This window comes from Microcaecilia unicolor, chromosome 6 (assembly GCF_901765095.1).
Source record: "Microcaecilia unicolor chromosome 6, aMicUni1.1, whole genome shotgun sequence".
In the NCBI taxonomy this organism is placed as follows: domain Eukaryota; kingdom Metazoa; phylum Chordata; class Amphibia; order Gymnophiona; family Siphonopidae; genus Microcaecilia; species Microcaecilia unicolor.
The window spans coordinates 210,311,519-210,599,876 of NC_044036.1; the positions used below are offsets into that span (position 1 = coordinate 210,311,519).

Genomic DNA, 288,358 nt, shown 5'->3' on the forward strand with positions numbered 1-288,358 from the left:
AGTTCCAAGCGATTGATGGACCACCCCGCTTCCACGGGTGTCCACAGACCCTGAGCAAAGCTGCCCTGCACCCCAGCCTAAAAGGCTGGCATCCGTTATCACCAGGCACCAAGAAGAAAGCGCGAGCGGCATTCCTTGTCACAGCATCCTGTCAGAGAGCCACCAATCCGTACCGTGCAGGGCCGCGGGAGCCACGTTAGTCTGCGTTGATATTCCTGGGAAATCGGAGACCATTGATTAGAGTAGTGGCCTCATATGCGCTCTCGCCATGAAACCACTTCTAAGGTGGCCGTCATCGGGCCCAGCAGCTGGACACAAATCCCAAGCTTGAGGGCGAGGCATCTGCAGGAGCAGACGGACCTGATTCTGAAGATTGCACCACTGTGTTCGGGGAGAAAGACAACCCCGAGGGCCGTGGTCAAACGGACCTCCAAATACTCGAGAGACTGAGAAGGGGTCAGGTGACTTTTGGTATATTGACCACCCAGCCTAGCGCCTGCAGGACTGTAACCACTCTGGCTGTGGCAAGACGACTCTCGGTTGCCGAATCCGCTCTGATGAGCCAGTCGTCGAGATAAGGGTGAACTCTGATACCCTCTCACCTGAGATAGGCAGCTACCACCACCATTACCTCGGAAAAGGTACGGGGAGCTGTGGCCAGGCCGAAGGCAAGGCCGGAAACTGGAAATGCTGGCCCAACACCGCAAACCGGAGGAACCGCTGGTGCAGGGGCCAAATAGGAATGTGCAAGTAAGCTTTCTTGAGGTTGCACTCTTAGGGCCCCGTTAACTTTTCGTAAGTCGAGGATCGGTCTGAAAGACCCGCCTTTTTGCGGCACCACAAAATAAATGGAATAGCGGCCGCAGCTGCATTTGGCGGGAGGCACCAGGATCACCGCTCCGAGGTGCAGCAAGATTGCAAGGTCTCCTCTACCGCGACTGTTTGACGGCCAGTGCTGCATCGGGACTCCACAAACACGTCTCTCACCGGGGCACCGAATTCCAATCGGTAACCTTCTCTGATCAGTTCCAGGACCCACTGATCCAAAGTAATCTTGGTCCACTCCTCGAGAAAGAGGGAAAGACGTCCTCCTACTGCAGGAATTGAGGAGTAGACCGGCGTCCCATCATTGTGGAGGACGCCTCTGAACTCCTGGCCGTGAATCGGCCGCTGCGGAGCATTTGTCCGAGCGAAAGGAGTTCCTCTACTGAAAACGGGCACATTGAGAAAACCCAGCAGAGCGCTCCGGGCGATACCTGCGAGCTTCACGGAAGCGAGGTCTGGAAGAGGAGGGAAAACACAGGACCCTTGGAAAAAGGCCTCGGCCTATCCTCAGGTAACCGCTGGGGCCTAGAGTCCACTAGGTCTTTAACAATCTTCTCCAATTCCTCTCCAAATAATAGGAGGCCCCGAAAGAGTAACCTCACCAGCCTTTGCTTAGAGGCCATGTCAGCCGCCCAATGCCACAGCAAAGGAGGCGGCGGGGCAGAAACCGCCACAGACATCAGCTTTGCCGAAGCTCTGACCAGATCATAAAGGGCGTCAGCCAAAAATGACATGGCCGACTCCATCCACGGGGCAACCTCAGAGAGGGACCCCCCCCCCCCCACCATCCGAGGGCTGATCCACTGCCTGTTGTAACCAGGAAAGACAGGCCCGGGCTGCATAGGAACTGCAAATAGACGCCCTTAAGGCAAGGCCCACAATGTCAAAGGACCGCTTCATTGTGGATTCTAGCCGCCGGTCCTGCATGTCTTCAAAGCGACCCCTCCTTCTACTGGGAGAGAGGTCTTTTTAGTCACCGCCGTGACCATCGCGTCCACTTTAGGCATCCCGATAGGGCCAAGTGATCCTCACTGAGAGGGTAAAGCTGACCCATAGCCCTGGCCACTTTCAAAGGCCCATCAGGGTCAGACTATTGAGCTGAAATAAGCTCCTGGATGGAGTCATGCACAGGAAAGGCCTGAGTAGGCTTCTTAGTACTCACCATCCTAAGATTAACAGAGGCGGCATCGCCCTTGGCAGGATCATCAATCGAGAGGGCCTGCAAGACGTCTGCAATGAGAGCTGACAGCTTGTCGCGGTGGAAAATCCGAACCGCATTGGGATCATCCGAATCCAGTGGCAAACAGGCACCCTCCTCTGGATCATCCATCCATGAGGGCCTGTCAGACCCCTCAGACTCCCCACAGCCTGACCACAGGGGGGAGGGGGGGAGGGAGATGTGCCACTCTCAGACGGGGAATTTACCTGTCTACGTTAGCGTCCTTCCAAGGCTCGATGAAAAACCAAACATCTGTAGCCATCCCTGGGCCATCAACACCCGGAGGGAATCCAGAATGCAACGCTAGTGTCAGACACCTGTGACAGAGTTCTTTTCAGCATTAAGGCCTTATGCATCAGTTAGCACAAACTCAGGGGGGGAAAAAAACCTCACACTGACCCTCCATCCCCGAATAGGAGATACGGAGGTTGGAACTCCTCTAGCAGCCTCGAAACGAGGCGTTGCCCCTGCACTCCAACACCGCGGGGGTCGTGTCATGCGGCGCTTCCAAAATGGCGCCCGCTGCCAGCTCCATCGAGAGGGAAGAATCCACCGCTTGCCATGCTCATACTAGCTCGAGAGTCTAAGGCGCACATACTGCAAAGCCCTGCTGCTGACCTGCGTTTACCACAGCGGGAGCAGCGCTTAACTCCTTAGCAGCCATCACCCGACTGGACGGAAATATAGCAATAAAATGGCAGCTTCGTGCCAAAACTTACCCTGCTAGCAACGCTGTCCACGGGAACCTCCCCGGAGGAGCTGGGCACCACTCACCTCAGAAGACCGAGTCAACGAGCTCGGTCACGCTGCACTGTACCAGAATCTCTGGAAAAAGCCTCAGAATAGCCACGCTGTATAACTGCACACTTTTTTTTTTTTTTTTTTTTAACACTGTGAGGAAAGTTGGAGGCAGGCAGCAACGAGGGACCTCCGGGAGGAGGGGGAATGGGTAAGGCAGGGAAAGGGCGAACCTATATGCCTTTAAAGTGGGCACCACCAGCCACAACACCCCTGCTCAACTGGCAAAGAACAGGAGCCACCCAGGCAGAAATCCAGGAGCTGATCAAGCTAAGTCCACACCTGCTGGGAGATAAATATGGAAGGCAGATGTGGCTAGCCATTCAAGGGTCACTGTAGTTCTTCAGTGTTCTCTATCTCCACCTGCTGGTAGGCGGATACAACCCATCAGTTAATGGATTCATCTGCTGCTGATGACAAGGAATCTAAGTTTTTGTACCTGGGGCAATGGAGGATTAAGTGACTTGACGAAGATCACAAGGAGCTGCAGTGAGAATCAAACCCAGGTTGCCAGGATCAAAGCCCGCTGCACTAACCATTAGGCCACTCCTCAAGTGGACTGAACCAGAACCCCAAGCTCATGATCAGTACCCCCATAACACCCTTATATATGACTTACTGGAGAGGCCGGGAGTCTATAAACCTAATTTACTCTCCATTAGGAAAGGGATTTGAGGATCTCGTTTACTGGTCAGGAATGGACCACTGTCTATCTATATCTGCCAATTTAGTGGAAACTGGGATAAAATCCTTATATAGGGGATAAGTGTCTCAATCTCAAATTGCTCATTTCTCTCCAGGGCAAGGAAATTGTATTGGCAGAGATGTGGGCAGGTGAGCACTTACAAGCACATTTGGTGAGAATGTGCTCTGAAACATTGTAGGAAGCTTGTGCAAAGATTTTACCGATATATTTGATCTCCCAATACTGGTTGGCCCATCTCCCTCCACACCAGAAATTTCACCAAATACCAGACCCAAGTCTCAGCCTGCTCATCTGATAATGCTGCTGGATGTCCCACTGCCATCTGTTATAAAATTACCCTGGGTGTATCAAGTATTGTTTCTCACAACATTAGTTTGATCAGGCACACAAGTGTGGTAACATCATCCAATAGCACCAAGACACAAAAGCTCTGTCAAAGTTCTGAGAATGAATGTAGCAATCTCTTCAGTCCATCAATTAAGGATAAGGGTACAAAAAGGAATGCAACCCTTGATGAAGTGGTAGGAGATTGTTTGCCTGATCAATCCTGCTATCTATGCAAACAAATGCTGTGAATTCCTGTAGAGCACTTCTCTGCTTTCAAGAAAGATTCCGGAGGAAGAAAATCCAGATCTGAATAGTCATCTAAGGCACTTTGAGAAACCTCTGAGTACAATAAGGAGAATAGAAAATGGCAACCTATGGTGCAGAATCTGAGGCAGACAGGAGAAACGTTTTCCTTGAGATAAACCAGTGTGTCTGCAGAATCAACACCAAGATCTTTCATTAGATGGTGTTGCACCAGATTTTACTGGAGCCCTTATGAACATAATTATTTTTTGTACAATTTTATTTTGTATTAATCTCAGAAAATATACAGTCACATTAACATATAGAACATTAATTACTGGGGGTGTGGGAATAGGATAAAACATTACTTAAATAAACCAATTTAATGTCACTTATCTTTGTTGAAATAAGGTTGGGCAGTGAGTCACTTATTTTTTCTAGACTGTGTGTTATGAAATTTTGGCACTTGCTGTCTTGTTCGTGTCAGATTTCAACAAAACTTATTAAAAAAAAAAAAAAAAAACACAGAATATGAATAGGACAGCATAACTAATGTAGCTGTCTGGCTTACATTGTTACAAAACAGTTGATAACACCCTCATCGTCCCCGTCTCATCTGCCCACAACCTCGGTGTCATCTTCGACTCCTCCCTCTCCTTCTCTGCACAGATCCAGCAGAAAGCCAAGACCTGTCGCTTCTTCCTCTATAACATTAGCAAAATCCGCCCTTTCCTCTCTGAGCACACCACCCGAACTCTCATCCACTCTCTCATTACCTCTCGCCTTGACTACTGCAACCTACTCCTCATTGGTCTCCCACTTAGCCACCTATCCCCCCTTCAGTCTGTTCAAAACTCTGCTGCACGTCTTATCTTCCGCCTGAACCGATACACTCATATCACCCCTCTCCTCAAGTCACTTCATTGGCTTCCGATCAGGTACCGCATTCAATTCAAGCTTCTACTACTAACCTACAAATGTACTCGATCTGCAGCCCCTCCTTACCTATCAACCCTCATCTCCCCTTACGTTCCTACCCGTAACCTCCGCTCTCAAGACAAATCCCTCCTTTCAGTACCCTTCTCCACCACCGCCAACTCCAGGCTCCGCCCTTTCTGCCTCGCCTCACCCCACGCGTGGAACAAACTCCCCGAGCCCATACGTCAGGCCCCCTCCCTGCCCATCTTCAAATCTTTGCTTAAAGCCCACCTCTTCAATGTCGCCTTCGGCACCTAACCTCTACACCTCTACCCAGGAAATCTAGACTGCCCAACTTGACATTTCGTTCTTTAGATTGTAAGCTCATTTGAGCAGGGACCGTCCTTCTTTATTTTGTACAGCGCTGCGTAACCCTAGTAGCGCTCTAGAAATGTTAAGTAGTAGTAGTAGTAAAACAAACAAGACCATGGCTAGGTCCCCAGAAGCGGTATATCAAAGAATACATAAGCCCCAAGAAGGTCCATTCCACCACTATATTTATTTATTTTTATTTATTAGGATTTACTATCTTTTAGAAGGAATTCACTCTTTATTTTGGATGACATCCCCCACTTGTGTGCCCAACTTAAATCTGATTGTTGCGCAAAAAGTATTGATAGGATATAGAACCATAAACAGATTAAACTCCAGAACTAATGATGAAATAGACAGTATATAAGTATGAAAAAAATGGAGAAATTAGATCTTACCTGCTAATTTGCTTTCCTTTAGTCCCTCCGGACCGGACCAGGATTGGACTGATGGGTTGTGCTCGCCTACCAGCAGGTGGAGACTGAGAAAAAACTCTGCCTCTAGAGAGCCAATAGGAGCCCTGGCCATGTGACCTTAGCCTCAGTATTTGAATAACAAAGCAGGAAAGAAAGAAAGACCTTCTGTGCCGTATGGAATCCTAGCAGCCACAAAGCACTCGGCAATGCCAAGTATCAGAGCTCACCAGCAACTCTCACCAGAGAAGTGGTATGGCCCGATATGTATTACAGCTCACCAGCAACTCTCACTAGAGAAGTGGTTATGGCTCACTTGTACTATAGCTCACCAGCAACTCTCACCAGAGAAGCGATATGGCTCACATGTAATATAGCTCACCAGGCAACTCTCACCAGAGAAGCGATATGGCTCACATGTAATATAGCTCACCAGCAACTCTCACCGAGAAGCGATATGGCTCACAATGTAATATAGCTCACCAGCAACTCTCCCCAGAGAAGTGGTATGGCTCACATATAATATAGCTCACCCGCAACTCTCACCAGAGAAGTGGTATGGCTCACTTGTCTTATAGCTCACCAGCAACTCTCACCAGAGAAGTGGTATGGCCCACTTAAGATTTTATATATATTCCATCAACTGAGCTTACCAGCAACTCTCACCAGAAAAGTGGTAAATCATATTTAAGGTTTTATAGATATTCCATCAACTGAGCTTACCAGCAACTCTCACCAGAAAAGTGGTAATCATATTTAAGGTTTTATAGATATTCCAGCAACTGAGCTCAGCCACAACTCTCACCAGAGAAGTGGTATGGCGTATTTAAGGTTTTTATAGATAGATTCCAGCAATTGAGCTCACCAGCAACCACCAGAGAAGTGGTATAGACCACGTAAAGTTCTGTATATATATAGTATTGTTCCACAATCGTAAAGGAATGAATACACTTCCTACTGAATACACTTCCTACTTAATAAAAGAAGCTAAAGAGTAGAGAGAACATGGGAGGGGCCTGGTCCGGTCCGGAGGGACTAAAGGAAAGCAAATTAGCAGGTAAGATCTAATTTCTCCTTCCTTAGCGTCCCTCCGGACCGGACCAGGATTGGACTGATGGGAAGTACCAAAGCAGTAATCTGAAGGGAGGGACCTTATGAAAACTGCAGAGAAATGTTCATGCTGCATAGGCCACCTGGCGACAACTAACATGTAGTGTGTCCCAATGAGCAAAATAAAATGAAACTAGGACTAAGTTGCCAACTTACCAATGTGCACCGAGAGCACCAAAAATCGCCATAGTAAGAATAGAGCCCGCTTCTGAAGTTGTGGAATATGTTGTAATACGCTGTGGAACTGCCCTCTCAGCGAGAAGAGAAATAGACATTCTCATTTCCTTGATCCTTCGCGATATAGCGGGTTAGAAACAATGAAAAACTTTTACGCCTACTGGCTAGAAGGACAAAACCAATAAGAAAAAACCGATTGGGAAAGGTGAAAACTTTAAACTACAGCAGACCGAAAAGAAGTTACCAACCGTAGAAGTATTCCACACATAGATCTACTTGCTGCAATGGCTACTGGGAAACACTGCTTGAAGAGGAAAACTTTATAGAAAAAGTTATGGCTACTAGAAAACAGAACTTTAAGAGTCTGTTCACCTAGTTCACCTAGCTGGTGGACGAAGCGGGAGGTACAGGTGCAGGACTCCTTTAAGAAACCGCTTTGACAGTGGATGCTGCATAAGCGTGCGGTTGTCAACAGTATCATGCATCACTGATAGAGCTGCCAAATGAACTCTAATGGATGAGTAAGACAGACAAGATTTCGCAAGATGCAGAAGATATTCCAAAACATGCAAAATGGATACTGTTTGTGGAATGAAGTGGCGAGAGGAGTACCACAGAGTGAACCGTCGCCACTTTGATTCATAGGACTTTAATGTAGATTTCTGTCTGGAAGCAATTAAAACTTGAAGTACTTCCTGCGAAAATATCAAAGATGTTGCAGACCCAGTAACCACGCCATAAGTTTGAGTGACTGGGGGTCCGGATGTAGAAGGGTGCCTTGGTTCTGCGTAAACACCTAGTGAGATGATGGAAGAAACGCATAAAGAAGGCTGAAAAACCCCTGCTGGACGTTGGCATCTGTCCCTGTCTCCGTCAAGACTGTTGCTGAACGGAAGAAGCAAGAAATGTTCGCGAGCCTGATGGCAAAAAGAGATAGCCCTGAAGTGTCGCAGTGAGGAAGTAAGGCTGAAAAAATGAGAGTCCATTCACCTAAATGCAGGGTGACACAACTAAGAAAAAATGAGTACAAACTCAAGAGTATACTCTTAACTCCTCCTTGGCGGATGACATAACCCATTGCCATGGCAAGGACCAACATAGCTCTCTCCGCCTTGTTTGTCAGTAGGGAAAACAAAATTCACCCGAAGGTAAAACGAATTGCTGAGGTCCCCCAGAAAAAAAAAAAAAATATATACAAAAAAGCTTCTGCCAAAAAGTGTACTGCACGAAGCATCCCAATGACAGAACTAAGGTTCTTGAGATAACTAGATGACACTTAAATAGCGCGATTGATGACCCTGAGATTCGCAATAGGATGAAGGAAAATTCCTTCTTGGGTATTAGAAAGTAAAATTGCATTCTGCAGAATAGAGCGAGGAAATGGCCGAAGGCCCAAGGTCACCAAGAAAAATATAAACTGGGATGATTGCAGAGGAGACAAAAGACTGTGCGCCAACCTGACTAAACAAAGAGAAATCAGAGATATCTGATGAGAGATCAAATGAGAGATCAAATGAGAGGCCTGGCTACAATCACCACCCAACCTAGAGACTGTAAGAAATGCAACACCCGGTGCGTGACCTGAGAACTCTGCTGATAAGACTTTCTCCAATTAGGCAGTCGTCTAGGTAAGAATGAAATGACCCTAAGAGCGCAATGAACATCCTCTTAGATCTATAAAAGAACGGAAGAGAGAGTACTGCTGAAAATGACCGGTTAATGCATAAGCAAAAAACTAGCCATTCTCTGGATCCTGAGGAGAAGAGGAAGGGTGACCAAGGACACCAGTTAAATAGGGCTACAAACTCCAACCCTATCTCTATGGCGTTCCATAGTTGGGTAAGTTCTGAATATAGAAAGTTCTGAATATAGGAGTCCACCAGCTATGGTAGTACGCTCCGGACAGAAAAAAAAAATTGTCCCAGAATGAACGTCTGATTCACCGGCCTGTAATTTCTTGGATCTCCCTAATCCACATACCACTAATCCACGTACCACGGTCATGCGTCCTCCCTCACTGAGATGTAGATTGTAAGCTCCTTTGAGCAGGGAACGTCATTCTTTGTTAATTTGTACAGCGCTGCGTAACCCTAGTAGCGCTCTAGAAATGTTTAGTAGTACCAGACTCACACCCAATAGATATGAATGTTGAGCTTGTTTCAGGTTAAAACACCGAACCTAGGCCCAGGGTCCCCGGTGTTCCTAGTGGTGAACAGCCATGGCAAATATTGTATGCGTTAGTTTGCAGAATTACTGCAAAGCCTTGCTTTTGGAGCAGAGATTTCTGTTCGATACTCTCGTGAGAGGTTTTTTTTTTTTTTTTTTTTTCTTTAATGCTGTTCTGGCTGTAGAAAGGTGGACATTTGAGCTTCCCCAGAATGGCAAAACTTATGTACCTATGCCCATTAGATATGAATGCTGGACTTAATGGACTTTAGGCCTTACCCAGCATAACCATACTTATGTACCTATGGTATAAATACACAGGAAGTGAGTGAATCCCCTTCCAATTGAAAGAACACTCTGGAGTGAAGGCGCATAGAATGAAAATGAAAAAGGACAAACTTGGAAATTACCTGTAACGAAAAAAGTGAAGTTGTGCCACAGCCACTTGGTGAAGGCGGTGTAGACAAGACTGTATCTGAATTCAAGAAAGCTTGATATAACATCAGGTCTCTAAGGAAGAGGAAGAGATAGCAGATGGTATGTATAGGCATACTGGACCAAACCAGGATGTTTATAATCTGCCAATGCTGAACTGATAGAGTAGAGACAAACACGAGTAGATGGTTTGAGGACCGTCCACTATCTTTAAGTGAAAGGATGACTTTATTCTCTAAGTGACCATATGTCCTGTAAAAACCAGAAGAAAGCTAAAATGAAATATGAGAGGCTTCAAGGCAGTTGGAAAGAAGGGAAGACATGAATAAAGCATGCCTGCTAAGGCAGCTGAGTGACTGGGAGCTTGGTAGACAGGACTGTCCCTCAGAGAATATGAAAGAGCTGATATATCCCCATGGCATCTGAACAATATACTGTATGCCTCTAGAGAAGGCTTCTTAAAGTCGGAAAAAGAAAACACTGTATAACACTACAGCCATTGAGAGTGTCTGTTAAGTTCTTAAAACACTATATAACATCATAGGCATGGAGTAAAATGCTTGAAAGGAACTAAGATATTATGGTCAGAATTGCAAAGTACCAATCAATTGACTCTTAGACAACGTAGTCCTATTCACCAGGGAATGAGAAAGACAGAAATTTACTCTATGCCTATAGAGAAAGTTTCTAAAGTTCTTAAAACACTGTATAATACTACAGCTATTGAGGAAAATGCTTGAAATGAATTATGATATTATGATAAGATGTAGATTTTCCACCAGGCAATGAAAATGACTGAGCACCAGAAAAAACTAGTGTTAACAGCCCCGTGATACATAGAAATTTAAAAGAAGAAAAGCTTGTTATATATCCATATATGAAAGGAGCCCCCTTTCAACCAAATATTGCCTGCTGATGTGAAGAGCATTTTAGAATACGCCGTTCAGCACATACAAAAGTGTACACATCTTGGAGCCGAACTGCTCTATGAACTGCAGCCTTACCTTCAGCAGAGAGATCCCCGACTGATAAGATGGAGGGAGAAACAAAATGGCCGCCGTTCGCTCCACTGGCCCTGTGGCGATCGTCGACAGCGCGCCCGACACCTCCGAACAAGCGGAGCCCAGTGGAACGGCGAAGAAACAACAGCCGGCGAAAAAGGCCCCGAAAAAACTGAAGGCAGCACCGGACCCGAAGAAACCTTGAAGGGAGAGCAAAATTTACACGTTCCGGCTGCGTGAACTGCGCGACGCTGACCGACAGCAGCTGTTTGAACTTTTAAGCCATATCGGAAAAAACAAGTGGCCGCGCTTACGCGGTTCGCACCTTTCTTTTTTTTTTTTTTTTTTTTAAACTGCCGCCGCCAAAACGCAAGAAAATGGAGGAAATTAAATCTGACGAGAAAAATCGCTGTTTAAAGTCACAGATACTGAATTATTTTCTTCTGTTTTTTTTTTTTTTTTTTTTTTTTTATAACCCCTCAATCATAATAAAACACTGGAGCTGCCTGCTCGTTAGAAGTCTGGGGAAAGAAAGGCTGCTTCTTTGAATTTCCTTTTATTTGATTTAATTCTTTTAAAGCAGCTACCTGTTAAAAGTGGCTGCCTCTCCCAAAGACGGTACACCTTTCCAGAGAAAGGGACGGCCCTTCCCTGCTAAGCCAGGGAGATGGGGAGGAAGGGGGGTGGACTCGAGACACCCGAGTTTAACACCCCCGAGGCTGTCAAAGAAAGAAGAGAAAGGAAACCCTGTCAAGCCTCTAAATAAGATTCCAGGCACAGAAGAATTATCACAAATATCTGTAATATCTAAAGAGAAAAGGAGAGAGACTAATGGGCTCACTTCCTACCTGCTGGGAGACTGAGAAAATACTGAGGCTAAGGTCACATGGCCAGGGCTCCTATTGGCTCTCTAGAGGCAGAGTTTTTTCTCAGTCTCCACCTGCTGGTAGGCGAGCACAACCCATCAGTCCAATCCTGGTCCGGTCCGGAGGGACGCTAAGGAAAACATGGTTATACCTAAGCTTAGAAATATATAACTGATGCTCTAAGAGTCAAGCTCATAATAAATTGCAAACACAATACTTAATTGATCAGCTTCTGATATAGCATGACTGTCCTGTAAATAGGATAGAAAATTACTGGTTATTTGCTGCCGAGCAAAGTTCAAAATATGACATATCAGTGACAATGTCTGTCCTATTGGGGGGGGGGGGGGGGGGAGGAAAAAAAAAAGCCATACGGCTATGGAGAACAACAATATCAGATACGGACAAGCATGGCAATACTCACGTTTCTTGCTTTGTTTTTCCACTTCTGCTTTTAACCTCTTGTACTTGTCTGTCCTGTAAACCAGCACCCATGTAATCCCTGGAAACACATTTAAGGATCCTCTAGTTAATATTATACACCATGCAGCAGGGAGGGCAAGATTCCCCGAGCCAAGCCTCCAAGGGGGGCCCAGCGCTGGGGTCTCTCTCTCTCCTGCGTGTTGGGACCTAGGTGATTGCATTAACACAATAACCCAGTCCCAGCACACAGACCAAGAGAGGAACAGACACAACAGCTGATAGCATGCTGCTTGCTATTTTGCATTTTGGTGGTATATCGTTAGCCTGCATAATTAAATCACACTTGCAAATATTTTTCTGCTACAGATTTATAACCAAAAGCACATGATTTCCTACTGGATCTTGGCTTAAAGGCACAGAGGAATCTCATTTGATATTCAGATTTACAGGAAGTCATAGAACACGAGCAAACTGTCAATGCAAACTATAAACCCCTGAAATCCAGTTTTAAGAACCAAGTCTAACATAAAAATACCATATCTAGACTCCTTCAAAAATGTTACATAGGCTTGTAGAGTTTGTAAATGGACTTCCTATCAGTTGTGTTTGCTGCTTGCAAAGGATCCTTAGAACCTTGACATTTCAAATTTAGGACATCAAAAAGGCAATTAAACATGTGAATACATCTAACAGCATTCATTTATATACAAAGACACAGCCAGGAGAGACTTAAAAAGCAACCCCCCCCCCCCCCCAAAAAAAACCAAAAAAAAAAACCATGCCATTTACAGAAACATAAATATATAACAGAACTGAAAAATGTTGGCACATTTAGACTGACTCTGGACAGAACTTCTGCATGAAGGTAGCTCTTCCCTTATTACTCAATACCTTTCTTTTAAATAGTAGCTCTTTCCTCATTGTTCAATACCTCTCTGTTAAATAGTAGTAAAAAATATCACGTGCATTTGTATAATATACCAGTGGTTCCCAAACCTGGTCCTGGAGGCACCCCAGCCAGTCAGGTTTTCAGGGTATAGGTTACCCCACAATGAATATTCATGAGAGAAATTTGTATGCACTGAACAAATGGCTAGAAATGTAAGGAGGGGGGCGACAAAAATTTCTTCAGGTATATTAGTGAAAGGAGGAAGCCTAAAAATGGAATTGTGAGACTGAAGGATGATGCGAACCGCTATGTGGTGTCTATAATTTTAGCTATAAGCTATAAAGTTTTTGCTTCAGGTATACTGCATTACTTCCCATCCCCCATCTCTCTTTTCCTATCAGCCACATGAAGGAATTTCTGGCTGGTCACATGCTCTGATGGTGAAAATGTTGCTAAGGTAACTCAGATACCTGGTATATCCTGTTATAAAAGTAATTTACTGAGAAAAGGTATGGCAAGGACCAATTGCAAGCCTCCAGCACATATGAAAGTCCCAATTACAAGTCTCCAGCCCATATGCAGCACCTATGATTGGTCCAGGGTAGAGGAGAGGTGGATGCTCACCACAGCCTATAAAACCACACTGCAGACAAAGGAACTCTGAAAAATTAGGCTTGGAGAGAGAGTTTCAGATCCATCCAATGGCCTATTGTTTTTCCCGAAGGGGTTTGCTTTCCCCCCTTCGTAAAAACTAATTCTCTATATCTAAGAATCTCTCTCTCTCTTTCATTCATTCTTTCTCTGCTTTCTCTCTGTTCTGTGACCTTTGTATGAGGAACAAACTCCTCTTCCTTCTCTTTAGATAGTCTAATTACTTATAATTACCAGAGGTACTGATGTTAGATTTTGTAAGTTTTGTTATAACTTTACAACTGATGTCAGATGTTGTGATGGTGTATGAGTAATTAAAGACTTAATTCTGTGTAATTCCTGTACAATTTTTTCTATATTTTATAAAATTTCATAAGTTGTTTTAGCAAATAGCAAACCAAAATGCGCAGCCTAGTACAGTGGATAATGATGAAGAAAAAGCAAATGTGCTCAACAAATACTTTCTGTTTTCTTTGAACAAAATCCTGGAGAAGGACCACGATTAACTGGCAAAGTACATATGAGAACAGAGCGGATATAGCACCGTTCACGGAAGAGAGTGTTTATGAACAACTTGAAAATCTAAAGGTGGACAAAGCCATGGACCAGACAGGATCCATCCCAGAATATTGAGGAAGCTCAGACAGGTTCTGGCGGGTCCTATTAAAAGATTTGTTTACTAAATCCTTGGAGACGGGGGAGGTTCCGTGGGACTGGAGAACAGCGGATGTGGTCCCTCTTAACAAAAGTGGTGCTAAGGAAGAAGCTGGAAACTACAGGCCAGTAAGCCTCACTTCGGTTAGTGGAAAAGTAACGGAAGCGATGCTGAAGGAAAGGATAGTGAATTTCCTGGAATTCAATACGTTGCAAGATTCGAGACAACATGGTTTTACCAAAGGGAAATCGTGCCAAACGAATCTCATTGAATTCTTTGACTGGGTGACCAGGGAATTGAATCAAGGAAATGCGATAGATGTAATATACTTAGATTTCAGCAAAGCTTTTGACACGGTTCCTCACAGGAGGCTCTTGAATAAACTTGACAGGCTGAAGATAGGACCCAACGTGGTGAACTGGATTAGGAACTGGTTGACGGACAGATGCCAGAGGGTGGTGGTTAATGGAACTCGCCCAGATGAGGGAAAAGGTGAATAGTGGAATGCCTCAGGGATCGGTGCTGGGGCCAATTCTGTTCAATATATTTGTAAGCGACATTGCCGAAGGGTTAGAAGGTAAAGTTTGCCTTTTTGCGGATGATACCAAGATTTGTAACAGAGTGGACATCCCGGAGGGAGTGAAAAAACATGAAAAAGGATCTGCAGAAGCTAGAAGAATGGTCTAATGTTTGGCAATTAAAATTCAATGCAAAGTGATGCACTTAGGGAATAGAAATCCACGGGAGACATGTGTTAGGCAGTGAGAGTCTGATATGTACAGGCAGGGAGAGGGATCTTGGGGTGATAGTATCTGAGGATCTGAAGGCGACGAAACAGTGTGACAAGGCGGTGACCGTAGCCAAAAGGATGCTAGGCTGTTTAGAGAGAGGTATGACCAGCAGAAGAAAGGAGGTGTTGATGCCCCTTTACAAGTCGTTGGTGAGGCCCCACTTGGAGTATTGTGTTCAGTTTTGGAAACCGTATCTTGCCAAGGATGTAAAAAGAATTCAGGCGGTGCAAAGAAAAGCTGCAAAATTGGTATGGGATTTGCATTACAAGATACAGTGGTGGAAATAAGTATTTGATCCCTTGCTGATTTTGTAAGTTTGCCCACTGACAAAGACATGAGCAGCCCATAATTGAAGGGTAGGTTATTGGTAACAGTGAGAGATAGCACATCACAAATTAAATCCGGAAAATCACATTGTGGAAAGTATATGAATTTATTTGCATTCTGCAGAGGGAAATAAGTATTTAATCCCTCTGGCAAACAAGACCTAATACTTGGTGGCAAAACCCTTGTTGGCAAGCACAGCGGTCAGACGTCTTCTGTAGTTGATGATGAGGTTTGCACACATGTCAGGAGGAATTTTGGTCCACTCCTCTTTGCAGATCATCTCTAAATCATTAAGAGTTCTGGGCTGTCGCTTGGCAACTCGCAGCTTCAGCTCCCTCCATAAGTTTTCAATGGGATTAAGGTCTGGTGACTGGCTAGGCCACTCCATGACCCTAATGTGCTTCTTCCTGAGCCACTCCTTTGTTGCCTTGGCTGTATGTTTTGGGTCATTGTCGTGCTGGAAGACCCAGCCACGACCCATTTTTAAGGCCCTGGCGGAGGGAAGGAGGTTGTCACTCAGAATTGTACGGTACATGGCCCCATCCATTCTCCCATTGATGCGGTGAAGTAGTCCTGTGCCCTTAGCAGAGAAACACCCCCAAAACATAACATTTCCACCTCCATGCTTGACAGTGGGGACGGTGTTCTTTGGGTCATAGGCAGCATTTCTCTTCCTCCAAACACGGCGAGTTGAGTTCATGCCAAAGAGCTCAATTTTTGTCTCATCTGACCACAGCACCTTCTCCCAATCACTCTCGGCATCATCCAGGTGTTCACTGGCAAACTTCAGACGGGCCGTCACATGTGCCTTCCGGAGCAGGGGGACCTTGCGGGCACTGCAGGATTGCAATCCGTTATGTCGTAATGTGTTACCAATGGTTTTCGTGGTGACAGTGGTCCCAGCTGCCTTGAGATCATTGACAAGTTCCCCCCTTGTAGTTGTAGGCTGATTTCTAACCTTCCTCATGATCAAGGATACCCCACGAGGTGAGATTTTGCGTGGAGCCCCAGATCTTTGTCGATTGACAGTCATTTTGTACTTCTTCCATTTTCTTACTATGGCACCAACAGTTGTCTCCTTCTCGCCCAGCGTCTTACTGATGGTTTTGTAGCCCATTCCAGCCTTGTGCAGGTGTATGATCTTGTCCCTGACATCCTTAGACAGCTCCTTGCTCTTGGCCATTTTGTAGAGGTTAGAGTCTGACTGATTCACTGAGTCTGTGGACAGGTGTCTTTCATACAGGTGACCATTGCCGACAGCTGTCTGTCATGCAGGTAACGAGTTGATTTGGAGCATCTACCTGGTCTGTAGGGGCCAGATCTCTTACTGGTTGGTGGGGGATCAAATACTTATTTCCCTCTGCAGAATGCAAATAAATTCATATACTTTCCACAATGTGATTTTCCGGATTTAATTTGTGATGTGCTATCTCTCACTGTTACCAATAACCTACCCTTCAATTATGGGCTGCTCATGTCTTTGTCAGTGGGCAAACTTACAAAATCAGCAAGGGATCAAATACTTATTTCCACCACTGTATATAAGGAGAGACTTGCTGACCTGAACAAATATACCCTGGAAGAAAGGAGAAACAGGGATGATATGATAGAGACATTCAAATATTTGAAAGGTATAAATCCGCAAACAAATCTTTTCTGGAGATGGGAAGGCGGTAGAACTAGAGGACATGAAATGAGGTTGAAGGGGGGCAGACTCAAGAAAAATGTCAGGAAGTATTTTTTCACAGAGAGAGTGGTGGATACTTGGAATGACCTCCCGTGGGAGGTGGTGGAGATGAAAATGGTAATGGAATTCAAAAATGCGTGGGATAAAACATAAAGGAATCCTTTCCAGAAGGAATGAATCCTCAGAAGCTTAGCAGAGATTAAGTGGCAGCACTGGTGGTTGGGAGGCGGGGCAAGTACTGGGCAGACTTCTGCGGTCTATGCCCCGAAAATGGCAAGGCTAAATCAATGTCAGGTGTACATATAAAGTAGCAAATATCAGTTTATCTTGTTGGGCAGACTGGATGGATCTGCCATCATCTACTATGTTACTATATAAATCTCTCTCATGAATATTCATTGTAGGTATCTAGAAAACTTGACTGGCGGAGGTGCCTTCAGGACCAGGTTTGAGAACCACTGTAATACATATACCATTGCATGCCACAAAACAAAAGGAGCATGCTCCCAAGTAGTAATAAAAAATAACAAGTACATTTTTATAATATACCACTGTATGCCACAAAACAAAAGCAGCATGTTCCCACATACCATCTCTTTTGTTCTACGCACAGGAAAAAAAAATAGGATTACACATGCACCCACATTTCAATCTAATTAAGGTTTAAAAACACCTTTGTACTTAAATAAAAATTCTGAATGTTGAGCACCTGATTTTCATAACATGATGTCTGTTTTGGTGGCCCTTTACTAGGTGAAAACATCTCAGCACCAATACAATGCCTGCTAGAGAGTCCCTATAACCAGCCCCTCCAAATGACATAATGATTATGATTTAGAAATAATTGCTACTCTAAATGATGAAAGGTTTTTCCATTGTGATAGTTCCTCTGTGTACATCTGTATGCTGCACAAGCTGGCATGTTTCTAAATATAAGTGAGAAACAATGAACGAAGACAACGTGGATGCAGCAGCTGATAGTTTGTTTTGGGCGTACCAATATGGTGGCTGCACAGGGAGACTGCTTCAGCCTTGTGACGTCAGGCCATCTCCTGTCTTATGAAGCATCCTCAATAAGTGAGTACACGAAGGAAAATGATTCATTAGAAGTCATGTGATAGAGGCATATATGGATTAAAAACAAAGGGCTTCTGCCCAGTTAAACTAAGCTGAGTGGGCTGGGAGGGGATATTTAACAGAACAACCAGACAGAGCTAAAGAATATTCCCTCTGGCTGCTGTGGCACTCGCCAGTTAGTGCCAGGGAAATTAAGATACATACCAATGGGTCATCGTCCGCGACGGCCCAGGAGACCGGAATAACTTTAGAAAAAAACAAGAAGTCTCTGGAACGCTCCGTCGCGCGGGCCGAGCGCACTGCACATGCGCTAACGGCTTCCCACCCGCGACACGAGCGTGTCCTCTTCAGTTAAATAGAGAACTGGAACAACTCCACGGGGAAGAGGGCGGGTATGTGAGAATAATCAGCCTGCTGTCCTCGGAGAATACCTGCTACAGGTATGTATCTTCATTTTCTCCGAGGACAAGCAGGCTGATAATTCTCACCAATGGGTGTCCCTAGCCCCCAGGCTCACTCAAAACAATGAACATTGGTCAAATGGGCCCCACAACGGCGAGGACATAACATGGATTGACCTAAAAAGAAACACAACTGAATGAGAGTGCAGCCTGGAACAGAATAGAAATGCGCCTAGGAGGGTGGAGTTGAATTATGCAGCACCGACTGCCCAAACCAACTGTCGCGTCGGGTATCCTGCTGAAGGCAGTAGTGAGATGTGAATGTGTGGACTGATGACTACGTTGCAGCCTTGCAAATCTCTTCAACAGAGGCTGACTTCAAGTGAGCCACAGACGCCGCCATAGTTCTCACATTGTGAGCCGTGACATGGTCCTCCAGAGTCAGCCCAGCTTGGGCATAAGTGAAGGAAATGTAATCCACCAGCCAATTAGAGATGGTGCGTTTTCCGATGGCGACTCCCCTCCTGTTGGGACTAAAAGAAAGCAACAGCTGGGCGGACTGTCTATAGGGCTTTGTCCGCTCCACGTAAAAGGTCAATGCTCTCTTACAGTCCAAGGTGTGCAACTTGTCTTCACCAGAGCGGGTATGAGGACGGGGAAAGAATGTTGGCAAGACAATTGACTAGTTCAGATGGAACTCCGACACCACCTTCGGCAAGAACTTAAGGTGAGTGCGGAGGACTACTCGGTTATGATTAAACTTAATGTAAGATGAGTGCACTAACAGGGTTTGGAGTGCACTGACTCTACGAGCTGAAGAAACAGCCACCAAGAAAATGACCTTCCAGGTCAAGTATTTCAGATGGCAGGAATTCAGTGGCTCAAAAGGAGCTTTCATCAGCTGGGCGAGAACGACGTTGAGATCCCATGACACTGGTGGAGGTTTGACTGGGGGCTTTGACAAATGCAAACCTCTCATGAAACTAACTACTAAAGGCTGTCCAGAGATAGGCTGACCTTCTACACGTTGATGATAAGCACGAATTGCACTAAGGAGTCTTGAGACCAGACTCTGATAAGTGCAGAAGGTATTCAGGCAGGCTCCATGTAGGACAAGAAAAAGGATCTAGGGGCTTGCTGTCACACCAGACGGCAAACCTACTTCATTTGAAAGAAGGTAAAATTATGTCTTACCTGATAATTTTCTTTCCATTAGTCCCTCAGATCAATCCAGAGACTTGTGGGTTATGTCCCTCCACTAGCAGGTTAGATAGAGAGAACACCGAAGTTCGCCCACAAGAGGGCATGTGCAGCCAGCCTCACTTCGGTATACGATACCAAATCAGTAAGAAATCATTTGAACCATAGTTCACTCTCCTGCCTCTCAAAAACAGCAAATAATCTGAAGGAAAACCCTTCAGCTGCTTCACAGTAACAACTGTTTTCCAAGAACTTGTTGAATCCAAACTTCCAGACCAACAGAAGAACGCGAACCTAAACAAACATGAACTGTACCAAACTCTGCCATATATACATCATACAGAATCAGCTAATGCGCACCCCAGGGAGGGCCTCTGGATTGATCTGAGGGACTAATGGAAAGAAAATTATCAGGTAAGACATAATTTTACCTTCCATAGCGTCCCCAGATCAATCCAGAGACTTGTGGGATGTACCAAAGCAGTCCTCAAGAAGGGTGGGACCGCATACTCCCTGAAGACAGCACCGAAGCACTGAAAAACGCATCCTGACACGCAGTGACATAACGTCGGTAATGTGTAGCAAAAAAGTGTGTACCGACGCCCAAGTAGCTGCTCTAGAAATCTCGTCCAACGGCACCAGCGGGTACTCCGCAACGGACGTGGCCTAAGCTCTAGTCGAATGCACGCAAATCTGAAGAGGAATCGGCTTCCACGTGGAAGATAAGCAGAGCCGATCGCTTCCCGTAGCCATCGAGCGATCGTAGCCTTAGAAGCTATCTGTCCCTTTTGTGTGTCCCGCAAACAGGACAAAGAGCTGAACTGACTTCTGGAAGGAATTAGTAACCTCTAAATATGCGAGAAGAGCCCTTTGACATCCAAACAACGCAACTGTCAAAAATCCTCCGGGTAATCTTCCTGCTTGAAGGTTGGTAAATGCACTTCCTGATTAAAGGTGAAAACGCGAAATCACCTTCGGCAGAAACGACGGAACCATACGGACCAAGACTCCAGCTTCCGAAAAACACAGAAAGGGGATCCCTGCACGACAGAGTCTGCAGCTCCGATACCCTTCTGGCCGAAGCCATGGCCACCAAAACCACCGTCTTCAACATGAGATCCTTCAAAGACGTCTTACTCAGAGGCTCAAATGGGGCCCACTGTAACGCCCTCAGTACTAGGTTCAAACTCCATTCCGGTACCACCGGCATCTGAGGGGGTCAAACATGACTAACGACCAGGAGAAAACGAACCACATCCGGATGAGCGGCCAACGATCGACCACCTAACTGGCCTCAGAAACAGGCCAATGCTGCCACCTGTACCTTAGGAGAGCTCAAAGAGAGGGCCTTCTCAAGCCCCTCTTGCAAGAAGGCTAAGATGGACGCGAGAGGAGCCGACTCCGGCGAAATGGCTCAGGACGAGCACCAAGCAACAAACGTTCGCCAGACTCTAGTGTACGCTGAAGAAGTAGATCGCTTGCACGCTTGCAGCATCGTCCCAATCACCGACTCCAAAAACCCTCTGCATCTGAGCTGCGACCGCTCAATAGCCAAGCTGTAAGACCAAACGGAATGGAATCCTGCATGATCACTGACCCCTGAATCAGAAGATCGGGAACGTCCAACAGCCGCAACGGGTCGTCTATCAACAGACGCACCAAATCCGCATACCAAGGATGCCTGGGCCAATCCGGAGCCACCAGAATGACCACTCCTGAATGCTGTGCGATCCTGCCAATCACCCGACCGAGCATGGGCCATGGAGGAAAGACATACAGGAGATCCTGCGGCCACCTTTGCAATAGGAATTCGGACCCGAATTCCCTGCCCCTGCTGAAAAAGCGAGGCACTTTGGCATTGGAATAGCGGGCCATTAGATCCAGTACTGGCATCCCCCAACGAGATGTGATCCGGTCGAACATTACTGGAGAGAGCTCCAACTCCCCCACATTCAACTATTTCCGGCTGAAGAAATTCACCTGCACATTCAGGACTCCTGCGATGAGAGCCGCTGACAAAATAAATAGCCACATTTACGCTCAGCGGCAAAAGGCAAGCGCCTCCGTTGACAACTGAGCGCTCCGAGTGCCCCCTTGACGATTGACATAAGCTACCGCTGTCACATTGTCGCAAAGGGCTCGTACCGACTGGTTCAGCACCAAAGTCTCAAAGGCTTGCAGTGCCAGCCGAATCGCCTGCAATTCCAGATTGATTGACAACCGAGCCTCCGATGGACTCTGATGAAGCAGGTTGGAACTACAAAACAAAGGGAACAAATTCCCATTCCCCAATTGCAACTGGGGACAGACTCAACTGTGCCTAAAGGAAGAAACGTTGGCAAGGTGGCAAGAACTGCCTGACAGCGTTTGAGCTTGCATGTAGACTCAAAGAAAAATCTGTAGTGAAGTCCAGGTTGTAACTGTGCAATAGAAAAACTAAGACATCTGAGCTGAGGTAATCTTGGTCCACTCCTCCTGAAACCAGCACAGGAGTCCTGCCTGAGGAGTGAACTGAGACTCCAGCATTGGAAGATGCAGCAGGCATAGGCTGACCTGAGATTGAAACAGAGCTCATTCTACCAGCAGCCAGGTGGCTTGTCGTAGTGGAAGTGGAAACCCTGAAAGTGGTTTTCCTGGCCCCACAAAACCTATGACAAAACCAAGTGGATTAAAAATCAGCCTTAAACTCATTCTCCCTTTGTCCCTTCCATTAATGATGTACACACACCCTGAACCTCATTAAGGAGGGTCCAGAAATATTCTTACTGTAAATTTTAGATTGTAAGCTCTTTTGAGCAGGGATTGTCTCTCTCTATGTTGGATGTTCAGCGCTGTGTGCGTCTGGTAGCGCTATACAAATGAAAATAATAATAATCGCCTAATGAAGCACAGGCATCTCTACCAGAAGACTTTCAGATAGTCAGTACTTTCCAAGCTGCAGCTAAAGGCTCTCACTGCCACAGCACAGCTGCAGGGGACTAATGAATCTCCGACCTCGCCCCTGGAAAGCTGTGGAAGACTCAAAGCTGTGGGAGACCTGAGTACTCCCACAGGAGTCTGCAAACTTCCCCAGGCCTCCTTTCTTAGAAGCCCTTAAATAACCAATCTGAAGAAACTGGGAGTGATCCACACCAGTTCCCCAGTCACATTTCTGAAAAATCTACATATAAAACTGCCTGAATTAGAAGCACATCAGGGCCCAGGGGAGCACTGGGGCTTCAGCATTGCCATGTGGAGTGGCAAGAAAGATGGTGCCATCACGTGCGCACGCACACCCAAGAAAACAACTGCCCTGCGCCCCCCAAAATGAGCTGGGAGGGAAGGAGCACACCGCTCCACGGAGTTGGGCTGTACAGTGGAACACCAGCATGGGAAACAGCAGCAGCCCAGTGGCTCCCACACTAGGAGCCGCTTTTGCTCTGCCCACTGGCGTAGATAGGATAGCGAGTACTCACCCCCTGGGGAATCGCTGTCACATGCCAAGTCGGTCCTCACACCATCCAGCCGGTACTGCAAGCCGGCATGAGCTTGCCGTGCTGGACAAATCTCAGACTGAGGAGATTTTTTTTTTTTTTTTTTAAAGGTAGGAGAGGACGCCGGAACAAAAGAAACCTCAGATTCATTTTAAAGTCAGGACAGCGAGAACCCCAAACCCCAATCAGGCAGAGAAAAGGGGTTGAAGGGGGAGGAAAGGAGGGACCTGGCACTACCAGGTGTGCACCCAAGTCCCATAACCGGGACACCTCAGACCCCAGCCACTCAACTAGACCCATGGGACCAGGCCAGGAGCCAATCAATCCAGAAATGCACAGATATGACCATCCAACGTGCCCCGCAGCGCAAACAACTTTTGACGGACTCTGACGCCGACATCGGCCCTAAGACCGGCTCCCAGCCCAGCGCTCACATACCTCTGAAGCCTGGAACTCTGAGGACTGAGAAAACACTGCTTAGCCTGCAGGGATCTGTGTTTGTATCTCTGTGAAGTTTTTTTTTTTTTCAGAGGCAGGAGAGAAACACCGACAGACGAATCCCTAAGCAGCAGTAGGCTCGATCCAATTCTCTGGTCACCCAGTCACAGAATTCAATCAGATTTGTCACAATTTACCTTTGGTAAAACCATGTTGTCTCAGATCTTGTAATCTATTGGATTCCAGGACATTCACTATCCTTTCCTTCAGTATCGCTTCCATTACTCTTCCGATAACTGAAGTGAGGATTACCAGCCTGTAGTTTCTAGCTTCTTCTCCAACACCACTTTTGTGAATAGGGATCACATCCGCTTTTCTCCAATCCCAAGGAACCTCCCCTGTCTCCAAGGATTTATTAAACAAATCTTTACAAGGACCCATCAGAACCTCTCTGAGCTCCCTCAACATCCTGGGATGGATCCTGTCTGGTCCCATTTGTGGTCATCACTTTCCAACTACATTTCAGTGGCAGTCTCATCTTCTGTTTAGTCTTTTGTTTGGTCTCACTTCCTGCTTTGTGGGTAAGAAGTGATTCACTAAGATTGTTGAAATTTTCTGCTCATTGTGCAGCGGCAGCAGCCAAAAAAACAAAGAGAAAGCTAAGAATTATTTGGAAAGGAAGAGAGAGTATCATAATATATCTGTATTACTCCATGGTGAGATTGTACCTTGAGTATTGTGTGCAATTCTCCTCAGTATATCTCGAAAAAGATATGCTAGAACTGGAAAAGGTACAAAGGACAACCAAAATGATTAAGGGGTTTGAATGACACTCATATGAAGAAAGGCTAAAGATGTTAGGGCTCTTGTCCTCCCTTAGGGCCCTGTTTACTAAGGTGCGCTAGCATTTTTAGCATGTGCACAAAATTAGCACTTGCCATGTAGGTGCCTACACAGCACGCGCTAAAAGCACCAACACACCTCTAGCGCAGCTTAGTAAACAGGGCCCTAGTGGTCCATCTGAAATTCTCTTTCTGGCTTCTTGCTTTAAACGTACCAAAAAAAGGTTTTTATTTTATGTTTTTGCCTCCAAGGCAAGTTTCTTTTCAAATTCTCTCTTTGCCTTTCTTTTCAGTGCTTTGCATCTAATTTGCCATTCCTTAAGCCGTTTCCTATGATCTTCATTTAGAAACCTCACCCATTTTCTGAAGGATATTCTTTTAGACCTAACCGCCTCTTTCACCTCACTTTTTAAAGATGCCGGATGTCATTTGGCCTTCCTTCAGCCTTTTTTTTTTATATCGATTTTTATTGATAACACTTAGACACAATACAGCAAATAAAGCAAACAGCACATAAGAAATGTCATCAGGTTTATGAGTTTTCTCCCCTCTTCCCCTAACTCCCCCCCCCTCAACTCTACCCCCCCCCCCCCCCCCCCACCGGTTCTGTTAACAGTTCAATATCCTACTTCTCACAACAGGTGTCACAGTGTCCCAAAATGGTAGCCAGACTTTACAAAACTGGTCTCCTTTTTTCGAGGCCAAGTCTCCCACTTTTTTCTTTTCCAGCATGCAACATTGCATCATGGCTCCTCGCCATTGTGGTACTCCAGGCGGTTCTGATTGTAGCCACAGTTGTAGTATAGTACGTTTGCCCATCAAGACCACTCTTTTCAAAAACGCTTTGAGTCCCTCTGGTGACTTGCCACGAACATTATAGACATCAAAGAGTTGTCCCGGCGCTGGCTGCCAGTGTACGCTCCACATTTGTGATATTTGTTGTCCCAGTTTTGTCCAGAAAGGGGTCACCTTTGTGCAATACCAAAACATATGTCCTAGAGAAGCTCCCACAATTCCACATTTTGGGCAGTCGTCCGTTGTCCTCAGGGTCGCCTTATAAGCCCTGTGTGGTGATATATACAGCCTCATAATAAATTTATAATGCATTTCCTGCCATGCCACATTTTCTGTCACCTGATACACACTCATCAAGCACAGTTTGATCTGTTCTGGGTCCGGTTTCCACCGCAACTCTTGATGCCATTGTTGCGACACTTGTGTGTAGTCCAGGGTCCCCTGTAAGTCTCTGAGGAGGTGGTGGTGGAAGTACTTAAGCGGTACTTTTAATTGTGCTTCCAGACCCAGCATATCGCTCATGGATTCCCATACTTGCTGAGTGAGATCTGGCGTGGGCAATGTTCGTATGTAGTGCTTAAGTTGCATGCATTGAAAATAGTCTTTCTGTCAGAGCCCAAATTCTGCACACAAGGCCTGGAATGTTTTGATGGTCCCTGTCTCGGATACTACCTGAAATAAATATTTAATACCACAAATCTCCCATTTCTTAAACAAAGCAGATTTTCCCCCCTCTGGGAATGCTAAGTTAGTAATGGGGACACTACACTGTTCTAATTATTTTTCCTGCTCAACCATTTCCATGCTTTCCGCAAAGGGTTCAAAAGAAAACCTATATGGGCCTAGAGTTGGTAGTTCTTCAGATGAGGCATGAAGCCAGTAAGCAAATCCCATTGGGGCCATCAGTGAGGTTTCCACTCTAGTGCAGGAGAAAAACTCCCTCGAGCGAAACCAATCTGATAAATGCCGCAAACTACATGCCATTGTTATAAGTTTAGGTCAAGCAGCCCCAGCCCCCCTTTTAGACAGGGTCTCATAAGTTTATTTAATCCAATACGTGCTCGCTTTCCCTGCCACAAAAACACTGTAAGGGTTTTGTGTAGCCACCTCTCCTCTTTATACCCCAATATGGCAGGGATCATCTGAAAGACATATGTCCATCTGGGAAAAATAAACATGTTATACATAACGATTCTTCCCCTCAAAGACAGGGGTAAGCCCTGCCATCCCTGCAAAGCCTCTTTTGTGTGTTTCTTCAGGGGGTCCATATTTTCTTTATACAAATTTGTTAAATCCCTCGGGATATAGACTCCTAGGTATTTAAGTGTACCCACAGCCCATTGAAAGGGGAACGGGCCTTCCCACTCCCTTTGCACTGCTTCTTGTATCGGGAGGGCCAATGACTTTTGTAAGTTTAATTGCAATCCCGAATAGAACCCAAATTCGTCTATGACTTCTAGTAAGCGTTGGACTGAGGTCTTCGGTTGGGTGAGGGTAAGGAACATATCGTCAGCAAAAGCCAGCGTTTTTATTAAATTCCCATGTAGTGTGACTCCTTGTATATCCAGGTCTAGCAGCATTGTGCGCAAAAGCGGCTCTAAATATAAAAGAAACAATAGGGGAGACAATGAGCAGCCCTGCCTGGTGCCGTGCTCTACACGAAAAGGCATAGATCTGGTGCCGTTTATTAATATTTGTGCTGTGGTATTCTTATATAGTGCTTGTATGGCATCTAAAAACCATCCGCCCAATCCAGTGTATTCCAGCACCTGAAACAGGTAATCCCAATTGACTTTGTCAAACGCCTTGGCTGCGTCTAAGTTGACTAATAGGAGGGGGTCTCCCGTAGCTTGCCCATATGCCACTGCCAAGAGGGCTTTCCGTACCTGCTGAACCGCCTGACGACCCTTAACAAACCCTACCTGGTGTTCTCCGAACAGCACTGGTATATGGGGCATCAGTCTATTTGCCAGTACTCGGGACAGGATCTTAACATCAACTTTAATGAGGGAGATGGGTCTATAAGATTCTACTTGGTCTTTAGGTTTAACTGGCTTAGGAATTAATGTAATCAATGCCTCGTTCTCTCTGGGCGAAAAGGATCCCCTAGATACTACTGCGTCTAAATAATCCACCAAAGCTCCACACAGTTGTGGCGTCAGCATTTTATAATATTCATTGGAGAAGCCGTCCAATCCTGGTGCCGAGCCTAATTGCAAGGCTTTTATTACTTTAAATACTTCCTGTGTTTGTAGTGGCGCAGACAATGTTTGGCGGGCCTCCTCTGACAACTGTGGCATTTTTGCATCTTCTAAGTAATCTTTAGTCTGGGGGCCCTGAACCCTGTTTCTGGGAGTATACATCTGCATAAAGTGCTGATAGAATGTAGTTACTATATCTTGTAATTGGGTGTTTGTCCCCCCTAGAGTTCTCGATCACTGGAATAAATCGCTGTGCAGTAGTTGCTTTTGCCACCCTTGCCAACAGCTTCCCAGATTTATTCCTGAATCGCTGAAAATTTAGGCGCCGCACCACTAGTTGTCTCATGGCTTGTTCATGTATAAGGGAGTTTAATGCTACTAAGGCTGCTGACATTGAATCTCTGTTAGTTATTGTAGGGTCACCTAAATATTTCCTCTTTGCCTTCACGTATGCCGTCTCTGAGCGCAGTATCCCAGCTGCCAGGCGCTTTTTCCTAGCACACTGGAATGCTATCACTTCCCCCCTCATAACCGCCTTGGAAGCCTCCCAATATGTTATGGCCGAGTCACACAGTGTCAGGTTTGTGTCCTCATATAATTGCCATTTCTCCTGTAGGTGAGTTAATAGTTGTTTATCATGATACAAATATGCAGGGAATCTCCACTGGCTACCCTCTCCACCACCCCTTCCTACGTTAAGTTCCACCCAAATCATATTATGAATTCCTTCAGCCTTTAATATGTGGAATACTTAGTCTAGGCTTCCAGGATGATATTTTTAAACAATGTCAATGCCTTATTCAAACTGTATGTACTCACTCCAGTTGTTCTATCAAACTTGATTGTGTTATGATCATTCTTGTCAAGTAGTCCTAACATGAAATCCTGTGTTCTACTAAAGGACCAGATTTAGAATTGCCACCCCTATTGTTGGTTCCTGAGCCAACTGCTAGGAACTTTACACCTTCTAGCATGCTCTAGTTTTACATTTACCGAGTCAAAAACAGCGATTCCAGATGAGGGGAGGATGTTTTATTTATAATCGGTTCTGCAATTTTTAAAATTTTCACGGATCGATCTGTTTGGCATTTAATGTTTTTATTGGAAAAGTAATGGAAGCGATGCTGAAGGAAAGGATAGTGAATTTTCTGGAAGCCAATAAGTTGCAAGATCCGAGACAACATGGTTTTACCAAAGGGAAATCGTGACAAACGAATCTCATTGAGTTCTTTGATTGGGTGACAGGAGAATTGAATCAGGGACAAGCTATAGACATAATCTACTTAGATTTCAGCAAAGCTTTTGACACGGTTCCCCACAAGAGGCTTTTAAATAAACTGGATGGGCTGAACTGAATTAAGAACTGGTTGACGGACAGACGCCAGAAGGTGGTGATTAATGGAATTCGCTCGGAGGGAAAGGTGAGTAGTGGAGTGCCTCAAGGATCGGTACTGGGGCCGATTCTGTTCAGTATATTTGTGAGTGACATTGCAGAAGGGTTAGAATGTAAAGTATGCCTTTTTTGCGGATGATACTAAGATTTGTAACAGAGTGGACACCCGGGAGGGAGTGGAAAACATGAAAAAGGATCTGAAAAAGCTAGAAGAATGGACTAAGGTTTGGCAATTAAAATTCAATGCGAAGAAATGCAAAGTGATGCACTTAGGGAATAGAAATCCACGGGAGACGTATGTGTTAGGTAGTGAGAGTCTGATAGGTACGGACGGGGAGAGAGATCTTGGGGTGATAGTATCTGAGGATTTGAAGGCGACGAAACAGTGTGACAAGGCGGTGGCCATAGCTAGAAGGTTGTTAGGCTGATTAAAGAGAGAGGTGTGACCAGCAGAAGAAAGGGGGTGTTGATGCCCCTGTATAAGTCGTTGGTGAGGCCCCACCTGGAGTAGTGTGTTCAGTTTTGGAGGCCGTATCTTGCTAAGGATGTAAAAAGAATTGAAGCAGTGCAAAGAAAAGCTACAAGAATGGTATGGGATTTGCGTTACAAGACGTATGAGGAGAGACTTGCTGACCTGAACATGTATACCCTGGAGGACAGGAGAAACAGGGGTGATATGATACAGACGTTCAAATATTTGAAAAGTATTAATCCGCAAACTAACCTTTTCCGGAGAGGCGAAGGTGGTAGAACGAGAGGACATGAAATGAGATTGAAGGGTAGCAGACTCAAGAAATATGTCAGGAAATATTTTTTCACGGAGAGAGTGGTGGATGCTTGGAATGCCCTCCCGCAGGAGGTGGTGGAGATGAAAATGGTAACGGAATTCAAACATGCGTGGGATAAACATAAAGGAATCCTGTTCAGAAGGAATGGATCCTCAGGAGCTTAGCCGAGATTGAGTGGCAGAGCTGATGGTGGGAGGCGGGGATAGTGCTGGGCAGACTTATACGGTCTGTGCCCTGAAAAAGACAGGTACAAATCAAAGTAAGGTATGCACAAAAAGTGGCACATATGAGTTCATCTTGTTGGGCAGACTGGATGGACCGTGCAGGTGTTTTTCTGCCGTCATTTACTATGTTACTATGTTAAAAACGGCACAATTTTTAATTTTTGAAGTACTGTGTCTTTTTGTATAAGACCCTTAAACATATTTACTAAGCTTTTGCAATATTTTATAGGTTTTTGAAGCTTTTTAGGTGCTTCAGTGAGAGGCATCTTTGACCTCAGGCGTGCACCATATAAACCTGCTAGCTCATGTACAGTTGCTTTCATGCCGATCAAGGAGGAGGAATTCTGCAAGGCAAATGTCTGGTGCTATTTATAAGTAATTGTTCTTCTATTTTTCAATCTTGAAGCTTTTTGAAGAAATCATTGGCTCTACGCTTAAAAAAACTTTTGCTGAGATACTACTGCTGCTGTCTGTTTTGAACACAATACTTACTATTAGGTGTAAGTGCCCTGTGGGACCTAATTGGTATGTGTCCTTCTTATATGATAGCACAGATAGACCTCTCCCCTAATCTTCACAAGTTGATATCCCCTCCCTTAAAGATGTGAGGTTCTTTGATACACTGCATTCTGGTGGAAGAAGTAAATGGTGCAAGGGGACAAGTTTTATCACAATCACAGAAGTATAAAAGATAACAAATGATATACCCTTAGATCTTTTTGATATAAGATCTGGTTAGGTTCAATACTGAGTGAATAGAGTAAGATAGTTAAAGGGATAGACCTAAACATCCTTGTTATACTTTTCTGTGGTTAGTTTGAGGACAGTATCCTGAACTAACATAAGGATTGCATTTGCTGACTTCTGGGACTAGGAGGATTCAATCATTTTTATAGTGTGTTTTACAGCAGAACACAGAAATAACTGGAGTCAAAAACTTTTGACAGGTAGAAAGGCAATGTGGGTTGTTGATTTTAGCTCATACCAGAAGCTGCTCAAGGCAAGTTACATTCAATTAAAATAGATATTTTCCTATCCTCAGAGGATTTACGATCTGTATGTACCATCTGATGCAATGGACAATAAAGTGATTTCTCCAAGATCACAAGGAAAGACAGTGAGATTTGAACCTGACTTCCCTGGTTTTTGGCCTGCTGTTTTAACCTTTAGGCTACTCTTCCACTTACTGGAGGAATGGATCCTTGCCTTTAGATGAATGATTGAGAAAGGTGGGAAAATACCACTGAAATAGATTTATTTTCAGACTCAGAAATGAAGCACACCTTTTTCTTATTCAAGTGCATAAATGTTGGCAAGCCAGATAAGATATTTGAAATACATAATTTGAATTTGAGTGTCTTCTGTTTCTATTGAAGAGAATTTTGAATATCATGTAAACCAAGTTAATTTTTCTAGAAAATAGAATTTTATATTTTTCTTAGACTAAGATGATGAAGGTATGGTGGCGGGTTTATTCTGCCTATTTCCAGCATGTTAATTGCATGATTGTATATATAGAGGGAAAATATAGAGGGCGAGAGAGAGAATATTTTGTGTAAGGAGGTGAATAAATGTTTATGAAATTTATGAAGTTTATGAGATTGGGTGCCAGAGCCGGTGGTGGGAGGCGGGACTGGTGGTTGGGAGGTGGGGATGGTGCTGGGCAGACTTATACGGTCTGTGCCAGAACTGGTGGTGGGAGGCGGGGATAGTGCTGGGCAGACTTCTACGGTCTGTGCCCTGAAAAGGACAGGTACAAATCAAGGTAAGGTATACACAAAAAGTAGCACATATGAGTTTATCTTGTTGGGCAGACTGGATGGACCATGCAGGTCTTTTTCTGCCGTCATCTACTATGTTACTATGTTATATGTTTCATTAACATAGTAGATGACGGCAGAAAAAGACCTGCATGGTCCATCCAGTCTGCCCAACAAGATACACTCATAAGTGCTACTTTTTGGGTATACCTGACCTTACTTTGTTTCTGACATTTTCAGGGCACAGACCATAGAAGTCTGCCCAGCAATAGCTCCACCTCCCACCACCAGCTCTGCCACCAAATCTCTGCTAAGCTTCTGAGGATCCATTCCTTCTGAACAGGATTCCTTTATGTTTATCCCACACATTTTTTAATTCCATTACCGTTTTCATCTCCACCACCTCCTGCGGGAGGGCATTCCAAATATCCACCACTCTCTCCGTGAAAAAATACTTCCTGACATTTTTCTTGAGTCTGCCCCACTTCAATCTCATTTCATGTCCTCTAGTTCTACCACCTTCCCATCGATGGACAAGGTTAATTTGCGGATTAATACCTTTCATAAATAAATTTGCATCCATTAATTTTTTTAACAGATTCTACAGATATCTGCTGTATTACTTTTTTCTGCTTGCTATAAACCATCCATATAATCCAGTGTCCTGGCTTTAACTATCAATTCCTCATTCTTAAGTTTCATTCACCTCTCTTTAACCTTTCTTCAGTGTATTTACTCCCACTATAAATAAATCAGTGCTTAATCTCTGACTAGTCTGAGGACCAAATTATCATCCTATCCTATAACATAAGGCATGAGTAGCCATACTGGGTCAGACCAATGGTCCATCAAGCCCAGTATCCTGTTTTCCAAACAGTAGCCAAGCCAGTTAGCTAGGGAAATTCCTTAGAAAACATCTAATTTTACCTCCACTTTGTATATATCCTTCCAGAAACATTAAAGAAAAACATGTATGTTTGCTTTTTTATGTATTATGCAACAGGTCACTTACATCAATTTCAATCTTTTATCTTTCAACCTCACTCTTAAAATCTCTCCTGTACAGACCAGAAGTTTTCCAGTGAATGAAAGGGAGGACGTGTGCCTGAATCGATCAAGAAGTTGGTCGGTAGGGCTCTGTACCATTTTAGGGGCTGGGGCTGTAGGAATCGGCAAAAAAACCAGAACGTATACCTGAAAACAAAATAGGTGCTGGCTGATGTGGAGTATAGCAGATGAGTCCTAAGCTGTGGAAAAGGGATGTCTAGTATTAGTAATGTCCAACTCTCCTCTGGTAATAGCTTGTCTCTTACCTTCTGCCAGCAGCGCAGTACAGACGGAAATAAAAACGATAAGGATAGTATCAGCAAACATAGTACTCATGGTGCGAATTATGATGTTTCCCAAAGTTCAGACACAGAAACAAATACTTATGCCAGAAGAGTGGACCCCCCAGCTTTCCACAAACAAATCCACCACGCTATGATGTCACTTCCGGCTTCTAGTCCCATAAGAATGAGGTGGAGAAAAAATTGAGGGCATGACGTCATAAGGCTGAAGCCTACCCCCAGCAGCAGCCGCTAATACACTCAAAACAAATCAAGGAAAGTGTATCACCTGCTGTATCCGAGTTGTCCTTATTCATTATTTTCTCTGTTATATTTAGAAACATGCTGGCTTGTGCAGCATACGGATGTACAAAGAAGAAATATCACAACGAATAACCTTTCATCGGATAGAATAGTAATTTGTCCTAAATCGTCGTAATTAGTCACTTGGAGGGGCTGGACACCTTGCAAGCATTGTATTAATGCTGACATTTTTTCACCAAGTGAAGAAGGGCCACCAAAACGGACATAATCTTATGCGAATCAGGTGCTTAACAGTCAGAGTTTTTATTTTTAAGTACAAAGGGTTTTTTTTAAACTGTAATTAGTTTGAAACTTGGGAGCATATTTTTCCTGTGCTAGATCAAAAGAGAAAGATGGTATGCTGAACTTGCACCTTTTGTTTTGTGGAATGCAGTGGTATATTATTATAATGCATCACTTTATTACTACTATTTGAAAACGAGGTATTGAATAATGAGGGAAGAGTTACCTTCAAGCAGAAGTTATGTCCAGAGCCAGTCTAAGGGGCCCTTTTACAAACGGGTGATAGAGCTACATTGCGAGTTGCGCAGCATGCGGCAAAACATAACTACCACAGGGCACACGCAGGTGCCCAGCATTAGTTCTGAGTTTTCCGTACACCGTTTCCAGTGCTAGAAAATAATTTTTCTTTTCTGGCATTGGGGGGGGGGGGGGGGGGGGGAGGTGTTCCCTGCACTAATTGGGTAGCTCTGGCACATTGACACGCATTGCCAGATTAAAGACAGGTTAATGCATGAGCCCTTACCATTTACTAACTAAGTTGATGGTAAGTGCTCAGGCAGTAAATGGCAGCATGCTAATTTTGATATTAGAACATGGCCATTAACACAGTGGCATACCAAGGGTGGGGCAGTGGGAGCAGTCTGCCCCAGGTGCATGCTACAAGGGGGTGCAGGGAGCAGCTGCATGGCTGTCAGCTCTGCCGGTTCCCTGCTCCTTGACATTACTTCCTGTTTCAAGGCAGGGAACCGGCAGAGCCGCCAGCTGCGCAACTGCTTCCTGCATCCCCAGGAGGTAAGAATGATAAGCTCAGGGGATGAAGGTGATGTGCCGCCGGTCATGATTCGCAGGGGGTGATTGCACCGGGGGGGGGGGGGGGTGCAGCAGCGATCCGTACTAGGTAGCAGCCGACCTAGAACACCACTGCATTTACAACTCCAATACAAACAAAATGCCTTTTTCCCGCCACAGTAAAATGGCCTTAGCATGCAGCAATCCCATGCAACAACGCTACCATGGGCCACTTTAACACTGCATGGTAAAAGGGACACTAAATATGCCATCATTTCCAAGTTCTGTTGTATATATTTATTTCTTACTAAAGTCTGTTTGGATTTAAATGGCATGTTTTGGGGTGTTGTTTTTTGTAAAATCTTTGGCTCACGGCTCTGTGTTAGTATGTAGATGAGTCCTGGGAACAATGATGGCTAAGAGAAAACAGCAGTAGGAGTTGGAGCTGAATGACATATTTCTCCAATGGTTGTGCATAACTTGAGGAGATGTCCTGGTTGTCAGGAAGCTGAAGTCTAGGAGGAGGAAACTGTGACGATCACCCTCACCCCACTTACCCCACTGAATCCTGTGGCCAAAAAGACACCCCAAAATTACCAGCCAACATTCCCTCATTCTGAGCTGCACCAGGTCTGGGAAGAGCAGCAAGAATGGAATGCTGGCATTCACAGGCTGCTGGGACATGCTGATTAGGTACAGCAAGCAACAGAGGCAACATGCGAGCAGATGCAGCTTGTGTTTCAAGTGCAGTGAGAACAGCTGAAGTTAATGAGCGACACAATATTGCGGGAGCTGCAGGAGTCCAAGAGACAAGCCGAAAGGTATTTTGAGGAGTAGCAGAGACATTTCCACGTGCTATGCCAGGAGCTGCGAGAACTGTGGTGTGAATTGTGTGGCTTTCAGGATGACTGGGCACCCCCTAGGTGCAGGGGGGTAGGTTTTCCTTATCATTCCTCCATCTATCTGTCCTATGATGTCCGTCATGCGCTATATCCACCCCTGTTTTCTTTTCTTCTCTCCACAGCCAACCATACTGGTCATCTTCCATTCCCCACAGCTTTTCCGAGCCCTGCACATCTCAATATGTATCTTCCACATCTAATATCTATAATCTCCCCTCCCCCAATTGTATGCACCTCCAATTGTGTACCTTTTTTTTTTAACTTGCAATAAACTTTTATTGATATCAATGTGTACACAGGCAGAATGCCAACTGTAACCTCCAAGTAGCACACATCATAACTGAGAAAAGAAAAGAAGAAATACAAAAATAAAAAAATTTCCCCTTTGTAATAATGATAAAACTAATCAATATATCATGTCTCATGGGAAAATATTGTGAGTAACAGCATCCCCAAGTTTTATACACCCTGAGTTCATCGAAGGCCTAACAGGTGTCTATATGGAGTTCACACCACATAAAAGGAGCCCATATGATCATATTTAATGGCAGTTAATTTTGCCATCAAGTAGAGATAGTTCAATTTTGTCATCAGGTGGTCCTTGTTGGGCAACTCTGTTTCTTTACCAGCAGAAGCTAAACATAGCCGTGCAGCTGTAGCCACCATATGTACCAGTCGGAAATCTCGACGTCCTCTTAGGGAGAAGAGACATTAACCCATTAGTGCCCAATGTTCCAATAATAAAATCCCATATGGGAACGTTGGGCACTAATGGGTTAAGCAAAAAAAGAGAGGATAGAAGGCAGGCAAGACTTGTATAAATTGAGCCTCCATTTCCCAATATTTCTGTACTTTCGAGCAAGTCCACCATATATGCTCGAAGGTCCCCTGAAGACCACATTCTCTCCAGCAAAGCCCTGAGCCAGAGCCAAAAATCTTTTTCAATCGTGCTGGAGTATAATACCACTGAAAGAGCATCTTAAAACCATGCTGTATGTAGTTTGAAGCAATTGTAACTTTAGTGAGTTTAGTATAGATCATCTGCCATTGTGAAACTGATAAGGGTGCTCCCAATAACGTTTCCCAGCGATGCTCATACATTTGAGTAATAGGTCTACTATACTACAAAGCTTTATATAACCTAGATATCAGTCCTTTTCCCACCCCAAGTCTAAAGAGTTTCAATACTCTTGGTCCCCTTTCTGCCAGTCAGGTACAGCTTTTTTGTAAAATAAGGTCTTGTAATTGGCAATAGGAAAAATAATCAGTGTCAAGCAACCCATACTGATCACACATCACATAAAACTTCAAAGGGGATAAAATTTCCTTTTACCAAAAATTGTCCCAAGACCCGTAGTCCCTTAGCCTCCCATCTGCTAAATACCCCCATGAGATTGGTCATTAAAAAACCCGGAGTGTATAAAATGGAGTGTCGAAAAATAACACTGAGTTGGAAACACCACCTTCCTAGTTGCACACCATTCAGCCAGTATACATGCCATGCTATAAGGTGCAGCATCCATCTGGGCGCACAACTGTGACAAGGGAAACCAAGGCAAAAAATCTAAAGGCATCCCCCTCACCACAGACTGTTCAAGTTGTAACCATTGTTTCGTGAGAGATGTGATCCAATTGAAGAGGGCTGTAAGCTGCGCTGCTCGATAATAATAAGAAAACTCAGGAAGTCACATAACCCCTTGTTCCCTAGCAACATACCTTCAAGCCCGAGGTTTAAGTACATAAGCACATAAGCACTGCCACGCTGGGAAAAGACCAAAGGTCCATCAAGCCCAGCACTCTGTCTCCGACAGCGGCCAATCCAGGCCCCAAGAACCTGGCAAAAAAACCAAATTTAATAACGATCAATGGACTTTTCCTTCAGAAATCTGTCCAGACCCCCTTTAAACTCAGTAAGGCCAGCTGCCGTCACTACCTTTTCCAGCAATGAGTTCCAGAGTCTTAACTACGCGCTGAGTAAAGAAAAACTTTCTCCGATTTGTTTTAAACCTACCACATTCTAATTTCATCTTGTGTCCCCTGGTTCTATTATTGTTAGAAAGCGTAAACAAATGCTTCACATCTGTCCGCTCTATCCCGCTCATTATTTTGTAAACCTCTATCATATCACCTCTCAGCCGCCTTCTCTCCAGGCTAAAGAATCCTAGCCATCTTAACCTCTCCTCATAGGGTAGTCGTCCCATCCCTTGTATCATTTTTGTCGCCCTTCTCTGCACGTTTTCCAATTCCTTTATATCTTTATTGAGATGAGGCGACCAGAACTGAACACAATACTCCAAGTGCGGTCACACCATGGAGCGATATAACAGCATTATAACATCCTCATGCTTGGTTTCCATCCCTTTTCTAATAATACTCACCATTCTGTTCGCCTTCTTAGCCGCCGCAGCACATTGAGCGGAAGATTTCAACGTCCTATCCACAATGACTCCCAGATCCCTTTCTCGGTCCGTAACTCCTAACGCGGAACCTTGCATAACATAGCTGTAATTCGGGTTCCTCCTTCCCACTTGCCAAGTAGAAATCCTTTAGGGGTCTGCAGAGGAAAACAGGCAAAAAGATAAAGAAAGCGCAGAAGCACTTTGATCTTAGCAGCACTAATGCAGCCCAACCAGGAAATACTGAGACTGTCCCAGCGATTAAGATCATCTAATACCTTAGAGAGCAAGGGACGATAATTTAAACTGAAAGCAGATCTAAATCAGCTGGAATCTGAACCCCTAAATAATGTATACGAGGCGCCCACCAATAAGGGAAGCGTTCTCGTATTTCTGACAATTGAGGGTCTACAACGGTAAGGTTAAGCAGCTCTGATTTCGAAATATTAACCGTGAAGCCCGATAAATGTTCCTACTGTGTCAGTGATCTGTGAATAGCTGCTAACGAGTGAATGGGTTCAGTTAAAGTAAAAAGGGTGTCATCTGCATAAAGAAAATTTTATGTTCTTGACCACCCATTCGAATTCCCCTAATCTCAGCACAGGCCCTTACTGCTTGAGCCAAAGGTTCTATAAAAGCAAAAATGAATGGAGACAGAGGGCACCCCTGTTGGGTGCCCCGTGAGATTGGTAAGACATCTGTGTATGTACCATTATCACGAAGACTTGCTATAGAAGAATCATGAGGGAAAGCCATTGCAAAAAATTACCTGAGAGACCAAAGCGCCATAGCACAGCCATCATAAAAGGCCAAGAGACTTGATCAAAGGCCTTTTCTGCATCAATAACGAAAACCACCACTGGTGTACATTCTCGACTGGCTATCCAAACCAAATCCAGCAACCTTCTAATATTATCTTTGGGTTGCCGGCCTTTAATAAATCTTGACTGATCACCATGAATTAACTCAGGTACGTAGCATTGCAATTGCACTGCCAATATCTTAGTAAAGAGCTTGCAATCGACTCCCAAGAGAGAGATTGGACGGTAAGAGCTACAGCTAAGGGGGTCTTTACCAGGCTTAAGGAGCAGAGAGATCCCAGTTTGGCGGAGAGAAAGAGGGAGGCGAGTTTTGTCTAACAGAGAACTGAAGTAGCTAGCTAACGGGCCCACCAACAACGAGGCAAAGTTTCTATAAAACAGATTTGAAAAGCCATCTAGACCAGGGGCTTTCCCCAAAGGGAGCTAGTCAATCACCATATATACCTCCTCAACGGTGATGGGAGCTGAGATATCGGCCGAGGCAGCCTCAAATAGCTTCGGGAAAGTAACTGTACCTAAATATGTTTCTATTTCCAGATCAGATATCCTGGGCCCCTCAGCATAGAGCTGGGCATAATAACATACAAATGCTGACCCAATGGAATAGTCTCCCGATACTACCTCACCCTCTAGGGCCTTGACCTGCACTATCTTATTCCGAGATTGCCATTTATGTAGTTTAGCTGCCAAAAGACACCCTGCTTTATTATTTTCTTCAAAGAACTCCTGTCATATCTGGTGTAAAGAATTGGCAATTTCTTCCAAATCCAGTTCCTTTAGTGCTCTCTGACATTTGGCAAGCTGTCGGGTAATTGCAGTGTGAGATGGACGAGCAAGATGAGCCCTTTCTAAATTACATAACTGCAATTGGAGTTGCAATCTATGGGCATTGTGAGTCTGGGTTTGAAAAGCACTACCAGATATGCACTGCCCCCTAGCAAAGGCCTTAAAACCCTCCCAAAGGGTGACAGGGCTCACAGCACCATTATCATTAAGTGCAAAGTAGTCCTGGAAGTTTTTACTCAGTTGCTTCATGAAATCAGCATCCAATAAAATCCGGTCATCCAACCTCTAAAAGTGTTTGCCAGACTTGAGAAGAGATTGTTGAAGTACTAACAAAACTGGAGCATGATCAGACCATACCCTGGGTTCAATAGTCATCTTACAGACCTGTGGGCATTGACTCCGCTCAAGTAACCAGAGATCTATCCTCTTATAGGAATCATGCAACGCCGAGTAGAAAGAATAATCACGCTCTCCTGGATGGTATAATCTCCAGACATCCTCTAAGCCCAACCGCGCCAAAAACTGGCGTAACTGCACACGGTCTCATTTAGCAAATCTGATTTTACCAGAAGAATTATCGAGCAGAAGTTGACAAGTCAAATTAAAATCACCCCCCCATTATTAGTGTGCCATCTTGAAAAGCCAGGAGCTTAGATTCCAATGAAACAAAAAAGGGTCCTTGATCAGTATTTGGTGCATAAACATTAACTAGAGTGTATAGGCAGCCGTTGAGCTCTGTTTTCACAAAAAGTTATCTACCCTCCGGGTCTACCAATGTTTCCCATAGAACACAACGAACAGCTTTGTGTATCAAAATCCCCACACCATTTGTTTTCTTGTGAGCTTTATTGGTTGCTTGAAACACTACATGATAATTCAGGTGGGAAAACAGGGAGGCATGCTTGGGCAATAAATGTGTTTCCTGGACAAACCCAACATCCATTTTTGTCCTATAGGCCTCCCTAAAAAAATAGGCGCCTCTTCTGAGGAGAGTTTAGGCCTTTAACATTATAAGTTAAAATGTATTGTTATTATGTTTTTATTTCAACATTTTTATTAATGACAATACAAAATAAGCACATCCACATTATGAATACACAAAGATTCAAATAGGAAAAAATACTCACTAAGTTCAAAATGGTACATACCCTCATTAAACTTTTAACTTTTTATCCCCACCCCCCTCATCTATTATTGTTCAACTTTTTATTTTCAATCATTTTTATTAACCAAATAGCAGGAGACGACAAGGTAAAATTATGTATCATACCTGATAATTTTCTTTCCATTAATCATAGCTGATCAATCCATAGACTGGTGGGTTGTGTCCATCTACCAGCAGGTGGAGATAGAGAGCAATCCTTTTGCCTCCCTATATGTGGTCATGTGCTGCCGGAAACTCCTCAGTATGTCGATATCAAAGCTCCATCCGCAGGACTCAGCACTTAGAGAATTACACCCACAAAGGGACACTCTGCCCAGCTCACCACCGCCGAAACGGGGGAGGGGAATTAACCCAGCTCATCCCCACACGTGGGGGAGGGGAATCCGTCCAGCTCATCCCCGCGGAGCGGGGGAGGAACACCACACCGCCGATGCGGGGGGATCTGGCTTATCCTGCAACCGCGGGAGGAGTTGACTGACCCTAACACCGCCGAAGCGGGAGGGGTACAAAGCTGCCCTACAGCCATACGAAGCGGGAGGGAGCGCCGGCAGAATTTAGGTATCAATCCAGCCCCGTAAAACTCCTGAAGAATCCAATTGAAAAAACTTGAACACGAAGTCCTCCTGAACAGGAACTGAAGACTAAACTTGAACCTGAAATGCAACCAGAATATAAACAGTACAGATATCTGGGAGGGGCTATGGATTGATCAGCTATGATTAATGGAAAGAAAAGTATCAGGTATGATACATAATTTTACCTTCCATATCATCATGCTGATCAATCCATAGACTGGTGGGATGTACCGAAGCAGTACTCACCCAGGGCAGGACACAGAAATCCCTGACCGCAACACTGAAGCTCCAAACCGGGCCTCCGCCCGAGCAGCCACAGTCAAGCGGTAATGTCTGGAGAAGGTATGAGCCGATGCCCAAGTTGCCGCCCTACAAATCTCTTCCAAGGAGACAGACTCGGCCTCTGCCATCGAGGCCGCATGTGCTCTAGTGGAGTGAGCCTTCAGCTGGATAGGCGGCACCTTCCCTGCGGCCACATAAGCCGCTGCAAAGGGTTACTTGACCCATCGTGCCACTGTAGGCTTGGCAGCCTGCAGACCCTTACGAGGACCTGCGAACAGCACAAACAGATGATCCGACTTCCGGAATCATTGGTCACTTCCAAGTATCTGATGATGACTCGTCTCACATCTAAATATTTGAGAGCAGAGTACTCCTCTGGGTAGTCCTCCCTACGAAAGGAGGGTAGACAGAGCTGCTGATTCACATGGAAGCGAGGACCAATCTTGGGCAGGAAGGATGGCACTGTGCAAATAGACACTCCTGCCTCAGTGAACTGCAGAAAGGGCTCTCGACATGATAGCGCCTGGAGCTCGGAAACTCTTCTGGCTGAAGCGATAGCCACCAAAAGACTGCTTTCAACGTCAATTCTTTCAGAGATGCCCCTCGACAAGGGTTCACAAGGCGGCTTCTGCAAGGCTCTTAGCACCAGATTGAGATTCCACGCAGGTACCACTGCGTGCAGAGGAGGGCGCAGGTGAATAACTCTCTTGAGAAAGCGCACCACATCTGGCTGCAATGCCAGGGAAACACCCTTCAGGTGACCCCTGAAGCAAGCAAGAGCCGCTACCTGGACCTTAAGGGAACTGAGCGACAGGCCTTCTTGCAGGAACGCCAACACTGATGAAATTGGAGCAGTGAAGGGAGAAAGTGAGCCTGCCTCACACCACGATGCAAAGGTACGCCAAACCCTGGCGTAATCAGTAGAAGTAGAGCGCTTCCTCGCTCTGAGCATAGTGGCAATGACCTTGTCTGAGAAGCTCTGCTTGCGCCGATGCTGCCGCTCAATAGCCAGGCCGTAAGACCAAAGGGGGAGGGATCCTCCATCACCACGGGACCCTGATGCAACAGGCCCCGCTCCGCTGGCATCTGCAGAGGTCCTTCCACTGAGAGCCTGATCAAGTCCGCATACCAGGGACGTCTGGGCCAATCTGGACTCACCAGGATTATCCGGCCCGGATGCTTTGCCACCCGGCCTAGCACCCTGCCCAACTTGGGCCAAGGCGAGAACACAAAGAGGAGCTCCTGTGTCGGCCACTGTGGGAGAAGAGTATCTACTCCCAGAGATCGAGGGTCCCGTCCTCTGCTGAAAAAGCGCAGCACTTAGCAATTGGCTGAAGACGCCATCAAATCTAGGCTCGGCTGACCCCGGCGCTTCATGATGTCCAAGAATGCCTGAGCAATATTCATGACTCCCGCAATGTGGGCCGCCAACAGCTGTTCCAGGTTTGCTTCCGCCCACAGGCATAGCTTCATGGCCTCCTTGGCTAGAGGGGCGCTCCTGGTACCTCCCCGGTGATTGACATAGGCCACAGCCGTGGCATTATCCGACAGGACCCGTACTGGCTTCAGCGCCAGGCCCGGGAGAAACTCCAAAGGCGCCAACCGAATGGCTCTGAGTTCCGGGAGGTTGATAGACCACTCTGCCTCTGCAGGGGACCAGAGCCCCTGCGCTGTCCTTCCCAAGCAGTGGGCTCCCCAGCCCCACAAAGAGGCGTCCGCCGTGACGAAAAACCCACTCCGGGGTCACAAGAGGCATTCCTGCGGACGGCTTGTCTGGCCTCAGCCACCAGCTCAGCGCCTTGCGCACCGCTGGATCCAAGGGAAGGCGCACAGCGTAATCCTCCAAAGCTGGAGTCCATCGCTGCAGCAGAGAGAGCTGTAGAGGTCTCATATGGGCCCTGACCCAGGGCACTACTTCCATCGTGGCCATCATAGAGCCCAACAGCTGCCCATAGTCCCGAGCCCAAAGAGAAGAGGCTGCTAGGAACATGTCCACCTGAGCCTGAAGCTTGACAATCCGATTGTCTGGCAGGAACACTCTGCCCACTTGGGGGTCGAATCGAACTCCCAGATACTCCAGGGACTGAGTCGGGCGCAGCTGGCTTTTCTCCCAGTTGATGATCCACATCAGGGAGCTCAAAAGAGCAATCACCCGGTCTGAAGCTCTGCCGCACTCTGCATAAGAGGGGGCTCGGATCAACCAGTCGTCCAGATAAGGATGGACTTGTACTCCTTTCTTGCGTAGGAAGGCCGCGATGACCACCATAACTTGGAGAAGGTCCGCGGAGCTGTAGTCAACCTGAAAGGGAGGGCTCTGAACTGGGAGTGTCCTCAGAACTGCAAAACGCGGAAAGCGTTGATGAGGAGGCCAGATGGGAATATGCAAGTAAGCTTCCTTGATGTCCAAGGATGCCAGGAACTCCCCTGCCTGTACTGCCGCTATAACAGAGCGGAGAGTCTCCATTCGGAAGTGCCGAACTTCCAAAGCCCGATTGACCCCTTGAGGTCGAGGATAGGCCGGACAAAACCTCCTTTCTTAGGTACCACAAAGAAATGGAGTAACGTCCCTTGCCAGAGGATCTTCTGGCACCGGAACGACCGCACCCAGGCGGATCAGATTGTCCAAAGTCTGCTGCACTGCCACAGCTTGACCGGAGACTTGCAGGGAGAGTGCACAAACCCGATTCTTAAGGGTCGGCAGAACTCTAGCTTGTAGCCGTCTCTGATGACTTCCAGCACTCAAGCGTCCGAAGTTACCCTGGTCCACTCGCCCAGAAACGAGGATAGGCGTCCTCCAATCTGCTCTGGGCCATGGACCAGCGCCCCGTCATTGGGTATGAGACCCTGGGGGAGGACCGGAGGAGGCACCTCCGGGACGGCGGTCTCTGCGAAAGGAATGCTGCTTGGGGGAGAAATTCCTTTTGATGAAAGAGGGGGCAGAGGAGCTCGACTTGCCCGGGCAATACCGACGGGCTTCCTGAAACCATCCTTTGGAGGAACCGGGGCGGGCACCATTGGCCCCAGCCCTGACCTCCGGTAACCTCTTGCCCTTAGACGTGCCAAGATCGGTCACAATCTTGTCCAGCTCGACCCCAAAGAGCAGCTTGCCTTTAAAAGGCAACTTAGCCAGGCGAGACTTAAGAGGCGTGGTCAGCAGACCAATGCTTCAGCCAAAGCCACCGCCATGCAGAGACTGTCTGAGCCATACCTTTAGCCGAGGCTCTCAAGACATCATACAGCCAGCCTGCCAAGTAGGCCAAGCCCGATTCCAGGGCTGGCCAATCAGCCCTCAAGGAAGGATCCGAGGGGGAAGCCCGCTGCGCAAGCGTCTGGCACACCCTGACCACATAGGAGCCACAAATTGAGGCCTGTGAACTTAAAGCAGCCGCCTCGCAGGACGACTTTAAAGCCGCCTCCAAACTCCTGTCTTGGGCGTCCTTTAGGGCCGTGCCACCTTCCACCGGCAACGCCGTTTTCTTAGTCACCGCAGTGATTAAAGAATCTACGGTAGGCCCAAGAAAGGCCTCCCGTTCACCTTCAGGCAGAGGATAGAGGCGGGACATAGCCCTAGCCACTTTAAGGCTCGCTTCTGGGAAATCCCATTGAGCCGAAATCAAGGTGTGCAATCAAGCACGTGGAAGGTTCTAGGCGGGCGCTTAGTCCCCCACATAATGGCAGAGCCAACAGAGGCTGAGGGAGAGACGTCCTCCGGAGAGGAACTCTTCAAAATGCTCATGGCCTGCAATAACAGGTTGGGCAAATCCTCTGAGCGAAAGATCCGTGCTGCAGAGGGTTCATCCACTCCATCCGAGCGGGAATCCGTCTCCTCCAAGGAATCCCCAAAGGACCGTTGGGAGAACTCAGATACGCTGCCCTCATCTACATCAGAGGAGACCAAGTCCTCTAGGGCCTGGAAGTCCACCCGAGGGCGTTTGCTTCCGGAGGCCTCAGCCCCTTGATCAGAGGGGGGAGCCGGGGCAGCGTTTATCATAAGAAAAGCCTGATGCAGCAGCAAAAAGAACTCAGGGGAGAAACCCCCTAGACTGTGCACTTCTGTCGCCTGGGCCACGGCCCTAGACGCACCCTCAACCGGCGCTTACAAGAGCGGGGGAGAAACATGCTGCGCATACAAAATGGTGTCCGGCGCGAAACTCCGAGAAGGAGCCGCATGGGAAGAACGGCACTTAACTTTCGCCGCTTTCTTGCCGTCGCCCGAATCAAGGGCGACCATAGCATTAACATCTCCCAGCTCGAGGGCGGCCCAAGAAGAAGCCGTCCGAGCAGAGTGGCCGGCCAACATGGAGTGGGCGAGCAGCGGGGGATGGGCGCTTATAGCAGGAAAAACCGCCGCACCGGAGGAAGAACCGGGACACTGACCGGACTCCAAACTGATGCCCAACAAAGGCGATTCAGGCTTTGAAAACCCCCGCATCCCCGCTAGACGCACACACGCGGTCCGGGGAGTGAATCTTTGCGCCCTCGCCCTCCGACGCCATAAGCCACGTGGAGACCGAACAGGGAACCCCCTGCCTGCTATATAAAGGTAAAATTACCTGCTTCTCGCTCCGAGCTGTAACGAACTGGTGTCCCAGTGAGCAGCTGCAATAAACGCTAATATAAACGTTGAAATAAACGCCCTTAAAGGACGTCAAAAATTTTTTTTTTTTTTAAACGGAGCCAGCGGGAGGGGGGAGAAAAGGAGGGACCTGGCACCACCAGGTTTGCACTTGCTCAAGAAGAGCCCTCAACCCCAGGTACTCAACAAAACCTAAAGATTAGGTTTGGAGACCTAGCCAGAGCTGCTGCTGTTTGTGACCACCACCTGCTGAGATAGAGAACATACTGAGGAGTTTCCGGCAGCACATGACCACATATAGGGAGGCAAAAGGATTGCTCTCTATCTCCACCTGCTGGTAGATGGACACAACCCACCAGTCTATGGATTGATCAGCATGATGATATGGAACAAATATTGATAACACTTTACAATTAAATCTCCCCCCCCCCCTCCTTCCCTCTTCCCCCCCTTCCCTCAGTTATGTTTGAATTTGACGATTGACAATCCCAGACTGTAACCACAATTTGACCTCCAAACCAAGCAAGCCATGATAAATGGTAGAAATAAATATAGCAGGAAAGGGCCTTGTTTCTTATGGCCCTACCCTAAAGTTCAATGCTTCTGCCATGTTCATAGTGAATGAGGGCTATAAATTGCTAATACTATGGCTGTAAGTTTTGTTGCGGTTGCTAATACTCTACGTATCAACTGGACCAAGTGAACTTCTATTGCTCATCTGGCCTCCTTGACTCAGTACCACTAGCTTCCCCGATATTCACTCCCCTTATTTTGTCCCCCTAAATTATATCCAATTTACTAACAACTATTGTATTGTCGATTCCACCTCCCTACCAGCCTACAGGCTATATGTACTACATTGTACCCACATTTACCTTCAATCCTACAGCAGGATAGTATTCCTGTCAGCCATTACCCTACGGTGGTGCAATGTATCAACTCTCCGCCTATCCATAATATCCTCCCATCCTACCTACCATTTATGTATGGATTATTGTAATGTAAACAACAACAGAGAAACACCTTTAATCCCAGGGCACACGATTGAACGCCTAACCTGCACCACCCTATGAGTAGTACATCCTGGCACCCAGCTACAATTTATACCCCCTCACTGTCTCCCCTTATGCACAGAACCCCCTCTAACTAATTTCAGGGATAGTAGCTAATTCCCACCCTAAAAAAAAAGAGACCCTGTTAATTAATCCCCAATTTATTAAGGATCAGACTCTTACTCCACGGGGACAAAGATGCCAGATTTTTTGAAAACAGCTTGTTTGTTTTAAAGACCCCCTTGCTTCCTCCGCCTCCTATGTTAACAGTAAGAGGCATATTTTCAAAGCACTTTGGGAGGCTAAGTTCCATAGGTTTCTATGGAACTTTGGGAGGCTAAGTGCTTTGAAAATGAGCCTCTAAGTGTATCATATTACGCCAATGCCAAAATTCCGGTGATCGTGATAAAGTCCACACCCGCAAAATGCATTTCCTTGCCAGCAAGCACAACTTATGAAACAGCATCATCTCATCCGCCGTGGATCCCCTAAAAGATCCAGGGCAGGCAAGCACCAGCTGAACTGGTGTACCCACTATTGTGCACGAAAAGAGGAAGGAAGATATTCAACAACTTTATGCCAAAAACGGTGTATTACTGCACACTCCCAAAAAGCTTGAAAAAACGTATTATTGGTTATCTTACATTTAAGGCAATAAGGTGACTGTAGTCCCCCTGACTTAAACAACTGTACTTGAGTAAAATAAGCTCTGTATAGTACCCGAAATGCACATTCTCTAAAGCTAGCACTGCTTGTCATCTGTGGTATTCTCCTAATAGAGCACGATAAATCCCACAGAGGGAGGGTCCTACCCAGATCCTGCTCTAATTGTCACAGGGCCTTGTGTGAATGCCTGATATAGAGGAAGCGTCTTCTGATACACTATCATAAAATTGTTTAAGACTGGCTCCAATATGCCGGCACAGATCTTCCCCCTTGAGAGACCTTATGTAATGTTTTAATTGACAATGTGCGAAGGTGTCACCCCACTGGATATTCTTCTGACCCTTTAACAGCTCCAATTACTTCAACACTCCTTTTGCATCCAAAACTTGTTCCAAATATTCCAGCCCTAATTCTCCCCATTGAGCAAACACTAAATTATCTAATCTCAGTGGAAAAGCAGGATTTCCCTTAATAAATAACAAATCTGTCGCCCGCAGGTTCCCACCCAATCCTCTCACCAACACCCCCCATGCCTCTCTAAGGGGCCCCAATTATATGTTTTGCCTCATAGGTTTGGATTTCAGAGAACCCTCCACTTGTAACAATGAAAGCAAATTAAATGGAGCAAAATATGCTTTTTTCCATATTCAGGGGAGCACTACTTTGAGAAGAGTATACCCAATCTCGAATATGTCTCAACAAACAATCAATATTACATAGCCTAAAATTGGGCAGACCTATTACCCCCTGAGCCCAATTCCCCAACAAGCATTGTTTTCTCATCTTTGGTTTCTTATTAGCCCAACAAAAGCGATTCACTAACCGATTGTAACACCGGAGATCTCTCTGCAGAAGTCTCAAGGGCAAAGTCTGCAACAAGTAGCCACCTAGGTAATATAACCATCTTAATGGGGCTAAAACAGCCTATCAACGGCAGGAGTAGCGCCTGCCATTGTTCCAACTGCTGTTCAGTTTTAAGCATCATCTGGGATACAATTCCCTCACCTCTACCATAAGAGAAACCCCTAAATATTTAAAAGATTGATCTGCCCATCTCAAAGGAAATGTCCCCGGCCAGGAAAGCCAGACCTGCCGCGGGTTAGCTAGAGCCTCCGATTTATCTAAATTAAAACAAAACCCTGCGAAGTCTCCGAATTCCCTGAATGTCTCCAACAGGGCCTTCAACAAGTCCTGTGGTTCCGTCATCATCACCAATAGGTCTTCCGCAAATGTCGCCACTTTAAAACATTCCTCACCTACTACCACCCCATGAATACCAGGGTTGGCAATAATATCTCTAATAAGATGATCTAAATGTAAAACAAACAGCAACGGTGACAAAGGGCACCCTTGACTAAGTTAAACATTTTAAAGAGGGCATAGTAACAGAGATAATAAGAGGGACCAGGCATGTATCTCTACCCACTGACTACGCACAGAAGAACGCATCAGAGACCAAAAGGCCCCTAGTATTTACATTATCACATTCATATAGCTAAACAAAAACATAACTAAATCATACACCCAATACCAACATTTTGCATCCCTACAATCAAACCTCCCCCACCCACCATAGTAACAAGCCCTCATACACAATAGAAGGGCCCATCTTAGAGGAAGGACAAGCCAAAGAACTCCCAGAGCCCGTTGAAGGAACAAGATACTCTCAAACAAAAATTACAATCAGTAATACCATATCAGATATAAAATTAAGCAGTATTAAACAGATACCGGCTGGCAGAAGGCTTCAGTGTCACTTTGTGCGCCCAGATTTGAGCACACATTGCCATTTAGATCCCTGAGTGCTTCTGAGGTGAGGTATTAGGTTGTGAAGCTGTAGGTTCTTCCTGTGTCAGCAATCCTGCCACCACTAAATTATCCTTTACAGCGGGAATAGAAGTAGCTGAGTAGTTTTTTTCCCCCTGTGGTGAAAGAAAGCCCAATGGGAAACAACCATTGATAGCAAATCTGTTGATCATGTAGCAATTGAGTCCAATCACGATATTCCCGACGATGAGCCAGAGTAGCAGGTGCAATGTCAGGATAGATTTCAATCTCAGCCTCATTCCACATAATAGACCCACCATTACGGTGAATCGCACGGATAACTTTTTCTTTGTCCAAATACTTATGAAAGAACACAGTCACATCCCGAGGTTGATTTGCCATTCGAGATCCGCTCAGCCTGTGAGCTCTTTCCAACAATGGAGGTGTTGGCGCCATATTATCTTCTAGTTTTAAAGCCTTCACCAGGATGAGGCCCGCTACCTCCAGCACGCTGGTATCTCCCACTGTCTCTGGGATACCCCAGAGTCGGACATTACAGTAACGAGATCTGTTTTCAAGGTCCTCTATTTTGAGGGCCGCTGCTTCTTGTTGCTGCTCCAATTGTACAAACTGAGATTGGAGACGCTCAAGGTCCACACCATGTGCTTCTAGATGTTCCTCCATTTCCTCAACACAGTGCCCAATATCATTTACATCCTTTTTGAGCCCCTCTAACAAGTCCTGCAGTTCAGATCGAACCAAAATTAAATCAGATTTCAGCTCCTGGAACCAAGTGTGTATCTCCGATCGAAAAGACGCAAGTTCCAAAACTTGAGGGGCCAAAGGATCCGGGGCCACCGCACCATCCACTGCCATCTTGGAATCCACTTTCACTCCCGAAAACTGGCGCAAATTCACAGAGGACTTTTTTTTTTTTTTTTTTTAAATATTTATTTATTTAATTTCAAAATTAATACATTCACAATAATAAATGTATAGAAATCGGGAAATACATCCAAAGATTAAAGAATCATCCATTTACATCTCCATGGATTTTCAAAAGATTTCTTTTATACTTAGTCCACTATTAATGATCAAGATACAAAGTATTAGTCAAAGGAAATAAAAGAGTAAAGAAACTCTTACAATAGACATTAGGAGGACAGAATCACAAGTTAGCCTGCGGTTTCAACTCCCCATGGGTGTCTCAGAAACTTGAAGATCCCTGCTTTCTTTACTTATTAATAGGAGCTTCAATTTTTCAGGATCAAAGAAAACATAGTATATATTACCAAAAGAAACAAGACATCTGCATGCAAATTTCAACTTAAATGTTCCTCCCAGGGAGAGAGTTCGAGACCTAAGCCCCAAAAATTCTTGCCTTTTCTTTTGTGTGAATTTGCTGACATCTGGAAAAATCTGTATCTTTGAGCCGAAAAAAGGAGCTTCCCTGAATTTGAAGTAAAGGCGAAATATATTATTGCGATCAGTCTCGAAGGCAAATGAAACCAGAAGAGTAGTGCGTTCAGTTATTGACTCTAGTGATGTTTCAAGAAGTTGAGTAAGGTTTAAATCAGGAGCAACCTCCTGATTTGTTTTAATTCCAGTAATGTAGTATAATTTAACAATCGGAGGAAAAACTTCTTTTGGAATCTTTAAGATTTCTAGGAAATATTTCTGTAACATCTCTAGTGGAGATAACAAAGGGGTTTTAGGAAAGTTTAAGAATCGTAAATTATTCCGTCTGAGTTGATTGTCCAAAAATTCCACTTTCCTTTGATCCCTTTCTTTCTCCAAAAGAACATTGTCAACTAGAGTTTGTAATTTTTTAATTGCAAGAGAGTTTAACTCACTTTTTTCTTCTTGCTTCGCCGTTCTCGACTCCATTAGTTGTTGAGAGTTTTTTACTTCCTTCACTTCAGCAGTTAATTCAGAAGAAATCTTTTGCAGTGAAACATTCATTATCTGAATGGCATCCCATAAGGTATCCAATGTTACTGTTGGTGGTCTAATTAATTCGCCGAGTCCCACTGGTGAAGGCGTCTGAATAGAAGCGGGTACAATCTCCCCTCTTCCCGCCTTGCGCTCAGACGTCGCCGCGTCTGGCGTCGAATATCCCACAGGGCCGCTAGCAACTTCAAAACTATCAAAATGAAGTTTTCCTGTAGGGTCCGTCTCTCCACCCGGTCTCGGCGGCGCAACTCTACTAGGCGGACTCAGCGAAATCGCCTCCACGCCAAGATCTCCGACAGGATGTTGCTTCGGAGATCCAACCAAGGCTGAAGCTTGTGATCCCAGCGTTTGTAGCCCGAAGTCTTCTAAGGTAGGCTGCTTTAGCGGTACGGTATCCCCTGTGCTAGAAACGGCTTTAGCACCAATCTTTCCTTTCCTCTTAACCATTATTAAGGTAGGGAAAGGAAAAACGCCAAGCTAGCTTCCTCGAGTCTCAGAGCCTCAAAACGCTGCTCCTCCCCTGGACGCCATCTTGATCTCCAATTCACAGAGGACTTAATAGCAATTGTTCACTGCCGGGCTGACATCTGATCTATAGAGCACCAGTATCTGGATCAAAAAGTAGCTGCCATTCAGACCGGTGACGTAATTTCCTCTCCTCCAATTGTGTACCTTTTAGGTGTATAGGTCGACGTGACGGGTTACCTAGCTTCCTATCACCTCAATCAGTTCATGTCTCACCCTAATTTGTTAACGCTATAGTTTTGCCAGTTGTGTATTACAGACAGAAGGTCCCCTTGCTAAAGCAATTTGTTTTAAATCCTCATAGGTAAATCCATGGCCACAGCCACTCCCACCTGTCACAGCTCCCCCCCCCCCAAGCGGCAGGCAAGGTGTCATACTTAAGTACTTCTTCAATGCGCTACCGGCTGGTTGTTACATGTACCCCTAATGGTTCTTTCTTTCTACTTGCAGGGGTGCAGGCCAGTCCAACAGTCCCGTCAGACAGACAGCTTGGAACAAGATGAAGATCACCGGGTTGTTGGGGATTGTCCCAGCTTTTGTTCTATTTTATATGTTACTAGTAAAAAAGGCCCGTTTCTGACACAAATGAAAGCATTGATGTCCCCATGCATACCTCCCACCCACCCTGTTAGACTGTCAATGAAAGGCTTGGATGCTTCACTTATATATACTGTCAGCTAGCACATTTGCTTATTTCCGATCTGACGAAGAAGGGCAACCTTCGAAAGCTAATCAAGAAATTTATTAAGTTATGTCCAATAAAAAAGGTATCATCTTATTTTATTTTCCATGTTTCATTTTGTTTGATTTCTATTGATTACCTTTAAGAGTGGACTAACACGGCTACCACACCTCTCTATTTTCCAACATAGAAAGTGCTGTACAGTGACAAGTGCTTTTACCCAGATCAAAGAACTTTTTCCACATAAAGGCCCTTGAAGCAGGCACTTTGCCGAAACACGGTGCCGTGTCAGGCGTTATAAATAAAGTTTTTCCTTCCATCACTACGTCTTCCTGTTGTTTCTGAAGGTGTCCTGTTGGTCACACTACTCCTATGTTGTCTTCTTGAGACACATGCTTCAAATTTCCTTATAGCCTCTGTGAGGGCACATATTTTGTCCCACATTCCCTCAATGGTGGTAACCATGAGACTCATGATTGGTGGATGTGCACGATGGCTGTCAGCAGGTCCTCCCTGAGGGATTCAAAATGCAGGTGGACTTCATGCATCCATAGTGGCTCAGGAACCTCATAGTCATTAGTAGGGGGGCTACTGGCTCAAGGGGGTATCTGTGGGCTGGTCCCTACAGCTCATGTCTTCTCAACTCCCGTTTGCTCTGCCAGCATCGGACTTATGCCACCCATCGCACCTGCCTCCCCCTCCTCGCCACCCTTATCCTAGTACTGCAAGGCTGTGATAGAGGTCACAGTGGCCATGTTGTGATGGGCATGAGCAAGTGGGCGTCACTAGACCACCTGGACTATACAAAGTAGGCCTGGGGGACGGGGAGCCCTGGGGGGACAGCCTATGGTGTGGGGGGCTTGGTCGGAACTCCAGGTCGCTGAAAGTAAGAGGAGGGAATCAGAGGTAGTGAGGGCATCTACATCCCTTGGGTCCCGGCCAATGTTCAGCCGGGGCCTGAATAAATGTCTCATGCAGGTCCTGGCTGAATATTGTCCAGGACCCACATAAGCTCCTGCAGCCAGCACATTTAGAATTAGCCTCAGATATTCAGTACTGGCTAATTTTGCCTGAGGTGTGTGGGCTGAATATTGAGTGGATTACATTTAAAGGTCAACCTAACATCTACACAAAAATATGCATGACACATTTACATGCAAAGTAGACATGGCATGGCATGCAGATGCATCTAATACATATTTAGTATGGATATCCTGGACACTGATTGGTACTTCCCCAAGGATCAGTTTGAGAACCATGGGTTACAAAGGACATGCCATGCTGCATCCTTTGTCTGAGTGTATATTCTGACTCACCCAGCAGATCCTAAACAGGAGTATGACTTCAGAGGTTAAGTTGTTGTGGCTTTCCCTATGCTTATAGCATTTGAAAGAAAACAAAAATTAGATCATTCCTTGATATAGCTTAGCGGAAAGACTATCCTTACAGAAAACTACATAATGCAGTCTACAGAACTATATGTTTAACCCTCTTAGTCCTACAGTACTTTCCCCATTTAGGATCTGATTACACAGGAACATGTCTCATTCGGTTGAGAACGATTTTCTGCTATGGTACTCCAACACGTATATCCCAAATACTCTTGTCCTTTTCCTAAATCCATATTTTCCTTGTTCTCCAGCCTAGTCAATTACTCCGAAGGGACCTGCTAGCTCAAGCTTCCTTCCTGCATTTCTATTTTGCTTTTATTTCCACGGCATGCAAAAAAAAAAAAAAAAGGAGCCTATAGTAGTAGAGCTTCCTTCCGGTCCCCTTGAATAGCAGCAGCCGCCCTACTTAATTATGCCCACGCCCTACCGTACAGGCAGCTTCTCAGTTCTCGGTAGCGGCAGTGCAAAGATTGGCGACTTGAAGGCGGCCGGAAACTACAAGTCCCTGCATGCAGTGGGACTGGCAGCCGGGGCCACGTGGTGGAGCTATAAGGAGGCTTTGAGTTGTGGGCCGCGTGTTAGGAAGAAGTAGCATGGTTGAGGAGAGTGAACGGAGGCTGCTGGCGGCGCAGTGCCATCCGGGACGGCCTTTTCTTATTGGGGTGAGCGGCGGTACGGCTAGCGGAAAGGTGAGAGTGAGAAGTGGGACAATATGCTTTCCCCCGGCCCTTGCCTTTCGCTCGAAGGGCACGTGAGAGATATTAGTAGGGAAGGGCAAACCTAGATTTTCTTGTATGATACTAATGAGGATTTTATTCTATGTTTAACTTTCTTTTTTGTTAGTTGAGGGAGAGACTGAGTTGGAAGAGATCGGGTGCTGGGGCTCCGAGTTTGTGTTGAAGACCTCTTGAGGAGGTGTTGAACGTGATGGCAAATGACACGAAGTCTAAAGTTGTCTAGTCTCATTCGGGTGTAGGAGTACAGCTGAGCCATTGCTAAGGTAGAGCAGCGTGTGGGTGTCGAGGAATGAGGATATTGCTCCGATTCAGTATGTAGGTTGGTGGGTAGTCACGTATGTTCGCAGGCGTGTTGCTCTTGGTTTTCTTTGTGTGTTATTGCAATGCTCCCTCCCAGCCTTTTTCTATGACGTTTAGTTGCTTTTTTTTATTTGAAAACGGGTATTGAATATTGACGTCTTAATGTGACTCTTAACGATGAAACATTTATATATCTCGTGGGGTGGGGAGGTCCGGTCGTGTAAGTAAAAAGTACACATATCTTTTTTTGGAGACTTGGTGATGGGCAGATCATCCAGAGATACTCTTGAAAATCAAGATAAAAGTTGGGGAGGTGAGTTGTGCCAGGATTCCAATTCAATAAGAAAACATGAGATTCCTAGGCAAGTCATTTATGACAAGTAGGTGGCATATTATAGAACCAGTTGGAGGTATGAATTTTTGAGGACCAGAGTCCACTTGATTAGATTCATGGTGTAATGTGGGCTAAGAATAATCAGTACTCTCGTTATTGTGGGTCACACCACCTCCTTTAGAAGGCTGTTAAGTTCAGTCCCTTCTCGTTAACTTTCTAACCTGGGTCTCCTTTTGTCTCATCTTTCGAGTAGAGACTGTATTGGAAGTTTTTTTAACCTTTCAAAATGTCTTGACTTTTGTAGCGACTAATCTGAGGAACAAGAACCGTTGAGAGGTACTAATTTTAGAAAGGACCCATTATCTGGTCTTGTGCTGGTTCTGTAATTGTCAACTGCTTTATCTGGTAAATTATATTATAAAATGTCTAATTGTTATCCATATATCTTTTGTTGCGTTGCCTAGCACACACAATTGGGCTGCATGAGTAACAGTTCTCTTGGGGGGCATTGTCAACAAATGGGTTAGTTTTGTGCACACCTTATTGATTTATTTATTTATTTGTAGCATTTATACCCCGCTCTTTCCTTCTCGGTAGCAGGTTCAGTGCGGCTAACATGGTATGGTACATAGTAACACAAAGTTAATAAAAAGTATGGAACAAAGTATCAGAGGTGCACAGTTTGACTTTAATGAACCAGGTACTTAAGCTGCACTATATGAAGTATGATCTTAGACTTTCAAATTAACTTCTAATTCTCACTGCAACAGTTTAGTGTATCAAAGAGAGCTTACTTAGTGTCAGCCTAGAATCAGTGGGTTATGTATGGCAATAGAGAAACAAAGTAGTTTTGTATGATTTGTTCCTTAAGGACATTGTGCAGTCTTAAAGTACTCAGTATTTATCTGTCTTCAGCTGATGTTTACAGACACACCTTAAAGCTTCTGGTCTGGATACTTGTTAGATGTCAGTTCTGTCATCTTTACTTTCTGTCAGACAGGAAAGTTCCCTTCCCTTGGGCTACAAGCAAGTCCATCTTGTGATAGTATGGAGCTATTCATAATGCTGGTAAAATCTACATTCATTGTCTCTATCTGCCTTAACAGAACTTTAAAGGAGGTAAATCAGCTTTTGGGAGGGCTCTATTCTTTGTGCACCTAATCAGTCTGTACATCTCTCCTCCTACCAAGGCAACAGCAATGGCAAGATTGCCTTCAACATGTGCTCAACAGCTTCCACCTGATTGGCTTAAAAAAAAATCTGCATTTCTCTCTAGGAGAATTTCTCATCATGTTGTGTAGACTAAGACATCACACCTAAGGTGATTGATGGGAGTGCTTCTCTGATGATGCCCTAGTGGTGCACAGGCTGTTAAATTTTGTGGACAGGAGACCTTGGTGGTGCTATAATGTCTAGTCCTAGAAGTACTCATAGTAAATATTTAATAATTAAATTACTCAGTGGTGCAGAACTATGGCTTGAATACTTTGTGTGGAAATGGCATTGTGATTCTTAAGACTGCAAATGGCACTAGCCAAGTAAGCTTGTCACTAGTATCATGCAATTGGAGGTAAATTGCCCTAGGGGAGCTCTGTCTGTAATTCCTTCCCTCCTCTTTCCAGTCAGAAGCTGGTTCGGTGGTGCTGAGGAGAGTGGTTGCCCATATGCTACCTTTTGGGTACTAGCACTCTTCTAGGTTATTTCTATATTCGGCTCTGCTTTCTTACCTTCATATAAAAAAAAAAGTGGCAACCTCCCAGTGGAACAAAAGCTGTTCTTATTTTGTATGTATGTAGAATTCTAGGTCCTACTTTGACTTCCAGTGATTCTAGCTTGGAGCTAACACTTCTCCATAAATGGTCCTTCCTTAGCGTCATATAAAGGAGAAGGAGGTAGGGCAGGTTGGCTCTATCCAAAACCAAGGGAGACATGTTGATTTCAAAACCTTTATTGAAGAGCTTTCAAATGACTACACATCTGCCGTGTTTCGGCGCAAAAAATGCCTGCATCAGGAGTCTACAAGATATTAAGACATATATAATATATGCAAACAAGAAAATTAAAAAGTGTATGTATTATCAGATAAAACACATTGGTAATATATTTGTCATGTCCCTTACCTTAACGCAAGTGGTGTCCTCGGGCTGCGCAGGGTCCCATCGACACGCACACTTGACTGGCACAGCCCTGAGTCATATGTGTGTAGTTCTTCTCTGGCTGCAGGCTCCTTGATTGCTTTGCTTCCACCCACCTGTGTCTGCTCTTCCCTTCTCTCCTATTGGTCTTCCGGTTCCTCCTTCCCCTGCTCTTGTCCTATGGCTGTGCCCCTTCTCCCTGCTCATGTCAGACGCCAGCACTTTATCAGCTGTGTTCTCCCTAGACTCCTTGCTTTGGCTTCTACTTTGGTAGGTGTTACTTGCTTAGTGTGCTTCTCCTCTACTTTGTTCTTTGTTGCTGACTCTGCCTATACCTGGATTACTCTGGTGTCTGCTACCTGCCTACTGACCTTGCCTGTACCTGGATTACTCTGGTGTCTGCTGCCTGTACCTGGATCACTCTGGTGTCTGCTGCCTGTACCTGGATCACTCTGGTGTCTGCTGCCTGTCTGGCCGTCACGTTCATCACCCCGCTTCCTGCTTCATCTCATAAGCCCTGCAGGCCGCCCGTACCTAGGGGCTCAACCTCTGGGGAACGGCAGTTAGTGCAGGTGAAATCCGGGGTTGTCTGACTGCCAAGCAGAACCTGGTCCGAGTACCGGGCTTGGCAGCGCTCTACTTGGTACAAGAACTCACAGGTCTGACAATATTTTTAAAAATATATATTGAAAATATATTCTAAAATACATTAAAAAATATCAGAAAAAGGAAAGATGTCACATTAAATAATACCATAAAAATGGAAGTCACACTATACATAAAAAGAAGCAATAATGAAATGCATATGTTACATTTAAAATGCCATAATAAACATAGTAACATAGTAGATGACGGCAGAAAAAGACCTGCACGGTCCATCCAGTCTGCCCAACAAGATAAACTCATATGTGCTACGTTTTGTGTATACCTTACCTTGAGTTGTATCTGCCATTGTCAGGGCACAGACCGTATAAGTCTGCCCCGCCTCCCCCCACCGGCTCTACTACTACTACTAAACATTTCCAAAGCGCTACCAGACTCGCGCAGCGCTATACTGCCACCCAATATCGGCTAAGCTTCTGAGGATCCCTTCCTTCTGAACAGGTTTTCTTTATGTTTATCCCACACGTTTGAATTCCATTACTGTTTTCATCTCCACCACCTCCTGTGGGAGGGCATTCCAAGTATCCACCACTCTCTCCATGAAAAAATACTTCCTGACATTTTTCCTGATCTGCCCCCCCTTCAATCTCCTTTCATGTCCTCTCATTCTACCTCCTTCCCATCTCCAGAAAAGGTTAATTTGCAGATTTATACCTTTCAAGTATTTGAACGTCTGTATCATATCACCCCTGTTTCTCCTTTCTTCCAGGGTATACATGTTCAGGTCCGCAAGTCTCTCCTCATACGTAAATCTCATACCATTCTCGTAGCTTTTCTCTGCACCGCTTCTTATTTTTTTTTTTTACATCCTTCGCAAGATACGGCCTCCAAAACTGAACACAATACTCCAGGTGGGGCCTCACCAACGACTTATACAGGGGCATTAAAACTTTTTTTTTTTTTTTCTTCTGCTGGTCACACCTCTCTCTATACAGCCTAGCAACCTTCTAGCTACGGCCACCGCCTTGTCACACTGTTTCGTCACCTTCAGATCCTCAGCTACTATCACCCCCAAGGTCCCTCTCCCCATCCGTACCTATCAGACTCTCACCGCCTAACACATACTTCTCCCGTGGGTTTCTACTTCCTAAATGCATCACTTTGCATTTCTTCGCATTGAATTTTAATTGCCAAACCTTAGTCCATTCTTCTAGCTTCTGCAGATCCTTTTTCATGTTTTTCACTCCCTCCCAGATGTCCACTCTGTTACAAATTTTAGTATCATCCGCAAAAAGGCAACCTTTACCTTCTAACCCTTCGGCAAAGTCACTTACAAATATGTTGAACAGAATGGGCCCCAGCACCGATCCCTGAGGCATTCCACTACTTACCTTTCTCTCATCTGAGCAAATTCCATTTACCACCACCCTCTGGCGTCTGTCCGTCAACCAGTTCCTAATCCAGTTCACCACTTCGGGTCCTCCAATCTTCAGCCCATCTAGTTTATTCAAGAGCCTCCTGTGGGGAACCGTGTGAAAAGCTTTGCTGAAATCTAAGTAGATTATATCCATAGCATGTCCCTGATTCAATTGTCCAGTCACCCAGTCAAAGAATTCAATGAGATTTGTTTGGCACAATTGCCTTTGGTAAAACCATGTTGTCTCGGATCTTGCAACTTCTTGGTTTCCAGGAAATTCACTATCCTTTCCTTCAGCATTGCTTCCATTACTTTTTCAATAACCGAAGTGAGGCTTACCGGCCTGTAGTTTCCAGCTTCTTCCTTATCACCGCTTTTGTGAAGAGGGACCACATTCTAAGGATTTATTAAACTCATCTTTAATAGGACCTGCCAGAACCTCTCTGAGCTCCTTCAATATCCTGGGGTGGATCCCGTCCGGTCCCACGGCTTTGTCCACCTTTAGATTTTGAAGTTGTTCATACACACTCTCTCTTCAGTGAACGGTGTTATATCCACTCCATTTTTATATGTACTTTTGTCAGTCAATTGCTGTCCTCCTCCAGGATTTTCTTCTGTGAAAACAGAACAAAAGTATCTGTTTAGCAAATGTGCTTTTTCTTCATTATCTACATAGCGATTCGCAGCATCTTTCAGTCTCACAATTCCCTTTTTAGTCTTTCTCCTTCCACTAATATACCTGAAGAAATTTTTGTCACCTCTCCTTACCTTTCTAGCCATTTGTTCTTCTGCTCGCGCTTTCGCCAGCCGTATCTCTCTCTTTGCATCTTTGTTTTATCTGGTATTCCTCTCCTTGTCACCTCTCCTTACCTTTCTAGCCATTTGTTCTTCCGCTTTCGCCAACCGTATCTCTCTCTTTGCGTCTTTCAGTTTTATCTGGTGTTCCTCTCCGTGTTCCTCTTCTTGAGTTTTTCTGTACTTCAGGAACACTAACGCTTTAGCCTGTACTTTTTCAGCCACTTGCTTGGAGAGCCATATCGGTTTGCTTTATTTACTCTCTTTACATAAAGGTTTGTGGCCCTATTTATAGCTTCTTTCAGTCTGGATCTCACTGTCCTTCCACCTCTCGTTCGTCCTCCCAGCTTATCAGCTCCTTCCTCAGGTATTCCCCCATTTTACTAAAGTCAGCAAGCTTGAAATCCAGGACTTTGGGTTTTGAGTGGCTGACCTCATCTTCAGCTGTCATATCAAACCAAACCGTTTGGTCACTGCTGCCCAGATGGGCACCCACTCTGACATTTGACACACTATCCACATTTGTGAGCACCAGATCCAGCGTCGCTCCCTCCCTCATGTGTTCCATCACCATTTGTCTGAGCAGAGCACTTTGAAAAGCATCCACAATCTCTCTCCGATTCCACAGACGGAACCTTCCAATCTACATTCGGCATATTGAAATCTCCCAGCAACAGCACCTCTCTCATCTTTCCCAACTCTTGAATATCTGTGATCAGATCTTTATCTAGTTCCTGCAATTGTGTCGGAGGTCTGTAGACAACACCCACGTGTACAGAGGTTTTATCATCTCTTTTTAAGGTGATCCATATCGCTTCTTCCTTTCCCCAGGTCCCTGTCATTTCAGTTGCCTCGATGTCATTTCTCACATACAGAGCTACTCCTCCACCTTTATGGCCCTCTCTATCCTTCCTAAATAGATTATAGCCTGGTATGTTTGCATCCCGTTCGTGGGAACCATTGATCCACGTCTCTGTGATTGCAACAATGTCTAAGTCTGCCTCCAACATCAGGGCTTGAAGGTCATGAACTTTATTGCTTAGACTGTGAGCATAAACAAGGTAATACATAAACAAGATAATATGGTGTGAATTAAAGCATACTTGTCAAAAATGGAATCAAATGCAAATAAAAGTATGACCCTTGAACTGGGACTACAGGAATAGTAGATGCAAGTTTCATATAACAAACTATTACAGGAATACAAATATATATTTTTATAAAAAAGTTGATAATGTAATACAAAATATACCATAAATATGCAAATGATACAACATAAAAATAAACATGTCTGACACAAAAATCCAGTGGAGGACTAACCTTTTGACCAAAATCACCTAATATTTTATAAATGCATGAAATAGTAAGATGCTGAAATAGTAAGAAAAAAATATATATATGCTCATAAAGAGTAATAAGTAATAAATAAGATCCAAAATATGGGGACTACTGACCTTATGAATGAAGTAACCTGGTGTTTTCTTATTACACGATACGATTGCCAGGAGTAATGCTCAGGATAAAAATCCTACGTAGGAAAATACGTAAGAAAAACACAAAAACAAAACATTTTAAATGAATAGATGAAAAAGGGTGTGTTGGAAAACACAATGGAAAAATAAAAAGTAAAAAAAAAAACCACGTATTGTAACCGAGATGCCAATAAATCAGGTGCAAGTACATAAAGTAAATAGATAATGGAAAAACTGTGAAAAGAGAGAAAAAAAGGAAGGGGGAGGAGGGGAAAAGGGATGAGGGGAGAGGAGAGAGAAAGAGAAGAGGAGGAGGAAGGGAGGGAGAAAGTAGAGGAAAGGCAAGAAAAAGGAATGGGAAACATATATACTGATTAGACTGATGTATAAAATGGTTGAGAGAATGTTACAAGATATGTCTGGAAACCAAGGGAACTAAGCACCAAGTACGATAGTAATAAAAATAAATGAAATAAATGTAAAATGCAATGAAATTGTGTGTGGACAAGAGCGATTGTGTATAAAAGAAATAGGTGGTTACAAAAAATGGTGGAGGGGGACAGTCTAATCTGTTGAATGCATACTGCAAAAAAGATATGCATTGTAACTATGTTAATGTCAAGGCATACAAAAATATAAAAAAAACCCGCTAACAGCTGTTGGATGCTTATACTAAAAAAAATACGCCGAAACCAGGAAACATCCAGCGCATGCTCTTCGTAAAACACATAAAGAAGCTGATTTGGGAAGCTGATGATGGAAAATATATGCAATTGAGAAACAAGGAACAATGTGAACAAAATACATATGGTATAAGAATTTAAAGACTGAAAAAATATAAAATTTGGCATTAATGGTACTTAAAGATAGCCTCTTCCTTAGCAGCAGCAGATGAATCCATTAACTGATGGGTTGTATCAGCCTACCAGCAGGTGGAGATAGAGAACACTAAAAAACCATAGTACCTCTAGGAAGGCTAGTCCCAACTGCCTTCAGTATTTCTCTATCTCCCAGAACGCTAGTATGAGCATGGCGAGTGATGCTTCTTCCCGCTTGATGCAGCTTGCAGCGGGCGCCATTTTGGAAGCGCCGCATGTCTCGACCCTCGCGGTTGCGGAGGAGTCTGAGTGCAGGGGGACGCCTCGTTTAGAGGCTACCAGAGGAGCTCCTACATCCCTTTCTCCTACTTCGGAGGCGGAGGGCCAGGGTGAGTTTTTCTCCCCTGAGTTTGTGCTTTTAATGCATAAGGCGTTCATGCTGAAAAGAGCTCTGCCACAGGTGTCTGACACTGCGTTGCCTCCTGGCTTCCCTCCGGGTGCTGAGGCCCTGGGTATGGCTTCCGATGTTATTTCCTCCCACGAGTGTTGGAAACACGCTAAACATAGACGGGTAAATTCCCCATCTGAAAGTGGCACATATCCTCCCCTTTCCCCCCCCCCCCCCCCCTGGTGGTCAGGCTGTGGGGAGTCTGAGGGATCTGGCAGGCCCTCAGGGACGGATGATCTAGAGGAGGCAGCCTGTTTGCCACTGGATTTGGATGATCCCAATGCGGTCCAGATTTTCCACCATGACGAGCTGCCAGCTCTTTACTGACGCCTTGCAGGCCCTCTCGATTGATGATCCTGCTGAAGGCGAGGCCTCCTCTGTTAATCTTAGGATGGCAAGGTACTAAGAAGCCTACTCGGACCTTTCTGTTGCATGACTCCATCCAAGAGCTTATTTCTGCTCAATGGTCTGACCCTGATGGGCCGTTGAAAATGGCCAGGGCTATGGGTCAGCTTTACCCTCTGCGTGAGGAGCACTTGGCCCCTTTGGGGATGCCTAAAGTGGATGCATTGGTCACGGCGGTGACAAGACCACTCTCCCAGTAGAGGGAGGGGTCGCTTTGAAAGACGTGCAGGACCAGCGGCTGGAGTCCGCGCTGAAGCGGTCCTTTGAAATTGCAGGCCTTGCCTTGAGGGTGTCTATTTGCAGTTCCTATGCAGCCCAGGATGTCTTTCCTGGTTACAGCAGACGGTGGAACAGCCCGCCGATGGTGCGGGTACCCTTTCTGAGGTTGCCCCTTGGATGGAGTCGGCCCTGTCAGTTTTGTCTGACGCCCTTTATGAGGGAGGAGTGGCCTAGTGGTTAGAGTGGTGGACTTTGGTCCTGGGGACCTGGGTTCGATTCCCACTGCAGGCGCAGGCAGCTCCTTGTGACTCTGGGCAAGTCACTTAACCCTTCATTGCCCCAGGTACAAATAAGTACCTGTATATAATATGTAAGCCGCATTGAACCTGCTATAAGTGGGAAAGCGCGGGGTACAAATGTAACAAAAAAAAAATCTGCCCCCCAGAAGTTTGATGTCAGCCTGTGGCTTTGTCTGGTTCTCTGGGTTCTTTCCTTTGGGTTCCAAGTTCACTTCTTAGGGGCAGGAGGGTTTGTAGCACAATACTACAACACAAGTGTGGTTTGGCAAAAGGTTACAGTGCTTAGGGTAGAAAGATAAAACAACTGTGCTTCAGTGAGTGTGAGTCCCTGTGGATGTGCGTGTGTGAATGCATGCTTCTTTTTGTCCCTCCCTGGGGTTTTTAAATACTGAATTCTTTCACTGATGAGGGTATTTCCTCTCTGTCCTCTTTTATCTACTCTATACTTGCTAGTTTTAATTTGGAGGCTGGTAGTTTCTCTTTTAAAACTGTGTTCAATTCTGTGCTGGTAAATTGTTTTGTTTTTTTTTCTGGAGTTATTTTGAAGAAGCTGTGTTTTCTTCTACCAAGTGAAGTAATCCCATTAACTTGCAGTAGCAGATAGATCCTACACTGCCTGTCAGACCCTAATTTAGTATCGCCCCCCCCCCCCCACAGGACAGCACTACATTTATAGCAAGTAGTGTAATTAGGGTAATAAGCTAGGAGTGCTCTTATAGAACTACTAGTAAAAAAGGTCCGTTTCTGAAACCAATGAAACGGGAGCTAGCATGTGGCTTTTTTTGTGTGTGTGTGTGTGTGTGTGAGGGTGCGGTGTGTGTGCAGGTTGTTGATGTGTGTCTTTTTTTTGTTCTGTTTTTTGCTTGGGGGTTGGGGGGATGTGCTGTGCTGTCCTTGGTCGCTGTTTGCTGCTGGCTGGGTCGCGGGTAATCCTTCCAGCTGGGCCGCAGCTTGTCCTGTTCGCCCACGTCCCAGATGGTGACAGGCACGTTGTTTTCCGGCTCCTCTGACTCCATGTCAAGCGATCCCAAATATAGTCTGTGCTATTGGCCCTCTGGCATTCTTCAGTACTGGCATTAGGCATTTAAAAATTTCTCCCCCCCCCCCCCCCCCCCCCGGTCTATTTTTGCACATACCCACAGCAAGAATATTCTTCTCTCGTTCCAGCGGTGGTTCTGTGCTTTCCGTGCTGCTCAGATAATGAGCCATTCTGTTGGGGAATGCTCCTACCTTATTGTCACGTAGTTTCCTCTGATTGGTCCGTCTTACGTTGCCTAGTGTTGCCTGGGAATGGTGTTGTGATGGTCCTTTATGTTTCAGAATGTTGAGGTGTTTTTTCTGATTGGTCCGTCATGCGAGGGCAGGGCAGAGAGACATGGTCAGTGTTGTGGCTTCAACACCATGAATCCATGAACCCTTCAGGGAGTGACTGAGTAACTTCAGAACGTTGTCTTCAGAACGTTGAGGGTGAGTTTTATTATAGTAGATATACATTCACTACCATTTAAGTAGTTGTCACTACAAGGATCAGACAATATATAAACTAAAATCACTTTATATCAGACTGAAATTCTTAATACTTTAGGAACTCTTAAAAAATTGAGAAACTTGAAAACACTAAGATGGAGTCAGCAGTCCAACAGTGAGAGGGGTGCTACCCAGTCTTGCGTTGAGTGCCATAAGTATGATTATCTCCCAGTTGATGAGATGTCATATGTGTGGCCCGATGCAAAGAGCTCCTAGACCTCAGAGTGTGTTTGTTCCCTCAAGGCTAGAGTAGCAGATTTGGTAGAGATGAGGGAGATAGAGAAATACATAGAGGAGACCTACAGGGAGGTTGTAGAGAGGTCCCACCTCTAGTCAGGTAGCCTCTGTGCTACCTTGGAGGAGGGAGGTCTCCCAGAAGGTGAAGTAGGAAGTACTCCTGTAGTCAGGACCTACCCACCAGAAGATGTACTATCCTCTCGCGCCGAGTATATATATTCAATGGCTGACCGGGAGGAAAAGGTTAGAATAGCTGTCATACTTGGTGATTCAATCATTAGGAATGTAGATAGCTGGGTGGCTGGTGGACGGGAGGATCGCCTGGTGACTTGCCTACCGGGTGCGAAGGTGGTGGACCTCACGCAGCACCTAGACAGGATTTTAGATAGTGCTGGGGAGGAGCCAGTTGTCTTGGTACATGTGGGTACCAGTGATGTAGGAAAATGTGGGAGAGAGGTTCTGGAAGCCAAATTTAGGCTTTTAGGAAGAAAGCTCAAATCCAGATCCTCTAGGGTGGCATTTTCTGAAATACTACCTGTTCCATGCGCAGGCCTCAAGAGGCAGGCAGAGCTCCAGAGTCTCAATGCGTGGATGAGACGGTGGTGCAGGGAGGAGGGTTTTAGATTTGTTAGGAACTGGGCAACATTCTGGGGAAGAGGGAGCCTATTCCTAAACGATGGGCTCCATCTTAACCAGGGTGGGACCAGGCTGCTGGTGTCAGCATTCAAAAAAGAGAGCAGCTTTTAAACTAGATATGGGGGAAAGGCCGACAGTTGCACAACAGCGCATGGTTCGGGATAAGGTATCTTGCAAGGATACCTCACAAACAAGGAAGATAGGGTTTCTGGATAGTGAGGTTACACAAGAGACCGTGGTAGGCCAGGTGCCCTTAAATACAGCTAAAGATCAGACAAAAATGGCAAATCAATGTGTCAAGCACTAAGCATGCAATTAGGAACAACAAACATACTCTGAAATGTCTATATGCAAATGCTAGAAGTCTAAGAAATAAGGGGAGAGTTGGAATATATTGCACTAAATGAAAAATTGGACATAATAGGCATTACTGAGACCTGGTGGAAGGAGGATAACCAGTGGGACACTCATACCGGCGTAGAAAGTATATCGTAGTGATAGGGTGGACCGGACTGGTGGAGGGGTAGCATTGTATGTTAACGAGAGCCTTGACTCAGATTACAAATTCAGCAGGACACAAATCACACCTTTGAATCATTGTGGGTTGAAATTCCATGTATAAAAGGGAAAAGGACGGTGATAGTGTACTACCGTCCGCCTCACCAGGATGAGCAGGTAGACGCAGAAATGATAAAAGAAATCAGAGACGCAAACAAAATGGGCAATGTGATAATGGTGACTTCAATTTTCCAAATAAAGACTGGGTAAATGTAAGATCGGGACATGCTAGAGAGGTACAATTCCTTGATGAAATCAAGGACAGCTTTATGGAGCAGCTAGTGCAGGAGCCGACGCGAGAAGGAAAAATTCTAGACTTGGTCCTTAGTGGACGTTATGGTACTGGGGCCGCTTGATAACAGTGATCATAATATGATCAGTTTTGATATCAACCTTGAAGTGACTATACATAGGAAGTCAAATACGTTACCGTTTAACTTTTAAAAAGGAGACTATGATAGAATGAGAAGAACGATAAAAAAAAAAACTTAGAGGGGCAGCTGAGAGGGTAAAAACTGTACAACAGGTGTGGATGCTGTTCAAAAGTACCATCCTAGATGCCCAGGCCAAACATATTCCGCGAATTACAAAAGGAAGATGGAAGTCCAAAAGACAGCCGGCGTGGTTGAAAAGTGAGGTGAAGGAAGCTATTAGGGCTAAAAGAAATGCCTTCAGAAAATGGAAGAAGGAACCGTCTGAAAATAATAAGAAGCAACATAAGGAGTGTCAAGGCAAATGCAAGGCGCAGATAAAGCCAAGAGAGATTACGAAAAAAAGATATAGCATTAGAGGCAAAAAAACATAGTAAATTTTTTTTTTTTTGGTATATTAAAAGCAGGAAGCCCGCAAGAGAATTGGTTGGGCCGCTGGACGACCGAGGGGTAAAAGGGGCGATCAAGGATGACAAAGACGTAGCAGAGAGATTGAATTCTTTGCTTCGGTCTTCACCGAGGAAGATTTGGGTGGGATACCGGTGTTTGAAATGGTATTTTAAGTGGACGAGTCAGAGAAACGTACTGAATGCACAGTAAACCTGGAGGACGTAATGGGGCAGTTCAGCAAACTGAATAGTAGCAAATCTGGACCGGATGGTATTCATCCTAGAGTACTGATAGAACTGAAAAATGAGCTTGCGGAGCTTCTGTTAGTGATATGCAATTTATCCTTAAAATCGGGCGTGGTACCGGAAGATTGGAGGGTGGCCAATATAACGCCAATTTTTTAAAAAAGGTTCCGGGGAGATCTGGGAAATTATAGACCGGTGAGTCTGACGTCGGTGCAGGGGAAAATGGTAGAGGCTATTATTAAAAACAAAATTACAGAGCACATCCAAGGACATGAATTACTGAGACCAAGTCAGCACGGCTTTAGTGTGGGGAAATCTTGCCTGACCAATTTACTTCAATTCTTTGAAGGAGTAAACAAACGTGTGGACAGCCGGTTGATATTGTGTATCTGGATTTTCAAAAGGCGTTTGATAAGGTACCTCATGAAAGGCTACAGAGGAAATTGGAGGGTCATGGGATAGGAGGAAATGTCCTATTGTGGATTAAAAACTGGTTGAAGGATAGGAAACAGAGAGTGGGGTTAAATGGGCAGTATTTACAATGGAGAAGGGTAGTTAGTGGGGTTCCTCAGGGGTCAGTGCTAGGATCACTGCTTTTTAATATATTTAGAAATGATTTAGAGATGGGAGTAACTAGCGAGGTAATTAAATTTGCTGATGACACAAAGTTATTCAAAGTCGTTAACTCGCGAGAGGATTGTGAAAAATTGCAGAATGACCTTACGAGACTGGGCAGCTAAATGGCAGATGACGTTTAATGTGAGCAAGTGCAAGGTGATGCATGTGGGGGGAAAAGAACCCGAATTATAGCTACGTCATGCAGGGTTCCACATTAGGAGTTACAGACCACGAAAGGGATCTGGGTGTCATCGTCTAATACACTGAAACCTTCTGCTCAGTGTGTTGCTGCGGCTAGGATATGTTGGGTATTATTAGGAAAGGTATGGAAAACAGGTGTGAGGCTGTTGTATCGCTCCGTGGTGCGACTGCACCTTGAGTATTGTGTTCAATTCTGGTTGCCGCATCTGAAGAAAGACATAGTAGAAGGGAAGGGAAATGGGACTTGATATACCGCCTTTCTGTGGTATTTGGCAACTACATTCAAAGTGGTTTACATATATACAGGTACTTATTTTGTACCTGGGGCAATGGAGTGTTAAGTGACTTGCCCACAGTCACAAGGAGCTGCAGTGGAAATCGAACCCAGTTCCCCAGAATCAAAGTCCGCTGCACTAACCACTAGGAACTGGAAAAGGTGCAGCGAAGGGCGACTAAAATGATAGCGGGGATGGGACGACTTCCCTATGAAGAAAGACTAAGGAGGCTAGGGCTTTTCAGCTTGGAGAAGAGACGGCTGAGGGGAGACATGATAGAGGTATATAAAATAATGAGTGGAGTGGAACAGGTGGATGTGAAGCGTCTGTTCATGCTTTCCAAAAATACTAGGACTAGGGGGCATGCAATGAAACTACAGTGTACTAAATTTAAAATAGGAGAAAAATTTTCTTCACCCAACGCGTAATTAAACTCTGGAATTCGTTGTTGGAGAACATAGTGAAGGTGGTTAGCTTGGCAGAGTTTAAAAAGTGGTTGGACGGTTTCCTAAAGGACAAGTCCATAGACTGCTACTAAATGAACTTGGGAAAAATCTACAATTTCGGGAATAACTTGTATAAAATGTTTGCGTTTGGGTAGCTTGCCAGGTGCCCTTGACCTGGATTGGCCGCTTCGGGGACAGGATGCTGGGCTCGATAGACCTTTGGTCTTTTCCCAGTATGGCATTACTTATGTACTATACACCGGGCTCTGATGTAATTTGGTTTGATTTGATCCTATGATTCCTAATTCACTAAGGAAGTGCGAATTCCTGTGAACTTGCACAGTGGTATATTTCTATTGGATTTCCTGTGCAGATTCTGGTCTGTTTTATTGCTAGGAAGCACAGGTGTTTGGAGACATCCTGTCTTTCACTGACATTCCCACAGGATCAGATTATGAGGGGAGTAGGGAATCTTAGAGCTTCTCCTCTAGACGTCTTAGGCTGATACAGAGTAAGCCCTGAATTCTCTGTTTGGCTAGCTGTCAGGGTCTTGCACAGCTGACAGGAGCTATATGAGCTGGGATCTTTCCCAGCCTTATGTAATAACTAGTAAAAAAAGGCCTGTTTCTGACACAAATGAAACGGCCACTAGCAAGGTTTTCCTTGGAGTGTGTTTGTTTGAGAGAGTTTGCGAGAGTGACTGTGTGTGAGAGAGAGTGAATGTGCGAGTGTGTCTGTGAGAGAGAGTGTGTGCAAGTGCGTATGTGAGAGAGTGTGTTTCACACAGTGTGTGCAAGAGAGAGACTGAGTGTATGAGATTAAGAGTGTGTGAGTGACTGTGTGACACATAGAGAGTGAATGTGATAGTGTGTGAGAGAGAGAAAGACATTGTGAGAGAGAGAGAGTGCCTGACAGAGATACCTCCGCCCCCCCTCTCTCTGGTGTCTGAGCGTTACTGTGCAGGACGCTGAGCTCTGGCTGTGCTTCAAGGAACGGGCCAATCCTATTTAATAGAATGCATCTCCAACATTCTGAAGCTGAGAAACCTCGTGTGATTGGTCACTTCTGTTTGTGACGAACCCAGATGTACGTGATGTCAATTGAGGAGATGGATACAGAGAGCAGGAATGCCTCAGCCATGCAGTCATCTTCAGAATGTTGGAGGTGTGTTTTATTATATAGGATGTAATATTGGTATACAAAAATGAGTCAGGGATCATGTCATTGTCTAAGGCCATGATGGCGAACCTATGACACTCGTGTCAGTACTGACACGCTTAGCCATGCGTCCCCCCCCAGGTGCAGCGCGACCTCCCCCCCCCCCCCCCGAGCATGTTTACCCGCTGGGGGGGTGCCGTGTGCGCTCCTATTGGCTCCCTCCGAGTCCTCCGCTTGTTCCCTCCCTGCTGCTCCCTCTGCCCCGGCTCCTGCACGGCCGTTAGGGGATCTTTGACCTCACTTCCGGCCGGCGGAGCAGAGAGCAGCGGAATGCCGTGGGGGACGCATCTCTGGGGGCCCTGTGATCGCCATTACCACATAACCACAGCAACCATCATCCAATCTACTGTTCTGGGGTGTCGTGGATTTCTAATTGACCATCATTGCTGAGATAGGTGAGGGGGAGGCTGGGAGAGGCGAGGGCATGTGCTATGGGTGCCATTTCCCGCCATTAGAAATAGCAGCAGCCATCTTAATTTACATAAGGTGGTCAGTTAGGCTAGTTAACCCCTAATTGCTTGCAGGGCTAACAGGCTATCTATAATTCTATCTTCTGTCACTGCCCCCCTGATGGAGAACCCAAAAAATAAAAAACCAAGGTTAAGTAAAGGAAGTGGTAGTAGCAGTAGCCGACCCTTTCAAGAGACATGGACCGAGATGTATGGCATTATAGAAAAAAATGGCAGATCATTTTGCGTTCTATGTACTGAAACGGTAGTAAGCAGAACGTGGAATATAAATAGACATTTTGAAACTAATCATTCCCAGCTCTTGAAAAAAAGTGAGGATGAAAGGAAGGAATACATTTCCAGGCAGCTACACTTTTATAAGAGCCAATCTAAGTCCATCCTTAAATTTGTAAAAGGTTCTACAAATTTAACATCTGCAAGTTTGAGCATTGCTCACTCCATAGCTCAGCATGGAAAAGCACTCAGTGAGGGAGAATTTATTAAAGAAACTCTCCTAAGATGTGCACCAGTTCTATTTCACGATATGCAGAATAAAGATGCAATTATTAAGAGAATATCTGAGTTACCAGGAAATTTGGAGTGCCTGGATCCGATTACCAGACACTTTTAGCACCCTGAAAAATATAGCAATGGCTTTACTCACAATTTTTCCCTCTACGTAGTTTTGTGAAACCTTATTCTCAGCGTTAAATAATATCAAAACCAACAAAAGAAACAGATTGAAAGATGAAGTTAGTAGTGCTTGCTTGGGCTTGAAGTGTACAAAATACCAACCTTCAATTGAAGATTTAGCCAATGAAATTCAGCAACAAAAAAGTCACTAATAGGCAGATTAGTTAAAGAATTCCCCCTCCCCCTCACTTATCTTAGTTCATGGCACCCCACACAAGTTAAATAATATCAAGACCAACAAAAGAAACCGACTGACAGATGAACAAAGAAGTCACTAAGCAGGTAAGTTAAATAAATAGGTTTTGGTTTATTAAATACAGTTATATATTACAATTATACATTTTTGTTATTTAAACTATAAATATCGCGAAATTATGGTTTTTTTTCTCGAAGTGACACACCACCCGAGTTATGCTCGGTTTTTTGGCGAATTTTGACACACCAAGCTCAAAAGGTTGCCCATCACTGGTCTAAGGCCTGGTTGAGTACTTTTAAGAGAGGGCCCCCACTAATGTGCCAAAATGTCTTATAAAAGTCTGTAGGTAGTCCATCTGGGCCTGCTGCCTTCCCAGGAGGGGAGCTACAAATAGCCTCTCACAGTTCTTTATCCTGGATTGGGGTGTCTAGTTTTGATTTAGTTTCCTCTGATAGTTTTTTAGGCTCTAAGGTGGCAACAAAGACATTAATTTGGACCTCCGATCCTGATAACTCCAATGAGTATAGTTTGGAATAATAGGCTGTGAAGCCCTGAGCTCTATCTGTTTTCAGTATTCCCTCTTTAATTTTGATTTCCTGTATAGTATTTTGCAGTTTTTTTTTTTTCAGCTGGGAAGCCTTCCCATTCTCCCCCCCCCCCCCCCCCCCCCCCACCGATTGTATGTCCCATTTTTCTTTTGTAGATCTCTATTTCCATAGCTAACTGGTTGAGCTCCTGCATCAATGCAGTGACCTTTTGACGTCAGATGTTCTAATGGGTCTCGTTTGTTCCACATCCCTTAATGCTTGCTTGCAATTGTTCATACTTATTTAGCTTTACCATTTTAGATCTTCCCCCAGTTCTATGCATTTCTTCCTAACTACTACCTTCATTGCATCCTATAGTGTTCCTGGTTTTATGTCCTCAATCATTCTTTTCAAAATATTCAACCAGGCAGTTTTGCATTTCCTTAATGTAATCTGTGCTGCCCATTCATTCTCCATACTGGTTTTCCTCCTACTCTTACCCCCCCCCCCCCCCCCCCCAGAACTTCATAGGTGCAGTGGAGCATGATCTGAGCTTATCGTGTTGATTGTAGAGGAGTGGATGTGTGTGACGAGGCCATGATCCACTAGTAACAAATCTCTCCTAGAGGAGGCATTATGACTGGCTGAACAGCATGTGTGGTGTCTCTGGGGATATAGTTTTCGCCATACATTTATTAAACAAAATTCTTGCAGATGACCTGTAGTGAGGGGTTCCAAAACTACTGACCTGTCTGCTCGTTCGTTACCCAGTTTAGGTCACCTCCCAAAAGAATAGGTAACCTTGTCAATCAAAGAACTCATTGCCTTCAAAATTTGTACCCTGGTTCACAAAATTATCTATGGTGAAGCCCCGGGATACAGACTTGATCAACTTACCAACTAGAAACACATCAGAATCAACACGAATATATCTAAATCTGCACTACCCAAGCTGCAAAGGACTTAAATACAAATCAGCTTATGCATCCAGCTTTTCCTACATAAGCACACAACTGTGGAACACATTACCAAAAGCCTTGAAAATGATGTACGACCACCTAAACTTCCGGAAATCACTATAAACTAACCTGTTCAAAAAGGCATACCCCTCCAATCCAACTTAAATGCCTAATCCCTGCAACACAACAAAGCTAAAGTACGTAATGGACATAACTCAACTCTTCCGTTGTACGATTCCCTAATGTGCTGTGCCACATGAACTTTATTTAACCACAACATCACATTGTATTCTCACCGGAGCATGCAAACGCCTCTTCGGTACTATGTAAGCCACATTGAGCCTACAAATAGGTGGGAAAATGTGGGATACAAATGTAACAAATACCCCCTTAATCTTGTAAGTATTCCCTGAAGCAAGGGCAATTGTCGTTTTGTTAGGAGTATGTAATTCACCAGGCAGACATTCTTCCCTTCCAATTTTACCTCTAGAGCCCATCCCACCTGATCCCTCCACACTCTTTGAACTTTCCCCACCTTGTCCTTCCTAAACAATATGGCCACCCCTGCATTGTTGGAAGAGTCTCCCACTCAACTAGCATACATCTTCTTGAGTTCCCCTCTACCAGATGAGTCACCTGAATGAGCAAGGTATCTGCCCTCATTTTATCTAGCTCTAGCAGCATTTTCTTCCCTTTTTGAAGGGGTTTGTATTCCCTGCACATTCTAAGACACTAATTGCAGGTTCATAGACACCATCTTGATGTCACACTGTATGCACAAAAAACAGCCCCCTCATATTCATCATTACCAGTTTAAGCAGATATCACCCGTCATTTGTCTGCCCCACTGCATCCAGCCACACCACTGAATAAGCACACTTGAACTGTATAAACTTGTTAACACAGCAACTGAACACTCACAACTTAGTCTGCATCCTCAGTGCCAGCAAATTTGAACCCTGGAGGAAGTGCCACTAATTTGTAATAGTACTTCTGATCACTCAGGTTGCACTAGCAATCCTCTGTCTGGCCTTTCACTATGCAGGAGTCCAAGTCCCAGTGATGGTATCCTGGGAAAAGTATTTAGATTGTCACATGGCTGATATCTCTGTCTCCCATGGAGATCATGGTGAGTTCCAAGAAAATTCTCCTGCCAGCTGCTCATCAGCATCCTTATGGGGGCCATCTAGCACACCCCCTTTTTCTGCTTGATAACACTGGTGTGTGCCAAGAACTCTTACCTCTGGGAAGTACAATTTAAGAACTTTTTTTTTTTTTTTTTACTTCACGTTCCTCTGAGAAACCAATCTGCTCACCCTTCCAGGTTTTGAGCTTGGCCGGATATATCATGGCAATTTGAATATTATAAGAATGAAGTTGATGCTTTCCCAGTTATGGATGCCTTTTTTTTCCCGATTATGGCATGTTTTTTTTGTCCAGTTCTGCACTGTAATCCTGAAAGAACCATATGTTATCCTTGTACTTCAGTGTTCCTTTCTTTCTTTCCATCTGAAGGATAAGCTCTTTATGCCTGAAATTTAGCCATTTGACAACTGGCCTTGGCTTGGCTCCCAGTGGTCGTTGTTGACTTGGAACTTTGGGCCCTTTCCACCACTATTGTGTCTGGCAGGGCTGGAGATGGAAACAAGTCTTTAAAGTTACACAAATAATAAGCCCAGCGCAGGGTGGGGTTCATCCCTAAGCGCCACTCGGTCCGACACGTAAGGAGAGTCTTCTTGGCTATGGCCCTTTGCAACAGTCAGGGGGATTCTGGTATGCTAGTGAGCTTAGATGCAGCGAAGGCCTTTGACCACGTGGACTGGAGTTTTCTGTTCAGGGTGCTGGAGTGGATGGGGTTCCCAGAGGGATTCGTTCGTCCTACAAGAACCCTATATGAAGGACTAGGGGCACAGGTGATAGCAAATGGAGAGAGATCTGAGTGGTTTCCGGTATGTAGGGGAACAAGGCAGGGGTGCCCCTTGTCACCCTTTCTGTTTGACCTGTCCTTGGAAGCTTTGATACGGACACTGAATGGCACTGATGACATTAGGGGGGTGGACATTGCTGGCGAGGAAGTGAAAACGCTAGCTTATGCGGACGACATTTTGCTGGTCTTAAGGGAGCCACAGGCATCTTTGCAGAGTGCCTTGGAAGTGGTGAGGAGATATGGGGCCCTTTCGGGGTTTTCGTTGAACCTTCAGAAGTCATGCGCACTTGCTTTAGATGAAGGGCTACAACACACGTGGCGGGGGAGCTTCCCATTACGATGGGCAGACACAAAACTAAAGTACTTGGGGATAATAATTCCGCGAGATCTGTCGACTCTTTACAAACTTAATATGGGCCCAATGATGGAAAAGATGAAATTAAAATTGACATTGTGGCAGGCTCTCCCGCTCTCTCTGTGGGGGAGGATTGCACTCTTTAACATGCTCATGGCCCCGAGGTGGTTGTACCTTTTCCAGCAGCTTTCGCTGTTCTTAAAGGGGAAAGAAGAAAGGATATTAAATGGGATGTTGCAGAGATTTCTCTGGCGGGGGAAACGTCCTAGATTGCCCCTATCAGTAATTTGTACCCCTAAGGAACAGGGCGGGATGGGGCTTTTGAGTTTAAGGTACCTTTCGATCGCATGTGCCATGAGGCATGTTAATGATTGGTTTCGGGGAACGATGGAGTTTTCCAATACAGTGGCTGAGACGACAATTTTCCCTGGGACACATTTTAGTTACCTCCTTCACATGGGTACCCGATTACCGCCCTCAGCATACCATCGTCATCCCCTATTGCACTCTCTTAGAGCAACTTGGAGGTGGATGTGTAGATGGCACAATTTTAACGCTAGAGTCACTCCGCTGCTTTCCATATGTAACAATCCAGAGTTTCCCCCAGGGTTGGGCGCTAGTGTTTTTGGTAGATGGAGGAGTAGAGGGGTGGTTTATTTGTCCCAGGTAATTAATGAAGAAGGGCAACTTAAAACATTGACTGATCTCAGGGAGGAGTTTGGCATATTGGGCACACACTACTTTGCATATATACAACTAAAACACTATGTGGCCTCTCTCACATGGTCTGACCTCACAGAGGACGTGGTGGATGTCCTTACAGAAAATTATTCGCTTGGGGCACAGGAGTCTGTCCCTTTGCGGTTTCATCTGCAGCAGTTAAAGGACTCTACCCAAGAAATAGATTATACACGGCTGGCAGCAAGCTGGTCAAAGGACCTAGGGTGTACGTTGACTCTGGAGAATTGTAAGAGCTTTATTAGGGAAATTCACCTACAACACCTATCAGTACCACAGTGTGAAAAATTATATAGATTCCTATTGAGGACATATTTAGCACCAAAGAGAGTAGCTCGTATAACGGAAGTTTGTGATGGGACTTGTAGCAGATGTGGGGGTGGGTCAGCCTCATTGGGTCACATGTTCTGGCTTTGTCCTCTAGTACAGCAATTCTGGGGGGATATCCTCCACACTCTGCACTCACAGTGGGGGTGCTCTTTAGTATGTGACCCTATGATTCTATTTTACAGTTACAAGTTTACAGAGAGACCGCCACCTGGGTTTAAGGGATATGTAAAGTGGACGATGTTGTTTGGAATCTTGACAATTCTGAAAACCTGGCGGTCAGATTTGAGACCACCAGTATCACTTTGGCGCTCTCTGATGATTCAACAAATGAAGCTTGACAGATGCAGGGTGCGTACACTGGACAGTGTGGAAGGAGAGGTGTTCCGGAAATTATGGGAACCTTTATGGCTGACCATGCCATCCCGTGCGAGAAGTTATATTCTGAATATTTGACTGACTCACAAAGGGGGGGGGAGGGTTGAGGGGAGGGGGGAGTTATCTGTTTAGGTTTGGGGCTTTACAGTTGGTTCAGATAATGGGAAAGCAGCATGACTGTTATATGTTGAAATATGTTAACTGATGTTTGTGATGTGAACTACAGTACATGTTGTCAATAAAAATGATTATACATAAAGTTACACAAATGCAACTGCATTATTGCATTCCAGCCCCTCTGGAATTCCCAGAATCCTTATTACACAGTCTTGATCTGTTCTCAAGATCATCAATTTTATTTGTTTTTGTATAAGCAAGCCTAGTAACTGAGTCTTGTCAAATCTGGAAATTCTTTGCTTCGATTGTTTCACATGCTCTGCCATGTCCCTTAATTTGGTGAAAAACCCACCCAGGTCTGCCTGAATGTGTGTTAGAGTATCATGAATAGTTGCATTCGCCTCTTATTGTAAATGAAATCATTTCTGTGTCAACTGATTGGACTCCCTGGAATATTGGGTTGTTTTGCCAGTGATTCGGTCTAATGGGCTAGGTCTTGGTGGTGAGTTTGGACCCGTGCGTACTTTGCTGCATCGCCATTATGGGCTTGCATTCTGCTATAGTCTGTTGCTGGGTGATCTTGTTCGATTTTAGGCAGAGATTGCATCGACCTTGTGGATCTGAGTTTCCTGCTTCATCTGTATCATAAGTCTCACTGATAATGGAAGCTTTTGTATCCCCTGGATAACTTTTATTAGCAAAATACTCCTCGTAGGAGCTCTGGAGGAGTATGACTGCTCTCAGCTGATCAACCCATGATCATTTGTTGACCAACAATTGATTCTTGCATTTGCTGGTTCTTGTTTGAAAGGATGTGAACTGTTTCAGCTGAAAATTTGTCAGTCCATCTTGGCCAGGGCTCTTTCTAAACTGTTTTCCCAACTCCTTTGTTACTTCAGGCCATTCATAATTGTTTTTCCAGATTCTATGTTTTAATCATTCCCTTAATTTCTTGTTTGTCTTTAATAGATTGTAAGTTCTGTCAAGCAGGCACAGTCTCATATGTGTTTTGTGTATGGGCACTGCGTATGTCTATTAATGCCAAGGGAGTTAGTAAGTAGGGTAGGATGCAGCAAGTGGGAAGGCATTGAGGGTAGAAAACTGGAATGTTGCTCTAGTCAAGGAAGGGAGGATATGCTTTTGTTGGATTGAAGGGTTTTGTGTCTTGGTGAGGAGGGAAGAAGAGAAATGAATGTCCTTCCCCTCCCCAAATACCCTAATACGTTTCTGTGGGAGAAACTGTTCGAACAGCTGCAGTGTACAAATGCCGATCATTTTAATTTAATGGAGAATGGCCCTCCCTTCTCATCTCCTCTCTCACTCCGACACACAGAACCAATACAGATAGACATGCACACACATGCAGTAGCACATTTGGTTCTCAGCCCAGTCCTTGATGCTAGTTGGGTTTTCAGGATGTCCACAATGAATAGGCATGAGAGAGTTGCATCCATTGTCTCTGATGCATGCAGATCAATCAAACATGAGATGGTGGGTATCCTGAAAACCCAACTGGCTGGGTGTGCCTCAAAGACTGAGTCGAGGACAACTGTACTAACAGGTAAGCTTTGATAATGTGCACCCCTCCACCCACCAAAACAGATATATATGCACAAGATAGATGCATGCATACACAGAGGGGGAGAGATTCCATGATCTGTTTTGTTTAGAAATTTGGCATGCAATTCAGTGCTAGAACCATTTGAACATGGTAAATGACTTGGCACAAGGTACTGGTTAACATGTCTCCTTTTGTTATTCTTTCATTTTCTGCAATCCAGTCTTCTGTCTGCTCAAAAATTGTGCAACTGTTGGGTCAGAATGAGGTGGATCATTGCCAGAAGAAGGTAGTGATGTTGAGCCAGGACAGCTTCTACCGGGTCCTAACGGCTGACCAGAAAGCCAAGGCACTAAAGGGACAGTTCAACTTTGATCACCCTGGTGAGTAGTGTGTACCGGGTGTGTGTGTATGTCGGGGGGGGGGGGGAGGCATGAGCCACTCAGTAACAGGAAGTGTTCTAGTAGTATCTAGTATTCCTTCTAGGCCATTATTGAACCAGTGTCAAATCTTAATTTTTTAAAAATAATAACTGATAATTAAAATAAAGGTTTATAGTGTGTCATGGAATGTCATTGAATGCAATACTGCTAACTAAGAACATATAGAAAAGCTGACCAATCTGATGTTTTAAACTAAACTTCCTCCCAGTCTGTGGATCTGTAAAATCTGTGATCTGCATCAAATGTCTGCAAACTGAACAGAGTCCACACGGTATGTCCCATCATGCAGATAGAAGTTGATATGATAATCTGGCAAAGTAGATGGTACCAAAATCTCTTGAAGCTTCTTATTGCGAGTTTGCATAAATGACTTTTGAGAATAGGCCAGAACTTTTTAATAATCTTTTTGACATGGTGAGAGAGATGAGAAAATTTGTGTGCACACTAGAGCTGGTGGTGCTCTCACTATCGAGTAAAGATTCACGTTCTGTTGTGAGAGCTCTGTGATATCCTTCTCTAATTGATCTCTCAGGGTATCCTCTATTGAGAAATCTGCACGTTTGTGTGCAGACCTTGGTGACTTCAAAGTGCAAGCAGCAAACATCTTAAATCTAGGATTGTGAATAAGGTAGCTGTTTCAGTTCTCACTGATGAAAGCTTTCAAAATGGAGATGTATTTTTATCCGTCTATTTCTTATATATAGCATGAATATGGAGTTTTGTGAATTAGAATATCCAAAAAAAAGAAATAGTCATGATTGTATTGCATCTGAGATCTCAAATGATGGTTTTTAGAGTTGAACTAGGTTTAAAAAAAAGTCTTCAAGACGTGGAATAGATCCTTTCCTTATGATGTCATCAATGTACCATTTATAAACACCGAACTTCATTGATGAATGGATGATCTATGAGGAATGTGTCTTCTTCAAAATGAGTGACAGATGTTTGCTGGGTCTGATGCCGTTGTTGCCCCCTTAATTTGCTGGAAAAACTTAGCTTGGAATGCAAAAAAAAAAAAAAAATGTTTTTGTCAATGCAATGGTTGCTAATGCATGGCTAATGCAAGAATGAACCTATTTGGAATTTGACATGTGGTCCTGTGTCTTAATGTTCTCTCAATGTGCTGGACCTGAACCAAAATACTGCTAAGTGATTCTGATTATTTTATTCTAACTTCTCAACTTTTGGCTATAGGTTTAGCTACATACTCTTTAATTTAATGCTTATTGCTTAATTTGTCCTGTGAATCTATTGTGGTGCACTTCTCTGTCTTCTAACCCTGCCCTCCCCTCCCAAAAAGACAAAAACAACAACAACGAAAAAATAATGCCCTCTTTCCTTTCCTGCCTATCTCTGATAGTGGATAGGCTTTTCTAACTGCTTCTGGTCCTGTAGCATTCTAACTTTGTGAATCTGTATTGTGGTTATAAATTTGCATTTTACATTGATGAAACTGCTATAATTATTGGGAATATTAAAATTTATTTACTAAAGGAAAGTTATATTCTAGTGGAATTTGAAAGTTAAATCAACTGAAAATTCTTTGATCAGACTGTCATTTCTCCTCATACCTAGAGAACTTTTTTTTTTTTTTTTTTTTTTTTTTTTTAATATACAACTCTTGGCTGATTCACTGGGACTTAGTCCCACCCACCCTCCCCGCACCCCAGGGTTTTCCAGTCATATATAGACAAGCCAAAACTCATTAACTTTACTCAGTCACACACAGGCAATTTTGCAGACTGTTAACACCATCATAGTACACCTGTTCATAACCATTTCAACCAATCAGCATGACTTTTATTCTCTGTAAGAATTGTGGTGCTTTAGTTTCAAGGCCAGTCATCTGGAGACTTAAGGCTTGTCGTATCAGTCTTCAGCTTGCTAGTTTAAAACAGGAGCTCAGTAAAGTAAAGCAGGAATTGGATGCACTTAAAGTAGCTTCTAGGACTGCGCAGAATCATACCAACTTCTCACCACTGCCTCAAAAGATAAAACCACCTAAGAATCAATGGTTCACGGTAGGCTCAGGCAGACTTCGTTGTATGACACAGAAGCATCCGCCCTCACAAGTGTTGCCCCTACAAAATTATTTTGCTCCATTAACAGCACTTTGATGATCCTGAAAATAAAACTGAGGCGGAAGAAAAAGCAATGAAGGTGGAACAAAAAGATATGAGGGTACCCAAAGAGAAAAGACACCCCCCCCCCCCCAAAAAAAAAAATCACTAATGTTGAAATTCATACCAGGAAACTGTTGCTACTAGGAGATTCCATTATCAGAGGCATTAACTTTGAAACACAGTTCAAGGGGCCATGCAAAGTGAAATGCCTTCCAGGCTCTTCGGCTACCAGGAGTACCAAGCAAATAGTCTCTATAATCAGAAAAGAAACTAAGGAGACAAACACTGATGTTGTTCTCCACCTGGGGACAAATGACTTGTCCAGTAATACCCCACTTGCCATTCAGAGAGCTTTTCAGGAGCTGGGAGAGGGGTTAAAACCTTTGATACAAACAATGGCTTTGTCTGAAGTACTACCTACCTTTGGGAGGGAGAGAAAAGATAGCAAAGTACTGAGAATTTCAATAGCTGGCTCAAAGCCTGGTGTCACCAGGAAGGATTTAGGTACATAGGAGGATGGGGCAATACATGGAAAAACAAAAGACTATAGTGTAACGATGGGCTGCATTTCACTGTGGCAGGAAAAAAAATCATTGAGGAGAAATTCAGACAATATATTTCTAGGCATTTAAATTAGAAGGCGGGGTGGCATATGAAGGCAGTTCACATCAAATGGTCACCCCCTGCTAAAGCTAAAGACAAGATGCGTCAGTAGAAAGGAAAGCAATGAAAACAACAATCTTAGCAAATCACTTCTTACCAACACAGCAGGAAGTGAGACTAAACAAGAAACTAAACAGAAGATAAAAATTCCACTGAAATGTAGATGGAAAGCGATGACCACAAATGCTCACAGTCTAAGCAATAAGTTCATGACCTTCAAGCCCTGATGTTGGAGGCAGACTTAGACGTTGTTGCAATCACAGAGACATGGCTCAATGGTTCCCATGAATGGGATGCAAACATACCAGGCTATAATTTATTTAGGAAGGATAGAGATGGTCATAAAGATGGAGGAGTAGCTCTGTATGTGAGAAATGACATCGAGGCAACTGAAATGACAGGGACCTGGGGAAAGGAAGAAGCGATATGGATCACCTTAAAAAGAGATTATGAAACCTCTGTCCATGTGGGTGTTGTCTACAGACCTCCGACACAATTGGAGGAACTAGATAAAGGTCTGATCGCAGATATTCAAAAGTTAGGAAAGAAGAAAGAGGTGCTGTTGCTGGGAGATTTCAATCTGCCGGATGTAGATTGGAAGGTTCCATCTGCAGAATCGGAAAGAAGTAGAGAGATCGTAAATGCTTTTCAAAGTGCTCTGCTCAGACAAATGGTGACAGAACCCACGAGGGTGGGAGCGACGCTGGATCTGGTGCTCACAAATGGGGATAGTGTGTCAAATGTCCAAGTGAGTTTTGAATGGCCACCCTCCACTTCAGCTGTCATATCAAACCAAAGTCCTGGATTTCAAGCATGCTGACTTTAGTAAAACGGGGGAATACCTGAGGAAGGAGCTGATGGTCTGGGAGGACGAATGAGAAGTGGAAGGACAGTGGTCCAGGCTGAAAGAAGCTATATAAATATGGCCATAAACCTTTATGTACGGAGAGTAAATAAAAGCAAGAGAAAAAGGAAACCGATATGGTTCTCCAAGCAAGTGGCTGAGAAAATAAAGGCTAAAGAGTTGGCGTTCCTGAAATAACAGAAAAACTCAAGAAGAGGAACACGGAGAGGAATACCGGATGAAACTGAAAGAAGCCAAGAGAGAGACATCTGGCGAAAGCACAAGCGGAAGAACAAATGGCTAGAAATGTAAAGAGGGGTGACAAAAATTTCTTCAGGTATATTAGTGAAAGGAGGAAGACTAAAAAGGGAATTGTGAGACTGAAAGATGCTGCAAACCGCTATGTAGATAATGATGAAGTAAAAGCAAATTTGCTAAATAGATTTTTGTTCTGTTTTCACTGAACAAAATCCTGGAGAAGGACCGCGATTGACTGGCAAAAGTACATATGAGAATGGAGTGGATATAGCACTTTTCACAGAAGAGTGTGTATAAACAACTTGAAAACCTAAAGGTGGACAAAGCCATGGGACCAGACGGGATCCACCCCAGGATATTGAGGGAGCTCAAGAGAGGTTCTGGCAGGTCTTCTTAAAGATTTGTTTAATAAATCCTTGGAGATGGGAGAGGTTCCATGGGATTGGAGAATGGCGGATGTGGTCCCTCTTCACAAAAGTGGTTAGGGAAGAAGCTGGAAACTACAGGCCGGTAAGCCTCACTTCAGTTACTGGGAAAAAAATGGAAGCAGTGCTGAAGGAAAGGATAGTGAATTTCCGGGTAGCCAGTAAGTTGCAAGATCTGAGACAACAAGGTTTTACCAAAGGTAATCGTGCCAAACGAATCCATTGAATTCTTTGACTGGGTGACCAGAGAATTGAATCATGGATGTGCTATAGACATAATCTACTTAGATTTCAGCAAAGCTTTTGACATGGTTCCCCACAGGAGGCTTTTGAATAAACGACAGGCTGAAGATAGGACCTGACGTGGTGAACTGGTTGACGGACGCCAGAGGGTGGTGGTTAATGGAATTGGCTCAGATGAGGGAAAGGTGAGTAGTGGAGTGCCTCAGGGATCGGTGCTGGGGCCGATTCTGTTCAATATATTTGTGAGTAACATTGCCGAAGGGTTAGAAGGTAAAGTTTGCCTTTTTGCGGATGATACTAAGATTTTAACAGAGTGGACACCCAGGAGGGAGTGGAAAACATGAAAAAGGATCTGCAGAAGCTAGAAGAATGGTCTAAGGTTTGGCAATTAAAATTCAATGCGAGGAAATGCAAAGTGATGCACTTAAGGAGTAGAAATCCATGGGAGACGTGAGAGTCTGTGATGGAAAATATTAAAAATTGCTTTTCAGTCTTGCTTTAATCGATAATACATTTTTAAAATCTTCTGTCTTTGACCAAAGGTGATTTTCCCTGTATGTCTCAAAAGAAGAAGCTGATATGAGATAAGGCACATCTCAAGAACAATGTATGAGATAAAGCACATCTCAAGAACAATGTATGAGATAAAAAAAGAACATCTCAAGAACAGGTTTGAGTGTATCTGAAGCCAGCTTGTGCAGGAGGGAGGAGGGGTATGCTTGAGGTTCTGTAGATAAGCTACCTGGCTAGAGGTTTGTTTACCTAAATTGAGAGAGCATATGACTGAAATCTCATGTACATTCCTGGATAAGTTTTAGCTTAATAAAAAGGGGGCTTTTTGCAGAAGAGCCTTGGGGCTCATTCTGTGGATGGATGCATCGTGCAGAAAAGACTTGTTCCTGGTTTGGAGACTTCGGGCTTTCGCTACAACGGGCCCCCCAGCTGATGAGATAAGGGCCTGAATGATGTAATTCCAGACCAGTGATGTATGTGTATCTTATTTTACTTTTCTATAGCCTTCCTTTTAGTAATGTACTCGATTAGTGTGTGTGTGTGTGTGTGTATTTCTTAATCATTGTGATGCAGTAACAATAATGATTTATACACTGATGATTAAAGCTTCAAGCTGTGGTATATTAGTATATAAGGATTCAATATTTAAGGTGACGAGAGTGGTGTCTATGAGGTCACCATCAAAAGAATCCAGCAGGTTAATCATATGTGTGGAGTCACAAACATAAGATGCAATCTGAGGCACATATGGTTTTAAAAAATAATCTTCAAAAATTTAAGAGGGGCTCTAATACGAAGCTGTTTGCAGATATGATGGGTCTACCTGGGGGTTGGTCCAGAGTCTCATGTATCTTGGGCAGGGATGTAGCTACGTGGGGGCATGGGGCCTCCTGCCCCCCGCATCAGGTACCTTGTTTGCTGGCGGGGGTCCCCAATCCCCACCAGCCCAAAGAGTCGTCTTCAGCGCCAGTCGACTCCAGCGCCTTCGTGGTGTGATCTGTTTCTGACGCCTTAGGTCCTGCTCGGGGCTATGTGCAGGACATAAGGCGTCAGAAACAGATGATCACACCATGAAGGCGCCGGAGTCAACCGGCGCTGAAGAAGACTCTTTGGCTGGCGGGGATTGGGGACCCCCGCCAGCAAACAAGGTACCTGATGTTGCGGCGGCGGCCGGGGGGGGGGGGGTCAGCAGCTAAACAGTGCCCCCCCCACCTCGGGCTATGGCCCCCCCACCACCTCGGGCTCTGGCTATGCCCCTGATCTTGGGCAGAACGTAAATAGTGGGAATGGTGGGATGTTCCACCAGTAAGAAGTCCCTCTCTTTTGATGTGATGTATCCCACATTGGTGGCAACAGTAACAGCTTTTGTCTTTGCAATTCTTCTATTGGATCTTGCTTTAAAAGAATGTAATGCTGTTTATCAAATATTTCTCTCAACATCATATCCATTCATATGTTCCAAACATCACTGTAAACTGAGCTGGAACAGCTTGGGGAAATAATGCCCTATGATTGAAGCTAATAGCATGCAAATTTATGCACACTATTAGCTTTGATCATGGGGTTATCTCTGCGGGAGGATTGTGCCCGGGCATGTGCCCAAGGCACAATCCTCCCGCAGAAGCTGTTCGGCAGGTCTGGACCTCTAGCCCTCCATCCTGGTGGTCTAGTTCTCCCCGCCCCCCCCCCCCCCCCCCTCCCCAAGCATGACCTGAATTTCCCTGTACTTTGAAATGACGGTGGAGGGAATAGCACTGGGATATGCTGGTGGTCCTTCCTTACTACATAAGGGAGTGTCAGGTTTGTTGTCAGACCTAAATATAAAGCATTACAATAATCTCAGAGAGAACAAGACTGGCAGAAGTAGGATCTGATTAGTCTAAGCTGTTTTAAGTTTGTACAATGTTTTTTTGCCATAAATGGTTAGTTTGTGGTTCTTTACTGGTAAAGCTAAACCTTTGGATAGGACTAAGGTGTTTGGAGTGTGAAACCACTGCAGTTCAGGTTTGTGGTTCGCTTCAACCTATTCTCGGTGGCCCGGGTTTGAATATGTTCCATACAGCTTGAAATTTCAGAGGTGTGTAATGCCCCTTTGCCTGGGTGCTTCTGGGTCTGGGATGCAAATGGGCTGGAACCCCCGCAAAGGGCAGACTGTCGGACCCTCACTCACTTGACACACGGTGCCTTCCACCCGGGGAAAGAAGTGTTAGCAGGTGGGATGACCTCTTCTCCCCCAGGAACTTCAAAAGTCAGTCCAAATCTCTGTGGGAAACAAGGCTGGCAGTTGAGAGCCCCCTTCCAGTCACTCCCCCCCCAGTGACTGTCTACAAGGACTTAATCAGCTATTTCAAACCCTTGAGCCTCTTGAGTGACATTGATCGATTGTCACTTGAGGCTCAAGGGTTTGAAATAGCTGAATGCTATAAGAGACCTTATAGCCTGATCACTTGATTATATCGGTTGCCTCTGGTTCCTTTTTTCCTCTATTTTTTTTTTTTTTTTTAAATTCTCTCCACATCACAATTTCTTTACTACACTCTGGCAACAAATTCCAGAGCTTTACACGTTGAGTGAAGAAATGTTTTCTCCAATCTGTTTTAAATTTACTACTTTGTAGTTTCGTGTGCTACCTAGTCCTGTTATTTTTCTCAAACGCAAGAAGGGGCAAATACAGAGCCTTCCGTATGCAGCTGATGGAACCACCTGATAATCGCTGCAACATTGTAGAGCCTAAGATCTGGTAAATTAACTCCCCCTTCACTTTTTTTCTCTTTGTATCCAATTCTTGCACGACGAGCTCCCCAGATGGAGATCAGTCTTATACAGTCTTTCATCCTTACTGTTAACCCACAATGGCATAATTTGGAGGGGGTATAAAATTTTGGAGAGAAGAACCATTTTAACTAGGGCCACTCTACCTAGAGATGAGATGGTAAATTCTCTCCAATGGCGACAGAATTCGAATTGTCTCTAGTTTTTCCACATATATTTTTCTTTTACATAATGGTAAAGTCTAAATGAAGGTATACCCCTTAGTATTTCATAGGGCCTAGTGTCCATGTCGTAGGGAAGTCGGGCCAGCGCTTGCAAGCACAGAGGACAGTGCCATGGCCTCCAACTTCTGAAAGTTTGTCTTGAGCCCTGAGAATGACTCAAATTTCTGAATGAGATCAGGGTGGAGATCCCCTGGGACGCCCATCTCAAAAAGATCAACATGTCATCTGCAAAGACGTTGATTTTATATTCATGAGAGCCTACAACAATACCTTGTACCTCCATAGACTGTCTAATCTTACTGGCCAGGGGCTCTGTGGTGAGAACAAACATGGGAGATAGGGGGCAGCCCTGTCTCGTGTCCCGTTCTAGGGCAAATGTAAGAGTCAAACCTCCATTTATCAGTATTTGTGCTGTGGGCTTACTCTAAAGGGCCCGAATCCCGTTCGAAAATGATCCTAATATGCCAAACTGTGGCAGAACCCAAAAGATGTGATCCATAAGATTTTATCAAACGCTTTTTCTGCGTCAAGACTAACAATTATAGTATCTCCTGGGTGCCCCCCCCCCCCCCCCCTTTAGCTTGAATAGCACTCGGAGCACGCAATATGTTTGCAGAGGCATATCTTCCTGGCACAAAACCAGATTGGTCCCCATGTATCAGAAAGGGTAGTACCTTACCCAGTTGGGCAGCCATGATGCTAGCAAACAATTTTATGTCCTGGTTTAATAATGAAATAGGGTGATATGAGCCTAATTGTTCCTTGTTACGTCCAGGTTTGGGTAAAACTATTATGCGTGAGTCAGGGCTCCCGTGGACTGGCCCAGAGTTCACAATGCCTGGCACAGATCATGAAATGGCCTCATGACTTGCGTCCCCAAATGTTTGTAGAACTCTGGTCCCATGTCACCTGGTACAAGAGCTTTTGCTAACTTGAGCTTCTTAATAGCAGCTTGAATTTCACTCCCCTGAATGGGTGCATTTAAAGTGTCTAGCAGACAATGACTTTGGGCTGCAGAATGACTTCATACATAACGAAAAATGGAGATCCTGCAAAGCAAATAAAACAGCGAAGATGACTAATAAAAAGATAAAAATAATAATAAAATTAAAAATCAAACCACAAAAATTATATATAAAAAATCTTCAAATTTGTGTGTAAAAATAGAGCGGTGACACTTTGGTTGTTGAAAGTAAAAAATAGACTTTATTGATCAGTGGATAGCAGGGAGAAAGGGACTTGACACAGTTGTGTTTCGGCCATACAGGCCTGCGTCAGGATTCTTTTCACTGTATGCTGATTTCTTATACTGTCCAAATTGTAGAGGGAATATATGTATCTCTTCCTTATGTAATAGCGTTAGACAATGCTAGACACCAAGACAAGCGGAAAAGATCAGAGCACCGTCTTGTCTCTATGATCTCATAGAGACGAGACGCTGCTCTGATATTTTTCGCTTGTCTTGGTTTCTAGCATTGTATGGCCGAAACACAGCTGTGTCGAGTCCCTTTCTCCCTGCTATCCACTGATCAATAGTCTATTTTTGTGCTTTTATTTTTTATTATTTTTATCTTTTTGTTAGTCATCTTCGCTGTTTTGTTCGTTGTTGTTACTTGAGAAGAGTTTCTTCTGTTTTTTGCGGATCCTGCAAAGCAACACAGCCTGGGCCTCGTACCACAGTTGCAACATGATCTTCCTAAACAGCTGGAACTTTCTCCAAGAAGGGTTTAAGCTCGTCCGCTGTTGTCATAAATATTGTGCGGTTGTCATAGGTAACCTGCATCCTAGCCAGGTATTGGAAGGCAAATTGGATTCCTTTCTCATACAGTTGGCGACAGTAAGGGGCCAGAAGCTTCCTCTGCTCCATGACCCTGACGGGAAAGTCTTGAAATAACATCAGCCGGGTTACTTTATATTCCACCAAATGCTGTTTCTTATAAAGCTCAAGTAACTCTGTCTTGATGGCGTAGTTTAAGAACCGTGATATGACCGGGCACGGTTTCCTAGAGTCTTCCTTCCGCGGCCCCACATGGTGTACATGTTCCATGTGAACAGGGCCTGCTTCTGAGAGGAGTCCCAGCTGCCTGGGCAGCCAATGCTCTGTTAACTCTCTCAGCTCAACTTCAGAAATTGCTCCGGGTATTCCAATAATCCTGAGATTATTCCGGTGACCTCGATTTTCCTGATCCTCCACTTAATCAGTGAGGGATCATACCTGAGTCTCCAGCTCTCCGATAAGGCCCCCCGCCGTAGCCACGAGGTCCTCTTGGGCAGAGATATATTCCTCCGCTTGCTGAATCCGTGCAGTGTGACTGGCGATACTGTCCTTGATTTCATCCATGCCGGCATGTAATTTGGCAAGTTTATTATCAAGAAGCTGTGACAGGTTCCTCATGGACACCTGCACTGTCTTCATACAAGGCCATTGGCTCTGCAGCTTGTTGTTGTTGAGACGGAGTTGGAGACGCCATTTTTTTTTTTTTGGCGCCGAGCTGTCTTTCTCCTTCCTAGGCTACGGTGTTTTCACCAGCATCCCGTGGGAGCCTCGCAGAAGCCCCAACACCACACTGATGTCCACCACCTGCATGCAGCATCCCATGGGAGCCTCGCAGAAGCCCTCAAACCTTCACTTGTGGTGCTAATCCATGAGGATTCTGTCAGTGAAATGAAAATTATGCGATGAAGGGTGTGAAGCTGAGCCCCGCGTTAGCTCTTTTTTTTAATGAAGTAGTAACTTCTCCCTTAGAAATAGATGAGAAAGTATTCCAGTGTTGGTCAGCAGTGATGACATGACTTGTCCCAGAATTATTTCCCTTGAAGGTTTGGTTTGGAGCTCTTTGGCCTGAATATCAATATCTGATTGAATCTGAATGACTTTATTTGCAATAAAGCAAGTTCCTGCGGGGTGGGATTTGGCATTGAAATTGTAGAGTCATGTATGGAGGAGGAGTCGGTCCTTTCACTATGCTAAATGACATCTTAGTGTTCTGGCAGTTATTACCTATAAGGTTGGACTAGTATATTGTCCTGGCTTCTGCAATTTTATTTTTGTTTTGAACTGGAGTTTCCAAGCCTGTTTGTCAGCGTGTTCCTTTCTACTTCTCCAAGCTTTTTCAAAATGATCACATTTAGATTTTAATGTTGATAGATCAGGGGTTGATCATGGAGCAGATTCTCTTAATAGCATTCCTCATTCTTGGTGATGCTATCTTGTCTAGCCCTGATATGGCCAGTGAATACCAAAAAAGTTTTATCTTGATAGCCTCCAGAGGCAAGTCGTTCTTATTTTGAGACGTTTCACGCCAAAAGATCTCTCCGTTGATTTTTGCCTCTAGAGTAAATCAATTTAGGGAGATTCTAGATAAAAGCACGTTTACAGTACTACCTCTAGCAAATAATGATCTTGTAACCCAAAGGGTTAACAAAACTTACTTGGGAGCGCTGGACGGGTCGCGCTGGAGTTCAGGTTGTTTTTGGGTTTGGGCTTCTGCTGGAATTCGGGCGGGGGCCGGCTGTAGCGGCAATCATCTGACTGGGGGTTTTGGTGGGCGGCGGTGTCCGGGTTATCTCTGGGTTTGAGGCTTCTGCTGGGGGTCGGCGTCGGCGTCCGGAGCGGCGATTTTTTTTTAAGTGGCCTGGCAGCACTGGTGGTTTTCGGGCTCAGCAGGGAAGGAGAGGAAGGGGAAGTCTGAATGTTGATTGGCTCTGCGTCGGCGTCTGACGTTGCGTTATGACGTCAGACGTACACATCCGACGCAGGGTCCAGGAGATCATTAATTTTAAAGGGAACCGGCTCTATTTAGTGGGAGAGCCGGTTCTGAAGACAAACTAAGTCGGGGGTGAGACCGGAGATGGTGGGGAGAGTGCTCCGGTGTACTCTCCCAACGTTTTATTTTATTGATGCGGCGGTTTGCGGCGGAGAGAGTGCTGCACGCACTGGGGGAGCGCATGGGGAGTAAGAACAGCTGATGACACGAGTCAGCTGTTGCCTCGAGAATGGAGCGGCAAGAGGCTCGCGCTGGGATTAAAAAGGAGCTCTTCTAGGCTTCAGGAATATGCAGGTATTAAAATTTATATTGTTTGAAGATGCTATTAACATGTAAAAGTTTAAGACTTGTGAAAACTAATTGTAACATGCTGTGAACATGTGTTAGGGGAGTGTGGAATGTTAAGCTCGTGCTAGCAGCGTGAGATAGGGTAAGGGTTCTAAGTTTGACGGTTTGTCAGTTGGGAGGTGAGTGCTGAGCAGGGCAGAGCTGTGTTTAGGAGCTGTGCTCAGCTGAGAGAGAACTGTGGGTTAAAATTTAAGTAAAAGTGTTTAAAGATGTGTTTGATCTGAGTGTGCTGTGAAAGATTAAAAGTGGTACATTTAATTTGAAAGCCCGCCGCGTTTCAAAGGGCTTTAGGGAAAAAATTGATGACTGATTGTGAGTTGGGATTGTAGGTGAATTAAATTTCTCAATCTTGACCTCAGATTAATGTGTTCTGGGCTCTCTGAGAAAGGGGTCCTGAGCTAGTGGTAGCTTGATAGCACTTTAGAACTCTATGAAACATAAATGGTTTAGAAGGAGTTAAAAAGTGAAAAGCTAACCTGAAGGTTTAAGTTTCTAATTGATTATAAAGAAAAAGGTTTTTTTAAAATTTCAACCCTGTAATTTTAAAGAACTACTTAGCACACGCTGATGTTATTAAAATTCTGATGGGGGGAGGTAAATAGAGTAGGGATTAATAATTATATGTTTTTTTTGAAAGCTAGATAGGAAATGTGTGCAGTAGGCACCTGTATTGTGGGGATCAGTTAGATTTTAGGGTTATTGCTTTGTTATAGATTAGAGTAGTAGGTGTCTTCATTCCTGGTTCCTGTACCCTGGCCAGGGTTCAACTCTGCAGCAAGTTTATGGTACCCAACGATTGGCAGAATAAGAAGAAGCAAAATTAGCGAAGGGGAAGTAAATAAAAGTATCCTTTTGAACTTTTTATGGAATAAAAAGAAGAATAGTATACTTACCTTGAAGTCTCCGGAGGAAAAACCAAAACCTGAAAAAGAAACAAAGAATCAATTCTATATAAGGGACTCATATTAAGATATAATCTTTTGCATGTATGTTTAAACTTTAATTTAGGAAATTGAAATGCTACTTATCTGATGTGAAGTCACTCTGAAGTTGTGTCTTATAGAGAATAGAGGGATCTATGATAAATAAAGAAATGTAAGGTTAAGGCTACTGAGGGGTGGAAGTTATTGTGTTCACTTAAGTTCATATCAGAATAAAGTAAACTTTTACTAATCAATTGTTGTTTCAAAGTTTTTTTTGTGCCCTTCTTCTGCCCTGGGTGGAACACTCGGTTCAGACTATATCCTATTTGAACCCAGGAGTGGGGGAGGGGTTACAATCTGACCAGGATACTGCATTCCATACAGGGTTGCTCACTAGGTGTAGAGGGTGTGACCTTTTTCACATGTGGGGATAGTGATCAAGAAAAAATTCCTAGAATGATATAAAAGCTTTGCAATTTGCTAGAGGCGGATTGGTCTTGTCTTCCATGTGCAAGTTTAGGTCACCCAGAATGATAACCTTGGAAAACTGGCAGAAAGCTTGAGAAATCTCTGGTAATATAAGCTCTGCTTTGGACCAAGAACTGTGTGGCCTATATATGAATAGTAGACTGATAAATTAGAAGGGATTTCTTTGTCCTGGATTACATAGCATTACTTCAGACTATGGATTTGACAAGAGTAAGGTGAATTTTTTGTTTTAAAATAAATTATAACCAACTTTCTACTCAGTTTACCCAGATGAGGGGAATTTAGGATTGTGTATCCCTGCAGGCAGAGGTGTGGAATGAGGAGACTATCAATTTCTTTTGACCTGGTTTCAGCTAAAAATATAAATCCCAGATTGTGGGAGATTAGTTGTTGCCCACTGATCTGCGGTTAATATAGTTAAATGGTACGGACTAACGTCATCTATAACAGAACTTGCTTAATTGTTTTTAAGGAGCCTATTTTCCTGTAAGATGTGTACATGGACTGGACTTTTTTCCCCACATTTTTTTTTTCAGTCTGAAATTGGTGTACAGTAGAACAGTCAGTAAGACAACTATTATTAGAGAACTGCCTTTTCTGTGTTCGGAGTTGCATGTAGCAGTATGTATAACTGATATTCCTGACCAGTGGATCATGGTCAGAAATGGTAACCATGTTAGAAGCCCAGAAGGACAAGCCAAAGTAACCAAGGCCAACGCATGTTTCTTTTACTTTTTTCTGAGGTAATTAAGGCATCAAAATTGTAGTAGTAGTAGAGGAAAAGCTAGTACATAATATAGTACTATGGTAGTAAAACAAATTGCCCTGGAATAACAAGGCTTAGAAGTGGAAAGGAATAACAAGGCTTAAAGGTGGAAATGCCACTGTGGAAATATAACGTGTTATAGAGAGTTTCTGTACAGTGTAGTGCCTACAGCAGCAGAAATTGCCCTGTAAAATTGTCCTGCAGAAAACTGATAATTTAGAAGTAGCTATCGCATAATGTGGTATCTGCAACAGTCAAATGTCCCCGATATTGTGGGGACTGTGATAGTTATCTCCAGGATAGTTGGGTTAAGGCAGTTTGTCTGAAATACAAGTCCCAGAAGGCATTGCAGGCAAGGAGCCAGAGGGGGAGATGAAGAACCCGGACTGGACTCTTAGCTGCAATCAGGGAAGACATGGGTGTAGGCTGGCAGGTTGTGTAGAGTGGCTGCCACTAGGTGGAAAGAGTTAGGAAACCCTGTGTACAGGAGCTCATCATTGGTCTCATTAATGCTCAACTCAGCTGGTATGGGTGTGGGGAAGCTAATGGAAGGAGAATGATTGGTGGTGGTAGCTGAAGCCAGGGATTGATTAGGCAGGTGGGAAGGAGTCCGAGGAGAGTGGAGTCAGTTCAGTTCAGGAGAGAGAAGCAGAAGGAGAGAAGGAGTTGCAGGCTGAAAACCCTTGGGCAAGGAGGTCCCTAAAGTACTGGCAGTTACAGGCTGAAAATCCTTGGGCAGGGAGGTCCCTAAAGTACTGAAGCAGGCTGAGATTCCTTGGGTGAGAGGAAGTCCCAAAAGTATTGAATTCACTGTGAAGCTGATGCAGGGGAAAACCCTTGGGTAGAAGTAGTCCCTAAAATATTGAACTCTCCTGAAGGTAAAGAAGGTAGAAAATGCTGCTTGGTGACTGAACTGAAAGAACTGTTTGGGGAATTAAATTATTGTTTATTGTGCACTGGATAAAGAGCCCAGACTGAAGCCTGTATTGAATCCTGGTATGTGCTATGCTGCTGTTGGAACTGTGTACTAAAAACCTGCATGGAATAAAAGTCCTTAAGATTGAAGTTACTGGTGGACATCTATTTATTCATTGTACCGGGAGCCTGTGGATGGAGGAGATTGTTCTATCCTGGGCTGCACAAGAGAGGCGCCTGGTTACAGGACAAATCACATATTACCAGGGGACAAGCCTGGCAGAGAGTGAGAAGTTATAATTTATCTTAGCACTCCGGATATCACCCACAAAAAACCTCACACTGGTGATTCTTATTCCTAACTGTTCACAATTATACTTATATTTACACTTATACTGAGAGTAATGGACAAGGCTCAGATGTTATAAAAAGGTAAAGCTGTTTTATATAACTAGTAAAAAAGGCCCGTTTCGGAAACAAATGAAACGAGCCCTAGCCAGGTTTTCCTTGTAGTGTGTATGTTTGAGTGAGTGTGTGTGTGATAGTGACTGTGTGAGAGAGAGAGAGAGCATGACTGTGCAATTGTGTGTCAGAGAGAGATTGAGACTGGGTGCTTGTGTATCTGTGAGTGAATGAGTGTGTGCGAGTGCGTATGTGAGACTCAGTGAGTGTGCGAGAGACTACTACTACTACTAAGCATTTCTATAGCGCTACAAGGCATACGCAGCGCTGCACAAACATAGAAGAAAGACAGTCCCTGCTCAAAGAGCTTACAATCTAATAGACAAAAAATAAATAAAGTAATCAAATCAATTAATGTGAACGGGAAGGAAGAGAGGAGGGTAGGTGGAGGCAAGTGGTTACGAGTCAAAAGCAATGTTAGAGGTGGGCTTTCAGTCTAGATTTAAAGGTGGCCAAGGATAGGGCAAGACGTAGGGGCTCAGGAAGTTTATTCCAGGCGTAGGGTGCAGCGAGACAGAAGGCGCGAAGTCTGGAGTTGGCAGTAGTGGAGAAGGGAACAGATAAGAAGGATTTATCCATGGAGCGGAGTGCACGGGAAGGGGTGTAGGGAAGGACGAGTGTGGAGAGATACTGGGGAGCAGCAGAGTGAGTACATTTATAGGTTAGTAGAAGTTTGAACAGGATGCAAAAACAGATAGGGAGCCAGTGAAGGGTCTTGAGGAGAGGGGTAGTATGAGTAAAGCAACCCTGGCGGAAGATGAGACGGGCAGCAGAGTTTTGAACCGACTGGAGAGGGGAGAGGTGACTAAGTGGGAGGCCAGCAAGAAGCAGCTTGCAGTAGTCTAAACGAGAGGTGACAAGGGTGTGGATGAGGGTTTTGGTAGAGTGCTCGGAAAGAAAGAGGCGGATTTTACGGATGTTGTAAAGAAATAAACGGCAGGTCTTGGCAATCTGCTGGATATGAGCAGAGAAGGAGAGAGAAGAGTCAAAGATGACCCCAAGGTTTTGAGCTGAGGAGACAGGGAGAATGAGAGAACCATCAACAGAAATAGAAAACGGGGGGAGCGGGGAGGTGGGTTTGGGGGGGAAAATGAGAAGCTCAGTTTTGGTCATATTTAATTTCAGGTGGCGTTGAGACATCCAGACAGCAATGTCAGACAAGCACGCTGAAACTTTGTTTCCCCCTTTCCTCCTCTGTGTTAGGGGCTTGTTCCCCAGATGGCACAGCAAAATTCAACCTCTTCTGAAATCTTGAAGTAGAGTGTTGAAGGGGTTTCTCTTAGCCCTGATTATCACATGGCCCAACTGTAACCCAGAACTAATCTTGCCGAAGGTAAAGGTCAGATGCTGGCACAGGCTGGATACTTGGAGCCAGCATTTGAGCCAGAGGGGCCACTTTGGCAATTTCCACTCCACAGACTTTTGCTGTTGGAAGAACGGGGGTGGAATTAAATTCAGCCATAGCTCTGGGTGATCCACGTGGTGGAATCTTATCATGTTGATCTCAATTTGCTTTGGGAAGCTGTGAAAGGTTTGGAAACTTCTTTCTAAACTTTTCAGCTAAAATATCTACTGATTTTTTTTAAATAAATTGGCTAGAGCTATTCAAGAAAGGCATTGTAGCAAGCACAGCATGTTCTTTAACCGAGTTGCAATCTGTTCATACAATTCAAATGGAAGCTAATACAGGATTAATGAAGAAATTGGAGTATTTGGAGAATGAGTAGAAGGAACAATTTACATCTTATTAATTTTTCCAATTCACCTCTAATATCACCAGTAGTTATGCTATAGAAGTGATGCATGTGGGTAAGAGGAACCCGAATTATAGCTACGTCTTGCAAGGTTCCGCGTTAGGAGTTACGGATCAAGAAAGGGATCTGGGTGTCGTCATCGATGATACGCTGAAACCTTCTGCTCAGTGTGCTGCTGCAGCTAGGAAAGCGAATAGAATGTTGGGTGTTATTAGGAAGGGTATGGAGTCCAGGTGTGCGGATGTTATAATGCCGTTGTATCGCTCCATGGTGCGACCGCACCTGGAGTATTGTGTTCAGTACTAGTCTCCGTATCTCAAAAAAGATATAGTAGAATTGGAAAAGGTACAGCGAAGGGCGACGAAAATGATAGTGGGGATGGGACGACTTTCCTATGAAGAGAGGCTGAGAAGGCTAGGGCTTTTCAGCTTGGAGAAGAGACGGCTGAGGGGAGATATGATAGAAGTGTATAAAATAATGAGTGGAATGGATCGGGTGGATGTGAAGCGACTGTTCACGCTATCCAAAAATACTAGGACTAGAGGGCATGAGTTGAAGCTACAGTGTGGTAAATTTAAAACGAATCGGAGAAAATTTTTCTTCACCCAACGTGTAATTAGACTCTGGAATTCGTTGCCGGAGAACGTGGTACGGGCGGTTAGCTTGACGGGGTTAGATAGATTCCTAAAGGACAAGTCCATAGACCGCTATTAAATGGACTTGGAAAAATTCCGCATTTTTAGGTATAACTTGTCTGGAATGTTTTTACGTTTGGGGAGCGTGCCAGGTGCCCTTGACCTGGATTGGCCACTGTCGGAGACAGGATGCTGGGCTAGATGGACCTTTGGTCTTTCCCAGTATGGCACTACTTATGTACTTATGTGAAAGAAATTTTGGGATTCCACCTAACTAGCAGATGATGGTAGATAAAGGCCTGTATGTTCCATCCAGTCTGCACAACAGTATAAACTTCATTACATATGGTATGTGATACTTCATATGCATACAAGATTTTGATTTGCCCTTGCCAATTTCAGGGCATAGATCTTAGAAGTCTGCCCAGCATTGACCTTGTTCTGAAATTGTCAAAGCCCCTGAAAAGCTCCACTGTAGCTCATTCAAGTCTCTTCAGCCACGATCAGGACACAGACTGTAGAAGTCTACCTAGCACTGGCTTTGTTCTCCAACTTCTGAAGCTGAATCTGTCCAGCCACAATCAGAACTCAGACCATAGAAGTCTGCCCAGTACTGGCTTTGTTTCCCAGTTACCGGTGTTGCTACCTAATCTCCACTAAGCTTCTTTGGATCCATTCCTTCTAAACAGGAATCCTTTGTGTTTATCCCAAACATTTTTGAATTCCGTTACCATTTACGTCTCTACCACCTCCCGTGGGAGGGCATTCCAGGTATTTACCACCCTCTGTGTGAAAAATACTGATGTTGTTCTTGAATTTGGGCCTCTTTCAACTTCAATTCGTCCTCTAGTTGTCTTCCCATCCCTTGAAAATGTTTGTTTGCAGTTTAATACTGTCACAAAACCCTAGCCACCTGCCTTGGGTTACTCCGCAGCCACTTAGAGGGTCTTTCCCTAGCACAGCTCAGGTCCACCTGCACTTGCTACTTGTGCTGTACACTAGCATGCTCCTCCAACTGACTGGGTCACAACCACCTTTGGGCAAGTCTCCTGCTCTCGAACTATCCCCAGTGATTTCTAGGTTACTGGAGCCACACTCTCAGTGGTCCCACAGACCCAACACAAACCACCAGGATTCTTTATCAGTCCAGTCAGGCAATAAACAATTACTGTCTTAAAAATAGAACAATGAACAAAAAATGTGCAATCAGCAAAACAATAATAGGAAACTGAAATATGGATCAATTATAAAACTAACTAAATGTTTGTTTGATTACTTCATAGGAAGTACCTGGGGAGATAAGGGCACATATCTGTTCACAGAGCTTCAGCAAACAGATCCCTCTCATCTCCCAGGCTGAAACTGAAGCAATAGCCAGCATCTGCTGGGTAATTTCAAACTCCAGGCCAATCAGAGCCCAGAACAGTCATTTTTCAAACAAAAACTGGTTACATTACTACAGGCACTTCTTATTATCTGTGTGCCAACAAAAAGAAAGAAGTCAGTCCTCTGTAACAGCTTTCAGCATAAACATGCACCATCTGCTGGCCAAACAGGAGAAATACACTTCAGACATATTTAAGACAGGAAAATATCCATTACAAACAAGCTTAAAACACACTGTTTCTTCACAAATACTTTTCAAATATTTGAACGTTTGTATCATATCACCTCTGTTTCTCCTTTCCTCCAGGGTATACATGTTCAGCAAGTCTCTCCTCATACGTCTTGCTACACAAACCCACTACTATTTTCATTGCTTTTTCTTTGAACCATTTCAAGTGATATGGCCTCCAAAACTGAATACAATACTCCAAGTGGGGCCTCACCAATGGTTGTACAGGGGCATCAACACCTCCTTTCTTCTGCTGGTTTTACCCTTCATGCAGCCTAGCATCCATTGTTGCATTGTTTCATCACCTTGAGATCCTCAGACACCATCCCCCCCAAGGCCCCTCTGAGAATTTCTCCGTTACTAGAGCATTTTATATTATCTAACATGTGGAGGAAAAACATCTTCAAAGGCTGAGCAAGAAAAAAAAATGTGGAGATATGAGCTTAACTCGGTGGTTCCCAAACCTGGTCCTGGAAGCGCCCCAGTCAGTCAGGTTTTCAGGATATCCACAATGAATATTCATGAGATTTGCATTTTTTTTTTGACCTGATGTGTGAACACTAGCTTTGCTTGGTCATCTGAAATACTGAGGATTCTGCACTTGCTCAGTGCCCTTGTGGGACAAATAACATGACTACTTTCTCTGTCTTCATCCGCTGGTCGACAGACATAACCCACACATTCTGGATTGGTCTGGTAGTACAAGGAAAGAAATTTCTCCATATGCATGTTGATTGAGCCTCCAGTGATCACTAGAATATGTTTTTAAAAAAGTACTGCCACATCTAAGTTAGAGAGCATCAGATGTAAATGAGGACTAGCAGATGGAAAGAAGCAACACACTTAATTTATCATGGGCCCATTCAAGGGTAACACCTGACTTATACCTGATATTAAATTTTATGCATATGCATGTTCAGTTCCTTCAGTTCTGAGTAGCTAAAATTATGAAGGCAGTTCCCTGGCTACGATTTGTTTCCATATGCAGCTCAGGGAGGTGACTTGGAGCTTGGCAGTCTTAGATGGGAAGTATAGAAGCAGTCTATAATGGAGATCTCTCGGCTCCACACAGCCTCCAGTGGACAGATAACGGAACATCTCTACAGTCCCTTCTCTCTAAGATCCTCTGTGCATTTGATTCTTCTTTCCCTTTTTGTTTGTAAGCTGAATCTTCATTGCATCTTCTTTTATTTGTAATAAAATATTTAAGTTGTTAGTCCTGTGGTTGACTAATCAGTGATCCCAGCAGTTTTTGTAACTTTGTGGAACTGTTTTCTTGGGACACTGTAACCTCCAAGCTTTATAGGGTTTACAGCATCATTTAATAGCGGGAATACACTTTTGATGGGCCGTAAGGTTGTGTAAAATCAAGTGCAGAGATTCAGACATAGGCGGTCGGGGCCAGGGGTGGAGCTTACATCCATAATTGTCTGACAACACAGAAAAAAAAAGTAAAAATAAAATAGTTACAATACCTTTTATTAAAGTTAGATATTAGATATGTATCATATGTCAAAGAGTAAAGTGATTGTTCAAAGCATATACTAACCACAATCACAACTTTTTTTTTTTTTACATCCACTACTCTAGGCTATTACGATAGTGTACAGCGTGGATTGGATGATATTTTAGATAAAATTAAGAAAATGTAGTGTAATGTAGGCATTGATTAGTAATACCGCACTCTTGCTACTCATTATAATTCTAAATGACATAAGAGGAGAACTTGTTTATCTAAAACCCTATAAACTTATACAAAAGGTAATTTGTTTTGTAACAGGTTCTTGTGTCTTGCAAGGTGCAACTGTTAAAGATGCTTGCTCACTTTGCATATATAAATATTTAAATTTAATACTTAAAGCCATAAATCAAAACATTGTATAGTGCAAGGGTTAGAAGGTAAAGTTTGCCTATTTGCGGATGATACTAAGATCTGCAACAGAGTGGACCCCCGGGAGGGAGTGGAAAACATGAAAAAGGATCTGAGGAAGCTAGAAGAATGGTCTAAGGTTTGGCAATTAAAATTCAATGTGAAGAAATGCAAAGTGATGCACTTAGGGAATAGAAACCCTCGGGAGATGTATGTGTTAGGCGGGGAGAATCTGATAGGTACGGAGAGGGATCTTGGGGTTATAGTATCTGAGGATCTGAAGGCGACGAAACAGTGTGACAAGGCGGTGGCCGTAGCTAGAAGGTTGTTAAGCTGTATAGAGAGAGGTGTGATCAACAGAAGAAAGGAGGTGTTGATGCCCCTGTATAAGTCGTTGGTGAGGCCCCACCTGGAGTATTGTGTTCAGTTTTGGAGGTCGTACCTTGCGAAGGATGTAAAAAGAATTGAAGCGGTGCAAAGAAAAGCTACGAGAATGGTAAGGGATTTGCGTTACAAGACGTATGAGGAGAGACTTGATGACCTGAACATGTATACTCTGGAAGAAAGGAGAAACAGGGGTGATATGATACAGACGTTCAAATATTTGAAAAGTATTAATCCGCAAACTAATCTTTTCCGGAGGTGCGAAGGCGGTAGAACGAGAGGACATGAAATGAGATTGAAGGGGGGCAGACTCAAGAAAAATGTCAGGAAGTATTTTTTCACGGAGAGAGTAGTGGATGCTTGGAATGCCCTCCCGCGGGAGGTGGTGGAAATGAAAACGGTAACAGAATTCAAACACGCGTGGGATAAACATAAAGGAATCCTATTCAGAAGGAACGGATCCTAAGGAGCTTAGCCGAGATTGGGTGGCAGAGCCAGCCGGTGGTGGGAGGCGAGGATAGTGTTGGGCAGACTTATACGGTCTGAGCCAGAGCCAGTGGTGGGAGGCGGGGCTGGTGGTTGGGAGGCGGGGATAGTGCCCTGAAGAGGACAGGTACAAATCAAAGTAGGGTATACACAAAAAGTAGCACATATGAGTTTGTCTTGTTGGGCTGACTGGATGGACCATGCAGGTCTTTCTGCCATCATTTACTATGTTACTATGCTAGTAGCTGAAAATTTGTTACTATAATATTTCAAAAGCTACCACTGAACAAAGATTAATTTATTTTCTACACAGTAAAACTTGTAGGCGAACCCTTTCACATGCAGTGTGATTCACTAAAACTTGTTTCTGTACTGGGAGCAGAGAATGAAAATTCACCTCATCAGCTTTCCAGAAAGCCTTTTCTTCTTGTTTGAATCTTTTTAACTGATTCCTAAATTGTGGAACAATAAAATCCTGCCAGAAAACATTTTCTTTTAAATACACATGTAAATAAAAATGTAAAACAGTCATATTTACAGTAATTTGTTCAACCATTGCATTTGTACGTCTGGATTTCTTGTCAGCATGGTTCCACTTTAGAGCTAGCGTCAGGGCTAAAGCAACTATGTTTTGTTTTGGCATGTGGAGTACTTATGCAATTTGCAGCGGTTTAAGCATTGCCACTGCAGATTAACAGCTCTGACTGCTTTGCAGAAGGTCTGCAGTTACCTCCAAGCCTGCTGAACTCTTTGGCTCTGATTTCTTGAATCCTGCCACTGTAGCCATAGCCTCGTGCAGGGTCTGAAAGTGCTGAAAAGAAAGCAGATCGCCAGCTACCACTTCTAGCTGACCCCGCCTCCTCTGCTATAACTTCCTCTTTGGAGGCCAGCCGGAAGATGAGGCAGCAGCTGCTGTGTGGAAAATCAGGGTCCCGCGCAGCTTTGCTTTACAATTACTACTGTACGAAAGGCAGAGATCGAAACAGGAGACAGGGAAGGAAAACGTCTACAGCCTAAGGCAGGAGGTGGGGCTTGGGGGAAAGAGGGGCAATACAATACTAGGAAGAAAGCAGCAGGCATGGAAGGTCGGGCTGGGGAGGCTTAGCCTCCCCAAGCCTCTTATACCGGGCGCCTATGGATTCAGACCAAACCTATGCAGAGTCCAGGTGAACATGGGGGTATGAAGGATGGCATGAATATGTTAGTAACAATTTCCTTATTGGTAATACTGATTTGAACTAGTTCTGTTGGTGGGTGTTTCTAATATATGCAGTAACTTGTTTTTATTTTTCTCTTTTCAGATGCCTTTGACAATGACCTGATCTTAAAGACACTCCAAGAGATCATGGAAGGGAGAACTGTGGAAATCCCAGTCTATGACTTTGTCTCCCATTCACGGTATTAATGGTTCTGTTTCGCTTAAATATTAAATCAAAATAAGTCTCAAATTAGGTGCAGGATTCAAATAACTATAAAAGTTGTGCTTTCTAAAATTTTACCTTTTTTAATTGCACATTTCACAGGATATTTATAAACAGACTGAAACGTCTCATGTTGTGAATTTAGACTGTGAGCAAAAGGAGGTTCCATCCCCATCCCCTCCAGCCATGCCAACCCCCGGTATAAGTTGTCTAACAGTCATTCACTCATACATGCCAGGTGCTTATCGGAACATAAGGATTTCCTTACTGGGTTAGACCAAAGGTCGATAAACCTAGTATCCTGTTTGCTACAGTGGTCCATCTAGGTCACAAGTTACTGGGAGGATCCCAGAAAATAGCAATAATTTTACCTGGGTCTACATTAATAAGAATTTATGGACTTGGCCAACTCTCTAAACAAACCTATGCAAACTGCTATTAATAAATCCTCCAGCAATGAATTCCAGAGCTTAACTAGGCATTGAGAGAAAATATTTTCTCCTATTTAAAATATATATTTTTGTTTTAGTAGCTTCTCACTTCACCTTCACCTTAAAATCATGCCAGCTGTCATTTGGCATTCCTTCTGCCTTATTTAATATATGTAATAAATACATAACAAAAACAAAACAAGAGGAAAATAAGGTGATACCTTCTGTATTGGACTAACTTAAATACATTTTTGATAAGCTTTCAAAGACAGAATTGCCACCTTCAGATCAGTTATGAACAAAAGATATCTGCCATTTGGTTACCCAAGGTCCTGCAATTTTTCACAATCCCCATGCAATAATTTTGTCATTTGCAACTTTGATCGCTTCCCTTTTTTCCCTCTTCCATATTATTTATAAATGTGTTAAAAAGGTGCCATCTCAGTTCAGATTCTTCAGTTTCTCCACTATTTAATTCAAGAAAGAATTGGCCATTTAATCGTACTCCTTTCTTTTTTTTTCTTTTTCTTTTTTTTTAATTGGTTCCCAATCCACAATAGGACATTGCCTCCTATCCCATGACGACTTAATTTCCTGAGGAGTGATTTTATGAGGGCCATTGTTAAACGCTTTCTGAAAATCCAGATGCACTTCATCAACTGGCTCATGTTTGTTCACATTTATTCCTGCCTTGAAAATAGGAAGTCTTACTTCACCTATCTAAGGCCCCGATGCACAAAGGTAGCTGTAAAATATGTCTGCCTCGCTAAAATTTTGCAAATTGCTAACAGCCAGCGATGCACAAAGGGGATGCACTGGGCAGGGCATATGTTTCTCCCCCCCCCCCCCCTTATATGGTGTTTAACCCTTCCAAGTGCATTCCAGAATGCACTGGGCAAGGCCTGGGCGCTGCCTTTTTATTCCAGGCGGGCCTGAGGCAGGAGGGAAGAGCTGTTTCTCCTGTCCTCCTGCCTCTACCTTATTGTAAAGGTACGGGGGGGGGGGGAGGGGTCAGGGTCCTCTTGACCACCAGGAAATTTTTTTTTTAATTTGGGGGGGGGGGGGGGAGGAGGGGCTGCCTATTTGTGCTTCTCTCCTCTGACAACTCCAGAGCAGCCATAAAATTTGCTCGTTAAATTAGGTCTACTCTGGAGCTGTGCATCCCCTGGAATACACATTAGACTAAGAATGAGCTCATTGTAATACGTTTGCATGGGGTTCTCTGTGGCTTCTAACAGCACATGTTAGAGCCATGGAAAACCCCTTTGTGCATTACTAGCTACATAAATGTTTGCTTTAGACTGGCTAGAACCAGTCTAAAGCAAACATTGGCATGGTAAGCTTTGTGCATCTGGCTCTAAATCCTTATTGACTTTGTTCAATAAAACCAGGGCTGGTGTTTAGACATTCAGGGGCTGAGGGCAGAAGCTGGGGAGTGGGCGCCAAAGCTGGTCTTCAGGCATAGGCCTTCTTCAGCTTGAGGCAGTTTGAGGCCCCCCTGTAGTATGGGACCCTTGCCCTGTTTGCCACCCCCTAATGCTGGCCCTAAATAAAACCATCACTGGACTGTGTTCAGTAACTTTGTTCTCCATAATGTTTTGCCTGACACCAATGTCAGTCTCACTGGTCTGTGGTTCTGTATCACCTCTGGAACCCTTATTAAAAACTTGGCATTGGATTAGCCACACTTCAATATTCAAATACTTTAATGTACAACTCATGAAATTTGCATTTGTATGTGTGCATAAATTCCAGCATACTTTTGTGTAATTCTGTATGATTTACCCTGAACCATCCCCTGACCTTGCTTGACACGCTCCCACTTCCAAAGGTAGGAGCAATACCTAATTGCTTCTGCCTCTGTCAACCTTAACTGGACTTCTGACTTTCTGCCTCTGAAGGCAGGCCACCACCCCTCTACTAGTTGTTGCCATTTAAGTGGCGACTCTGGAGGCTGCAGTAATTGGGCATTGCTCTTGCCTTGGGGTGAGGATGATAAAGAAATCTGGGGATTCTTGGAGGTTTAAGGGAGGAGTGACTTTCTGGAGGCAGGAGCAATTGGTAATAGCTCCTGCCTTCAGAGGTAGGTAAGGGGTTGGGAAGTCTTGGCACTCCCCCTTCCCCAAGAGACGTCCTGGTATCTTAAGTATAAGGAAGTTGCTTGGGACACCAGGATATGTCTTGGGGGAGGAGAAAGAAGGAGAATCACTGGACCACCACAGATTTTTAGGGGAGCATTGCAGAGGGGTGGAAGGTACAAGGGGGCCACCTGGGATTTTTTTGTTGTTTTTTGGTGATGGAGAGAGGCAGATGGCACATTGATGTGCTGCCGGAATGTTCTTAATTCTGGGAACAATGCAAATGTCATGTATATCCCAGAGAACTATGCATAATTTTTAAAGTTGTGCATAATTCCATGAGTAGTGACAGTAGATGACTTTAATGATTAAGGTACAGATTGCTAAATAGCAAATCTGCATTTTCATTTTTTTTCCAGTACTCTGGGATGTAACCCAGTTCAGGAGACTTGCTACTCTAAATTTTTTTTTTTTTAATTGGTTTATGGATTTGGTCTATTTTCGTCTTCAGTTTCACTGAGGTTTGTTTGTTCTTCTAGATCACCATTAAAATCTCTTCTGGCATGAGCAGTGCTCTCACATCCTTAAGACCAAAGCAAAGAATTGATTTTGTCTCTCAGCAATGGCCATGTCCTCCCTGATCAAGGCCAGCTCATGCCACGGACCAAGTGAACACTGGCTCAAAGTCAAACCTGAAGGATGCTAAGTCTGCTTCACCTGGTCCCCTGCAGGGCAACTTCTTACTCCCCAGCATGTCCTTTTTCCTAGCCCCTGGGTACAGCAACCTCTCACTCTCTCTCAACCCCCTCCCTGCAGCTCTACCATGTACCTTCAATGCATTGGCCCCTTCTGAGCACTGGTAGCATATCACATAATGCTGCCAGTGCCAGCCTGGCATCTTCCGTGCCCCTGTGAAAACAGGAAGTAACATCAAAGAGGATGGGGCATGGCAAAGGGAAGACTCCAAGACTGGCACAGGCACCATTACGTGAAACGCTGCCGGTGCTTAGAAAGAGACAGTACACTGAAGGTACATGGTGAGGGTGGAGAAGAGTAACAGTTTAGCCAACCTGGGCATGGAGGGGGGAGGGAGAGGTTTAGTTGACCTGGGCACTGATGAGGGAAGAGATAGGGAGGGATGTTGGAGCTAGAGAGGGAGAGATGTCCAACTCAGACCCAAAAGGGGATGGGAAACAAGTCAGATCGTGGAGGGGGAGTCAAAGGTGCACAGATTGGCAGATGCTGGATCAAAGGGGAAGGGATTTGTAAAGGGAGATGTTGGACAGAAGGGGAAATGGGGAGAAGCTGGACATTGGAAAGGTGTGAAGAGTGCAGATGTGGATATGGTGAGAGATTGGGAGTGGACACGCGAGGTTGGAACATGGGCAAAGGAGATGGGGCACATAGATGGGAGGAGAGATGTTAGACGGGGGAACTTATAGAAACAGGGATGTAAGGAGATGGCTAGACAAGGGGGCATAGAAAATGGACAGGTTATATAATTCTAATAGATGTGCAATCTTATTTTGGAACTTGATATAACGCCTTTCTGTGGTTTTTGCATTTACATTCAAAGTGTTTTACATATTATATACATGTACTTATTTGTACCTGGGACAATGGAGGGTTAAGCGATTTGCCCAGAGTCACAAGGAGCTGCAGTGGGAATTGAACCCAGTTCCCCGGGATCAAAGTCCACTGCACTAACCACTTGGCTACTCCATTTTGCCTACTTTCAGCACCCTGGGCTAAATATTATCCCATCTAAGTGACTTGCTCTTTAAATTTGATCTATTATATCTTTCAGGTTCAATGACATTTTGTTTTTCTTAATCTCCATTAAATACATTTTCTGGCATGGTTAGCTCCCTTACATCTTTCTCACTAATGACCAAAGTAAAGAATTTATTTAGCTTCTACTATGGCTTTGTCTTCCCTGAGAGCCCCTTTTACCCCATGGTCATCTAATGGCTAGTTGACCCCTTCACAGGCTTCTTGTTGTGAATGGAAATGTTTTTGTTAGAAAATTTTGTCTCTGTAGCAAGTTTCTATTCTAATTCTTTTTGCCTGTGTTATTAATGCTTTATTTCTGATTTGCCAGTGCTTATGCTTTTTCCTGTTCTATTTATTCATATCTTTTTTGGAAGATGTCTTTTTTTTTTTTTTATAACTATAACAGCTTTTTCATCTCATCTTTTTAACCATGTTGTTGATTGGCCTTCCTTCCACTTTTGTAATAGATGGAATATATCTGGTTTGAGCTTCCAAGAAGAAGCGGTAAGACTAAAACATCTGGCACAAAATTGTCAGAGATGCATGTCAAAACATTGGGGACTTCAGAAAAGGGATAGAAGATCTTGGGCAGACAGAGCACAGCTGGACGCAGGTCACCAGATCTTGCAAGATCAACCCTCCAACTCTTCTGTTGAACTAAAGAATCTGTTTGTAGCCCTGGAGGTAGAAGAGCTATAAATATCTAAACAGGAGGAAACGACCAAAACTGCCAACACTGCTGGACAACTGGCCAAAAAGAAGCAAAAAGTAGTGGTGGTTGGAGATTCAGTTCTGAGGGGTACTGACGCGCCGGTCTGCCGACTGGATATGATGTCCAGGGAGGTGTGCTGTCAGCTTGGTGCCAAGATTCGTGGTGATATAGAAAGATTGCCTAGACTCATCAAGCCTACTGACAGCTTTCCTATGCTACGCCTCGTTCATGTTGGCACAAATGATACTGCTAAGTATCCTACTGAACATAAGAGACTTCATGGCTTTGGGTCAGAGGATGAAGCACCTAGGTGCGCAGGTGGTCTCATGTATCCTCCCTGTCGAAGGTAAAGGCCAAATGAGAGAAGGTCGCATCCTGGAAATAAATGCATGGATGGTGCAGACAAAAGTGCTTTGGTTTCCTACAGCATGGGATGATTTTCCAAGAGCTACTGAGTGATGATGGTGTCCATCTATCAAGGACGGGATGGAGTGTCTTCAGCAACAGACTGGCTAAAGTATTAAAGAGGACTTTAAACTAAAATTGGTGGAGATGGGTAAAAAAAAAAGCCATCTATTACACTCTGTACTCACTGTTATTCAATAATTTTACATTCTCTTCATATTTCTTAATTTTAGTGCTTTAATATAGAAAAACATAAATTAACACCCTCATCACATAAATATATATAACCCCATTATTACTAACGTTGTGGAAACTTCTTATTCCAATAGTAAACACATATGTCCTGTTACATAGCCATGGGGGCTTCAGTTGCCCCCTCATTGGCTTACCTCTACATGATAAAATTTGAAGAGAAATATGTCTATTCGTCGCCGTGGCACACTAATATAGTGCTATGGCGACGTTATATAGACGATGTTATATTGTTGTGGAGGGGATCCGAGGAGGATTTGGCAAGATTTATAAGAGAATTAAACGAGGCTGATCCCTGTGTTAAATTTACAGCTCGAATCTCTAGGGAGACATTGGAATTTTTAGACATCAAAATTAATAAAATGGATTTTAACAACTTAACCACTTCGATTTATAGGAAGGGCACTGACAGGAACACCCTGTTACATTACTCGAGTTTTCATCATATAGCTTTAAAGAGGGGGGGTCCCTGTGGGTCAGTACTTAAGATTGCGTAGATTATGTTCCTCTTTGGAGGAATTCAAAATTCAGGCATATTATATGACGGAGAGATTTCTCCAACGCGGTTATCCCCTATCAGTATTAAAACGGGCGTACAAACGAGCCCGATATGCTCAAAGAGACTGGTTGTTTATCTCCAAAAGAAAGAAGGCGCCGAAACCTATAGCATGTATTTTACCTTTTTCTCAAAGGGCACCGATGATTGGCCATATAATTCATAAATTTTGGCATGTGTTGAGCATTCACCCAGTCTTTAAGGAACATCCGAAAATGGCATACAGCCGTAAATCTAATTTGGGAGAACTTTTAAAACGCCCCAGGACAACGAAATATGGGGGGCACCACTCCTCTTGCGGTAACTGTGTATATTGTCAATATGCTTTGGCTATGAATAGAATAAAAATTCCAGGCTCGCAAAAATATTATTATCTTCACTCTACTACGAATTGCAATAGTGAGCAGGTTGTTTATTGTATAATATGTCCATGCAGTAAATACTATATAGGTCATACTAAGAGGAAGCTGAAAATTAGACTAGCCGAACACATTAGTAACATTAGAAATTTGAGGAGTGATGCCCCCCTGGTTGCCCATTGGGACGAAAATAAACATGCAATAGAGGATATTAGATGTATAGCATTGGTACAGATTCCTGCATTGGATCGGGGTGGGAATGTAAGTGAAATTTTATTTAATATAGAACGTTTTATTTTTCAATGGAGAACAGTAACACCTCTAGGGTTAAACCTGGAGGTGGAATGGATCTGAGTTGTAGACGTAAGAGAGAGGTGTGGCTAGACAACAGAGTATATATATCCGGTCTTGCTAGTCATTGAGATATAAGTGTCGTCACATCCTGCCAGCCTGGATTTGGAAATCGGACCGAGGGGTAAGTTGCCGAAGAAATTCTTATGATAAAGAGATAAATGAAAAGTAGATCAAAGATGTATATTTATATATATATAAAAAAATTGGATTTGTAAAGACAAGTTGGAGTGATAGAGGAAGTGTGTATATATGTTTTATGTAGGATGATGGGTGCGGTTCTCCTGAAGAAGCTACGTGCGAAATGCGGTCTCGCATAGAGAACCGAGGGAATTGAAAGAATTGACTGGGAGAATATGTTGTTTTGGAAGGAGCCATAACAGCTTACGGTCGCTGGGACTTCTTATTACCAATGATGAGAAGATGGAAGATTACGTCTAAAGGTTTTTTGATGGCGTTACATTAACTGTTGCTACTTTTGTGAACAATACGCTCAACGGGTTTGAAACTGATTCATAACATTCAAGGAGACGACTGACTAAGGGAAGGTCTTTGAAACAGTAAAAGACAATAATGAACGCTGAGAAGTATTGCATTAATGTTTTAATGTGTTATATATGATCATGGGAGTAACAGGACATATGTGTTTACTATTGGAATAAGAAGTTTCCACAACGTTAGTAATAATGGGGTTATATATATTTATGTGATGAGGGTGTTAATTTATGTTTTTCTATATTAAAGCACTAAAATTAAGAAATATGAAGAGAATGTAAAATTATTGAATAACAGTGAGTACAGAGTGTAATAGATTGTTAAAAAACGTACTTTGTTCTAAACATAACAGGTTCCCTATTTGGTATTACTAAAAAAAAAAAGCCACCAAGCCATAAATAACCCCAGAGAAGGTAGGACATCAAATGCCCCTATAGAAGATGAAAAAAAAAAAAAAAGAGTAACATCTGGAGAGCCTTATATACCAATCCCCATAGTATAGGAAACAAACTACTAGATCTAGACTCTACAATGATGGAAGCAGACTTGGATTTAGTGGCGGTCACAGAAACGTGGTTCACAGAGAACCATGACTGGGATTTTGCAATACCTGGCTATAATCTATTCAGGAAGGACAAAGTAGGAAAAAAGGGTGGAGGAGTGGCATATGCTAAGAATGGTATTAAAGCGATGGAACTGCAGGACACATGGGGTATGGAAGAAGCGCTGTGGGTTAAACTGGAAAGAGGGAATGGAAGAAGTGCTGTGGGTTAAACTGGAAAGAGGGAAAGGAAAAGGTATCTACCACCCGGTGGAATGGGAACAGGCAGAAGTTTTTCTTCAGATTTGTGCCAAATGGGGGACTCCCGGAATGGATAATGGCGTCAAGTGCAAAGGCCAAAGTACCTCGCTTTTTCAGCAGAAGGAGAGATCCTCACTCGGCGGGGTTGGATGCTCTGGCTCAACCCTGGCCCTCTGAGCTCCTGTATGTGTTCCCTCCTTTGCCCTTGATAGGGCGAGTCCTACTGCGGATTCGACAGCACCAAGGTCTGGTACTCCAGATTGGCCAAGGCGTCTGTGGTATGCGGATCTCCGCCGTATGTTGGTGGATTCTCCAGTGCATTTGCCCCTGGTGCCAAACTTGTTGGTTCAGGGTCCGGTGTCTATGGAGGATCCCTGCTGATTTGGTCTTACGGCCTGGCTATTGAGAGGGCGCAATTGAGAGACAAAGGCTACTCTAACAAGGTTATCTTCACTCTCTTGCAGGCCTGCAAGCGGTCCACCTCCGCAGCTTATGCTCGGATCTGGCGCAAATTTGAGTTGTGGGGTGTTTCAAAGGCGATCACACCCATGCGGGCTACAGTCTCGACAGTGCTGGACTTTTTGCAGGAGGGCTTACAAAAAGGCTTGGCTTACAATTCCCTGCTGGTGCAAGTGGCAGCATTATCATGCTATTGAGGGAAAGTCGCTGGTTTGTCCCTTGCTGCTCATCCAGATATTGCCCGATTTCTCAGAGGGGTGCTTAGGCTCTGTCCTCCTGTCCGGTTGCCCTGTCCGACCTGGAACCTGGGGCTGGTGTTGAAGGCTCTCCAGTGTTCGCCCTTCGAGCCGCTTAAGCGAGCTTCGGAGAAGGATGTGACTCTCAAGACAGTCTTTTTGGTGGCCATTACATCGGCTAGACGCGTGTCTGAACTGCAGGTGCTGTCCTGTCGGGACCCCTTTCTGCAATTCTCGGAGTCCAGAGTGACGGTACGTATGGTGCCTTCCTTCCTGCCTAAAGTGGTTTCAGCGTTTCACCTGAACCAGCCTATTTTTCTTTCTTCCTTTTTCTAGGGAAGAGTTCCCGGACTCCTTTGGGCAGTTACATCTTTTGGATGTCCGCAGAGCACTGTTGCAGTATCTTCAGATGTCCAATGACTTCAGGACTTCTGATCACCTTTTTGTCTTGTTGTCAGGTCCTCGGCATGGAGGTCCAGCGTCTAAGGCACTATAGCCCGTTGGCTCAAGGAAGTCATTTTTTCTGCGTATCTGCTTTCAGGTCGGTCTCTGCCTGAAGCGTTTAAGGCGCATTCCACGAGAGTGATTTCCTCCTCGTGGGCTGAAACGGGTGCACTCTCTCTTCAAGAGTTATGTAGTACTGCTACTTGGGCTTCTCAGCTCTCTTTTGCCCAGTATTACAGGCTGGATGTTGCAACGAAGCAGGACACTATTTTCGGAGCTCAAGTATTGGCTCATGATGTGGCCTCTTCCCACCCTAAGTAGGGATTGCTTTTGTACATCCCATTAGTTAATGGATTCATCTGCTGCTGATGACAAGGAAGGGAAAATTAGGTTCTTACCTTGGTAATTTTCTTTCCTTTAGTCACAGCAGATGAATCCATGATCCCTCCCTGTCTGACTGTTTTTTGTTCTGATCTTTCATGCAGATATAAATCGCATTGGGAAAAGTTGGAAAACAGTTCTCAGAATTTCTACAGGAGGTTGAGATCATCCCTCCTTTGGCATTTGTTCGCTGTGAGGAAAGTTTGTGTTACTATACGTTTATGGTTCACTCTGCTTTGGAAATCTCAAATACTGAAGGCAGTTGTGGGCTAGCCGTCCAAGAGGCACTATGGTTTTTCAGTGTTCTCTATCTCCACCTGCTGGTAGGCGGATACAACCCATGAATTAATGGATTCATCTGCTGTGACTAAAGGAAAGAAAATTACCCAGGTTAGAACCTAATTTTCTCCCAACCTCCTCTCAAACCTTTGTTACTGTAAACAAAATGTTTGTATTTTTTATTTTTAAACGAACAGCAAAATAAAGTATTGAATTCAAATAGTAACTCGTATTGTTTAATATTGCCCTATCTAAATCTATTCCCCCCCCCCCCCATACATAAAGAGCTCATCTCCATACTTCATTGTATCTAATTCCCTTAATCCCTCTCTGATCACCTTTCCTGCCTTTAACTGTAGAATATTCCATAGCTGACCTATTATTTGGTTACTTATATCACCTTCTACATGCTACATCACTGTCTTGTTAGTTTCCTATCCATTCCTTCCCAGTTAAGAATTACAGACACTCCTATTACCCTTGTTCATTCGTCTGTAATATAGGAAATTTGTTTAACACATCACTTCTTGCTTTATGAGAAATATTTTGCAGATAATTGTTCGAAACAGAAACAAAGAACTTTCTTTTCTTTGGAGTACCTTGGGCTGCACGTGCCTCCCAGAGCATTAACTAAAATGGTTTACATTTTATATACAGGTATTTATTTTGTACCTGGGGCAATGAAGGGTTAAGTGACTTGTCTAGAGTCACAAGGAGCTGTAACGGGAATTGAACGCAGTTCCCCAGGTTCTCAGGCCACTGCACTATTAGGCTACTCCTTGAAATAATAGATAAATCTGACCTTGCTTTCTTGAGAATTGGAGTAAGAACCACCAGGTATATTAGTGAAAGGAGAATGACTAAAAAGGGAATTGTGAGACTGAAAGATACAGCGAACCGCTATGTAGATAATGATGAAGAAAACGCCAATTTGCTAAATAGATACTTTTGTTCTGTTTTCACTGAAGAAAATCCTGGAGAAGGACCATGAGGGACTGGCAAAAGTACATTTGAGAATGGAGTGGATATAGCACCGTTCACAGAAGAGAGTGTGTATGAACAACTTGGAAAGCTAAAGGTGGACAAAGCCGTGGGACCGGACGGGATCCACCCCAGAATATTGAGGGAGCTCAGAGAGGTTCTGGCAAGTCCTCTTAAAGATTTGTTTAATAAATCCTTGGAGACTGGAGAGGTTCCGAGGGATTGGAGAACGGCGGATGTGGTCCCTCTTCACAAAAGTGGTGATAGAGAAGAAGCTGGAAACTACAGGCCGGTAAGCCTCACTTCGGTTATTGGAAAAGTAATGGAAGCGATGCTGAAGGAAAGGATAGTGAATTTCCTGGAAGCCAATAAGTTGCAAGATCCGAGACAACATGGTTTTACCAGAGGGAAATCGTGCCAAATGAGTCTCATTGAATTCTTTGATTGGGTAACTGGAGAATTGAATCAACATGCTATAGATGTAATCTATTTAGATTTTAGCAAAGCTTTTGACACGGTTCCCCACAGGAGGCTCTTAAATAAACTCGATGGGCTGAAGATAGGTCCCGAAGTGGTGAACTGGATTGGAAACTGGTTTACGGACAGACGACAGAGGGAAAGGTGAGTAGTGGAGTGCCTCAGGGATCAGTGCTGGGGCCGATTCTGTTCAATATATTTGTGAGTGACATTGCCGAAGGGTTAGAAGGTAACGTTTGCCTATTTGCGGATGATACTAAGATTTGTAACAGAGTGGACACCCGGGAGGGAGTGGAAAACATGAAAAAGGATCTGCAGAAGCTAGAAGAATGGTCTAAGGTTTGGCAATTAAAATTCAATGCGAAGAAATGCAAAGTGATGCACTTACGGAGTAGAAACCCACGAGAGACTTGCATGTTAGGCAGTGAGAGAGTCTGATATATACTCAGGGGGAGAGGGATCTTGGTGTGATAGTATCCGAGGATCTGAAGGCGACGAAACAGTGTGACAAGGCGGTGGCCGTAGTGAGAAGGTTGCTAGGCTGTATAGAGAGAGGTGTGACCAGCAGAAGAAAGGCAGTGTTGATGCCCCTGTACAAGTCGTTGGTGAGGCCCCACCTGGAGTATTGTGTTCAGTTTTGGAGGCCGTACCTTGCTAAGGATGTATAAAAAAAAAATTGAAGTGGTGCAAAGAAAAGCTACGAGAATGGTATGGGATTTGCATTCCAAGAAGTATGAGGAGAGACTTGCTGACCTGAACATGTATACCCTGGAGGAACAGGGGTGATATGATACAGACGTTCAAATATTTGAAAGGTATTAATCCGCAAACAAATCTTTTTTGGAGATGGGAAGGCGGTAGAACAAGAGGACATGAAATGAGATTGAAGGGGGGCAGACTTAAAAAAGATGTCAGGAAGTATTTTTTCACAGAGAGAGTGGTGGATGCTTGGAATGCCCTCCTGCGGGAGGTGGTGGGGTTGAAAACGGTAACGGAATTCAAACATGCGTGGGATATACATAAAGGAATCCTGTGCAGAAGGAATGGATCCTCAGAAGCTTAGCCGAAATTTGGTGGTGGAGCAGGTGGGGGGAAGAGGGGGTTGGTGGTTGGGAGGCGAGGATAGTTGTGGGCAGACTTATATGGTCTGTGCCGGAGGCGGGACTGGTGGTTGGGAGGCGGGGAGTAGTGCTGGGCAGACTTATACGGTCTGTGCCCTGAAAAAGACGGGTATAAATCAAGGTAAGGTATACACATATGAGTTTATCTTGTTGGGCAAACTGGATGGACCGTGCAGGTCTTTTTCTGCCGTCATCTACTATGTTAAGAACAATATTGCCCAGTGATTCTGGGGAAACTACCAGAATCCAGTAGTTTACTGATAACAGTGATTCTTTGATGTACTACCCTGTTTCCCCAAAAATAAGACATCCCCTGAAAATAAGACATAGTAGAGGTTTTGCTGAATTGCTACATATAAGGCCTCCCCCGAAAGTAAGACCTAGCAAAGTTTTTGTTTGGCCCCGATGGGACATGGACACAGAAACCTTAATTTTTTTTGCTGTAACCCAAAGAAGAAATAACATTAAAGAAATGCAAGAAACAAGACTGAGGTGGAAAATCTATCGTCCAGCGGACTCCTACCATCCTCCTTCACGCTTTTGTGAAGATCAACTACCGGTAAGTGAGCCTGGAAAGAGAAGAAACATCCCCCTTGCAGAAATAATAAAAGAAAAGAAAATGAGTAACTGAGCCCTTTCAGCGCTGCTCCATTGCCCTAGGGCTAAGTCAGACTAGATGGATGGAAAGTGTTGCGAATGTACAGGAGGAGCGCATAAAACGCCACCAACGGGGAACGGAGCTACCGTAGAATTCTTTTTTTAACGTTTGTAATACGGTAGGGATGATCCTGCGCCCTAAGCCCTCTCACAACCTCTCGAGACCCCCAGCCAGAGCAGCCCGGCCCCACATTCCATTACCTTCCCTAGTGCATACCCCTCCTCCATTCCCAGCCTGGCCAGGGCGGCTCTGCTCTGCTCGAGTCCTGCGGTCACTGTGGGCAGATAGGCGAGCCACGGCCTACTCCTGCAGGATACCACCCCCCACTTCAATACTGTTCCCGACCGCCACAGTCCCCCTACTACTCCCGAATAAGACATCCCCTGAAAATAAGACCTAGCGCATCTTTGGGAGCAAAAATTAATATAAGACACTGTCTTATTTTCGGGGAAACACAGTATATCTTCGCATTTCTGTAAAGCGGCCAACAATGTAGCTGTTTGCATGTGTTTCTCCTACACCATCCTGTACATCTGTAATACTCTTTTCCAGTTCCGTCATTCTTGTAGAAAATTTGGTGACTGAGCCATTAAATGTTTGTCTATATATATTTTACCGAAGTTTCTCACGTTCCCTATTTTGATTACTTCAACTGTTCAGAGTGTGGATTTATCGGGGGGGGGGGGGGGGGGGGAACATATGAATTATCTCAGATACACGGCTCTCTTCATTCAGCACATCATGTGATCCTGAGATTTTTGAAGGTTTAGATTTTCTTGTTTTACTGTGGTCTGTTGTTGTAATTATAGTTTGAACCATCTATCTGCCTGCTCCTTTAGTTCCCTTCTCTTGTCAAAATAAATGCAGAATAATTAAATGGAAATGCTCGGATGCTATGAATTTCTTTGGGTTTTTTTTTAACATGTTTTATAATGTTTGTTCATATTTGCTGGCAGGAAGAAGGAGACAGTCACTGTGTACCCAGCTGATGTTGTTCTCTTTGAGGGTATCCTGGCTTTCTATGTACAGCACATCAGGGACATGTTCCAGTTGAAGCTCTTTGTTGATACAGATGCAGATACAAGACTTTCACGTAGAGGTAAAATGCTTAGTCAGTAGAAATCCCCATTGACCCTTAATGTGGCTCCCTAATCCTCTTCTTTTAATACATATCCCCCCCCCCCCACACACACACACACACACACACACACACACCTTGTCCAGATTTTAGAGCTGCTCTGTTTTCCTTCAGGACTGTGTGGCTCTGTGAGTTTATTTAGCATACAAACTCCCATGCGATTTTTGCAAGATTTTTTGATCAGTGAAGAGGTTAGGACACCAAGTGGATCTAGCTTACCAAGAGCCACATGATGGTAAACAGTGCCTGCAGTAAGACACTGGAAAAGGTCAAGGAGCATTAACAAACCTGAGGGAGATATAGCTTGCAGAGATTCAGAACAAGATAATGGCGATGGCTGATGGAAATTGAGACTGATTGGGATAGGGTTGGGAAAGTGTGTATTGAAAGAAGGGGGAAATCTGGGTTGGGGAGACAAGATGGGCTGAGAGAAATCGTAGTTTTCACATTGAAATCTTTTTTTGCAACATGACCTCTGCTTCAAAAAACAGTAAAGATCACTGGCTTAGTCCGTTTACAGATGGAGGCATAGGATTGTACTACACAAAGCTACTTGAAATATTAACCATCTGTGTAGAAGAGATGGACTTGTTCTCTCTGAGTCAGTTTCCTAGGCAACCTAATTATAAAGGGTGTAATTTTATACAGCTTTATCCATGTGTAAAGCCTATTTTACGTACAGAAAAAAGCTTTCGTAAAACTTGTATGGTCACGTGAGCACACAGAATAGTCATGCAGAAGTGCATACACTTCTAATGATCTTGACATAGGTATTTCCAGGGGAGAGAGAGTTGCAAAATACATATGACTCCAAACCTATCCTGAGCAATCTAGTCAGTTTATATGGAAACCTTGAAAGCTAATTTTCATGTACAGTTCAAATAAAGCCACAAATGTTTTGGTAACTAAACATTCCTATCTGTGCAGAAGAACGTAACACAAAATGCTCATTAATGTTAATGGAAATTCAACTAGAAGGTGTTTAGGACTACTAAAACAAATTCTGGAAGAGCTGGGAACAAAGAAGGAGCACAAGTCCTTCTCAGTGCTGCTGCTGCTTCTAGACAATAAATGAAGCAATGCTGCTCTTCCTGCTGCTCTTGCAGTTAGAGGAGCACTGGGAATTTTACTGTTGGAAAGGACTGAGTGAAGATTTGAAGTACTGGAGTTAAATGTGCCACAGTGTCTCATCAGATTTTCAGGACGTGTGTGGGCACATTATGATTCTGATAGATGGGTTATTTTTACCCCCAAATTATGAGAACCACAGACGCATGTGTAACTATAAAGGAAATTTGAGGATTCTCCCCTAAGCTGACCCCCCTTCCCCAAGATGTCCCAGAAACTGGGTTTCATTAGTCCTGAATGGATCTTGTTCCCACTTTCCTCTTTTATGAAGAATGTAATTCATATAGAGGTGTATGGTGCACACAGATCTGACTAGAGAGAAATCTGTAGGGAGAATGCATGAATACTGCTTTTGGATACCACGATAAAAGACGTGGAAATAAATGTATTGCTTGTGGTATGGAGGGAAAGAGATGCTGCTTTAATTTTGAAAATTTTTCTCCCTGTACAGTGTTACGAGACATCGGTGAACGTGGCAGAGACCTTGAGCAGGTTTTATCTCAGTATATCACGTTTGTGAAGCCAGCCTTTGAGGAATTCTGCTTACCAGTATGTAAATATTTGAAACTCCTCCTTCACACTGGCCATATGTTTTATAAAAGGTATTAGTAAGGCATTAGCACAACCCAGCATTGAAAGTGAATTACTGTTTTTAATAGAAATCCTTTTAATAGGAATCACCAAAGCCTCTCCCAATTAACTGGGGTCCAGAAATTTTCCCTTGTTTGTGCTTTGTATGGTTAAAGTACAATAGCATCTTCTGCAGTTGAAAGTGGGTTACTATTTCCCTTTATAGCAGTGGTTTTCAAGTCTTTTTTTTTTTTTTCCCCTGTATGATACACTTAACTAATGAGGCTCATATGTGTGACATACTGCACAAGACCCCATCACAGGGGAGGAGAATGACCTGATGCAGCTGGGTATGAGCTCTTTCATGTATGTTCCTTTCTCAATACACCCTCTTAATCTCTTCTGCTGGTCCCTGTCTTAAAACTTTCCTTCCTGTTCTGCCAGTACTGATCACTGGGCAGAGAAGTTATTAGGACACCATCTTTTCAGTCAGGTCTGGAAGAGGGAAGGGGAAGCAGGAATGAGAAGAGGTGAAGGGAATTTCAAATACCTGACTCCCTGCACTCCTTAGTAGGCATATGTGGCTGTTATAGAAAGTGCAAGCATACTGTGTAAAATTTTAAGTGACACAAGTGTGTCATGATATCCTGGCTGAGACATTGCCTTAGAGCAGGGGTGGGCAACCTTTATACACAGAGGGTTGCAACATTACATATTGTTGGAAATGAAAATGCACAGAGCTTCATAGATCATTGCTACTACTACTAATCTATAACGCTGCTAGACGTACGCAGCACTGTACACTTGAACATGAAGAGACAGTCCCTGCTTGACAGAGCTTACGATCTAATTAGGACAAACAGATCACCCGTGATAGCTAAGTAAAAATTTAGCTAAAAACAAGGTAGGTCCCTTTAGCTCTGCTGGTGGCTTCCCTCAGACGCTGTCTCTACCATCAAGCACCTGCACTCTGCTTGCTCCACTCCATCATGTGACCCCCATAAACCTATTGACCCCAGAATTAGAATTTATTTCTGCACTATATTTAGTCCTCGTTCTGAGTTCACTGCTGGGTCACTCTCACCACTCTGTCACGCTACCTTTCTGTTTTTGTTGTCCGTACTCAGACACTACTGCCATGTCGCATGAGATTTTTGTTGTGTTTTTTTTTGGTAGGCCCTCTACTATTATCTTTGTACTACCATGCTATTGCTTCCTCCTGTCAGACCCTTGTTCGCCAACTTTTCCCACCTTCCCCATCCCAAGCTCCACTCCTGTCCAGTGATCTGTCGACTTCCTTCAGACCTTTATAAAATTACCCTCCCCATCCCCCTTATTTGCATCCTGATTGGTCTTTTAAATTGTAGATCTCTCCTTAGTAAATGTTTCCTTATCTTGGATCTGATCAGGAAAAATGATTGCTCTCTTCTGTCTTACTGAAACCTGAAAATGTGTGAGGAATCCCTTTTATACGCCTTTCTCCTTCCCCCCCCCCAACTTTGATGCCTTTTCTATTTCCCACTCCTCTAGGTCTGGTGGTGAGGTGGCTATCATATTCTCTATCTATCTCCCAGTCTCTGAGGTCCCTTCCCCTTTTTCCTGCCCTGAAATCCTGATTGTTAAAGTAGGGACTGTCCAACTTTTGCACATCCTTTTGTTCTAATGTCCTCCTCTTTCAGTGGAGAAGTGGGACTCTGTGCTTACAGGCTGTTTCTGAAGCCACTATTAGTTTCCCCAATCTCCTTATCTTGGGGGACTAACATTCACATTGATGATCCTCGGAATAGATGAGCTTATTTTATCATCCTCACTTTAATATTCCCTTATCTCTTGTTTGTCCTGTTTGTCCTAATTAGATTGTAAGCTCTGTCGAGCAGGGACTGTCTCTTCATGTTCAAGTGTACAGCGCTGCGTACATCTAGTAGCGCTTTAGAAATTAGTAGTAGCTAAGCATTTTTAGACTTTGTCAGATCTTTCTCTGTCAGTGGTGTTTTGTTCCCCACTCATACGGCCACATGCTTGATCCATCTTACCCTGCAAGACTCTCCTACATTCTTGATCTTTCATCAATTCCTATTTCCTGGATTAACCACCATCTTATTATTTGAACTTGCTCTGGCCTCCACTACGCAGGCACCCCCCAGCTGCTTCTGGCTACTGGATTTAGCCCTCTTCCTTCCCCCCATCCTTGTTTGCTATTCCACCTGAATCTTGATGTAAACATTTTAATGATCAACTTGAAACCTGGCACTCTATGCTGGAGTAGGGCTTGGATACTAAAGCTTAAGCACCTGTATCACTGAGCTGAGAGTCTCTAGAAGAAGTGTCCCAAGCAGATCTGCAGAGTTGTAGAGCTCTTCATCATGAGTACAACTACCATCTTAGAAACAGAAATAAAGCTTACATTGCGAACAGGCTATTAAAATCCCCTAACCCTTCTAAGGACCTCTACTCGATCTACCAGCAATTGCTAAGTCCCCCCCCTCCCCCCCATTGCCAGTTCATTAAATTCTATCCCCTCAGCTGAGGCCCTCCTCTTGTTCACTAACAAAATTGAATCTTTATTAGAACCTCCGCATCAGTCCACTATTCAGATTCCACCTGTACAATCTCATCTGAATAATCCCCCTGTAATCAAGGTTGGCTCTTCAGTCTGGTCCTCCTTTCATACTCGGTACCTTCACTCTCTGAAAACTTTATCCACAATGAAGATGACCCATTGCCCTTGTGACCCGGGGTCTACTTCAGACTGTTATCTATAATTAATCTTAATCTTTCCTCTGGTCAATTTCCAGATATGTGAAAGATGGCCATAGGTCCGACCCATTTTGAAAAAGCCAAATCTGGATCGGTCAGTTCCTAATTATTACCAACACAGTCTGCAATCTCTCTTATATGTCTAAGGTCCTCGAGAGAGTTGTTTTCCATCAGTTTTTCTGGCTTCTCTCAGAGGGTAATTGCACTACACCCTTGCTGGTCTGGCTTTAGAACACACTTTAGCACAGAAACTATCCTGGCTGCACTTTTAAGTGAACTTCACACCCACTTTGACCAACACAAAATCATATTTACTGTTTCCCTTGATCTCTCAGCTGCCTTTGACCTGGTTAATCATTTATTACTTCTCACTCATCTGTCCACTCTTGGAATTGATGTTCTATCCTGGTTCTCATCCTTTCTCTTCCCACCTGTGTGTTCCAGAAGAGGATACTGTGGTGTTCCCCAAGGGTCGATCCTCTCCCCGCTTCTTTTTAATCTATTCTTGTCCCCTGGCTGCTTTAATTCTATCTTCTGGCATATTGACTTCTATGCAGATGACATTCTCCTGCTTAATTCTACTAATCCATTCTCCCCCTCTATTACCCCTCTACAGACTGGTCTTGACTCCGTTGCACCCTGGTTACAGGAGCACCAGCTTATTCTGAACACTGACAATGTGGGCTGTTGGTTCTCTGGTTCTATTTCCCCTCCATTTACCCATTTTGTTACCTCTGTCATGCCAGTCTCTCATTTTTGGTACTTGGGGGTACTCCTTCCCTCTTTCATCAGATTTCCCATCTATCTAACCTTGTTTTCTCTACTTCTGTCAGTTGTGGGCCATATTCTCTTATTTTAACAATGATTTTCACACCCTCATCCTATTATTCACTTCCCATCTTGACTACTGTACGGTCATCTATGCAGGGTTGCTGTGTTCCTCATTAAAAAAAAAAAAAAAAATGTAGACTCTGAAACGCAACCATTTGCCTGCTCTGTCATGCTAGCCAATTTGATCATACCACCCCTCTTTTGAAACATCACCATTAGCTCCCGTCAAATATCACATAACTTTAAAAGTCAGTAATGTTATTTTATAAGCTCACAGAATTGGTGCCCCTGATTATCTCTCCTGTCTCACTATTCTTTATTCTTCCACCAGAAACCTTAGTTCTTTAAATGATCACAGATTACCGTATTTTTCGGACTATAAGACACACCGGACCATAAGACGCACCCAGGTTTTAGAGGAGGGAAATAGGAAAATTTTTTTTTTCCTTTTTCCCTCCTCTAAAACCTAGGTGCTCCGGTGCGTCTTGTCCGAATCCCTCCCTCCGAGTTCAGGATCGCTGATTCGCCGTCAGGGTTACCTCCCCCCCCCCCCCCCCGGCCCTGTCACCACTTCTCCCTACTCACGCGATCTTCCCTGGTGGTCTAGTGACGTCGGGGCAGGAAAGAGCCCCCTCTTTCCTGCCCAGCGCGCTGCTCTCCATCCTCCTGTATGCATTGCTGCCTGATGGTCTCGGCGAGATTCAAAATGGCCGCCGAGAATTGAAGTCTCTGTGGCCATTTTGAATCTCGCCGAGACCGTCAGGCAGCAATGCATACAAGAGGATGGAGAGCAGCACGCTGGGCAGGAAAGAGGGGGCTCTTTCCTGCCCCGACGTCACTAGACCACCAGGGAAGATCGCGTGAGTAGGGAGAAGTGACAGGGCCGGGGGGAGGAGGAGGTAACCCTGATGGCGATCCCGAACTCGGAGGGCGGGCGGCCTGCCAGCCAGCCAAATCTACCTTCGGACTATAAGGGGAAAAAAGTGCGTCTTATAATCCGAAAAATACGGTAGTTCTCTCAAGCCCTAAGCTCACTCAACTAGAATCCACACAATATGCTTTTTTATTTTTCTCCCTTTCCCCCTTGGAACAGTCTACCCCTTCCTTCCATAGTGAACTCCCCCTTAATAGTTTTAAATGCAGCCTAAAAACCTGGCTTTTCGAGCGTTCTTTTGGCGAGACAGTCCGATTGGACTCTACAGCATGAGGCAGTTTATTTTTATTCTTATTGTGTGTTCTCCTATCTTCCTTCCTTCTGATCTGGTGTGAATGCTTATCTTTCTGACATTAGAGTTCCTTTCTTTTCTGAATAAACTGTAGATTGTACACTGCTCTGCCTTGGCAGCTAGAGCTGTTTAGCAAATCTTAAACTATAAACCAGTGTTTCCCAAGTCTGTCCTGGAGTACCCCCTTGCCAGTCAGATTTTCAGGATATCCTCAATGAATATGCATGAAAGATTTAACATACAGTGAAGGCAGTATATGCCAATAAAGCTCATGCATATTCATTGTAGATATCCTGAAAACCTGACTGGCAAGGGGGGTACTCCAGGACTGAGTTGGGAAACACTGCTATAAATTATACTGCCAGAATGGAGATATAGATATATAGATATATATAGTACGTATAATAATAAACAGTACTGTACATATGTTTATCAGATGTCAAGCTTCTTTGGGTCACAATAGTTAAGTGCACGCGGTTAACTGCATGTATTTTGTTTATAGTTGAGTCCAAGGTCCCCTCTGATAACTACCTAGTCTCAGGGAAGGGCTATAATATGTGGGAATTCCTTCTATGATATATTTCTACTTCCTTGTCATCAAGCAGATGAAGCCATTACGTATGGGTTGTGTCCATCAACCAGCAGGGGAAGATAGAGAGCACTCAACTTTTCTCAGTGCCTCATGGCCAGCTAGCTCCACTGCCTCTTCAGTATTCTCTATCTCCCCAAGCAGGGTGGCTGCAGCTTCTTCGAGCTCCATCAAAATCTGCCTGGGGGTGGCTCCTGGCTTGCCAGTTGTTAGCCGGGGTGTTAAAGGCTATAGCAGCTTCACTTTGAAGGCACATACGTCAGCCCTTTCCCTGCCTTACCCATGCCCCCGTGGATGTGGACATATTAGCTTGCTTTTCCCTGTCCTTTCCCACTCAGTGGATGCAGGCACATTGGTTCGTCTTTCCCTGCCTTTCCCACTTATCTGAGCCTCCGGAGTGTTTTTATTTACCTCTTTTGCCTCTGCTTTCCTCACAGCATAAAAAAAAAAAAAAATTAGTCGCGTCGCGCTTTAGCACAGCGATCTTGGAAAAGAGGTTTTTTTTCTTGAGATTCTTCTGCAGGACCGGAGCTGTGATACTCGGTCCAGTGAGGTTTTCTGACTCCTCCGGGGTAGGCCCGCAATCGGGACATTTTTGGCGCGAACCGCCATTTTTGAATTTTACTGCCGTTTTCGGCAATGACTGTAAAGCGCTGTTCTAAATGTGGCAAGCGCAAATCAGCAGCGGGGCTCTAATTCGTGCTGTACAGACGGTAGAGCCGGCCCGTGCATGGTGAGCGGTGATCTTTCGCGCTCTGAGCTGGCAGCGGACGCCATTTTGGATTTTCCATATGGCGCGGCCTCCGTTATGACGGAGAGCCCTGAATCCGGGGGGGAGGGGGGGTCCTCTGAGTGAGGCTAATAATAGAGGCCCTGGGCAGGATCTGGGCAGTCAGAGAGCGGTTTTCTCCCCTGATTTGTTTTAATGCTGCATAGGGCATACATGCTTAAAAGAGCTCTTCCACAGGGATCTTCGGACCCTCTGCCTGCCCACACCCCCCCGGTGGATCCTGGCCTTTTGGAGTTGGCTTTGCCTGTTACTTATCCTCCTGATAAACGCAGAAGGGCTAATTCCCTTTCTGAGTGTGGCGCACCCCCCTTTCCCCCCCGTGGTCGGGCTATGAGGATTCTGAGGGGTCTGGTAGAACTTCTTGGGCTGAGGAGCCAGAGTCGGGTGCAGAATTCCACAGGAGCTTGATGATCCGTCTGCGATGAGGATTTTCCACCGCGAGGAGCTGCCAGCGCTTATTTCAGATGCCTTACAAGCCCTCTCGATTGAAGATCTAGGGAGTGGCACAGCCTCCTCTGTTAATCCAAAGATGGCTAGTACCAGAAAGCCTGCTCGAGCTTTTCCTTTGCATGACTCCATCCAAGAGCTTATTTCGGCTCAATGGGCTGACCCCGAGGGACCTTTGAAGGTTGCCAGGGCTATGGAGCAATTATACCCTCTGAGTGAGGAACATTTGGCTCGCTTTGCAATGTCTAAAGTGGATGCCCTGGTCACGGTTGTGACAAAGAGAACTACCCTCCCTGTTGAAGGAGGTGTTGCCCTGAAGGATATTCAAGACCGCAGGCTTGATTCAGCTCTGAAGCGGTGCTTTGATTTGGCAGTTCTCACTGATCGGGCGTCTGCATGCAGTTGTTATGCTGCTAGAGCCTGCCTGGCTTGGTTACAGCAGGCAGTGGAACAGCCCGGTGATGGAGCGGAGACCTTATCTGAAGTGGCTCCGCGGATGTAGTCGGCCTTGTCCTTTTTGGCTGACGCCCTTTATGATATGGTCAGAGCTTCGGCTAAGCAAATGGCTTGTAGCAGTGGCGGCTCGCCGCACTCTTTGGCTACGACATTGGGCGGCCGACATGGCCTCTAAGCAAAGGTTGGTGAAGTTGCCCTTTCAAGGCCTTCTCCTGTTTGGTGAGGAGCTGGAAAACATTGTTAAAGGCCTGGGGGATTCCAAACCTCAGCACTTGCCCGAAGATAGGCCGAAGCCTTCCTCTAAGGGTCAGGCGGTCCGCTCCTCTTACAGACCTCGCTTCTGTGAAGCTAGAAGGTACCGCCCGGGGTGTGCTGCTGGGTTCACTTCACGTGCCCGCTTTCAGCAGAGAAACTCTTTTCGCTCTGACAAACGTTCCGCAGCTGCCGGTTCAAGGCCTGGAGTTCAGGAGCGACCCTCTCAATGATGGTGCGTCAGCCCTCTCCTTGTTTCCTGTCATCGGAGGAAGACTTTCCCTCTTTTTCGAGGAGTGGGCCAAAATCTCCGCAGATCAGTGGGTCTTGGACCTGATCAGAGACAGATACCGAATAGAATTCGATGCCCCGGTGAGAGACGTGTTTGTGGAGTCCCGATGCGGGTCTGCCGCCAAACGGGCAGCGGTAGAGGAGACTCTGCACAGTCTGTGCCGGATAGGGGCTGTGACCCCGGTGCCTCCCGCCGAACAAGCTCTAGGCCGCTACTCCATTTACTTTGTGGTGCCACGAAAAGGCGGGTCGTTTCGCCCGATCCTGGACTTAAGAGCTAAACAAGTCCTTAAGAGTGCGGCATTTTCACATGGAAACCCTGCGCTCCGTCATTGCGGCGGTACAGCCAGGAGAGTTTCTCACATCTCTGGACCTGAAAGAAACTTACTTGCACATTCCAATTTGGCCCCCGCACCAGAAGTTTCTGCGGTTTGCGGTGTTGGGAAAACATTTCCAGTTTCGGGCCTTGCCTTTTGGCCTCGCCACAGCTCCCCGAACCTTCTCCAAGGTAATGGTGGTAGTAGCTGCCTTTCTCAGACGAGAGGGTATCCGGGTTCACCTGTACCTAGACGACTGGCTCATCAGAGCAGACTCAGAAAAAGAGTCATCTAGCTACAGCCAGAGTGGTTTCAGTCCTTCAGTCTCTGGGCTGGGTCGTCAATATGGCCAAAAGTTACCCGACCCCCTCGCAATCTCTAGAATATTTGGGGGCCAGGTTCGACACAGCCTCGGGCTATGTGTTTCTTCCCGAACAAAGAATCAGGTCCGTCTGCACCTGAGGATGCCCTGCCCGCAAGCTTGGGACATTGTCCAGCTGTTGGGATCGATGACGGCCACCTTGGAAGTGGTGCCATGGGCGAGAGTGCACCTGAGACCTCTACAGTATTTTCTACTTCAACGATGGTCTCCAGTATCTCAGGATTATCAGTGCAGACTTTCTTGGCTCCCTGCGGCCCGCCTCAGTATGGAGTGGTGGCTCTCGGACAGCATGTTGTGGCTGGGAATGCCGCTAGCGCGCCCCGATTGGTGGCCAGTGGTGACAGATGCCAGCCTGAAGGGCTGGGGTGCACATTGCCAGGGGAAGCATGCCCAGGTTCTGTGGACGCCCGACGAGTCGGAGTGGTCTATCAACCGCCTGGAGTTGAAAGCGGTGTTTCTGGCTCTTCTGGCCTTTCAAGTGACCCTGGAAGGATTGGCTGTCCGAGTGATGTCGGACAACACGACAGCAATGACCTACATAAATCGACAAGGCAGCACTCAGTGCAGAACTCTAGCCGCGCAGGCCGAACAAATTTGCCACTGGGCCGAGCTGCATCTACAGTCCCTGTCAGCAGCTCACATTGCAGGTCAGAGCAACGTGCAAGCCGATTATCTAAGCAGGCATCAGATCGATCCAGCAGAGTGGGAACTAGCAGACGATGTATTCCTGCAGATATGTGCCAAATGGGGCAAGCCAGTGATGGATTTTATGGCGACCAGTTCCAATGCCAAAGTCCCGTGCTTCTTCAGCAGACGGAGGGATCCTCACTCTGCCGGATTGGATGTCTTGGCTCAACCCTGGCCCCTGGGCTTGCTGTATGTCTTCCCTCCGTGGCCCTTGATAGAGCGAGTGCTCCTGCGGATTCGGCTGCATCCAGGAGAAGTGGTGCTCATCGCCCCGGATTGGCCCAGGAGGCCTTGGTATGCGGACCTCCGACAGATGCTGTTGGAGGCTCCCTTTCCGTTACCTCTGGTTCCACACCTGTTGTCACAGGGTCCGGTGGCCATGGAGGACGCCTACCGCTTTGGTCTTATGGCATGGCGATTGAGAGGGCGCAATTGAGAGAGAGAGGCTACTCAAATAAGGTAATTTCCACTCTCCTGCAGGCCCGTAAGTGCTCCACTTCCGTGGCTTATGCTAGGATTTGGCGCCAGTTTGAAGTCTGATGTGTTTCAAGAGCGCTTTCTCCGTTGCGGGCTCCTGTCTCGCCGATTCTGGACTTTTTGCAGGATGGTGTACCCAAAGGCTTGGCCTATAATTCCCTGCGGGTGCAAGTGGCAGCATTGTCCTCCCTGCGTGGCATGGTTGAAGGCGTGTCCTTAGCTGCTCATCCAGATGTGGCACGGTTTCTTAGAGGGGTGCTTCGGCTCTGTCCTCCCATGCGGGCACCTTGTCCAGCTTGGAACCTGGGGTTAGTATTGAAGGCCCTTCAGGGGGCTCCCTTTGAACCGCTTCGGTGTGCTTCAGAGAGAGATTTGACACTTAAGGTCGTCTTTTTAGTGACCATTACCTAGGCGAGAAGGGTGTCAGAGCTCCAGGCGCTGTCCTGTAGAGACCCTTTTCTGCAATTCTCAGAGTCAGGGGTCACGGTTCGGACCGTGCCTTCCTTCATGCCTAAGGTGGTTTCAGCGTTTCACCTAAACCAGCCTGTTTTTCTTCCCTCCTTTGTTGAGGAGGAGTTTCCAGGTTCATTTGGGCAGTTGCACCTTTTGGATGTGCGCAGGACTCTGTTGCAGTATCTGTGAATTACAAATTCTTTCAGGACCTCTGATCATCTTTTTGTGCTGTTTGCAGGTCCTTGCAGAGGGTCTTCAGCATCTAAAGCCACTATTGCCCGTTGGCTCAAAGAAGCTATCTTTTCAGCATATCTGCTGTCTGGCCGGGCTCCGCCTGAAGCCTTTAAGGCACATTCCACAAGAGCGATTTACTCTTCCTGGGCGGAAACTGGAGCACTATCTCTTCATGAGATTTGCAGTGCTGCAACATGGGCTTCTAAGCTCTCTTTCGCCTGACATTACAGGCTGGATGTGGCTGCTAGGAGGGATGCGCGTTTTGGAGCACAGGTGCTAGCGCGTGGTGTGGCTTGTTCCCACCCTATTTAGGGATTGCTTTGTTACATCCCATACGTAATGGCTTCATCTGCTTGATGACAAGGAAGGGAAAATTAGGTTCTTACCATGATAATTTTCTTTCCTTTAGTCATAGCAGATGAAGCCATGAGCCCTCCCTGTATGATTGTCTGTATTGCACGGATTCTGATTTTAGGGGCTGTTCTTGTTTCCTGAAGTTATATTTCTTCCTTGGGGAGTCGGAAAACAGTCTTCAGGATTCTTGATAGTTATATGAGGATGAGTTCATTCCTTCCAGTTCATGTTTTGGGAGGACAAGTTTATTCCCTCCAGGAGGATGAGTTCATTCCCTCCTTTTTTGAGTTCATGCCCTTGTTAAGGGGCCATCGTTCGCTGTGAGGAAAGATCATGTTATTCCCATTGCGGTTTGCCATACAGCTTTGGAAGCTTCAAATACTGAAGAGGCAGTGGAGCTAGCTGGCCATGAGGCACTGAGAAAAGTTGAGGGCTCTCTATCTCCCCCTGCTGGTTGATGGACACAACCCATACGTAATGGCTTCATTTACTATGACTAAAGGAAAGAAAATTTATCATGGTAAGAACCTAATTTTCCCTTACCATAGGAAATATACCATTTGACCCTGTGGGGCAAATAGGGTTTCTGCCTCCTTACACCCACCCCAAGATAGAGTGGACAGAGGAAACAGAGAAGACAGAGGAAACAGAGAAAGCAGAGACTATGTTCCTTCGAAGGGGAAAGTCTTTATTACTTACCAAATTAGGTAATAACAAAGCAATCAGTAACAAATAAAAATAATTTGTTATGAGAGGGAGAGAGACCACTGGTAAAGAGTCACTCAGTTGATCATCTCAGCCTCTGTCTAAATTCCACACAGCAGCCACTTATATTCTCTTTTGCACAATGGAAATTCCCTCCCAAATCATACAACCTTGCAATTTCTGCTATTTTCTGTCTTATTTCATTGTTTACATAAAAAGGAAAGGGATGGAAAACAAACGAGGATGTTATAATGCCATTGTATTACTCCATGGTGCGACCGCACCTCGAGTATTTGTCCAATTCTGGTCGCCGCATCTCAAAAGGATATAAAGGAATTAGAAAAGGTGCAGAGAAGGGCGACGAAAATGATAAAGGGAATGGAACGACTTCCCTATGAGGAACGTCTGAGAAGGTTAGGGCTCTTCAGCTTGGAGAAAAGGCGGCTGAGGGGTGATATGATAGAAGTCTATGAGATAATGAGCGGAGTAGAGTGGACAGATGTGAAGCGTTTGTTTACATTTTCAAACAACAACAAAACCAGGGGACACGATGAAGCTAGAATATGGTAGATTTAAAACAAATAGGAGAAAGTTTTTCTTTACTCAGCATGTAGTTAGACTCTGGAACTCGTTGCCGGAGAATGTAGTGACAGCAGCTGGCCTTACAGAATTTAAAGGGGGTTTGGACAGATTCCTGAGGGAAAAGTCCATTGAACATTATTATTTTTTTTTTTTTGGGGGGGGGGGGGGGGTTGCCGGGTTCTTGAAGCCTGGATTGGCCGTTGTCTGAGATAGGATGCTGGGCTTGATGGATCCTTGGTCTTTTCCCAGTATGGCAGTGCTTATGTACTTATGTATTATCTGAATGTTATGGAATACAGAACACAATATCTAAAATGTGTATAAAAAACAAAAGTCCAAGGTTTCTTTCACAGGAGATTATAGTTGCCACTTTGCTACAGGAATCTTCCCAAGACCCAGGTTTTATCTCTATTTTGTCTAGCCACATCAAAAACATCTTCGCTTTCAAACAGTAAATACATTCTTAGTGTCCTTGTCTGAGTCAGTCAACTCTGTCAGGGAGGGGAAGAGCTCTCTTTGCTGAATCAACATGACCTTGTATTCACAGCTTTTACACCTCTCAGCAAAAATACAGAAAATGCAGCTTTCAGGCATTTTAAAGTTTGAGCTTTTAGCTATACAATTCATGGGACATAACTGACTTGTCAGAAAAGTGCAAATCAATTCAATTTCTTTGGTCCCAGACCCTTGCACTTAAGCGGATTGCAGTGTGTGTGTGTGTGTGTGTATATAAAATATAACTTCTTTAGCCACTGCTTCCAAATTACGCCAGTCATCCATGAATTTGCGTTAGCCTCATATGACACAGGAAGTTGCTTAACTTTCTTGAAGCAGCAGGGGCTGTTTGTTCTTTCCAATGACGAGGGGTTCCAACTTCTCACTCCTATCCATATTGCAGCAAAGGAGGATCGTCAGTTGGTCCTTCAACGTTTTACCTCCAGTAGTTTCGGCATGTTTGAGTGCAAGTGTTCCATCAGGAATCGCTCGTCAGTAGAGACCGTTTTCGTCAGCATTGAAAATGTCATGAGGTGCAAACTCGTTCAAGATGGTAGGAAGAACTGAAACAACCCAATTTTCAGCACCAAAGTCATCAGCGTCTTGTTTCTCACCATGCTGTTTCTTGAATTTTATGTTGTTCCTCTCCTTCCATCTTTCCAACCGTCCAACAGTGGCTTTGAATTCAATTAGTCCAAGACTTTCAGCTAGCTGGTTAGCTTTCTCCATAAGCAGTGGACCACTGACAGGAAACTGTCTGCTCCTGACTCGAGAAAACCACCGAAGAAGAGCATCTTCTACCTCCTTAGCTTTTCCCGCCCTTTTACGTTTCTTGTGTGGATTTGTATTGTTTTGCCAGTCTTCCAGAAGCTGATCTTTCTGCTTCAAGACACATGAAATTTGACTGAGATTGACACCATGTTCTTTAGCAATAGATGCTTGACTTTTTCTAATTTTTTAAGAACTTCTATTTGTTCAGCCAGTGTTAGTCTTACAGTTCCGCCGCGACGACTCCAGTGTACACTCTAACATTCTTTCGCTTATTCTGCCTGTGGCAGTTAAAGGGGTGGTAAATTTGAAATCTCTTTGGTTGTCATGCGCCAATCGGCTTCCATATTCTGTGCGTGCGCTTATGCGGAGTCTTTCCCGCAGAGGAGCGGTCTTAAACCATGCATATACGCAAATCTTGCACTTATCAGCGGTGTGCTGAACTGAAGTTTGTCCCCATAGAAATTGATGGTGCCAAAAACGGAACCGAAGTACAGCATGCAGTTAAACAGAGCATGCGCTTATCTGACGTGCTCTTAGATGGAGTGCACTGTGTATATGTGTGTATGTATACACACACACATATTTGTACTATAGATATAGATACATGTATAGTAGAAATTTGGAGGTTTTTATGCCAATGATTGAGAGCGGCTAAACTGCAAGGGTTTTTTTTTGTTTGTTTTTTTTTTGACCCAAGGGTATGCTGTGAGGCTTTTCCTCCTTCAGCCTATATTATTCAGTTAAATATATTTGTGTTATGTGTTGTCATGTGCCGCTGCTGTCTAGGATGCACCGATCAGCTAACTGCGTTGCTCTTTGCTAGTTACTGGTAGCAAAGCAGTCTATAGTTGCCTTTTTAAGGAGATGCTCCCCTGTCTGCCTGAGACTCTTTACTAGACAAGATACAAGCTTTGAAAAAACAAAACAATCCCAAACAAACCTGTTTCAAGGAAAGCAAAGTAATCAACTTCAGTTGGATAGCAACAGTCCCATCATATCCCATCCATAACAGGATATTCTTTTTTTAACAGTGAAGACATAAACAAATATTCTCTCAAAATCCTCTTCAGCTTTCAATTCATAGTAACATAGTGACATAGTAGATGACGGCAGAAAAAGACCTGCACGGTCCATCCAGTCTGCCCAACAAGATAAACTCATATGTGCTACTTTTTGTGTATACCTTACCTTGATTTGTACCTGTCCTTTTTAGGGCACAGACTGTATAAGTCTGCCCAGCACTATCCCTGCCTCCCACCACTGGTTCTGGCACAGACCGTATAAGTCTGCCCAGCACTATCCCTGCCTCCCACCACTGGTTCTGGCACAGACCGTATAAGTCTGCCCAGCACTATCCCTGCCTCCCACCACTGGTTCTGGCACAGACCGTATAAGTCTGCCCAGCACCAACCCCGCCTCCCAACCACCAGTCCCGCCTCCCACCACCGGCTCTTTGTTCAGTGGTAGCTTTTGAAATATTATAGTAACAAATTTTCAGCTACTAACATAGTAACATAGTAAATGATGGCAGAAAAAGACCTGCATGATCCATCCAGTCTGCCCAACAAGACAAACTCATATGTGCTACTTTTTGTGTATACCCTACTTTGATTTGTACCTGTCCTCTTCAGGGCACAGACCGTATAAGTCTGTCCAGCACTATCCCCGCCTCCCAACCACCAGCTCTGGCTCAGACCGTATAAGTCTGCCCAGCACCATCCCCGCCTCCCGCCACTGGCTCTGCCACCCAATCTCGGCTAAGCTCCTTAGGATCCATTCCTTCTGAACAGGATTCCTTTGTGTTTATCCCACGCATGTTTGAATTCCGTTACTGTTTTCATTTCCACCACCTCCCGCAGGAGGGCATTCCAAGCATCCACTATTCTCTGTGAAAAAATACTTCCTGACATTTTTCTTGTCTGCCCCCCTTCAATCTCATTTCATGTCCTCTCGTTCTACCGCCTTCGCATCTCCGGAAAAGGTTCGTTTGCGGATTAATACCTTTCAAATATTTGAACGTCTGTATCATATCACCCCTGTTTCTCCTTTCCTCCAGAGTATACATGTTCAGGTCAGCAAGTCTCTCCTCATAAGTCTTGTAATGTAAATCCCATACCATTCTTGTAGCTTTTCTTTGCACTGCTTCAATTCTTTTTACATTCTTAGCAAGATACGGCCTCCAAAACTGAACACAATACTCCAGGTGGGGCCTCACCAACGATTTATACAGGGGCATCAACACCCCCTTTCTTCTGCTGGTCACACCTTTCTCTATACAGCCTAACAACCTTCTAGCTACGGCCACCATGTTTCGTCGCCTTCAAATCCTCAGATACTATCACCCCAAGATCCCTCTCCCCGTCCATACTTATCAGACTCTCCCCGCTTAACACGTACATCTCCCGTGGATTTCTATTCCCTAAGTGCATCACTTTGCATTTCTTCACATTGAATTTTAATTGCCAAACCTTAGACCATTCTTCTAGCTTCCATAGGTCCTTTTTCATTTTTTCCACTCCCTCCGGGGTGTCCACTCTGTTACAGATCTTAGTATCATCCGCAAATAGGCAAACTTTACCTTCTAACCCTTCGGCAATGTCACTCACAAATATATTGAACAGAATTGGCCCCAGCACCGATCCTTGAGGCAGTCCACTACTCACCTTTCTCTCCGAGCGAATTCCATTCACCACCACCCTCTGGCGTCTGTCCGTCAACCAGTTCCTAATCCAGTTCACCACTTCAGGTCCTATCTTCAGCCCATCCAGTTTATTTAAGAGCCTCCTGTCTATTCCATAGAACTAGTATGTTTGCGCTTCCGGGTTTGGCTGCAACTTTCTTTATCTTCAGTATCAACACAGTTCCCAATATCACATTAACACATGTTTCTTCCTTCCTTCCTCTGTTTAGGGAACTCTGGCGTCGGTAGCTTCACCTATTCACACAGATACCAATGTTGTTGAAAACCATAAGGCTTACAGATGCTGTTACTCTAGCTGCTTAGGACTGTTGTAACGGCAGATGATATTCAGAGATGTTCATTCTCACTTGTACTCTAGGCAACACTTTCACCACTCTCCTTTTCTCATAGGTAGATTGGAGCACACAGCCAAACTTCCTCACTGACCATGGCTTTCTGGTCATTCATTGCCTTTCCTAAGGTCACTGCAGGTAGCATTACTGTCCTTTTTACCCACTCTTGGCTATCCTGTTTCCCATCCTCTAACTCCTCAGTCTTAGGGCAGCTTTGAAGGAAAAGGAATAAACACAGACCTCTCGCTCCCAGCAGGGGCGTAGCTACGTGGGGCCGCCATCCCTCCGCCGCCGCTGTCGGGTACCTTTGCTGGCGGGGGTCCTCAACCCCCGCCAGCCGAAGTCCTTTTCAGCGCCGGTCTCCGGTGCGGCCATGTTGCTGATCTGTAGTGCAAGGATTCTGTTTGTCTGACGTCCTGCACAGATCAGTAGCGCGGCCGCGCTGAAGAGGACTTTGGCAAAGGTACGCGAGGGGGGGGTGGGGCTGGCGGCGGCGGGAAGAGGGGGGTCGTGGGGGGGGGGCTAAAATATGCCCCCTCACCTCGGGCTCTGGACCCCCCTCCTGCCGAAGTCTGGCTACGCCCCTGGCTCCCAGGCTTCTGTTAGTCTTGCACATCCTGCCTTCAGTGTCTGGGGGAAGAATGGCTGGGCAGGCCCCACCTGGTCTCCTGGAACTAATTCAGCTCCCTTGCCATCTTTTCTCCTCCTCTCTCAGGAAGGCCTATATTATATCTTCCTTAACGTTAGGGGAGCTGACTGAACCGCCTTCCGTTTTCCCAGCTGCAGGTCAGCATTGTTAATCAGACAGACATCAGCACAGGGAACCTGCAGAGCCACCTTTATTTTTCTCTGGTTTTCTCTTTCACCTGCCTGAGGTCAGAGCATAGAGCCTAGATGTGCTGCTTTGCGCTACTCTAACTTTCTCTCCTCCCCCGTGGCATCAAAACAACCAGGAAGGAAACACCTTTTAAAAGGGGGGGGGGGGGGGGCAGTATTTCTAACTTTTTTCTTTCAGCTTTGTAATTCAGCTACTTTTGGGGCTCCCTTATATTCATACCACAGTATACTTGCCTTGGTCTCACAGGCTGCATAAAATTCAGTGGCGGGTCACAAGTTGCCCACATTTTGCTTAATAATCTTATAGTTCAATGTATTTGACATGTTTGTAAAGAGATGCTGGGTTGCAGTCCCACATACTGCAAGGGTGTGTCTGCCTGGCTTTCCTTATATATTACTAGCCGTTGAGCCCGTTAAAACGGGCTAGTATGGGGTTTTGGCAAGGCCCCCCCCCTGAGGTCGCCGCTACCGGTCCCCCGGAATCGCCGCCACCACCCCTGCACCCGGCCAGGGCTCTCTCTTCGGTATTGAACTTACATCGACGAAACGCAGGCAGCATGCAGATCAGCGGAACTCCCGTCGGCCTTCCTTCTCTGCCTGTGTCCCACCCTCGTGTGATGTAACGTCGACGAGGGCGGGACACAGGCAGGGAAGAAAGGGCGGCGGCAGCTCAGCTGATCTGCGTGCTGCGTTTCGCCGATGTAAGTTCAATACCGAAGAGAGTGCTCGGGTTGGGGGGGGGGAGCGGTAGCAACATCGGCGACTTCGCACAGTTTCCCTCTGTCCCGCCCCCGTCATCACGTATTGACGCGGGGGGGGGGGGGGGGACAGAGAGGGAAGTCTCTACTGCGCATTTGCGAGTACGGTCACTCACCATTTATATGTTTTATTATTATTATTATTTGTTACATTTATACCCCACATTTTCCCACCTATTTGCAGGCTCAATGTGGCTTACAAAGTATCATAATGGTGATTGCCATTACGGTTGATAACAAATACAAGGTTATAGCTGATTAGACCTACCTTGTGCTGGTCTGATAAACTCTTCCAGGCAGTAGGCATTTCTTATTACAACTAGAACTTGTATCCTTAAAATGGATTGCAAGTAAGTGGCCTCTGCAGCTCAGCTACAAGTCTTCAGTCTCTGGTACAAAGGCCATGGGTTTCAATCCCTGAAAACCTCCAGAAACAGAATGTTTTAAATGGTCAGTTTCTTCAGTGGAGGATAGTGAGTAGTAGAATACCACAGGGAAACACTACTGGAATCTGCTTTTTATGTTTCAGTATTTTTGTTGATGGTTCAACATATTAAACATGGCCAACAAGCTTAGCACTTAACAGTCCTAATATCAAAACATACCGGCCATTATGAAAGTTCTGATACTCATCATCAAAACTTTCCAATTTTCTCCCATCCCCACCCTGATCATTACCTTCCCCCCCCCCCCCCCCAAAAAAAAAAGTTGTATTATCCCCCCGATTATTAACGATCCAGTATGTTACTCAGTGCCAACCGGCGCCTCCTCGAGCTCTTAAAGTAGGTTGAACAATAAACCCATGCTGCCCCTAATTAGCAAGATTAACAATGCCTCCCGCCCCTCCCAACCTCCCTCCCCCCACCCCAGGAAGGAGTAGACACCTGTTATCCTTAACTTCTTGATGCCAAGAGCCAACCATCCTGACACATAGCTCAGAAGACACTTAGATCCATAAACCTTCTAACTAAACTTCAAGAAACTATTAAAACTTTCTCAACCCTCACCAGTAAACTCCAAACCTAACCCAATATCCATTACCCGACGAGGCCCTCCCCCCCACCTTACTTTCAAACCTAATCCAAATCCATCCCATAATGGAATCTGCTTTTTAATAGCTTTATGAATAATCTGGAAATGGGAACATGTGAAATGATCAAAATATGCAGATGGTGGAACAAAATCACATGCTGATTGTCAAATTGCTGGAGGACTTTGCAAGAATGGAAGACTGGGCATCCAAATGGCAGATGAAATTTAATGTGGACAAGTGCAAAGTAATGTACCTAGAGAAAAATAACCCCAGTTATAGCTATGTGATGCTAGGTTCCCCATTAGTCACTACCCAGGAGAAGGACCTAGATATGATCATGTAGAATAAGTTAATCTGCTCAGTGTGTATTGGTGGCAGCCAAAAAAAAAAAAACTAGGCATTATTAGGAAAGGAATAAAGAATAAAATAAAAAAAATTTTAAAAAAACCTTTTGTATTGCTCCATGGTGTGACCACATCTGGAAATATTGTGATTTATGCTTTTAAAAAAAATAAAAACGGGTTCATGTATTTGGCTTGCAAAAACCTGAGGGAGCAGTACACTATAGAGGGTATGAGACTTCTGTGCACGAAAGAGAAAGAAGAGTGATCGTATCTGATGATCTCAAGGTAGCACAATTGGTTGAAAAGGTGGTGAGAAAATCCAGACAGATGCTTGAGTGCACAGGGAGAGGAATGGCCAGATTCTTGGGTGCACAGGGAGAGGAGTGGCCAGCAGGAAAAAAGTGATAGTGCCTCTCTGTCTCTCTGGTTTAGAATATTGTGTAAAATTCTGGAGACAAAAATATATAAACAGGATGGCTACTAATGGTCCGTGGTCTTTGCCATTGTGTATGGAGGCAAAGATCTGAATATTTGTACTTCTGGAATAAAGGCAGAAGGGAGATATGATGCACATTTTAAAGTAACTCTGTAGCATAAATGCACAGGAAGCAAGTCTTTCAACTGAAAGGAGGCTCTGGAATGAGGGGGCATAGGATGAAGATGAAAGGGATAGACTTGGGAGTAATGTAAGGAAATAGTTGTCTGTGGAAAGGGTAATGGATGCATGAAACGGAAACGACATCCAGGTGGAAGTGTTATGTTATTCAGGGCTTATTGTCCATGTCTACCAATATTTATTTCATTGTGGATCACAAATCAAAACACAGACGACAAACCTCAGGAAGTACATACTAAAACGAACTTAATGAGAAGTTATAAAGCACCTGATTATCCCAGATATTTATGGAACGAAAAACATTTTGAGGACTCTACAAAATACCTGATGATTCTTAAGCATATGCATCTCTAAAGGTAGAGAGTTCCATAATGGAACAGTCTGATAGTGAAGAGAAGAATTAAACAACTTCTTGGATCTTAGAACAGACTGTAGGGAAATTTAGCAACATATGATCGTGGGTTTTCCTATTAGGGTTACCATGCAAGAGCTGCACCAGGTCATATAGGTAAAATGGTGCAACGCCATAAATGGTCTTAAACATAATTGTATACAGTTTAAACTTAGCCCTGGCTTCAATCAGGAGCCAGTGCAGTTGCACAAGTAAAGGAGTATCTGATGTAAATCTACTGGCTGAAAAAATCAGCTGTGCCGCTGTATTTTGAAAAAGTTGCAAACGCTTACCAAGTGTCTTTGAGCAACCATAGTAAATGATGTTACAATAATGCAATCTAGACAAGATCGGAGCCTGAACCCATAATCTAAACTTATCAGGATCAAAGTAGTTTCGAATTGTTCTAAATTTCCTTAATGTACAATATGGTTTCTTGGTTAGAGATTTTACATGATTGGAATACCTCCACCCCCAAAACTCTGGGTCAGAAGTGAACCAAAGTATTTGTTCCAAGAGAGAAATGCAAAGGAAACTTAGAATCAAACAAACCTTACCAGAGGAACTTTGTTGATGGAGTCTTTATTCAAATTCCAAAACACAAGGAACAACAAAACAGGTCCAAAAATCAAAGAGAAACAATAACAAATCTTGGAAGAGTAAGATTAACACCATGATACAAAACACTTCTAATGTTTTTTTTTAATTGATATAACTCAAAGTCAAGGATCCATCCAGGAAGGAGCACAGGAATCAAAAGTGCAACACCCTATTGCCAATCCTCCCCCCCCCCCCCCACCCCACAAAAACTCAATCCCATAGAAACATCTAATAAAAGGGCTCCAAATAGACTCTCGTTTAGACAAGGTATGTTTGTGTACCATCAAATTCTCCAGCTCACAAATGTACCAGAGCTTGATCACTCATTGTACCAAAGAAGGCACACAAGGTTTTCAGTGAGTAGCCAGGACCACCCGAGTGGCACTTATAGCATGACGAACCAACAAGGATTGAGATTTAGTAAGCTCTGGCAGCTTCCTGGAAAACAAAAACAGTCATGTCCCACCAAATTGGTCGGGACAACCAACCTTAAAGCCTGTGCTGGATGGCCATCCAATAAGCCTTAGCTTTAACACACCACTACAGATGGTCCCATAGTACCTCCTCCAGAAGATCGCCAACACAAAGGAGACACACAGGGAAACATATGAGTTCACAGGTGTGAGATACCATCCGTATATCATTTTAACAGCATTTTCCTTAAAAGGAATCACAAAGGAAGCCTTAAATAAAGCCTTTTCCATCATCTTTCAGTCAACATCCTTAATATGTAACCTCAGTTCCCGACTCCAGTTAGATTGGTGCAAAAGGTACAGACTGGACTGCTTCTATTTATTTATACAGACAGGCAATCAAGCCTTTAGTACCTCTAGAATCCTCACATAGGTCTTCCAAAAAAAGAATTCTCATGCAGGACCTGAGTTTTAACATGTGAGGATAACACAAAAATGGCATAATTTGAATGTAAGCAGACTGGTCAGTAGAGGGAAGGCAATATTCCTGCTGCAGAGCAGTGAAAGAAAGCAAGGCATCATCGGATAACTGGCCCCAGGTAACCAAGCCTAGTGTGGCCCAGCAAGAGAACACCCCAGGGATGAGACCTGGAGGGAAAAGGAGGTTAAAAGCAATTAGATTCCAAATAATAGAAAGTGGTAAGGAGGGGCCAAGGTCCACAGAAAGCTGGCAGAACTTATGAAGAAGCCATAACTGGTGTCCCAAAGAGCGAGCCCCTGCAAAAACTGCTCCAAATGAGCCCAGTGCTTGTGAGGCTAGGCACTTGTTCCTCCCCACCCCCCCCCCCCCCCCCCGGATTTAATTTGTCTATGATTTAAAATCCAGTCCTCAGTAATCTGTACACAAATTCCCAACTCTTTCAGTGTGCCGCTCCAATCGCATGTTACCTGTAAAAGCAAGGTAATACCTGCATTAAAAAAAAATGGTATCTTTAGCCTTCCTAACAATAAACCCAGAGGTTGGAGCAGCACAGTGAAGGGGACAGTGAGGACCCCTGGAGAACCCTACAGTTCTGAATCTAACCCACAGATAAATTACCTGCTTTTTTTGCCCACTATAACTACTAGCAATGAGAAATCTTTTGAACCAACTTAGTATCTCTGTTGCTCAACCTGGACAACGAGGTATTATGGTCAACCATGTTGAACGCAATGGATAGATTGAATTGAACCAGGGTTGCATTTTCACCATGGCTCAGCAACGCTTTACTGTAGGCAACAATGGATGACAATGGAAGTTATCACCATTTCCGTACTTTAATTCTTGTGAAAACCTGACTGAGCTGGATGTAAAATGTTGCTTTTATCCAAGTAGATATCTAACATTTTTGACACACATCCCTCCATTATCTTTACGAACAGTGGTATTGAGGCGACTGGCTGATAATTGCTAACTGCTTGCAAATCTCTGCTAGGATTTTTTGGAATTGGTCTAAGTGCAATCTCCCCCATTGCGATGGAAATTTTACCATTTGATAACTAGTCGCTAACCCAGAATGTCAATGCCGACAAGATGCCATATGTGGAGATGAAGATTGCACATAGGATATCTGAGGGGGAGGAAGGGATAGTGGACAGTACGGACAGCCTGGATAAGCTATATGGTCTTCATCTGCAGTAATTTTCAGTTTCTTGTCATTCTTTCATAGCTTTCTCTCTGAACCCACATCATTATCTCGGGGGGCAATGTTTCTTGGGTCCTCAATTTTATCTGCCATGGGAAGTTGGAAGGTGTAGGTGATGTAGGTGAAACTTTAATCTAGTGCAAAGATATGAATTTCCTTATGTTGTAGTACTTGATTAACCACTTCATGAATTAAAAGGCCAGTCTTGTTTGCTTCTGGTGTATTGATTGAGAAGCTAGGAAAACTTGTCCTCTTCCCTAGACCTCTGATTAACTTTGTCATAACATGGCCATTTCTCTCATAGATCACATGGCAGCTTGTCTGTGATGGACTGTATTCCCAGGGACTTATCCAAGCAGCAGAGCTGTAGGAGGTGCCGGTCAGCCTTTGCTTTCTCTGCCTTTTGGAGCAGGTCTGAGTTCTTGCAGCTTGCAATTTGCCCTTGCCTGATATTTTTGACATTTTAGCATTAAATCTTCACTACCAAATTCAGAACTATTCTTTTAATGCTTTGCTAGGTCCCTCCTCATGTTATCCACACTGTCAGGGGTATCAGCCCTGTTGCAGATTTTGGTGTCATCTGCAAAGAGACAAACTGTTCTAGGCAGCAACTCTATAATGTTTACAGAATTGTTAAAGAACCAGAACCAGTCCTTGTGGGCCCCTTGCTGGTAATCCTTTTTCCTCAGCATGACTTCCATTTACTACTACCCTTTGCCTTCCATACTACCTAACCTAGTCATTTTAAGCCCATGCCCAGGGCACTTGCTTTATAAATCACCTATGTGGAACTGTGTCAAAGAAACTAGTATCCACTAAATATTGACCAATAGGATGTGGAAAAATCAATTAAAAAATCAGTACCTAAATACTGCCTTTTCCACTGAACAATAATGAAAATGGTGCAAAGGCCAGTGATTTATAATTTTCTCAATTAATTTTAAGTTTTTTTAAAGTTTTTTTGTTTTTAAGGAAGAAAAAGAGCCTCACAGAGCTCCTAGACTTTAAGACTGTTTATTGGAGCTAAAACGGATATAGATCTGTATCCGTTTTAGCTCCAATAAACAGTCTTAAAGTCTAGGAGCTCTGTGAGGCTCTTTTTCTTCCTTAAAAACAAAAAAACTTTAAAAACTTAAAATTAATTGAGAAAATTATAAATCACTGGCCTTTGCACCATTTTCATTATTGTTCAGTGGAAAAGGCAGTATTTAGGTATTGAACTGTGTCAAAGGCCTTTCTAAAATTTGAGTACACCATATCTAGTACTTTCCCTCTATTCAACTCAGGGGCATAGCCTGATGCCCAACCTTTGGTGGGCTTGGGCCCAAGTTGGCTGGGCAGAAGAACTCTAACCCCGTCCCAAAGGCGTTTTGGTCTCTCATCCTTCTCTTTCCCACCTGCCCACGTTCCATATGGTCTCTCAGCCTCCCCCTGCATACCTTTTTAAATAACAGATCTTTGCTGGCAGGAGCACCGACTGATACATTGCTCACACTGGCCCTGTAGCCTTTATGTTTCTGCATAGGTGGGAGTATGTCAGAGGGGAAAGGCAGTAGGCCAGCACAAGCGGTATCAGTCGGTGCTTGTTGCCAGTGAAGATCTGCTATTTAAAAGGTACACGGGAGGGAGAGTTGTTGGAGTTTTCGGTTGGAAGGCATGGAGATCCCCGCCATCCACAGCATAGATGTGCTGCTACTGGGTGGGCAAGGGCCCATCTTCCAGTCCTCCAGTACCAGCCTTGACTCTAAAGAAACATCGGGCAGCAGAGCCACCAAAACTTACCCTAGGATCTATACCTCATGGCCTCATAGAGTTGTCTACATTTAGTTTAAATAACTTCTCATGAACAGAGTTTTACGAACATTGTTCAATTAAATTGTCTACCACATTTTAATTCCTATTTGTCTTCTGCAGTCCTACTCTTGGCCTTTCAAACGTCAACGTAGAAACATTTGTTTCAGCAATTTTGCTATGATCTGCTTCTACTGCTTCTACTTCCTCTCCTTCATCCTTGAGCCTCTCATAATGGCACTCTTGCACTTCTTACTGTCACCAAAATACCTGAAAGTCTTCCCCTCCTCATTTTACTATTTTTCTTCTATTTGCATCTTTTCTTTGCTTCACTAGCTTCTCTTAGCTTTTCCAGATATTACTACCTGTGTAACTTGTTCTGTGATCTCTTGTTTATGAAGGCTAACCTTTTTTCCTCATCTTTTCAGGTACTACTTTTAAGAACCAAAAGTGTCCTTTAATATTCTGGCAGGAGACTCCTTCCGGCAGGCTCCATCTCCCTCGAATGATTGGCAACTTGTGCCTACACCTGGGGAAGAAAGGCATTAGGGGGTGGGATTTCCCTCCTTTCCCTCAGGAAAACCTAAAATTCTTTTTCTTTTTTACTTGTTACTATGTAAGCCGCATTGAGCCTGCATATGTGGGAAAGCGTGGGGTACAAATGTAATAAATAAGACCACTGTGGTTGTGCGATTACCTGTGCTGTGGCACTGTAGTGCTGTTTTTCAGTATTTCAAGCACTAGTCACTGGTGGCTTTTCCTTTTGGAGAGGGGCTGATCACTCAGACTCTTGGACTGTTATCTGTAAGTACAGAATCGTAATCTATCTTAATGCAACTGTAAGTGATTTGAGTTTTTTTTTATCATGCATCAATTGTATTCAAGAGTAGAAGGATTGGAGTCAGTGCTTGGTAACAAGCAGCCCCAGGTTTAAGCCTCTGGATATACAGGACCAAAATTTACACTTTGTAGAAAGAAATATTTTTTTAATATATAATTCCACTTCTCCATTTTTTCCCTACACTCTTCTGTATAGGTTATAACATTACAATAAGATCTTATAGCCTGCTACAACCAACAATTTCTAAGCTGATAACGTCAAGAAAAGGAGCTTACGTCACATAATTACACAAAATAGAACATTTAAGAGCCAATATACTACATCTATAAGTTATGGAACTTATTTTCTGAAAAGTCTTTAGTAATTTCTGAAACTCAGAATAATGTTCCTTATATCTTAAAGATGGAAGAGAATTCCAGCTAGAAGCTGCTTGGTAAGTTAGAGAAGATTTTAAATAATCACCAAGCCTTTACTTTACAAACCATGGGAAAATTGAGCAAAAAAAGATTTCTGGTAGCTCTCCCATAGTTCCTGTTAAAGAAGGCAAAATGATCAATTGGATAACCCGGGGTATCCCCATGAAAAACCTTGAAAGTCAAAACCAATACTTTAAATTGCAATCTAGACTCCACTGGAAACCTATGTAGCTGTGACATAAAGATATGATCAAATTTCTCTGGTGTAACTACATCCCAGTTGGCCTCTTCCATCATTGCTTCAAGATTTAGAACATTTCCCATACTATGAGTATTGGTATACAGTGTTTTTCAGATATTGCCCATGGGTGTGGAAAGTCTGTAGAATGAGTTCATTTATTTTAGCAGATGGTGCTTGAAAGGTTGGGCTTAAGGAGAAAGGGGATTATGGATGGGAATGCTTCTTAAGATGGAAAAGTGTCAGAGGATGGAGAAATGAGGATTTGAGTATTGAGGGGGTTAAAAAGGGAGTTGGCTTTTTCAGAAGTTGAGGACAGAGCCAAGCAGTATGCTCTCAGACAAGATGGAAGATTTTGCCTTGCAGAGAGTAAGGACCTAAGGAAAGGAGACCCCTAAAGTTAGAGGGCAAAACAAGGGACCAATTGGATTATTGCCTTAGACTAGGTCACAGTGAAGGTCACTTAAGGTCAATGAAGATAGCCCTTGATTGGAGAGTTACATGTATCTGTCAGGACTAGAAAGAGACAGGGTTACCTGTAAGGACAATCAGGAACAGAATTTAGAGGTGAAGGACCCAGGCTGCTGAGGGGGTGGAGTGGCCACTAGGAGTGGAGTATTATACACTCTAAGCAGCAAGTTACGGTACATGGTGGGGGTAGAAGTAGTAATACATTTAAAGCAAGAACAGAGTCACTTAATGGGATCATCCTGAGCTTGGACGCGTTGAAGCTGGGCTCTGCTCCCCTTCCCTACAAAACCCTCATTATGCATTTATTTTGAGATGGATTGACCCGTAAACTTACTGTCTCTGTGGGACAATCGCTAGTGAAAGATCGGGTGGAGAGATTTTTTTTTTGCTGTGGTGGCTCTGTAATGCTTGTCAAGTCGGTGCAGGTTGGCAGAGACCCAGGACACACTCTGGAAAAAAGGTGGTGAACCAGCCCGAGGTAAGTGATGGGCACTAGTGTCTGAGGACACTGTTCAGGTTTCCATGTGCCACTTCTCCCAGCTCCTAGATAAGCTGACAGAACTTCATTTGGCCATGGAGGAAGTTAAGGATTGCAAGGCTGAGGAGTGAATCTCCACACATGAAGACCATGTTACAACAGCAGCGGGGAGAAAAGGGAGAAAGGGAATGAAATGTAAGTAAAGACCTTTTTAGATCGAATTGAAAATAGGAAGATCAGGGCAGGCATAAGAACATTTGCCTTGTTGGAGTGCCTGAGACTGAAAGATAAATAGCTCATGGAGCTCTTAGAGCAGTGGCTTGTTCAGGCTTTGGGTCGTCAAGTCAGTGGCGTAGCCACCGGTGGGCCTGGGTGGGCCAGGGCCCACCCACTTAGGGCTCAGGCCCATCCAACAGTAGCACGTGTTTAGCAGTATCTGGTGGAGATCCCACGTTCTGTCAGCTGAAGACTTCCCCTGATAGTAACAAAATTCTACTCTCCATAATACTGGCACCTGCGCATGCTCAGTTTTCAGTGCATGCCCGCTGCAGACTGCCAAGGTGGAAAGAAGCATTTTCCTGCCAGCTGAGAGATTTTTTTGGTGGTGGTGGTGGTGGGGGGGGGGACATTTGGTGCCCACCCACTTCTTATCTAGGCCCACCCAAAATCTGTTGTCTGGCTACTCCCCTGCTTCAAGTGTGGGGCCGGTGCATATGGAAAGGGTGCATAGGGTGGACCTGTTCAGAGGACTGAAAGGTGATGTCCAGTGACTTGCTTCCTCAATTATGCCGTCAAGGCGAAACTATTGGATCTGTACAGGAAAACTCGTCTTGGAATATAAGGGAGCTGAGTTGTTGCTCTTTCAGGATTTTTCCATCAAAAGTTTGGAACAACGCTGGGCCCTGGCCCCTTACTGTTCTCAGTTGCTTGACCGGTGTTTTTAAATTGCTTTTCATTATCCGGCTCAGGTGCACATTACTCATAATAACCACACACTGACCCTAACGAAGGCAGAGTAGCTGTGTACCTTTTTGGATAAGATCCTGCCACTGCACCAGTAACTGATCGGTCCCTTCTGGGGACGCAAGATAGTGGAGATATTTCAGTTTATCTTGATCATGTGTGCTTTGAACAGGTTGGCTGTGCTGTTAGTGGGGGTTGTGCATTTGGGCTGTTTCTGAACTGGTTGCTTGGATGTATTGACACCATATGACATTCTTTTTTTTCTACACAGCTTCATAGCTGTAGTATGTTCCCTTGAAAGACCTGGGTCCCAGATATCCGAAGCAGATGTGACTCTTTGGCCTGGTCTGCAGTCCTTGGCTACTATTATCTCAGTCTGCGCTGCTTGCTGTGGTGGAGTAATAGTACTGACCAACTAACTCAATTGTTCTCTGTTTTTTGTTTTGTCTTTTTTTGTGCAGACATGTTATGTTTTCTTTGCACAGACATGTGGTGTTAGTGCTGGGGCCAGTTCCTGCTTTGCAGAGCCTTTCCATGTATTCTTACTGATGGACTGGTGGAGGACGCATTATTGCTTGGACAGGCTTTTGGAGGCTTAGTGTGCATCCACCAGGGTGGGCATGAGGGCTTCTATGGATTTGCCGATTGGACTCTTAAGCTTGGTCTGTCTTGCTTCTTGATTAGCTCTATTTTTACTGTTAGGGGGGATTTGGGTTGGGGGGGGGTCAGGGTGTTGAACTTCTAATGGTTTGGTTATGGGGTGGGTGACGGGGTGTGTGAAGTGTGTGGGTTATGAGTTGGGTGCTTTTGCTGTGTGAGTGTTTGGGCCTTTTGGGTTTGATTGTGGGTAAATGTGTGGCTGTGCATAGATAGGAGGAAGATGGAATTGGCGGGGGGGGGGGGGGGGGGTCAGGAGGTTCTGGGAAACACAGGGTTGCTGGTATGTGGGGAGAGGGGGGTAATGGGTGGGCTAGGGTTCCTGTGTTTGCATCCATAAATTCCTATGGCCTGCTTCTTCCCTGGGTGTGTGGGTGGTGGATTTTCTTGGGCATCCCAGCTGGGAGGCTGCTACCAGCCAGTTTGGTGGAACCATGGTGTAGGTAATCATTCTGCAGTTTTAAACTGGGCATGGGTAGCTTGCGTTTTGCTTCCTTGAATGTGTACAGTCTACTCACTACTGAAATGTACAAAAATTGACTTAATGCAGTCGTATGGGGGTGGATGCCTTGCTCCTGCAGTAGACTCACCTCACCAACCTTGAGCATGTTAAGTTGAAGAGAGACTGGGTGGGAGAGTTACTATGTTACTATGTTTAGTGGGAAGCAGCGGGGTGTAGCTATTCTCATAAGCATATTGCTTGCATGAGAGACAAAATTATTCAAGACCCCAAGGGGGAGGTATGTGGTCTGGTTGGGAGAACATTTTGAGAAAAGGTCGCCGTTTGCTCAGTTTATGTGCCTAACATATACTCTCACCGTATTTTCTTTTCCCTGTGCAAGGCATTGGACCAGAGAACTTAGTTCTTTGATGGCTGAACTTCACACATTGTGAGGGTCCTTTTTGGGCAGCAGCAATATCTCTCAATTCAAAAGTGTGTAAATGAGATTTTGAACTGCAGAGCCTCGAGAGATGTACAGCTTTATAAATGCAATTTATATAGTTGGGACAATAAGGTGGGCAAATTGTTGGCCAATCAACATAAAACTGCTAAGCAGGTGATTACCCGTATCAAGACCTCGACGGGTTCTTTCGTTACTAAGGACTCGGATATTCAGGCAGCATTTTTAATCAGTCTTTTGTATGATAAAGGGCATTATGATCTAGCTAGTAAGAGACCGTTTTATCTAAAACCTGGCACTCCGAACCTTGTTGGCTACCCAGATGGCTAGTCTTAATGCTCCAGTCATGAGTCTGGAAATCCAAAATGCTATCAAACATCTTAAGTTAGCGAAGGCTCTTCGTCCCAATGGTCTGTTGGCTGAGTATTACTAGATACTAGGCCATCACCTGGCTGGGCCTTTCTGGGAGATTTGTAGCACTTTATATACCCTGGGGTTGGAGACTGGTCAGCTTACACAAGCCACTATTCTTCCCAAGCCAGGCAGAGATCAGGAACTCCTGGGCTCTTGCCATCCTATTTCATTATTGAACCATGATATAAAATTTTTTTGCTAATATCATGGCAGTCTGGGGGCAGTCTTGCCATCGCTGGTGCATCTGGACCAGATGGGATTTGTGCCCGGTCAGTATGCATCTACCAATATTTTTTGAGCATTAAATGCCCTGCAGACCCAAAAGGAAGCTGGGAGATGCCATTATTACTATCTTACACGCTGAGAGAGTTTGACAAGATAGTGTGGATCATCTCTTTTGGCTTTTACCTCACTTTGGTATTGGGAATTTTTGGTAGGAGTGCAGGCTCTATATCGTCAACCTGCACAACTCTTGATTAACAGGGATCTGACACCCACTTTTGCCCTGGAGAAGAGGTAAGAGACAGGGTTGCCCCCCCCCCCCCGCCCCCCCGGTCACTGAGATTTGTACTCTTGTTGGAACCCCTGGCTAGTAAAATCTGGCAAACTGATACTGTTTGGGCCATTGCCGTTGGGTCACAGGAATACAAAATCAATTTATTTGCTGATAACGTTGATTTTTCTGGAGCATGCATCATAAGATGTCCCTGAGCTGGTGGCCCTTATCCAGCAGTTTGGCTCCTTTTCAGGGCTGCATAAATTTTGATAAATCTGAGGCCCTGGCAGTATTGGCTAATTCCATATCATCAAGCTGATCAATCCATAGACTGGTTTGGTTGTGTCCATCTACCAGCAGGTGGAGATAGAGAGCAAACTTTTGCCTCCCTATATGTGGTCATGTGCTGCCGGAAACTCCTCAGTATGTTCTCTATCTCAGCAGGTGGTGGTCACACACAGCAGCAGCTCTGGCTAGGCCTCCAAGCCTAATTTTTAGGTTTTGTTGAGTGCCTGGGGTTGAGGGCTCTTTTGAGCAAGTGCAAACCTGGTGGTGCCAGGTCCCTCCTTTTCTCCCCCCTCCCGCTGGCTCCGTTAAAAAAAAAAAAAAAAAAAATTTTTGAACGTCCTTAAAGGCGTTTATTTCGACGTTTATTTAAGCGTCTATTGCAGCTACTCACTGGGACACCAGGTCGTTACAACTCGGAGCGGACAGCAGGTAATTTTTACCTTTTTATAGCGGGCAGGGGGTTCCCCGATTCTTCTCCTCGTGGCATATGGCGTCGGAGGGCGAGGGCGCAAAGGGTCGCTCCCCGGGTCGCTTGAGCGCTTCTAGAGGGGATGCGGGGGTCTTAAAGCCTGATTCGCCCTTGTTGGGTGACAGTTTCGTGACCGATGAATGTCCCGGTCCTTCCTCCGGCGTGGCGGTTTTTCCCGCCATAAACGCCCATCCCCCGCTCCTCGCCTCCGCCATCTTGGCCGGCCATGCGGCTCGGACGGCTTCTTCTTGGGCCGCCCTTGAGGTTGGAGACATTAATGCCATGAACGCCCTTAATTTGGGCGACGGCACAGAAGCGGCTAAAGTTAAGAGCCGTTCTTCCCGCGCGGCTCCTTCGCGGAGTTTCGCGCCGGACGCCATTTTGGATGCGCAGCATGTCTCTCCCCCGCTATTGCGAGCGCCGGTTGAGGGTGCGTCTAGGGCTGTTGCCCAGGCTGCGGAAGTGCACAGTTTGGGGGGTTTCTCCCCCGAGTTTGTTTTGCTGCTGCATCAGGCCTTCCTCATGCACAACGCTGCCCCTGCTCCCTCGTCTGGTAAAGAGGTTGAGGTTCCCAGAGGTAAACGTCCTCGGGTTGATTCCCAGGCCTTGGAGGAATTTGTCTCCTCCGATGTAGATGAGGGCAGCGTGTCTGAGGTCTCCCAACGGTCCTTTGCGGATTCCTTGGAGGAGACGGATCCCCGCTCGGATGGAGCGGATGACCCCTCTGCAGCGCGGCTTTTTAGCCCAGAGGATTGCCAACCTGTTGTTACAGGCCATGGACACTTTGAAGATTTCCTCTCCGGAGGATGTCTCTCCCTCAGCCCCTGTTGGCTCTGCCATTATGCTGGGGACGAAGCGCCCGCCTAGAACCTTCCATGTGCATGATGCCATGCACACCTTAATTTCGGCTCAATGGGATGTCCCAGAAGCGAGCCTTAAAGTGGCTAGGGCTATGTCCCGCCTCTATCCTTTGGCTGTGAGTGAACGTGAGGCCTATCTGTGGCCTACCGTGGATTCTTTAATCACTGCGGTGACTAAGAAAACGGCGTTGCCGGTGGAAGGTGGCACGGCCCTAAAGGACGCCCAAGACAGAAGATTGGAGGCGGCCTTAAGGTCGTTCTTTGAGGCGGCTGCTTTAAGTTTGCAGGCCTCAGTTTGCGGCTGCTATGTGGCCAGGGCGTGCCTGACTATGGTGCAGCGGGCTTCCCCCTCGGATCATTCCTTGAGGGCTGATTGGCCGGCCCTGGAATCGGGCTTAGCCTATTTGGCAGACTTGCTGTATGATGTCTTGAGGGCCTCAGCGAAAGGCATGGCTCAGACAATCTCTGCGCGGCGGTGGCTTTGGCTGAAACATTGGTCTGCTGACCACGCCTCTAAATCCCGCCTGGCTAGGTTGCCTTTTAAAGGCAAGCTGCTCTTTGGGGTCGAGCTGGACAAAATCGTGACCGATCTCGGCACGTCTAAGGGCAAGAAATTACCAGAGGTCAGGGCTCGGGCTAGTACTCGTCCCGGTACCTCCAGAGGACGGTTGCAGGAAGCCCGTCGGTACCGCCCGGGCAAGTCGGGTTCCTCTGCCCCCTCTTCCTTCAAGAGGAATTTCTCCCCCAAGCAGCATTCCTTTCGCAGAGACCGCCGTCCCGGAGGTGCTCCCTCCGGTCCTCCCCCAGGGTCTCGTACCCAATGACGGGGTCTTGGTCCACGCCCCAGTGCAGATTGGAGGACGGCTGTCCTCGTTTCTGGGCGAGTGGACCACAATAACTTCAGACGCGTGGGTGCTGGAAGTCATCAGAGACGGCTACAAACTAGAGTTCTGCCGACCCTTAAAAGACGGGTTTGTACTCTCTCCCTGCAAGTCTCCGGTCAAAGCTGTGGCAGTGCAGCAGACCTTGGACAATCTGATCCGCCTGGGCGCGGTCGTTCCGGTGCCAGAAAGTCAGCTTGGCAAGGGACGTTACTCCATTTACTTTGTGGTACTAAAGAAAGGAGGTTCTGTCCGGCCTATCCTCGATCTCAAAGGGGTCAATCGGGCCTTGAAAGTGCGGCACTTTCGCATGGAGACTCTCCGCTCTGTTATAGCGGCAGTGAAGGCAGGAGAGTTCCTGGCATCCTTGGACATCAAGGAAGCGTACCTGCATATTCCCATCTGGCCTCCTCATCAGCGCTTTCTGCGTTTTGCAGTCCTGGGACGACACTTCCAGTTCAGAGCCCTCCCTTTCGGGTTGGCTACTGCTCCGCGGACCTTTTCCAAAGTAATGGTGGTCATCGCGGCCTTCCTACGAAAGGAAGGGGTACAAGTCCATCCTTATCTGGACGACTGGTTGATCCGAGCCCCCTCTTATGCAGAGTGCGGCAAAGCTGTGGACCGGGTAGTTGCTCTTTTGAGCTCCCTAGGATGGATCATCAACTGGGAGAAAAGCCAGCTGCGCCCGACACAGTCCCTGGAGTACCTGGGAGTTCGATTCGACACCCAAGTGAGCAGAGTGTTCCTGCCAGACAATCGGATTGTCAAACTTCAGGCTCAGGTGGACCAGTTCCTAGTAGCCTCTCCCCTTCGGGCTTGGCACTATGTGCAGCTGTTGGGCTCTATGACGGCCACGATGGAAGTTGTGCCCTGGGCCAGGGCTCATATGAGACCACTTCAACACTCTTTGCTGCAGCGCTGGACTCCGATGTCAGAGGATTATGCTGTGCGCCTTCCCTTGGACCCAGCAGTGCGCAAGGCGCTGAGCTGGTGGATGCAGACAGACAAGTTGTCTGCGGGAATGCCTCTGGTGACCCCAGAGTGGATTGTCGTCACGACGGACGACTCGTTGTCGGGCTGGGGAGCCCACTGCTTGGGAAGGACAGCGCAGGGGCTCTGGTCTCCTGCAGAGGCAAAGTGGTCTATCAACCTCCTGGAACTCAGAGCCATTCGGTTGGCGCTTTTGGAGTTCATCCCGGTACTGGTGTTGAAGCCTGTACGGGTCCTGTCGGACAATGCCACGGCTGTGGCCTATGTCAACCGCCAGGGAGGTACCAAGAGCGCCCCTCTAGCCAAGGAGGCTATGAATCTTTGCCAGTGGGCGGAAGCGAACCTGGAGCAGCTTTCAGCGGCCCACATTGCCGGAGTCATGAATGTCAAGGCGGACTTTCTCAGTCGCCATACCTTGGAGCCCGGAGAGTGGCAGCTATCTGCTCAGGCGTTCTTGGACATCACGAAGCGCTGGGGCCAGCCGAGCCTAGATCTGATGGCGTCATCGGCCAATTGCCAAGTGCCGCGCTTTTTCAGCAGAGGACGGGACCCTCGATCCCTGGGAGTAGATGCTCTTCTCCAACAGTGGCCGACACAAGAGCTTCTCTATGTGTTCCCGCCCTGGCCCATGTTGGGCAGGGTGCTAGACCGGGTAGCAAAGCATCCCGGCAGGGTAATCCTGGTGGGTCCGGATTGGCCCAGGCGTCCCTGGTATGCGGACTTGATCAGGCTCTCAGTCGACGATCCTCTGCGGCTGCCAGTGGAGCAGGGCCTGTTACATCAGGGTCCCGTGGTGATGGAGGATCCCTCCCCCTTTGGTCTTACGGCCTGGCTATTGAGCGGCAGCGTCTGAGGAAGAAGGGCTTCTCAGACAAGGTCATCGCCACTATGCTGAGAGCGAGGAAGCGCTCTACTTCTACTGCTTACGCCAGGGTTTGGCGTATCTTTGCAGCGTGGTGTGAAGCAGGCTCACTTTCTCCCTTCACTGCTCCAATTTCTTCAGTGTTGGCGTTCCTGCAAGAAGGTCTGGAGAAAGGCCTGTCGCTCAGTTCCCTTAAAGTCCAGGTAGCGGCTCTGGCTTGCTTCAGGGGCCACCTGAAGGGTGCTTCCCTGGCTTCGCAGCCAGATGTGGTGCGCTTTCTCAAGGGAGTTAATCACCTGCGCCCTCCTCTGCACTCAGTGGTGCCTGCGTGGAATCTCAACCTGGTACTAAGAGCATTGCAGAAGCCGCCTTTTGAACCCTTGTCGAGGGCATCTCTGAAAGACCTGACGTTGAAAGCAGTCTTTTTGGTGGCTATCACTTCAGCCAGAAGAGTTTCCGAGCTCCAGGCGCTCTCATGTCGAGAGCCTTTTCTGCAGTTCACTGAGGCAGGAGTGACTATTCGCACAGTGCCTTCCTTCCTGCCCAAGATTGTTTCTCGCTTCCATGTGAATCAGCAGCTCTGTCTCCCTTCCTTTCGTAGGGAGGACTACCCAGAGGAGTACTCTGCTCTTAAATATCTGGATGTGAGACGAGTCATCATCAGATACTTGGAAGTGACCAATGATTTCCGGAAATCGGATCATCTGTCCTGTTTGCAGGTCCTCGTAAGGGTCTGCAGGCTGCTAAGCCTACAGTGGCAAGATGGGTCAAGGAAGCCATTGCAGCGGCTTATGTGGCCGCGGGGAAGGTGCCGCCTATCCAGCTGAAGGCTCACTCCACGAGAGCTCAGGCGGCCTCGATGGCAGAGGCCGGATCCGTCTCCTTGGAAGAGATATGCAAGGCGGCAACTTGGGCTTCGGCTCATACATTCTCCAAGCATTACCGTTTGACTGTGGCTGCACGGGCGGAGGCCCGGTTTGGAGCTTCAGTGTTGAGGTCAGGGATTTCAATGTCCCGCCCTGGGTGAGTACTGCTTCGGTACATCCCACCAGTCTATGGATTGATCAGCTTGATGATATGGAAGGTAAAATTATGTATAATCATACCTGATAATTTTCTTTCCATTAATCATAGCTGATCAATCCATAGCCCCTCCCAGATATCTGTACTGTTTTTATTCTGGTTGCATTTCAGGTTCAAGTTTAGTCTTCAGTTACTTCAGAAAGACTTCGTGTTCAAGTTTTTTCACTTGGATTCTTCAAGAGTTAAGACGAGTTTGTGTTACAGTGAGCTGTTGCATTCCTCTCCCCTCCGTTTTACGGGCTGGATTGAGACTTAAAATTCTGCCGGCACTCCCTCCCGCTTCGTGCGGCTGTAGGGCAGCTTTGTACCCCTCCCGCTTCGGCGGTGTTAGGGTCAGTCAGCTCCTCCCGCGGTTGCGGTTGCAGGATAAGCCAGATCCCCCCCGCATCGGCGGGTGTGGTGTCCCTCCCCCGCTCCGCGGGGATGAGCTGGACGGATTCCTCTCCCCCACTTGTGTGGGGATGAGCTGGGTTAATTCCCCTCCCCCGTTTCGGCGGTGGTGAGCTGGGCAGAGTGTCCCTTCGTGGGTGTAATTCTCTAAGTGCTGAGTCCTGCGGATGGAGCTTTGATATCGACATACTGAGGAGTTTCCGGCAGCACATGACCACATATAGGGAGGCAAAAGTTTGCTCTCTATCTCCACCTGCTGGTAGATGGACACAACCCACCAGTCTATGGATTGATCAGCTATGATTAATGGAAAGAAAATTATCAGGTATGATTATACATAATTTTACCTTGTCCATGCTGGGTGCTCCCCTCCTTCCCTTTGAAATGGGCCAAGGGAGTGGTTAAATATCTGAGTGTATAGCTGCACTTAGTTGTTACTATAGTTTTATCAGAAAAATGTCCAGGCTTTTAGAACCTTGTGTCGTAGAAGGGAGGAGTTGCCCGTGTCTTTTATTGGGGGCATGGCATTAGTCAAAATGGTTTTGCTGCCCAAGCTGCTATATGCCTTCCAGATTGATGCCCCTTTGGATTACTTGTAAAGATGAGCAGCTCTATAGGGAGGTCTTCTACATTCATTTGGAGAGCCTGGCAGGCGCAAATTGGTTTTACTAAGCTTACTCATGACAGGCCCTGTAGGGAAGTGAACTTCCTGATCTTCGCCTTTACAATGTGGTGGTGGCGCTCTTTTGGATCCATGAGCTTCATAACAGGAGTATACAAATTTGCCGTGGAGTATGCTTTCCTACACTCTTTTAGCCTTACACTCTAAGGGAAAACAGATCTGGGTGTCCCCCAGGTGAATAGTTAAGCTCTGGAACTCATTGCCAGAGGATGTTGTAACAGCGGTTAGCATATCTGGGTTTAAAAAAAGATTTGGACAAGTTCATGGAGGAAAAGTCATAAGAACATGAGTAGCCATACTGGGTCAGACCAGTGGTCCATCTAACCCAGTATCTTTTCCGAACAGTGGCCAAACCAGATCACAAGTACCTAGCAGAAACCCAAATCTTGGCAACACTCCATACTACAAATTCTAGGGCATAGTCTGTTATTGAGATAGACATGGGGGAAGCCACTGCATGCCCTGGGCTTGGTAGCATGGAATGTTGCTACTAATTAGGTTTCTGCCAGGTACTTGTGACCTGGATTGCCACTGTTAGAAGCAGGACACTGGGTTAGATGGACCATAGGTCTGACCCAGTATGGTTTTTCTTATGTTTGACCTTTTGAAGGTGTTTTGGAAGTGGTGGAGAGAGAAGCTTGGGAGCATGGTGGGCCCATTACCCTTCCTAGAGCTGACTAATAACCCTAGTTTTCTTGCGGACTAGGTAGGGTCTCCTTTTCAGTTTTGGATTTGGGCAGGGTGTCTATATGTAGGCCAGGTGATATCCTTGAGGTGGGACTTCCCTTCTTATCAAACATGTCCGAGCCAGTGGAAGCTCTGCACTTTGAGTTTCTTTGCCTATATGCAGCTAAGGCATTATGTCTATTATCTGAAACAGTTGGGCCAGGGATATCCGTATCTTTTAGTACCCTGGACACACTTTTTTGCATATGCCTGCTTGCATCAATAAGTTAGCGGTGTGGTATGTTTTGGGCAGAGAGTGACTGTTGTTGCCAATCCTTGCCAACCTACCGGGTTTCTGGAGTGCTTAACTGGGGGAAGAGGTGGTAGTGAGGGAGCATTCTCCATTACTGTTTTTCACGTTATCTCCAGTGTTGGTCTCCATGAACTCCAGTTTAAGCTTTTGTACAACGCCGGTGTTACTAAATGCAAAGGAAAGCCTATGGGTTTTTGGGAAGATGATCTATGTGATCGATGTGGGACCAGCTGGGGAACCTTGGTTCATCAATTCTTAGAATGCCCCAAACTTGGATTGTTTTGGACAGGGGTGTGTAACAGTTTATCTTGTGTGTTGGCATTGTCGTGTGAGTGATCTTACAAAGTGCTTTTATTAGGGTTGGATGCAAATCTGGTGGATCAAGGCATGCCAGAACCTTATGTAGGTTTATTCTGGTGGCTGCTTTGCTAGCTAAAAAGACTATTCAACAGCATTGGGTAGGTGCAGATGCTCCTGTGCTACAACAATGGAATGTTAGTATGTTACAGATGGCTGTGTGGGATGAATGTGTTATTCTATAACCAGGAGGTTGCAAATGATTGTACTATTTGGAAGCAATTTTAGGTGTTTGAGAAGACTGCAGACAAGGGGGTTCAGGAGGGTAAATGAGGGTGCTTGTGGGTTCATAGAAATGGAAATGAGTGTTACAGCTAACCCTGTTTAGTGCAGTGTTATGTTCACCTTGTCCTTTGTTATATTATTGTTATGCAAGATTGTGGAATTACGTTGTGATCACTTTCTGAATAAAAAGTTTTAAATATATATTTTATGCACTAGGTACATAATTAGGCTCTGGTTCTGATTATCAGTATCATCAGTCTCTAGTTTCTTGGATCACCCTGGAAACCTCTTAAAAACTGGTGCTAGATTAGTCACTTTTCAATCTTCATGTACAGTGTACGATTTTAATGTCAGGTGGTTGATTACTAATAGTAAATCTGCAATTTCATTTGAGTTTTTAGTACTAGGGTTTATACAATCTGGTACATGTGGTGATGTACTTTTATTTTGCTATATCTTCCAGGTTCACCAAGATTGATTTCTGTTCTTTTGTGCTATTTAAATGCCACGTCTACCATTCTCAAAGATCAAAGGAGTTATTTTAATTTCTCCACTATAGCCTTGTCTTCCTTCAGTACCCCTTTTACACCTTGACAATCTAACGATCCATTTGACTTCACAGGATTGCTGCTTGTAATGTACTGAAACATTTTACTAAAGTTGTTTTTGCCTCTGTGGAAAGCTGTTTTTCAAAGTTTAGCCTTCTGTATCATGCTTGTGTCAGTGTTTATGCTGTTACATGTTTTCTTCATTGGAATTTTCTTCCATTTTTATGAAAGATGCTTTAAAAAAAATTTTTGATTAGCCTTTTGGCTCACTTTGTAGCAATGCTGGCTGTTTGGCCACCTTTCAGTTTTTTGTTTTTTCAAATATGTGGGATACATATGTTCTGGGCTTCCAATATGGTATATTTAAACACTATCCATTCATAACTCTTGCAGCAGCTCCTTTAACCTTTTTCCTTAAGCCATTTTCATAGTTGCTCTTTCAAAAGTTAAATATTGGTAGAGGGTGTTTTCTGTAGTGTCTTCACTCCAGTTAACTCAGATTTCATAGTTATGATCATTCCTCAATACTATTAACTCTCACACCAAATCTTGCATTCCACTAAGGATAAGATCTAAAATAGCTCACCCACCCCTTCTTGACGGTTCCTGAACCAGCTGCTCCATGAACTTCACTTAACATTTTCTGACACATTTAGCCTGTCAATACAAGGTTTTCTGAAATAACCTATTATAGTGTTACCAAATTTGTTAGTTTCTGTAATATCTGTTAACATTCCATTATTTGTTCTGGATAGGCAGATGGTAGTATAGCCCTAGATTATTCTCTTTCCTTTCATACATTGAATTTCTATGCATAATGTAACCCTATAGGTTAAAATTGTATATTTTTAACTATTTACAGTATTAAAATATAAATACCTGGGCTGGAGGCTGCTCTGTGTTAGAGACACAGTGCTGAAAGGTAGTAGCGAGTGCGGGGAGTGGGCTGCATTTGGGCAGCGCTAGAGAAGCTGTGGGGATGAGGGTTGCTTTCGAGACAACTCTGGAGCTGTTGCTGAGAAGAGGAGCTGGAAGGAGGCTCTAGAGTGCATGCTGCTGCGGGTGTCGTGTAACTCTGGAGGGATCTGGTGTGGCAGTGACGTCAATGAAGCTGTGTATGCGCAAAGGACTCTTTAGGCCCATAGCATCTACAGGGCACAGAGGTGAAGCCCGGGAATGCTCCAGAGGGCAAGAAGGGGTGAAAGAGCCCAGAATAGTAACTGAGAGGGGAATCGAGAGTCTGGAGGAGAGGGTTGCAAGAATTGCTGGGTCTCGGGATCGTTCTAATGAGTGCACACATAGGAGCACGAGAGAAGAAGAGAAGCACGGGGAGCGCAAGCCCGGTAAGCACGAGCCTAGTGCCGGCTCGTGGGCGGAGTTGTGTGCAGGCTGCATTTTAAAGTTGTACTAACTATAAAGGAGAAAGAAGGTATGTGGAATAGAAATGTAAGGCAACATTGAATGTAATTTTGTTTGCACCATGTTTGGGGGGATTTGGGGCGAAATAGGGGTACTGTTGTATTTTTTTGTGTGGTGGGTCTTATGCCTTGGGAGCTCATGGCACTAACTTTTAAAAGTTCTAAACTAGGCAGTTCGGATGATGAATCAAGCCTGTAAGGGCGTGTGTGGTGTGGTGGATGGTCACTGCGTATTTTTTAAGTTTTAATTTAAAAAAAAGTATCAGTAACAAGGTAAAAGTGTGGTGAAGTGAATAATTAGTTTAAAGATTTGAGTTCCACAAAATTCTTTTACATAGTAACATAGTAGATGACGGCAGAAAAAGACCTGCATGGTCCATCTAGTCGACCCATGATAAACTCATATGTGTATACCTTACCTTGATTTGTACCTGTCTTTTTCAGGGCACAGACCGTATAAGTCTGTCCAGCAGTATTTCCCGCCTCCCAACCACCAGTCCCGCCTCCCATCACCGGCTCTGGCACAGACCCCGTATAAGTCTGCCCTCCCCTATCCTAGCCTCTCAACCACCAACCCCTCTTCCCCCCACCACCCAATTTCAGCTAAGCTTCTGTGGATCCATTCCTTCTGCACAGGATTCCTTTATGCCTATCCCACGCATGTTTAAATTCCGTTACCGTTTGGGGCTCTAGGGGGTGTGAGAAACACATTGCTGACAGCTTTTCAAGGGCTTGTTTGAGTTGTGTGTGGGTAATTATTATATGTGGAGCCTGGTTAAGTGTGTCTGATTTTTAAATATTGGGGGGGGGGGGGGGGGGAATGGCAGAGACTCCATTTTAATTATTTTCTAACAGATCAGAGAGGTCCTTCAGCATTATTGTAAAGTGCTGATTTAATTCCTCTGACACTCTGGTTAAGAATTGGATATACAGTAATTAACTATTGAAATACTTTGTTGAATTGCTGTACTATGTGACTCTAAATAAATTAATAAGTACAGTTTGCCTTGCCTAAAAGAAATATTGCTATAGTTTTCATTTTATAAATCAGCAGTGCTAAACTTTTGATTCACACTGCATCTCCTTGTGACTCTGGGCAAGTCACTTAACCCTCCTTTGCCCCAGGTACAAATAAGTACCTGCATATACTATGTAAACAGCTTTGAATGTAGTTGTAAAAACCACAGAAAGGTGGTATATCAAGTCCCTTTCCTTGCTGTCCTTTCTGCAATTGTGGGAGGGTTAGATTATAAGTACATAAGTAATGCCACACTGGGAAAAGACCAAGGGTCCATCGAGCCCAGCATCCTGTCCACGACAGCGGCCAATCCAGGCCAAGGGCACCTGGCAAGCTTCCCAAACGTACAAACATTCTATACATGTTATTCCCGGAATTGTGGATTTTTCCCAAGTCCATTTAGTAGTGGTTTATGGACTTGTCCTTTAGGAAACCTTCTAACCCCTTTTTAAACTCTGCTAAGCTAACCGCCTTCACCACGTTCTCCGGCAACGAATTCCAGAGTTTAATTATGCGTTGGGTGAAGAAACATTTTCTCTGATTTGTTTTAAATTTACTACACTGTTGTTTCATCGCATGCCCCTTAGTCCTCTAGATTAGGGTAAATGTAACTAGCCATTTCTTTCCTGGAGCAGTGGAAAAAAAACATTATTTTTATAATTTTGCAATTCCAGTATATAAAGGAAGCTTCTTTTGTATGCAAATAGATCTCATGCATATTCATTGTGGAAATCTTGAAAACATATCTAGGTTGTGGCCTTGAGGACTGTGGTTGCTCACCCTTGCTCTAGACCAGTGATGGTGAACCTATGGCACGCATGCCAGGGCCGCCGAGAGGGGGATGCAGGGGGGACAAAATTCCCTGGGCCGGCACCGCAGTCTCCTCCACCCAGTGGTGTGCTGGAGCCGGCTCGCAAGAGCCGGTTGTTCTTGAGGGCGAGCCGGCTCTCCTCCCTCCCTCCCCCAAGCTACAGGGTCCCTCCAAGTACCTGAAGAAGGCATTCTTAGGGGCAGCTAGGAAAGGTCCCCAGTCTTGCCTGCCCACTGCCGGTGCTGACCCTCCCCCGCTGCTGGATCGCTCTTTAAAAGTGGCCGCCGAGACTTTTGCTAAAGTCTTGGAGGCTGCCCTTATAAGTCTCAGCAGCCATTTTGAAGAGCGATGCAGTAGCTCCGCGGGAGAGTCAGCGCTGGCAGCGGGCAGGCAAGACTGGGGATCTTTCCTGCCTGCCCCGAAGAATCCACTGGACAACCTGGGTGGCTGAAGGGGGAGGTAGGGGAGCGAGGAGAATCGCTGGGCATGGGTGGTTGGGGGGGGCAGGGGAGAGAGGAGAATCGCTGGGTATGGGTGGCTGGAGGGGGGGCAGGGGAGCGACGAGAATCGCTGGGTATGGGTGATTGGAGAGGGGGGGGGAAGGGGAGAGGAGGGTTGCTGGACATGGGTGGATGGAGGGGAGGAGGGGAGGGTTGCTGGACATGGATGGAGGGGAGGGAAGAGTGAGGAAGGAGATGAGGAGAAAACTGCACATGGATGAAGAAAATAGGCAGAAGCTGGATCCACTGGACAGTCAAGTCTGCGGAGGACCCAGCTTTTACTTACGGATGTAGGGCAAGAAATGAAGAAGAAAGGCGGAAAGTAAAGAAATAAATGGAAAGGAAGCCCTGGAAACAGAGTTAAGAGGACAGATAGCAGCAGAATCGGATACTGGGCCAGCATGATCAGAAAAACAGTCACCAGACAAAGGTAGAAAAAAATCATTTTATTTTCATTATAGTGTTTGGAATATGTCCACTTTGAGAATCAGGTGCTCAACATTAAAAGTTTATATTTATTTACTTATTTATGGCATTTTATCCCACATTAAACATGAATTAGATTGGAACTTGGGATCATTTAATTTGCAACAGCAAAAATCACATTATCAAAAGCATGCCAAATGCTTTTAATGTTCTGTTATTCAGGTTAAATTGCCCTGTTGGCACTTTGCGATAAATAATTAGATTTTGGGTTGCTGTTTGGGCACTCAGTCTCTGAAAGGTTCGCCATCACTGCTCTAGACAATCGAACTTCACTAAATCCTTCCTCATTGCTTCCATGCCTCCCATGGTGTCTACCCTACTGTAGATTCTGATATTTTATGCACAAAGGCAAACCGTTTTCAACAGCCTTTCTGCAAAATTTATGAAAATGTTGAAAAGGATCAAACCATGTAACATATTTACTAGTAACTCCCCTTTCCTAAGAGTGAACTGCATTTATCACTACCATTTTTCACTTCCTGCTCGGCTTCTAAACCATTTTATTCATTTGAAGGGCCATACCAGTTTTCATGCAGAGAATCTAGGGTCTCCCTGCTTCTAGATAACACTGTCACAATCAACATTCTGCAGATTGAAATCCTCCAGCAAATAGCACTTCCCTTTCATAACATTTCTGTGACTCTTCAATTATATCACTATTCATTTCTCTTGCCCACACAGGAGTTTGTATATCACATCAAAATAAATGAATATTCTACTTTCTGTTCCCTGATTTATAGTGCTTCTATTTTTATATTTAACACCATTCCTCTTCCTTTCTTCTTACCCTGTCGTTTCTGACTAGATTGTACCCTGATATAATTGTATCCAGAATCCTGATTGGGATGGTGGTATATCTGACTGCCACTGTATATAACCCATTCTATATAATGGGGTGAGTTACCTAGGTTGGTCTACACATTAATTGATTTGTTTGCTTTTTGTCTACTAGATTGTAAGCACTTCGAGCAGGGACTTTCTTTCTTCTATGTTTGTGCAGCGCTGCATACGCTTTGTAGCGCTATAGAAATGCTAAATAGTAGTAGTAGAGTAGTAATTAGGTACTCAAAGAATTAATTACTTCAAGCAAGTACTCTTAAAGAGGAAAAAAGGCCTTGAGAAACCCCTTGACAGCTAAAAAAAAAAAAAAGTCAAACTGGGGTTGGACTTCCTCATTATCGGCCCAAAAACCTCTATGCGCAGACTTTATTGGCTAAAGAATATTAGAACAAAACATAACTGAAGGACGAGTCAGTCTCTGTGCTCCCTTGTTGGTTAAGGTAGTGATCAACAGCGGCCAGCGTTTCGAGATTCGCAGTTTCTTCTTCAGGATCACTGGACAAATCTAAAAAAGAGCAAATCAAAATGAAACTGTGTAGTCATGTCAGCTGATTCTTCAAGACAGTGTACTTACTTCCGCTCAATCCTTACGGCGGATATCACAGAGACAGCCCTGAGGAAAAATGGCGCAGCTTTTAAGCCCTGCTGACGTCACACCACGGGACATGATTGGCTAAAAAATGTGTGCTATTCCATACTAGCATACTGGTAACATTTTTTTAAATATTTATTGAAAATAAACAGAACATATAAATATAACTGCAAATGTTATTCCAACTTCAAGTTTTGACAACTTCTGTGAAGCTCTAACCCACTGTATGTTTTCCCCCTTCCCACCTCCCCTCCCCTCTCCCTCCCCCCTAATTAATTGGCAAGGTAGGGTCGGACTGTGCCAACCACTCAGTGTATGGATCCCAAACATTATGATAGGATATCAAGCGGCCCAGTCGCATTGCAGTCAGCTTAGACATCAACTGAATATAGTCCAGTTTCCGCAGGATCGCCCGTAAACCCGGCAGAGTCTGTTGCTTCCATGCCGAAGCCAGCACCAGTTTGCTAGCCACCAATATCAGTGTGGCCAATTGATGCTTCCTTGAAAAGCAATTTTTGTTATGCTAGCAATCAATTTCACAACCCTCATCCAGTACTGTTGAGCTTGTGGACAGGCCCACCAGATATGAACCATGTCACCTTCCATTCCACATTGACACCAACAGAGAGCAGACCCCCCCCCTTTAAACATTTGGCTAGTCTCTGTGGTGTGTAATACCAGCAATATAATATCTTGTAGCCATTTCTACAAGAGCATTAGAGACTGACACCTTGAGCAAAGATGTAAACACCCTTTCCGACATGGAGTATTCATAGGAACCCCCAATATTTTGTTCCCATTTGTGTGTGAAGTGTAGAATGGGCTGTGATTGTAACAGGAGTGCTTTATATAGCCTAGATATTCCTCCTCTACCACCTCCACCAGCCATTGCCCGCTCTAATTGCGTTTCTTCTAGAGACAGCTCTTGCATACTGGTAACATTTAAAGTCATAGTTCTCACAAAAAATGGATCCACTCAATTTTAGAGTTAAGACCTGTTGGAATAAAGGCTTTAAGCTTATAGATCCATCTTTGTTTAGATTGTAATAGAACTCGGTGTTTATCTCTTCGTTCTGCTGAAATTTGTTATAACACTAGACACCGTAGAGAACTGAACTGGTGTTAAAATTCCTCACAATGAAGAGCTAGAGGAGAAGTATGTTTTTTAATCTTAATTGCACTTTATGTTCAAAAGATCCAAACCCCTAAGTGAGAAACTACACTGGCTCCCACTAAAAGAAAGAATTGCGTTCAAACGTTTGCACCCTGGTCCACAAAATCATTCACGGGGAAGCCCCGACCTATATGTCAGACCTTATAGACTTGCCTACCAGGAATGCAAAGAAATCAGCACGCACACTCCTCAATCTCCATTACCCTAACTGCAAGGACTAAAATATAAATCCACTTACGCGACCAGTTTTCTCATACATCTGCACGCAGCTATGGAACCGCACTACGAAGGCCATAAAAATAACGCAAGACCTAACTATCTTCCGAAGGCTACTGAAAACAGATCTGTTCAAGAAGGCATACCATAAACCTACTATCATCCTTTTTTCTCATATCATGTCACTCTCAAAACCTTTTGCTATTACTAAATGTACACTTTCCTATAATTCTTATATTTCTCTTAAATATCTTTTAATATGTTTACTTGTTATGATACTACCATGTTATTTCACTATCATGTACCCAAAACACTTCTGCGACTACTATACTTCCTCATGTATTCCCACTATTCATGATGTATTGTAAGCCACATTGAGCCTATAAAGAGGTGGGAAAATGTGGGATACAAATGCAACAAATAAATAAACACCGATCTTAAACACCAAAAAAATAAGACTTTGCACGACATACACATAATTGAAATCTTATCACTTGACTGATCAACCTCCTTACCACTAATGAATAAGCATAACCACTTCAATCTCTATGCCGAATATGGTCTCTCCATAGTCAATGACCTAAAGAATGATACAACCCAATTTCGTACTCAGGAACGTCCTTTTATTACTATAATTTATTCTTCCAATTTCGTACTCAGGAACTTTCATGTATTACCATAATTTATTCTTCCTTAACATTTATATGCACATGATAAATATCTAGACCCTGATCTGTTCACGTATGTTATGTTACCATGTATGTATGCAACTTAACACATTACCATTTGTAATTCTGTTACCTGGAAATGGCAACCGCCATTATGGCAAATGTAAGCCACATTGAGCCTGCAAATTGTTGGGAAAATGTGGGATACAAATGCTACAAATAAATAAAATCAAACGTACATATAACGTACGAGAAGTCTGACCTACATAAATCTTTATGCAGGGACACTCCTGTCCCTTTTGGGAGAAGATAGGGATATGGATCCGTTTCATTGACGATATCTTTGATACGGCAAGGTAGCTGTGAAGAGATGTCCGATTTTGTGAATTATTTAAACCATTGTCACTCAAGGGTTCACGGACCATCATGACATGACTACTATTACTTTTTTAGATGTGATGGTACAATAAGATTCACTAGGCTTTAAAACCACTGTGCATCGTAAGAAGACAGATCGGAATACATTCCTGCAATATAATAGCTGTCACCCCAGGAAACTGAGACCCTTCTCGCAGTTTCTTCGGTACAGAAGGATTTGTTCTGATATCCAGGATTTTCGTGTTCAAGATAAAGAGATGCAAGATAAAGAGATGCAGAATCGCTTGGTGGAACGTGGCTATCCGCCAAATGTGGTGCGAATGGCTTATAAAAGAGCCAAGTACAATAATAGAGAACTGCTACTTCACTCAATGACTAAGAGAAGTGAAGATAAAGACATGCATACTTGTGTTCTAAGACATACACAATTTTCCAACAGGATAATTAAAATCTTCAAAGAGCACTGGCATGTGGTACAAACACTGCCCGTCTTTGCAGAATCTACAGTATGGTTTGCTTTTACAAGGGGGCGTAATTTAAAAGAACTTCTCTGCCCTGCAAGACATCCACCACAATACCCCATTACTCCAGAGTATAAGGGACACCAGAAATGCCAAAATTGTAATGTGTGACGACATGATAATTTAAACTGTGTAGCGCTCATTGAATATTGTAAATGTGAACATATACCTCGTTGTATGAGGGTATATAAAGCTCCACAGATTTTTCAAGATGATTTAGAATTCATATCTAAATGGACTATGATCCTTAATAAATGTTCACTGGATCTGATGCTGTTAATTATTGAAAAAAGTAATATAGTGTTGCAACATAACAAGGACACTTTAGATAAGTAATTAGCATCAAAGAGAAAACATCATTGGAAGATTTTGATCGACAACATCTTCAATTTAAAGAGACCATTAAGAAATTAAAATTTAAAAATTGAGTGGATCCATTTTTTGTGAGAACTGACTTTAAATGTTACCAGTATGCTAGTATGGAATAGCACACATTTTTTAACCAATCATGTCCCGTGGCGTCTGACTTCAGCAGGGCTTAAAAGCTGCGCCATTTTTCCTCAGGGCTGTCTCTGTGATATCCGCCATAAGGATTGAACGGAAGTAAGTACACTGTCTTGAAGATCAGCTGACATGACTACACAGTTTCATTTTGATTTGCTCTTTTTTAGATTTGTCCAGTGATCCTGAAGAAGAAACTGCGAATTCGAAACACTGGCCACCGTTGATCACTGCCTTAACCAACAAGGGAGCACAGAGACTGACTCGTCCTTGAGCTAAGTTTTGTTCTAATATTCTTTAGCCAATAAAGTCTGTGCATAGAGGTTTTTGGGCCGATAATGAGGAAGTCCAACCCCAGTTTGACTTTTTTTTTAGCTGTCAAGGGGTTTCTCAAGGCCTTTTTTCCTCTTTAAGAGTACTTGCTTGAAGTAATTAATTCTTTGAGTACCTAATTAATTTTTGACTGCCACTGTATATAAGCCATCATATTCCATGGCTGCCTCTAGGCTTGTGTTTGAATCACTGTCTATATATAAAGCTATTTTGCTCAATTTCTGTCATAAATTAAAAAAAAACTGTAGATTCTTTGAGTACTTCCACTTTAATTCAGCTGCCACCTTGTGGCTTTCTTTGAACTATCTTTTACAGAATTGTTAGTGAGATGTGCTTCCTTGCCAAAAACACACAAGTAGTATCTTGCTTGAATTGTCATATTCAGTGTTGAGTAAAATGAAATCACTTTTAGTAAGATCTATTAGAAGCCATCTTCTGAATATTAAAACTGGTATGGATTCAGAGAGGGTACTAAACATGACATAAGAAATTCCATGCTGGGTCAAGCCCAGCATCCTGTGTGACAGACAGCCTGTCCAAGTTAATAGGAAAAGCCCAGCCTATCTCCAAGAATAGTTCCTCCCAGAAATGAGTGATGGCATTCTGAGGTCTATTTGGCTACTAGTTTATGAATTTCGCCTGTAGGAATTTATCCATGTCCCTTTTAATCTTAGCTATGTTATATGCCTCAACCCACCCTCTGGCAATAAATTTCATGATTTGAGTACTATAAATGAAAAAATAAACTTCAGTTTGTTTTAAATCTGCTGTTTTGTATAGTGTCACCTAGTACTGGTACATTTTATTTAGCCCTATTTATCTAACCCAGCCTGCCATTTGGTAAACCTGTCATATCTCCTCTCTTCTCCAATCTGAATAGCCTTAATTTAGTCACTATTTTTCATAAGGGAGTAATTCATCTCTTCTGCATCTTGAATACTGTGTGTAGTTCTGGAACTGGAAAAAAGTACAGAGGACAACAAAAATGAATCTCATTACGGATTATACAGAGCATTATCTGTTTTGATTTCAAGATATTGTCCCCAACAAGTGAAAATCTTCCTTGATGTTGACTTCTAATACAGAACCAAGCACTATATATAGTGGGCAGAAAACTGTTTTAGTAGTTCTCCATTCTGGAGTTTGGTTACAAGCATTTCTTTTAGGATGGTGTATATTGGTGAATGATTTCTGACACATCCTGACTGTATCCTGTTCAGCTATTCTTGCTGTGGTCTTTGTGAGGTGATGTATGTAACAGGTTCTGGGATGCAGAGGTGTATCTGGACTTCGGCGGGAGGGGGAGCCAGAGTGAGGGGGCACATTTTAGCCCCCCCCCCGCCATTGCTGGACCCCCCTGCCGACGACCCTCTCCACCCCCCTCCCACCGCCAACCCTCCGCCGCCAGCCGAGGTCCTTCCGTTGCAAAGCTGGTGGGGGACCCTAACCCCCGCCAGCCGAGGTCCTCTCTTCCGTTGCAGCAAAGCTTCCTTCAGTTTCAGATTCTGAGTCTGACATCTTGCAGGACATCAGACTCAACAGGAAGCTTTGCTGCAACGGAAGAGAGGACCTCGGGTGGCAGGGGTTGGGGTCCTCCGTCAGCAAAGTTAGGCAATGGCGATGGCGGGAGGGGGGATGGAGAGGGTCGCAGCAGGGGGGTCTAGGGCCAAATCTACGGGGGCCCAGGCCCCCGTGGCCCCACACAGATATGCCCCTGCTGGGATGTATTAGCTGAGGCCTGTTCATTCACTACTTCGGGTGGAGTAAATTTTTGATTTTTCTTGCTTTTCAGTTATCCATGGTAAACATAAACTATAAATCTGTTCTTTGTCTCAAGGAGCAGATGCTTTGCTAGCTCTAGGTAATGGAGGTGAGATGAAGAAATGGAGGTTGTACACAACAGCTGCCAGTTGAAAGATAAATGACTACCATAAACGGAACTCTTGCAGTGGAAGGTATAATTCATTAGTGTTCCATTTTTAATGCATGGTATTCTGGTTGCTCACAGACCAAGAAATATGCAGATGTCATCATTCCAAGAGGTGTAGATAACCTAGGTGAGTAGAATTTACATTTATCTTTGCTCACTCCCTTCCCCACCCCACCAAATGATCTATATAATAAGGCTGTGTTTCCGAAGTAGGCTGTGAAAACTGCAAAGCTGTTCATAGCTATTCTACGTGCTGTTTTAGATTCTTTAATTTGTAATTTTTCAGTTCGTATTTTGTGTTTATCTCTTACTCTTTTTCTTTAATTTTTTAGGGCCTCTGGGTATTTGTGACCTGGATTGGCCACTGTTGGAAACAGGATGCTGGGCTCGATGGACCTTTGGTCTTTCCCAGTATGGCAATACTTATGTACTTATTAAAATTTGTAGTTGCTATTAATTGGGCAATTAATGGTATGTTGTTTTTTGTTCCTACTGTAGCTTCTTGTGACTCTGGGCAATGGACGGTTAAGTGACTTGCCCAGTCTCAAGGAGCTGCAGTGAGAGCAAAACATACCTTTAATTTTGATTTTAATCAAAATGGAGCCCTAAAACTCTGAAAATGAAGCTAGCATATTGAAACAATGAATTTTTTTTTTTTTAACTGAAATGAGCCAGCACCATGGGAAATTTCTCTCATTATGCCCTCCTCACATTCACAAAATTAGCAAGTTCTCTAGGCCCAACACCCTCTCTGTTCACCTTCTCCAAATCCCAGCAACTCCCCATACTATGCTCCATGGATAGAAAGGAAAAAAAAATACCCTCCCCCCCCCCCTTTACAGACAGCATTTTTTTTTCTAGCCCTCCTTTCCCGGATGTAGCACTTACCCTACCCACCCCCCACCCCCAGCAAGCAAAACTTTTCTTTCCTCTTGGCCTCCTCCTCCTCCAGTGACAGCACTTACCCCCAGGGGCAGCTCATAGCAGTCTTCTGCCTGAAGCAAGGGATGAGGTTTACCCCCCCCCCCCCAGGCACCTAAAAGAGAAGGACCCCCGTGAAAAACTTTGATTAGGAAGGAGGTCCCCTCACTCTAAACCCTAGTTGCCCCAGGAAAATTAGAATGCAACTTACATTCCCAAGCTACACAACAACAAAAGAAACCTGCCAACATTGGCTATATTCAACAAAAATGATTTTAATTGTTGCCTGGAATTCTAATATAGAAAAAATACTGCCCCCCCCCCCCCCCCCCACCGACTCTTCATTGTCACAGTATTAAATGAAAGCATATAGTCTACATCCACAGGATCCTTCCTCATGGAACAGTGGGTACAGAGCTGAACTAGAGCATTTCCCCATGGGATTCACTTCACAAAATAAAATCTGATTCTGGTTTCATCTCAGTATCAGCAAAATAACCCCTCTCAAACAGATGTATTGGGCCCGATATTCAGCTGACAGCAGTTAGTGTTTTGCTGACTGCTGCCAGCCTTATTCCTGGATAGTCAATGTCAAGCTGTGTCCATGCACCAGCATTGAATATCCAGGCATATGTAGCTGGATAAAGCATATCTTGTATGATATTCAGCACTTAACCAGCTAGGATGAACCACATTAAGAGTATTGTGTTTGATGCAGTTATTCTAGCCGCTTAAGTGCTTTATACTCCATAAAACTCACCATACAAAAATATTCAAATTGTGATCAGCTCCTCAGGAACATCACGCGCTGAAAAGAACACAGGTTTTTGTTCGCTCCAAAGCCTGCTTTCAAATAGGACCAGAGCCAGACACTTTAGGGAATAACAAAATCCTGCAAAAAGACACTCAAAACCTATACAGCAAATGTAATACACCATAACAGTCCTAACCTACCTATTGACGGATAGTGCTATAAGCCCTAAAGCAGTATACCTGCTATTGAGAAGCTGGAACAAGCTGGACTGTTAATTCCTACACAGACACTACATGCTAGCAGAATCCTTCACCTAGGTTGCACATGCAGAACATTGACAGACCCTCATGTGATGCAAATTAGGGAAGAGAGGGAGAGTAGTGGAAGGGTCTTCCAACATAGGACACAATCACGCAGGTAATTGTTCAAGAGGCTTTATTTGGACCAACCAATAAAGCCTACTGAACAATTACCTGAATAATGGTGTTCTATATTAGAAGATCCTTGCACTACTTTCCCTCTTTTCCCTTCTGGATTATTCATAGTGGTCATCTATTCCTCCACCTCGGTGGTTTTTGTCACTATATACAAAAGAGGGAAACACAGGAAAAACTGAAATAGAGATCCCTCAAGAAAGCCAGACTCTGTAAGCAGTGCAAATAACTGGTAAAAAAAGAAACAAATGTATTTTTTTCCTGCACACTGTAAAATACAAAAGTAGAAAAGATGTACATTTCACAAAGCAGGCACATCTCAGTCCGTAAGTATTAAATAAAAATATTTTTTTATTTTCTACCTTTGTTGTCTGAGCACTTTATTTTTCTAATTGGGCTGGTCCCAGTTTCTTTTCTACTTTTGTGTGTCACTCTCTAAATTATTTTCCAGGTTGACTTTTTTCTATTTCTTCCTTTCCTTCTCTACATCTGTCTTGCACTGACATTTCATTTTTCCCCCCACTTTTTTCTCCTCTGTTTATCTCCCTTTAGTCCTTAGTCTCCATTTCATTTCTCATCTACCTACTATCTTTTACCATTGCCCTCTCATTCCCTCTCGAGCGCTTCCATTGCCCCCTCTTTCCCACTTATCCAGTCTCCTAAACCCCTTCCCTATTTTTCACCCACTTCTAGTCCCCCATTCCTGTCCTCTGTATGCACCCTCTTTGCACTCATCTACCCTCCACTTGATCTCACCCTATCAGTCCTAGCTCCATCCTTATCTTTCATTCCCTTTCCTCCAAAGCCGTTCTTCTATCTTACTCTATACCCCATGCCTAATAGTGTCTTTCACCATCTTTTTGACCCCATTTCCACCCTCACTCAACTCCTTCAGAGATCCATACCCCATCCCTTGTCAGTGCCTCTCATCCTCTCTCCAGTCTTCAATGACATTCACATTATATCTCAACCTTTCCCCATGTCATCCCCTTTCGTTGCCTCTTTTCATATCCCTCATTTCACACCCTCACTCATCTTTCCATCAATATACCAACACTCATATCTAAAATTGCCAAGTATTCACTATTCCCACTCACTCTATCTGTAATTCTCTGCTGTTCCTCTTCCCCTTCTTCTCATCCACCCACATCCCAGTCCTATCCATCTTCTGCTCTGTTCCCCTCCCCCACACAACCCTAGCCCTTTCTCCTACTCCATTCCCCCCCCCCCCACACACATCTTAACCTTATTGTCTACTGTTCCCCTCCCCTCTAGTCCCATCCATCTCCTAATCCTTCCCCATCTTCTGCTCTTCCCCCTCCCCAGTCCTATCCATCTTCTGCTTTCCAGTATCTCCTGTCTATTTGACTTTTTCTCCATGCCCATTGTCATTCCCTATCTGCCCTTTGTGTATTCATCTCTCCCCTGCCCTGATTCTCTCCCTTCTTTCTCCTGTACTCCCACCCCAGGAGTAGCCTAGTGGTTAGAGCAGTGGACTTTGAACGTGGGGAACTGAGTTCAATTCCCACTGCAGCTCCTTGTGACTCTGGGCAAGTCACTTAACCCTCCATTGCCCCTGGTACAAAATAAGTAACTGAATATATGTAAACCGCTTTGAATGTAGTTGCAAAAACCTCAGAAAGGAGGTATATCAAGTCCCATTTCCCTTCCCTTCCCTTCCCTTCCCAGGGCCAGCATCTTTCCCAATCTGCCCCCTCCCATGCATCCCGTCTTATCTCCCTCCCCCTCATTCCAGCATATGTTTCTCTTCTCCCCAGCAGGTCCAGTTTCTTGCCCCCTCTCTTCCCCAGCGCCTCATTCAAGCTCATGCTTTCCTATCCCCCTCCCCCATGGTCTGGCATTTTTCTCCCTACTCCCTGTGATCACCTTTTAACCTTTTCCTTCCCCATCCTCAGGTGTAGCATCTTCCTTCCTTCTCTCCCCCCCCTCCCCCCCCCCCCCCACACATACACATGGTCCATTGTCGCCCATTCTTCCTCCCCCCCCCCCCCCCCCCCCACAAAGTCCGGTGTCACGCTCTCTTTTCCCTGAGCTGCAACTTTTCCATCTCCTGGGCCTCCGGCAGCATTAATAACGTAAGCTCGCTGCATTTGGCCTGCCCAGAAGCCTTTGCAGTGGCCTGCTTCATGGGAAGTAGCAACAGAGAGAGCTTCCAGGCAAGCCAAAGGCAGCATGCTTGCATCACTGACGCTGCCAGGAAAGGCTGCAGTGGGAGCAGAGTGGCAGGAGGAGTGACACCGAACCTTGCAGGGAGGGAGTGGAAGGAGAAAGGGAGATGCCAGATAGGGAGGAGAAGGGGGGGGGGAAGGGGGAGAGGGAGAGATGGGGTATGGGGTAGGAAAGGGGAGATTAAAAAAAAAAATTTGTACATGAAAAATTCTGTTACATTAAGTTTGTCAATAAAAAAATTTTAAAGTTAAAAAAAAAAAAGGGAGATGCTAGGTACAGTATAAAGAAAATGAAAAGGCAAGCCATTTTTAGTTTAGGATAAAGTAGTGTAGTTGTATTGATATGTTAATAAATAATTAGAAATAAGGTGATATCTTTTTATTGGTCTAATTTTAATACCTTTTTGACTGACTAAAGAGATCAACACCTCTTTCTGTAAGTAAGGACAGGATACCATAACAGCAGTATACTTACTGTCCTGAACTAAGGAAGGAGATTTTGGCCTCTGAAAGCTAATTGAAAAATGTATTTTTTCATTCATTTTCCATTTTGTTTTATTTTCTTTGCATTTGTGAATTTGTAATATAGTAATTGGAGTATGTCAGTCTTTTGAAATATCTCTGCTTATTTTATATTTTGCACAGTACAGGAGGACCTGATTAATTTTCTATCTCTGGTGTACTTTATGCCTAGTCTGGCTTCTTAGGTGTGCAGTTTAATTTTTGTGTACATATTTCTGTTTTTAGCTTGTGGTTACTTAGACCTAGGGTTACCATACGTCCGGATTTACCCGGACATGTCCTCTTTTTGAGGACATATCTGGGCGTCCGGGCGGGTTTTGCCAGTCTACCCGTTTGTCTGGATTTCTGGATGGGCGGGCGGCGGACCTATCCTAGCCTCCCCTCCCCTTCCCTTACTTACTATCTATTGCCCTGGTGGTCTAGTGACCTCTTCGGGGCAGGAAAGAGCCCCCTCTTTCCTGCCCAGAGCACTGCCCTTGCCCTGCATCCTGTTGCTGTGTGACGGTCTTGGGATTCAAAATGGCCACTGAGAGTTGAAGCGGCCTCAACTCTCGGTGGCCATTTTGAATCCTGAGACCGTCACAGCAACAGGATGCAGGGCAAGGACAGCGCTCCTGGCAGGAAAGGGGCAGCTCTTTCTTGCCCCGAAGAGGTCACTAGACCACCAGGGCAGTAGATAGTAAGTAAGGGGGGGAGGGGAATATGTGACGGGGCGGGGGAGGGGAATATGTGATGGGGCGGGGTGAGAGCGAGAGGGCGGGGTGAGGATGTGAAAGGGGCATGGTGTGGGCGAGGCAGGGGGGCGTGACGTCCTCTCTTTCAGAGGACAAAATATGGTAACCCTACTTAGACCCCCACCCACTACAGAAGATCTATGTTTCTGCATGTGTGAAAGAGACATGGTTTTCTGTTAGTATTGACTGTTCAGGATCAATCTGTACTTGTCTTGCTTGCCTGATTTTCCAGTAGGTTTATTCTGGTTGCCACTGCAGTGTTTGCACTGTTGTCTTTTTAGGTAGGTTCTTGTGTGACTCATGGAAGCTGTTATGCTATGGTAAAATTCTTCTGTCTGTCCTGAGTGACATTTGTGATGTTTTGTATTACTTTGTAGTATGCCTGGTACTAGATTTTGGATTTAGATCACACCTTTTTCAGTAATAGTTCAAGGCAGGTTACATTCAGTTATAGTATCCCAGGAGGGCTTACAATTTCAGTTTTGTCCGAGGCAGTGGAGGGTTAAGTGACTTGTCAGATCTCAAGGAGCAGCAGTGGGATTTAAACTCTGGCTTCCCTAGTTCTCTGCCTGCTGCTCTAACTTTTAGGTACAACTAATTACAGGTAATATGTATTCCTAGTCATCTGGCTGTACCATTTTGCGCAAGTGGGTGAAGTGAGGGCTAACTTTTTATGACTGTTTTCTGCTATTTAATAGAGGTGGTGAGTGATAGCTTTAATATTGGTTCCGTGGTCCATTCCTGTTGTAGCTTGGTTTTGCTTATTGCTCATATTCTTGAATAGATGTAGGTTCCACTCCGTAGTTCCTCAGGCTGTGGGCAGGGGGGGCTTCCTGTTGGAAGGAACAATTACAGCAGACTGAGAACGTTGTGCTAAAACATAATTTGATCTTTTTCTCTCTTATCCCTACAGTGGCCATAAATTTGATAGTGCAGCACATCCAGGACATTCTGAATGGAGGCCTGACAAAACGACAAAGCAGTACTTACCTGAATGGCTGCAGCAAGATTCCCTCAGATTCCAGCAGTCGGCCTCACTGAATTCAAGGAAGGAGGATACAGCCACTGCCTTTAACTTATGTACTTTTTACAGACAGGATCAAGCAAACAAAAATCTTGAATGGCAACTTTAAGTACTGCAAGGGTAGTATAGCAAAGTAATCCCTCTAGTAACTTCTATAAAGAATAGCTCTATTTTTGTGTAAATATAGGTTTGTTAAGTGCCATTGAGTATTTGGCAACATTAGTGTTGCTTTTGGGGCACCTGTGGTCTGCAGTTTCTACATTATAGGATTGTAAAGAATTGATTGGGAATAAGGGAGATATTTAAACTGAGTTCTTGTCTCGGACTAGCATGTCTAATTGTAGGGCTTGGTTCCAATACTTGCTAAATTCATCAGCATATTAAATGGAGAAAAATGCAAATTTCTGTTTATTATATCTATAGAACTTAGTAGGTATTGGGGGGAAAAATAATCAATAGCATGTTCTGGGACTATACAAGTTTTGGCAGAAATTGCATTTACTAGCATGTATATTCAGAGCAGCTGTAAAATATGCCCTTTGTCCCATTTTTAACTAAAGTGGGCCTAGCAGGTATCAGAACCAAGCCATTTAATTTTGATTTGCATTAGTATGGGTTTATGTATGGTACAGATGGTATTTGAGATAATAGACAAACAAAAAGAGCAACACTGGGCCTTCAAGAATGGGACAATTAAAGTTCTTTATTGATGACTCGACACGGGCCGTGTTTCGGTGCTAAACAGCACCTGCTTCAGGGGTCAAAAAGGGACACAGTAAGAGTCAAATTCAATGCCCCAGCGTATGATATAAAGAAAATCGCCGTTTGCAGACACCGCGAAAATGCAGCTCTATGGAGAGCCCTCTCGTGTGCTTAAAAGCAAAAGAATTTGACTTCAAGTACATCTTAATGTGTCCCTTTTTGACCCCTGAAGCAGCCGAAACATGGCCCGTGTCGGGTCATCAATAAAGAACTTTAATTGTCCCAGTCTTGAAGGCCCAGTGTTGCTCTTTTTGTTTGTATACTTTCGGTGTATGCTCTATTACCCTCTCTGTGTTACACTTATTTGAGATAATAGGACACTTTTAGGATAGGTGTAGGCAGCAATACTTATATAAGGAATTTGTTATTGATTCACTGTTCATGCTCCTACCATAAGACACCTAAACTGAGAGCATGACCAGGTATGAACCTGATCTTTTTAATGTTTTTCAGGAGAGAGAATAAATTTGCAGTTAAGATGTGCTACATTTTCTAAGCATTCAGTGCCAGCTAGATGTTGCATGCTATCTGTGCTCTTGCCCTTTATATCATGAAGGCTTTCTTTGTTCCTTCAGCTTGTCACTGTCTTGAAACTTTTTATCTTGGTTCCTTATGCTTCTAGTTTATAGCATGAAGAAAAGCTACCCTTCTCTCCTCTGGGCATCTTGCTAAGTGCTCACACTTTAGGTTTGTGTGCAAGGCAGAGCCCTTCCATTGCTGTATTTTACAACACTTTGTTAGCAGTTAATGTATTGAGGTCATATTTCTTGTCATTCATTCCAGTTCTTGTATCGGTAGCATAATTCTTGCACTTTTTTGTTTTCTAATTTGAAAATGCACCCCACCCCCCTCCAAATGAAACAGAGCAGCTTAAGGGAAAAAATGTGACTGGCAAGACACTGTGTAGACAAAACTGAGAACTGAAGCTGAGGAGATTGTATGTGAGGGTAGGGCCACACATGTTTAGAACGTCACAATAAGTTATAAGCTCTAAGAGCTGTTTTCATCCCACCAACATCCTGCTTGTGACTGAAAAAATGCACTTTGAAGGTCTCTGACCTAATGGGAAGTCAGGTAAAGAACAGCCCCCTTTGGTCAGAATCAGCAGGAGAGACACAGGAAGACTACTGGATCCTGGAGCAGAGGCGTAGCCAGGTTTTGACATCAGGGGGAGCAGGACTTTTCTAAAATAGGCGCCCAGTGCAAGGAGAAGGACTGGGAGAGAGGGGAAGGTTTAAATCCTCATAGGCATATGCCGTCAGTGACCAGCTGTTTTGGGAGGCTAGGGCTGCGGTTGGGGTGGGGCTACTTAAACTCCTTAGGGTGGGGGCAATACCCACGTAAGCAGTAAAGGGATAGTAGGGGTACTTTTGAAATAGCAGTGAAGGACCCCCTTCACGGTCTCTGGTGCATATGCACCAGCTATTTCCCTTAGTATCTCTGTTACTGATGGTATTATGCACACTGAATACACTCCCAGAGAATTATGTGCCAAAAATTCAAATAATTGACAATAATGCAAATATTAAACAGACCAGTATTTGCAGTACTCTGGAAATATATGCAGGTACTTTAACACTGGACTCCAAGTCAGTCCTATCTCCCAGTCCAGCATCTTCCTGTTGGCTACGTGAACAGTGGAATTCCGCAGCACTGTAACAGAAATTCTGTGGTTACTGGCAACCATAAAATAGCCTATCACATTTTTTAGTAAGTTGCCAAATGGCCAATAGGCTTTAGATCTGCTGGTCTTTAGTTTACTGTACAGTACCAACATGTTTGGAAAAGTATTATCTGTATTAACTGTTATTTAATGGGTAGAGAGTGACTGAGAACCAGGGAAGCCAGGGATCACATTCCACTGCTGCTCCTTGAGAGCTTGGGCAAGTTATTTAACTCTGCATTGCCTCCTGTACAAAACTTAGACTTTAAACCTCTAGGGGACAGGAAAATACCTGTTGTAAATGAATGCATCTCACCTTCAGCTACTACTATGAGAGGTATGAGCTAAATACAAACACAATACCAGACATATTGTGAAGTAATATAAAAACCTACAAAAGTCATTCGGGAACAGTATCTACTATAATAGCACTTAATATCTAGGAATCTCACAACAAGGGTCTACCTAGGAAAAATCAGCAACACAAATATTGTAGTGGGCACTAGAACATCAGTATACCTATTGAAAAAGATTAACAAACCAGATTAATACAGACTGATCCTACACATTCAGTGCTTAACAGAATACCTGGCCTCCTTCACACACACAACATACAGACCCTCATCATATACAGAATAAGTAACCATAACCTAAAACTATAAATATATAGACAAATATTAATCTGAACCTCCAAGAAGCCAGACATTGAATACATTGCAACACCAGAAATAAAGAAACAGTGATGTGTGCAAAACAAAGATTGGAGCTGCAAATTTCAAAAACTGATATATTCCAATCACTACATTAGAAATTAGCAAATACAAATAAATTAAAAAAACAGAACATAAGGTGATATATTTTCATTGCACTAACTTAACACATTTTTTATTAGCTTTCAAAGACCAAAACTTCTTTCCTCAGGCCAGGGTGGTATAATGCTTTTATGGCATACTGTCCTGACCTGAGGAAGGTGGTTTTGGCCTCTGAAAGCTGGTAAAAAAATATATTAAGTTGGTCCAATAAAAAGTATTACCTAATTTTCCATTTTTTAAAATTGTTTATTTTTATTAACTTTTGGAGTTGACTAAGGGCCTCTTTTACTAAACTGCACTAGCGATTCCCGGCGCAGCAAATGAGAGGAAGCCCTTTCAATTCCAATGGACTTCCTCTCATTTGCCATGCATGAATCGCTTGCACAGCTTTGTAAAAGAAGCCCTAACGTGGCTACCACACTAATTTAATCAGAATTACAAATAAAATTCTTTTTCTACCTTTGTATGGCCATTTAGTTTCTCTGGTTTCTGCTTCTTCAGTCTTCTCTTAACTCTCTTGCCAGGATTTTCTGTCCATTTCTCCTTTTTCTCTCTCTCCTTTCTTCTACACGTCCTCCACTACATTCATGTCTTGACACTCATCTTTCAACTTTCTTCTATTTTTTCTGCATTCCTATCCATTTAGATTTTATTCATTCTTACTATCCAGTCTTTAAGCTCCCTTTTTTTCACTGAATCTACCTACATTTTTCCATGTTTCCCTCACTCAAGCCCATCTATTCCCCTTTCTCTTATTCCCCATTCGTTAACTCTTTCCTCTATTTCTTTTTCTCCCCTTCTCCCTCCTCCACTATGCGGCATCTCCTCTTAGTATCTCTTTCTCTTCCCCACCTAAATGCAGCATCTCCACTCTCTTTCTCCCCCTGCCAAGCAGCAGCATCCCATTTCCTTCTTTCTCTTAACTTCCCCATATTCAGCATTGCCCCATCTTTCTCTCTTCCCTGTTAAGCAGAATTGTCCCATATCTCTCTGCTCCCCCATTCAGCATTAGTGTCTTTTTCTCTTCTCCCCCATCCAGCATTGTGATCTCTCTTCCCACATCCATCATTGCCCCCTCTCTCTTCCACCCAATTGAGCTTCACCCCATCTATCTCTGATCTCATCCACCATCTCCCTGTCTGTCTCTCTTCCCCCATGCAACATCTCACCCTCTTCCTCCCTATCCAAAATCACCCCCTCTCTCCTCCCCCATATCATCACCCTGTGTGTCTCTCTTCCTGCCCCGCACCCAGCATCATTGTCTCCCTTTCATCCCCCATCTCGTTCCCCATCCAGCATCATCTCTTAATCTTCCTCCTCATCCATCATCATCCCATTTCCTCTCTTTGTCTACCCCCCCCAGCATCAATATCTCTCTCCTCATCCAGTATTTCTCTCTCTTTGGTACCTCATCCAGAATGGTGAAGTCTCTGCCCCCCCCCCCCCAATTAAGTATCACCCATCTCTCACTCTACCTTTACTCTCCCCTCTCTTTCTCTGCTATCCCATCCACCATGGTGCAGTCTCTGCCCCCCCCCCCCCCCATCACTCTCTCATCAAGCATCACCGCATTTCTGAATCCCTTTTGTCTGTCTCTTCTTCCCAATATTCAGTGTCATCCCCTTTTGTCTCTTCCCCTTTCTCTCCCGATCATCTTCTTTAATTTAAGTTCGGCAGAAGAGCAGCCCCACCCCCGCCGCGTTGCATCTCTCAACCTTCTCTTCTGCCTGTCTCTCCCATCCCCGTGGTCACTTTGTACTTCCCTGAAGCCTTCTCCCTCCTGCGCAGCAGCACCCCACCGGCGATTCCCAGTCAGCCTTCTGCCAGCGTCGGGGCCTCTCCTCAGGTGTGTCCCACCTCTGTGCAAAACAGGAAGTTGCATAGAGTAGGCGGGACGTGCCTGAGGAGAGGCCCTGACGCTGGCAGAAGGCTGACTGTGAATCGCCGGTGCGGTGCTGCGCAGGAGAAGCCTTCAGGGAAGTACAAAGTAACCATGCCGACGGGAGAGACGAGCAGAAGAGAGGAGACTGGAAATATTTATTGGCACGGGGCACATAGGCGCCATTTTTTTCACTACAGCTGTTTGGGGGAGCGGCCGCTCCCCCTGCGCCCCACTTAGCTACGCTTCTGCCTGTGAGATGTGTATCTCAGCACAGGCATTAACCCTGTGGATCACAAACATAGTACTATTGTTACTATGTTTGTGATCCACAGGGTTAGTGCCTGTGCTGAGATACACATCTCACAGGATCCAGTAGTCTTCCTGTTCTCTTCCTGCTGATTCTGAACCAGAAGGGGGCTGTTCTTTACCTGACTTCCCATTAGGTCAGAGACCTTCAAAGTGTATTTTTTCAGTCAACAAGCAGGATTGTTGGTGGGATGAAACAGCTCTTAGAGCTTATAACTTATTGTGAAGTTCTAAACATGTGTGGCCCTACCATCACATACAATCGCCTCAGCTTCAGTTCTCAGTTTTGTTCTTTTCCAGATGGGGGGAAAAACTCACTGTTTGTCTACAAATTCATTGTCTGCCATAGTTCAGCATATTTCTTTTATTTTATTTTGCTTTTTATGTGGCAAAACAATTAGGAACCTATACAGTTATTGCAAGGGTTAATCTGCTTGGGTGTAGACTATAATCCGAGCGATTGCAAGCATTGTGCTTATGTGTATCCTAAAGCCCATAGAGATCATTTCATACCTCTGACACCTCAAAGACAAAAAAGACAATTAAAGCTCAAAAGAATCAAGAGGGTTTTCCTCTATGTAGAAGTCTTAAAGCTTTGCATATATGAGTCAAATCTTCTATGGCGCAACCTTGCACTTTTTTGGCGGATTAGTCTGCTTGCCCTTGATCATTGGATACCATTAAAACTGGTTTCCAGAACTATAGTGTAGATTCCTGAGTGACAGCACAAACCTTCAGGGAAGGAGTTATCCTCCACTATTTCCAAAGCACTTGAAAATGGAAACGTGTCATAAGAACAAGAATTACTATATTGGATCAGATGGAAAGTCATCCAAGCCCAGTATCCTGCTTCCAACAGTGGCCAATCCAGATCATAACTACCTGGCAAAATCCCAAAAAGTAGAAATTCCATGCTTCCAACCCCAAGGATAAGTAGTGACTTTCTCTGTATCTACCTTAATAGCAGTTCATAGACTTCCCTCCAGGAACTTGTTCAAACCTTTTTTTTTTTTTAAATCCAGGTATGCTAACTGCTTTTACCACATCTTCCGGCAACAAGTTTCAGAGCTTAACTATTTGTTGAATGAAAATATATTTTCTTTTATTTGTTTTAAAGGTATTATGTAATTTGAACATCCCCCAGTCTTTGTACTTTTTTTTACTTTTTGAAAGAGTATACAGTCAAATGTTGTATTCTACTCCACTCTGGATTATGTATACCTTGATCATATCCCTCTCAGCTTTCTCTGCTGCAAGCTGAAGATCCCTAATCTCCTACTCTTAAGGGGAGATGTTATATCCCCTTAATTATTTTGGTTGCCCATCTTTGTACCTTTAATTCTGCTATATCTTTTTGAAATGTGGTGACAAGAATTACACAAAGTATTGTACTCTAGGGTGCACCATGGAATGATGTAGAGTCACAAGTATTCAACATAGTATATGTAATCAAGAACAAATTTCTGAAATAGTCTTTAAAGACTTACAAAACTTGAGCGTCTCAGGGTGGATGGTAGAAAATTCCACTATCTTGCTGCTTGATAAGTAAACAATGATGAAATTACTGTTTTATATTCTAACTATGTTTACACTCAGATAGTGAAGAAGTAAAATACATTTAGAAGACTTATCAAGGTTTTGGCTGATAGTTACCAATGGTACCATGTAGACAGGAGCATGTCATTGAAAATATCAAGGTGCAGAGTTTGGAAACTGCCCTAGCCTCTACTGGTAATCAATGAAGTATCACCATTAAAGGAGTTACCTATTGAACTTTGACACTTGGCATATCAGGTGAGCTGCCATGTTCTGCAACATCTGCAGTCTCTTTGATACTGTTTACAGCCCACATATATACCATTACAGTAATCAATGTGTTAAGTTCATTTCCTGAGCAATAAGCTGAAATGATTTCGATTGAAGAACTTTCAAAGTTTCCATAGCATTTTAAATACCTTTGAGTGAACGCTTGTACCTATTTTTTTTTTTTTTTTTTTTTTTTTTAAGTAAGAAAATTATCAAGGGTAACACCTAGTATTTTAAAGTTAGTCTCCAACACACATTTAGTATATTAACTACAAAATCCTTATATAGGGAGGATTAAACATACTGCTAAGAATTAAAAATTTGGCTCTTTATTGAGCTTCATTCTAAATTTTGAAACCCATTCTTTTAGTGTATCTAAAGCTCGTCTGATGTCTGGTAAAACCTCCCTGAGATTACCAGAGAAAGGAGCGTACAACACATGATCGGCACATATAAGGGCAGAAACCTAACATGGACAATTTTTCCTAAAGAGCTCAATATTAAATAATATTGGTGAAATTGGGGAGCCCTGAGGGGACATTACAACCTGGCAACTATGAAAAGGATCAAACATTACTCATTTTCACCTCTTATGAATGATCTTTCAGGAAACCCTGAAACCAATTCTTAACTACACTATCAATTCCATAATAGCTCAGCAGAGTGAATAAAATCAATCTAGTTAAAGGCACTTGAGATATCAAATTGCATCAAGAATACTTGACTGCCCCAACTAATTATACTTCTAACCTCTGATAATAGAGCAACCAGAACTGTCTCTTTGCTGACACGTTGTCTAAATCCAGATTGAGACTTGTGCAAGATATCAAAAGTGATCTAAATAGTCAATTGTATGGCAGCTAGTCCTTCCATCGCTTTATCCTACAATGGAATAGAGGCTGATGGTCTATAGTTCCTCAATCATTAATTTTTAAAGAAGAATTCTTAATGATAGGAGTAAAAATAGTATGAGGCAATTGAATCGGGAAAAAGGCCAGCTTAAATAAGTTTTCCAGAGAGCATGTCTCTTAAAATTTACAGAGGCATATTTCATTAAGTTAACTGGATGATTGTCCAAATATTTCTTCAAACACAAGACCCACCTCTAAGAGGTTTGAAACTAGTCCAGATTCTTTCTGCTACTACCTCATCTTTTACTTAGGGAGAGCATATTCAAGTTCCATCAGATCATAATGGCAGGGACCAAGAACTCCTCTAATTTTATTGATTTTTTTTTTTTTACCTTAAAAATAATGGGCCCTTGCCACATTAAATGCTGTCTAGATACCCACACCCACACTTTGTCTCCTCAGGTCCTCATGCAATTTCTCAGTCTGCATGCAATTCAACAACTTAGAATAGTTGTCATCTACAAATTTAATCCTTACTTGCTGTCCTCCTTTCCAGATCACTTATAAATATATTTAAAAGCATTGGTCCTAGTGCAGATCCTCTGGCACTCAATTGGAGTGGAGGAGTGGCCTAGTGGTTAGGGTGGTGGACTTTGGCCCTGGGGAACTGAGGAACTGAGTTCAATTCCCACTTCAGGCACAGGCAGCTTCCTTGTGACTCTGGGCAAGTCACTTAACCCTCCATTGCCCCATGTAAGCCGCATTGAGCCTGCCATGAGTGGGAAAGCGCGGGGTACAAATGTAACAAAAATACAAAAAATAAATTATTCAGCTTCCTCCATTGAGAGAATTGACCTTTAGCCCTACTTTGTTTTTGATCTGCTGTCTTAGTGGTTTGGGGTGTTCTTCGGGACTGTGTGTGATAACTGTTGGTATGTCTTTGCCTCTCTTTTGAGATGACCTAAAAGGCCAGCAAATCATTGTTGTGTATGATGGATGTGAGATACAAGCTCCAATTGACACCAGATTTCACTAAGATCAGCTTTCACGTTTCTCCATTGTGGTTGAAGTGTCTATGAAGGGAGGTCAAGAAGTGTAGGAAAGCTAACACCTGTCCTAGTAAAGATCCATAGCTTTTAGACCACATTGGCAAGAAAATATTTTGAGTGGTCATGCTTTCTGTGTATAGTGACTTGGCTTTTTACAGTCCAGTTTATAGGTAGGTGTCCTTATACCTGGATGCTGGTGTGGTCGATCAATATGCTGGGCTGTGTGTGCTGTGATGGTGGGTTTTTTTTTTTTTTTTTAACAATTTGGGTCCCACTTAAAGATAACCACATGACTGGCTGCTGGTTCAGAGGGTCACAACAGAAACACAGTTTTAAGATTTTATTCTGGTTCCATGCTGGCTATATTCCCTTTCCTTTTATAACCCACTTTGTCCCTATATGTGCAGCTAAGAAGCCCAAGGTGTACGGAAGGGACCTAAGCCAACCCCTTCCCCCCCCCCCCCCCCCCAAAAAAAAATTCAGAGGTTGATTGCACTGTTTTTCATGTTTAGGGTTTTTTTTGTTTGTTTTTTGTTGGCCTATGTCCCTTCCCTACTGCTTGGGCTTCTCTGTGATGTTTTGTAGGGAAACATCCTTTCCTGTTGTTGTTTTTTGCTACATGTGTAGCCAACAGGTATATCTAATCTGCCCTGGCTGTTCGTGTTTGTACTTGCCTGGAGGGTTTTTTTAAGTTTTTTATTTTTTATTTTAAAGACCGTAACAAAAGAGCAGAGTCATATATCATACAATTATAAACCAGATACTCCAACAATAAATCTGGAGGGTTTTAAGCCCAAGCAAGGAGAACTAGAGGCTGACCAAAAAGGCAAATCCAACACTGGAGGTATTGTGAAGAAATACTTTGTTGCTGATTAGCAACACATGACTTTTTTTTTTTTTTTTTTAGTGCAGTTAGCCACTAAGGATCATAGTTCCCCTTCAAAAGAAAAATTAGTCTCTACCTTTATAATGTTCAGTTAAGCCGCTTAACCCATTAGTGCCCAACGTTCCCATATGGGATTTTATTATGGGAATCTTGGCCACTAATGGGTTAAAGCTCGGCTCTTTTCCTTAAATCTTCCAGAACATCAATACTGTCTCCTGGACTTAAACCCTGTGAGCATTTTCTGCTTATCTTCTGTCAAGGAGATGATGTAACTCTTCCCCCCCCCCCCCCCAACCTTCCACTAATGCAGAATTAATTTACAAAAAAAAACCCACACAAAGCAATGGAGCAAAGGGGAAGGTACTTAACTACAGCAACTCCTTTTTATCTTATTGTATTTATTGGGGTTTATTAACAGTTTTTTTTTAATTAAATCTTTTATTTATGAATTTTTCATTTACATGTATGCACTTACACAAACATGAGCAAATCAGCAAAAGCCTAAGGTTACATCATCATTTAGGAAAAAAAAAAAAAGAAATAAGAAAATGTTAATATTATCTTTGACCACAATATAGTGATCCAAGTACTAGGAAAATTAGTCAGCCAATCAACTTTACATATAACTAATTAGAGCAGAAGAAATGCAAGGATACGCAAACGAGTAGCATAACTTTCAAGGATAATAACTTATTCCTTACTATTTATAAATTTCAATAATTTCCCAGATTAAAAAAAAACATTAGTTGAACTTAAATAATACATGTACAATGAAATTTAAGGAGGAAAGTTACTCCTATTTTAACAGTTCTTGGTTTTAATGCCAAAAACACTTTTTTTTTTGTTTTTTTTCTTTTTTCTTTTTTTGAGTATCTCTTGATAAGTTCGGAAATATCTGAATTTTAGATCCTAGGAAAAGATCATTAATATGACGAAAGTATAATCTAAAAATGTTGTTCCAGTCTGATTCCAAGGCAAACATCACCAACGTTGTTGTTCTTTCAGAAATAACTTCCATGGAAATTTCTAGAAATTCTGTTAAATTCAAATCCAGGTTGTGGGGAATTTTATTTATATTTCTTATTCCCATTATATATTGAGTCTTTATCATCGGGGGGGAAAACCATCCGGTGATATACACAAAACTTTTCTAAGATATTTTTTTCACATCTCTGTCGCTGGAATAAGAGGAGACTTAGGAAAGTTTAAAATTTGTAAATTTTTCCTTCTAACCTGATTCTCCAAATATTCAATCTTACGTGTTTGGTAGTTATCTTTTATTATTGACATAATATGAGTTTTTGAAGAATGTACCTCAGTTTCCAGAACTTCAACTTTGGTTGCTTGTTCCTCTATCTTTCCGGATATATAAGTTTGTGTTTGTTTCATCTCTGTCATATCACGACTCAAAGACGTTGAAATTTTGTTGTAGAGTGTTACTTATCCCTTGAATTGCATTCCATAATAATTCTAATGTGATTTCAGCTGGTCTTGTTGTTTCGCCATTACCTTCGAGAGGGTTAAGCTGTAATCTTACAGGGTGAGAAAAAAAAAACACCCCTGTCTTCCCTGTTTTGTTATTAACACAGGGGTTGATGTGGCTGCGGAGCCTCCACGATCAGCTATCGGAATACCACCACTTCCGGATGTTTCCGTTTGCTGTATCACCACCGACTCCGACTCTCCTCCTGGTCTCGGAGGTGCTGTAATCGAGGGAGGGCTAAGCGTTACTCCCTCTATGCTATGGTCCTGTTCGTCTGATGCTTCTCTCTAAGTGTTACCTTGAATCCCCGGCATCTGCAGCCCGAGCTCTTCCAGCGTCATCTATTGCATGGTGGGATTATTCGCCCCTCTCGTGGAGGTAGGCATAGGGGCTTTACCCTTCCTTTTCCCCATTTCTGGGTAAAGGTTTCCCCCGTTGAGGATTCTGCTGGAAGTCAGGAGCTATCAAAATGCACGTCTGCCCTAGACGCCATCTTGGATCGCTTATTAACAGTTTTTATGGAAAGATTTCACACAAGGTGATGTATAGCAGGTACAGTTCACCATAAAACAAATTGTATTAAGTGTATCAGTAGTAAAATGACCAAATAGAAGCATAAATACAATCAGAAACCTGGCAATGGCAAATGGAAACCTAGTACAGTGGAGTCTTGCTTTTCCAACATTCTGGATTATGAGACACTAGTAAAAGAAGCCCGTTTCAGAGCAAATGAAACGGGCGCTAGCAAGGTTTTCGTCGCCAACACCCACCTCCCTCCCTGGCCAACCCCTTTATTGTTCTGGCATTGCTCCGCCCCCAATGTCATGACGTTAGACGCGAGGGCGGGCACGGAGCGATTCCCACCCCTGCCTCTCTCCCTGCCAACCCCTTCGTTGTTCTGCCATTGCTCTGATTTTGGTGGCTTCACCACCACGAACCTTCGAACCTTTTTGAAGGAAGTCAGAGCTTGGCTTCACTGACGTCAGTGTCCTCAGAACGTTGAGGGTGAGTTTTATTATAGTAGATAACTGCTGTGACTTTGCCAAGGTGTCATTGAGATGCACATGGGTTTCTGTTTCACTTTGCTGGCATCATATTTAGTTAAAAGGCAGCAGTGCTAGGTAAGATTCTTGGGCGCATTATGTTTTAAACTTTTTTTTTGAATCATGCATTCAATATACTTTTATTTCTTATCCACTTCTGTAATATCTGACTTTTTAATTTTCCGACCACCCTTTGTCCCGTTTACATTTGCTAATTAAGACTAATATGATACTGCTGTAACTAATTGAAAGACTGGTCACATCAAAGATAATCAAAGGCAGAGACTGGTTTGTCACAGCAACTTTATTGACAAAATAATTCTTAAACACAAGACCCAACGTAGCTACCAAGCATCTGCCTGCCTCATGGGTATGACAATGTCTACAACAAATATAAATGTGTTAATCAAACTTGGTCAGTTTTAGCTGCTATTTTTGATAATTCTAACAAATGTGCAATTAAACATACTGGTTTGTGACACTATCGAACAAAGCTCACAGAATCTTTTCAGAAACCTATTGTAAACATGGGCCATGAAATCTGCAGGACTATTTAATAAAAGCCAGTGACAGAAAATGATAATGTGAATAGTGATTAATTTCTAAGTGTGTGTTGGAATTTATGACAGAGAAATGAAATAGAGAAAAATGCACAAAAAACTTACAAATCAAATGGCACTTAGAAAAAAAATGAATGAATACCAATTTTTTTTCACAAAATGGTTGTTAAACAGTGAAGGCTGTGAAAAGATGGGGGCATGAAATGTTTAACTTTAATAAATGTGAACAGCATTGTGTTGTGGGGATATGTGAATGACTCTGGCTACTAATGGCACAATGAGTTTACCACAGCAACTGAGAGCGACAAGGATCAACTCTCTGCAGCAAAAACAAAACAAGCGGGGCCATAAAATGAAAACTTTCAACAAGTTAGCAAGTCTGCAGTCTCCAAAGCCATCAATGGTCTTGACTGTGGGAACTGCTTCTAAATAAAACCATTTCCATGCTGCTATGACTGACAATGCAACGTGAGGAAAGTGATAGCGTGAATGGAAATAGGGAAACTAGGGCAAAATTCTGACTTAATACAGTGATGTTGATTGAACAAAAGCAAAACAAATACAGCAAGAAAAACAGACAAATGAGAGAGAGAGATTTTTATTTTAAATATTTTTATTAGGAACCACTGATGAACAAGCAAGAACTCAATACAAAAAGCATGATAGGTGACCAATTGGCCAAGAAAGAAGAAAAGCAAGCCCAAGACACACCGTGTTGCTTCTTCATAGTGGTCTCTGACAACATCCAGAAATCTCCCTCCCTATCCCAATATACCCCGGTGCTCTAAAGTCACAAATTTGACAGGTAGCCTTGTTCTCTGTGGAAGTCTGTTCCATATTGGGGACCATATTTGCTGAAAGGTTCACCAAGCTCTAAGGGATCCCTGCTTCACTTTTTCTTTCCTATCTCAGCTTTGTTTTTCCATCTAGTCACTGATGGCGAGTGCATTCCCCAGAAGTCCTGAACTATTGCACAAGACCAAAACAAAATGTGTAAGATTTGCAGCTGCCTGATTACACCTTGGACAGTTTGCGGAGTCTAATATTTGTGCCCTTTAAGCCCGGTTCAGCAGGATGTACATTTGCATTAGGAATTTATACTGTTGCTCCTGTGACAGATGTTTGAGAGAGTGAGGAGTAGCCTAGTGGTTAGTGCAGCGGACTTTGATCCTGGGGAACCAAGTTTGATTCCCACTGCAGCTTCTTGTGACTCTGGCAAGCCAGAAGCTTGGCTGGTGGTTGGGAGGTGGGGATAGTGCTGGGCAGACTTATACAGTCTGTACCAGAGCCGGTGGTGGGAGGCGGGGCTGGTGGTTGGGAGGCGGGGATAGTGCTGGGCAGACTTATACGGTCCGTGCCCTGAGAAAGAGAGGTACAAATCAAGGTAAGGTATATGCAAAAAATGGCACACGTGAGTTTATCTTGTTGGGCAGACTGGGTGGACCGTGCAGGTCTTTTTCTGCCGTCATCTACTATGTTACTATGTGAGAGTGGTGCCCAGCTCCTCCGGGGAGGTCCTGCGGATGCCGTTCCGATCGGGGTAAGTTTTGGCATGAAGCTGCCATTTTATGGCTATATTCCCGTCCTGTCGGACGATGGCTGCTGAAGGAGTTAAGCGCTGCTCCCGTTGTGGTAAACGCAGATCAGCAGCGGGGCTGTGTAAAATGCTCCTTAGACGCTCACATTAGTATGAGCATGGTGAGCGATGTTTGTTCCCGCTCGATAAAGCTGGCAGCGGGCGCCATTTTGGAAGCGCCGCATGTCTCGACCCTCGTGGTTGTGGAGGAGTCTGAGTGCAGGGGGGGGCGCCTCTTTTAGAGGCTACCAGAGGAGCTCCTATAATTCAGAGGCGGAGGGTCAGGGTGAGTTTTTCTCCCTGAGTTTGTGCTTTTAATGCACAAGGCTTTCATGCTGAAAAGAGCTCTGCCGCAGGTGTCTGACACTGCATTGCATCCTGGCTTCCCGCCGGGTGTTGATGCCCTGGGGATGACTTCTGATGTTATTTCCTCCCCCGAGCGCTGGAAACACGCTAAACATAGACAAGTAAATTTCCCATCTGAAAGTGGTGCATAATCTCTCCCCCCCCCCCCCCTGTGGTCGGGCTGTGGAGAGTCTCAGGGATCTGGCAGGCCCTCAGGGATGGATGATCCAGAGGAGGGTGCCTGGATGATCCAATTGCGGTCCGGATTTTCTACCGTGATGAGCTGCCAGCTCTCATTACTGATGCCTTGCAGGCCCTCTCGATTGATATCTTGCTGAAGGCGACGCCTCCTCTGTTAATTTTAGGATGGCGAGTACTAAGAAGCCTACTTGGGCCTTTCCGGTGCATGACTTCATCCAAGAGCTTATTTCTGCTCAATGGTCTGTCCCCGATGGGCCTTTGAAAGTGGCCAGGGCTATGGGTCAACTTTACCCTCTGCGTGAGGAGCACTTGGCCCCTTTGGGGATGCCTAAAGTGGATGCATTGGTCACGGCGGTGACAAAGACCACTCTCCCAGTAGAGGGAGGGGTCACTTTGAAAGACATGCAGGACTGGCAGCTGGAGTCCGCGCTGAAGCGGTCCTTTGAAATTGCGGGCCTTGCCTTGAGGGCGTCTATTTGCAGTTCCTATGCAGCCCGGGCATGTCTTTCCTGGCTACAGCAGGCAGTGGAACAGCCCACCGATGGTGCGGGCCCCCTTTCTGAGGTTGCCCCGCAGATGGAGTCAGCCCTGTCATTTTTGGTTGATGCCCTTTATGATCTGGTCAGAGCTTTGGCTAAACAGATGTCTGTGGCAGTGTCCGCCCGCCGCCTTCTTTGGCTGTGGCATTGGGCGGCTAACATGGCTTCTAAGCACAGACTGGTGAGGCTACCCTTTCGGGGCCTCCTGTTTGGAGAGGAATTGGAGAAGATTGTGAAAGACCTGGGGGAGTCTAAACCCCAGCAGTTACCTGAGGATAGGCCAAGGCCTTCTTCCAAGGGTTCTGTGTTTCCCTCCTCTTCCAGACCTCGCTTCCATGAATCTCGCAGGTATCGCCCGGGACACTCTGCTGGGTTTTCTCAACGTGCCCGTTTTCGGCAGAGGAACTCCTTTTGCTCAGACAAACGTTCCACAGGAGCCGGTTCAAGGCCAGGAGTTCAGGGGCGTCCTCCACAATGATGGGACGCCGGTCCACTCCTCCTTGCCTGCAATAGGAGGACGTCTTTCCCTCTTTCTAGAGGAGTGGACCAAGATTACCTCAGATCAGTGGGTCCTGGACCTGATCAGAGAAGGTTACCGACTGGAATTTGGTGACCTGGTGAGACATGTTTGTGGAGTCCCGATGCAGCACTGCCATAAATCGGGCGGCGGTAGAAGAGACCTTACAGTCTTGCTGCACCTCGGAGCGGTGATCCTGGTGCCTCCCACCGAACGCAGCTGTGGCCACTATTCCATTTATTTTGTCATGCCTCGAAAAGGCGGGTCTTTCAGAGCGATCCTCGACTTACGAAGAGTCAACGAGGGTCTCAGAGTATGACATTTCCGCATGGAAACCCTGCGCTCCATCATTGCGGCGGTTCAGCCAGGAGAGTTTCTCATGTCTCTGGACCTAAAAGAAGCTTATTTGCACTTTCCTATCTGGCCTCCACATCAGCCATTCCTCCACTTTGCGGTGTTGGGAAAGCATTTCCAGTTTCAGGCCTTGCCTTTTGGCCTAGCCACAGCTCCCCGTACCTTTTCCAAGGTAATGGTGGTCGTAGCTGCCTGTCTCAGGTGAGAGGGTATCAGAGTTCACCCTTATCTTGACGACTGGTTCATCAGAGCGGATTCGGCAACTGAGAGTTGTCTTGCCACAACCAGAGTAGTGGCTGTCCTGCAGGCGCTAGGCTGAGTGGTCAATATACCCAAAAGTCACCTGACCCCCTCTGTCTCTCGAGTATTTGGGGGTCCGGTTCAACACGGCCTCGGGGTTTGTCTTTCTCCCCGACCAAAGGCAGTGCAAGCTTCAGAATCAGGTCCGTCTGCTCCTGCAGATGCCTCGCCCATGAGCTTGGAACTTTGTCCAGCTGCTGGGGTCGATGACGGCCACCTTGGAGGTGGTTCCTTGGACGAGAGCACATATGAGGTCTCTGCAGATTGCCCTGCTTCAACAATGGTCACCGATGTCCCAGGAATATCAACGCAGACTAACGTTGCTCCCTGTGGCCCGGCTCAGTATGGAGTGGTGGCTCTCTGACAGGATGCTGCGCCAAGGAATGCCTCTTGCGCTTCCTTCTTGGTGCCTGGTGATAACAGATGCCAGCCTTCTAGGCTGGGGAGCGCATTGCCAGGGAAGCTGTGCTCAGGGTCTGTGGACACCCATGGAAGCGGGGTGGTCCATCAATCGCTTGGAACTGAGAGCGATATTTCAGTCTCTTATGCCCTTTCAAAAGACTCTGAAGGGGCTTGCTGTCCGACTTCTGTCAGACAACATGACAGCGGTGGCATACATAAATCGTCAGGGTGGCACTCAGTGCAGGGCCCTGGCTGCGGAGGCCGCCCAGATTTGCCACTGGGCCTAGCTACACCTGCAGCTTCTGTCGGCAGCTCACATAGCAGGTCAGAGCAATGTGCAAGACGATTTTCTCAGCAGGCATCAAATCGACCCGGCGGAATGGGAATTGGCAGAAGAAGTTTTTCTTCAGATTTGTCCCAATTGGGGGCTCCCGGAATGGATTTAATGGTGTCAAGTGCAAACGCCAAAGTACCTCGCTTTTTCAGCAGAAGGAGAGATCCTCACTTGGCGAGGTTGGATGCTCTGGCTCAACCCTGGCCCTCGGAGCTCCTGTATGTGTTCCCTCCTTGGCCCCTGATAGGGCGAGTCCTACTGCGGATTCGACAGCACCGAGGTCTGGTGATTCTCATCGCTCCAGATTGGCCAAGGCGTCCGTGGTATACGGATCTCCGCCGTATGTTGGTGGATGCTCGTTGCATTTGCCCCTGGTGCCGAACCTGTTGGTTCAGGGTCCGGTGTCTATGGAGGATCCCTTACGGCCTGGCTATTGAGAGGGCGCAATTGAGAGACAAGGGCTACTCTAACAAGGTCATCTCCACTCTCTTGCAGGCCTGCAAGCGGTCCAGCACCGCAGCTTATGCTCTGATCTGGCGCAAATTTGAGGCGTGGGGTGTTTCAAAGGCGATCACACCCACGCGGGCTACAGTCTCGACAGTGCTGGACTTTTTGCAGGAGGGCTTACAAAAAGGCCTGGCTTACAATTCCCTGCGGGTGCAAGTGGTAGCATTATGCTATTGAGGGAAAGTCGCTGGCCTGTTGCTCATCCGGACATTTCCCGATTTCTTTAAGGGGTGCTTAGGCTCAGTCCTCCTGTCCGGTCGCCCTGTCCGGCCTGGAACCTGGGGCTGGTGTTGAAGGCTCTCCAGTGTTCACCCTTTGAGCCGCTTAAGTGAGCTTCGGAGAAGGATGCGACTCTCAAGACAGTCTGGAGGCCATGACATCGGCTAGATCCGTGTCTGAGCTGCAGGTGCTGTCCTGTCGGGACCCTTTTCTGCAATTCTCAGAGTCTGGAGTAACGGTACGTACAGTGCCTTCCTTTCTGCCTAAAGTGGTTTCAGCGTTTCACCTGAACCAGCCCATTTTTCTTCCTTCCTTTTCTAGGGAAGAGTTCCCAGACTCCTTTGGACAGTTACAACTTCTGGATGTCCATAGGGCGCTGTTGCAGTATCTACAGATGTCAAATGACTTCAGGACTTCTGATCACCTTTTTGTCTTGTCAGGTCCTTGGCGTGGAGGCCCGGCATCTAAGGCCACTATAGCCCGTTGGCTCAAGGAAGTCATTTTTGCTGCGTATCTGCTTTTAGGTCGGTCTCCGCCTGAAGCATTTAAGGTGCATTCCACGAGAGCCCTTTCCTCCTGGGCTGAAACGGGTGCACTCTTTCTTCAAGAGATCTGTAGTGCGGCTACTTGGGCTTCTCAGCTCTCTTTTGCCCGGCATTACAGGCTGGATGTTGCAGCGAAGCAGGACGCTGTTTTTGGAGCTCAAGTAGCTCGTGGTGTGGCTGTTGCTTTTGTACATCCCATCAGTTAATGGATTCATCTGCTGCTGATGACAAGGAAGGGAAAATTAGGTTCTTGGTAATTTTCTTTCCTTTAGTTACAGCAGATGACTTCATGATCCCTCCCTGTCTGACTGTTTTTTGTTCAGATCTTTCATGCAGATATAAATCTCATTGGGAAAAGTTGGAAAACAGTTCTCAGAATTTCTACAGGAGGTTGAGATCATCCCTCCTTTGGCGTTTGTTCGCTGTGAGGAAAGTTTGTGTTACTCTACGTTTATGGTTCACTCTGCTTTTGGAAATCTCAAATACTGAAGGCAGTTGTGGGCTAGCCATCCAAGAGGCACTATGGTTTTTCATTGTTCTCTATCTCCACCTGCTGGTAGGCGGATACAACCCATGAGTTAATGGATTCATCTGCTGTGACTAAAGGAAAGAAAATTACCCAGGTTAGAACCTAATTTTCCCATCAAGGTTTTTTCAATTTTCTCCCAACCTCCTCTCAAACCTTTGTTACTGTAAACAAAATGTTTGTATTTTTTTATTTTTAAATGAACAGCAAAATAAAGTATTGAATTCAAATAGTAACTCATATTGTGTATTGTTTAATATTGCCCTATCTAAATCTATTTCCCTCCCCCCCTCCCATACATAAAGAGCTCATCTCCATACTTCATGGTATCTACTTCCCTTAATCCCTCTGGGAGAAGTTGGAAAATAGTTATCAAAATTTCTACATGATGTTCTCCTACAGGAGGTTGAGATCGTCCCTCTTTTGATGCTCCTGTTCTGGGGCGATTGTTCGCTGTGAGGAAAGTTTGTTATACCTTTATGGTTCACTCTGCTTTGGAAATCTCAAATACTGAAGGCAGTTGGGGTTATCCGTCCAAGAGGCACTATGGTTTTTCAGTGTTCTCTATCTCCACCTGCTGGTAGGCGGATACAACCCATCAGTTAATGGATTCATCTGCTGTGACTAAAGGAAAGAAAATTACCAAGGTAAGAACCTAATTTTCCTATTTAAACCAAAAGAGTTGCTATCAGCATTAAATAGATGATTTCAGTATTAAGATGTCTTCCTCTCCCCATTGAGATGCACAACACGCTCATAGCATATGATAAGTGATATACAAGATGGAGTCTTGATGTTCCCAACTGTTCTTGTCCAGCACTGGCCTTTGTTCCCAACTGTTCTTGTCCAACATAACACTTCAACATCCATATTTTGCTTCCATCGCCCTTATTCTTTAGGCATCTCTGTGTCTAGCAGAAACAGAGGCAGCAGTCTACAAATAGTCAAGCAGCAAACACAACAGACCAGCAGATTGCAGGAATAAGGACTTTATTAAAACCAAAGCCCAACATGGCCATGTTTTGCCTTTGCCAGGCTACATCAGGGGCAAGCCCGTCTGAGACCTAAATAAAATTTAAAACAAACCAACAAATAATTCACCTAGAAATTTATGCACATAAATGTATAAATAATATATGGTAAAATCAACACACATGCTCTAGTGCTATTCCCATAGATAGTAAAACAGAGTTCAAGAAACCATAACAAGTACAAGCAGTCTGTGGATTGGATTGGACTGGACTTATTAATTGGAATATACTGCTCAACTAGTGTGTCAGTGGTTTACAACCAAAAAGTTACATCCCAATTTCTCTGGCTTACTTGTATTTCTTTCCAGGTGCTCAACCTTTCAAGAATCATGCACAATCCAATAGTATACCAATAAAGATACAAACTGGACTAAAAAGGAAATGCACCTACATGGGATTCAAAACACTTTCCCCTATTAATTTAAAACTTGGGCAGACCCAGTGGTGTGTTTAGGGTAGGTGCATTGTGGCATACTAACCCCCTGTCAGACCTGTCCTCCCCCTTAAAATCATCTCGGTGTCTTCAGCTGACAGTGGCATTCATAGGCTGCCTGCAGCCTGCCTGTGACTTCCTCCCTGAACTGTTCTCCTTAGGGGCAGGACAGCAGGAAGGAAATCCCAGAGCAGGCCATAGGCAGCCTGAGTGTGCCGGTATAGGTGAAAATGCTGTGAGGATTTTAAGGTGGGAGGATGGGGGCAGATGCACCCCATTTAAAACGTTCCTGGCTACGATACTATGCAGACCTAAAAGCAGCAAAAATATTTTATAAGCAAAGTGGAAGCATAAGCTTGCTGAGGCAAAACTTTAAAAAGAATCTGAAACAATTACTCAGTTACAGCTCTCTCTCTGCACTCCTGAGTGGTTGAGAAACAATGCATTGCAAGAACGATCAAATATTGGGGCCATAATTGAACTTTTTAAAATTAATAGAACCATGAAAATTGTAAACTCATGTGGTAAAATTAAAAAATCATAATGGTATGCTACAAAAAAATTTTAATTTAAAATTGATTTTTTTTCTCAATGAAAGTGTTCAGTATGTCATAAGAACCAGAAAACTCTGTAGACAACACTTTGGAATCATGATTAAGCTAAAACACATACAAAACTTGTAAAAATCATAAAATAAGTTAAATGGCCATACATAGAAGACATAAATTACAAAACCAAGGTAATGTGACAACTGAAAATATACATTACTCAAAATATACATTACTTGCCTCTAGGAACATACTCATATGTTCCTATGGGTAACAGTGTTTAGCGCATGTTAAAAATGCTAACTAGTGCTGCTTAGTAAATAGGGCCCAAATACATTAAGAACCTTGTTTACTAAGCCACTGTGTAGCCGCGCTAGATTTGTAACACATTCTAACACCTATATATTCCTGTGGGTGTCTTTAGCATTAGCACATGCTAATCTTTAGGGTGCTAAAAATGCTAGCGCACTTTAGTAAACAGGGCCCTGAAAGAAAAGCTGATAAAGTAGGCTGTTGTAATGCTCAGTTGTATTAACTGTGCATGGCCATCTCTAGATAGGTGTCCTGTTTAGTTACAAAATTTACAAGAACACTGAGGGTCAGATTCCAGGTTAAGACTATTAGGTGTCAGTATTGTATTTAAATATACATTTTTGTTCTTGTAACAGTAGTCACATTTTCTCCTCTCCAACTTGCCTGGATTATATATAAGACCAAAAAACGTAAATCATCAAAATTGTGTTTTGTGCTCTACAAGTGGCGTATCCTTAATTTTGTTTTAATAGCACTTCAGTGTTCAATAAAGATCTTATTTTCCCAATGTATAGGATTTTCCATGAACAACTTAGCATGTAAAAGACCCATTCTGTTTTAAGGCTGGAAAATTGCCTTAATTCATATTTTTCTCCTGAAACTGGATGCTAGAAAACATTTGTTTTGAAGTTTACTTGAACGACAAGAGCAACCATGACACGGATAATGTTCCAAGATGTGTCTGTCTTGTGCAGTTGTGGCACTGGTAGAGCTGATGGAGTTAAAATGTTCTTTAACTTCTTATCTCTTAAAAGCAACAAGTAATTATCTCATAATTGTGGCATTGCTTGGAAAATATACCAGTGTTTGCCAAATATATGTATGATATGGGATAGATGGCACATAAATTAGCACTTTTGCATGCATTATTGATTTCACTGTTCTTCTATTTATATATTTATGTGGATAAGTTTTGTATGTGAATTATTTATTGGGTTTTAATTTTATTTTTGTCTAAATTGACAGTTTGCCCCTGATGCGTGGCCTAGTGGTTAGGGTGGTGGACTCTGGTCCTGGGGAACTGAGTTCGATTCCCACTTCAGGCACAGCTCCTTGTGACTCTGGGCAAGTCACTTAACCCTCTATTGCTCCAGGTACAAATAAGTACCTGTATATGTAAGCCGCATTGAGCCTGCCATGAGTGGGAAAGTGTGGGGTACAAATGCAACTAAAATAAATAAATAAAATGCACCTGTCTTAAGGCAAAATGTGGCCACGTTGGGCTTTGGTTTTAATAAAGTCCATATTCCTGCAATTAATGCTGTTTGTACATTGCAATGTAACATTAAACAATGAAAGATCTTATGTAGCCAAGGGGGCATTTGCAGTTAAGGTATATAGATGTACACGATAGGTAATACAAAGTCAATGGGGATAAATAGGTGGCTAAAGTGAAGGCAAATTATACAGTTGAATAAGGAACTGGTCTAAGTTACAGGGTGTGCAGCAAGCTAGTGTAGATGCAGACCAAGAGAATAGTTACCACATGTATTAAAGGCTTGGGAGAAGAGCCAGGCTTTCAGTTGCTTTCTTAGGTAGAGGTAGTCTTGAGTTACTCCCTATGGGAGTAAGTTCAAGTGTAGGGGCTACTCTTGAGAAGGTTCACTGACAGTATCACATTGTGCAGTTTCTTTTGATGAGGATACAGATTGTAAGGCTCCATGAGAGGTCTCAAAGTTGTGTAGAGGGCTAACTTTAAGTACTCTCACCCATGTTGCTTGAGGACTTAAAAAATTCAAAGGTAGAGCTTTTTTTTTGTTCACTTATTAATATTTTGTAAATGTATCAAGTACAAACAAAACAATATAAGAACAAAGCAATATCATTGTACACCACAGTTATTCAAAAACAGAATTGGCATGTTACATATATAATTTCTCTTTTGTATATCATCTTTTCTTTAACTTAAGAGGAAAATGTGTTAGACTCATCAGAACTAGTGCAGATTGTACAATGGGGTCCCATAACCTGTTAAATTTGTTCTAATGTATTATGGTACGCCACTAGGATACTTTCATATTGGACTGTTACAAATTGAAGGCCACCAGAATAGAATGCAAATGTGTGATTTTTTTCCAATTATGTATTAGTAGTCGGGGCAATAGCCATGAGGATATCAAATAATTTTTTTAACATTATTATCTATTGAGTTAGGAAGATCAGCAGATCTCAGACAAATAAACTAATGTGACATGGGGAAATTTCATTTTGTAAATTCTGTTCCAAATGTCATCCCAAAAGTGTAATGAATATGGACATTATAACTCATATGTTCTAAGAAGTCTTTATTACAAGATCAACAGATATTGGACACTTCAGGATTGGTCTTATGCTGTTTAATTAGGGTCCATAAAGATTTAATTTAAGAAATATGATTATAAAATTTATGCAGAGGCCAAAGGTTTAATGAATTTGGTCCAAAACCAAGATCACTCTATCTTAGAAAATGGTATTCGTTTCAAGAGACCAAATATTTTGACATGCAAGAGTCATATGTTAATGATGTAACCTTCTTAGAATTACATAAGGTATAAAGAATAGGACTTGGGAGGAGATAACACAATTTTATAGGAATGTGAACATTTTGAAATTACTGCATGAAGTTGTATCTTAAATAACTGTGAGGATGGTAAATCATAACTATCCTGAAGATATTTAACTTAAAAAAAAATTGATTTGCCATTCCATATATCTTTTAGGTTAATTTATATTTCTAGGGACCCATTCATTCCATATAAAAGATTGACCTGATTTTTGTGTAAGGGGTCACCCCAGATTAAAGCATAAACGCCTATATGGCACTCAGAATTGCGTGTGGAAATTTGGGCTCAATTTCTGCATGCAATTTAATTGAACAAAACAATTGGTGCAATTAATTATAGATGCTAATTGCAACAATTAGAATTTATATGCATATCTTGTTAGGTGTATTCTATAAAGGTGCACGTGTAAATTCTAATGTGTGGTTCTGAAAAGGGGTCATGGGCATTCCAAGTATTTGCACATACTGTCACAGAATATACCTGATCCACACCTAATTTAGGTGCAGGGATTTACACCAGGTTTCAGTTGGCACTAGGCACTATTCTATAAATGGCACCCAATGCAGAGCAGTGGTTATAGAGTAGCGCTTAGCATTTTTTTGTGCCATATATAGAACTTTTGGCTCCCAAGTGTGTTTGTTAACTTGTACCGTTGAATTTAAATATAACACTGCAATATAGCAGATACAACAGGCAATTTATTAAGTGAAATAGATGACATTTTGAAAAGATGCCCTATTGGGAGAGGGCGAATCATAGATGTTCTATATGTAAACAATGAAAGATCTTATGTAGCCAGGGGGGCATTTGCAGTTGAGGTTACATGTGGTTACAGAATACATGTGAGAGGTGCCAATGGTGTCGATTGGCAATAAAGGGGGTGGAGTGGTGTGCCCCTAATGGTAGGATGATTAAGGCTCGGGACATAACTGATTGCGAAATGAGTAATGTAATATACATTATTGAATGTCCTTGCAAGCTGGTTTATGTGGGGAGGAGTTCCCGCCCCATCAAGATAAGATTGACTGAACATAAATCCCGTATTGTTACGAATAATATCCTGGCTCCCTTAGTGGCGCACTGGACTTTAAAAGCACACCAGGTGGAGGATATCAGATGGAGAATTTTGCAACGTGAATATAGGTACTGAAAGGGGATCAGTAAACAAGTTACTCAATTTTAGAGAACAGTGGTATATCTTTACACTGCAGTCTGTTATGCCTGCTGGCTTAAATACTGAATTAGAATGGGCATCGCTTATGTAAAACATCACAGTTCTATCTAATCAGGGGCCAAGATGAAGGTGGGTGACGTCAGATCGATTTCACTATTTAAAAGTAGGAAGTAACACGCCGCTGCCATCTTTGCAGGGAAACAACCCTTTGATTATAAAGCAGAGCTGACACTAGACGGCCAAGGGTAAGAATGAAACAAACTGTACAGCGGATGGCCGGTATGAGTGTAAATGTTAGGCAACTCTACCGACGTACCGTTTAAGTTAGGTTGTGTTTTTTATACTTGTATTGTTCATACGTTTATTTTTTGTAGGGGTCAGTCTTTGAGACAGCCCTAGGGAAGGGCGAAACATGCATGTCAGACATTAACAACAACCCCAGGTTCCGATACATCTAACTAAGATGAGTATTTGATGAAAAACTAATCTTTAGTTCAAATTCTAAAAATATAAAAATAATTAAGCAGTACAGTGAACCAATGAAGATCTGTGTGCTTCACCCATTGCCATAAATGGTTGGCAATGTATACAACTGAGGTCCCTAAGATAAATATAACATTGAATTGACTGGATGAATGAACTGTGCTGTTACAAGAACTAGCTATTGGGAACCAGTCACAATATATGGAGCTATAACTATATGTAAACCATGCAGGAGAAGTTGGTGTAACAGCCTTTAACCATGTACTGGCTGCTTCAACTAAAAATGCTTGCTGATATTTATAGAAATCAGGCAATTTAAGTCCACACAGACTTCTATGAAGCTTTAATTTTTGTAAAGATATCCTGGCAGGTTTCAGTTTCCATAAAAATTTGAGAACTTTATCAACCTTGTGAAAAACCTTTTTAGAGAATTGTAATAGCAACATACTTTAAGGTATAAATTATATGGGATGCAGGTACTATTCTTATAGATTCCAGTCGGCTCTACCTGTTTAAGTGTAGGGGTGACCAGTGGGAGCATGTCCATGGCCAGTATATAAACCCACTTTGTTCTGGAGCAACTAGGAATCCAATTAAGTGGTCAGCCAAAAATGTAGCATATTTTACAGTCATAAATAATGAAATTAGCCTATATTTGCCAGCCAGCATAGGGTCTCACCCTGGTTTTGCAAACAGTACTATAATTGATTCAGCTATAGATGAAGAATAGTGTTGATCTTTGATTACATAGTTATATAAATTCCCCTATTTATAAATTCTACTTTGGCATTCTTATTTAGATTATATAGAGGCACCAGACTGCTGAAAATGTTTTGTAAAAGTTTGTATTAAAACCATCGCTTCCTGGTGCTTTTTGAGATTTCAAGAAAGAGGTAGCTCTTTTTAATTTCAAGACAAATTGGCTTGTCTAGAGAAAATGCCAGCTGCAAGACTAATCTTTGGACTAATCCATTGCAAAAGCACAGACTCCAAAACCTATACTGGCTACCCATTAAATCATGGATATCCTTCCAGATATGCTGTCTGGTCTGCAGAATAATTTATGGCCCGGCACCAGCATACATGACAAACCTGATTTACTTATCTGAAACCTACTCAAGGATGCAAGAACCTACCTCACCCTACATGTTCCCAAATGCCAAGGCATCCTCATATGCAACCAGCTTCACATTTGCCCCAAGATGTGGAACACGATATGTACGAAAAACTACATAACCTTCCGGAAACACCTGAAACCCCACTTCAGAAAATATTTCTTCGAACCCACTAAGTTGACCAGGATACCAACCAATCACACCACACTACTTAATCATTAACCGTCACTGAACAAAGCCTGTGTCTACTCTAAACAGCAATATAGCTTGTCCATCTGAAATACACTGTAAGCCACATTGTACCAAGGGGTATAAATGTAGAAATAAATGATAAACATGATAAATACAAATTCAGGTTAGGACAGTTTTAGTAGGTTCCGAATGTTTCTATTTGCTCAGTGGTGGCTTTGTTTTGTGAAGTATAAATCTTTTTATAAAAGTCCATGAAATGTTCCACTATTTCTGAATCATTGGTTATACCAACCTCTCTATAGCTGAGCTGGAAGAGACATTTCTGAATACATACCAGACCAAACCCCTAAAATACTACTGGTACATCAATGACATTTTTATGATTTGGACTGGGGGGGGGGGGGGGGAAGAAACTCTGAAACAATTCCTTCAATACATACCATCCTACAATCAGATTCAAAATTGACTATTCCCCAGAAAAAGTCAATTTTTTGGACACCACAGTCTCAATCAGCGATGGCTATATGCAAACATTCATATACAAGAAGCCCACAGACAAATGCAGCTACATCCACAACTCTAGCTTCCACCCTTCACATACAAAAAGATTCATTATTTACAGCCAAGCCACAAGATACCACCGTATCTGCTCTGACCCAGGGGACAGAGACAGACACCTCGAAACCCTGACTGCATCCTTCAAACAGGCTACAACCCCAAAATCTCTAAGAATATTGCCTTCTCCCTCAAAACATCCAGGGAAAATCTGCTACAGTACAAAGAAAAAAAAGCCACAGACAGAATCCCCTTTATAGTGACATACAACCCAGAGCTGGAAAAATTAAGAAAAATCATAAGAGATCTGCAGCCTCTACTCCAGGAGGATGAATTACTGAAAGAGAGATTTCCATCCCCACCAGTGCTGGCTTTCCGACAGCCACCAACTTGAAACACAAGCTAATTAGAAGTAAGCTCCCAACACAGACTCAAAAAAAAAAAAAAAAAAGAATGGCACACATTCTTGCAATATATCCAGCTGCAAATTATGCCAAAATATCTCACAGGACCCCATGATCATTCACAAAGGAAAAATAGTCAACATTAAGGAATCTTTCACATGCTCATCTTCCAATGTGGTATATATCATTCAGTGTAAAACATGCGATGAAGACTGCTACATTGGAGAAACAAGTCAGATGCTAAAGAAGAGATGTAATTTACATAGGCATCATATGAAAAATGTCAGTACAAACAAAGATGTCACGCCTGTGGGACAGCACTTTACAAAACCAGAACACTGTACCAGTGATTTTATGGTAAGGATCCTGAAAGGGAACTTTAAAACAATACAGGAACGTATTGAAGTCAAAATGATTAAATATTTTGATACCCACCAGACAGGACTTAACAAAGATCTGGGTTTTCTAGCCTATTACAAAGCATAACATTGTATTGCTTTGTAAATTGTATTGCTCTCCTGTCTCCCTGACTCTCACCTATCCACCCCCATCTTGTTAGACTGTCATTGAAATGCTTTGATGTTTCACTCATCCCCTGTCTCCATGCATAGAGACTGTCACTTAAATGCTTTGTTTCACTCAATTATTCTGTCATCTACCAACATTTGCTTATTTCCGATCTGACGAAGAAGGGCAACCTTCGAAAACTAATCAAGAAATGTATTAAGTTATGTCCAATAAAAAAGGTATCATCTTATTTTCTTTTCCATGTTTTATTTTGTTTTATTTCTATTGATTATTTGGTTATTATAGAATCATTATTTAATAGCATGGATAGTAGATTTCTTCTTGGAACCTTTAAGGTAATTAGATAGTACTTTCCCAGCTCTGTTAAAGCTTGGGATAGTCTATAAGCCCTTTATTTGTAGACCTGCCAATAAATCATATGTTTTAAGGTTCTTTTCACCAGAGAGCAACCTAACAGATCAAGTTTGCATAAAGGCAAAAAAAGAGGCTGACATCACTCAAGAGCTGATTTTCAAAACTAAGTAATTGATCAAAACAGAACCCAAGTATAATAATCAAATCTCTCAGAAATGTTTAGCTGTTAGTATTAGGGGTCATAGATGGAAGAAGGGAATTCTTTCCACTCATATTGCAAAGGACTTGGTCAAATTTAATTTGACTCTTCTGAAAAAGACAGTTTGCTATCATGTCAAGATACTAATTCAGCTGGCCATGATCAGATGTAGCATGTTCACAAAAGTGACCATGTGTATATCTGCAAATCCCCCCCCCCCCCCAACCCCTACTAATTCCAATACTCTGAATCTAAGGGCACCTAAAAAGTATTAATAAGAGTTGGAACCAAAATGGAACTGTGATACATGTCATGAAAAAGACAGAAAACACCTAAGGCTATAGTCCCTAGCTGAACCAAGAGAGGATCATAGCTATCAGGAACAATATCCTTATATTTATTTTATTTTAAACATTTATATTCTGCATTATCTACCAATTCTAGATTGGAGTGCATTGCATATATAACTAAAAATGGCATTATAAAACAACAAAAATTTTCAATCATAAAACCTTCAGCAAATATAACAATTGAACCTTTTAATCTGTTCTACAGCTCAGTTTGAAATTCAATCTATTTTACCTTATGATTGCACCAACCAATCTAATTATGGCACATTGTTATAGGCTTCTTCAATTAACAGGGACTTTAACGTAGATTTAAACTCCTTTAAATTACGAAGAGATCAAATTTTATCTGGAATTGCATTCCACATCTGTGACCTTTTATATAAAAAATAGAATTCTGATATTCCTCCAAATAAACTAAGCAAAATGAAGGTATATTTAATATATTTGAGAGACTGATTAACACAAGGAACAAAGAGCTTGATGAAGATGTAAAGTGGATGCAACTACAGGAGAAAACTTACTGCTTAAAATTAAAAAACACATTAATATGTGATTCTATAGGTAACCAATGAAGAACTACTAAAGATGGCACAATATACTCAGATTTAGATAAACCTTTAATTACTTGTGTAGCAGCTTTCTGTGTGGATTGAAGAGATTTAAAAAAATGTTTTGGAACTCCGATCAAACAGTAATCAAAATAAGGAATGTTAGTACTCTGGACTACAAAACATTTCCAAAGCCAAGAATTCTTTCAAATGTCTAACTACTACTGTTATACAAAAATTGTTGCTACAATCTTCTGTATCTGTTCTTGCATTGTAAGTGATTGATCTGATATCAATCCTAAAGATTTTGCTTTTTTGAACAAAGTGTATCCCTACTCCTTCAATTATCCAAGACATGGGAAATGATATAACTAGGAAAACTACTCAAAAGCATTACCAGGGTCTTCATGTTAAGTTTCAACTGATTATCTTGTAACCAATGCTTTATCATATGAAGAGAGGCATAATTTTGAAAACGTTTGTTTGACTTACTGTATGTTAGCACAAATCCTGTAATCCAGTCCAAGGGTTCCTAACAGCACACACCATGGTTTCAAATATATATTCCATTTAGTTCAAAGTGGATCACAATAAAAGGCTAGGACAGTACCTAGGAATTACAATCAGTAAATACACAATGGGGCTCATTTTCAAAACAGAAAGACGTCCAAAAAATGGCACAAAGTGGCAGATGGATGTTTTTCTTGCAAAAATGTCCAAAATCACTATTTTTGAAACATGTTTTTAAGACTTTATTTATATGCAGGTCGTATGCAGAGTGTCCAAATCACAAGAGGGGGGGGGGGGGGGTGTTACGGCAGGATTTGGGCATTCCCACAACTTGGACATTTTTCTGCCACAATGGATCAAAGCAAAAATGTGCAGGGCTAAAAGCTGGACATTTTGGTCTGGACCCATTTCAATAATGACTAAATCATGAAAGGTGCCTTAAATGACCACTGGATAGATTATGACCCCCTCCCAACCCCCAAAGATGTAAATGAAACAGTACATACCATCCTCTATGACAACATCAGATGTTATGGCCAGTCTTATTAGAGCAGCAAGCAGGTCCCTGGAGTAGCCTAGTGGTTGGTGCAGTGCACTGTAGAGAAGGGGACCCAGACCCAGGCCCATATCCCACCCTGTTACACTTGTGGTGGAAAGTGTGAGCCCTCCAAAACCCACCAAAAACCTATTGTACCCATATATAGGTAATACCTGCAGACATAAGGGCTAAGCAATCTTCTGCTGTGGTTTATGAGGATCTCAAATACATGTATTATATTTCAAGAACACTATGCTTGATGTGTGTGTGTTAATTTTTAGTTTTAAGTGGAATAGGGTTGTGGAGATCTGTAGAGTGCGGTTAACACTGGGTTCATTTTTGTGGGCTGACATAAGGGAGTATACAAAGGCTGAACTAGCATACATGGTAAATGTTAGTGTGATTAAACTAAATGGATGAGACACCCTTGGCTTTATTTCATTTTTGCTTAGACTTAACCTAAAGTATAAAATACCACCCATGTCTTCAAAGAACCCAACAGCCACCTTCAGTATTTGTATCTTGTACTGTCATGGTAGAGGCTAAATGTCCCACCTAGTCATTTTTTTATTTATTTTTGTTTGTACTCCGCGCTTTCCCACTCATGGCAGGCTCAATGCAGCTTACATGGGGCAATGGAGGGTTAAGTGACTTGCCCAGAGTCACAAGGAGCTGCCTGTGCCTGAAGTGGGAATCGAACTCAGTTCCTCATCATGACTGTGGCTTTGTTTTTTTAGGTTGGATCATTTATCCTGCATTCAGATTACTTTGACTTGTGCATAGGTATAAGTGAACTGGAAAATCTTTGAGGCATTACTACCAGTGTCATGTAGCACACAGGAACCATTGCTAATACAGTAGCTCATTTTTTGTGTGTGCAGATCTGATGTGGAATATAATGGGAGAGATGGCAGTGAAGGAATATTTGTAATGTGTTCTGTACTTGCAGAGTGAGGACATCCATGCTCAGGGAGAGATTATTGGCATCAATTGTCTTGCTATAATTGAGCATTTTTCGAAAACTCACATTTTGTTGAGCTATGTGATTTCATCAGGAAAAAATTTATTTACTCTATTTTATTGCTGTGCCAAAACTCATGGACTTGGTGAGTTCTTTCTGAGAGATGGTTTCCTTACTGCTGAGCAAGGCTGCAGTTACAGGTCTCTGCCAAAAAGGGCCAAGGTTAAAAAGAAGTTAACATAAAGCAATTCCTCTTTTCTAAGAAACTTTTACAGAGGGCTGAAATCCTAATAGAGACAAGTTCACAATGGTATTTGTTTGGCTTTTCTTTTTGCTTCTGGTGGAGGTACTAGGCACCACACACACTTAAGGGAGTGATGGCGCTGGCCCTAATGGGCACTCCTGCCATAGGAGCTAACGTTTCAAAATGATTGGAGGTGCTCAACAGCGCATACATTTTATAAGGTTTTAGGCAGCAGGAAATGCACATAAATCACTTCTTAAAGAACACCAACTAGCAGAAAAGTTTGCGCCAGTGTGTACTTTACCAGTAGGTATTTGAATGGGTGGAGACTGGGTATAGCATGCAAATGCACACAAATTATATTCTATAATTTATGCATGTTCTGGCTAACATCTAGGTGTGAGCATTTATACTAGTCATAGGACTAGTGTAAGTGCACCTTTTGTGTAGGCATATTTTCTGCTACTTGTGCTAGTATTCTGTAAAGAAAAATAAGTGCTTCAGGGGCGTAGCCACGGGTGGGCCTACCCACTTTGGCCTCAGGGGCCAGCGCAGAGGAAGCAGTCGCAGCAGCATACAGCCCTAGCAGCGCACGGATCCGCTGCAGATAAGCAGCAGAAGAACGAGTAACAACTCTGTGCCAGGAAGATTATGACAACGGAGCGGAGGGCAGCAGCGTAGCGGCAGGACGGACCCGGTGCTGTGCAGCTTTCCTGTACAGGTAGACTGCGGCGCTGCCAGAAGGGGAGGGAGGGCCCGAGGGAAAGAAGGCCTGCAGCCAGCATGTCAGTGAGTGGTGGCTGGGGAAAGGGAGGGAAAAAAACCTGCAGCATGCTGGCAGGTTTGTTTTGTGTGTGTGCTGGCGGGGGGGGGGGGGGGGGTTCAGGGAGAGACAGGAGCACTGTTGGGATGAGGGAGTGAGACAGGTAGGGGGAGGGACGGAGAGATGCTGCAAGGGAAAAGAGAGGGAGAATGGTTGGACATGGGAGGGAAGGGGCATGAGAGAAAAAAACGTGTTGGACATGAAAGTGGAAGGGAGGGAGAGATGAGAGGGGAAATGTTGAACATGGCATTGAGGTGAGGGAAAGGAAGGATGGAGAGATGGTGGGGGGGGGGGGGGGAAGAGAGATGTTAAACCAGGGGCTCAAGGCAGGGAGAGGGAGAAAAGTTGGACATGGAGAAGAGGAAAGGAGAGATGCACAAGTGGGGGAGGGGAGAATGAGGGAAGATGGATCCAGGGAGAGAAGGTAGACAATGGATGGTAGGGAAGAGAAAGGGAAAATGCTGGACAATGGGGGAGGGGAGAGAGATGGGACAGGAAGATGCTGGTGCTGGGAGGTAAAAGGTATAGGGATATAGGCTATGAGGGTGAGGAGGGTAGAAAGAGGGAACAGATGCTTGGCTGGGGGGGGGGGGGGGGAGAGAAAATTTTGTGCCCACCCACATTGTGCTCAGGCCCACCCAAAATTGGCTGTCTGGCTACGCCACTGGCTTACTTTCCTTTATAGACTAGACTTTAAATAGGAACTTGCTTATTCTCATGTTAGGCACACTGTTATGATTTTGAATTATATGGAGGTGGGGCACCACTTCAGCAATACCACCTAATTCATGGTGCCCTGTGCAACCACATAGATCACATGCTCCAAGCTAGCCCTGAGCTGTGTAGGTGTTGAACAGTACTAGGAGTGAGAAAAGAAGCCAGGATTCAGTAGCTGATCCCAGAGGAAAACCACACCAAGAAACATACATATAGTTTGGAGGCAATGTATAGTTAACTGTCCTGGAATTGTTAGTATAACTCATGAGCCAGTGCTTCCAAGGCAACTGTTACAGAGGCCAGAGATTCTCCCACCCTTCCTGTTTCAAGATCATTGGTGGCAAATCTCTCCTGTCACTTCTTCCTGCTGCTGCCATGCTAATTCTTTGGGTTGATGCATCATAATAAGCCCACTTGATCCATCCCCACTGTCTCCTATGGGATGTAATGGGTGGGATGATTGTTTTATTTTTGTGAAAAAGGGAAATGATGTTCCTCTCATTACATAAGTATTGCCATACTGGGCCAGACTGAAGGTCCATCAAGCCCAGCATCCTGTTTCCAACAGTGGACAATCCAGGTCACAAGTACCTGGCAAGATCCCAGAACAGTACAATACATTTTATGTTGCTTATCCTAGAAATAAGCAGTGGATTTTCCCCAAGTCCATTTTAATAATGGCGTATGGACTTTCCTTTAGGGAGCCATTCAAACCTTTTTAAAACCCCGCTATGCTAACTGCTTTTACTGCAGTCTCTGGCAACGAATTCCAGAGTTTAATTATACATTGAATGAAGAAACATTTTCTCAGATTTGTTTTTAATTTACTAGTTTGTAGCTTCATTGCGTGCCCTTAGTCTTAGTATTTTTGGAAAGAGTAAACAAGCAAGTCATGTCTACTTGTTTCACTCCACTCATTATTTTATAGACTTCTATATTATCTCCCCTCAGCCGCCTTTTCTCCAAGCTGAAGAGCCCTAGCCGCTTTAGACTTTCCTCATAGGGAAGTCATCCCATCCCCTTTATCATTTTCATCGCCCTTCTCTGTGCCTTTTCTAATTCTTTATCTTTTTTGAGGAGCAGTCACACCATTGAGCGATACAAAGGCATTATAATGTCCTCATTTTTGTTTTCCATTCCTTTCCTAATAATACCTAACATTCTATTTGCTTTCTTAGCCACCACTGCACACTGAGCAGAGGGTTTCAATGTATCATCAATGATGATGCCTAGATCCATTTCCTGGTTGGTGACTCCTAACGTGGAACCTTGCATGATGTAGCTATAATTTGGGTTCCTCTTTCCCACATGCATCACTTTGCACTTGCTCACATTAAACATCATCTGCCATTTAGACACCCAGTCTCGTAAGGTCCTCTTATAATTTTTCACAATCCTCCCGCAATTTAACGACTTTGAATAACTTTGTGTCATAAGCAAATTTAATTACTTCACTAGTTACTCCCATCTCTAGATCATTTATAAATATGTTAAAAAGCAGCGGTCCCAACACAGACCCCTGGGGAAACCCCACTATCTACCCTTCTCCATTGAGAATACTGACCATTTAACCCTACTTTGTGTTTTCTATCTTTTTAAATCCACAATAGGACACTACCTCCTATCCTATGACTCTCCAATTTCCTCTGGAGTCTTTCATGAGGTACTGTGTCAAATGCCTTTTGAAAATCAAGATATACAATATCGACCAGTTCACCTTTATCCACATGTTCACCCCTTCAAGTTCTGAGAGAGGAGGACATTTCTCTGGTAAGTCACATTATTTTGCTCTGTGCTTGGTAACTTTGGGTTTAAAAGAGGAATTGTAGGATATTGATAAACACAGAAATTTAAAATAAAAATAAGAAGCAAACTTTATTAGCTAGTCTCCATACCCTTTTCCCCATAGTTTTCAAATGTGAATTTTCTGCCACATCATTAACAGTTTAGTCTCTAGATGGCACAGTAGGACCTAGTTTGGTCCTCATTCTCACCCACCCCTAGGGCCTAGTTTGGTCTTCATTCACACCCACCTCTAGCTCAACTCACCATTTATAGTCAATTATTCTAATTAGTACAACAAGAGGGGCATTTTCATTAGAGTTTTAATTACATTTAACTAGTTTGTGAGAAGTAAACACTAAATAAATTACAAATTAAACCAATCTTAAGACTCTTTCAAGCTCATTTTCAAAGCACTTAGCCTCCCAAAGTTCCATAGAAACCTATGGAACTTAGCCTCCCAAAGTGCTTTGAAAATATGCCTCAATTTATATTCATCTGATATCCCTGGTACCTTAAGTTTATTTAAACAACTCTATAATACTAAGATTCAGATAGTAGTTGTAGTTCACGGAGGCCATGGCAAGGTGCAAACCCTCCATATTTCTAGCATTTTATTTTAGTATAGCTATCTTGCATTTCTTGAGCTGGGAGCAGACCTGAAATTGCAAAACAGCTATAAATGTGTTTTTCTGATAACAACCCTTCTAAGGCTGTAGATATTTGTGGTTTGACATTTGGCTTAGGCCAACTTGTAATAAGTTGCTTGTCAGCAACCAAGAGCCAGAGACTCCTATGACTAAGGACACCTGCAGTAGCCAGATAAACAATCAAAAGGAGAAGTGGGTTTGGGTGAAATTGTAGCTTCAGCAAGAGGGTGTGGGCACTATCATAGTGAATATGCATAACTGCGACATAGGTTAACCATTATCTAATAAAAACTTATGCTTATGTACATGACAGGCCTTAAACTGTCCATGCAATGAGGGAACCAATGAGAAGAATTGGAAGATGGTAGGCAGTGCTGGAACAGGATTCACCAAGAAGGAAATAGAATGTTCTGGAAAGATGCATATTCATTATGTAGGAAGGGTAATTAAGATAATAAAGAAAGGAAGAAAAGTATATAAGAAGAAACAGAACTGAGGATGGGGAGCCTCAGTGTGTCTACACTAGCAGGTGGACATATTGACAGCTCCCAGGGAAAACTCTGTTTTTTATTTGCTACATATTATACTCTATTGGGATTTTATCTAATATAATAAAACGCACCGTGAACGTTCTAATGAGGACAACGTTCTGAAGTCACTCAAACATTTCTTAGGGTTCGTGGATTCGTGGTGTGAAGCCAGCCAGGCTGCCAGCCGTCTCTGCCCCGCCCTCGCGCCAAACGTCATGACGTCCAGGGCAAACGTCATGACGTCGACGGCGCAAAAAAAAAAAAACAACAACGCAGCGTCAGGGAAGGAGGCGGCGCTCCCGACGTCTCTAGCCTTCCCTTCGCTGTGTTCCGCCTTCTTCTGACGTCAAGGATGATGTCAGAAGAAGGCGGAACACAACAAAGGGAAGGCTAGACGTCGGGAGCGCCGCCTCCTTCCCTGACGCTGCGCTGCTGGAACCGCCGCCACGGAGGTAAATTTAAAAAAAAAAAAAAGGGATGTAGGGGGAAGAGAAGAGGGTGGGCAGTTGAACAATGGGAGCGGGAGGGCAGAGGAGAAACGACAGCAAGGATGCGAAGGGGGCGGGACATGCTGGGACATGGGAGACAGAAGAGCATGGATGCGAGGGGGGGTCATGGAAGGGAGAGAGGGGAATTGCTGGAAAAGGATGAATGGAGGGGGCAGGGGACAGAGAAGCATGGATGGGCATGGATTGAGATGGCAGGGCTCAGGGTGAGAGGGGAATTGATGGAAAAGGATGAATGGAGGGGGCAGGGGACAGAGAAGCATGGATGGGCATGGATTGAGATGGCAGGGCTCAGGGTGAGAGGGGAATTGCTGTAAAAAGGATGAATGGAGGGGCAGGGGACAGAGAAGCATGGATGGGCATGGATTGAGATGGCAGGGCTCAGGGAGAGAGGGGAATTGCTGGAAAAGGATGAATGGAGGGGGCAGGGGACAGAGAAGCATGGATGGGCATGGATTGAGATGGCAGGGCTCAGGGAGAGAGGGGAATTGCTGGAAAAGGATGAATGCAGGGGGCAGGGGACAGAGAAGCATGGATGGGCATGGATTGAGATGGCAGGGCTCAGGGAGAGAGGGGAATTGCTGGAAAAGGATGAATGCAGGGGGCAGGGGACAGAGAAGCATGGATGGGCATGGATTGAGATGGCAGGGCTCAGGGAGAGAGGGGAATTGCTGGAAAAGGATGAATGGAGGGGGCAGGGGACAGATGGGCATGGATTGGGAGGGCAAGGCTCACACTCTCTCTCTCATATACAATGTCTTTCTGACTCTCACTCTCACACACTCTGTCTCACAATGTATCACATTCACTCTCTATGTGCCACACAGTCACTCACACACTCGCTTGGTCTCATACACTCACTCTCACAGAGAATCTGTGTCTCACACACACTCTCTCGCACACACACACACACACACTCTCACACTGTGTCTCACATACACACTTGCACACACTCTCATTCTCACACACACACTCTCACAAACACACTCACACCCAGACTCACTCTCTCTCTCACACACAAACACACACTCACACTTTCACTCTGACTCTCACACAGTCACTCTCACATACACTCTCCCAAACGCTCCGAGGAAAACCTTGCTAGCGCCTGTTTCATTTGTGTCAGAAATGGGCCTTTTTTACTAGTTTGTTAATATTTCAATAATTACTTATTGGCTATTTGAATAAACATTTATTAAGTCTAATACCTATTTGGCAGCTAGAGTTTTTCTTGCCTGGGGTCCTGCTTGGGGGGGGGGGGGAGGAAAGATTTTTCAAGGGTCTACCCTCCAGGAGGCCTCCAGGAGGCTACTCCTGTCTCAGAGGCAAGGACAGGAGTGCATATTCCAGCAGTGAGAGCGGTGCTATCCAGTCATTTGCACTGAGTGTCACAGGTATGATTATCTCCCAGTTTGTGAGAGACAGTGGCGTAGCAAGGGCGGGGCGGTGGGGGCGGTCCGCCCCGGGTGTCATCGGGTGATGGGGTTCCTCTGCTCCCACTGCTCCGCCTTAAAAAAAATTTTTTTTCAAAGGCCCGGAGAGTGGCAGGCAGCGCGCCTCGCGTCTGCCCTGCTAGTAAAGAGGATCTCGCTGACGTCGTCGTCCTTCCCACACTGAGTCCCGCCCACCCTCACGGTAATGGGAAGTTGCCTCAGAGGAGGGCGGGACTCAATGTGGGAAGGACGACGATGTTGGCGAGATCTTCTTTACTAGCAGGGCAGACGCGAGGCGCGCTGCCTGCCACTTTCTGGCGCTTCAAAAAAATTTTTTTTTTAAAGCAGGACAGGGTAGGAGAACGGATCTCAGGGCAGGGCGGGGGGGATTCAGAAGGGAGAAGGGGATTGGGGAGGGGTGGGGGCGCTCAGAGGGGTGCTTAAAGGGGATTAGGGAGGGTGGGGAGCTCAGAGAGGGGAGAAGGGAATTGGGGAGGGGTGCTTAAAGGGGGATAGGGAGGGTGGGGGAGCTCAGAGAGGGGAGAAGAGGATTGGGGAAGGGTGGGGGAGCTCAGAGGGGTGCTTAAAGGGGGGATTAGTGAGGGTGGGGAGCTCAGAGAGGGGAGAAGGGGATTGGGGAAGGGTGGGGGAGCTCAGAGGGGTGCTTAAAGGGGGTTAGGGAGGGTGGTGGAGCTCAGAGAGGGGAGAAGAGGATTGGGGAAGGGTGGGGGAGCTCAGAGGGGTGCTTAAAGGGGATTAGGGAGGGTGGGGAGCTCAGAGAGGGGAGAAGGGGATTGGGGAAGGGTGGGAGAGCTCAGAGGGGTGCTTAAAGAGGGTTAGGGAGGGTGGTGGAGCTCAGAGAGGGGAGAAGGGGATTGGGGAAGGGTGGGAGAGCTCAGAGGGGTGCTTAAAGAGGGTTAGGGAGGGTGGTGGAGCTCAGAGAGGGGAGAAGAGGATTGGGGAAGGGTGGGGGAGCTCAGAGGGGTGCTTAAAGGGGAATAGGGAGGGTGGGGAGCTCAGAGAGGGGAGAAGGGGATTGGGGAAGGGTGGGGGAGCTCAGAGAGGTGCTTAAAGGGGATTAGGGAGGGTGGGGAGCTCAGAGAGGGGAGAAGGGGATTGGGGAGGGGTGGAGGAGCTCAGAGGGGTGCTTAAAGGGGATTAGGGAGGGTGGGAGAGCATCAAGGAGGGGAGAAGGGGATTGGGGAGGGGTGGGGGAGCTCAGAGGGGTGCTTAAAGGGGATTAGGGAGGGTGGGGGAGCTCATATGGGTGCTCAGAGAGGGGAGAAGGGGATTGGGGGGAGGGGAGTGCTCAGATGGGAGAAGGGGTCTGAAGCTGGAACTGGGGTCTGACAAGGGGGCAGGAGGGAAAATGGGTCCATGCCTGGGGCAGGAGGGAGAATGGGTCTGGGGCTGAAAGGGGGGGGATGCAAGGCATGTGGTGTATGAAGGGGACTGGAACTGGGGGCTGAAAAGAGGGGGCAGAGAGAGAGGGGACAGATCCTGGATGGAAGGGGGGCACGTGAGGGAGGGCAGACCCTGGACGGATGGGAGAGGGAGGGCAGACGGATTGAAGGGGCAGAGAGAAAGGGCAGATGGTGGGTGGAAGGGGAGAGAGAAAGAGGGCAGACTGGGGCAAATGGTGGGTGGAAGGGGCAGAGATAGAGGGCAGATGTTGATGGAAGGGGGAGAGAGAGATGGCAGACTGGGGCAGATGGTGCATGGAAGGGGCAGAAGTGGATGGAAGGGAGAGAGGGCAGACAGTGGATGGAAGGGGCAGAGAGAGAGGGCAGACACTGGATGGCAGAGAGAGAGCGAAGACAGATGCTGGATAGAAGGAAGACAGTGAAAAAATGAGGAAAGCAGAAACCAGAGACAACGAACTGTAAATATATATTTTTATTTTTTTGCTTTAGGATAAAGTAGTATTGTAGCTGTGTTAATAAATGTTTATAATAGAACATGTAAATAAGATAATCTTTTTATTGGACTAATTTTAATACATTTTACTTTCAGAGAACAAAACCCCCTTCCTCGGGTCAGGATAGGACACTAACAGTACTATACTGAATTGACCTGAGGAAGGAGGTTTTGGCCTCTGAAAGCTAAATGTATTAGTCCAATAAAATGATATTATTTGTTTTATTTCTATTTGTTAATTAGTAAAGTGGTGATTGGTATTTGTTAGTTTTTTCAAATTTACATTTTGCACAGTACTAGAGGACATTTTCTGTTTCTGTGGTGTTGCATTGTATGCAGAGTCTGGCATTGGGGGTTCAGTTTAATTTTTGTCTAAATAGAAAGTTTATGATTACTTATTCTATAGTGGATTAGGGTGTATCTATTTGTGAAAAAGACATGGCTTTCGGTTGGCATTGACTGTGCAGGATCGACGATCTGTACTAATCTGTCTGTTTTCGTTTTACAATAGGTGAATTGATGTTCTAGTGCTCACTGTAGTGTTTAAGATGCATTCCTTTTCCTTGTGTGACTCGTACAAATTACTGCTTATGGTATGGTAGAATTGCTCTATAGGTCCTGAGTGTTTTGTATTCTCGGTATGCCTAGTACTGGATTTCGGGGGGGGGGGGGGTGTTAAAAAATGACCGGCCCCGGGTGTCAACTACCCAAGCTACGCCACTGGTGAGAGATCATATGTGTTTGCTCGATGCAAGGAGCTCCTAGCTCTCAGAGAATGAGTCCATTCTCTTGAGGCTAGAGTAGCAGAATTGGTGGAGCTGAGGGACACAGAGAGGCACATAGAGGACATGTACAGGCATGTTGTAGAGAAGTCCCACCTCCAGTCTGGTAGCCCCTGTGCTACCTTGGAGGAGAGAGGTCTCCTAGAAGGAGAGCATCACCCTGGTGAAGTAGGAAGTACTCCTGTAGCCAGGACCTGCCCACCAGGGGATGTACTATCCTCTTGCACCGAGGTTATGTCTCTAAGTGCTGCCCAGGAGGGAAGGGTTCAGTGGCGTGCCACGCCACTGGGGGGATGCGCGCACCTGTTGGCCGAGTCCGCTCGTTCCCTCCCTGCTGCTCCCTCTGCGCGGACCAGGTTACTTCCTGTTCTGGGGCAGAGGGAGCAGCAGGGAGAGAACGAGCGGACTCGGCCAACAGGCGCGCAGCCCCCCCCCCAGCAGGTAAAAATGCACCCGGGGGGGAGGGGGTAATTTCACCGGTGGGGGGGGGGGGCGCTGCACTGCACCTGGGGTCAGGCAGCCTAGGAACGCCACTGGAAGGGTTAGAACAGCTGTTGTAGTTGGTGATTCGATCATTAAGCATATAGATAGCTGGGTGGCTGGTGGACATGAGGGTCGCCTGGTGACTTGCCTGCCTGGTGCGAAGGTGGTGGATCTCACGCGTCACCTAGCAGAGGCGTAGCCAGACCTAAGATTTTGGGTGGGCCACTGGGGAAACTGGGTGGGCATATGTAATCACCACATCCCATCTCCCCCAACTCAAACCTTTAAATACCTGAGCTGGTGGGGAGCAGAGCAGGGAATTATAGATAGGACAGATGGCATGGGAATTTTGAGGGATGTTCGTACTTGGGATTCGTAAGTATGGGGGTATGTTGATGGGTTGGAAGAAGGAGTGAAGGGGTGAAATGGATAAGAGACGCGGAGCAGGTGGGGGGAAGAGGGGTTGGTGGTTGGGAGGATAGGATAGGGGAGGGCAGACTTATACGGTCTGTACCAGAGCCGGTGAAGGGAGACAGGACTGGTGGTTGGGAGGCGGGAAATACTGCTGGGCAGACTTATACGGTCTGTGCCCTGAAAAAGACAGGTACAAATTCAAGATATGAGTTTATTTTGGGCAGACTAGATGGACCATGCAGGTCTTTTTCTGCCGTCATCTACTATGTTACTATGTAAGTGGGGCAAAAAATGGGATGAAATGCGGGGAATGTTTGAGACATAATGTGAATGACCCGGAAGACTGGAGAGGATGAGAGGCACTGAAAAGGGATGTGGGTACTGGAGAGGGGGATGGATCTCTGAAGGGATTGTGTGAGGGTGGAAATGGGGTTAAAAAGGTGGTGGAAGAGGCAGCAAGACATGGGGTATATGGTAAAAGATAGAAGAATGGCCTGGAGGCAAAGGAAGGAGAGATGGAGCTGGGGCTGGTGAGGGCATGAGAGACAGTGGAGGATAGATGAAGACTAAGAGAGTGAGTACAGAGGATAGGAATAGAAGAGTAAGAAAGTGGGTGAGGAGGGGGACAGAAAGGCCAATGGATGAGGAGGGGGACAGAAGGGGCAATGGGAAGGAGCTGGGAAAAGTTAGTAGGTAAGTGAAAATGAGACTAAGGTCTAGAACGTGAGAGAAAGGGATGATGAGAGTAAAATAAAATGGGCGGACATAAATGCGGAAAAGAGAAAAGCGGGGGAAGACATAAAATGAAAAATCTGTGCCAGACAGATGTAGAGAAAGAAAGGAAGAAGGTGAGAGAAGAAACGGAAGGGCCAACCTTGAAAAGAATTTAGAAGACTGACATATGGAAAGTGGAAAAGAGACTGGGACCAGCCCAATTATAGAAACAAAATGCCCGGATAACAAAGGTAGAAAAGAAAACAATTATTTTTTAAAATACTTTTTAAGGACTCAGATGTGCCTGCTTTGTGAAATGTAGTTTTTCTATTTTTATTTTGCAAAGTACAGAAGAAAATGCATTTCTGTTTCTCTTTTACTAGTATTACACTGTTTATAGAGTCTGGCTTTTGTGGGCAAGGTGTGAAGGGTAGTGGTCTCCATTTCAGCTTTGGTCTGCATGTTTTTTTTATGGTTTCCAATTTTGTATCAGATGAGTGTCTGTCCTTGTCCTCCAACTGAGGTGAAGGATTCTGCTAGAATGTAGTGTCTGTGCAGGAATCTGTAACAGTCCAGCTTGTTCCAGTTTCCCAGTAGCAGGTGTATTGATGTTCTAGGGCCCAGTGTAATATTTACAGCACTGTCTTTTCATAGATGGGTTGGGGCTGTTATGGTTTGGTAAGTTTGGTGCTCTGGGACTCTGTAATATTTATATAGCACTGTTTTTTCATAGGTGGGTTAGGGCTGTTAAGTATGGTAAGTTTTCTGTATAGATTTTAAGTGTCTTTTTGCATGTGTTATTTCACAGTGTCTGGCCCTATTTGAAAATAGGCTCTGGGGCAAGGGCTGCCTTTGGCAACCCTTGTCACTGAAATTAAAAATGCTCAGGACTAGTGGTCTCCACATCCTGTAGAGTCACCACACAAACAAAAGCCCATTTGATTGGCGTGTGTATGCTGTTCCTGAGGTAATGGTCAAAATTTGAATATTTTGAATTACAGTTAAGTAGATTGCCTGCCCTAACCAGTGTTAATATATGGCCTGGTTTTAGATCTACCACTGGAATTGTGATGGACAAAGCCACAGAGCCAAAAACATCTGAAAAAGTACTGATTAGGCCAAACAAGTAACAAATGAATTAATATTTGAGATTCTGCAGAAAGCAGGTCTGAACAATGAGTCTTAACACAAACAGGTACAATATTTAAATAAAATGTAGCACCTGTAATGAAAGAATGATGGATAATATGGGAAAAACAGTGGCTCTCAAAATGGGGTTTATTTTTTATATTAATGTATAAAATGATACAGAGATCAGAAGATGTGATGAGAGGTGTTGCAAAAACATTATGTGAAACTGGTATCTCAACAGAAAAATATGTTAGTAACCGCAAAAAACAGTTTGTTCTAAAAACATGTTGACATAACCGGAAAATGTGGCAACCTGTTGAAATAGATGGAACGGAAGGAGCTGGGTACAAATGCACAGATGGCAGGACGCGAAAGTATAACCGCAGAAATTGAGAAATAACTGACAAAAACTGTACCCCTCCATAGACTTCTATGGAGAGGTAACAGTATAAAAGAAGAGAGATTTTGCCTTAATTAGAGAAGTCGTCCTCTGCACTTCTCAGACGGCGGAGCGCTGTGCTATTGAACCCAGAATCTGTCCGATGTCTGTACAGAATTGAAACATTGGTAAGAATAAATATCTTTCTATCTGAAATCTATTTCTGTCTTTATTTTCAAGTATTCCTTATTTTACTAACTAAACAAAACTAAACACAGACCAGACACTCATTTGGTGCATAAAATACTGATAGATTCTAACAGACTATATGTGGGAACATAAATGGCCCAGAATATACTTAGATCCAGAAAGACAGAAAGCAGTAGTTATGGGAATTAGTTTCGAATTGCGGCTGTTGATGCCTGCCCAGACCAGACCCCCATGGGACTGGGTGACGATGGAAGTAAGAAAAACAATTCAGAATCTTCTGGATGAACTTAGTGTTGGAATGTATTGTATTTTACATGCATTGCCTGTCACCTATTATTTCTCTGTGATTACTCTGTGACCTCTGATGTGAATTACTTAGAGAGGTCACACAGCTATGCAACTTCCTGTGGGGGATAGATGCAGCACATGCAGCACATGGAGCACATGGAGCTCATGATCTCTCCTAACCTGAGAGGATCTATGGTGGTGTGAGCATCCATTACCATCTAAGCACCATCTAAGCAAATGTATAGTAATATGTATATATAAGCCTGTCTGATTATAATCTAACTACAAACTGTGAGTAAACAGATGTTTTGTTACTTCAACTTTAAAGTGACTCAGCAGTGAATTATTCAGGGGTGAATGAGAGAGAGATGAAGAAAGAAATTAACATTTCTAAAGCTGAAGCTGTGTGTACTAAAATCTGCTAATTATTTACTACAAATAATCCAACAAAAGGGTTATGGGCCCAGGGGCCAGGAATTGAAAAAGAAGAGAAATATTACCAGGCAGAAAAAAGGCCACATTTTTCTCTTAAGTTTTAAAGGAAAGATTCAGTCTGTCTCTCTCTCCCCCCACACAGCAGACAGAAGGCTAAGAAAATGGCTGAGGGAAGAAATTCACCATTTTTCTATTCTCTCAAGGTGCCTAAATTAACTGAGTTTAATTATTGGCAGTGGGAATTAAGATTCATATGTCTCCTTCGAGCAAAAGGATTAAATATATGCTTAGACCAAGACAGAACAGCTGAAAATATGGCTGAATGGGACAATGCAAACTATTATGTGAAGTGCATGCTTTTGGAAGCTCTCTCAGAGAAACAAGCCATATTAGTGGAGGGAAAAGATACACCAAAGGACATTTTATGTAAGCTGAGAACTATGTATGCAACTACATATGCAAAGCAGCAACCAATTTGGTTGGCAGAGTTGAATGAAACCAAATTAAGGGATAAAAGTAAATGTAATGATCACATTATGCATCTTATGTCTTCATTTCAAAAGCTAGAACTTTCTGGAATTCCCATGTGTGATGCATTGAAAAGAGCATTTCTTTTTACCTCACTATCAAAGAAGTTTGATGTTTTTAGGTCTGTAAATGAGGCCATTGAAGGGCAATCTTTTGAACAGGCAACATCAAAACTAAGGCAGGAATGCATAATAAATGATTCTGAGGAGATGTGTTCTCAAAGCAAGTCAGAGAGAAATGAAACAAATTTCTTGGCAAAGAACAGAGGAAGGCGGAGCTATGGGAAAACTCCACCCAAGGGCAAGCTGATTTGCTACTCATGTGGAAAGGAGGGACATGTATCTAAATGGTGTAAGGAAACACAAAACACTCCCTCTAGCTCACCTAAGCCAATGGAACTAGAGAATTTTCAAACCAGGAAATGTATGAAGGACAAAGATAAACACAAGGGCTTTCTAATGGCAGAAAAATCTTTGACTATGGTAAATAATAATTCAAATGAAAGTACTTGGATTTTGGATTCGGGGAGCACATGCCATTTAACCAATTGTAAGGATTTCTTTCAGGAAATGTGTCCAGAGGAAGGTATTCTTAAAACTGCAAACGCAGGGACTGCTAAGATCCAAGCAAAAGGAATTGGATTCTTAAAATGCAAAGTGTCTAATGAAGTTAAAGAAATTCCTGTAAGTGATGTCTTGTATATTCCCCAAGCAGTTTGCAATATGCTTAGTGTATCTACATTAGATAAGAAGGGATTTGTGATTCATTTTGAAAACAGTAAGTGCACAATCTCTAAAAATGATGAAGTGTATGCTGAAGCTTTTATGCATAATGATGTTTATAAGCTGAACATTTCAGGTGAAGCCTCACATATGGCGCAAGTAAGGAAGAATGATGGTAAATGTAGTCTGGAAATCTGGCACCGCCGCCTGGGACATCGTGATTCTAAGGTGATCCAGGATCTTTACAGTAAGCAACTGGCCACTGGCATTCAGATAAGTGCAGATGCTGGTAAAATGGAGAAATGCATAGACTGTGTTACTCAAAAAGGTGTGAGACCCTCATTTCCTGCATACACAGGAAATAGGAGTAATAAAGTGCTGGACTTAATACACAGTGACTTATGTGGACCGTTTAATATCCCATCATTGGGAAATAACAGATTTGTGATAATATTCTTGGATGATTTCTCTAGATATTGTGTGGCCTATTTGCTGAAAGAAAAAAGTCAAGTCACAGACATGCTGAAGAAATACGTAGCCATGGTGAGCAATAAATTTGAAAGAAAACCAAAGGTTCTTCAGACCGACAATGGTGGTGAGTTCACTTCACAAAGCATGCGCACATTTCTAGAACAAGAAGGCATTCAACATATCACAACAGTAGCTTATACACCAGAGCAAAATTCTGTTGCAGAGAGAAAATTTAGGTCAATTGTGGAAATGACCAGATGTATGCTGTCAGATAGCAATCTCCCTAAAAGACTATGGGGGGAAGCCATTCTCACAGCAGTGTACCTACAAAACAGAATGCCAACTAAAGGCGCTGAGCGCACACCACATGAGACATGGCATGGTAGGAAGCCAAACCTGTCACACATAAGAACATTTGGAAGTACAGCATATGCTCATGTACCAAAGCAAAGAAGGCATAAGCTGGATTCCACAACAGAAAGGGGCATTTTAGTTGGCTATGCTCCAGGACACAAAGGATATAGAATTTTGAATCTGAAAACTGGCATTGTTGGCATAAGACATGTTACATATTTTGATGAAAACAAAAGGGTTGATAAAGGCTGGATTATCCCAGATGAGCCTTATCATCCAGAATATGAAACTAGAACCATAATAGACATGCCAGTGTATATAAATGCCATACCAAGGCAGATGTCTGAAAGCAACTCATCTGTATCTAACGAGGAACAGGCAGAGGAAGCAGACACAGAAAGGATCATTGAAGAAGACAGTACAGTTGGAGAAGGGGAATCAATTGGAGAAGAACTCTCAGATTTAGAGGATGCGGAAAGGTCAGACCAACCTGTTGTCAGACGCTCATCCAGGGAAAACAAAGGTGTTCCACCCCCAAGACTGTCTTACCTAACAAAGTCAGCAGAAGCTCAAGAGCCCTTAACATGGGATGAGATTGAGAAAATGCCAGCAGAAGAAGCTGCTGAATGGCATAAAGCTGCACAAGAAGAAATTGATGCATTGGATAAAAATAATACTTGGATTCTTACAAATACCTCCTGGCAAGAAAGCTATAGGATGCAAATGGGTATTCAAGTTAAAAGGAATGCACAAGGAAAGTGGAAAGGTATAAAGCCAGATTAGTGGCAAAGGGATATCTTCAAAAATATGGAGAAGATTTTGATGAAGTGTTTGCACCTGTAGTGAAACACACGACAATCAGAACACTTCTGAGCATTGCAGTCTCAAAAGGCATGCAAGTCAACCACATTGATGTGAAAACAGTGTTTCTTCACGGAGATATAACTGAAGACTTGTACATGGAACAGCCAACAGGTTTCATAAATACAAAACAAAGACAGCTAGTGTGTAAATTAAACAAAGGTCTTTATGGATTAAAGCAAAGTGCAAAATGTTGGAATGAAAAATTGCATGAAATATTGACAAATTTAGGATTTAAGCAAGGTGAAGCAGATAAATGCTTGTACACTAGGTGCACAAATGGACAATATGCATACATTTTAGCTTTTGTTGATGATCTGCTCATTGCAAGCAAAAGTGAGAAAGAGTACAAGGACATTGTAAAGTGTTTAAACCAGAATGTTGAGATAAAAGAACTGGGTAATGTGTCATACTATCTTGGTATAGAAATTGAGAAACAAAATGATGGTTCTTATCTTCTAAGCCAGAAGCAGAAAATAAATGAGCTTATTGAAAGTTTAGGTATGCAAGATGCCCAAGTTGTAAGCACTCCCATGATCACTGATTTTCTGAAGGATGAAACAGTAAGAGAACCTTTACCAGATAACATCCAATATAGATCAGCCATAGGTAAGCTTTTATATCTAGCTACCACATACAGGGCTGATATAGCAAATGCAGTAGGAATTTTGAGCAGAAGGGTCAGCTCACCTACCAAATCAGATTGGACTGCAGTTAAAAGGATGGTAAGGTATTTAAAGGGTACCATTGATTGTAAATTAAAGATTTCAGCCAATAGTAATCCAAAACTAATATGTTACTGTGATTCAGATTGGGCAGGGGATCATTCTGATTATAAATCCACAAGTGGATATGTGTTTATGTATGGAAATGTACACATTTCATGGGCCAGTCATAAACAAAGTATTGTGAGTCTGTCTTCTACAGAAGCTGAATATGTGGCCGTATCGGAAGCGTGCAGAGAACTGATGTGGATTGAAAAACTTTTGCTGGATTTTGGAATAGCTGAAAAGAAACCAATCCAGATAATGGAAGATAATCAGAGCTGCATCCGACTGTCACAGAATGACAAGGTTCAGTCACGCACCAAGCACATCGCAACGAAATACCACAACGTGCGAGAGTTGGCGAAAGAAGGGGTCATCAGTCTACACTATTGTCACACCAGTGAGATGACAGCTGACATCATGACCAAACCGTTACCCAGAGAACATTTTGTGAATCTGCGTATAAAGCTTGGACTTTGTATGAATAAATAATTGCATGACAGTTATGCATGAGAAGGGGTTTGTTGGAATGTATTGTATTTTACATGCATTGCCTGTCACCTATTATTTCTCTGTGATTACTCTGTGACCTCTGATGTGAATTACTTAGAGAGGTCACACAGCTATGCAACTTCCTGTGGGGGATAGATGCAGCACATGCAGCACATGGAGCACATGGAGCTCATGATCTCTCCTAACCTGAGAGGATCTATGGTGGTGTGAGCATCCATTACCATCTAAGCACATGGAAGGAGCTGATAATACAAATGTATAGTAATATGTATATATAAGCCTGTCTGATTATAATCTAACTACAAACTGTGAGTAAACAGATGTTTTGTTACTTCAACTTTAAAGTGACTCAGCAGTGAATTATTCAGGGGTGAATGAGAGAGAGATGAAGAAAGAAATTAACATTTCTAAAGCTGAAGCTGTGTGTACTAAAATCTGCTAATTATTTACTACAAATAATCCAACACTTAGTACGTTCAATCCTCCATATGGAATAGCCCAAGGAGGACGAAAACGAGGTCAAACAAAACAGTAACAAAACAGTGGTGAGCCCCGGTCGCTGAGCGTACTCGCTGACCTTCCCCCCCCATTTGAACGCAAGAGGGGATGTTTAATCTGTGCGTTCAATGTCCTATGTTTTCTTTCTGTCACCTTAATTTTCTTTCTATTTCTCTCTCCTACTTTTCTGACCTATCTCCCCGTGGCCATTATCTCTATCGTGTCCCTCCTCTGTCATTCCTTCATTTTTTCCCTCTTCCTCTCTCTCCTTCTGCATCTTACGGACATTGCCCTATTGCGGGGTAATGGGCACTATGTTCTGTCCGTTTCTTTTTCACACCCCGGCATTAAATACTCTCCTATGTTTCTGCTTTCTTCTTTTGTCTCCTGCATGTCTTAATCTCCTGCATTCCTTTTATTCCCTTCTTACTTCTGCCTCTTACGGACATTGCCCACTTGAGGGGTATTGGGCACTATTATTCTGTCCATTCTTTTCTTACCTCTCACCTTTCTCCCCATTGTCTCCTATTTTACTAGGCTTCCTATGCTGGACTAACACATCTGTATTTTTGTCCTTGTATGATTCTGTCCATCTGACGGTCCTTATATTTCATCTTGTATTCCTCGCCTATATACTGTTCCTTTTGAGCGTTTGCTGTATGAAAGATTCTGTATGCCATCTCGATTCTAAGTTTTGGGAGACCATACTTAGCAGATGGTGACTGTATTTTCTCTTTCACCACGATTGTCAGTGTGCGGTCTAATGCGGGCTATTCTTGGCCTAACGCCTTGATATTTCGTGTCTTTTGTCTCTGTCCCACATTTGTTTTTCTAGCCTATATTCCTTATTTTCTGCCTGTACCCCTGTGTATTTTACCCTTATCTGTCTGCCTTCAAATCATTCTGTTCTCTCTATCTTCTGTCATTCTAACAGCCCATGGCCCCCCCCCCCTTCTTCCTGCCCAAACACTTCTGTTTCACTGCTCCTTGCTTGCCATCTAAAAACACTTCGGCTTCGCTGAAACCTGTGATTTGGGTTTTCCCCTTCTTTCAAACTGTATTGCAGCATTTCTGTGAAAATTAACTTTATGATTCTTTGCTATCTTTTCTGCTGATACGCCCATTTCCTGGCCTTTACCTTCTGTTCTCATCTTATCGTTTGTGGGCGAGCGCCCTCCCGTTTGTTTTTTTCTATATGTTCCACGTCTCTTATGTCCGTCTAATCTAATTTTTTTCCCTAATCGGTGAGCCTACGGGTCCACCTCTGTTTTTCTTATTTCTTATAGCATCCTTACATTGCTTGTTTTCTCACTATAAAGCGCATTTCCTGTTCCTTCTTTAAGGCGTAGTCCTACTGACCTCTTTTTCACAACTGCTTTGTTCTACATTTGTTTTCGTCGGAATTTTACTTCGTTTGCAAGCTTACAAGACATTAGTATCACCTTTCAATTTTGATGCCCTGCAAAGCTATTCTTTTTGCAGCCCCATGTAACACAGTTTTTGTGCTTCCGGAACTTCGCTTAATACATTGCTAGGTGCAGTCATAATTGATATATAGTTATTTCCTGTTGAACTAACTCTTTGCTTGCCAGTTACAGAAAAACATATTCTGCTTTCCCTTATACTTCCCTTTATAGGATGCCAGTAGTTGTTCTTGGTACACTGATACCGTGCTCACATTTTATAAAAATACTGGATGCCATTGTTTCCTGTGGTATCGCATTTACCGCTTTATACATGTTTAATCTGCCTCATCTGAATGTTAGGTACTTTTTCTCTGCAAGTATCAAAGTAGTAAAATTACTTATCTTTCGATGGCTCATGTTGCCGAGTTCAGTATATGTGCACTTCTGTGCATGTAGCAATGTGCGGAAGTATTTTCTTGCTTTCACTTTTAGGATTACGGCACAGCCTTTTAGGGTTTTAAAATCATAATATAACACTAATCTATAGCCTATTTCCTTTCTTCTTCTCTGCATTTCTTATGTCTCATCTCAGTACGCCATAACTGTATGACTGTAGGAAACACCTGCTTCCTCTTAAGCTATTATAGTCTGTATTGTATAGTGAACGTATCTTATCCGAAGAGCTTACATATGCTTACTTTGCTTAAAATTTTTTTTTTTTGTGTTTCTCTCTCTCTTTGTCTAACATCGGACATTTCTACATATTGTTCATTCTTTCCGTATGGAACCTTGTCCTTATAAGTCCTTATAAGTCCCGTCTTTCTGTTTTTCTCTCCTTTTTCCTTTCACATTAAAAGTGCGTAGAGGCTCCACTTCTCCTTTTTGGGCGGTGGCCACTTCCTCAATATTCTCTCCCTCTTGACTCTGCTAATCTTTAGCTTGGGCATCTCTTGTAACATTTTGTTTAAAAATAATTTCTGTTATAACTTCTTGCCCTGCACTTGGTACCGCTTCCGGTGTTTCCCGCATTGGAATCTACTTTTTCTCTTGCCTATATTCCCTGCCCTTATGTCAGCAAGGTTACGTTCTTATCTCTGTCTGTGAGTTCTTTGCTATATCATTTTGTTACTCATTGCTTTAACTATACATATTTCTGGTGACAGGTCTGTTGCAAGTTTAAGTATTGTCAGCCCGTATTTTTATTTTGTCTTTGAGAGCTTATTGTCAGGTCGTACGTTGTAGAGATTGTGTGTCATCACTTTTGACAGACTGCTACCGTCTTCCGTGCTGTTAATTATTTTTCTTTTTCTGCTAAAACTCCCATTTGGAGTATTGCCTGCCACCTGGCTATTATTGTATTTGAAATGGACAATGCTATTCTCTAATTGTAATCGTACGCCACAGTTTGCATACTAAGAATTTTAGACCTGCATCTGTTTGACCTTGGAGCCTAGCTTAAACATATTTAGTAATCAACCTATTTCTACGGTCCTTGTCAAACACTTGTTTTGTTTTTATTGGCCACTGATACATGAACTTTGGGGACTGAGCTTCTGACATGATTTCTGCTTGGCACGATTAATATGCACTCATTTCCTGTAAAACTGCTTGCCCGTAACTTTCCTGCATACAAGTGATTTAAGCTTACGATACTGTGCCTGCGTTCTATAAATAGATAGTGTACGGCAATGTTCTTAGTCCAATCATATATTTACTTCTCTGCAAGTTTAACCCTGTTTTATGATACATAGTCTCAGTATATGACAAACAGCAGTGTTTGAATGCTTTCGGTTTCAATTTTAGCGATCGTAGCGCTACATCTTTGCTTGTCTAGAATGGGTTTTGTTTTTGCTGTATAATATTATGCGAGCTCCATTATAATGATTTATAGTTTGTTTTTACTAGGGGATTTTTTGTTTCATTACTTGAAAATCCAATTTTGTTGTACAGTTTTTTTCCTCCTCTGATATGGTGAACAGACGAAGGTTGTTGTTCATTGGTTTGCTCAGCTTGTCCATCAAATTCATTTTTTTTTTCCTCTTTCTCTCCAAGTCCCACCTACTCTCCTACTTTGCTTCTGTCACTCTTGTGTTTAACTTTTATGCATGTTTATGCTGTGCAACAGTGTGAATGATTTTATTTTGTATTGTGTTGTCCTGGTTTTGCGGGCCTCTTCACTGTCGGCTGTCTTATTTTAATGCTTTTGAGTTCCTTTTTATGAATTATTTAATAAGCAAATCTTTTGTCTTGTTACTCTTTCATGGTACCATCCCCCAAGAGCTTACATACGTTAAGTGTTACAAATCTTTCTTTTAAGTTCCTTTTTTTTTTATTATATCTATTTTATCTTTATTATCTTTGTAGTTTGTTTCAGGGACTCTTCCCTGGGATAGGCTATATTTTTATTCTGCTTTTTATTTTCTTGCATATCAGTGTCACGCTACAACTATTGGGTTTGATACCGATGTCCGGGACTTACATCCATTTGAGGGCCACAAATCCTTCAATGGATGACGGTATCTCAATTATTAGATCTAAAGCAGACTTCCATTCCATTTTCAGAGTGGCCTGCGGATTCGACATTATTGCCCACCTATGAGTTACTTGTACAGATGACCGCGGGGTTAATAAAGAGACGTCTAACGACTTTCGTTGCGATTGTGTACAGGTGGACTCGGGCACTCCATATTCTTGAATGGTTAGTTTAAAATGAGAGGTTTCCTAACCTTTCAATGTTCTAGGATGGTTAGTTGTATATGAGAGGTTCCCTAACCACAAATTATTGAATGGGTTGTTGTATATGAGAAGTTCTCAACTCACTGCAGGTCCCTTGGGGAGATTAGTCGCATATGAGAGGTTCCCTAATCTGCGGAAACCCTTTGGACCGCTGCTCCTCCACTCATGAGACCTTATTCGCTGGTCTTGTGAGTTCTTTATGGGAGTGTTCGCAATGCCCCTTTTTGGGGGCTCTATCATGGGCTGAAACTCATGGCCACTTATCTGGGAGAGGTTTTGGCAGGCAGACGAATTCAGTTTCTTTATGTCTTTAGAAGCACACTCTGGGGAGTAGTTTTTTATTAATTAGGGGTAGAGTAGTATACATGTTGACACTATTCTCTTAAACACTTTGATCACCTTTGTGGCTTACATTTACCTGTTCATTTAACATGCGGCAAAAGCATTCGGGCTTTCCGCCAATTAGTAATCTCTGTTCTAGGTTCCGCCACCGGAACGCTCTTGAAGACGCGTGAGTATAAGTGTTTTTTTGTACGCATGATGCATGTTTTTTCATTTAGATAATTTTCCCGTGCATGGTTTTGTTTAGTTGCCCCTGTTATAGACCTCAGAATTTTGACTTGAACCGTCTGACTTAAAGATATTGCATTATATAGAATACACTCTTCTATGAGTTCCTATGTGGATTGTCTTCCCCCTATTTCAGATCCCACTATGTCCTCCTCCTCATCCCCTAGTCCCCTGGACAGAGTCCTTAATTTCTTTCCCGCTGATAGAAAAGAACTTACCCGCTTATGTCAAACCTGGCATACCGGTTGGTCCGCTAAGGATCAAGGACTGGAATGGCCATCTAAGGGCTCATTTGATCAGGGCAAACTCCAAGCTTTGGTCTGCTACAATGAGTCCCACAAAACAGGAAAATCTAGGGATAAACATTTAGCTGCCATTAATAAATTCATACTTATTGCACAAAACCAGAACGATAGGAGTTTAGGTAAGTCCGATTGCGACCAAGCTCCCTACCAGGAGGCAGTAATACCTACTGCCCCACCACCTTATGATGCTGCTACCGCTGCAGGTACGACAAAACTTCTACCATGTGCACTGGGATATACCCCGATACCCCCAGGATATTGTGATAAACCGGTCACAAGTCCTCTGCTGCAGAATTCTCAAGGATCTCAGACAATGACACCCCCGCTGCCTGCGGTATCTCCCGCTCCTATGATATTTGACCCACCCACTACCGTGCACATTGCCGGTGTTGTTGATCTATCTCTTCCCTCATTACAACAAAACTCAATCCCAATATCTCAGGGGTCAGCACAAACTCAGACGCCCTTAACCCCTTCGGCAATACCAGTGGCTCAGACTATTGCTCAGTCGCCCATGGTCACGACTGCCCCAACGTTGCAAGCAACCACCCAAACGCTAACTCCACAACCTCATATCTATCGTACTATTGGGGGTTATGAGATTGACATACCCCCCCCCATTATTGAACATTACCCTTGTGTCCAGGACCCTTTGGTTCCAGTCACCATTCACCACCCGGCTACCAGTCAGATTGATGCGGCTGCCCAGACCTCCACCTGTCCTGTGCCAGGATCAGGATTGACCTCACACATGACTACTCAAACGGCTACCTACCCATACATGGGACATTCAACTCAGACATCACCTCCACCGCCACATTTGGACTCCTCTGTCCAAACTGGTTCCTTGCCTCCCGCATCCCTGCATTACCCTATCCTGTCTCAGTTACGACAGATGGGCTTCATTCCATGTAGTCCTGCTACACAGACACGGGCTATTTGTCAGGAACTCTATGATCGGGGTTTTATTAAAGCGCCCCCTGTTCCAGTGAACCCTTCCATGCCGACTCTAGGACCTGAGTGTTCTACTCCTCCTAGATGGGAGCAATTGGGTGCACGCCCCAAGGGTAAAATTCCCCAATTAGCAGAGGAACTGGCTCGTCTCCGCCGTCCTCTCATACTACCAGCCAAACCAGGTACTGGGGATCTACCAAAAATAATATCCTCCCCATTGGACGAAGCATGGGAAGTTTTACAACAACAACTCCCAGCTAAATCAGACCTGGAGGATATTCGAAATGAACCTCCCCCAGTGCTAAATTTCTCCTCCTCGGTGGAAGGAGATTCATCGCACCTTGAACTACCCAAGACCCGTCCCCCTGACACTCACATTCCTTCAGGGGCATGTTGTATGCCACAACATGGCACCACATTGGCCAGTATGGGACATGACCTCGCATTCGTTTCAGAAGGACTTCGTTCCTTACGTAAGTCCATTTCAGCACTCCCGGATACTATTGCATCTGCTGCATCAAAATCCAAAATGCCCCAACAACATGATGTTATTTCACATCATACCAGACAACGCCACCCTCAAAGTTATCTTACTGACGAGGGATCTAGTCGCTGCCTTGCAGTCATTGACGGTCCCCGTCACCCTACAGGTCTGAACATTGATACAGAACCTGGCTTATCTGGTCCACCTAGCACACCCGCCCAATATGTGGCATTACATGAAAATTCCTGGTATTATGTTCAACCATGGATTGATAACCTTGCAGGATGGTCTGAGGCGCTTCAGCCCCAGTCCGCCCTCTTCCCACGTGAAGGATCCTTGCGGTCTGACAAACTCTCACTAGTGAGAGATCTTATTTATGACCACCCTGACCCCCATTGGGATCAGAAAACAACCCTCTACCTAATCCAAGGTCTCCAGGTTTGGAAAAAGTACGAGAATCAATTTCCCCCAACCGCATCAATCGATCTCCTTACATCTTCATTGATTAAACCCTTTGAGAAAGTAAAACTCTTTCCCTTGTTAAATAAAATGTCAGGTGGCGTTCCTCATATGGAATACACTCCACTTTCAGCTGTTGAATTAAATAGCCTCATACTGCAACTCCCGGATATTGCAATGGGAGGTAACCGATGGTTAAAGAAATTTCAAGACATCACACTAGGTACCACTCTGTCAGTTGGAGACATGAAAGCTTTATTGGGCAGAACCCCACACGCCAGTGTCACTGACATATTCACCCAATCGGGATATGCCAAATTTGTAACAGATACTCAGTACGATGGCAATCCTTTAACAGAGATTCAGACCAAAGTATTCCAGGAAATCCGGACCATGTATCCGACCCTTAAAGATTTCTCAGTTATCACTTCCCAAAGGTGGGAAATGGATTCAGAGCCTATTGAGGCTTATTTACTCAGACTCCAAGAACTCTATAAAGAAGAGACAGAGGAGACATTTGACTCCGATAATGCTCTTCCGGTGTTCTATCATTTACTTAAGGGAACCCTACCTTCACAGATTAAAAACAAACTAGAGGACACAGTTGGTCTCCAACTAGAAAAATGGCCAAAGATTCGTGAACACATCCTTCATCATTGCAGAAAGCTTATTAAAAACAAGCAAGATGAAGCCCAACATCGTAAGACAGTACACACTAACCTGGAAGTGCTACAAACTGAAGATCTCAAAGAAAAAAGAGCCTCTAAGAGCTCTGACACAGATCCCAATACCCCCGAGACCACTCCCCCTGTTATTGTTATGTATGCTGATCAACGCTATGACAATAACACCCGAACTCAGGGCCCACGGCCCTATCACCTAGATCGCAGAACTAATTACCCAGAAGAACGAGGTCGTCACGCTCAACCGCAGCGAGGTCCCCCAAGGGGCCCTAATGATGACAATCGACGACCAATAGATTATCGTTCTCGACCTAGTCCTGATCGCTATTTCGATATCCTATGCTATCGTTGTCATCAGTACGGTCATTATGCACGGGAATGTTCGTTACCACCACAAAATAGATTTAGAAATCAAATGCGCAAAAATCCTCCTGAACGCCAATCATTCCCTTTATGGAACCCCAACCAACGCCGCCCACAGTGACTAGGCGTGGTCCACACTGCTGCAGGATTGGATGATCCCATGATCACCTTGTTAATCTGTGATGTCCCCGTTCCCTTTTTAATTGACACAGGCGCCTCTCGCTCTGTGCTAGCCCATGTCCCGCACAAATTGCAGAAACTTCTTAAAGTTTCCCCTAACAATATTACCACCACAGGATTTGATGGTGTCCCTACAGACACACCCCTGCTTGAGCCCTTGCCAATTGCCTATGCGGATCAACAACTATCTGCTCCCTTTTTGTATGCTCCGTTGTGCCCGGTCAATTTACTTGGGAGAGACCTGTTGACATTGTTTCACTTTGAAATCCATTTTGATCCTTCCCCTAATGAAACCACTTCACTCATTATGGCTGTCACCTCTATGGTTGAGAAACAAATAGAGGTTGCATTGAATGATCTACCAGGTTTTCTTTGGGCCACACCTGAGAAACCTTATGGTGAGGTTAAAGGCCCTCCCCATCGTATTCAGCTGCTACCGGGTTGCAAAGGCCCTAAAATTGCCCAGTATCCACTAAAACCTGAAGTTATTGCTGGTGCTCAGGAACAAATTGATTCCTTATTACAGCAAGGCATCATTGAAAAGTGTAATTCGCCATACAATACCCCTTTATTCCCAGTTCCAAAGAAGGAACCTGGCGCCTTTCGTATAGTACAGGACTTACGCGCGCTAAATGACCTCACTTACGCGGTATTTCCAAACGTGGAAAACCCAACTACACTCCTCAACAGTATTTCCTTGCAGACATATCATTCCACCATTGACCTATCCAATGCCTTCTTTTCCATCACCCTTGACCCTGTAAGCCGCCCGTTAACGGCTTTCCAATTCAATAACACAACATATCAGTGGACCCGTCTCCCCCAGGGATTTACTGACAGTCCAACAGTCTTTTCGCAAACTTTAGCAGGACACATACAGGAATTCAAACAGTACCGATACGATCTCCCACCACAAACCTCTATTGTACAATATGTAGACGACATGCTCATTACCTGCCCTGACTTTGACACATGCGTCCAGGTCACCTGTGACTTCCTTGGCTTCCTTGCTACGAAAGGCTATAAAGTTAACAGAAAGAAATTGAAAGTAGCTCAGACACATGTTACCTTCCTTGGACACCACATAGGCCCCCGTCAGAAGGGCCTAGGTCCCGATACTCTCCAACATGTATCCTCCTTGTGAATGCCCACTACCGTTTCTGATCTCAGAGGTGTCCTTGGCATGTTGAATTTTTGTCGCCTTTGGATACCCAATTATTCAGCTCGAACACAGCCATTTTATATAAAACTACAAGGTAAACAGAAAATTAAACGAGAACCCATTAACTTCACAGCTCAGGAAACATCAGATCTTATGGCTCTTGTAAAAGATGTTATGCTTTCCTCCCCATTGGCAACTATTGATGTTTCTCAGGATGTACACCTTTGGGTTGTGCATACTGAGACTACTTGGTCTTGCCTAATTACTCAAGAACATGATGATCTTGCCTGTGGTTACCTTTCAGGTACTTTTTCCCCTGTTGAAAGAGCCTTTGCCACTTGTGAGAAAGGCCTTGTTGCCGCCAGCACAGCTGTCACGAAATTATACAGCTACATTCCTCACCTTCCGGTGATTCTTCACACGTCCCATGATGTAAAATATCTGTTGGACAAACAGATTAGTCACATGACTGTCTGCCGATTGCAAAAGTATCAAGTACTTTTGTTCAGTGTAGTGCACTCTATTCACCCATTAACTTTAACTGACCTTCAACGCCTAGATCCATTACTCACTGTAACAGAAACAGCACAGAATGCTATCTTTCCCCATGAGTGCACTACCCAATTGTCGGTTCCCGAATCCCTCCATCTGCATTCAGAAATCTTGCAGAGTGGCGAGGTTTGGTTTACAGATGGTTCTCAGCAAAACGGAGTTGCTGGCTTTGCCGCCCTCCATTATACACCGGAAGAACACATACTGGATCCTATACAATTCAGGTTACCAGATGCATTTACAGCCCAAACCGCAGAACTTGCAGCGGTTTTATACGTCTTACTGTATAAAGCACTACACTCTGATTTGAGCATTGTCACCGACTCAGATTATGTTTTTGCTTCCTTACATTCCCATGTTCGCAAATGGAACCAGAGGGGTATGATTTCCTCTACGGGACAACCTCTCAGTCACCTACCTTTGTGGACTGCACTTTTTGATGCGTTGGAGAAGCGCCATCAAAAAGGCCTCCGCACCAGTATCTCTTGGATTAAAGCTCATCAGGAGACAGTTTTTTCTTTCGCCATTAATGGTAACCATGCTGCTGATGAACTAGCCCGTGAGGTCACTTCCTTTTCCAGCCTTCCTTCTCAGTCCCCTACTGATGTGGCGCTTCCTGTAATTGCAACCGAAGTGCCTCCCCTTGACACACCTCCTTCTACTCCTTCGGACTCCACACACTCTGAATCCTCCTCTCCAAACACCCCACCTATTTTCCCAGTACCTCCTGTCATAACCTCCTTACTATCTCCTGAATCAGAGCCCCCTGTTACATCCCCTCCCTCTGAATCCCTAACCTCAGACTTCTCTACCACCCTCACTTCCTCTCTTTCACAAGCAGAACTCACTTTGTGGAAGCAAGCTGGATGTTTTCTTAATCCAAATGGTCTTTGGACCCATCCTAATGGTCAATTATGTGTTTCACAGCATGTGTTATCCCTTCTTTTGCATGCCCTCCATTATCCTTTACATTTAAATGCTAATACACTGTATGATCAATTGTCTTCCAAGTTATGGGCTCCCCAAATGATGCCCATGTGTCACACTGTAGTTCATAATTGCTACAAATGTTTTCTGTATACACCTAAACGAGGACCTGTCATCCCTGCCGGTCATTTGCCTGTTGTCCAGGGACCTGGCCAACACTGGTATATTGATTTCACAGATATGCAGACACCCGTTCGTGGTAAACGGTATCTGCTTGTCTGCGTGGACAGTTTCTCTAAGTGGGTGGAAGCTTTCCCTTGCACTAGAGAAACCGCACAAACCATGGCACAGTCACTGTGTAATGAAATTATTCCTCGATTTGGTATTCCTGGCAAAATTACCACAGATAATGGTACACACTTTGTGAATGAACTCTTGCAGAACCTCCTTCCAGCACTTGGCATTACACATAGAACTGTCTGTGTTTACAAACCCACCAGTAATGGTTTGGTTGAAAGATACAATGGGTTGCTCAAAACAAAAATGCGTCAGCTTATGGCAAATGGGATAAAGAATTGGCTTGATGCCCTCCCTTTGGCACTGTTATCTCTCCGTGCCACTCCATCCTCTTCCCTTAAACTGACGCCGTTCCAATTATGTACAGGTCGCCAGATGCGACTCCTACCTGGCAATCCAGACACTCAAGTACCCGATCAATACTCAGTATATTGGGATATCTTGCAGACTATTGTAAGTTCTCTGTCCTCAATTCCACAGGCCATTTCGGACAGAAGAGGGGATTGTGATGCCAATAGATCCCCCCCTTATAAAGTGGGCGATCTAGTGCACCGGCGTTATTACACGCACAAGACCTGGCGAGATCCCATCTACGTTGGGCCCTTCAAGATAGAAGCTCTGTCAGCCACAGCTGCCAAGCTTGAGGACCACACATCCTGGGTCCATCTGAAAGATATCCGCGCCTATCCAAATACCCAATCAGGCCTCCTGGATGTTTCCATTGATGTTTCCAGCACAACAGTCACTGGAGAGACCAGTCCCACCACAAACTCCATCTCCACCACCACTGAGCCCAAGACCACCGACCCCACATCCAACACTCTTGAACCATCTTGACCAACTCGACCAAAGACTTAACCACTTAATCAACTTAGACCATCCATCTCCTGAATCCCACCTCCTTGATCTGGCTGACATTGTCATCCAAACCTTCGCTGATTCTCCAGAGTCACCATCTGAACAACCACCTGTATTGGAACCTGCTTTTGAGTTGCCATCCTCACCTCTTCCTCCAACTGTTCCAGCACTCCCACTTCCATACGTAGATCTTCATATCCGTCTCATCCGAATCCGTAACCTTGTAGAAGATCTCACCCAAATCCGCAACTTAGCAGGACAATTGAATCCGGAAGAACAAGAGTCTGTTGCGGTTTCCACAGTACAGATTCTGCACAACAACATCTGTGAGCTGCTTGACATTCTACATTTGTACTTCCCGAATCAAGCCAGATAAATGCCACAGCAATTTCCGCCGATTTTCACTCCAGAAGAACTCATTCCCTTACAGACTATTTCTCTACATAAAGTTCCTATTCCAATACCACCCTTTCCAACCACTCCTGTGAAAGTGTTGATACCACCACCCTCCCCCGCTGGTAAGAGTCTCCGCAGGGAACCGACTGCTGAGAACCTTGCTGCCCTCGACAATATCAAGGAACCTGATCCACCAGACCCACTGGACATTGGACTTTACCCTGTTGATAAGTGTCACTCTGAGCAGGTATCTGAAACCAATTCCCATTGGTCGAACGACTTCGACGACACTTATTTGGAAGGCGACACCAATCCTGACGACACGGACGGAACCAGCACCCGTCCGAGCGTTGTCTCAGCAGCAGTGACGGTGTTACATCAATACACCCTCTTCTTCTGCTTTCCATCTGCTCGATTGTTTGCTGTTGGACTCGTGTGCATCATCCTACTTTGTATAGGTTTGGTTTTGTTTTTCACTACCCTGTTTACCTATACTGCTGACAGTAACCTCCTGGATCTTTGGATCACACTTACTGCCTTTCCCACTGGCAACGTTACCTTGCCAGCCGGAAACGCCACGGTACTTGCAACTACCTCGGTACTTGTAACTACCCCAGCAGTACTTGCAACTACTTCTGTACTTGCAACTACTCCAGCAGTACTTGTAACTACTTCGGTACTTACATCTACTCCTGCTCCACCACTTGCTACAGCAGCCTACACAGAGCCCCAACAATACACCGCATTTACCCGCCTGTTTGGATACAGATCCCCCCAGACGACCTCAAAGATAGGTCCCATTGCCACCAGTCATCCCACCCCCTGGGCAGACACATCTGCCACGACAGACTTTTCAACTGGCTATCCTCCAGAGCCTATTGAAACCTCTGCGACTACTCCTGTCCTCACTGATTCTCCTGTTTTGCATTCTACAACTGTTCCCAATAATATCAGTAGCTCGGTCCATATTGTCCCCAATCTTACAACTACTTTTGAGGATAATATTACCTTGCTTGAATTACGACCCACCCCTCCTCCTTATTCTCTGGTTCCTCCTAGTGACGCTCCTCCTCCCACGAATACTACTTTAGCCACTCCAAACATCACCGTCCCAGCCACTCGACCTCCCAGATAGCTCATCATCCTTAAGTAACCATCAATATATGTCCCAGAATTTACCAGATAACCCGCCCTCTCCACCTGATTCTCCCCCACCATCGCCTTTTAGTATAGGTGTACACTTAATCCCTGAACCCCCAGAGTACCTTTTTGATCTAAGAGAGTTAATACATCCTCATTGGGACCCAGCTCCAGAAGACGATCCCAATTGGGACCCCTTCACCCGATATCTGACATTGTGTGAACCTTTGTTTGAGAATTGGACACTAGGTCCTAGCCGAACGGTTACAGACACTGTGATATTGTTTGGAGGAACCTTAGGTTTACAAATAGAACAAACCGACGACCTCCTAATAAGACCAGGAACTGGTGACGTTGTAGATTTTTGGATAATCACATACGCCGTACTGGGCACTGATTGGATACCCTTTGTGTTCATTAGAGAGGTTGGATTGGGACCTTTGGAAGTATACAGTCTTTTCGATATCCCCGACCCTCCTGAAAGAGGAGCTATTAGAATTTACCCACCCTACCCAGTTATTAGAATTTACCAACCCAACCCAAATTCTTCAATATGATATATCAAGCTTTGGTATACCTAGGAATATTAATTATAGCAATTACAGTTCTGGTTAAGACCCTAGGATTTATTGTGTTACTCATTTTCATTAACCGCCAATTACCTTTGGTACAATCCAGATCTTACATTTAACCATGAAAACTACCAACATGGAGTCCTTAGTCTTCCTCCTGGTGGGTGTGCTCACCATGCCCATGATACAAGGAACACAATATCTAGCAAGTTTTTTGCAACAATTCACGACCACTTACGAAATAACATTACCCACTACCAAGGACACAACCACAATAACCCTTGATGTATGTTCTTACACTATGTGTGGGGAACATCCTATACAGCAATACTTGTCAGCTTTTGAGGTATACCTGTGTCCCTTCTCCAATTGCGGAAGTTGGGCACAAGTATGGTGGTATACAGGTTCGTGGGTCCCCTACTCAGGTAGTGAAATTCCAGATCTAAAAAAGAGCATATCTATCATGAAAGTGCGAGTGAATGGCCTCTGTCCAATGACCAAATGTAATCAAGTGGCTATCACTTTCAGAGGAGTAACAGCCACTACATACAGAACTTATTCCATAGGAATTGATGCCACAGGTAGAGATCCAGTTGGAACGTTCAAGATTATTCCACCCCCAGCCCAACCTACAGCGCCAAATCCTTTGGTGCCAACAAAGATCCCAGAAGAAAAAATTCCCTACCAGATCGTGCCAATTAATAATTCCAAAGATTTAATAGCCTTAGAAACAGGATTTGGAGAAACAAACCTATGGCTCGAATGGGCACATTATACTACAAAGAGCTTGAATGTCTCTAATTGTTATTTTTGTTCCCATGCAAGAGCAGAACCAACGGTAGTTCCTTTCCCTTTAGATCTCCAAAATGATCCAGATGGATTTTGGTGTATGTTGCAGTTATTGCAGGTTAAAGAGGACATAAATCAGTCTTGTCAATATCTTGACGAGCACCACCCCTACTTACCCCCTCGGATGAGGGTTCCACCTGTATTCAGGATTCCAAATCCTGCTACCAGATATCATACATGTCTGGAACGATATGGGGTGAAAAAGACACGGTTTTTAGGAAATTTGACCAATTGTAATACAACCTTAGGAAATGGGACTCTGAAAAATCTGAACCTAACCCAGTTCTCACAAGGTAGAGCAGACATATGGTGGTACTGTGGAACCCGTACTATTCGCCATACACTTCCTAACAGTTGGACAGGCAGATGTGCCCTAGTCAAATTGGTAATTCCAATCATAATAGCATCCTTACTCCCTCCTCACAGCAGCTCTTCCTTACGAGTGAAGAGAAATGCAATGCCTGGATCTTTTGATGATCGGGTCTATATAGATGCTATTGGTGTTCCAAGAGGGGTCCCTGATGAGTTCAAAGCCAGAAACCAAATAGCTGCAGGATTCGAATCTACCTTCTTTTGGTGGGCTACTATCAATAAGAACGTAGACTGGATTAATTATATATATTACAACCAGCAGAGATTTGTGAACTACACTAGGGACGCTGTTAAAGGAATTGCAACACAATTAGACGCCACCAGCAGGATGACGTTGGAAAATAGATTAGTTCTTGACCAACTTCTAGCAGCGGATGGCGGGGTGTGCCAAAAGATAGGTACACAGTGTTGCACCTTTATCCCCAACAATACAGCTCCAGATGGATCAATCACCAGAGCTTTGGAAGGCTTAACCTCACTGTCACAAGAATTGGCAGAAAACTCTGGCGTTGATACATCCTGGACTGGTTGGATGGATAAAGCTTTTGGTAAATGGAAGACATTTATCATTTCAGCAGCCACAACTATAATCATAGTGGTAGCAATTTTTGTGCTAGTAGGGTGTTGCATAATCCCTTGTGCTAGAGGCTTAGTAGAACGCTTAATTGAAACCGCAATCACGAAAAAGACAACAGCAGGACAATATGTCCTGTACGAAAATCTCCTTCCCAACACCACAGGAGATGACACATTGGACTATCTCCCTCTGAGAAGGACCAATCGCTATGCAACTGCTAGAGACACTAGAGAGATGTCTGCATCTGTATAATCAGGTAATAGCACACACAGGGATACAACATAATCATATAAAGCTTTATAAGATAAGATATGATCAGTATATAACCAAAGAATTAATGATAAAATAGGTAGGAATAAGATAGAATCTGCATATTAAAGGGTAGAAGTATAGTAACTATAAGTTTTTTGTATAACCATAGATATAGATATGTAGGAAGGATAGAAATAATTGAAGTGGTGCCAGGATGGTAATCTGAAACCAAATAATTCAGACTGTACCGGTTTGCATTGAGACACAGAAAATTTGATGGCCTTGTAGGATACCTTCTGGAATGGATGGTACCATGGTACATTAACCCTGGTGTCACCCTATGGGATAGGGTGAAGAGGGGAATGTTAATATATGGCCTGGTTTTAGATCTACCACTGGAATTGTGATGGACAAAGCCACAGAGCCAAAAACATCTGAAAAAGTACTGATTAGGCCAAACAAGTAACAAATGAATTAATATTTGAGATTCTGCAGAAAGCAGGTCTGAACAATGAGTCTTAACACAAACAGGTACAATATTTAAATAAAATGTAGCACCTGTAATGAAAGAATGATGGATAATATGGGAAAAACAGTGGCTCTCAAAATGGGGTTTATTTTTTATATTAATGTATAAAATGATACAGAGATCAGAAGATGTGATGAGAGGTGTTGCAAAAACATTATGTGAAACTGGTATCTCAACAGAAAAATATGTTAGTAACCGCAAAAACAGTTTGTTCTAAAAACATGTTGACATAACCGGAAAATGTGGCAACCTGTTGAAATAGATGGAACGGAAGGAGCTGGGTACAAATGCACAGATGGCAGGACGCGAAAGTATAACCGCAGAAATTGAGAAATAACTGACAAAAACTGTACCCCTCCATAGACTTCTATGGAGAGGTAACAGTATAAAAGAAGAGAGATTTTGCCTTAATTAGAGAAGTCGTCCTCTGCACTTCTCAGACGGCGGAGCGCTGTGCTATTGAACCCAGAATCTGTCCGATGTCTGTACAGAATTGAAACATTGGTAAGAATAAATATCTTTCTATCTGAAATCTATTTCTGTCTTTATTTTCAAGTATTCCTTATTTTACTAACTAAACAAAACTAAACACAGACCAGACACTCATTTGGTGCATAAAATACTGATAGATTCTAACAGACTATATGTGGGAACATAAATGGCCCAGAATATACTTAGATCCAGAAAGACAGAAAGCAGTAGTTATGGGAATTAGTTTCGAATTGCGGCTGTTGATGCCTGCCCAGACCAGACCCCCATGGGACTGGGTGACGATGGAAGTAAGAAAAACAATTCAGAATCTTCTGGATGAACTTAGTACGTTCAATCCTCCATATGGAATAGCCCAAGGAGGACGAAAACGAGGTCAAACAAAACAGTAACAAAACACCAGTCACGGGACCTCTGCTGAATCCTGCCTCCTGATGTAACTTTGTTTCCTCTTAGGCCGCCAAGAGAATAAACCGGGTCCGGGGCAAGGCCGGCCCCCCCACCACCACCGCCGCCCCGCTGCCGCTGCAGTCCACAGTCTCACCTGCCTGCCCTCGGCTCCATCCTCCACCGGGCACCCTGCATTAAGATCGACAGCGCCTCAGCTCTTTGGAAAGGCAGATCACCTCCCTTCGGGCCTTCCCTCACTGTGTCCTGCCTTTGTCTGATGTAACCTGATTTCAGCGAGGGCGGGACGGAGGGAGGGCCCGAAGGGAGGCAATCTGCCTTTCCAAATGGAGCTGAGGCACTGCCGATGTTAATGCAGGGGGCCCGGTGGCGGACGGAGCCGAGGGCAGGCAGGTGAGACCGGGGACTGCAGCGCTGGTGGCCTGACCCTGGCGCCAGGCCCGGGGAATTTTGTCCCCCTGCCCCCTCTCGGCGGCCCTGGTCAGTACTGGCCACAGCCACCGCATCTGAGCAAAAACAGTACTGCTGACTGATACTGGTGCCTATTTTAGAAAAGTATGTTCCCCTGACATCAAAACCTGGCTACGCCTCTGTCTGCTGCCTGCCCCAAGACTCTGTTAGCTCCTGGTTTATTCTATTGTTTGCTGCCAGCCCCAAGACTCTGCTATCCCTGGTTTATTCTTCTGTCTGCTGCCAGCCCAAAGACTTTGTTTGCTCCTGGTTTATTCAATTGTCTGCTGCCTGCCCAAAGACTCTGTTAGCTCCAGGTTTTCTCCATGGTCTGCTGCCAGCCCCAAGACTCTGCTATCCCTGGTTTATTCTATTGTCTGCTGCCTGCCCAAAGACTCTGCTAGTTCCTGGTTACTTCTTCTGTCTGCTCTGCCTTGCTTGCTTGTATATCCCGAGTCCTGTTTCTGCCAAGCTTGCTTGTATACCCTGAGTCCTGTTTCTGCCAAGCTTGCTTGTATATCCTGAGTCTTGCTTCTGCCTAGCTAGTGTGTATATCCTGAGTGTGTATCCTGAATCCTGTCTCTGCCTAGCTAGTGTGTATATCCTGTTGGTTTTTGACAGATTTATATATTTTATGCATATTCTTATATATTTTTATATTATATGTTCAAATATTAATTTGATGTCTAATATTATTTTAGATGTTCACTGTATATATTGTATGCATATGTATATGTATTTTTATATTATCATAATTTTATCTGATATTAATTAATGTCCAATGTTATTTTATAAAATTTTGAATTAAAAAAAGCACTTTTAGTGATTATAATTCATGTCTGTTTCCAAGATGGCGCTTTGAACAGAAGCTCTTGTGTTTGCTCCTGGAAGTTGCTCTAGTCTTTTACCTTTTTGGTGCCTTCGCTTCGTCGTTGATAATGGGGAAGCGGAGGGGAAAGGTTAAGGAGTACCCCTCGGCTCCCGAAGCCGTTTCATCACTGAGGCAGACGACATTGCAATTTTCCAAACAGCAGCCGAGTCCTCTGGGCACATCGACCCCATCTGCCACTGTCGACGCGTTGACGTCGATAGAGAGCGGTAACAGGGCTTCCCTGAGCCCCGTGGAACGCATAGCACCGCTGCAGCCAGGAAGTGAACTGCTTGAGGCAGCCCGAACAGAGACGGATACCGAAGTGGTAAGACCAGACCTGTTCGAGGGGAGGACTGCAGCGGCGGAGACTGGATCCCAGGGTCGAGAACAACAAATTCAATTAGCATTGAAGGTACTACCGCAAGATATTGTTTCTAAACTTGCTCGCAATGAGACTCAGTCTCACTCTTCCTTACCTGTAACTGGCGTGGTTAGACCTGCTACAGTGACACTTGAGTCACTGTGGGATATGATTTACAACATTCAATCCACTATGCAAAGTAATTTGAAAGAAAACACTTCTGATATTAAGACTCTTTCTGAGGCTGCTCTGATTCAAGCGCAAGTGACTGCACAGCACTCCTTAAAAATGGAAAAGGTGGATACTAAGATTCATGAAATGGGGACTTTGGAAATGGCTTTGGTTAAGGACAATAATTTCCTGCATAAACGTTTAGAGTACCTGGAGAACCAGGTTAGAAGGCTTAACCTTAGGTTTCTTAATTTCCCCAAATCACCATTAATTTCCCCATTAGAAATGGTTAAGAGATATATGATTGAAATACTAGGAATGGACAAGGATACATTACCTCCCATCACACGAGCTTATTATATCTGGAATTTTAAGGAGACGGAGAAGAATCCCTCTGTGATGGGAGAGGGAATGAATCTTACTTCTTCTTTCCTGGAAACTTCATTGGAAATCATTACTCAAAGGTCAACTATGCTGGTCACTTTTGTCTTGGAGCCAGATCGAAATGCTGTATTAAGACTTTCCCTAAGACACTTAGACTGTTTTTTGGCTCAAAAGTCAGAATTTTTCCTGATCTCAAAGCCTCCACAGGTGCGGCGTAGGGCTTTTTTAGAACTACGACCCAGAGTTGTGGCATTGGGGGCAAATTTTGTGTTGCGTTTTCCTTGTATTTGTAATGTAATGCTTGAGGGTAAACAATTTCAGTTTATGGAACCAAAACAGCTTAAAGAATTTCTTGATGCGAGGGTGGATGTGAATGTAGTGCCTCTTCCCTAAATCGTAGGCTGGGGTTTGAAAACAGAGGAAGCTAATGTATGTTATATATTTCTACTTTATTATTTGATTCTTGAAATCTTGGAATTATTTTCTTTATTAGTGGTTGGAAAAGCCGAGAAAAAAATTTTTTTTCCCTTAAAGTATTGTATTTTTCTGTAAAATTTATGCCGATTGCTTCTTCACATTGTTTTGTGATATATTATAAATATGAATAAAATAAAAAAAAAAATTTGTCTGTTTTACACGTACAATATAATTCATGTTTTATATTTTATATATATTTTATGTTTTATAATTTCACATATTTCTAATTTTATATGTTTATTTATTATAGCCCCTGACGCAGCCCTATTGTTGGGCGAAACACGGCCTGTGTCGGGCATTTGTTTCATACACGGTATCCTCAATAAAGTCTTTTTGGATATTATACTGATCTGCTGGTTTGTTTTCCACTATCCTGAGTGTATATCCTGAATCCTGTCTCTGCCTAGCCCTTGTGTACGTCTTGTCTCCTTAGTCTGTCTTGTGTTTCTGGCTTAGTGGCTGTGTGCAGCTTTCAGTCCTAGTTTAGTTCCGTGCCCAGCCTTCCTCGTTTATCCCAGACCCAGGGTGGGTCCTCTGGATCTTCAGTTCCTGCCTTATCCTGCAAGTCCTGCCGGCCACCTGCACTCTGGAGCTCAACTCCGGAGGAACGGTGGCCAAGCGCAGGTGAAGCTGTTCCTGTTTTGCCTGTTCTTGTTGCCTGCCTCAGTTCTACTCCAGTCCAGAGTTCCAGTCCTGCTCTTCCATGTATCCAGTCCCAGGGTGGTCTTGCCTTGGCCAAGGGCTCACGAACTCCGGTTCTGCCTCGAGGACCCGACACAGATGCTTAAATACTTGAAAGGTATTAATCTTTTCCAGAGAAGGGGAAACAGTAAAACTAAAGGACATGAACCGAGGTTGCAGGGTGGTAGACTAATGTCAGGAAATTCTTTCTTTTTCATAGAGAGAGTGGTTGAAGCCTGGGATGCCCTCCCAAGGGAGGTGATAGAGACAAAAATGGTGACGGAATTCAAAATGTAGTGGGATGAATGCAGAGGATCTGTAATTAGAAAATGGATGGTATTAAACAAGCCTAAACTTAAATGGCTGCATGTGTGTGGATGTGTCGAGTGATGCTTAGATGGCGACTTCGGCTGTGATGAACTAGGGCCAGTGCCAGGCTGTGTCCTGTATATGGCAATCTGGTTTAAAATGGGTTGGAAAGGGCTTCAAAAGCAACTTCAATGGCTGGAACCTGAGGACAGTGCTGGGCAGACTTTTACAGTCTATGTCCTGCAAATGACAAGACAGATAGGCTGGAGTTGGCTTGAACAGCAACTCCAATAGTTGGAACATAAGGACAAGGATGGGTTGTCCTTATGGGTCTTTGTCCCAGAAACACCAAAGAAAAACCATGGTCAAGTATTTTACATCACATTGGCAGTTGGGCAGACTGGATGGACTATTCAGGTCTTTATCTGCCATCATTTACTATGTTACTATGGGGCTCATTTTCAAAGCACTTAGACCTACAAAGTTAAGTGGAGGGTATTTTTGATATGACATCTAAGTCTGACTTTGGACGTTTTGCTCAAAACGTCCAGAATCCGAATAGCAAATATAACCATTTTCAAAACAGCAAAATGTCTCTCTCTTTTTTTTAATGAAAATGGCCACTTGCTACATATTTGTTCTCTGTGCATTTATCTTTTTGGCCCATTTTCGAAAAAAAAAAAAAAAAAAAAAAAAAAGTCATCCCAGCAGAGTAGTGGGGCATCCTAGGGGACACTGCAGTGGACTTCACATAAAAGCTCCCAGGTACACATCTCCCCATTGCTCCCTTATGTTGTAGTAGAGTGAGCCCTGAAAATCCACCCAAAACCTATTGTACCAAACTGTACACCACTACAATAGCTCTTATGGCTGCAGGTGTCACCTATATGTGGGTACAATAGGTGTTCGGTGGGTTTTGGAGGGCTCACACTTTCCACCATAAGCGTAACAGAGTGGATTATGGGCCTGTGTCCCCTTCTCCACAGTGCACTGCATTGACCACTAGGCTACTTCAGGGACCTGCTTGCTGCTCTAATAGGACTGGTTTAACATATGAGGCTGTCATAGATACTGGTATGTACTGTTTCTTGTACATCTCTGGGGGACTAAAGGGGGTGGGAGGGTCATTCCTTTATTCTTCCAGTGGTCATCTGATCATTTAGGACACTTTTTTTGTGGCTTCGCCATTGTTAAAACTGGTCTAGCTCAAAACATCTTAGTTTTATTCCTGGATGTTTTCGTTTTGTTCCATTATGGCTGAAAAATGTCCAGGTCTTGGGAAAGCCTAAATCCAGTGGTGTGCTGGTAAATATTTAACAATAGGCTCTCTCCCCGGTCCACCTCTGCGCCCCCCCCCCCCCCCAAATTGCAGAGCTGGCTATAGCCAGGGAGAAAGCCTGGGAAGGGGGGGCAATGCATTACTCCAGGAAAAAAAATTTAAATGATCCCAGGTTCCAATCTAATTCATGTTTAATGTGGGATAAAATGTCATAAATAAGTAAATAAATATAAACTTTTAATATTGAGCACCTGATTCTCAAAGTGGACATATTCCAAACACTATAATGAAAATAAAATGAATTTTTCTACCTTTGTTGTCTGGTGACTTTGTTTTTCTGATCATGATGGCCCAGTATCCGATTCTGCGGCTATCTGTCCTCTTAACTCCGTTTCCAGGGCTTCCTTTCCATTTGTTTCTTTACTTTCCGCCTTTCTTCTTCATTTCTTGCCCTACATCCGTAAGTAAAAGCTAGGTCCTACTCCGCAGACTTGACTGTCCAGTGCATCCAGCTTCTGCCTATTTTCTTCATCCATGTTCAGTTTTTCTCCTTTCTTCCTTTTCCCTCATCTCATCTCCTTCCTCACTCTTCCCTCCCCTCCATCCATGTCCAGCAACCCTCCCCCCATCCACCCGTGTCCAGCAACTCTCCTCTCCCCTCCATCTACCATGTCCAGCAACCCTCCTCTCCCCCTGCCCTCCACTCCATCCACCCATGTCCAGCAACTCTCCCCCTGCCCTCCACTCCATCCACCCATGTCCAGCAACTCTCCTCTCCCCTGCCCCCCCCCCCCCCCAGCCATCCATACCCAGCGATACTGCAAACCGCTATGTGGATAATGATGAAGAAAAAGCAAATTTGCTAGATAGATACTTTTGTTCTGTTTTCACAGAAGAAAATCCTGGAGAAGGACCGCGATGGACTGCAAAAAGTACAAATGAGATTGAAGTGGATAGAGCACCTTTCACGGAAGAGAGTGTGTATGAACAACTTGAAAAGCTAAAGGTGGACAAAGCCATTGGACCGGATGGGATCCACCCCAGGATATTGAGGGAGCTCAGAGAGGTTCTGGCGGGTCCTCTTAAAGATTTGTTTAATATATCCTTGCAGACAAGAGAAGTTCCGAGGGATTGGAGAACAGCGGAGGTGATCCCTCTTCACAAAAGTGGTGATAGGGAAGAAGCTGGAAACTACAGGCCGGTAAGCCTCACTTCGATTATTGGAAAAGTAATGGAAGAAATGCTGAAGGAAAGGATAGTGAATTTCCTGGAAGCCAATAAGTTGCAAGATCTGAGACAACATGGTTTTACCAAAGGGAAATCGTGCCAAACGAATCTCATTGAATTCTTTGATTGGGTGACAGGAGAATTGAATCAGGGATGATCTATAGACCTAATCTACTTAGATTTTAGCAAAGCTTTTGACACGGTTCCCCACAGGAGGCTCTTAAATAAACTGGATGGGCTGAAGATAGGACCCGAAGTGGTGAACTGGATTAGGAACTGGTTGACGGACAGAAGCCAGAGGGTGGTGGTGAATGGAATTTGCTCGGAGGAGGGAAAGGTGAGTAGTGGTATGCCTCAAGGATCGGTGCTGGGACCGATTCTGTTCAATATATTTGTGAGTGACATTGCCAAAGGGTTAGAAGGTAAAGTTTGCCTATTTGCAGATGATACTAAGATCTGTAACAGAGTGGACACCCGGGAGGGAGTGGAAAACATGAAAAAGAATCTGAGGAAGCTAGAAGAATGGTCTAAGGTTTGGCAATTAAAATTCAATGCGAAGAAATGCAAAGTGATGCACTTAGGGAATAGAAATCCTCGGGAGACGTATGTGTTAGGCGGGGAGAGTCTGATAGGAATGGACGGGGAGAGGGATCTTGGGGTGATAGTATCTGAGGATCTGAAGGCAACGAAACAGTGTGACAAGGCGGTGGCCATAGCTAGAAGGTTGTTAGGCTGTATAGAGAGAGGTGTGACCAGCAGAAGAAAGGGGGTGTTGATGCCCCTGTATACGTCGTTGGTGAGGCCCCACCTAGAGTATTGCGAAGGATGTAAAAAGAATTGAAGTGGTGCAAAGAAAAGCTATGAGAATGGTAAGGGATTTGCGTTACAAGACATATGAGGAGAGACTTGATGACCTGAACATGTATACTCTGGAAGAAAGGAGAAACAGGGGTGATATGATACAGACGTTCAAATATTTGAAAAGTATTAATTCGCAAACGAACCTTTTTCGGAGATGCGAAGGAGGTAGAACGAGAGGACATGAAATGAGATTGAAGGGGGGCAGACTGAAGAAAAATGTCAGGAAGTATTTTTTCACGGAGAGAGTAGTGGATGCTTGGAATGCCCTCCCGCGGGAGGTGGTGGAAATGAAAACGGTAACAGAATTCAAGCACACGTGGGATAAACATAAAAGAATCCTGTTCAGAAGGAATGGATCCTAAGGAGCTTAGCCGAGATTGGGTGGCAGAGCCGGTGGCGGGAGGGTGGGGATAGTGCTGGGCAGACTTATACTGTCTGTGCCAGAACCGGTGGTGGGAAGCGGGGCTGGTGGTTGGGAGGCGGGGATAGTGCTGGACAGACTTACACGGTCTGTGCCCTGAAAAGGACAGGTACAAATCAAGGTAAGGTATACACAAAAAGTAGCACATATGAGTTTATCTTGTTGGGCAGACTGGATGGACCATGCAGGTCTTTTTCTGCCTTCATCTACTATGTAATTCTCTTCTCTCCCCTGCCCCCTTTATCCATCCATACCCAGCGATTCTCTTCTCTCCCCTGTCCCCCCTCCAGCCATCCATACCCAGCGATTCTCTTCTCTCCCCTGCCCCCCCCTCCAGCCATCCATACCGAGCGATTCTCTTCTCTTCCCTGATTACCTCCGTTGAAGCGGCTGCGTCATTGAAAGCCCTGCCCGTCTCTAGCCTTCCCTTTGAGTTCGTTCCCTCAGAGTCCTGCCCTCGCGGAAAGAGGAAATGACATCATAAGGTGGGACTCTGAGGGAACAAACTCACGAAGGGACGGGTAGAGATGGGCAGGGCTTTCAATTACGTGGTTGTTTCGACGGAGGTAATAAAAACGATTTAACACCCCCCCCCCCCCAGGGCGGCACAGGCAAACGAGGGCAGTGGTGGGAGGTGAGGTAAACGGGGTAAGCATGGCTTGTGGCGCCCTCCTGCCATGCTTACCTCGTTTACCGGAGCCGGCTCCCCGTGCTGAACAACCGGCTCACAAGATCTTTAAAAAATTTAACAACCGGCTCCAGCACACCACTGCCTAAATCCCACCCATAACATGCCCCATTGAGATTGGGACACACTGATTTGGACGTTTTTGTGATAAAAATGTCCAAATGCTGCTTTATGCCACTTTTTAGATGCTTTTCTTTTTTGAAAATGAGCCCCAGAGTAAACTATAGAACTTTGTAAGTCTAAGTGCTTTGAAAATATGCCTCAATATTACAATATGGTGTATATTTGTAAGTGAATTCAAAATTTGTAACAAAATTTTAAAATCTGGAATAGTTGTCCCTATTAAGTTGGAGTAAAAATTCCTTCTTTTTTTTTTTTTAACAAAGTTTTATAACTGTGAATTGCATCTCTCCATCTGTTCTAATTCTCATCTGTCTTGTCTTATTGCCAAGTGTGTTCCAGCTGTCTGCAGTTTTGTTTTAATTTTAATATTTCTCTACCAAATCATCTGTTACTTTGTCTATTCATTTTAGTTTTGGTGTGCAAAGGTGCTATATTGTCCAAACCTTCCCTACTAAAAAATCTTCATCTATAAAATATTGAGTATTATTGCAGACCCAACCTGATCTAAATTTATCCCAAAATTAACTTGGATCAATTTTCCCTCTGCTTTCATACTGCATTCTAGACTCTCTTTTTTTCTTAGTAAATTGATTTCAGTTTAAGTTGAATTGAAGCAATAGATGATCAGACCAGAGAATCTCTGACCAGTAACAATCAGAAACTGAAATATTATTAAAATTTGTTTTCCTTTGAGTCTATGGTATAAGCTTTTTCCTTTGTTCTGTACTACACAGATTTGGGACTTCTGCCATAGGCGATTGTAGCACTGAGGAGGGCTAGCTATAAGGCTGGCACAACATGGTAACCCAGTAAACAAGACAGTAAACAATATTTAGGGGCACCAAAAGCTGCTAGTTGCTTACCTGTTGCTCTGACCTGAATTAGACATCACCGGCATTAGCACTTCCCAGCTGTCCCATCTCTCACCCTTTCTTCTTTTACAGTCCTCATCTCCTGTCCCATTCTCCCACCTTCCCTGAAGTATAAAACCATTTACAGAGTGACGGGAACACCTTTTTTTCAATGCCACCACTCTGCCTATCTTCAAAACAGGTCACCAGCACCGTGTACTGTATGAGCCAGACACTAACTACGTCCGACTTCAGAGGCTAAATAGAGGGGCAGATGAAAGAAGGGGATTAGAACTGAGAGCTGCAAAAGGAGATTTGTGAAAGAAGGGGGTATGAAAAATGGGGTAGGTGGGAGAAGGGGGATAAAAAATGGGTAGGAGGGAGAAGGGGGCTGATAAAGGGGGTAGGAGTGAGAGATGGGGTTGAGGGCTGTAAAAAGGGGACAGGTTGAAGATGACTGGAGCTGAGGGCTACAAAAGAGGACGTGAGAGAGAAGGGAGCTGGGGGCTGAAGAGGGGGGCAGGTGGAAGAAAGGGGCTAGTGCTGGGTGGGGACTGTAAAAAAGGACAAGTGAGAGAAGGGGGCTGGGGGCTGTAAAAAGGGACAGGTGTGAGAAGAGGGCTGGGGGCTGCAAAAAGGGACATGTGAGAGAAAGGGGCAGGGGCTGAAAAGGGGGCAGGTGCGAGGAGGCTCACAAATGGGGAAAAGGAGAATGAGACAAGAGTCGGGAGCAAAGGATGATGAGGAATGGGAAAAACGAGAGAGAGTGCTATGAAGGAGCTTGGGTTCCTCCAAACAAAAAGGCATTCTGCTGACTCTGGGGAGGACAGAGAGAAGGGAAAAGAGAGAAGAGATGGTGGATGGATGGGGGGGGGGGGGGGGGGGGCACTAGAAACCCTTTCAACTGCCCTGGCTGGCTACTTGATTGCCTGCCCCTTTTTGCTTTAAAGTACTGATCAATAGCTGCTGGAAGAGATAGCAGTAGGATTTATGCAAAAAAGCCTTTTGATTGTGTTGTGGCATTTTGCAGACAAACTGGTATTTGAACTATTTTTTTATTTTTGTTACATTTGTACCCCGCGCTTTCCCACTCATGGCAGGCTCAATGCGGTAGGCAATGGAGGGTTAAGTGACTTGCCCAGAGTCACAAGGAGCTGCCTGTGCTGGGAATCGAACTCAGTTCCTCAGTTCCCCAGGACCAAAGTCCACCACCCTAACCACTAGGCCACTCCTCCACTCTACATAAATAAGAACAGTGGCTTTGGGGCCTCACTGGCCCATAGAATATAAACTGGTAGAACACACACAGATGACTACTGGAGGGAAGTTAAGAGATAGTCACCTGACAAGGACTTAAGGAGACAAGATAAAATTGGCTCAAGGTCCTAATACCGTGTTCACAATATTCATCCTTTTTTTCAGATGCAGTGACAGATTTTTGGAACCACCTTGAGTGGGGACTGGACAAGGAGCATTGCTGAGACAACAAGCAGAGTAACAGCAATCTAGGCACATTGTTTTTGTAAAGTCAGATTGTTTTAAAATTACCCTCTGTAGTTGCATAGTTCATGGATGGTTTTTAACACATTTTTTACCCAGATGTTCAAGGCAAAACACGCTAGTACTTTCCATTTATTTGTATAATGTATACCAGCGTATTTTGTACCTACTTTCTTGTGCAGGTGAGTAAGGTGGGAACAATAGTATGTATGCTTCTGAAATTTTTATATAATATATACATACACACCTGCTGTTTATTCTGCCCTAATCATATTTCTGGTTAGGAATAGCTTCTTGCAGTCCAGCTGAAACATGGCTGACCTTAAGGGATTGCAGGGACTGAGCTGAATTGGCTTTGGTGGGGCACTGAGGCAAGGTTCACCATGGCAGTGTAATGCACCCAAAACACAGGGCTCAGGGAAGTGTTATATATTTGACCTCCCCTAAGAACTGCCCTGTGTAAAATATACATGCTTTGGAAGTCTATGCAATGCATACTCATAGCACAGGAGCCAACTTTTCAAAATTATTGGGGGTGCTAAACCCAATGGAAATGACCTCTCACGGGACATAATCAAGGAGGTTGTTCAATATTGGGAGTACTCAAGCACCCACACATACTCAAGCACCCACAGAGTTGGCTCCTGTGCTTGTAGCATGATTTTATTTGATTTATTAAAACTTGATTAATAGCCTTTCCTCAAAGAGATAGCAAAGCAATGTACAAAATTCAATAAAATGAACTGGAAAAGGAAAAGAATGCCAAGTATTTTTTTAATTAGCAATTTTTAAATACAATTTCAAAAGAAAAGCCATAAGAATACTGACAAGGATTCTCTAATAAGAAGCAATACAATTAATGCCAAATCAAAAAGAATAGTTCAACTACATTACCATGTCATTGAAACAAAAGGAAACATGGGAGGAAAGATGACTAATAAGAACATACGCCCTGATATTCAAAAGCATTTAACTGGCCAGGATCAGCACCTGGCCAGTTAAATGCCACATAACCATCTATCTGGCAATATTCTACAGGGGATAACCAGCTCTTTCCTGCTAAACATCACTGGTTAGCAGCTAGCCGGTTATATCAGCTGACATATCCAGGTATCTGTCATTTTCAGCCCCACTTTAGTGGCTATATTTGGCTGGTTAGAAGATAACCGGCTAAGTATGGATATCAATATAGCCAGTTATCTTATAACTGGCCAAAATAAACCAGGTATTCAATGCCGTCACCAGAAATGGCCCGGCATTGAATATCCAGGTTTAGCTGTGTCAGCGGGAGTTAGCCCAGCTAACTCCCGCAGTCTGAATATTGGCCCCATAGCAAATAAAAAGAAGAAAAAAAAAGAAAGGATGAAGAGAGAAGGAAATCACCCCCCCCCCCCCATTTCATCCTAGCCTAACCCTGTCATACATATTTCTTACCTATACAGCTCGCCAATAAATTATTTTCATATCTCTAAACATCAAATAGATGACTTAACAACAGATTTAGCTTCTTGAGCTTGTATTAACTTCTCCAATTGTAATAGGTCCAGAAAAGTATAATCCTTTCCATGTAATGTCACTTGACATGATCTAGGAAATTTCAGAAAAAAAGGTTATACCAAGGGACAAAGCCCTTGGCCTCAATTTAAGAAATTCTCGTTGGATCACCTGAGTCCTCCGAGATACATCAGGATAAACATATATTGGAGAACCATGAAAGTGAGCCAATCTTTTCCTGAAGAAATTTATTAAAATCCACGCCAAGTATTTTTATAGAAAAGAGATGGAGAAAAAAAAAAGGATATGGGGGATAGTGAGAGATTGAGAGGGAGGAGACTGCAAGGCAAGTGGATGCTAAGAGGCCCAAATCTAATTGGACACAAAAAGCCTTTTCAAAGAGATGGCGAAGGAGGGCAGTTTTCAAAGAAGACAGTCTTGGCATTTTATTGTGTTTTAAACTAGCATTGATTGCTTTGAATTTTCAAAGAGATTTGACTGACTAAACAAAGAGTCAGTGGGTTAGGCCTTTCAGGTCAGAGGAATAAATGATGCATCTATAATTGAATTTCCACATGTACATGCATTCTTACTGCTTTTTCTCTGCATGTGTTTTTTTTCTTGAAAATTTACTAAATATGTGGGTACAAATGCACCTTGCTGCTAGTCAGTCGATATTCTGACTGTCATGAACAGAATTAGCCCCAGATATCAAATGCCAAGCCATGTCCAGGCACTGGCATTGAATAAGTGGGGCTAATTGGTCAGTTACTAGCCATTGGATCTTATGTGGGTCCTGGCTGAATATTATCCCTGACCCACAAAAGGATATTTGGCCAGGTCCTGACCTACCAAAGTACTGCAAAGCTCCCACTAGAGGTTGTGGCAGCCAGTTTGAAGAAACAGCTGTGCCAGGCAGAAGTGAGTGCGCATTTTTCCCCTAGACCACCAGGGATCGAGCAGGTAGGCACGCATTGATCTGGGGAGGGGGGGGGTGCAAAGGGGGCCAGAGGATAGCATGTTCCAAGGGATGGGAGAGAGGATCAGCACATGTCAGGCCGGTACCCAGTAGCTATGCAGGTGCTGGTCATTATTCGGTGCCAGCACCCACATAGCTAAATGACCAAAGTTAGGTCCGCTATTTATGCGGCCCTATTTGGTCACTTAGCTATGCAAGAACTGGTGCTGAATATTGCTGGCACCCGCATAGCTGTCAGCTCCTCTGTGACTCCACCCTCAGAACACCCCTCTCTGGCCCACTTTAAAAATGGCTGGTCTGAGCCAATATTAAGCAGAACTGCCCAGTTAAGTGCTGCTGGATATTGGCGGGCAACTCGCAGAGCAGGATTTACGCGGGCAGAATCCACTCCTGCCCGTTTAAATCCTTTTGAATATCGACTGGTAGGTGTTTAGTGAACATTACCCTTTTATTGAAATTTGGTTATTTTTTCATTGTAAACTTTCTTCTACTTCCTTCTCATACCTGTATTTGATTTATGTTGGAAGTCTACGTACGTGTTTGTTTATGGCATAGCACTGATTATGAGGATTTATAAAGTCTTTCAAATTATATACCAAAGAAGGCTTTTTAAGTTAAGGATTTTTTTTTTTTTTACTAAAGCTTAGCTTGAGTTATCTGCAGCAGGGCCCATAGGAATAAAATGGGCACTACTACTAATAACTCAAGCTAAGCTTTAGTAAAAGACCCCCTAAGACCCTAGAAATCCATGTTACTTCATTCTAAATTCATGATGTAACAAAATGTCATCAAGGATGATCTCTTGACCCTTAAAGAAGGAATACTCTTCCAGTCTCTGTAAGATAATGAGCAGTCTCCTATATTACCTTACTGCTACCACGCAGACCAATCTTTGCATTGCTGAAATTCAGTTTAAAGGCTATAACGTACCAGCATGATAAAAATCCCCAAGAACCTTCTTACATTTTTTTTCTATTTTGGTGGTATTACTACTAATGGTTTCCCTCTTTTAGGTCGCCACATTAACACCTGGGCATCATTGGCATTAGGCTTCACTAGAGCATTTGGTGGGATGGGTTCCATCCTACTGAGAAGTCTTGGTTGTTCCTGTTGCATCCTTCCAACCAATCTAGCTCGCTGACCCAAGGCTTGTGAGGGGTCCACCTCAATGTCCACTCTCATTCTCCACTTAATGGTTTGCAAAATTATTTTCTCCTTTGATGTTGCATTCATTGCCACCAACCAAGTAGTAAAGCTCTGGTCTCTTTTAATTCTAGTCAGCAGTGGCATGTTGTTATCACTCACTGGGACTGCCCATGTCACACTAGGATAAAAGTTGTCATTCATGCTGACCAAAAACCTGGAGATTTTATTGGTAGGTCCTATTAATGTCACCGTCTCAGTAGTATTCCCATACCAGGGGTAGCTCACTCCATCAGAGTCACTGATAGCTTTCACTCGACCTTCTCTCAAATCAGGGAGTTCCCAGCTTGACCTAATATATGAAAGAGAAAAAGAGAGGTTATAAACTGGGTTTATTTATTTGGATTTAAGCTCACACATTTTTCAGTAGTAGCTCAAGGAGAGTTACTTTCAGATACACTAATCCCTGGAGGGCTTACAATCTAATTCTGTACTATATGCAATGGAGGGTTAAGGGTCCTTTTTAGGTGTGTTTTTGATGCGCGCTGAGGCCCCCTTTTACCACAGTGCCTAAAAGGCTGTTGGGATTTTTTTTAAAGAAATGGCCGGGCAGCAAGTGAAGCACCCATTGAGGTGGCGGTAAGGGCTCCCGCGCTAACCCGGCAGTAACCAGGCAGCATACGTCACTGTCATCTGGGTACCCAGATTCTGATATGGAATATTAGCGTAAGTCGGCATCCATGTGCCAATATGTAGGAGTGCCTAAGTATGCCATGTCAATAGCAGGCATAAATGCATGTACCATATTTAAATGTGACACTTTGGTGAATAATTTATAATATTCTGTAGGTTAAATGAGTAAATGTTGGGCATACCTATGCTACTCCCATACTCCTCCCCCCTCCCCCCTTACATTTACGTGCTAAGTGAGTTGCGCACTAAAGTTATAGATTACAGCTTAGTGCCCAACTTGAACTTAGGTGCATAACTGTAAGAGTCATGTGCAAAAGCACTAGTATTCTATAACTTATGTGCACACTTGGGGGGGGGGGGGTGGAATTCTAAATATAGTGCCAAAAGTTAGATGCTGAAAAGACCTGCACTGAGCCCCTATTCTATAAAGGGTGCTCGATCTTTATAGAATAATGAATAGCATGCAGGTCATGCCTAAGTTTTACTAAGCTGTGGTACAAAGTGGCCCGCGCTAGTAAATTGGTGCACACTAAGTCACTTTTCACTATGGCGGGAAAAAGGCTTTAAAAAAAAATGGGTCTGTAAATGGCCATTGGTTAATATTAAAATTAGCGTGTGGCTACTTACTGCTTGAGCCCTTACCGCCACCTATTTAGTAGGTGGTAAGGGCTCACACGCTAACCTTGTGGTAAATGGGCAGTGTGTGACAATGGGCTGCACTGCCAATTACCACCAGGAATGCACCCTCCCCCCAAATGGTAGAAAATAGAACATAATTTTCTACTGCAGCAACTTTGGAACTACTGCCGGGCTCCTGTGCTACCCCAGCAGTAGGGCCAATTTGGCACGCCCTACTGTGCCTTTTGTAAAAGGACTCCTTTGTGTACCGGACTTACACTTGATAGCAACAGGAATTTAACTGTCAAGTTATAGAATAGTGCAGGGGGAGATCTGCACACGACTTCAATTAAGCTCCAGTTAGCACCAACCAAGTGGCCAACTGGTGCTCATTTTCCCATTAAATTGCATGCAGATCTCAGATCTGTGCACAAATTCCAGCACCCAACTTTGGGAAATCTATTGAAATCAATAGATTTGAGTGGTCTGATACTCCAGTGGTTCAAGTCTTTTTTTAAAGAATAGAAAATGCTCAGTAATACATAATGGGGTGAGATGAGATGAATTAGACTGTCACAAAGGAGTTCCACAGGGTCCAGCATTTTCTACAATACTTTTTTAATATCTTTCTTTTGACTTTTTGTCATCGTTTGAATTGTTTGAACTTACAATATAAATTATATGCAGATGACATTCAATTTTTAATTCAGATTGATCAACCAATTGCTAATTTGTTTGAAAGTTTATCTACTTGTCTATATTTGATAGAACAGTGAGTGTGAAGAAATCACCTGAAGCTGAATATGAGTAAGACCCAAATTCTTCTATTGTTTAGTTATTCTTCTGATACATTCCACAGTTTTTCCACAATGGATGATATTTCAGTTCCCATATTGAATAAAATTCATAACTTGGGTGTCTTACTTGATTCTGCTTTAAGTATGAAGTTTCAGGTTCAAAAAAATCATTCAAGGAGTCTCAGGAGATTAAAAGATCTGTTATCTTTTGCAAATTTTCAAGCTGTAATTTAAACCATAATAATATCATGCCTTGATTACTGTAACGGCCTGCTAATAGATTTGCCTATACATTCTCTTAAGGCTTTCCAGATAATTCAGAATGCAGTAGTGAGAGTGCTAACACTTGACAAAGCAAGGAGAAGTTCCCTATGGGAGAGCTAAAACAACGGGAATAAGGAAGGGGATATATTTGTCAACTTTACCTGTATTTTCTCAATTTGTAATTTTTCCTAATTTTGCTGTAAGCCACATTGTGCCTGCATGTGTGGGAAAATGTGGGATACAAATGAACTATCAATAAAATAAATAAATATAGGCCAAACCAAGCAAATTTGTAGTCAAATATATTTATTTTAAAAAATAGGTACTACAGCCCGTTCATGCTACTCTCATATTTCTCCTGTGTTAAAGCAATTCCACTAGTTATCTATTGATCAAAGAATTAAATTTAAGATCATGTTGCTGGTTTTTAAAGTCTTGAATGGAACTGTTTCCACCTTAATTACAGCAACCTTATGAATTTATCAGCCCTCGCGAACGTTGAGATCTGCAAACAAGGCTCAATTAGAAATTCCATCTACTCGATTTCATTAAACTAGAAGAATATAGAAAGGTAATTGGCCCAGTTTTATGGAATGTTTTACCAATGAATCTGAGACTGGCTCAGAACTTGGAGAGTTTTAAAAAGGGGTTGAAGACCCTTGTTCGAACAGGCATATGGAGTAGGATAGTTACTATGTTTTAAGATAAATTTACATGATATTGAAGAGAAGACCACCTGAAGAGAGTGGGTTAACTGAGGAGTTTTTTTAAAATTTATTTTATGCAATCTGTTTTGTTATATTTATCTTATGTTTTTTTTAATATAGTTTTAATTTTGGTTTTTGAGATTGTATTATGTATGTTTTTATTGTAAGCCACCAAGAATTTTTAAAGATTGTGCAGCTTAGAAAATTTGTAAATCAATAAAAAATTGTGGGTAAACTGAATCTCAGTACATTTACACCTATACAACAGGAGGTATAATTTACACATGTGCTATGTTGTAAACACATAATTGTGTGCTCTCTGAGGAATCTATCTCTAGAAAATTCCTCACTTAACAATAACTAAATATTGTTTAGTTTATTTATTTAGATTTTGCTCACACCTTTTTCAGTAGTAGCTCAAGGTGAGTTATATTCAGGCACTCTGGATATTTCTCTGTCCCAGGAGGGCTCACAATCTAAGTTTGTACCTGAGGCAATGGAGGGTTAAATGACTTGCCCAAGATCACAAGGAGCAGCAGTGGGATTTGAACTGGCCACCTCTGGATTTGCAAGACTGGTGCTCTAACCAATAGGCCACTCCTCCACTTGCTTTAAAACAAATTAAAATTAAATTGTGAAAAAGAGAGATCTTCAATGTTTTGCGCTACTGACAGCAGCGTCAATCACTCTACAAATACGACTAGCATTACACTTGTCAACATTAGATATTATACATCATTCAGCTCCCATAGAACCCAAGTGTGTAGCTAAGTCATTAAGGGCCCCTTTTACAAAGCTGTGGTAAAAGACTTAAATTTAAAAAAAAAAGGAAATGGCTGTACAGTAAGTGAACCACTTGCTGCGCAGCTGTTTCCCAGGGAGCCATTGCTGCCACTTATTGAGGAGGCGGTAAGGGCTCCAAACACTAACCCGGCGGTAACTGGGCAGCATGTTTGGCTACTTAATTACCGCCGGATAAGCCCCATGGTGCTAAAAAAAATAAAAAAATATATTTTAAGCGCTTGGGGAAGCACTACTACCGGGCTCATGTGGTAGCCCAGTGGTAGTGCCAAAATGACACACAACAAAGCAGCAGTACGGGTACTGCCACTTTGTAAATGGGGCACTAATTGTTCATTGTTAAATTGTTCATGTTTAAAAGGGAGTCTCTATAACATGTAGGGTAAACCATCTCTGCTTTGAATTTGAAGTTTGGTTACCAGGAACAGTGATTGGAGAGAGTTGAAGGTGCCTAATGAAGAAAGCAAAATGGGGCACCTCATTTGACTAAGGCCAAAGCCATACTGCAGCTGTTACAAGATAAGCCATTGAATAATTTTTGAAATTACAATTATTCATGTTAGAATTATTTAAATTTATATTTTATTAATTGGGGGCAAGTTTTACACATGGACATGATGAACAATTAATGATTTAGTTACACACGCGTGTTCTAAGTTTATGGACTAGAGTCAGCGTAATGCTGGATATATTTGTTAAGTGATTGACACTTCTCTCAGTAGTGCGATATACTGAAGGTATCTTTTTTTTACAATTTAATTTAATTTTTAAAGCAAGTGTTTTGCAGTGGAGAGATTGTGTGTTGGCCTTACTGAGATGCAGGGCCGGTCTTAGGGTCTCTGGCGCCCCCCTGCAGACTATGAGTTGGCGCCTGCGTGCCCCCACCCCCCCAGCATCTCCTTTCTCTCTTCTCCCACCCTGCCCCTGTCCAGCGATTCTCCTTCGCCCCCATCCCCCGCCACCCTTGGTGCTTTAAATCTTTAATTTACCTCCATTCCAGCAGCCGCATCATTTGAAAGCCTTGCCCCGTCTCTAGCCTTCCCTCCCTTCATGAGTTCGTTCTGCAGTCCCGCCCTCGAGGAAATGACGTCAGAAGGCGGGACTGCGGAACGAACTCACGAAGGGAGGGAAGGCTAGAGACGGGGCAGGGCTTTCAAATGATGCGGCTGCTGGAACTGAGGTAAATTAAAGATTTAAAGCACCAAGGGCGGCGCGGTATGGTGGCGCAGCGCCGCCCTTGAAGGCAGGTGCCCCCCTGCGGTGCTTACCCCGCTTACCGGGTTTGACTGGCCCTGCTGAGGTGGCACCAAAAGATCAGAAAGGGTTTTAGAGCCTAAATCATGACACACTACTTCTTGAAAGATTTATATTTAGACCCTATGCATTTCTAAGGTCAACACTGGCATGGTATGGGAAAGGGGGTGGGGAAATACTACTGGAGAGGAAGAGGGAGTGCTGGGTAAGGAGGAAAGAATGAAGGAAGAGAGAAAGAGTTGGCTTTTTTGGGAATAACCATAATGACTAAAAAAGTTAGATTGGGACTGGGACTGGGAGAGCCAGAAGAGTTTGTGTAGTAGGTGAAGCAGGACCCCCACCTCTCCTTTTTCCTTACTGCCAGATAAGGTTTTATTTGCACAATGATATCTCTGGGTCTTAACTGCTCTTGGGGACCTGTAAAAACCTCTCCCTGCAACTGCATGGACTAGGTGCCCCCGGGTGGGGATGGGGGGTATTAAATAAGTTTCAAATGAATAAAAAAGCTGTCAAGCTTTTTTTTTTTTAAATGTTTTATTGATGACAAAGTTTGTACAAAAGACAACGGTGCTAGTAAAAACAATCAAATATCTACCATGGACTTATGTTATTAAAGGAATGCCAAAGTTACAAAGGTACAGTTTGCCACCATTACTTTTTAACTTTTTCCCCTTCCTTTTAGGTTCCCTTCCCACTGCCATCCCTCCTTCCCCCCCCCCCATCCCCCTTTTAACTGATGAAGACATCTCTGGTGCCTAGTTAACCATTGAGTACCCTGCTGTGAGCAAGTGAAGTCTAGGTGTCACAAAAAGGGAACCAACACTGCAGAAATCTTTCTCCCTTATGTGAGGCAAGGTCTAGTACCATCCTGCACTCCATATTACTTAGTGTAATCATATATGACCTCCATAGTCGGAGAGAGGGACTGTCTGGTTGCAACCATGTCTTGAGTATTGTGTTTTCCCCCATCATCACTGCACATCTTAGAAAGTCTTTCAGGCCTGCTCTGGCTGGTCCCGGAATGATAAATACATCGAACAGCAGTGCGGGGGCTCTCCTCCATGGGATATTCCATATCCGAGAGGCATGGGAACATACCAGGGACCAAAAAGTTAACACCAAAGGGCAGTGCCAAAACATATGCCCCAGATGGGCCCCCACCCCAGAGCACTTCGGACAATTGTCACTGGGCCGTATGGTAGCACTAAATGTTCTAAGTGGGGATATATAAAGGCTCATAATAAATTTGTATTGCAATTCCCACATGTCTGTGCTCCCAAAAATTTTATAGCATCTCAGTAGACACATGTTTGCAAATGTGTGTCTCGGATGTGGCACCCCAACTCTAAGGACTATCTCTGTTCCAGGGACCCATATGCCACTGCTACATAGTAACATAGTAGATGACGGCAGAAAAAGACCTGCATGGTCCATCCAGTCTGCCCAACAAGATAAACTCATATGTGCTACTTTTTGTGTATACCTTACCTTGATTTGTATCTGTCATTTTCAGGGCACAGACTGTATAAGTCTGCTCAGCACAATCCCCGCCTCCCAACCAGCCCCCCCCCCTCCCACCACCGGCTCTGCCACCCAATCTCGGCTAAGCTTCTGAGGATCCATTCCCTCGGAACAGGATTCCTTTATGTTTATCACACGGTACCGTGGGAAGGAGATCGATGGCGATGCTTCTTAGCCTTCGCTCAACGCCCGTCATCAACACTCCTCTGTACTGATGAGTAGGACGTGGAATTCTCATGCCTCCTCGGGGCCGGGGGGCCTGCATAGCAGTAGGTCTCGAGACAGGTGGTTGCAAACAAGTATCACTGCCAAAGTCAATGGACCAGTCTTCTGACTTCCTCCTCATCTATGAACAGAGTTTGCATACAGAAGTTTTATAATCAGGTCATTCTCCTTTCACCAATATACCTGAAGAAATTTTGTCACCCCTTCTTACATTTCTAGCCATTTGTTCTTCCGCTTGCGCTTTCGCCAGACGTATCTCTCTCTTGGCTTCTTTCAGTTTCATCCGGTATTCCTCCTCGTGTTCCTTTTCTTGAGTTTTTTTGTATTTCTGGAAAGGCAACTCTTTAGCCTTTATTTTCTCAGCCACTTGTTGGAGAACCATATCGGTTTCCTTTTTCTCTTGCTTTATTTACTTTCCTTACATAAAGGTCCGTGCCCTATTTATAGCTTCTTTCAGCCTGGACCACTGTCCTTCCACTTCTCGTATTTCCTCCCAGCCCATCATCGCCTTCCTCAAGTATTCCCCCATTTTACTAAAGTCAGCACGCTTGAAATCCAGAACTTTGAGTTTTGAGTGGCCGCTCTCCATTTTAGCTGTAATATCAAACCAAACCCTTTGATGGTCACTGCTGCCCAGGTGGGCACCCACTCGGATCTTTGACACGCTATCCCCATTTGTGAGCACCAGATCCAGCGTCGCTCCCTCCCTCGTGGGTTCTGTCACCATTTGTCTGAGCAAACCGCTTTGGAAAGCATCCACGATCTCTCTACTTTTTTCCGATTCCGCAGACGGAACCTTCCAATCTACATCCGGCAGATTGAAATCTCCCAGCAACAGCACCTCTCTCTTGTTTCCCAACTTTTGAATATCTGCGATCAGGTCTTTATCTAATTCCTCCAATTGCTGGTGCATCTTCTCTCAGTTTAGAGCGATAATATTTAAGGGGCACTGCCAACTGAGCCTCCAGATCATAGATCTCTACAAGTTTTTCCCATACACCTGATGTGAGAGAATTCCTCAGCAGAGACATTATATAGTGTCTTAACTGAAAATAGGTTAGGAAATCCTGTGTAGGGTGGCCCTGGCTGACCAGTAGATCCACAGAGGACTTCACAGTGCCCTCCTCAGTTAATACTTGGAATAGAAAGATAGTCTCTTTACTCCTCAGTCGCTTGAAAGCGGCCTAGGAGCTTCCCACCGGGAAATTTGCATTTCCAGAAAGTGGCAAAAGTGGGGTGCAGTGCTGATTGACCTTATAATATTTGCAAACCCACCTACATGTCCTCCTCAAGGAGGAAAAAAGGAAAGTCAGGTGTGCTGGTGTTTGGGCTTGGCCCGGTCTTGCATGTAGCCAATAACTAAAGTGTGTGGCTCCCAGCATCAAACATTCTGTGTCAGGGAAAGAAAAGTATGATGTACCTCTGAACCAGTCTGATAGATGCCTCATACATCCAGCCACAGAGATTAATTTAATACTAAGTGCCCCCAGACCACCCCTGTTTCTGGGAAGATATGTCTGTGCCACCGACACACGAGCCCTGTGGCCATTCCAAAGGAACTGCCGTAGCAGGCGATGCAGGCCCATATCATCTTTATGTGTAAGAAAGAGTGACAATACCTGAACTACATATATCCATTTAGGCACTATTATCATATTATATAATGCGACTCTACCCCAGAAAGATAAAGGGAAATGCTGCCACATCAACAGTGATATCTTTGTGGAAGCCCACAGTGGCTTAAGATTGATTCTATATGTCTGATTCAGCCTAACTGGAATGTAGACCCCTAGATATTTAATGTGGTCGGTCTCCCACTTAATAGGGAACTCTCCCTCCCACTGGTCGTGGATAGAGGACTGTGTAGGCAATGCCACTGATTTTTGCAGGTTGAGCCGAAAGCCCGAGTAGTAGCCAAATTCCACCATTGCCTCAAGCAGGCCAGGGAGTGAGTGTTGTGGGTTTGTGAGTGTGAGGAGGATGTCATCAGCGTAGGCCAGTGCTTTGACCGAGAGCCCTGGCATGGTCATGCCCGAAATCCCGGGGTCTTTCATTTAAAGTGTGCAAAAAAAAGGGCTCAAGGTACAATAGAAATAGTAACGGGGATAGGGGACAGCCCTGTCTAGTGCCCCTATCGATTGGGAAGGCTGCCGAGTTCAGACCATTCGCTGTTATGTGGGCAGTCAGTTCTGCAAATAAAGAAGAAATCGCCTGAAGAAACCATCCCCCCCAAGCCAACATATCTCAATACCTCAAAGAGATAGTCCCATTGTACCTGATCGAAAGCTTTTTCCGCATCCAGGCTCACCAACAGCAGGGGCATGCAAAGTGCTTGGCTGTGTTCCATCGTGAGGAGGGCTCTATGTAGGTTCAGTCCCGGGTGTCTACCTTTGACAAATTCCACCTGATGATCCCCCACAACGTTTGTTAGGTCTTTGGTCGGTCTGTCTGCTAAGATCTTCGTTAGTATTTTTACATCTACATTACGTAACAAGATTGGTCGGAAAGCCTCTGGGGAGTCTTGAGATTTGCCCGGTTTGGGTACCAGGGTGATGAGAGTCTCATTTTCCCGGGGTGGGAAAGCCTCTTTCTCTACTACCTCTTCATAGAACATGGTTAGTGGGACGCATACCTGCTGATTTAGTATTTTATAATATTCAGAAGAGAATCCATCAGAGCCTGGACTAGTGCCCATAGGGAGGGATTGGATTACTTGTTGGACTTCCTGGGCACATAGGGAGGCACTGAGTTGGGCATGTGCTTTCAATGGAATCTGGGGGAATCCCCGAATCTTCCAAATAATCTATCACCGCTGGCCCTATCTGTGAGTGATCTGACCTGAACATTTGGGAGAAATGATCATGGAAGATTTGCAAAATATCAGTTGGACTAGTTCTCCGCTTTCCATCTGAGCCTTTTAATGTTGGAATTAAAATTCATGGAAAGCACGTTCTCGTCACCCTGGCCAGGAGTTGTCCTGCCCGATTACCAAACTTAAAGTATTGGAAGCGTCGCTAAGAGAGAGATTATTTTGTTAGCTCATGGATTAATGAGTTCAGGGCTGCCAGTGTTGCTATCATTTGGTCATAGGTGACCCTAGATGGATGGTTTTGGTGTGCTTGTTTGGCTTGCTTGTAGCGGCGTTCTAGTAGGATAATGCTTTGGGCTAATCTTTTTGCTCGGGCACTCATGTAGCTAATTATTTTGCCACACATCACCGCTTTAGACGTTTCCTGGAACAGGGACGGGGGGGTATCTTGGTGACCTTGATTTGTTTCTAAATAATTTGCCCATTTCTGAGCTACAAAGCTTTTAAAATCAGAATTTTCAGTCATATAAGTGGGGAATCTCCAGTGACCAAGATCTTGAGCGCTAACCCCCAGTGCCAAATCTACCCAGATTGGAGTGTGGACTGAAACCACCATAGGACCCACTTGTGCTGAATTTATTAGAATAGGGAGGCAGCGGTGAGCATATAGTCTATGCGGGATCATGACTGGTAGACTCTTGAAAGATGAGTGTAGTCTCGTTGTGTGGGATTCAAGAGGCGCCAGGGGTCTACTAAGTCTAGCATTTTACACAGATGTGGGAGGCCCTTCTCCTTTCCCAGAGCTCCACTGGCCGTGGGTGATGACCTATCTAGAGTAGGGTCTAAGACTTGATTGAAGTCTCCTAACATTATCCATGGTGCTGCATCATATTTCAGGCCCAGCTTAACTAGAGAATGAAAGAAATTAGCATCGTAGATATTGGGACCATAGATTGCACAAACGTAACATTCCTGACCCATATAATTCAAATGAATTAAGACATATCTACCTTCTGAGTCCTTCTCTACTAGATGTGACGTACACAGAAGGCCACACTTAAGAAGAATGGACACTCCCCCTCTGCGCCCTGCTGAAGATGAAAAGTAACATTCTCCCACCCACTGTTGCTTTAAGTTTTGGTGTTAGCAATTGATGCCTTATGCCGGTGTTTAAGTGTAGTAAGAATTTTAGTTCGTTTGACAGAGGAAGTGATTCCCGATACATTCTAAGATACTAATCTGAGTGCTGAATGATTAGTCATTGACTGACTGAACTTGCAAGGTTGCCTAGACCTAGAATATCAATTGCCCTGGATCTCTCAGCCACGACCCATGGGACTAAGATTAACATATACACATACCAACAGGGACCATCAGTGAGTTTAAAATTTGTGGGTCTTCCACCCCTTTCAAACAGATTTCAATGCTTTCACACACTCCACTAGTCACTTCCATGTAAGCTCTCAATGGCAGTTTGCTAGGCTCAACCGTTCTCCCCCACTGGCCCTTCCTGATCCCCTTTCCACCCCTCCCACTCTCTGCTCCCCCCAACCTCCCCTGAGTCCCTGTCCCTAACAAACATACTTTATCTAGCCAGTCATCACCGGCCAATAAAGTAGGGCTCTATAATGCAAAGGAGCCCCGTCTCCAACCTCCAACTCTACTTAACAGTTCTTTACCTTCCTTATAATATTAAAGTGTCCGGTTTAGAATATGCAGGCCCCTGATAACTGTCCACTCTGATAGACTGCTCTGTCCAGTCTGTCCGAATGCTTCCCCCAGGAGCGTTATATATCCAAAATGTCCACAGTATATTCTTATACCACAAAATTACTAGATTGATACTGTAGCTAAGCTTCTGAGTCTTGAAATGCAACGGATAGTTGCCTGGTGGTTGAAGCTCCCTCATCTTCATCCTTGCTCCTGAGGTTGATTTGTCCAATCGATAGCTGCTTCTGGGGTAGAAAACGATTTCCAGCCGTTGTTTGTGAGCACTCTCAGGGTGGCCGGATATTGCAGGGTAAATTGCTTTTGCTTCTCCACTAGTCAGGTGCATATCGAAGTGAATGCTCGTCGACGGGCTGTTAGCACCGCTGAGTAGTCTTGAAATATTTTAATCAGTCCTCCCTCGAATTTTATATCCTCCTTGCTGCCTTTATACAAACGCAGCACTGTCGCCTTTTGAGAATAGTTATGAAACTTTGCAATGATCACCCTTGGCCTTGTCTCACACAGTTGGTTTTGGCCCACCCGATGCGCTCTATCCAAGCGGATCATTCCTCCTTCGCCTGCTTCCAGGAATCTCGCCAAAAGCCAAGTCTTCAACGTTTGTTTGATCTGTCCCTCTACAATAGACTCTGGAAATTCCACGAAACGCAAATTCTCGCGGCGGGAACGATTTTCTAAATCCATCCAATTTTTGTTGATATTCTGTGATCAGTTGTTCCAGTCTTTCAATATGGCTTGTCTTTGCCTGCTGAGTGTCTTCCACTTCGGACACTTGCGCTTCTAGTTCTCCCGTATGGCGGGTAAGTTCCAAAGTTAAAGCCGTTAACCCTGCTAATTGATCAGAACATTGCGTGAATTGGGGGTCCAAAGCTCTTACTACCGAGGCTGTAAGCTCCACAATCACAGAATCGACTGAGAGGTGAGGCGGGGAAGCTGCTGGAGATGTAGGTGCCATATTGTTTTCCGCCATTCTCAACCGCTCATCCTTACGTTTAGAGGTTTTTGCTGCTGTTGCCATCCCTGACTGTGTAAGAAATTTGTCCATAGGGTCTAGGAACCTTTAAGAGGAGAGGTTGCTTATTTATAACCTAGGAAGTTGATGAAAATTCGAGGTTGGAGTCGGGTTCCTGAGCAGCTTGTGGTAAACATGTCCACCACCGCTCACTGCATCACGTGACCCCCGCAGCTGTCAAGTATTTTAAAAATCCTTTGTCCCCCACCTTTTGAGGCCCTGCCTATCTAACTGGAACAGCTTTAGACTTTTTACAGATGGACCACACATAGGGAGTCCATTATTTCTAATAATCTTGTGCTGGATATAGTGGAAGGGGAGTTTGAGGGGGCATGCTGGGCACAGAGGAATGGGGGAGGAGAGACTGGGAAACATTCTGGCATGGGTATGGAGGGGGTGGAAATGGAGATCAGGGGGACATGGTGGAAGGAAGCGGAGATCATGGGATGTGCTGGGTATGGAGGAATGTGAGAAGGGGAAATGGGGGGGGGGGGTCATACTTGGCATGGAGGGGGGTGGAAAGGGAGATTAGGGTGAACATGCTGAGAATGAAAAAAAATCAATGAGTGGAAGAAATTAAGAAGACAGGAGGAGAGAAAAACATGGCAAATGGACAGGAGGCCCTGGACAGCAATGAGATAAGAAGGTGCGGAGACTGGGGCCATGAAGGTAGAAAAATAATTTTATTTTCCATTTATTGATTGCAATGTGTCAGTTTCGGGAACTGACCTGCTATTTTTATATTTTGCAATGTACATAACGAAATGCAACATTTTCTATTTCTCTGGTGTTGTTCTGCATATAGAGTCTGGCATCTTGAGCTTTCAAGCTAATTATTGTTTACATATTTCTACTCTTAGGGGCCCTTTTACTAAAGCTTAGTATGCGCTAATGGGAATTAGTGTGCGCTAAGTGCCCTGTGGCCCATAGGTATAAAATAGGACATGCAGCATTTAAGTTTTAGTGAAAGGGCCCCTTAGTTTGTGGTCACTTATCCTGTATTTGTGTTTGTAGCTCTGACCAATGCCAGATATTCTGTTAGTGATGATTGTTGGGAGCTGCTGCAGTGGCGTAGCCAGACTGCCAATTTTGGATGGGCCTGAACCCAAAGTGGGTGGGCACAAAATTTTCTCTCTACCCCCCTCCCCCAGCAAAATTTAGTCACGCTAATCAGATGCATTTGTCACACAGGGTAAAGTGCTGCTTTTCAGTGCATCAGATTTCAGAAAATTTATTTAATAGCCTAATCCTTTTCAGTGAGCTTTCAGAAGCCAAAACCTCCTGCCTCAGGTCAGTATAATACTGTTACGGTATCCTCGCCTGACCTAAGGAAGGAAGTATTGGTCTCTGAAACTTCATTAACACAGGTACCATATTACTTTATCCTAAATTAAAAATAAAATTATTTTCTTTACCTTTGTTGTATGGCCATTTACTTTTTCTCATTGTGTTGCTCCCAGTCTCTAGATTCTGCTTTCCTTCGTTTTCGCTTAACTCTTCTGCCACGGTTTCCTGGCCATTTCTCATTTTTCTCTCCTTTTTCTTTGCTTTCTTCAATATTTTTCTGCCTCTCTCTCTCTGTCCTGATTTAATTCATTCTTACTATCCATTCTTTAATTTCCTTCATCTACTTATGGCTTTTCATCTTTTTCTCACCCTTGTTCTCCCCATGCCCCTTCCTCTTATTCTCCAGTCTTTCACTACTCTCCTTTTCCATCCAGCAGCTCTCTTCTTTCTCTCCCCATCCTTCCAGTCTCTCCTCTCTCTCACCATCCTTCCAGTAGTCTCCCCTCTTTCTTTCTGCATCCTTCCCTCCAGTGTCACCTCTTTCTCCCTACCCTTCCATCCAGCGTCTTCCCTCTTTCTCTCCCCATCCTTCCATCCATCTATCCTCTCTCCTGATCCTTCCATCTAATGTCTCTCTCCCTCTTTCTAACCAGTGTCTCTGTATCACTCTACCCTTTTCTGTTCAGTGTCCCTTCTCTCTCCCTCTTTCTAACCAGTGTCTCTGTATCACTCTACCCTTTTCTGTTCAGTGTCCCTTCTCTCTCCACATCCTTCCAGTCTCTCACCTTTCTCTGCATCCTTCCAGTCTCTCCCCTTTCTCTCCCCATCCTTCCATCCAGAGTCTCTCTCCCCATCCATCCGTTTTCCCTCTTTCTCTCCCCATCCTTCCATCTGTTTTCTATCTTTTCTCCCCATCCTTCCATGTTTTCCCTCATTCTCCCCATCCTTCCATGTTTCCCTCTTTCTCCCCATCCTTCCATGTTTTCCCTCTTTCTCCCCATCCTTCCATCTGTTTTCCCTCTTTTTCTCCCCATCCTTCCATGTTTTCCCTCTTTTTCTCCCCATCCTTCCATGTTTTCCCTCTTTTCTTCGACGAGGCCCGCCCTGCATGCCAGCGCCAGCCCCCATTGCTGCTTTTCCTGTTGAGCAGCAGGGCCGGCGCTACAAAAAAAGAAGCGCTAACAGCGCTAAGGACGAGAAATGTTAAAAAAAAAAAAAAAAGCGCGGCACCGGCAGGCACTGTCTCGGCAGCCTTGAGGCATTGGCTGCTGAGGCATTGGCTGCTGAGGCATTGGCTGCTGGCTCGCAGGCTCCTCCCGCAGACGGGAGGAGCCTGCGAGCCAGCAGCCAATGCCTCAGCAGCCAATGCCTCAAGGCTGCCGAGACAGTGCCTGCCGGACGGTGCCGCGCTTTTTTTTTTTTAAACATTTCTCGTCCTACGGTCCTTAGCGCCGTTAGCGCTTCTTCTTTTTGTAGCGCTGGCCCTGCTGCTCAACAGGAAAAGCAGCAGTGGCCGGCAATGGGTGCTGGGGCTGGCGCTGGGCGGGCCTGGGCTGAAATTGGGTGGGCCTGGGCCCACCCAGGCCCAGCCGTAGCTACGCCCCTGAGCTGCTGTAGTAGTAGTAATCCAGCTTGTTCAATTTTCCCAATAAGTGTATTGATGCTCTGGGCTCACTACAATATTTCAAATCCTCCTTTTCCTAGGAAAGTCCTTGTTGGTGCTGTTATAGAATGGTAGATTTGTGTCATACATGTCCCGAGTGACTTTTGTAGGGGTTTTGTATACATTCATAAGAATGTACATATGCTAGAGTTGGTTAAAACTTGGCAGGGACCCGCAAGAAAAATCTCACTCATTTGGCCTTCAATCTCCAGCATTGCGGTGGTAAATCTCCAGCATTGGGATGGGCCACCCTTGGTATCTCTGCTCCCCAAAAAACCACTAGACCGCCCCTTCAAGGTAAGGGCTGCGGGGGCAGCAGTGGTAGCATCCATGGGGGGGCAGCGGTGGTGTGTGGGCAGGGGCGGTGGCTGGAGGGGGGGCCCAGAGCATTCTCAGTGTCCGAGGGCCCAGAGTACTGTCAGTCCGCCCCTGTCAGGATGTTAGAGAATACTACCACGCATGCCCAGAGTGTCAAAAAATGCCCCAGAGGGCCCTTGAACAGTCACCTTTAATTCCTTTACCCATTATGGAGAAACCCCTAGACAGGGTAGCTATAGATATTGTGGGACTCTTCAACCGAAGTCACGGTAGATATATTTTGGTCATGGTGGATTACGCCACTAGATATCCCTGGGTGGTGCTAATGAGAAAAACTATGGCCCAATGTATAGCATGAGACTTACTGGCAACATTTTGCCAGGTGGGAGTCCTTCGAGAAGTTTTGATGGACAGGGGGACTAATTTCCTGTCTCAGACCCTAGGAGGGGTGTTTAAACTGTTTAAAAAAAGACTATACAGGACTAAAAGACACTTGATTGCTTGTGGTTACAGACCTACCCTAACTGTAAAGGGAGCCCTAAATAAAGACCCTACAGCTGGTGAGCCTAAGGAGTTGGAGACTGATGTCTCCCTTCTCCAAGGTGAGAGGTTCTTCTACTGGAGAAAGATACTAGATGAAGGTGCTAACCTTTTGTTGGAACACTACTGTGGATCGTGGACTGACCTCTTGTTGGAGTAGTGGATGCTGAATCAAGGAGGACCGTGGACCGACTTCTGACCAGGAGGAATAAAGCTAGAGGACAAGTCGACACTAATAATATATTTTTAAAAAAGCTTTTATAGGCAGAGCCACCTTCCTTGGGTCAGGTCATCTTTTTTTGTTGTAAGTGAGTCTGTTAGTTCATCAAGGGGTAAAAGGAGCACTCAGTGAAGACAAAGGCACAGTGGACAGACTAAATGAAGTCTTTGCTTAAGTCTTCACTGGTATTTAAGGGTGACAAAATGGAGGAACTGAAACAAATATTGGTGAACCTGGAAGATATAATGAGCCATATCAACAAATTAAAGAGGTAATCACCTGGGCCAGAAGGTATACACCCCAAAGTACTGAAAGAGATCAAAAATTAAATTGCAGATCTGTAATCTGTAACCTTTCATTAAAATCTTCCATGGTAGCTAAAGATTTGAAGGTGGCCAATGTAACGCCAAGTTTTAAAAAGGGTTCCAGGATGAACTGAGAAATTACAGACTGGTAAGCCTATGTCAGTGCTGTTAAAAATGGTAGAAACTATTATAAAGAATGTTAAAATCTACCCCCCTCTAGACCCTCGCAGGACCCTTGCCCACGGAGGTGTACAGAGGGTTTGTTCTTCTAGGATCTTGTTGATCATCCCCTCCCTAAATTCCAGCGAAACCCCATTCCATGGTGTTACGAATCGGGGTTCTAAGGAGCGCCTCTGGTCACGGAGGCGTAGGGGGGGTGATAGAAGGCGCAGTTCAAATCTAATTCCCATGACCACAGCTTTCTGTCTCTCTGGATCTAAGTGTATCTTTGGTTCCCACATGAAATCTATGTAAGTGAGAGAGAATCTTACTTGTGTGTGCAGTATTCTGTGAAACAAGTGGAGGAGAGAAAACAGATTGAAACAGGGACTGAAGTAGTTTAGTGAAAGAAATAGTCTTTTATTCTCACCCAAATCAGGACTTCAAGTTGGTACAAACATCAGACAGATTCAGGGTTCAACCGGCCAGAGCTTCGCCTTCAGAGATTTCGGTGGGGAAAGAATCCGATTTTAGCTCAGCTCTGCATTTCTTATATAGTATTTCATCCCCATACAAGTCAATTGGAGAGAGACTTTTTTTCTAATCTTTCTTCATACTTAACCGCAGGTCAGGTGCCCACCTGCCCCTCCTCTCAAAGATTTCTTCATAGTGCCAATTTCAACACTTTTAAAACCTCTTTCCTAATACTGAGAGAGATCTATGTCTTTCTATCTTGTGATTCTGGGAGCCATGTTATAAAGACAGACTCCATTTTAAGAACCAAGCTTTTTACCATTTTTGTCATTAATTTCTACATCTTAAGTGTTACACTCAATTTGAAAGTTGTACCAGGTTTCAATAAGACTCACCAAGCAGTCCTGCTCTTGCAGGCTCTCAGCTATAAGGCCATCAGCTGGTTATCAGGCCTAGTCAGTGCTTTTCAGCTGTTTAAGCTATGTAACTTGGCCCACCACTATTCCAGTGGATAGGTCTCAAGCTGGGACACATATTAACAAGAACAATAGTACTGAACACTGACAAACATGATTTAATGGGAAAGAGTCAACATTTTGCCAAGGAAAATCTTGCCTCACTAATTTGCTTTATGAATAATGTAAATAAAAATGAGCCAGTTGATATGGAGGGGCATTTTTGATATGACATCGAAGTCCAATTTTGGATTTTTGCTCAAAATGTCCAGAGTCCAAATAGCAAACATAGCTATTTTCAAAACAGCAAAAGTCTAATCTTTTTTTTTTTTTTCCAAAAATGGCCACTTGCTAGATTTTTTGTGCTCTGTGCATTTATCTTTTTGGCCCATTTTTGGAAAAAAAAATCTAAGTGAAAAATGCACAAAACCAAGCCATTGGGATGTAGGAGGAACCATTCTTCATAGACTGGCCATACAGCCATCCCAGTAGAGCAGTGGGGCACCCTAGACTTCACATAAAAGCTCCCAGGTACACATATCCCCATTGCTCCCTTATGTTGTAGAGTCAGCTTTCCAAACTCACCAAAAACCTACTGTACCCAAATGTACACCACTACAATAGCCCTTATGGCTGCAAGTGTCACCTATATTTTATTTATTAGAATTTATTTACCACCTTTTTGAAAGAATTCACTCAAGAAGAAAAGGTACAAAGAAGGGTGACCAAAATGATAAAAGGGATGGGAATTCCTCATATGAGTAAAGGCTTGAGAGATTAGGGCTGTTCAGTTTGGAGAAGAGGCAGCTGAGAGGGGGATATCACGATTTGAAAGTGCAACACCACTTCACTGGATCCCTATCAAGGAGTGGCCTAGTGGTTAGGGTGGTGGACTTTGGTCCTGGGGAACTGAGAAACTGAGTTCGATTCCCACTTCAGGCACGGGCAGCTCTTTGTGAGTCTGGGCAAGTCACTTAACCCTCCATTGCCCCATGTAAGCCGCATTAAGCCTGCCATGAGTGGGAAAGCGCGGGATACAAATGTAACAAAAAAAAAGCCCACACAAGGATCCACAAGACCCTCCTTTGCAAATCTCCAAGCTACATGACCAAGCTGATTGATCTTCCAGCCAGGAACAGGTCCAAATATTCTCATACATATCTCAATCTTCATCTTCCCAATTGCAAAGGCCTAAAAAACAAAACCTACTATGTATCCAACTTCTCCGTTATAGGCAGCCAACTCTGGAATGCAATACCTCGACATATCCGAACAACCAATGAACACCTACCCTTCCGAAAGCTGCTGAAAACTTACCTCTTCAAACAAACTTACCCAAAAACCCAACTTAATTCCCGAACATAATACACAACACTAGCACTACTCATACTCCAATCCTCTCCCCCACATCTCTCCCTACTGCCCTACTCTTTACACCTGGATCATCTCTTGATTCTTTGTACCACACTTCGTGTTATCTCTGTGATACTTTGTACCATACTTTGTGTTATCTCTGTAATACTTTGTACCATACCTTGTAAGCCGCACTGAACCTGCTGTCGAGCAGGAAAGAGCGGGGTTTAAATGCCATAAATAAATATGATGGAGCTCTACAAAATCCTGAGTAGAATGGGTAAATACAAATCAATTGTTTGTTCTTTCAAAAAGTATAAAGACTAGGGAACTTGCCGTTAAGTTACACGGTAATATTTTTAAAACAAATAGAAGATCAGATTAACCATCTCGTAAAAATTTCATGTTGGATTTTAAGAAGAATGAGAAGTATTAGAAAGTATTACAACAGGATCAATTTAGATTGGTGGTTCAGTCATTGATCCTGAGTAAGCTGGATTAATGTAATATTGTTTATCTAGGGGTTTCTAGAAATGTATTGAAAAGAATTCAAACAGTTTGAAATGCTGCAGTACATCTGATTTATTATTTTAAAAAATCAGACAAGATAACTCATTTTTTTTATTGCTTTACACTGGCTCCCAGTTGAGGCTAGAATATTATTTAAATTGTACTGTTTGATATTTAAAAATTTAAATGGCTCGATACCTCAATACATGAGTCACCTTATTTGTAGACCATCTGCCTGTCAGTATTACAATGTTCAAAATTCAATGACTCTGTCAATTCCCAAGTCCCAGGAGGATTTCATGAAAGAGAATGTTTGTCTTTATTCTTTTATCAGACAGCAGGCATTTGGTCTACTCTTCCTAATGAAGTTACATTTTATCAAATTTTAGTACTTTTTTAAAAAGCTTTAAAAACAATTTTGTTTTGAAAATATATTCTTGAGAAGTAAATTGTTTTGACAAAGTTTTTTTTTTTGGCTTTAAATATCTTTTATTGGATTTCAATATAATAAAGAAACCAGAAACCTCTGAGAAGCTAAATATGAGAGCAAAAAGGGCTTTCAGGGATGACAAAGTTTTTTATGATTACACTGCCATCTCCTAGAATATTAGGGCCCTGTTTACTAAGCCATGCTATAGGCACACTAGTGTTTTTAGCGTACACTAATGATTAGTGTGTGCTAAATGCTAGAGAGACACCAAGGAATATATGGGTGTCTCTAGCGTTTAGCATGCACTAATTTTTAGCACACACTAAAAACGCTAGTACATGTTAGTAAACAGGGCCCCTAATCTTAGTTGTTATCGACTAAGAATTCTTTGTTCTTTGTTGGCTATAGTGGGCTATGAATGATGTAACTGTAACAGAAGAAAATATTTTTTCTTGCAGTACATAGTCAAGCTCTGCAATTCATTGCCAGAGGATGTGGTAAAAAATAGTTAGTGTAGCTGGGTTTAAACAGGTTTTGATAATTTCCTGGAGGCTAGGTCCATAAAATGTTAGAACATAATAATAGTCATACTGGGTCAGACCAATGGTCCATCTAGCCCAGTATGTCCAGCAGGGGCAATTCAAGTCACAATTACCTGACAGAATCCCAAATAGTAGAGAAAACAGGGAGAAATAAAAGTGTAACAGATCCTCAAAAATTTTTTTTACAACAAATTTATAGTATATAACTTTAAAAATGTAGAAGGCACAATGGCATAGGACATAAGTAAGAACAAGCTATAAGGCCTCTTATAGTAACATAGTAAATGACGGCAGAAAAAGACCTGCATGGTCCAGTCAGTCTGCCCAACAAGACAAACTTATGTGCTACTTTTTGTGTATACCCTACTTTGATTTGTACCTGTCCTCTTCAGGGCACAGACCGTATAAGTCTGTCCAGCACTATCCCTGCCTCCCAACCACCAGCCCCGCCTCCCACCACTGGCTCTGGCACAGACCGTATAAGTCTGCCCAGCACTATCCTCGCCTCCCACCACCGGCTGGCTCTGCCACCCAATCTCAGCTAATCTCATTAGGATCCGTTCCTTCTGAATAGGATTCCTTTATGTTTATCCCACGCGTGTTTGAATTCTGTTACCGTTTTCATTTCCACCACCTCCCGCGGGAGGGCATTCCAGCCTAGACTTGGTGAGAGAAGGACGTGTGCTTGAAGGCTCGGTCTCTAGAGAGCAGGAAGGGTGCTGGGCTGGCTCCTTCCCCAGGTGGGCAGAGAGGCCCGGGGAAGAGTTTCCCAGGAAAGGCCCAGGACATGGGGCCTCTGGGCCCTACGGACCAGAAGGCCCGGAAGGGTTGTGTGCAGCTCAGTCCAGCCTCGGGGAGCAGAGAAAGGAGCCCTGTGGACCGCAGGGCTCAGCGTCTCCGAGATGAAGAGGTAACAGGTACCTCCTCCATGACCCAGCGGTTTCCGGAAAGGGAGCCTGAAGAACATGGAGGGGGGAAGTGGATAGGGAGGGCCTCGGGCCTCCAGACGGTGGAAGGAGAGGAGCCGATGGTGGTACACCAGGAGCTTCAGCCGGGTCCGGGCGTACAGGACTATGATAGTGATTGGTCGGAGGAGGAGGAGGATGAAGACAGGGAGGATGGTGTACGGTCGGTGAGTGAAGGACCGGGGCACTTGGCTGAAGAAGTGGTACAAAGGGTGCGAATGATTAAAGCCCTGGAGAAAGACATAGAGGAGCAGGGGAAACGGCTGAAGATGGCAAAAGCCATGACTAGGCTGGCCCCGGGAGATAAACAGGACATTTACAAGAAAGAAGAAGCTCGTTTGTTAAAGCAGCTTCAACACAAAGAAAAGACTTTGGTTTCATTAAAGAAGAATACTGATAATCCCTTAAGGGAACTTTACATAAACCAGGAGAGAATGGCACAAGGCACAGCAAAATCTCAGAGTCAGGTTTCCCCAGTATATACAGCAGAACTTTTTCAACAACAACAGTGTGTGAGTGAGGACTTGCCAGCTACAAACACTGGACATACACTGCAATTTATGAAGGGCTTAGCAAGTCAAACAGATTCTGGTGTACTTACTGTGATGGCTGCTTCTGGTAATGAGAGGGGAGGAGGCAGCAGGGAGTCCATAGTATCTCTGGAGCCTACAAGGACAGAGAAAGAGCTTCAAAAGGCTCCTACACATTTGCAGGCTATGGAAACCAGAGATAGAGACTTTTTCATACAAGAGCTCCAGACAAGTGTTCCTAGTCTTGCAGAAAGAAGGTTTCCTGAAGAAGGCAGGACAGGAGAAGGTAAAAAGGACAGTTTTACTCTGGTTGAAGGTGTATTTGTGGAAGAACTGTTGCCAGCAGAAGAGCTCTGCTTGCAAACACAGGTGCACTCTACAGGCTCCCTGAGTGCAGGAACTGTTGCTAAATTACAAGGAGTAGCTGCAGCTGGGCAAGCAGGCTCTGGCGAATCCTGCCTTCCAGAGCTGGAAAGACAGGAGGTTTCTGCCAATCAGGAGGAAGCAAGGGGAAATTCCTCTCATAACACAGTGACTGGTCTCGCGCAGGACCCTTCTGAGCAGAATGCAACAGACAGCCAGCTGGGAGCAGAGGAGCCTGAGCAGCAGGATATTCAGAGGGAGCAGCAGTGCAAGGTTTCTTCTGAACAGATAAGCAGGGATCTCCCCTGTGGACAAAATCTGGAGAACAGTGACAGTCTAGTAAATGGTTTCAGTTTGGACTTGGGGGGGAAGGCTGCTTTGGATGGGGTGGATGAGCAGGGTGGGGGATTGGTAAGAGAAGAGGGACAGAATGGGTGTTCTTTTGAAGCTATGGAGGTGGCAGTCTGTGATCAGAGGAGGGGGGAGGAAGGGAGGGGGGTGGTGCCAGGGCAGGCTGCAGAAGGTAGAGGGGGGGGGGGCATGGGGACAGCTCAGAAGGGGCAGTTGAAGAAGGGCATGGGTTTGGATGGTCGGGACGGTTCCAGGTCAGGGAAGAGCGGGGGTGGGGAGGGGAAGATGTCGGTATCTTTTGCGGCTGTGGTGAGGGGGGAAGGAGAGCAGGGGAGGGGGAGGTTAGGTTTTGCGGGTAGGGGGGGAGACGGGTTTGGAGGAGGAGGGAGGGGGCAGGGGCAGATCCCCAAACGCCGAAATGTCGTTCAGCTCAAATGGGTGGGGGAGGGGGGTATGCCATCCCGGGATAAGGTTTTGCAGTTGGTACTAGGGCTAGGGTTTATTCCAGAAGATTTATATGCTTGCATCCACCCGGCTAACATTCCGGAATATGATGTTAGTTTTTTTGACTCAAAGGGGGATGGAGGTGTTTTGGGAAAAGTACGAAGAAGTTCGAGGGAGGGGGGAATGGAGAAATTATAGGGTGATTCCGATAAGCAGACCTGATCTGGTGCAGGTGACCCTTTTAGTCCGGAATGAATCCATCTCAGCGGCGGACCTGGCCTTCTGGGTTCAGCGGTATGCTGAATTGAGAACTCCACTAACCAAGCTCCCGGATCCAAGTAGAGTATGGGCAGGGGGGTGGGGGGCTTTAGTTAGGCTTAAACAGGTGGGTCAGGTGGTCCAGCATATTCCCTCGGCAGCTTTTATCAGGAGAGATAGGATCCTGTGCTTCTATAAAGGACAGCCAAGACAATGTTTTAGGTGTGGGTCTTTCCGCCACTTTAGCATGTCCTGCCCGGTACAGCAGTGTGCAAAGTGTGGGTCTAAGGATCACCTTTCGGAAGAATGTTCCTCTATCCGGTGCAATCTTTGTGGGGATCTGGGGCATGCCTTTCGGAATTGCCCGAGGGCTTTTCATAATGAGGGGGAAGAGGGTGGGGGACGGGGGAGTTTGGTCCAGGAGGGGGGGGGTGGGGGGGAGGGCGGTTTCAGGGTCAGTGCCCGGAGGTACAGGGAGTAGGGAAGCTGCAGAAGGGGAGGAGGGAGGAAGATGTTTCAGGGGTACGGGGGGAGGAACAGGTGAGGGAACGGGGGAAGGGAGAAGGGGGTTGGGTTCAAGTTCGTAAGAAACAAAGGGGGGCTGAGGGGAAGGGTAGGGAGGAGTTGGGTGGCTCGGGATTTGGATCACAGGAGTGTAGGGTGGAGAACCGTTTTCAGATTCTGGAAGAGGAAGGTAGGGAGGAGGAGATCGAGGAAGGTGGGGGAGGGGAGGGAGAGGGAGTCCTGGGGGGGGATGAAGGGAAGAGGAAATTTGAGGTGGAACAGGGAGAGGGTGGTAGGTGTAAGAAGAAGGGGGGGAAGGTCCGGATGGTAGGGGTTGGGAACGAAGGAGGGGGGGGGGTTGGAAGTAGAGGGAGTGGAGAAGAAGGGGACAGGAGAAGGGATTAAGAGGCGGTCTGATAGGATCAGATCTAGACAGGAACAGGGTAAAAGGGGTGATGGGAATGAGGTAAGGGGGGTGGGGGGGGCAGGGGAGCAGCTCAGAGTTAGGGAGCAAGTAGGGGAGGGGGGGGTGGGGGCCTTCTTTTGTGAGAGGGGAGATGGTGGTCTGGATGACTCTAAGAAGAAGAAGGGGAGGAAGAAAGGAGGGGGGGAGGGGGAAGGGAAGGATAAGGGTTTTAAACTTGGTGTTCGGGATTGGGCGGAGGAAGGAAGGGATTCTGCAGAAGGGGTGCAGGGCGTTGGTAGTGGGGTGCTGCAGAGGGCAGATATGCAGGAAGGAGGTGAGCAGAGGATACCTTCTACTCAATGATGGTAATGGCAGGAATTGTTTTTTTGTTTGCCACATTGAATGTGGCGAGTGTGGCTTCCCAGAGGGCGCAATGTTTGGCCTTTGGCCTCTCTAAGATACAGGCAGACTGTATTCTGCTTCAGGAAACACGGCTACAAACTCTAGAAGCGATTAGGCGGGCACAACGGGCCTGGAGATGGGGACCTTCGGTTTGGGGTTTGGCAGGAGAAAGGTATGGGGGGGTAGGGATCCTATTTAAAACACATAATGTAGATATTCAAAAAGTGATAGAGTTAGGTATTGGGAGGTGTTTGGTGTTAGATGTGTTGTGGCACGGGGTGGCGTTGCGGATTATTAATATTTACGGGCCTCAAAGTAAGAAGGAACGTTCCTCGTTGTTTGGGAAAGTTAAACCTTATCTCTATACAGCACGTCAGGTGGTTTGGGGGGGGGATTTTAATACTATTTTAAGGAAGCAGGATAGTGGGGGGAGGACAGCGCAGGTGAGGTATGATGGGGTACGTTTGGCAGGGATAATGAAAGGGGCAGGGCTGGTTGATGTGCACATAGAACATTCCCCTGAGGTACAGGGTTTCACATTTTCACGGGGTCAGTGTAAGAGTAGGATAGATAGATTTTTGGTTCGGGAAGGGGCATGCGGGCAGGGCCCCAGATTAGTGGACGTAGACTTCTCAGACCATAAGCTGGTGTTAATTGAGGTAGGAGGTTGGGCGGGGCATAGGCCAGGAAGGGGTTTATGGCGGCTCAACCTTAAATGGGTAGCAGATACGAGAATGCAGGAGGAGTATCGGGCCTTCTTGGAGGATCAGCTCTCCATCCAGGGTATTTTTCCCTCTATTGGAGAATGGTGGGAGGTAGTCAAAAAGCGCACGAGGAGATTTTTTACCCAACAGGCAAGAAGGGAAGGACGGGAAAGGACGAGGTTAGGAACGGCACTTAAGAAACGCAGGGATTATTTACTCTCCACAGGGGGTAGGCGGGAGGATATCCTGGAACTGCAAGCGCAGTTAGAGAAGGTCCAATACGATAGATATGCCTCCTTGCTTTATGAACGTGATTTCGGGAAATTGATTAGTCCTGATCCGTTTGTCTGCTGTAAGGAGCGGAGGGAGCGTAGGGTAGTGGGAGGGTTAAGGGACGCAAGGGGGGTAGTGCAGGTTTCGAAGGAGGGGATTTTGAAGGTAGTAGGAGAACATTTTGCACGTTTTTTTTCGGGAGGACACTTGGATAAGGAGGTGATGGGACACTATATCGACGGGACACCAGGGGTGGGAAAGGGAGGGCCCCATCTCCAGGCCCTGTCGCGTCCCTGGACACTGGGGGAAGTGGAGGAGGCCATCGGGGCCTTACGGAAAAGAACGGCTCCAGGGCCAGATGGCCTGACGGCTGAATATTACCAAACTTTTAAGGTCCATCTGGCTCCAATTCTGTTGCAGGTCTGGGAAGCCGCACGACAGCAGGGGATTCTGTCCCAATCTCTGACAGAGGCAGCATTAGTTTTGCTTAGTAAAGGGAAAGATCCTGGGTCCCTGTTGAACTGGCGTCCTATCGCCTTGTTGAATGGGGACAGGAAAATTTTTGCACATATGCTCTTAAAAAGGATGAAGTCAGTGGTCCAGGAAGTGGTGGCAGTCTCACAGCAGTGTGGGGTTAAGGGGAGGGGGGTCTTGGAGGCGGCTGCATGGGTTAGGGAGGGTCTAGAGCACAGCCGGGGGGAGGGGAATGGGAGGTTGGTGGTGGCTTTAGACCAAGATAAAGCTTTTGATAGGGTACAGTGGTTTTTTCTTTGGAGATTGTTAGAGCATTATGGGTTTCCAAGGGATTGGGTGGCACAGTTACAGTTACTTTACACCGGGGCCAGTTGTTTTCCTCTGGTAAATGGTTGGAAAGGGAAAAGTTTTGGGGTCACAGCAGGGGTTCGGCAAGGGTGTCCCCTAAGTCCTCTGTTATACACCTTTGCAATAGATCCCTTTGTTAGGCGTTTAGAGCAGGGAGGGAGGGAGGGATTTCGGGGGGTGGAGGTGAGTACAGGGTGTCATTTGAGGGTGGTAGCTTACGCAGATGACATCACAGTGTGGGTGGCGGATCCAAGGGAGGGGGAGAAGTTGCAGGAGTTGATTTCCAGTTACTCACGGGCCTCGGGGTCACTGATTAATTTCCAGAAAAGTCAGAGTTTATGGGTGGGTCCACCAGGGCTGGCATTTGCTTTGGGAGGGGGGTTTCCGGCCGCAATTGCCAGAATGAGAGTGTTAGGGGTTTATTTTGATCAAGGAGATTATGCATCTTTTAACTGGCAGCGGTGCATCCAGGCAGCTACAGTCAAGGTTGACAGATGGAAAGGCTGGAGGATGACAATGTCTGACCGGGTTCAGCTGATTAAGAGGCACCTGGTGCCCATGTTCCTGTTTCTCAGTTATATTTGTTTGGTGCCAGCACACTGTTATACTACCCTGTATAGTGTGTTTTTCCAACTACTGTGGGGGAATCGGCTGAACCCGGTTAAACGGAACATTACATACTTACCCCGGAAGGATGGCGGGGTGGGAATGGTGAACCCAGTGTTATTTTTCAGTTCCCTGTTCCTCCAGTTTAATTTGGGATGGGCAGTGGGTAGGGACCCGCCAGGGTGGGCACAAAGTGTCTTGTTATGGTGGGAAAGATTTTGGATGCCATGGCGGATGGGGGGAAGGGTGGCGGCTTTAAAGAAGGGGGCACCCATGCAGGTAGGGTACTATTGGATGTTGGTTCGGTTGGTAAGAGTCTGGGGGATCACGGTGGAGGAAATTAAGGCAGGGGGCAGGGAGGTATGGGTGGAAAGGGTGCGGGCCCAGGCCTTTTCAGCACCCCTGACACTCCGAGATGCACCTGGGTCGGTGCTGCGGCAGGGCTTGCTATTGGTTACATCGAGGCAGATTCCGCCTAAGTACAGGGACATTGCTTGGCTGTCCTTTCATGGGAAATTGTATGTGAGAGGAAATCTCAACTATAGGACTATGCAGGATCGGGATTGTCCAAGGGGGGAATGTGTGGGTACGGAAGAAACAATGGACCATTTTTTGCGGGATTGCCCCTTTTCAAGGACCGTGGGGGATAGAGTGGCATCGCTTTTGCACATTTCTAGCTTCCAGTCGTACTCATATGCTGATTGGGTCTATGGGCGGCAGCAGCGAAGTGGGGGTTTGGATCCGGTGACGGAGTTTATCATTTCGGTAATACTCAGGTTTTACCTTTGGATGGCTCGGTGTGGGGTGTCCCTGCACCAGGACTACAGGTCGGCTGAACAGGTTAGTTGGGACATAATTAGGGGAGTTCAGGAGGTGGCTAAATGGGAACGGGTGACGGAAGGGTTACAGAAGGCAAATGTGTGGTGGAAACATGTTCATTTGAAACCTCCATAGGGGAGGTTTGGTATAGGGTGGGGGTTTTTAAGGGGGGGGGTTTAGTTGGCTTTGTATAGGTGTGTAGGGTCTAGGAGATATGTGGGGGTTTTTATTGCTTGTACATACTTTTGTTGAAGTATTGTTTTGCGTTTCTTTTAATAAAAGAGTTCTCCAAGCATCCACTACTCTCTCCGTGAAAAAATACTTCCTGACATTTTTCTTGAGTCTGCCCCCCTTCAATCTCATTTCATGTCCTCTCGTTCTACCGCCTTCGCACCTCCGGAAAAGGTTCGTTTGCGGATTAATACTTTTCAAATATTTAAACGTCTGTATCATATCACCCCTGTTTCTCCTTTCTTCCAGAGTATACATGTTCAGGTCATCAAGTCTCTCCTCATACGTCTTGTAACGCAAATCCCTTACCATTCTCGTAGCTTTAATTTGCACCGCTTCAATTCATTTTACATCCTTCGCAAGGTACGGCCTCCAAAACTGAACACAATACTCTAGGTGGGGCTTCACCAATGACTTATACAGGGGCATCAACACCTCCTTTCTTCTGCTGGTCACACCTCTCTCTATACAGCCTAACAACCTTCTAGCTACGGCCACCACCTTGTCACACTGTTTCATCGCCTTCAGATCCTCAGATACTATCACCCCAAGATCCCTCTCCCCGTCCGTACCTATCAGATTCTCCCCGCCTAACACATACATCTCCCGAGGGTTTCTATTCCCTAAGTGCATCACTTTGCATTTCTTCGCATTGAATTTTAATTGCCAAACCTTAGACCATTCTTCTAGCTTCCTCAGATCCTTTTTCATGTTTGACACTCCCTCCCAGGTGTCCACTCTGTTGCAGATCTTAGTATCATCCGCAAATAGGCAAACTTTACCTTCTAACCCTTCGGCAATGTCACTCACAAATACAGTATATTGAACAGAATCGGTCCCAGCACCGATCCCTGAGGCACACCACTACTCACCTTTCCCTCCGAGCGAATTCCATTCACCACCACCCTCTGGCTTCTGTCCGTCAACCAGTTCCTAACCCAGTTCACCACTTCGGGTCCTATCTTCAGCCCTTCCAGTTTATTTAAGAGCCTCCTGTGGGGAACCGTGTCAAAAGCTTTGCTGAAATCTAAGTAGATTACGTCCATAGCTCATCCCTGATTCAATTCTCCTGTCACCCAATCAAAGAACTCTATGAGATTCGTTTGGCACGATTTCCCTTTGGTAAAACCATGTTGTCTCGGATCTTGCAACTTATTGGCTTCCAGGAAATTCACTATCCTTTCCTTCAGCATCGCTTCCATTATTTTTCCAATAATCGAAGTGAGGCTTACCGGCCTGTAGTTTCCAGCTTCTTCCCTATCCCCACTCTTGTGAAGAGGGACCACCTCCGCCATTCTCCAATCCTTCGGAACCTCTCCCGTCTGCAAGGATATGTTAAACAAATCTTTAAGAGGACCCGCCAGAACCTCTCTGAGCACTTAGCTGTTTCAGGGCACAGCTTATTTTATAACGTCAATCATTTTCCAAGCTGTGTCTCTAATTCATTTTTCTACTTTTTGTTAAATTTCTACTTTTTATGAAATACAAAATACGTACAGTATCAAAAATACCAAAGATATAAAAAATATCAAAACAGCAACCACTT

General features: G+C 44.3%; 1 protein-coding gene and 1 long non-coding RNA gene across 4 annotated transcripts; one reads left to right on the forward strand and one right to left on the reverse strand.

Moving 5' to 3' along the window:
* Positions 1–11,995: 11,995 nt before the first annotated feature.
* LOC115472852 lies at positions 11,996–33,084 on the reverse strand. The gene is made up of 2 exons (XR_003942569.1): positions 32,905–33,084; positions 11,996–12,078 (listed from the first exon to the last, which is right to left on the reverse strand). It is a non-coding gene; the product is annotated as an uncharacterized LOC115472852 (long non-coding RNA).
* Positions 33,085–54,341: 21,257 nt separating this feature from the next.
* Positions 54,342–178,030, forward strand: UCK2 (uridine-cytidine kinase 2). Of its 3 annotated transcripts, none has more exons than XM_030206529.1 (7): positions 54,342–54,482; positions 79,005–79,164; positions 103,005–103,101; positions 117,331–117,473; positions 119,092–119,189; positions 169,762–169,810; positions 176,151–178,030. In XM_030206529.1, exons 1-7 carry the CDS (start codon positions 54,387–54,389, stop codon positions 176,276–176,278), a joined length of 771 nt encoding a protein of 256 aa, XP_030062389.1. In that variant the 5' UTR covers positions 54,342–54,386; the 3' UTR covers positions 176,279–178,030. The 3 variants fall into 3 exon arrangements, with proteins under 3 accessions (XP_030062389.1, XP_030062390.1, XP_030062391.1); XM_030206531.1 differs by lacking the exon at positions 54,342–54,482 and adding an exon at positions 54,750–54,793; XM_030206530.1 differs by lacking the exons at positions 169,762–169,810; positions 176,151–178,030 and adding an exon at positions 167,591–167,687.
* Positions 178,031–288,358: the final 110,328 nt, after the last annotated feature.

Excerpts from the sequence above, each read along its gene's own strand:
- UCK2 (XM_030206529.1), top strand. The coding sequence starts at position 54,387 with ATGGTTGAGGAGAGTGAACGGAGGCTGCTGGCGGCGCAGTGCCATCCG. Across the intron at positions 79,165-103,004 it reads GTTCAACTTTGATCACCCTG|ATGCCTTTGACAATGACCTG; the intron begins GTGAGTAGTGTG and ends TTCTCTTTTCAG. Across the intron at positions 119,190-169,761 it reads TTGAGGAATTCTGCTTACCA|ACCAAGAAATATGCAGATGT; the intron begins GTATGTAAATAT and ends GGTTGCTCACAG.